The 232326-nt window shown below is 40.4% G+C and overlaps 1 protein-coding gene and 1 long non-coding RNA gene across 5 annotated transcripts; one reads left to right on the top strand and one right to left on the bottom strand.

The window, feature by feature from the left end:
* The first annotated feature begins 46604 nt into the window (after window positions 1-46604).
* On the top strand, window positions 46605-162432 carry SGK1 (serum/glucocorticoid regulated kinase 1). 4 transcript variants are annotated; one of them, XM_088840768.1, is made up of 14 exons: window positions 46605-47059; window positions 93158-93373; window positions 134314-134389; window positions 157126-157201; window positions 157645-157720; window positions 158133-158237; window positions 158341-158424; window positions 158526-158657; window positions 158919-159031; window positions 159373-159496; window positions 159936-160031; window positions 160495-160650; window positions 160754-160843; window positions 161238-162432. In XM_088840768.1, the coding sequence occupies exons 1-14, from the start codon at window positions 46991-46993 to the stop codon at window positions 161403-161405; spliced, it is 1581 nt and encodes a 526-aa protein (XP_088696894.1). In that variant the 5' UTR covers window positions 46605-46990; the 3' UTR covers window positions 161406-162432. The 4 variants fall into 4 exon arrangements, with proteins under 4 accessions (XP_088696894.1, XP_055289324.1, XP_055289322.1 ...); XM_055433349.2 differs by lacking the exons at window positions 46605-47059; window positions 93158-93373; window positions 134314-134389 and adding an exon at window positions 154204-154375; XM_055433347.2 differs by lacking the exons at window positions 46605-47059; window positions 93158-93373; window positions 134314-134389 and adding an exon at window positions 155803-156090.
* On the bottom strand, window positions 78740-88545 carry LOC129561020 (uncharacterized). The gene is made up of 3 exons (XR_008686910.2): window positions 88419-88545; window positions 85396-85511; window positions 78740-78823 (listed from the first exon to the last, which is right to left on the bottom strand). It is a non-coding gene; the product is annotated as an uncharacterized LOC129561020 (long non-coding RNA).
* Window positions 162433-232326: the final 69894 nt, after the last annotated feature.

The raw sequence follows: 232326 nt of genomic DNA, 5'->3' as shown, positions 1-232326 counted from the left end.
CAACTATGGAAGCTCACGCACCTAGAGCCTGGGTTTTGCAAAAGTGAAGCCACCACAATGAGAAGTCCTTGCTCAGCCATGAGAGAGTAGCCCCCGCTCTCTGCAATTAGAGAGAGCCAGCAGCAATGAAGACCCAGCTCAGCTGAAAATACACAAATAAATATAGCAGTGTGTACATGTCAAATTGAGGGGTGTGACATCAGGTAGAAAGAGCACACAACTGCTTCCTCAGCTGTTGGAAGGTGTCCAGGGACCTCCCCCCATCTAGCGGACCTGGTGGAAGCATTATCTCAGGTAATCCTGTCCTCAAAACCCAAACCAACCTTGTCCTAACCCACTCTCACTCTCATGAAAGTTATTAACCTGGCTTATGGGTGGACATAACCATATGTGACAAAATGAAGGTTTCACAGCTTTGACTGGTTCCATGAACACAGATTAGTTCAACTCCAATACTTTGGCCACCTCATGCAAAGAGTTGACTCATTGAAAAAGACCCTGATGTTGGGAGGGATTGGGGGCAGGAGGAGAAGGGAACGACAGAGGATGAGATGGCTGGATGGTATCACCGACTCAATAGACGTGAGTTTGGGTAAACTCCAGGAGTTGGTGATGGACAGGGAGGCCTGGCGTGCTGTTGATTCATGGGGTCGCAAAGAGTCGGACACAACTGAGTGACTGAACTGAACCGAAAAGTCTCCCAAATCAATTAAATGTAAGCTAACTGCAAAACCATTCCAGTTTATTTTGTTACACAGATTAGGCTTCACAGTGGTTAAATTCTCTCAAGTTTTGAGGTTGGAAATTTTATGGACAAATTGAGAAAACAAGCTTTTGTTAGCAATGTTACTGACTGAATTTCTTGCTGAATTCTGCTTCCAAACAGTACACAAATATGAATATTGTTGTTTTTAGTCACTAAGTTATATCTGACTCTTTTGCAACCCCACGGACTGTAGCCTGTCAGGTGCCTCTGTCCATGGGATTTCCCTGGCAAAAATACTGGAGTGACTTGTCATTTCCTTCTTCAGAGGATATTCCTGACCCAAGGGTCAAACCCGTGTTTCTTGCATTGGCAGGTGGATTCTTTACCACTGAGCCACCAGGGAAGTCCCACAAATATGAATAGGGGATTTGTTATTACTGCTTCATCATTGTGTGATGGAATATTTCTGTCTGTATTTTCGGAGTTCTGAATCCTGGAATTAAACTCCTGCCACTTAAATTGTGAAAGGTAGTCAAATTCCCAGAAAAATATCAAACTAAGAATAATGTCTGCATAAACTATTGAACCATTAGGGTGTGGTTAAACCAAAAGTTTTGTTGTTGATGGTGGTTGATTTCATATAATTGACTTTTGTGAGTATCGTGTCATAAAACTAGCAATAGTGCTACACTTAGAATCACCTGGAAGCTTTGAAAAATGTGGTGTGCAGAACCTCCCTTAGATGAAATCTAACTCTTTCCTGTAATGGGGCCTGGGTGTTAGAATTCATTAAAGCCCCCTAAATGACTCTAATATGCAGTAAGAATTGAAAATCACCGAGCTCTAGCCTAAAATGCAAATTTAAGAGGTATTATGTCTGGAAAACAAACCAAAGCAATACTTTAATAATTATCATTGTTATTAACAGAATAACAAAATTAACAGAACTAATTTCCTGATTAACTAAACTGCCCGGTACCCTAGGCACTTAAATTCCTAGAAGTCCAAATCTCCATCCATATTGCCATTTGAGGGACAAAATATATTTTATTTGTGCAGACTATATGGTGTAGCATGGTAGACCTTGGAGCAAAGGGACTTAAGATCACTTTTCCAAAGGTAGCTTGGACTCAAAGCTAGGGAAGCCTGGCAGGAAATGAGGTGGGCAATGTTGACTCAAGGTGGTTCCAGTAGGAGGGCTGCCCTTCCCCCTCATCTACACACAGGACAGATGGGGGTCTCTGGGCACATGTTCCATGAAAGTTCTTCACTAGTTGCCAGGGAAGGAATGGACCTTCCCTTAACCCTGCAGGAGTAAATTCTTTAGAGAACTAAATTGGGCCTTCTATACCAAGAAGACACCATTCCTTTCCATTATTTGCAGGGCTCAACTAATCAACAGAAATTATAACACTTTCCTGACAAGACCAAGGCTGTCCCTTCACCTGGAATGACTCCACTTTTGGAAGCTACTGTGTCCAGCTGGGTTACAGTCCCTGATGAGAGCTTCATCTGCTTCCAGGAAATGACTGAATTACATTCGTATGATTAAACTGAGCAGTTAGTGTTATTTTTTCATTTCCAAGGAATTCTTTTTAAAGTTAACCTTTATTGCCACAACTATAAACACTGAATTGGAGAAATGATAAGCTTTCTGAAAGTTAACTAACATTAGTGAAGTGCGTATGTGCATGTAATGTCTCATTATTAAGGTATTTTCTTGAGTAATTCAAACTTTACTGTGTAGTCCTGCCAGATGGGAAATGGGCCCTATTAAGGCCCGAGGTCCAGAAGACAGCGGTTCTCAGACTCTAAGACATATTGTAGTTATTTGTGGGATTTGAATCTGCATTTGAAAGCCACACTGCAGGTGCCTCTGATGTGTTACTAGTAGACAGTCCTCAGACTTCAGACATGGGAGATGAGTATAGAGACCCTATTTATGTGTTTTGAACACAGAACAGTATCAGCTACCTCTGACAACGATCTTCTGAAAACGAAGAAGATTCTTTTAGTTATACATGTTAACAATACGAATTTGTTTTGTTTCTGAGGCATTACAGCCCAGCTTATATCTCTAAAGAAAACAGTAGGAAAATCATTATCTAACTAAGGGATACCCAGGAGGCCCTTTCTTCACCACTGTAAATTCCCTTCTCTGTGTTCCAACTCTTTGCCTTCCCCCAAATGGGTTCTATATCAGCCTCCTGGGAGGTATAGCAATGTCTGGTGCTGCTGCTGTTTGAATCACTCTTTCATGAGCCTACATACAGGCCACAAACACATTGTTTAGACATTCTGTAATATGCATTTTAAAAACCTGTGTCTAGGGACCTCGTGGTGGCCCAGTGGTTAAGAATCTGCCCTGCAATGTGCGGGAGCCGGGTTCAATTTCTTGTTGGGGAACTAAGATCCCATATGTGCCTGACTCTTCACAGCCCCATGGACTGTAAACTGCCAGGCTCCTCTGTCCATGGAATTATCCAGGCAAGAATCCTGGGGTGGGTAGCCATTCCCTTTTCTAGGGAATCTTCCCAACCCAGGGATCGAACTCAGGTCTCCTACATTGGAGGTGGAATTTTTATCATCAGAGCCACCTGGGAAGCCACATGCTGCAACTATTGAAGCCCAAGCCCTCTGTCACCAGCAAGCGAAAACTAGAGAGCCTGTGGGCCGCAACAAAGATCCCTCATGCCAGAACTAAGCTCTAACACAGTCTAATAAATTAATTAACTAATTAAATGTAAAAAACCTGTGTCTACACATAAACCAGCTTAACTTACTGGAGATCATTATTGTTATTGTTATCATCATGTCTGACTTTATTTATTATTATTTATTTTTGTTTGTGCTGGATTTTCATTGCTATGCAGAGGCTTACCCTAGTTGCAATGAGTGGGGAATACTTTCTCGTTGTGGTGTTTGGTCTTCTGATTGCATTGGCTTCTCTTGTTGCAGAGCATGGGCTCTAGAGTGCACGGTGGGCTCAGTAGTTGTGGCTCTTGGGCTTAGTTGCTCAGAGGCATGTGGGATGTTCCTGGACAAGGGATTGAACCCATGTCCCCTTCATTGGCAGGCAGATTTCTAACCACTGGACTATCAAGGAATCCCCATAACTGATTTTAAATGCTGGTTTTATAAAGAAAAGAAGAGTACAGGTTTTGGTGGCTTGATCCTATGGACACTAACAAATATTTGTGGATTGATTGCTTGTCAAGAGAGTGATTTGACTAAATGTTTTGCCTGGCATCTGAAGAAATCTGATATAGACCAGAGGACTGCAGATGAAGTTTGGGACCCTATTGTAGAAAAGGTTAGAGAGGGCAAGAAAAAATACAATGCTGGTGAAGAAATTGTTCATAAAGGAAGCAGTTATCTGTGACGTAGGGAGATGCAAACTGGATGCCAAGGGTGTTCCATAAACAAAGAAGGCTGCTTTTCATAATAGGAAACAGAATGGGGTTGATGAAAGCCACCCAAGGTCACTGTCAGGACAGGAGAACTCTTTTCTCAGCACATCCCTGGTCTGAGGGAAATCGATTTGGATAGATAAACAGAGAATTGAGGTAGAGACAGAGGAGAGCAGGGAGGGGGGGTGGGATGGCAGATAAAATAAAGTTTCTAGAGAGATAAAGCTAAATTTATTGATCTTTTACTATGGGCACTAACAGAATATGATGCAAAAACTAATTCTGTCTACACTTTAAGATAAGTCATAAAAAGGTTAAGTAATCTGCTTGAAGACCTACTGAGCTGAGATTCTAATACACAAGGAAATTTGACTCTAGAAACTGCATGCTTCACAACTCTGCTTTAGAACTGAAGAAAAGATAGCTCACAACATAGGAAGGCCCTAGTTTATGTACATCTTGCTGTACCCTTGCTATCAAATTCATAATCATACCGAGGGCACAAATAAATGGAGAAGATTTAGAAGCAGAGATAGGCTAGTTTTTAAAGTGTGTAGATTGGTAGAATTCTGGCAGCTAAAAATCACATTAAACAAAGTAAAACACGATAAGAAGGCTACTTACCACATTATAATAATTTAAAATAATAAAACTGAGATCAAAACCAGAAATGATGAGTCTTTGTTTAACCAGTCATCACCAAGAGAGTTAAAACTGGCCCTGAACTCTACGCTTGAATGTTCTCTACCTTTACAACAAATGGATACTAACAGACCTTGCTCTTTCACTCTAAAAAAGTTATCCACAGTGCTTGATTTATGTGACTTTTTTTCTAAATATTTTATTGTAGAAGTTTTCTAACACACAGCAAAGTTGAAAATTTTCAGTGAACACACAGTATACTCGGCACCTAGATTTCAGTACCGATTTATTCAACATTTACCTTAGAAACAGCCTTCTTGATTGATATTTAGCTTCATCTCTGAGTCATCTCACCATGCCCAGCAAGATGCTTGTTATTAGTTGAGTCATTTGGATGGATGCTATCATCCACTGTGCCTTAGGCAGGGATAAGTGATGAGCAACTAATCAAGGGCACAGTCCAAGAAGCAAAACACAGTCCTCTGTACACTGTGCATGTTATTACTGGTAGACTCTCCATGCGTAGTTGTGGTCAACAATCACTCAGTGGTAAAAGTTTTGAAAAGATACCAGGGTTATAACATTTGCGCATCAAGTTAAAATTTCTTAGAATTCTTTTTCTCCCTTAATTTCACTCTTTCACATATGAGTAACGGAATGTGATGGGACTCATATGATACATAAGAGAGCATTTACTCTCACAGGCAGTGGCCTGGTAATCCCAAATGCACTTGAACTTCTGTTTCAGCAATACTCTCCCCTGCAGCAACCCTTTGAAATGGAGGCCACATTTATAGACACCTCAACCTTTCTCTCTTTAGAAATCCAACATCACCAATCTCATTGAAATACCTAGACATGTGACAAGGAAGACACACACAATGAACAACAGCTGTGAGAGCATTGCTGGCCCTTCATAGTGATTATTGACTGGGTATAAATAAGGATTGTTAAGAGTTAACTATGCCCTCCCCACCACCACAAACAAAAAGTTTGTAAAGTCCTAACTTCCAGCATCTCAGAATGTACCTTATTGGAAAATAAGATCTTTTTAGATTTAAACAGTTAAGTGAGGTCATTAAAGGAAGCCCTACTCCAATATGGCATCTTTATAAAAATAAAAGGGGCGGTGGGAATTTAGACATAAAGACAGACAGGGTGAATGTTGTTGAAAATGAAGGCAGAAATCAGGTGATGCATCAATTCTGAATATTCATTGGAAGGACAGATGTTGAAGCGGAAGCTTCAATACTTTGGCCACCTGATTCAAAGAGCCGACTCATTGGAAAAGACCTTGATGCTGGAAAAGATTGAAGGCAGGAAGAGAGGGGATGACAGAGGATGAGATGATTGGATGGCATCACGAACTCGATGGACGTGAGTTTCAGCAAATCCCAGGAAATGGTGAAGGACAGGGAAGCCTGGTGTGCTGCAGACCATGGGGTCACAAAGAGGTGGACATGGCTGAGTGAGTGAACAACAGTCAGCAGACTATCTGAAGCTAGGCAAGAGACCTGGAACAGCTTGTCCTCACAGTTTTCGGAAGGAACCAGCATGCCAACACCTTGATTTTGAACTTCCTCCAGAACTGTATGAAGATAAATTTCTTTTGAGTCACCCCACTTGTAATACTTTGTTACTGTAGCAGGAACTTGAAGACCATTGCCTTTGAGGATATCATATACAAGACTAGAAGCAGCGATAAGGAAAAGAATTGATTAGAGAAAATCTGATTATACAAATTTCCTTTGAATCAATATAGCAACATTTCAAAGAACTCCTTTAAAAGGTAAAATGTTTAAAAATACATTTTAAAGTGAGTTTTACAGTTCATAGCTGATCATTGTTTTGTTACCACTTTGGCATTTGGTTATGACTTATTTCCATCTTATTGTGAATGTGCAATGTTTTTCAGGAGGATAAAAGAGTATGTTCCACAAAATACAAATATATAATAGGTGAGTAGATCTGGGTGAGAAATTATGCATTCTTTCTTGTCAACTCAGCAATGTCAGTATTCTGACCTTCCTACAAATATGCTTAGGAACAGGTAGGAAGTAAGAGGCTAGGAACTGCTTGGTGGTCCAGTGATTAAGACTTGGTGCTTTCACACGGTCATGAGCATGTGTTTGATCCCTGGTCAAGAAACTAAGATCTCATAAGTGATGTGGAGGCAGGAAATAAGAAGGTAGCATTTTTTAACAGAAAATTTTTCACCAAAATTTTCAGAGAACAGTAGAATTTAATTTCTTAAGTCTAGAAATCAAGTAAAAGGAAACAATTCCAATTCTGCCAGAACTGTAATGGCCAGTTCTTCAGAATTGGAAGAAAGGCCTGTTGGGTTTGAATTACTGCCAACCATTTCAGAGGAAACACACTCCTCCAGAATGGCCCAGATACTTTGGGTTCATCCTTCATTCTTTCCACCAAAACTAATTGTTTTTCAGCCTCCTTCACCTAATTCCTGTGTGCCCTAGCCCTTGAATACTGGAAGTTCGCCCAAGGCACCGAGCTTGTGAAATAGGAAGTGGTTCCGACTCCATGGGCTGTCCTAAGATGGCCAGATTATTCACTGTGGCCCAGTAACCTGGGAAGCAGGTCACTGCAGGTGCTGATGCTATGCTGACCATCATCACAATGAGGACATGTCCTAGGGATGGTTAGAGCCTCTGGTCCTCAGAACCGAGACTGTATCACATGCTTATAGGGAGTTCTTCCTCCCCAGCTGGACATAAACTGAGTCAGAATTCACTGAGCCTCTGTGACTCTTTTACAACAGTGAAGATAATTCCAGTAATTATTTACCTTTACTTGTGTCTTTCTTCAGCATATATAAAAGTATATTCCATTTGTGTGTCTACATATATATAGATGTATATATGTACATATATATATATACATTTGATCTTTAAAAATAAGTTGAACATTTTCTTGATTGCCATGTGATTATTGTCAATAGATTAATATATGTTTATATAACATATATTTATTAAGCCATTTATCTAGCACAGGGATAAGCATGGTGAGGAATCTAAAGGACGAATCAGCAAAGATCTCTGCCCTAAAGGTGGATTTACATTAATTGAATAAAGAAAAGAAAGGCTCCTGTCATACTTGAAGTACAATTATTGCCAAAATCTATGGCAAGTAGTGTGTAAGAATATTTAGCTTCAACTGATGCTGCTGCTGCTAAGTCGCTTCAGTCGTGTCCGACTTTGTGCGACCCCATAGACGGCAGCTTCAAGTATAACATGAGCCAAAAGAAAGACATTGGCTTGACTTAAACAGCCAGTACAAGCTCTTTCAAGGGTATTGGATGTTAGAAGCTTTAAAAGAGAAAATTACAAAGACAGGCAGAAGATCAGGGTCTGATGTATTAGTGCAGAAAACAGAAACAAAGCCATGGAAATGGGACCAGATATGATCTGTGTTGGGAAATTAACACATGTGACCCAAGAAGGCTGCAGATCTGAATGGAGGCAAGAGGGAACAGGTAGCTGCTCAACATATGTGTTTCTCCCTCTTTATTATTTTTTTCTTTATTTCTTTTTCTTTCATTCCAATGTTGAATGAAGGTCTGTTAGGTGCCTGACTCTCCTCTAGTTACTGAGGGGAAGAGACAACACTGGCTGATCCTATGTTGCAGTCAGGTAGACAAAAAAAGAGTGGTTGAAGGGGGGCATGTGGAACAAAATTCTGGAATCTCAAAGAAAATTAAGAAAGAAAAATGATTTGGAATTGGCTGCAAGAATTGAGAAGCAGCTACTCCATCCTTGGGCCCAGGGATACACAAGGTATAGAAGAAACCACCCTTACATGGGAGGGATGCACAAGAATCAAGGGCTCCAAGGGAAAGCCAAGTTTTAGTTGGATCTAGAAGATGAAGTGCATATCTTGAAAAGAGGTCAGAGATACAAGGTGTACAAGGTGTTTTGTTGATGAAAGACGTGATCTATAAAGCACCAAGTAGAAGTGTTTAGAAACAAGGAAGGGAAAGAGGTTAGGTCGACCTCATTGTATTGAACCACATAGGAAAATAAAACTCTGTGTGCATGTGTTCACTGCTGCTGCTGCTAAGTCGCTTCAGTCGTGTCCGACTCTGTGCGACCCCACAGACGGAAGCCCACCAGGCTCCCCCGTCCCTGGGATTCTCCAGGCAATCAAATTTGGCTTCGGTAAAAGAAATTTAATTTGTGGTGGAGCTGTATTCCTTAAATGTATCTTTTGCTTGTTATCTTTCTGCAGAAGGACTGGCTCTTCAGGTAACTTTTAAGATGGTATCTGTCTCCCTTCAACCTTCACCATTATCATATCTGCCAATAATAAAGGCCTCATTCTGAATGCCTTCGGTTCTGCTAGAATGAAATTCTCTTTCCTCTTTGGGAATCCCCTCAGATTCTGGAAGTTTCCTGCATAAAAAAAAATCTCCACCCGAGATATACCTAAAGGCCCAATGCTTGCCAAGATACGTGCTACTTCGCAAGACTGGAAACAAGTTCCAAAACCTTTAAGTCTTAACTGATTCCACCAAACTTTTCATTTTTTGGTGCTCTGGATTGCTGAGAATGGGTAAATTTTTTTTTTTTTTACAAAAGTTAAAGTATACCCCCATAACAGAATTACTGTTCCATCTACTGAACTCTTCAAAGCACTCATCGATTTGACAATAAACTGAGGCTTGTACTGAGTAACCTAAAAACCAAATGAGTTCATTTTTTTCAGGTTATCATATACACTTATCTTATTTGATCCTCACAAGAATTCAGTGAAATAGACAGATACAGAAACTGAGGTCAGAGAGTTATGTCACTTGCCCACATTCACATCAGATCATAGGTGATTCACCATAAAGCTAAAGAAGGTTAAACATTAGGGCTCATCTCTTACATGGGCTCCTTCTAAGATGCTGGAAGGGAAAAGGCCTCCTAATGTGTTCACACTGTCATAAGTTTCTATAAAATCTGTAAGAGTGAGGCATTGTAGTTAAAATTATAAAAATCACTATTTCTTGCCACTCCAATTTCCCCTCCATCAGATTTCACTTCATGTTTGATGGCCTTGAACATGAAGAAGTGACTGATGAGCATGCAGCCAAAAAAACGTGAAAAAAAGAATATTATAGAAGTGTGTCAGGCTAATATAAATACTGTGTTGTTTTATAGACTTTGTAATATATATGGAATTTGCCATCTTTTTAAAATTTGGTAATCCTTAGTATTTCTTTTCTCATTATAGACAGATATTCATTTTCATGCCTAATTTTGTATTTCTAATCTGTATTCTTTTTCTTTTTTTTTGTTTGTTTTAATTTTATTTATTTTTTTGCATTACAATAGTTTAATATGAACAATCAGAACTAATTAACAGTATAACAATATTTTACAACTGAAATAATTAAAATAAACTATAAAATTACTACATAAAACAGGTCTGATCTAGCTTATTTACTTTCTATAATTTCTTCAGTGCTGCAAAACCATTTATTTCTTTTTTTTTTTTTCATGTTTTAATAAACACTTCGTCTTTTTGTATTGCTTTTTTTTTTCATCACAATAATAGAAATATAACATCATATATCACTGTAAAACACATTTCCACATAAATGCTGATAAGCACAAAATATTTTTCATCATTTACATTTTAACTGTAATAATATATGGCAGAATTAAAGCTGCATCCATCATGTGTCTAACTCACCTTGCTGTAATGAATTTTTAAATGTAATGGTTTTTGTCGCAAAGTAAAATCGTACATAATGTCTAGTGACACAGTACGCTGGTGGATGGGTGGATTTGGAAAATGGAAATGCAACTTCATTTTTAATTAGATTTATAAACTTCACCACCTCCACCTCCAGCCAGCTTCCCAACCCTCCCTCCCACCACCATTATTTATTTATTTATTTATTTATTTATTTATTTAAAATGAGGCTTTTAATTAATGTTTGACAGAGCTGATTCAGGTTGAATAGACTAAATTTCTTTAAACAAACTTACTTATACTCCAGAGTCCTTTAAAAACTTAATAGCATTTATACATTGAAGGTATTTGATTTTCTTGTAACTAGCACTTCAAATGCAACAAGCATTTGAAGCAACAAGCATTTGACCCAACAAGTAAAACTTTCTACAGTTCATAACTTTTATAAATAAAATAAATTAAATGTACAGTGAATAAGTTCTCTGAAATATTTCAATATTTCTGCAGGTTTAGTAACATCGTAAAATACATTTCAACTAAAATTCACAAATCTAAAAATCTGTTAGGCATTTTTAGGCGTTTTAAGTTGGAAATGAAGACCAATGTTACATCGTAATATGCCAATTACAAATAGTACTTCAAATAGCAAATACTACAGTTTGTCCCAAACTTTAAAAACTATTCATGAACTCAACACTGAACTATTGATGGCTATGAGAATTGTTTCCTAGCCTTTTTGAAAATTTCAACCCATTTACGTTTAAGGTAATTATTGATAAGTACGATCCCGTAGCCATTTTCTTTATTACTTTGGGTTCAAGTTTATACACTCTTTCTGTGTATCCTGTCTAGAGAAGATCCTTTAGCATTTGTTGGAGAGCTGGTTTGGTGATGCTGAATTCCCTCAGCTTTTGCTTGTCTGTAAAGCTTTTGATTTCTCCTTCATATTTGAATGAGATCCTTGCTGGGTATAGTAATCTGGGCTGTAGGGTATTTTCTTTCATCACTTTAAGTATGTCTTGCCACTCCCTTCTGGCCTGAAGAGTTTCTGTTGAAAGATCAGCTGTTATCCTTATGGGAATCCCCTTATGTGTTATTTGCTGCTTTTCCCTTACTGCTTTTAATATTTGTTCTTTGTGTTTGATCTTTGTTAATTTGATTAATATGTGTCTTGGAGTATTTCGCCTTGGGTTTATCCTGTTGGGGACTCTCTGGGTTTCTTGGACTTGGGTGATTATTTCTTTCCCTATTTTAGGGAAGTTTTCAACTATTATCTCCTCAAGTATTCTCTCATGGTCTTTCTTTTTGTCTTCTTCTTCTGGGACTCCTATGATTCGAATGTTGGAGCGTTTAACATTGTCCCAGAGGTCTCTAATATTGTCCTCATTTCTTTTAATTCGTTTTTCTTTTTTCCTCTCTGTTTCATTTATTTCTACAATTTTATCTTCTAGTTCGCTAATCCTGTCTTCTGCCTCTGTTATTCTATTGTTTGTTCCCTCCAGAGTGTTTCTGATCTCATCTATTGCATTATTCATTGTATATTGACTCTTTTTTATTTCTTCTAAGTCCTTATTAAATCTTTCTTCCATCTTCTCAATCCTTTTCTCCAGGTTATTTATCTGTAACTCCATTTTGCTTTCAAGATTTTGAATCATTTTCACCATCAAAATTTGAAATTCTTTATCAGGTAGAGTCCCTATATCTTCTTTTGTTTGTGTTGGTGGGCAATTATCTTGTTCCTTTACTTGCTGGGTATTTCTCTGCCTCTTCATCTTGCTTATATTGCTTTGCTTGGGGTGGCCTTTCCCTCTTCTTGCAGTTTGTGGAGTTCTCTTTATTATGTAGTTTCTTCGCTGTGTGTGGGGTTAGACGGGTGACTTGTCCGGGTTCCCTGGTTAGGGAGGCATGTGTCAGTGTTCTGGTGGGTGGAGCTTGATTTCTTCTCTTTCCTTTAGAAGACAATGGCTGCTTTTCTGGGAGCCTGATGTCCTCTGCCAGTATTCAGAAGTTGTTTTGTGGACTTTACTCCGCATTCAAATGTTCTTTTGATGAATTTGTGGGGAAGAAAGTGGTCTCGCTGTCTTATCCCTCCGCCATCTTGTTCCTTCCTCCCCAGAACACTGGATTCTTATATTCCACTTGATCGTGGAGTACCTCTTCCCAGCTGCTCCAGCAAGGCGCAGCCGCTGTACCTTACCTCGGACGAGGGGTATCTCCTCAAGGCTGCCCCTCCTGCTTTGAATGTGGATCAGCTCCTCTCGGCCCTCCGGTGCCCAAGCAGCCACCGCCTCCTGGACGTGGTACAGCTCCTCTCGGCCACCGCCCTAACCCTGGGTGCGGGGCAGCTCCTCTCAGCCACGATTCTGCACGTGGTCGGTTGCGCCGGGAGCCAGGCGTCTCTCGCGTCTGCGCCGCCGGGAGCCGGGCCCTTGGTAGCCTTAATATACAGATATTTTGGACTTAATGAGACCCTGTTCTCAAACATTGTGTGTATTCTTTTTCTTAAAGAGCTTTGCCAAGTTGTATAAGCCGTCAAAACACTTTCAAAGACACTGAATGTTTTAACTAGCTAGACTAACCCTGAAGCCTCTCAGATCTACCCAGCTCAGAAGTTACAGTGGAGAATCTGACCAGTGGCAATTTCCACTAAGAGTAAGTCTTTTTTTTTTTTCCTAATGACATATCCATGTTGAGCATTTTGAGCCATGAAAATATTGAGAAATTCCCCTTTCCCCACTCCAAACCTCCACCCCAGTAATTTTCTTTTTCACACATGCCTCTTCATTTCCTGATTCTGGTCTGGGCGTGAAGCAAAAGTACCTGAGTCCAAGCAGAAAAGCTGTTTTTAAGATAGTTTTAGCCTAACAGGTGCAGGAAATGCCAATAACTTTATGCAACTATTTCTCAATGAAGAGCCAACCTGAATGCATAATATGGGACCCTTGCATAATTCAGATGATGATCAGATAAGGTCCAAACAATTAGAAACACCTTCCAAGAAACACCTTGGAGGCCACTGGGTAGGTATGGATTCTCCCACAATGAAATTCTGAAATAAGAGGCAATAATTACAATTTTTTAAAAGTGCAAACCCCCAAGAAATAACAAATAACATTTCTATTGGGAATATTGCTCCAAATACTAACTTGATTGTCAAACAGTGGGGAAAAAAAAAATAGGATTGCCAACAAAACCACAAAAGATGAGGTCTTATTCCTTGAGAAAAAAAGATTATTTGATTCACTCTTCAGTCCTTGCCCAACTATATATGTTCACTTCAATCAGGTCCTGAGGTAAAACAAAATGGGGTTCCTTTCCCTGGTGTATTATAAGGAAGAAATAAAGAAAAGGAGAGAGAAAAAATGAGATTATCCAGGCAGAATGCCTGATCCTCCCACAAAGACTATAAGCCAATTTAAAAAACACATAAAGCACATTCAACGTGGATGATATTTTACAGCACCTACAAATTGGCATTCACCATTGGCACTACCATCTACCTCTGTAAGGATTAAATTATGAACAACTGTGGCTGCTGACTCTCAACACCTCTTGAAAGCAGTTCAGGGTGGAGATCAGGAATGAAGCACTCTGTCCTCTGAGAAAATCTGACAGAACAAGTGTTTCAGATAGTAAGATACTCTCAGGAGAAGACTTTATGCACCCAATACTCGCATTTCCCCATATCTGGAAAAAAGCACTAAAATCCTCCATGGTAACCTCTGTTCCTGGTGACTCGTAGAAATCTTCTGCAAAAAACATGCACTTGACTGCATGAACTCCCCCTTCACCAAAATCACAGGTATACTGACCTTCCCCCTACCTCTTTGGAGCAATTTCTCAGAGCTACCTGGAATGCTGTCTCCCAGGCTATAGTCCTCATTTTGCCCCAAATAAATAAAACTTAACTCAGCTCTCACATTGTGCTTTTTTTTTTTAAGTATTTATTTATTTGTCTGTACAAGGTCTTAGGTGTGGTGCACAGGATCATCAATCTTCTTTGCGACATATAGCATCTTCAGTTGTGGCATGTGGGATCAAATTCTCTGACCAGGGATCTAACTCAGGCACCCTGCATTGGGAGCTCAGAGTCCCAGTCACTGGACCACCAAGGAATTCCCACATTGTGCTTTTATTTAGTCGACATATACATCTTTCAATGAAACATGATACTAACAAACTGATGTTAACAATATCTGGGTTACAAAGTTTGAAACTGAATCGTCTTCTTCAACTGTACCTTAAATCCTTAAACTTGGGTGTTTATGATAATCTCTATCCTACTTCCACGGTAGGTGCTTTTGAAATTGTTGTTTGCAGTCATGGTTGGTAGTCCTGTTTACTATGCTGGGAATAGCATTCAAGAGAAACAAGCATTTTAGAATTTGCATTGGCCTTGTTGTGACCCGCCTGATGAATCACCTTCAGCCGGTGGTTTCCCAGCATTACCACAAGACTGTTTTTCCCCATTAACTGCAGAATGCTGTTTACGCCAATTCAAATTCATGTCCAGGCAGGGCTGTTTGAATTGCTTCAGGAAAGAGCACTAAGGCAAGGCCTATAAGTAGCTAATCCCTTTCCCTAAAGTCTAGATGGCAGGAGAGGGTATGAAATGAGACTTTCGAAATAATGCCCTTTCCAGAAAGCCTGAGGTTTTGTTTTCTTTGGATAGTTGATTCTGAGCATAATTCCATGACTTAAAATTATTTACTTGGTTGCACCAGGTCTTATTTGTGGCATGACTGATCTAGTTCCCTGACCAGGGATGGAACCTGGGGCCCCTGCACTGAGAGAACACCACTAAGGAAGTCCCAATAATTCCATGACTTTTAATTGCTTTGCTCCCAAACAGTTCATGACTGTTGAGAATGGTCACAAAACAGACGGTGGGACTGGGTGGAAGGATGCTTGATGACTAGAAGAGACCCAGCTATTGTACATCTTCTGCAAAGTCCTGCACCCAGAATAAGCACTCAGGTCTGTGTCTGTCAATAGATAATCAAATGAATGAACACATAAAGGAATGAGCAGAAACAGAATACTTAGTTAAACTTTACAGGGAATGAAACCCTGCAAACTCCAGAAGCTCACTTGGGCAAGGGCCTGCTAATTCTAAAGACATTACAGTTGGATAGGTTTCCTGGCACTGATCAAGCCCCACCAAACAACCCAGGTCAGAGGTTAAGGATGCGACCCTTCTTCATTGTATTGTTGGTTCCACTGAAATCTCTATTTTACAAATTATCCTTGCTCCAGGCCACTGTTCCTCCACCCACCTGCTACCTACCTAAAAGCCTTTAACTATTCATTTCAATCTCCTCCCAAATTAAAAGGATTAGGGAGCAGACTTAAAACCAGTTTTTCTTTGAATTAAACACTCTCAAGAAAATGAAACCAGGAAATAGGGGCGAGGCAAATGATAAAGAGAAGAGGTTGCAAAGCAATTGTGCTGTGTGACCGATTAAATCCCAGTCCTACTATAACTAACACTATAAATCTGATGACGCTGGAGGAGGGGCAAAATGGAATCCAAACAATAACAAATGAAGTGTAGTACAAACAAATAATGAAACCACACTGAAGGGGATGGGGGAGAAAAGAATTAACCTGAGTAACTCTGGGAAATAGTATCTTGTGTATATACTAACAAGCTAAACAGATAATAAGAACTGTACTCAAATACACTTAAGTACACTACATCTCTCATGGGTGTGGGCTAGCAATTCTGAAACTATCTTGTATGGGAATACCAGACCACCTTATTTGCCTCCTGGGAAATCTGTATGCAGGTCAAGAAGCAACAGTTAGAACCGGAAATGGAACAACAGACTGGCTCTAAATTGGGAAAGGAGTACATCAAGGCTGTATATTATCACTCTGTTTATTTAACTTACATGCAGAGTACATCATGAAAAATGCTGGGCTAGATGAAGCACAAGCTGGAATCAAGATTGCTGGGAGAAATATCAGTAACCTCAAATATGCAGATGACACCACCCTTATGGCAGAAAAAGAAGAGGAACTAAAGAGTTTCTTTATGAAAGTGAAAGAGCAGAGTGAAAAAGTTGGCTTAAAACTCAACATGCAAAAAACTAAGATCATGTCATCTGGTCCCATCATTTCATGGCAAATAGATGGGGAAACAATGGAAACAGTGATAGACTTTATTTTCTTGGGCTCCAAAATCACTGCAGATGATGACCGCAGCTATGAAATTAAAAGATGCTTGCTCCTTGGAAGAAAAGCTATGACCAACCTGGACAGCATATTAAAAAGCAGAGACATTACTTTGCTGACAAAGGCCCACCTAGTCAAAGCTCTGGTTTTTCCAATAGTCATGTATAGATGTGAGAGTTGGATTATAAAGAAAGCTGAGCACGAAAGAATTGATCCTTTTGAACTGTGGTGCTGGAGAAGACTCCTGAGAGTCCCTTGGACTGCCAGGAGATCAAACCAGTCAATCCTAAAGGAAATCAGTCCTGAATATTCATTGAAAGGACTGATGCTGAAGCTGAAGCTCCAATACTTTGCCCACCTGATATGAAGAACTGATTCATTGGAAAAGACTCTGATCCTGGGAAAGATTGAAGGCAGGGGGAGAAGGGGATGAGACGGTTGAATGGCATCACCAACTCAATGGACATGAGTTTGAGTAAGCTTCAAACAGGGAAGTCTTCAGTCCATGGGATCACAAAGAGTTGGACATGGCTGAATGACTGAACTGAACTGAACTGTTGCTGTTGTTTAGTCGCCAAGTTGTGTCTGACTCTTTTGAGACTCCATTAACTGTGGCCCACCAGGATCCTCTTTCCATGGATTTCTCAGGCAAGAATACTGGAGTGGGTTGCCATTTCACTCTCCAGGGGATCCTCCTGACCTAGGGATTGAACTTGAGTCTTCTGCACTGGCAGGCAGATTCTTTACCACTGAGCCACCAGGAAAGCCTCTATGTGTATATTAGGATTGAACAAAAAGCAAATCTAACATGGATAGTGAAAGAAAGATCTCTCAACTGTTGGAAAAAGGAGTCACAAATCAGGAAAGGGGAAGGTTAGGTAGAATACATCCTGTATTTCACCTACAGTGTAGGATCAGAAATAGAGGTATCAGTATAAACTCATGAATTTAAATGTGTGTGCACAGGTGTGTACTCTTAACAGTGATGACTTATAATTCATCCCCTCCCCTTTTTCTTGGAGGGCTCCTGTAAGGTCCTTATAGACAGAAAGAAAATATATTTATTCTGTCAGTATTTTTGAGAGAAGTAAATATCAGGTTCACACAAAGAAATGGCTTTACAAATGAGGAAATGAGAATGTTATTAATGAAAATCAGAGCCTTAGGGCTGCACTGAATAATGGGGTCTAGGAGAAGTAAAGAAAATACTAGTAATAGTAAGAAAGACCACTATTTTCAAGATGTCTTAATCTAGGAGCCATGTACTAAGTACTGCAAACTCCATTTACCCCATATAATGCTCATAAAATAGTCACACATTTAGAGACCACTGCTTAACTTAAATAAAATCTCTTGATCTGCAGAACTGGTTTAAAGGCTGGTCACACATTTAGAGACTACTGCTTAATTTAAATAAAATCCTTGATCTGCAGAATTTGTTTAAAGGCAGAAGTCCTCTGGTTTAAAACTTTCAGAAAAGCAAATCTAAACTTTTAGGACACTTTTAAACCATTTTTGAATTAACAGTATCTGATCAAAATGAAAAGCACAATTCAAGAGCCTATCTGAGATTCTTCAGACTCAAGAAATTTAATACAGCAACAAACTCACTTTCTCCAGAAAACTTTCCCATCTATTAGTCACTTGCACAACTTGAATGAGACATTACTCAAACAAAGAGGCTTGATACCACACGGAATGAATCGCTCCCAATTCAGAGAAGGTGCTGAGGGGGTACTGACAAGTAATCTACCTCTCTGTTTCCGAGGAAAGAGTTATTTGTGTGAGATCAAGAAGGAGAGAGGATGACTGTAACACTTCACATCAAATGAAGACATGAATCAGAGAATTAGCAGATACCCAAAGACTTAGTTTGGTGGAAAGTATGATGGCAGGCAGTCTCCACAACATTGTCTGACCCAGGATTTTCTTGTTTTTGTTTTACCACTGACTGTGTTGTCTTCCCAAAACTTCAGTTCAGTTCAGTCACTCAGTCGTGTCCGACTCTTTGTGACCCCATGAACTGCAGCACGCCAGGCCTCCCTGTCCATCACCAACTCCTGGAGTCCACCCAAACCTATGTCCATTGAGTCGGTGATGCCATCCAACCATCTCATCCTCTTTCATCCTCTTCTCCCCCTGCCCTCAATCTTTCCCAGCATCAGGGTCTTTTCCAATGAATCAGCTCTTCGCATCAGGTGGCCAAAATATTGGAGTTTCAGCTTCAACATCAGTCTTTCTAATGAACACCCAGGACTGATCTCCTTTAGGATAGACAGGTTGGATCTCCATGAAGTCCAAGAGACTCTCAAGATTCTTCTCCAACACCACAGTTCAAAAGCATCACTTCTTCTGCCCTCAGCTTTCTTGATAGTCAAACTCTCATATCCATACATGACTACTGGAGAAACCATAGCCTTGACCAGATGGATCTTTGTTGACAAAGTAATGTCTCTGCTTTTAAATATGCTATCCAGGTTGGTCATAACCTTCCTTCCAAGGAGTAAGTGTCTTTTAATTTCAAGGCTGCAATCACCATCTGCAGTGATTTTGGAGTCTAGAAAAACAAAGTCAGCCATTGTTTCCCCATCTATTTGCCATGAAGGGACCGGATGCCATGATCTTAGTTTTCTGAATGTTGAACTTCAAGCCAACCTTTTTACTCTCCTCTTTCACTTTCATCAAGAGGCTCTTTAGATCTTCTTCACTTTCTGCCATAAGGGTGGTGTTATCTGCTTATCTGAGGTTATTGATATAAAAATTGTAGAAAACTTATACCCTACTAAATCTGCCTGTGCTATACCAAACAGAAGCCCCAAGAGGCCAAAAAATCAAACTTCAATTGTTTGCTCCCTTTGCTTGATTGATCTTTCTGAGAAGTTTACAATAGGAAAATCAAGGAAATCTGAAAGATAATTGTTGTTGTTATTGCTCAGTCACCAAGTTGTATCCAACTCTTTGTGACCCCAAGGACTATAGAACTCCAGGCTTCCTTATCTCTCACCATCTCCCAGAGTTTGCCCAAGTTCATGTCCATTGAATCAGTGATGCCATTCAATGATTATATTGAAAGATATAATCAGACATAATTATAGACCCAGCCAAGAGCTATTAATAAAATGATTGTGCGCAGTCCTTCTTTGAATTTCAACACTATGGACCTAGAATGATTACTGCTATGTATGAAGTTTATATTACAGTTCAGCTGAGAGTTCAGGTTTTTTGAAATTTATTGAATAATGTATTTTATTTGAATAAATTAACACATGTTGAATACTGAGTAATTGCTAAACCTAAAATCTAGAATTCATTTGTGCAACAGATAATGATTGTTTATGACGTATCAGGGAGAAGGAAAGGGCAACCCACTCCAGTATTCTTGCCTAGAGAAACCTGTGGACAGAGGAGCCTGGTGGGCTGCCATCTATGGGGTCGCACCAAGTCGGACATGACTGAAGCGACTTAGCAGCAGCAGCAGCAGCATGATGTATCAGAGACTCTGTCTACTTACTGAGGAAATAGAGACAAATCAACTGGACACTGCTCTCATGAAGCTTATGAATGGAAGAGGCTATATCAACAAATTGAACAATCTGATGCAATATAAAGTGTGAAAAAGCTGCAGAAATAGAAAAAGGAGAGAAATTTTAATCCTGGAAGTGTCAGGAGTCTTAGAGAGTCCTGCAGAAGCTGACATTTGAGCTGGTTCTGAAGGAGAAATAGGAAGTGACCAGACAATCTTTAGGAGAAAAGAAAGTGGAGGAAGAAAGGGGGACAGGGCTTTCGTGGAAGCAAAGAACACAGTAGGTACAGAAGAAACCATGAGACAGTGTCTCATCCTATAAAAGTTAAAACAGCATTATTGATGATTAAATGTGCAAGGTGATAGGGAGCAAGCAGGTCCTTGGGACGACAGGAGCAGACCCTGTAGGAGGTCTTCAGCAGGTCAGAGCCACCTGCAGCACAAACACTCTCAGGCCCAACCTTGAACTAACAGCCAATGGGATGCCAAGGAGAGGTCTTTGGAGGAGACACGGTCAGACTTGCATTTGTATGAATGTCTCTGGCTTCCCAGGAGGCTTAGTGGTAAAGAATCCACCTGCCAATGCAGGAGATGCAAGAGATGCAGGTTTGATCCCTGGGTCAAAAAGATCACCTGGAGTAGGAAATGGCAACCCACTCCAGTGTTCTTGCCCAGAAAATCCCACAGACAGAGGAGCCTGGCAGGCTACAGTCCATATATACAGTCTGGTTAGATATATTTCTCCCCAGTGTTAACCTTTTAAGAATGTTCTAGCGGTTCTTATCTAATTGGAAATGCTCAAATCCCATCTTGCAATGCCTTTGTTACATGCCCACACTGTACATTATGAAGTTAGTTTGGAGGAGTTATGTAACTCCAAGTTTTAACCCACTCAGTTGATCTTCACTAGATTGGTATGTGTCTCTGTCTTTTCAGTTGAGGGTCCCTTTGTAATCAACTGACTAATTCAACCCTGTGACCCCAGTCATCAGTACACATTTCAAAGTTCTTTCAAACAAGACTTGCTATAAAAGATGAGTAAGAAATGTACCTAGCAAGTTAATGAACGAATGAAGTTCCTGCTGCTTTTTGTAGACATTCCATTAGATGGAGCAATGCTGGCTTCACCACCAGTGAAAAAAAGTACAAGTAGTTTATACCTCAGAGAAGGCAATGGCAGCCCACTCCGGTACTCTTGCCTGGAAAATTCCATGGATGGAGGAGCCTGGAAGGCTGCTGTCCATGGGGTCACTGAGGGTCGGATACAACTGAGTGACTTCACTTTCACTTTTCCCTTTCATGCATTGGAGAAGGAAATGGCAACCCACTCCAGTGTTCTTGCCTGGAGAATCCCGGGGTGGGGGACCCTGGTGGGCTGCCATCTATAGGGTCGCAGAGGCGGACATGACTGAAGTGACTTAGCAGTAGCAGTTCAGTTCAGTCGCTCAGTCGTGTTCGACTCTCTGCGACCCCATGAACCACAGCACACCAGGCCTCCCCGTCCATCACCAACTCCCGGAGTTCACTCAAACTCATGTCCACAGAGTCGGTGATGCCATCCAGCCATCTCATTCTCTGTCGTCCCCATCTCCTCCCGCCCCCAATCCCTCCCAGCATCAGAGTCTTTTCCAGTGAGTCAACTCTTCACATGAGGTGGCTAAAGTATTGCAGTTTCAGCTTTAGCATCAGTCCCTCCAATGAACATCCAGGATTGATCTCCTTTAGAATGGACTGGTTGGATCTCCTAGCAGCAGTTTATGCCTGCCACCAGCTCATCCACTCGACATGCTCTGGAAGAATCAATTCCTTTAGAGAAACTCAGATTCATCCATGTCGAGAGCAATATGTTGGATGGCGCTCTTAGGGAGCAGTTTTGTCAGCCATATATCACAGACAAGATCTCAGAAAGGCATGGGACAGGCTCCAAGCTAACCATGAGCTGAGATTGCTCCACCAGCTCTTACATCATCGCCAATAAGAAATTTGTTTTCATAGGAAACTGTCACTACCAAAAGAGCAAGCAAAAAACTAAGCTTCTGGCTTTGACTTTAAAGGAAAGATGCCAGCTTCTAAGCTCATCCTTTAATTGCCTTATACGTAATAGAAGTGGTTGTTAGTGTAGTGAGCAAGCCAGAACAACAACGTGGAAGCCCATGGTTCTCTACTCCCACTATGGAAAGTTCACTGGGCTGTGTGATCTGAAGTAAAGCAGAGGATGCAGGAGATTGGAGAAGAGCTCCCTTTCCTTTCAGGCACACAGTGAAGTGTGATTGCCTTTTCTCCTTTGCAAAGCAACCACCAAGTCCTTCTCAGAAAGATGCTACAAAGATGCTTCAGCCTAGAACAAGAGTGAGTCATAGTTTGTACAACTCAGTGGTGCTGCCAACCCGCCTCTGCTCTCCTCACAGTTTTTGTTTTCTTGGTATGATAATTAGTTGTTGGCATTATGAATGTGTCTTCTGAGAGAAAAAAAAATGTGGGCACGTGTTATTTCTGGAATGAGGATTTTATGCGCCCTACTGAGGTAAGCTATCCACTCAGAGGCCAAATCCTGGCCAATATGTGGTCACCTAACCCAGAGCACCACTTCCCTCACGTTGTGTTTTACCATGGAACATGATTTCCAGTTACACTGACTGGCTTGTGCTGACTTACACCGAAAGCAAACTCTGGTCAGAAGCAGCAGCAGCTCTACAGTTACCCAAAACTTGAAAGTTGTCTTCTGGTGGTTTCCAATCTCAGGACACACTAGAATCACCTTGAGAGCTTTTGTGAAAATACCATTGCTGGGTGCCTCCTCTGAGCAAGTTAGAAAGAATTTCTGGGACTGGGGTTAGACAGGGCATGGGTGTTCTTTCAAAGCTCCTCAGAGTGCTTCTGAAGGAAAGCCAAGGTTGAGAACCACTGATATCATCCATGAAAACCCTTCCAAAAGAAAATGAAATCCAGAAAGGCTGATGGGTTGTCCTAAGGCCCATAACATGGCTTGTTGGTTAGAGTACCCTCATTTGTGTGTCTGTCTCCTTCAGGATTATGAAAGCCTTCAGCATTTGAACCACAATGTTGACATATAAATCTGAGAGCCCCACAGTAAATGTTAGATGAGGGCAGAGACAGGAAGGTAAAGAAGGACCAGAATCTGTCCTGCCTTTGGTCTCACAGCCTCTAAGAAAAACTGTACTAATATAAATGACTAGGAACGTTTTAGCCCCCTAAATGAAATCATTAAATATCAGTTTCCCCAAGCTTATGACTTACTCATTTCTGGAAAAATCCTGAGTCAGATCAACCCTAAAATTTCAAGCCGAATAATTTTACCTCAGCAAATCCAACTGTTAAAGCCAAGTGTTCGACCTTGTTCAATACCTCAAGCTTCACTAAATTCTTATTTTGTGGAATTTCATTTATTTCCCTGGTTAGACTTGACACTTTCCAGTTAGTATCCACTCAAAACGGCATATTGTCCTTCAGTACCAAGACTCCAGAGGGCAGAGAATTATGGGACATCAGTGCTGTGATTAAGGAGACACAGGCCTAGAATCTGAGAGTTGCTAAGGACTCAGCAGAGGCTTCAAGAGTGTTCTATGACTTTATTGGCACTACACACAGCCAGCTACACATCTTTCACCTTCCAGTCATGAACTCAAGCAAAATCCCGTCCATGAGGCATGGTGTGAGGACTCAGAATTGGGCCACAGATGTCGGGAACCCTGGAACTGTGCATCGGATATTACTGTGTTGGGTCACGTCCTTCCACTTGAAATTCTGACACACTCTGACCAGTTTCTAAATGCCTGCATCCTTTGTCTGAGGGTGTTCTTTGGACCTGAAACCCACTTAACCCACTCATGTAATACACTGGAAGTGCCAGAGAAGGAAAATCTCCCCTCACCCCCACCATGGCTTTTGACCCCAAACGGGCAGGAATTGGGATGTCTGGCCCCCATCCCTCTCAGGGGCAGGAACTCCAAGATGTGTACTGAGTTTTCTTCAGGGATTAAGGCCAAGTTGCCTGGGCTTCCTTGGTGGCTCAGACGGTAAAGCATCTGCCTGCAATGCAGGAGACCTGGGTTCGATCTCTGGGTTGGGAAGATCCCTGGAGAAGGAAATGGCAATCCACTCCAGTATCCTTGCCTGGAGAGTCCCAAGGATGGAGGAGCCTGGTAGGCCACAGTCCATGGGGGTCACAAAGAGTCGGGCACGACTGAGCTACTTCACTTTCACTTTCACCTGTGTGTTAATGCACCTTTTATCAGCAGCCTTCTCCTCTTGCTTCCCTTTCCAGTTCCTTGCTGGTGTTTCCTCTTCTTGTGTTGTGCTAGTCACTCAGTTGTGTCTGACTCTTTGTGAGCCCATGAACCATAGCCCACCAGCTCCTCTGTCCATGGGATTCTCCAGGCAGGAATACTGGAATGGATTGCCATTCTCTTCTCCAGGGAACTTCCCAACCCAAGAATCGAACCTGGGGTTCCTGCATTACAAGCAGATTGTTTACCATGTGAACCATCAGGGAGGCCCACGGTGTCAAGGTCTGATTCTGGGAGAACCCAAAGAAGACACACTGGCCTCGTCAATGCATGGTCATTTGATTTTAGAAAAGCCACTTAAACTTTCTGAGCACTCCTGGCTTCAAATGTAAAATAAGGAGAGGATTTTGAGTATGGCTTGGTGATATCAGCAGCCAAGGGCTGCTTCATTTGACTGCCAAAGTCCTCCCTAACCAGCCCTGGTCTCCTTTCTGCTCCCGTTCCCCATTTCTAAGTGTACCCCTCCCCCATGCGCCTCTCCAGTCACAGAGAGTTTCTCTGAATTCTTACCAGTGGTACATTTCCCACTTGCCTTAGGACTCTTACTCATGCTGTCCTTCTGCCTGGAACACTCTTCTTCCTTCTGTTTATTTGGCTCACTCCTATATATCCTCCAGCTCTAACTGAAATGTCACTTCCTGCAGGGAAGCCTTTTCTGACGCCCCATCTAGGATCCTGCTCTTACACACGACTATATATAGTATTCTCGCTGTCACGTATGGAATGCTTTATAGTAATTCCTATTTTCTTCTCAGAGTCCACCTCCCTCCCCAATAACCACCATCACCGGCCTTTACGCTCCTTCCAGACAGAAACCCAGTTTATCTGGATCACCACTGTATCCCTGATAACCCAGTCCAGTGGCTGCACATGGAAAGTAATTGATAAATAATAGTCTCACAAAAAGCATCCTTGTTTAGTAAACATTCAGTTCAGTTCAGTTCAGTCGCTCAGTCGTGTCCAACTCTCCGCGACCCCATGAATCACAGCATGCCAGGCCTCCCTGTCCATCACCAACTCCCAGAGTTCACTCACACTCATGTCCACAGAGTCGGTGATGCCATCCAGCCATCTCATTCTCGGTCGTCCCCTTCTCCTCCTGCCCCCAACCTTTCCTAGCATCAGAGTCTTTTCCAGTGAGTCAACTCGTCGCATGAGGTGGCCAAAGTATTGCAGTTTCAGCTTTAGCATCAGACCTTCCAATGAACACCCAGGATCGATCTCCCTTAGAATGGACTGGTTGGATCTCCTTGCAGTCCAAGGGACTCTCAAGAGTCTCCTCCAACACCACAGTTCAAAAGCATCAATTCTTCGGCACTCAGCTTTCTTCACAGTCCAACTCTCACATCCATACATGACCACGGGAAAAACCATAGCCTTGACTAGACGGACCTTGGTTGGCAAAGTAATGTCTCTGCTTTTTAATATATTATCAAGGTTGGTCATAACTTTCCTTCCAAAGAGTAAGCGTCTTTTAATTTCATGGCTGCAATCACCATCTGCAGTGATTTTGGAGCCCAAAAATATAAAGTCTGACACTGTCTCCACTGTTTTTCCATCTATTTCCCATGAAGTGATAGGACCAGATGCCATGATCTTTGTTTTCTGAATATTGAGCTTCAAGCCAACCTTTTCACTCTCCTCTTTCACTTTCATCAAGAGGCTTTTGAGTTCCTCTTCACTTTCTGCCATAAGGGTAGTAAACATTAGAGTTGATGAATAAGATTCTGGAATAGAAGTCAAAGCACATTTCCCAACCAGAGGGTCAAGGTACTGCCTCGAATGGTTTGTACCCAGGATACAACGTTTCCCTCAGCTCTTCTACTTGAAGAAGGGGTGTATGAGTTGGAGCTCCCTATACTCAGATAAGAACAGCTTAATCTTTTTATCTTAGTGATGGCTGTCACTATTTTTAACATGAAAAATTTAAAAGTTAGAAAGAACTGTGTTAAAATAATCCAGCCCAATACTTTTTAAACATGGAGTTGAAATTTGGAAAAGAAAATTTAGTAGTGGAGGGGAGGAATAAATTAGGAGGTTAGGATTAATGTATAAACACTACTATATATTAATATAAAATAGATAATCAACAAGGACCTACTGTATAGCACAGGGAACTATACTCAATACTCTATGATAACCTAGGAAATGGCAACCCATTCCAGTATTCTTGCCTGGAGAATTTCAGGGACAGATGAGCCTGGTGGGCTACAGGCCATTTACAGGAGTTGCAAAGAATCGGACATGACTGAGCATCTAACACTTATTTACTTACTTAACCTATATGGAAAAAGAAACTGAAAAAGAATAGATATATGTATGACTAAATCACTTTGCTATATACCTGAAACTAACACAACATTGTAAATCAACTATTGTTGTTCAGTCACTCAGTCCTGTCAGACTCTTTGCTACTCCATGGACTGAAGCATGCCAGGTTTTCTTGTCCTTCACCATCTCCTAAATCAACTATACTCCAATATAAAATTTTAAAAATTTAAAAAAGAAAATTTAGTAGGAAGCATTGTACCTGAGAGATGTCTGGAAGCAGAAGGCATTGCATTCATCAGCTGTTAAGGTCAATACAGCCTTCATAGGTGGGGCCTTTCTGCCATTCCTTGAGGCTTGGTGGCCTGGTGGGGGTTATCTCAAAAATTCCTGGATCCTCCAGGGATGGAACCAAATATTGAAACAAAGAGCCACGCCCAACCTTTTCCAACCGCCATCTGCCCTGAGTACAGTCCAAATTCCTAGCATGCCTAAAGGCCTCCTGGGACCCAACTTTGCCTGTCTTTTCTCCATGCTCATCCTCCTCCGTATCCTGCCTCCCACTTGCCTTATCTGTATTTATTTCCAGGCATAATGCTGTGCACCTCTCTGTGCTGTTCGCCCTTGCTCTTCTTCCCCAGTCAGACTCTTCCCCAGTCATAGACTCCGCCCTCTCACAGTTCCCGCCCACTCGTCACTCCTATTCATCCTCTGAGATGCCACTCAAGTAGATTGGAAGTTCCACTCCAGGCTTCCCCTTCCTAACCCCCTCCCTCCCCTCCCCCCACCCCCGGGGGTTTTCTTCCAGTGGGTTTACATATGGGTTTCCTGTGACCTACCTACTCCACCCTCAACCACACGAAAGGCATTTGAGGACAGGACCCACATCATTTCCATCTCTTATCTCCTCAGAGTCACAGTGCCTGTGACTAAGTAGGTATTCAATAAAAATTTGCTCAAATGCACTAAACATTATGTTTCGTGCGTGCGTGCGTGCATGCGTGCGTGCGTGTGTGTGTGTGTGTGTGTGTGTGTGTGTGAGAGAGAGAGAGAGAGAGAGAGAGAGATTTAACCCTTGTCTGGCCAACAATCGGCCCACTTTAAATTAACTGAAGATACTTGATTTACTTCCAAATTGTAATTAAAAAAAAGTGTGCCATGTGCTGTTGAAGTACTATTCAATAATTTGCACAGATGGGCAAAAGTAAACATCTTGGCTTAAAGCCAAAGCAGAACAAAAAGCCAAGTTCCTATAGGTCTACAGGTCTCTCATTTTGAGTGCTGTGATGGCAGACAACAGCCCTGGTGTGAAACACCTGGGGGAAGGAACAGCATTCTGGACACTGAACTGCCAAGAAAAACTGGCTATTCTTCAGGGTTCTCACATGTGCAAATGGGTGGCAACTGTGACTCTACATTGATAATTCCAAAGAAGTCTGTTTTCTGTTTTAATCAAGCTGAATAGAAGGTGTACTTTGTTAAGATGAATGAAATCTGCAGTTATATATTGGAATTCATTTCCAAGGGAGGGGTTATCCTAGAAGCCTTGCTCCATCTAGCACCACCCTGGCGCCTGCCCTAAGCACCAGGCCAGCTGTCCACACCCTGGCCAGGAAAGGGCAGGGCCGCCTGCACCTAAGTTCAGACCCTGGGAAGGGGGACCACCACCCTACTCTCCTGTCCCAGGCTTTCAGCTCAGCCTGAGGTCTTGAGAGGTTGGGTTTATAGGGATCTGGCTTGTTCAGACCTTTGGCATACTCCCTGCATCCCCTGTAAACCACAATATTGCTATTTATTGAGCAGTTGTCAGATAATGTGCTGCAAATTTGCATAAGACCTATCGTCCTCTCACATGTGGAGTAACTGAAATAAGTTTTGAAATCAGTTTTCCAAAGCTGAAGAATAGAAGCGTTGGGTTAACCCCTGGGGGGCAGGGAGGTAGGGGTGATGTATTAAAACTGTGATAATACTTATAGTTTCTTTGTTTTGTCACATATATCAACTCATTTTATCCCCACAAAAGTCCTTTTAAGCAAACAGTATCCTCCTTTTACTGATGAGACAGGAAATTGAGACAGAGATTAAGCAAAAGATGGAGAAATGCACTGGTAAGCACGTAATGGGGGTGGGGAAGAAGACCACTTCTTGTCTTCTGTTTCAGAGCTGTACATACCCCTTAACACACACACACACACGTACACAGATATGTACACACACACACACACACACACAGAAAGGTTTCACTTCTGGGAAAAAGGAGCCAAGTGGGAAAAGAGTTGGAGAAAGCCAGATGTGTAATTTACATAACACAGGTTCTTCGGTACCATGAGAAATAAATTATAAGATCACTCATGGATAATTTAAGTACAGCTAGGTAGGCTGCAGTCCATGGGGTCGCTAAGGGTCGGACATGACTGACCGACTTCACTTTTCACTTTCACACATTGGAGAAGGAAATGGCAACCCACTCCTGTGTTCTTGCCTGGAGAATCCCAGGGACGGGGGAGCCTGGTGGGCTTCCGTCTATGGGGTCACACAGAGTCGGACACGACTGAAGTGACTTAGCAGCAGCAGCAGCAGCAGGAGGTCTGGTAGACTTCAACATTGGCTCACATTAAGGATAAATGTCTGACTCTTTGCAACCTATGGACTATACAGTCTGTGGAATTCTCTAGGCCAGAAAACTGGAGTAGGTAGCCTTTCCCTTTACCAGGGGATCTTCCCAACCCAGCGATCGAACCCAAGTCTCCCACATTGCAAGTGGATTCTTTACCAACTGAGCCACAAAGGAAGCCCAAGGATAACTGAGTTCTGCTCTGGTTTCTATCTACCTTTGCTTAAAAGAAGAGATTAAAATGATGAAAAGACTAATGTTTTTGCAATTTAACTCCACCAATAAAAGCACTCAAACTGAATTCCATGATAGCAGTGAGAATTCAACTTCAAATGAAGAAAGATTGTCTCTAGCTGTGAAGTGCAATACGTAGCCTCTAGATTCTGAGGATCACAAACCTTCACTTAGTCTGACAGCCTAGACTGTGGATGAGAAAACAGGGTGAAAATAGCCCTTATTAAAATGAGCTATTGGTCTTATGAGAGCTGCCAGGGAGTAAAGTACTTTTGCTGCTGCTGCTGCTAAGTCGCTTCAGTCGTGTCCGACTCTGTGCAACCCCATAGACAGCAGCCCACCAGGCTCCTCCGTCCCTGGGATTCTCCAGGCAAGAATACTGGAGTGGGTTGCCATTTGCTTCTCCAATGCATGAAAGTGAAAAGTGAAGGAAGAGGAAGTCACTCAGTCGTGTCCTGACTTTTAGCGACTCCATGGACTGCAGCCTACCAGGCTTCCTCCATCCATGGGATTTTCCAGGCAAGAGTACGGGATGAATAAACCTTGCAGTCGAAAGTGTCACTTTCGTCCATGAAACAACAATGTTGGTTCCTACCACTTGCCCTGGTCCAATAGTTATTCTTCCTAGATTAACTTCACATTGGTTAATAATGACAGGCCAAACCATGCTGAGTGTTGACCTCCAAGATAGATTGCAAAACTATGTAAATCTAAAGGGGGACATCAAGGAAGGTGCATGACACTGAAAATAGTTTCCTTGTTACTCTGACGGTTAAGGGTTGACAATAGAATGAGGTCTAGCCATGACAATTTTTGTTTTAGTTTGTCAGTACACAATCGGGATTGTAGTCACTGACTGCCATCATCACCAATTTTCTAGATTCCTGTATTAAGAGAAACTGCCAATCCTGCTGGGATGACTTAATACTCTATATCCAAAGAAGAACATAATACTATATTAAGAAATTAGGTCAATATTTAGCTTAAGTATCATTTGTCAGTAGATAATTTTAAGCAAAGGGCAGATGTAAATTTACCTTGACCAAAAGCTCATCATGTGTAATTTGCTGTTACAAATCTATTGAAATATTAAACCATTGGAATTCTGGAAGCTTCAGTTTCCTGTACCACAATAGCCTTCATGTATCTTTAAACTTGCTCAGGGCCTTGCCCTTTCTGGTTCCCTTGCCAACTTGTTTCCCTTTGCCCACAGGGCTCATTTCATGGGCTCCTTTAGGCCTTCATTTGAAGTCACCTTCCCAGAAATGACTTCCCTGTTGTTCTTTTTATTTTAAATTTTTATTTTTGGCTGTGCTGGGTCTTCACTATGGTGCATGAACTTTCTCTAGTTATGGAGCACAGGCTCTAGAATGCATGGGCTCAGTAGTTGCAGCGCCTGGACTTAGATTTCCTGAGGCATGTGGGCTCTTAGTTCCCCAACCAGGGATTGAATCCACATCCCCTGCATTGGAAGGCAGATTCTCAACTACTCCACTATGGGGGTGGGGGGTAGGGGGGGGGAGTCCCCCTGCTGTTCTTATTACATTTAAGCTTTCCTTCCATCAGCCCTGGCACTTCATATGGCCCAATCCCATTTTCTTTTTCTCTATGATCTACTTCATTTTATACCTATTTATTTTATTGCTTGTCTTTCTATCCCCACTAAATATAAGCACCAAGGACTCTTTTCTCCATGGCTAAAATTCCTTCTCTTAGATGAATTTCTAGTAAATAGTGGCCATTCAGTTGGATAGACAGGTGAGCGGATAGATGGATAGATGGATGGATGGATGAATAGATTGGGTAGGTGGATGGATAATTATAGGACCCATGTATTCTTTCAGTTAACTGGCATCCAACACAGAGAATACAGGTCCATAAGAAAGAAAAGGACAAGCTGATTTCTCAGTTCTTTTCTTGGCAATATTGTTGACAATGTTGAACTATCATACAAGTCAATTATTCAATTCTACCCTGTCAATTCTGAAATCCTGTATTGATCATATTGCTACATGGTAATTTTTTCACTTATCCAGGAGAGCCAAGTGATAATAATCATTTGAGTCAATTCTAACAGAACAGCATTTTATGATTTGGTTAAAAGGAGGGATTAAAGTGGTTATCGAAGATGTGTCTATGGAAGGATCTCAAGTCCTCATGTGAGTTGGATGTAGTATAACATAGACCTCAAAGGCCAGACTCTGCATATAAGTTAATAGGCCACTTGTCAGGGCCAGTTCTTATGCACTTAATAATTATTCAAATTGATCTATTCTAAATGCATTGGGCTTCCCTGGTACCTCAGCTGGTAAAGAATCCACCTGCAATGCAGGAGATCCCGCTTCAATTCCTGGGTTGGGAAGATTCTCTGGAAAAGGGATAGGCTACCCACTCTGGTATTCTTGCCTGGGGAATCCGCAGAGACAGAGCAGCCTGGTGGGCTGCAGTCCACGGGTCGAAAAGAGTCAGACACGACTGAGAGACAAAGCATAGCAAATGCATTAGATGCTAGCTCCTATACCCATTCTTTTCTATTATATATTAGGGATCTTGCAACCACCAATGTGCTTACTGAAAGGGGAATTTCTTATTGGTTTTGTTGGGTCCTAATTTGATCTGAGGGTTCTGTCTTCCTCATAAGATGTCTGTGCCCCTCTCATCTCTGTTGGAGGTAAGGTAGAAAATGGATTTGCAGGAGTTTAGCACCTAAAGATGGTGGATCCTCCAGTCAAGGAGCAGGAGGGGAAAGAGGAGGCCATCATTCAAAGGCTCTGAAGGGACCTCATTAGACAATAATCTGCCAGATCTGCTTCTTCTCTGTTCCCTAGTCTTAAAGATGGAAGGTTCTTCTCTTCCTCTCCAGTTTCTGTGACAATTAGTCCTCTCCTCTCCCTTCTCCAGATCTAGTTTGTTTTATTTTTCTTTCAAGAGGGAGTAAAACCCTGCTCCCTGCACAGTAATAAGCTCCCACTTAGGGTATAGTTTTCTGTGAGTCTTGTTTTGACTTCACTGTGGCTGGAGGTGGAGTGGGGTTAGGGGAGAACAGAGAAATGAAAGAATACACCGAGAAAATGCACACATTAATGTTTCAAGATATAATCCTTTTTAAACAAATATATTTTTTAAATTCAGTTCTTGTTTCATCTTTCTAACTGTGTATTTAGCTCCTTAGGAGCAAAGAAAATTTCTGAAGATATTTTACAAACTGCTGTGCCTTACACACAGAAGATATTCAGTAAAAATCTGCTGATGTATTCTTTGAAGGAGCTCCAGTCTGGAAGCATCTGTGAGGAACACATGCCTAAGAGAGAAGTGAAGCTAGTGAACATGAAGTGGTGTTACCCATCTTTTTTTTTTTTAGTATTTATTTTTTTGACCATGCCAAGTCTTAGTTGTGACATCTGGGATCTAGTCCCCTGACCAGCGATCGAACCCCGGCCACATGCATTGGGAGCACAGATTCTTAGCCATTAGACCAGCAGAGAAGTCCCAGTGTTACGGATCTTTGATGAAAACACTCCTATCCTGATATCATGGAGATCCTGACACAAAATGCAAGGTAAGAGTCACACAGCCCAAAGAAATAATATGACAAAAACTGTAGAGCAAAGTTTATATTAATGGTGATGATGTGATGATGATAAAGATTTTACTTTTAACTATGTGCCAGACACTGTTCTAGGTCTTTTACATACATGAAATAATTGAGTCCTTGTAATAAATAGTCTATGTGTCTATGTTCTTGTAGGAAACATTTGTGTATGACATAAGACAATCGACTCAATATGAAATAGCAAAACAGAAATTGAAAAAGATTAAGGTTTTGAGTCGGTGTCATTTTCCCATTAAAAGTCTTAATACTCACCCCAGGGAAGCAGCGTATTGCATGATATTATAGACATTTGCATTTTTTCGTCGTGCTCTAAAGCTCTCCATTACCACGGAAAAGGATTTCCACTCAATTAGATCATGAAGCAGAAGATTATACAAGTTGAGTCCCAAGATGTAAAAGACTTAAAGAGATTGTGTGTAGGGAAAAACTAATTGAAAGCAAGAAGGGCTGTACTGGAATGTATGTTTGCACTGTGGTAGTGTCTGCAGTGAGCAGTCAAGTATTTATCCCTCTTCCTTTGTTCCTTCATCTGCATACCTTGAATGGTACCACTCATTTCCAGTAGAAATGAATCATGCATCCTCAAACTGGATGTGGCTACCTAAGTCTAGAGGGTTTCAGTCCTTGAGTATCACCCTGTCTAATGTCAGCACTGTTTATTTAGAATGCAAATTAAATTTCTGGGCTGGGACAAACCAGGAGAGAGACAGCCCCTGAATTTGCTGTGGTAGGAATGAGTAAAATACTCTTAAAAACTATACTAAAGATGCAAATTATGGTAATAAAAATGTTGCCATTTTTATCAGTTATTAAATATTATTATTTAATCTGATGTTTCAGGACATTGGAATTTATGGAGTTTTAGGACTCTATAGAATAAGAAAAAGCTGAAGGAAGTGAAGTAAGTTGGAGAAAGACAAATACCACTTACATGTGGAATCTACAAAAATGGTGCAAATGACACAAATGACTTATTTACAAAGCAGAAATAGACTCAGACATAGAAAAAAAACTTATGGTAATCCAAGGGAAAGACAGGGAAGTATAAATTGGTAGTATGAGATTAAAATACAGCATATACACTACTATATATAAAATAGATAACCAACAAGGACCTACTGTATAGCACTAAGAACTATACTCAATATCTTGTAATAACCTGTAATAGAAAAATATATAAAAGAGAATATATATACAGACTCAGTGACTGAGCAACAAGCAATGGTATATATATATATTCATATGTGTGTGAGTCTGTGTGTGTTAGTCACTCAGTTGTGTCCGACTCTTTGCAACCCCATGGACTGTAGCCTGCCAGGCTCCTCTGTCCTTGGAATCCTCCAGGCAAGAATACTGGAGTGGGTAGCCATTCCCATCTCCAGGGGATCTTCCCAACCAAGGGAAGAGATCAAACTTGGGTCTCTGCATTGAAGGTAGGTTCTTATTATCTAAGCCACCAGGGAAGCCCAGTACATTGTACTGTATTTCAATAATTTTTGAAGTAGTATTAAATTCTCAATCTGGTTTGGTGGCTGATTTCTTTTTAAATGTAATAACCTCGTGGTGGTCATTTTATTTTCTACTTGAATGACAGTAATAGCATGATGGTCAATTTTGGTATTTAGTTTTCTGAATGAGGTTTTGTTGATTGGATCATTTGATAAACCCCTGAACTTGTGAGATCAAAGTTTCATGCCCTGAAATTCGTCTGGGCTCATTTACCTTTACTGCCCCACTCTGAACCCCAACATGATTGTACTGCTTGTCATCACAAGGAGGACCAGATGGAATAGCGTGACTAGGGTAGAGTGTAGTTGATGCTCAAGAAATAGTTGTAGAATGAATGCTGGTTGAAATTACAGTCTCAAATGTTACATTTGGCAGCAGCTATCAATAAATGTCATCCCTTTTAGCTACATTTGGTTCTTCCATATTGTAGAGTATGTCTGAGGATGAAGCAATAGGAGTCTGGAAGACACTAAAAATAGTCACTCCATGGGTAGCCAATGAGTCATTCCCTGACACTTAAAGTGCAATAAATGTCACCATCTGTGGGACATTCAAGAACCAGCCCCCTACACACACACACACATACAGAGGGGGTCCAGGTCTAGGGGGCACCCCACCCCAGACTACGCTATGTGACATAGCTGGCCAGCCTATACCTCCCCAGCACCCAGACCAGAGAAAACCACTGACCTTTCGAAATTGTCTTCCTGGAACCCAGCAACCTCTTTCTTCCTCCCTCTTTTTGGTGGGGAACATGAAAGAAAACAGTTTTATATATCCACTGAGGCAATGGAGAACCTAGAAGGGGCCACAAAAGGCTAAATCCAGCCTATAGATAAATTTTCGTTTTATAGAGTTTTTAAAAATTTGAAAATTTTTCAAAAATATATGGTTGTACAACTTCTATAAAATGTCAGACAACCCAACACCCCCAGACTAATGTTTCTGTGGGTGATAATTCACTGGGGCTGAGTAGCAGCAACCCTTTTCACAGGGCCCCATTCACCTCAGTTCCTGACAGTTTCATTCATTTCCTTAGCCTACCTGGCCCCTAACAAATTTTAAGTTTTTGACTTGGTCTACTGGGTGTTCATTGGAAGGACTGATGCTAAAGCTGAAACTCCAATACTTTGGCTACCTCATGCGACGAGTTGACTCACTGGAAAAGACTCTGATGCTGGGAAGGATTGGGGGCGGGAGGAGATGGGGACAACAGAGAATGAGATGGCTGGATGGCATCACCAACTCTGTGGACATGAGTTTGAGTGAACTTCGGGAGTTGGTGATGGACAGGGAGGCCTGGCGTGCTGTGATTCATGGGGTCGCAAAGAGTCGGACACGACTGAGTGACTGAACTGAACTGAAACATTGGTGGTGAGGTGGGACGTCTATAACAGTGAGAGAAATCTCAGAAGTATCAGTTCATTGATCAACATGATTGTAGCAACGGTTCCTTGAGTGTTTGCACTCATAGCTTCCCTCTCCTTTCACTTCCCATAGCAACAAGCAAATAATTGCACAGAACTTCTCATGGGTCTGGAAATATTTCAAAATTCGTATAATAACTCATTTCAATCTTCTCAGAAACTTTCTGAGGTAAGTATATTTTTAGCTCTATTTTTAGATGAGGAAATGATGGGGCGGAAGTTAAGTAACTTTCTCAATGTCACGTTGCTAGAACACAGTGCAGAGTGAAGAACAAAACCCAAGCAGTCTAACCTCAGAGTCTTTGTTTTAGTCATAATGTGCTTACATGCCCTACATCCATTCAGTTAAAAATTCTGTTCTTCAAAACATCTCCTCATATCTATGAAATGGGATTTCCCGATGGCTCAGAGATGAAGCACTCACCTGCAGTGCAAGAGACCTGGGTCCAGTCCTTGGGTTGGGAAGATCCCCTGGAGAAGGGTATGGCAACCCACTCTAGTATTCTTGCTGGAGAATCCCATGGACAGAGGAGCCTATCGGGTCCATGGGGTCACAAAGTGTTGGACACAGCTGAGCGACTAACACTTCTTCAGTCTACTTTTCCTTATAAAGTGCCTAACCCAGTGTCTGGCAGTTAAAAAGCCTTCACAATCTAGTGTTGTAGATACTGCTAGAATATTTCATTTAGCATCCTTTTTGTAAAGGCATAACCAGGTCCAACTTAAACTCCTGCCTCCAGCCTGCATGTGACTTCTTTCTCATCTTCCCCTTGTGTTTCTCCATCTGGCAACAAAGACAGAGTGCCAGAAGCCACAGAAAAAGTAGGTCTCAGCCCCCAAGAAAAGAAATTGTACTTGAGGACTTGTAGTGCAAGGTGAAAGAGGCATATTACTCTTATACTGATACCTATGAGCATATATTATGTAATATAATACAAAATTGGCATGTATTTTTCAAAAGATAAAACGTGACTTAAAGAAAATCTTTACTTGCAGGTGATTGCTTTGAGTTAATAACCTCAGACCCCTCTAAAAACTAGGTCCATAGTCCTGTGAATGTATTGTCCAGTTCCTGACAGAACACTCCAAATGCTTTCTGCCTTCCCGTGCTCTGAATGCTCTTATAGCCACCGGTTTCAATGACATCTCCCTCTAGGAATGTTTTCAGGTAACAACAGCAACAGCAGCCATATCTTTCAGTGTGCCAAGAACCCTGCTAAACAACTCACATATATCTCTCAATTATTCTAAGAACTCAAAGAGATAGGTTCCACTGTTGTCTCATCTTTAAAAACCAGAAACAAGCTTGGAAGGCTTAAATCATGTGTTTCAAATCACATAGCAAGAAAATGATGAAGACATTCAAACCCTGGCATTTTTACTATTAGTCATTAGACCCCACTGACTCTAGTACACAACCCATTGTTTCATTATTCCTCTATGGTTGATTTAAATATTGGAAAAGACCCTGACGCTGGGAAAGATTGAAGGCAGGAGGAGAAGGGGACAACAGAAGATGAGATGGTTGGATGGCATCACTGGCTCAATGGACATGAGTTTGAGCAAGCTCTGGGAGTTGGTGATGGACAGGGAAGCCTGGCATGCTTCAGCCCATGGGGTCGCAAAGAGTTGGACACAACTGAGTGACTGAACTCTACTGAACTGATTTAAATATGCATATTGAATCAATGAGATAAAGAGGTGAAACTCACTGTCCTTTATTTAGACCATATTTCCTTCCTCACCCAAATAGTACTGATATATATCTAGTAGACTACATAAATATAGTTTAGCTATAGACACTTAAAATTAGGTCTTATTTTCCATAAGATTGTCTGTGCATTTACCTAGAACGCCTGGCAATAAAACAAATTTATATTACATTTTAAAGCTTTTCAATGGTCCATTTTATTATAAAAATAGCACACACAGGGTAAAAATAAGAGCATTCCACTGAAAGTACACTTTAAGCCCTTTCAGAAAAGTTAAATATTAGTATTTTGTTCAGCCAAAGCTGAGAAGGGAATCAAGGCAGAACTCTCCAGTAAAACCCTATATTAAAAATTAAAAATAGAAACATAAAATGATAGGCTAGATAAGGAGTTTGTATTTTTAAAATATAAATAAATAAACAGGAGAATTTTAAAAGAATATACTGGTCTTTCCCCACTCCATTCAATAGGTTCTGTTCAAATGTCAAGCCTGTACATCAGTGACAAGATAGTATAGAAGGAAAGGCCAAATCCAAGGAGAAACATAGTCACTAAAATGTTTAACCATTTATAATAGATGACCTTACACAGTCCAAGTGATTTTGATTGCACATAACTTCCCCAAATAGCTAGCTTCTCTTCAGAATGTGCTATTATATTTTTAACTAAACATTATTTTCTCCATCCCATCTAAAAAAATCTAAACCTTCCATTCAAATTCTTATAGCTCTCTTGACTTTAGGAACTTGGAGGAAGTTTCATGAAAACCTTATGACGTAAATTCAATTAAACTCTCAGTCACTTACCAGAATCCTGTTTGTCTGAGCTTCTCTCTTTTGATTAAGAAGGTTACTTATAGGGAGAGGTTGTTTGACTGATTTTGTAATCAGTAAAAAAAAAAAAGAAAGAAAAAGAATAGTCAATAAAAGGAGGAGCTACCACTCTTCATGCAAATTTTATTAAAGAGGCTGTTATAAAGAATAAGGATTGGCAAACAAAGGTTGGATCTAGGGAAAAATGAGTCATATCCTAAAAAAATGTGACTGATATTTAGTCCTGAACCCTGTGCCTAAGAAATGATTGAATCATCAACAAATACTTGCTGCTTGATGGTTACATTTTACTATAATTTTTATTCTCTCTTAAAAAATTATTTATTTGACTGCACCAGGTCTTGGTTGTGACACATGGGATCTTTAGTTGCAAATTGTGGTATCTAGTTCCCTGACCAGGGATCAAACCCAGGCCTCCTTGCATTAGCAGCACGGTGTCTTAGCCACTGGATCACCAAGGAACTCCCTTTCTTCTCTTTTGTATAGATTTCATGTATTCCTGTGACTGGCTAGATTCAAATGGGAAAGTCACTAACTGTGATTAACTCTGGGCAAGTCAGTCTCTCTCTGGGCCTCCCTATTATTATCTGTACATGAAGGGTTTGACTGAGAGATCTCTAGGGTCCTTTGCAGCTGTATGTTACACTCTACAATTCTAGGAACTGGCTGTGATCAAATACTATTCTTTGTAAATGTCCAAACACCAAGCATTGCACCTAAAATCTATGAGGTATATAGTCAGAGATGAATATCATTTTGTTATGCTCACAAATGCTATCTCTGCTCCACAAAGCCTGAGAGCTCAGCTGAAAAATCTCAAACAGCTGAGATGATTCAAATACTTCAGGGCTGGAATTATCTGAAACATTATCTCATATGTCTGGTTCCTGGGCTGGGTTGACTTGAAAGCAGGGCTCAATTGCGGTCATTAACCTGAGAACCTACTCCTGGCCTCTTCATGCAGCTTGAGGGTCCTCACAACATTGTGGTCTTTAGGCCACAAATCTCTTACACGGTGGCTCAGGACTCCAAGTAAGACAGTTGCAGTGAACAAAATAAAGCAATTTGATCTTTTATGACCTAAGCTCAGAAGTCACATAACAGCATTTTCACTGTGTTATATTGATTGAAGAAGATACAAACCCAATCAGATTCAAAGCGAGGGGTCATCAACCAGATCCAACTTGTCAATGAGAGCAAATTGAAGAATTAGCAACCATGTTTTAAAATTGTAATAGACAGATATAAACATATAGATATAGAAATATGTACACATATGTGTATATCTCCTTTAATTTTCACAACCAATCAATTAGGTAGTATTATGTCTATTTTTAGCTTGCCTGGAGTCACATAACTAGTAAGTTTCAGAGGCAGAATTCCAGTCCATCTATACAAAGCCATGCTAATTTTACTAAACCATATTAACTGGAGGGGAGACCCCATTCATGTCAATGTTTATTATTGCCACTCTAATAGTTTTGAGTTGATGTTATATACATGGTGTCTGATTTCCCTTGAAAACAAAATAAGCCAAATTAGATGAAATTGTGTTCAATTTAAATAAGCATAATTTACAAAACAGATAAACCCCAGTTAAACTCTGAGAGAGTTTCAAATTGAAGCCAATCCCTTTCAGGGATCAATTCACCTTAAGGCACAGCAATTTCTAGGATACTAAGATATGAGGCTCCCGGTTCTTTGTCTCTTCTGGGACCACTCCCACTATTGGACCTATCTACTCAGATCACTCACCCTTTTGATTTGAATTATCTGAAATTGATTCAATTTTTCACTGCATGGGCCTCTTAGAGATAAAGCCAAAGATCATGCCTGTAAAATGGAGAAAACAGAACTCTGTTATAGGCTGCTAATTTCCCTATAGCATCTTCTCAATCAATACCAGTCCCAGTAGCCTACTGCATCATGTACAGAGCATGGCGAGATGACTGACAGGAGCAACCTTCCAAGCCAGTGTTCATTTGTGCTCTCCACAGAGAAATATGCTCTCCATAGAGAAATAGTTAATGAACATCTTTTGGACAAATCAAATCAAAAATACAACTTCTGACCTCATTTTTAGGAGTCATATTGAACTGGATCTTAAAGGTTGAATGTTGAGAGAAAAAGGAGAGATATTGCTAAAAATATTCCCCCACTGCCCAAAATTGCATCTAATAATAAGGCTATAAAATCCATTACCATCTAGAGTTTCTAATTCATTTCTCAAAGTCATTCAGAAGGCAATCTAATTCACAGATGATAATGACCTTTGTAGAATGCTCTCCTGACCTACTCTATTCATTCCCACTGAGTGGGTACACGTGTGTGCACACAGGAGTCTGAATTTGTATGTTCTCCGGATTTCTATCAGTGAGACTTATACAATGGCAAAGTCTTGCTGCCTGTTGAAAGCATCCTGACTCAGGAAAAAAGAGATCACTGTAATAAGGATGGTCAAATCTAAAGGGAGTTCAGAGGAATATATCTTCTTTAAAATGAACAAGCTTTGCAGGTTCTAAATCCCTTGTATGATTTAAGTGAGGGAACAGAAATAGATGAATAAACGTGAAATCTGGCAGAGCTGCAAATTCACTGTTTATGTTGAATGAATTATCACTAATATTCAAATGAGCAATTGCTAACAAATTGATTTGTCCCCTTGGGCTACATATTGTCACATTGTCACAAGAAAGAGCCAACTTTTTTAATACCTTCACATCAGAAAAGGCTATGTCATAAATATGTTTGATATCTTCATTATGTGGAAACAATGAAAGAAAAACCAAAGGAAGAGAGGTCAGTGTGTGTGTGTGTTCCTGTGTGGAGGAGCAGGCCCAGGTTAAAAGCAAGTAACAGAGAAATGAAGGGAGGTGTCTTGAATTTTTAATCAGTTGCTATAGGGTCTCTTGAACTAAGGAACTAAATTTTGCAATTCTATCTAAAAATCTTTCAGGTAATAGAGAAAAATAAAGGTCCAGTTTATTTGGTGATCTGGCTAAAACCATACCATGAATAAAATGTCAAATGCTTTAAATGTGAATTAAATATTATCATTAGGTAAGATTTGCTAAGACAAATACAGGTCTTTGTATTAGATTGTTCTTTTTCTTATAATGACTAGCATTTACTTGACATTCAATAGATAGTCAAATCAGATAACATTGAAAATATATTTGCCAAATAGATCTCTTGGCCAATTAGAAGAATATAGTTAATAAATATTATCTCTGTGAGGAAGCTGTATATCTATGAATTGCATGACTTTTTTTTCCTTTTGTAAATGTAGCTAGAATGAAAACCAACTGCAAGGATGCAGTCAGTACTTTAGCCTGACTTAGTCTCCTATCTTCAAAAGGGATGCCATAGTTACCGGCATCTTTTCTGCAAAGTTCCATGAACCCATTCTGGTCTTGATCTTCTTAAGTACATAATTCTTTCTCTCAAAGAAAAATATCATGAACTGATATTCAAGGCTTGATTTTTATTTTGTAACTTATCCTTTGATACATGCATGAATTAAATGAAAACTAATTTGGTGAAACCAAAGAATTCTAATTAAAAGAAAGATTCTTTCCTACATACAAAAATAAATCCATAATTCCCAGTGGGCTCTCCTAACTCCTAATTGCATATGTACCACTGTGGCTGGAGTTTTAAGCAAATGATCCAGTCACCTGGGTCAAATAGGAATGTAAAACATTTCTCATCATGTGGTCTATTTGTGTCCTTTTCTTCTTAGGGACATTTGTCACTAGACAGATCTTTTGTTGTTTATCATTTTTTATGTTTTCCAGGTTGCTTTGGGGAAAAAAAAAGAATTCACATTCCATTTAGCAACTCAGTGTATGACACAAAAACAATTTGATCTACGGAAGGTGAACTTTCTAAAAAGTACTACAGCAGTATACCTGTCTTACTTCAGTAAAACCAAAAATGTAGAGTTAGGTATTATTTTACAAGGCCTTTTTATTAATACATATTATTTGACACTTTTGCTGCAACATGGATGGACCTAGAAATTAACATATTAAGTAAGCCAGAAAGAGAAAGAGAGATATTATATCAATTATATGTGAAATCTAAAAAAAATGATAGAAATGTACTTATACACAAAACAGAAACAGACCCACAGACATAGAAAACGAACTTACGGTTACCAAAGGAGAAAGCAGGAGATGGATAAATTAGGAGTTTGGGATTAGAATATACTACTTTTATATATAAAATGGATAACCAACAAAGACTTACTGTATAGCGCAAAGAACTATATTCAGTATCTTGCAATAGCCTATAATGGAACAGAATATGAAAAAGAATATGTATATACATGCATAGCTGAATCACTCTGCTGTACACCTGAAACTAACATAACATTGTAAATCAACTATCTATTAATGAAATTTATTTTTTGCGTTGATACTGATCATTGCCTTATGAGGTAGACAGAATGCATTTTGTTATTATTTTACAGAAGAGGAACCTGAGGTTCAGTGAATTGAAGGGACTTATTCAAGGTCATACAATTAGGGAAGGGAGATTAGTAACCAGATCTTCCAAATCAACATAGCCTCTGTCCATGTCTTTTATATATTGGCAGTCAGTCCTACCTATTTGCTTTCTTTTATTCTTTGTGTTATAGTCTAAACATTATACTTGAGAGGAAAAGTAAATATATTCCAGAAAGCAAATAGAGGATTAAGAGATTCTTTTAATGTGAGTTTTTTAATAAAAAGATATGTCATCCCAGGGTCTCAGTGTCATTGAATCTTAAAGAACTGGGAAGAATTAAGGGTCATTGGGTCTAATTAGAGCTCAGCACATTAATAATGATGGGAGTTTACTTTATGGTTTAAGAATTTCAAAAATATTTAACAATTCTTACTAACAGCCTGGTGCCAGAGTCACTGATGTTAGCTTTACACGGTGTTTTTGTTTTTTTCAATTCATTTAAAAAACATTCATTGAGTTCCTAGCATGGTCCAGGCACTATACTGTATGCTGAAGCTACAGAAATGAATGAGCATGTTCAATTAAAAAAAAAAAAAGTAAAAAAATAAATTAATTAAATTGAAACAAGTTTAATGTGTAAGCAGGATGTTGTAAGAGTTCAGGAGTTATTTTCTGTTCTACCATACGAGGTAGTCTATGGTTCTTTGTAGTTACTAATGAGCTTGGCAAAGGAGAAATTTATAAAGAGTAGTCACTCTGAGCCTACCTGCGGGCAGTTTTATTTATGAAAAGAGAGGTCCTTCTGACCAGGGAGAAAGAGACCAACCCCTGACCAACCTCTACTTATTCTTTAAAGTTCTGAACTAACTTTGAGGAAAACTTCCCAGGCCTTCCTCTCTAAACCACTCAGCCATCCGAACCAAGGTTAAGTTAACACTTGCACATATAGAATCATATATAATATACATCATTCTTATTATATAACATATACAGGCAGAAAGAGAAGACGGCAACAGAGGATAACATGGTTGGATGGCATCACTGATTCAATGGACATGAACTTGGGCAAACTCTGAGAGACGGTGAGGGAAAGGGAGGCCTGGTGTGCTGCAGTCCATGGGGTCACAAAGTGCCAGACATGACTTGGTGACTGAAAAACAACAGTATATATTGCATAATATATGTTATTTCTAACATACAATAATATATCATTCTTTCAACAATATGTGCTTCTTCAGTAGGCTGTGACTTCATTAGGAACATAAACTATTGATATTTGCATTCACAGGACCTACCACAGGATCTAACATAGACTCAATGACAGTGTAGCAGCTCCAAGGGATGGCATATAGTGGTGAGGAGGGATAGGATTTAGCTTTATCCTCACCTCCTCCTCTATGGTTTCTATTAGCCTCCCCTTCTTCACTCCAAATAAACGTACAGTGCACTTAAAACCAGTGTGTGTGCTGTATCAGCGTGGAATCAAGGTAAGGGCCCTAGTTCCCACTTCCAACAGAATGCTTAGAGAGGCCTTCTTTTGTATATCATTGAAATTCAATTAATATCTCTTAAAATACTTTTAAGGAAGGAGCAGTACGAGAAACAGGAAAGAATTTCAATGGCCATGATTTATTTTAATCAGGTTTATTGAACTGTAAATTACATAGAGTAAAATTTTCCTCCTTCATATATAAAGTCTGATAAATTTTGACAAATGCATAATCATATAATCCACCCCATCATCTTGATAAAGGACATTTCTACCTGCCTCAAAAATTCTCTTTGGGAAGTTCCCTGGTTGCTTAGCAGTTAGGATTTTGTGCTTTCACTGCCGTGGCCTGGGTTTAATCCCTGGTGGGGCAACTGAGGTCCTACAAACCGCCTGATGGGGACACAAAAGAAAATTCTCTTCAAATTACCAGAATTTTAATGAACTCTTTAGAAGAACCACAAAAAGCTATCACTGCTGGAGTTTAAATAATATACTCCTTGCATCTCGGACAGCTTAACACATCTCTCCAAAATAAAGCATTTATTTTTCTTCAGTCATAATACCATCATGTGGTTGTGCTACATTTTCTTTTGGAAATTTCAAAGCATTTAGCTAACAAGATTTCATTGTTATTCCCCGCCAAACCTGGCTCAGTTCTAAAGATGTGTATTCCAATTCAATGAAATCAGTGCATCTCTTTCCCAGTTAACCTTGCCGCAGACTGTCTTGTAAATATGTCAACAGTGTTAGGCATATCACTTTTCATGAGCTGGCCATTCATTTTATCAAGTAGACACTGTGCCTTTCCCTCATTTACTAACTATATTCCTTTGTGGTGACACTGAAAAGGCTCTACATCCTGGGGACACTTGCTCCATTTGGGTATAACAGATACATGGAATGACACAGCAAACAAGTGAATGACTAAGTCAATAATGAGTGAGTGAGCGAGGGAGTGACTGCCTCCATTTTATGGATGAGGCACCTTCCAAGAGGCGCCGTGAGGTCAGTTGACTGGCAGAAAGCCACACAGTGATGTCGCAGCAGTGCCCAATTGGATGCCAAGATGGTTTTCTTTGCTCTATTTAGCTATCAACTTTGTTAAAAATCTCCATAAAATATCGACAGGAAAAAGTAAACATGGAAAAATTGGCCACACACAAACTACATGGCTCTTCAAAACGAATTTAATGTGCAAAGAATAACATGAGTGAAAAATGAGGAAGGGTAGATTTTCACTTGATGGGAAAAAAACGCTTTCCCCTTTTATTCATTTTGAGTCCTCCTTTCTGTTAAATGGATTCAGTGACACTTTTTGGTAATGCCCTTTGTATTTTTTGCATAAGACACTTTGGATATATGCCCATTGTGTTCTTTTTTAAACAGATTCCTTTAGTGGAAAATACACACATACACACTAATGTTCACAGTTGCCTATTATGACAAGTAGGAAGAGGACACTACCAAGGTTCTACATAATGAGAGATCATCCATTGTTACACTTTATTTTTTCTCCACATTTGAACAGATCGGGAATAAATTTGATTAAATTTCCTTTGAGAACCGTCCCCTCCCCGCCCCCAGGAATATGTATCAACAGAATTTCAACAAGCATAAAATTAAAACATTGTGCATGTGATAAGAAAATCTGATTTAAGGGATCCTAACAACAAAAAGAAAAGGGAAAAAAGCTTATTAAAGTAAACCTCCCGCAGGGAGTCAACTGCTTTTCAGTGCATCCTGCGCTGATGCCTACTCTCCATCCGCGCTGCTCAGATATTCATGAATCGCTGTGTCTTCCAGCACTGCTTTCCCTCTCCCTCTGCTTTTCTGGCGCGGCTCTCCCTCCCCCTTCCTCCCCGCCCCCCTCCCCTTTCCTCTGGCTTCTGCTCTTTCTTACTCCTCTCAGCTGCTTAACTACAGCTCCCACTGGAACTTGCACAATCAAAAACAGCTCTCCTCTCCGCAGCCTCCACAAGCGCATCACCTGGGGCAAAGCGACTCTCCCAGTGCACGCGCCGCAGAGCAGCCAGGTAGCTGGGGGCGCGCAGGGGGTGCCCTTCTCCTGCTGGGCAGCAGCCAGAGCCTCTCCTCGGAATCCGGGGCATCCTGGGGTCCTGTTTGCGGTGATGCCTGCCTTTCGGAGCAGTGATGGAAAGAGAAGAGCCACAGTCGGTGGAAACTGAGAGCGGGGAGAGGTTGCTGCAGTAGCCGGTGCTGCAGAATGTGTGAGTGAAAACCTAAGCCGCGCTGGATTCTCCATCCCGCTCGATCTTCGTCAACTATTCCAGGAGGCAAGTCGGGAACCAGATGCATTGACCAGGTGGGGGCCACCCTGGATCTGTTAACCGTGAACTCCCCACTGTGGAAAATGGTAAACAAAGACATGAATGGATTCCCAGTCAAGAAATGCTCAGCCTTCCAATTTTTTAAGAAACGGGTAAGGACAGGTTTTGTTTGTTTCTTTTGTTTTCTGCTCTTGTCTGAAATGCCTTTGATTGCTTGCAGGAGGTAAGCCTGAGTTTCGGTGGCAAAGCCCCGAATGGAAGTCGTGTGTGTTTGGTCGCAGTGGTCCAGCTGGGAAATAGACCTGCCTTGATGCAGATTTGAGGGTGGGGGCACCTAGGCAGAGTTGCTTTGGGAGGAGGGGGTTGGGCTGAGATGTCCTAAGGATGGTTTAGAGCTGGGAATGGGAATTTCCCAACCAAAGCCACAGGATTACAAGCAGTTTCAAAGGGAATTAGCCTGGGTACAGTTATTGGCTAGTTCATTTGGTTGGGGACTAATTCTGTGGTGCGCTTTCGTTCTCTCTGATCTTTGAAGGCTTCAACTTTTCCCACACCTTTCATTCACTCAGTCTCAAGTGCAGCTTTATCATCTTCCTGCCTCAGAAGCAGCAGCTTCTAGCTCCCCAGATTCATCCAGCCAATAACTTGCTGAGTCTCTATCTATGGTAAAAATAGCAAAGGACTAGGATGACCTTTCAGAGAACTGATGGAGTCCAGCATTTTAAATCCTCTATTTCAAATTGCCTCAATTTTACTTGGTACAACTGCCTTTCTTTTCATGGGCAGTGTGAATTCAAGTGATAATATGGGGTTATACTGCGGTATACTTTTATTTCTTAAATTCTTGTTCTTCTGTTCAGGACGTTATTGATACATTGCTTGTAAATGAGCAAAGAAAAGAGAGGCGTTTTTCCTTGTGTTTCACAGTAAACACAGTTCATTGTAATGGTCCCACTGGTGGTCTGCATAAATCTGCAAATTTATGCATAAGTGAGAGGTAAGAAATGAATGATTGTTAAGCAACTGATGACTGACATTCTTGTGGAGAGTTTCTTAAGCAACAGCAGCTTCCTCCAGCCCCCAGCTGCCCTGGTCTATTTGATCCCCTCGGGCAATTCCATCAAAATGATTTTCTTCATTCATTCTCAGTTCTTTCATTCAGGTCTTTCATGTGCTGCTCCGGAAACACAGCCCTTCACTTAAACCACCAAATGAACACAGTGAACTACACACTGGGCTGGACTATGTCCTGCACCAAGTGGGCAATCTGGAAAGGCAGGGCTGGGAACAGCATGTCAGTCCAGGTCAGAGGGCTAACACAGTTTCCCATGCACCTGTGACTGAATTCCCATAAGTTGAGCAAAACCTTCCCTAAAGTCCATGGGTCAAAACATTTTCATTAAAACCAAAGCAAAACTCACGTTGTCCTGGCTTCTGCACTGGAGGCCTCAGCACCTGGCAAAGAGGTCTCCTGCTGGAGAATACTAAAGCTGAATTGGAGCAAGGCAGTGCCACTTCTCAGAGTCCACCACCTTTCTTCGTTTTCCCTGTAGCCAAGATATTTCTTTCCAAGGAAAGAGTACTTGGTAAAAAACAATTTCCAACACAGTAAACAAATGTTTTGATAATAAATTAAAAAATGCCATAGCTCGTAACTCAGTAGTTAAACTCTTTACTCTCATTTAATTAATTAATTGGTGGTACTGAGGGGACAGTGACGGTGATTTTTTTTTGGTTGGTTGGTTTTTGATTTGTGTTTATTTATTTACTTTAATACTTCTCAATCAGAAATATTTAATCAACTGAGTAACTGTCAAGTAGATTTTAAGTGTTCTCTTATTTTCTTTGCTATCAAAATGTGCTATAATAACTGTTAATTTACTGTCTAGTTTCTTTTTTGCTTAAAAGCAGAATTTAATGGTAGCCTTCAGTTGCTGCCTCTGTAAACCTTGCATTTTGCAAAGAACTAGCCAGGGTACCGATGTCTAACCTGAGTGCTTGCAGAGAGAAAGAACATGAAACCAAGATATGTAGGAGACCTAAGAGACACGGGTTCTATCCCTTGGTCAGGAAGATCTCCTGGAGGAAAGCCTGGCAACCCACTCCAGTATTCATGCCTGGAGAATCCCATGGACAGAGGAGCCTGGTGGGCTACAGTCCATGGGGTCCCAAAGAGTCAGACATGACTGAAACGATTTAGCATGCATAAATGCATCCAGCCCAGCAGCTTCATCTGCCTTTGAACCTGGGTCTATCATTTTCTGGAGTTAGTATCAGAAACCTCCCCTTTCGTTGTCCTTACTCTTCAAGGACAAAACAGCAGAATATGCCTTTGTGTCAAGTCATGGAGGGCCCTGAGGGATAAAGTCTTTGATTCTTGTCCATACATTATCTTTTCTGAAAGTTCATTTCTGTTTGTATTATGCCTTTGCTTTAGGTTTTGCTTTCTCATTCATTTGTTTGTTTGGGGTCTTTAATTACACAGCTGATATGTAAATAAACGTGTAAAACATTAAGATAATACCCAGGTAAATCCCTCTGCCTTTCTTATCCAGAGGTAAATGTTGACATCTGTCTTTCTCAGATCTTCTTTATGCATCTGTATACACATTTATATACTAGAATGCCTTTGTTCTCAGCTAAGAATAATCCATTTTTCTTATATTCTATTGTTGAAGTTCCACAGATTTCTGCATATTTTATTTTTAACCTACTTAGACAGTCTTACAAAATGAACCTTTGTCCAATGCCCACATTAAACCATGAATAGATCTTGGAAAAAACCCATAGATTTTTTAGGGCTTACTAAAAACATGGAGGTTTGGACCCCAATTTTGATTGCAGAAAGCTTAACTAGTGCTTCCTACGCCTCTGAGACACTTCACAAGAAGTAAGAAGGTCGCCTAAAGGGAAGGCAGAATGATCCACCCTGTGATTCATTTAGGAGAGTAAGTGTAGCAACATTTATTGAGAGCTTGCTATGTTCTAGAAGTTATGGGTCAAGTGCTTTATATGTATTAGCTTGTGAAATCCTCAGAGTCATCCTGTGAAGTAAGAAAACATTAAATGTGCAAAGCATGGCTTAAGAGAGATTAAACAACTAGCCCAATATCACTTAACTAAAAAGTAGCAGAGCCAAAATTTAAATTTTCTTTGACCCAAAGCCCATATTCTTAATCCAGACTTTCTATTTTTGAATCACACTCCCACCCCCTTTTTTCTTCCATAAGAGAATCTTTTTTCTCCCCAAGTAAAATCTTTATGCCATTACGCAATTTTTAAACCTACAAAGGGGACTAGTCCTCGCTGACTCTCTCGAAGCTTCTTTCCAACCCTCAGTCATGACTGAGGCAGCTCTGGGGAACCCAGCCTCAAGGAACACAATCTGAAGAAAGGCAGTCCTGGTGCTAGTTCCTCCAAATCCTTTGGATTTATGCTTCCTACTGCCATGTCTTAAAAGCTCAACTTTTGAAATCAGCTTAATTTCATTTAGTTGAGAAGAGCTAAGCTAAACTCGGTAAGAATTCTACTTTCATTCTGTATGTGTTAATGATAAGTTAACATTAGATGCCTATGGATTATTCTTTATTCTTAGAATCTCCGAAAAATTCATTTATGATAAATGGGAAAATGTCCTTATCAGTTTTATTGTCACAATCTAAGAGCTTTAAAAGGTATCAGTTCAGTTCAGTTCAGTTCAGTTTTGCTAAAGATAATCCATTTTCATGGATTTAAAGATTTGTTCATGGTTCAGATTCTTGCATGGACTGTAGCCTCCCAGGCTCCTCTGTCTATGGAATTCTCCAGATAAGAATATTGGAGTGGGTAGCCATTCCCTTCTTTAGGGGATCTTCCCAACCCAGAGATCGAACCTGGGTCTCCTGCATTTCAGGCAGATACTTTACCATCTGCGCCACCAGGAAAGCCTGCGTTATGAATCAGAAAACACCAAAAATGATATTATCTTCAACTTGATAATCCATTTTGGAAGTTCCTTAGGTATGTAAATCAGTTCAGTTCAGTTGCTCAGTCGTGTCTGACTCTGCGACCCCACAGACTTCAGCAGGCCAGGATTCCCTGTCCTTCACCAACTCCCGGAACTTGCTCAAACGCATGTCCATCAAGTTGGTGATGCCATCCAACCATCTCATTCTCTGTCATCCCTTTCTCCTCCTGCCTTCAATCCTTCCCAGCAGCAGGGTCTTTTTAAGACTTTGAAAGACAGAATCACATTATCTTTCATAACATTTCAGAGGATAACTAGGCAGGATGGAATTTTGGATATGGAATATGCACCTCAGAAACTCTTGCATTGACCTTCCTATTTTAAAGATGTATAAACAGTGCTTGGCAGGTGAATCACTTACTCAACTAAAATGGGGCTAAGCCACTCCTCATAGGTAGGGTTTTCACTTCCAGGTCAAGTGTCTTTTTTTTATTATTATGCTTTCAAACTGGTTCAGTGCTTCAGGCCTCATTCATACATTCTTTAAGAAATACAGTAAGGACAAAACCCAGTTCATCTTCCTAGTACTAACTGTGTCATGACCACCAATTTTGACAAGACACTTCTTGTTGAACTTGTTTTGACTCAATGTATCATGATTTTGTGCATTTGAACAATCAATATTTTGCACTGTTCTTTACTAGTGACAACATTTTATAATGACTATCACTTATGCTTACCCCGGTGGCTCAGCGGTAAAGAATTTGAGATCAGTGCCGAAGATGCAGGAGACCAGAATTTGACCCCTGGGTCAGGAAGATGCTCTAGAGTAGGAAATGGTAACCCACTTGAGTATTCTTGTTTGAAAAATACCATGGCAATAGGAGCCTGATGGGTTACAGTTCATGGGGTCACAAAGAGTCAGACACGACTGAAAGACTGACCACCACCATACTTACACAGCCCTAATATTGTTGATCCCTGCTCTAAGAGGCTGAAGTATGTTACACATTTAATTTAATTTCTCAAACATGAAAAGTCTGTGGGAGATACTATTGTTATCCCAATATGGTAGATAAAGAAGTGTCGGGGGCCGAGGTAGAGGGAGTAATCCTACATCATACAGCTGGTTTGTGGGAGAGTCAGGGGCTGGATCAAAGCATATGGCTGCAAAGTCTGTATCCTTCACCACTGCACATCCTATCTGTGATGTTAAACAATCCAGCGTGGTCAAAAGAGACTTGAAGAGATCTGATGGCCCTAGCTTCCTCCTTTCTCTAAAAATGATGGGGAATAAAGCAAAGGGTGTCAGGCTGGTTATGATGTTTCTTCTAGTGGAGCAGAGAAATGAGATCAACCTCCTCTGAAGTGGTTATTCTCCACCACCATTTCAAAAACTTCATCCCTTTATATTTTACTTCCCTCGACTGTTCTATTTGTTGCTGTTCAGTCGCTAAGTCGTGTCTGACTCTTTTTGACTCCATGGACAGCAGCACACCAGGCTTCCATGTTCTTCAACTCCTGAAGGCAGCTGAATTGAATGATGATAAAAGTCCTTTTCTTATGGGAAGCTCTTTATGTCTTCTCAGGGGGCTAGCATTTATTGAATGTTTCCTCAGGGTCAAGCCTTGCTAGTATAACACTTTATTGTTATAATTGTCACAATCACTCCATTATGCCCATTTCACAGCCAAAGAAGCTGAGTCAGAGAAGTTGAGTAAGTAGTCCAGGGTCATGGTGCTAGAAAGAGGTATAGCCAGAATGCAAACTCAGGCAGTCAGCTTTAGCACCATCAGTATTTCCATTCGAGCCACTGCAGTAAATGACAGTGAGGCAATCACTTCTGTAGGGATGGCTTTCCCCTGAAAACTATCTGTCAATTCCATCCAGAGAGGATTATGTGGGATGGAGGGAAGTGGGGAGATTGTGGTGGTCACAGTTGTGGTGAATGACGTCTCCCACTGGACTCCTGGAATGACTTTCCACTGGAAGACAGTAGGAATCAGAAGTCTGTCTTAGATTTATCCAAAATATATTTAATCATACTTCCTGAAGCCACAGTGGAGATTTCAATGGCTTCTACTGTACTGTCTTCAAAAGTAGCTAAATTCTGAGCCATTTGAGTCACCCCTGTGTGCACTCGAGGGCATAGAACACAACCGCAGTCACCCTGTGCTGTAACCATAGGACCCACCTGGAGCTCCCATAGGGCAGGAAGGTCCTTAAGGATAGAGAACCCGTTACCTTGTTCTTTATTCCCCTCCTGTGTGTGTGTTAGTTGCTCAGTCGTGTCTGACTCTTGATGACGCTATGGACTGTAGCCTGCCAGGCTCCTCTGTCCATGGACTTCTCCAGGCAAGAATAATGGAGTGGAGTCCCTTCTACAGGGGATCTTCCAAACCCAGGAATCAAATCTGGGACTCCTGCATTGCAGGCAGATTCTTTGCCATCTGAGCCACTTCTATATTCCTTACTAGTCAAACCATATTTGTTACATGAACGTATGAATCAAATAAATCAATGAATCCTTATATTAAGTGATCCCTTAAGTGGTTGCCTTGTCCTCCTGTTTCTCTCTTGAGATAGATGAATGGCTTAGGAAAGTGAAAGTGAAGTCGTTTAGTCGTGTCCAACTCTTTGCGACCCCATGGACTGTAGCCCACCAGGCTCCTCCCTCCATGGGATTCTCCAAGCAAGAGTACTGGAGTGGGTTGCCATTTCCTGCCTTGTTCTCCTTGAGATAGATGAATGGCTTAGGAAGGTAATGCGTTTTAGTTCTGTGTTTAGATGTGGATAATATATGTGAAGACTTTGAAAAATAACTTAAATCCAACTCGAAGACAAGTTGTCACTACACCTAGCAGCTGGCAGGGAACCTTGAACTCAGCCCATTTAATGATCAGTGCCCACACCACAACTTCTTTTCTGTAATGATTTTCTTGTCAGTACAAACAAGACAGACACAGTCATGATTCACTACTCTCTTTTGATTTTATATTAATATAACTCACTGGCTTCAACACTATATGTTATGCATTGTATATTCTCTTACCTAGAATCCTTAAAGCACCTTCCCAATTATTATGGTTTTTCCTCATTTTTCAATGTGATCTTAGGAGCCCCTTAGTGTGAAGAGAACTTTGAAGTCAAGAGGTCTTTTCTGCTTTGCACAGTGAGTCTTAGGGGGTTTGGACTGGAGCAGGGACTGGCTAGGTTTGGTTGTGCTGGAGGATGACTCCTCAGTAGCACAGTACACAGGTTCAGTTCAGTTCAGTTCAGTCGCTCAGTCGTGTCCGACTCTTTGCGACCCCATGAATCACAGCACGCCAGGCCTCCCTGTCACCAACTCCCGGAGTTCACTCAGACTCATGTCCACCGAGTTGATGATGCCATCCAGCCATCTGATTCACTGTCGTCCCCTTCTCCTGCTCCCAATCCCTCCCAGCATCAGAGTCTTTTCCAGTGAGTCAACTTTTCACATGAGGTGGCCAAAGTATTGGAGTTTCAGCTTTAGCATCAGTCCTTCCAATGAACACCCAGGATTGATCTCTTTTAGAATGGACTGGTTGGATCTCCTTGAAGTCCAAGGGACTCTCAAGAGTCTTCTCCAGCACCACATTTCAAAAGCATCAATTCTTCGGCGATCAGCTTTCTTCACAGTCCAGCTCTCACATCCATACATGACCACTGGAAAAACCATAGCCTTGACTAGACGGACCTTTGTTGGCAAAGTAATGTTAAGGAGAAGCAGATATTTGTCACTTTGGCAGTTCTCAAGAAAGTCCAGGATTCGGCTCTCATTCTGCCACAATGCTTAGAAAATACTGTGAAAGAAAAGTGATTTCCTTAAAAGTTCCACTTTTTGGAGAACAAGTATACATAAATTGTTGTAAGAGACATTCTGAGTGCACCCATATCTTATGATCTATCAATGCTTGACAAGATAAAGCAAATCTAAAACAGAGCATGGTGAGTCATTGAAACACATGCCCCCATTTGTAGATTTCTGATTATAGAAGTGTATGGGGAAGAACTGCTAGGAACTGAATGGATAGAAAAGCTTAATCAGTAATTTAAGTGAAACTAAAGATAGATTTTTATTCAAGGAGATATCATGATGTTATCTTTTTTAAAGTGTGGTGTATTTGTATGCACACTAGTTAATCCAAACAGTTAAGCAATACTTCCCCCTCCACCGCCCCCCAGCCATGCCTCGAAGCTTGTGGGATCTTAATTACCTGACCAGGGATTGAACCCCAGGCCACAGCAGTGAAAATGCTGAGTCTTAACCATTGGACCACCAGGAAATTCCTGAAGTCAATGTTCTTAACACTGGTAAATAAGGAGAAGCCTCCTGACTTACATGGCATGCTGTTTCCTACCTGCTAACTAGAGCCTTGATTTCTAGCTTGGAGCATAGAATCTTCACCAGTGATGGGGAAAGGATGTTTATCCCTTGCATGGAGCTGAAGAAGGCTAAGTTCACAGGGCATACAGTTTCTCAAAGGGCTTTAACTGGAGCAGTGGCCACTACTTCTCTGGAGAGTCCCGTACTTCAGAAGTCCAATTCTTCCTAGCAGAAAAGCAGGCTTCCCAGGTCCTTAGACTCAATGCATCCACCAGAGCTAGGAACAAGAATCTGCCAGCCACCTCCCCAGATCCTTGGTCTAAGGGCAGGTGGCCCCGGCCATTGGCCAGCTTCCTCTGGCAGCCTCCACAGTGAGCTGGCAGATTTTGAAAGCTTCTGTGTAGGAGGAAGAGGAGAAGGAGGCACAAGGAGGGCAACGGAGACAGCAGACAGCCAGGCGCGCTGGGTGCTGCCTTGGCTTCCTTCTGCTGCGGCTCCAGCATTTGCGGACAGGATTACTATTAGTGTTTGTTTTCTCTCACACCTATTTCTTCGCAGCATTCTGAAATGATTTCATAAGTATTTACAACAAAGAGAAATGAAAATCTAGGACGGCCGGAGAATGTTCCCCTTGGTGATGCAAGATGCCAAAATATTACTCTAATTGCTTTCCAGAGCCTGCTGTGACATTTTTCTGGGAAGAGTCCGCTGAGCTATTTTTATAGCATGGGGGTCACCTTGGTCTCTTTTGTCCTCCTAAGTCAGGGCAGTCACCCAAAATGCCTTTGTTTGGGGGATGACTAGTCATAAGGTTCTTTTCTTTTTCTCTTCCTCTAGCCCTTCTTTTCTTTTCTCTTTTTCCTTTCCTCCATCCACCCATCTCTGTCTCTTTCTCTCCTGTCTCTGAAAGATAGGCTCACATCAAGGCCAAAGAGAGGAAAGCTTGACAGAAAATACCCCTAGACTCGTGTTCCACAGGAAACAGGGAACCTGTGTTCTTCTCACTCAGTAGCTTCAGGAATATCTTGCCACCTCCAAGTCTGGTAGAGTGAAATCATCCATTATCAAAGATCCTGACAGCTCCAAGATGTTAGTTTCTAGAAATAGCAAGGTAAAGTTCAGTTCAGTTCAGTCGCTCAGTCATGTCTGACTCTTTGCAACCCCATGAATCACAGCATGCCAGGCCTCCCTGTCAGGAAGCAACAGTTAGAACTGGACATGGCACAACAGACTGGTTCCAAATAGGAAAAGGAGTACGTCAAGGTTGTATATTGTCACCCTGCTTATTTAACTCATATGCAGAGTACATCATGAGGAATGCTGGGCTGGAAGAAGCACAAGCTGGAATCAAGATTGCTGGGAGAAATATCAAGAACCTCAGATATGCAGATGACACCACCCTTATGGCAGAAAGTGAAGAGGAACTCAAAAGCCTCTTGATGAAAGTGAAAGAGGAGAGTGAAAGGTTGGCTTGAAGCTCAACATTCAGAAAACAAAGATCATGGCATCTGGTCCCATCACTTCATGGGAAATAGATGGGGAAGCAGTGTCAGACTTTATTTTTGGGGGCTTCAAAATCACTGCAGATGCTGATTGCAGCAAGGTAAAAAGGGCCCCCAAATAGTTAAAACATTTTAAGACTCAAATTTTTGTGGAACCAACTTTAAAATATTCCAGAAGGAAAAAAAAATTAAATCGTTCTATATGTAAAAATATGTATTTTCAATGTTTCCTAGTCACAAATATCTTTTCTATAGATTGCTCTTTCTGAAAATTGAATATCCTTTGAAGCCTAAATCTTCCTATACCAGTACTAATTTGGGTTATTTGTGGGGGGAAAAAAAGTGTAAGAAAGAAAACTGAGTATGTAGCTTCTAGAGTAGTTAAAAACATTCAAGTAAAGCTAAGTAATAAAACAATGGCGAAGTAGTATGAAGGTAAAGACATTAAAAATGAACTCTCTTTATAGTCTCTTATAGCTTCTCTGAAACCTAGTATATAAACTAAACTCCCTGAGCCCAGAGATTTTGTCTGTCTTATTCAGAGCTTTGCCTGAGTGTCTGGTACATAATAGTATGTATGTAGTAAACATATGTCAATAGTGTATGTTTAATGGATCAATACAAACAAAAGGGCTTGGGGAGGGCAGATGAAGTGTAATTATAATAACAATACTCAGATAAACAGAGAGGGCATTGATAATGGGAAAGAATTTAAAGAAAATCTTAGTGTCCATTTTTCGCTGCTTTAAATAGTGCCGACATGGCAAACCATAAAAGTAAAGAAAAACTAGAACCCAAGGCATTAATGAATTAAAATACTCTTAACACAGGTAGTGAAACAATGTTTTTGTTTGGTCAGGCTTGGTAGAAACTAGATTTGAGCACAGAACTTGAAACTGGATTCTATTTTGATGATTGGGTTAGTATTTTTATGCTGCTAGATGTAAACAATTTTTTTAACATCCTTGTAATCACTGCGGATGCTGATTGCAGCCATGAAATTAAAAGACGCTTACTCCTTGGAAGGAAAGTTATTACCAACCTAGATAGTATATTAAAAAGCAGAGACATTACTTTGCCAACCAAGGTCCGTCTAGTCAAGGCAATGGTTTTTCCCGTGGTCATGTATGGATGTGAGAGTTGGACTGTGAAGAAAGCTGATCGCCGAAGAATTGATGCTTTTGAACTGTGGTGCTGGAGAAGACTCTTGAGAGTCCCTTGGACTGCAAGGAGATCCAACCAGTCCATTCTAAAGGAGATCAATCCTGGGTGTTCATTGGAAGGACTAATGCTAAAGCTGAAACTCCAATACTTTGGCCACCTCATGTGAAGAGTTGACTCACTGGAAAAGACTCTGATGCTGGGAGGGATTGGGGGTGGGAGGAGAAGGGGACGACAGAGAATGAGATGGCTGGATGGCATCATCAACTCGGTGGACATGAGTTTGAGTGAACTCCGGGAGTTGGTGATGGACAGGGAGGCCTGGCGTGCTGTGATTCATGGGGTCGCAAAGAGTCGGACACGACTGAGCTACTGAACTGAACTGAACTGAATAACAAGAAAAGCTGAATGAATATATTACTATTAGTGTTTTACTGAAGAATATGTTTAACGGAATTGTAAGGCTTAAGGAGTTAAGAGATATCAAAGATATTAGTCAGTTCAGTTTAGCTGCTCAGTCGTGTCTGACTCTGCAACCCCATGGACTGCAGCATGCCAGGCTTCCCTGTCCATCACCAATTCCCAGAGCTTGCTCAAACTCATGTTCATCAAGTCGGTGATGCCATCCAACCATCTCATTCTCTGTTGTCCCCTTCTCCTCCCGCCGTCAATCTTTCCCAGCATCAGGGTCTTTTCAAATGAGTCAGTTCTTTACATCAGGTGACCAAAGTATTGAAGTTTCAGCTTCCGCATCAGTCCTTCCAGTGAATATTCAGGACTGGTTTCCTTTAGGATTGACTGGTTGGATCTCCTTTCAGTCCAAGGGACTCTCAAGAGTCTTTTCAACACCACAGTTCAAAAGCATCAGTTCTACGGCACACAGCTTTCTTCATAGTCCAACTCTCACAGCCACACATGACTACTGGAAAAACCATAGCTTTGACTAGATGGACCTTGGTTGGCAAAGTAATGTCTCTGCTTTCTATCTAGGTTGGTCATAGCTATCTAGGTTGGTCATAGCTGTTTTTCCAAGGAGCAATGTCTTTTAATATCATGGCTGCCATCACCATCTGCAGTGAATTTGGAGCCCAAGAAAATAAAGTCTGTCACCGTTTCTATTGTTTACCCAACTATTTGCCATGAAGTGATGGGACTGGATGCCATGGTCTTAGTTTGCCATGATTAAAGACATCTATGGCACTTAGGAGAAGGCACTGGCTACCCACTCCAGTACTCTTGCCTGGAAAATCTCATGGACTGAGGAGCCTGGGAGGCTGAAGTCCATGGGGTCGCTAAGAGTCGGACACGACTGAGCAACTTCACTTTCACTTTTCACTTTCATGCATTGGAGAGGGAAATGGCAACCCACTCCAGTGTTCTTGCCTGGAGAATCACAGGGATGGGGGAGCCTGATAGGCTGCCATCTATGGGGTCTCATAGAGTCGGACACGACTTAAGCGACTTAGCAGCAGCAGCAGCAGCATGGCACTTAATTCATGGAGGTAGATTATAGAATTTCTAATTCATCTCTGGGTGATAAGTAAGAAAAGCTTCCAGAAACTATCTTTGATTTTCATGGAAATAGAATTTCTATCAGTTTCTTAGGGCTGCCATAACAAACTACCACAAACTGAGTGGCTTAAGCAATAAGCCACAGTTCCGGAAGCTAAAAGTTTCAGAGGAAGGGGTCAGCAAAGTCGGTTCCTCCGGAAGGCTGAAAGGGAAGGGTCTGTTCCAGGCCTCTCTTCTGTGCTTATGGATGGCTATCTTCTCCCTATATCTTCCCTCTGTATTTATCTGTGCAAATTTTCCCTTCTTAGAAGGACATTGTGTATATGCGCTCAGTCACTCAGTTGTGTCTGACTCTTTGCAGCTCATGGACTGCAGCCTGCCAGGCTCCTCTGTCCATGAAATTTTCCAAGTAAGACACTGGAGCGAGTTGCCATTTCCTTCCCAGGGGATGCATCTCCTGCTTTGGCAAGTGGACTCTTTACCCTATCACCACCTGGGAAGCCCTTTATAAGGACATTAGTAAGTCGGATTAGGGCCCACCTTATTTTAACTTGGTTACCTTTGTAAAGACTCTATCTCTAAGTAAGTTCACCTTCTGAAGTTCTAAGGTTAGAATTTCAATATAATAATTTGGGAGCTGGACACAAGTTCAACCCATGACCAAACTTTTTCTTTATCATTGAAGTTTCAGTTATATATGAAATGGAGAACATCCCAACAGGACGAGCTTTAAGGTATAATTTTTTTACTTTGTCAAAATCATTTGTAAATTCTAGGAAACAAAATATTGCAGGAAATCTATCACACTGAAGAGTATCAGGTTATATACAGGGGTCTGGTACATGAGAATATGTTTTTAAAAATATGGGGATGTGTTAGAAGTAGAAGTAAGTAGTAATTTAGAGAAAAAAATTGCTGCTCAATGTTATGTAATAAAGCTTTAGGAGCTTGATGGCTGATAAAATGTCTAACACAGCATCAAAGAGCTTGCAATGATCTGTAAACAAATTTCTCCAAAGTATATCAATATAATTGCTTTCTCTTCCAACAACTTAACCTAAAAGATGAAATGTTACATAGTAAGAACCAGGACTTGGCACTTACCATATATAGGGCCTTGCTTATCAGCTTTGACAAAGCAGTCATATCTAATTTATTTGTCGATTAGTCAGTTTCTACGTAAAAGGGCCCACACATTCTCACCTTGTCACTAATAAGATGCTGAAGCCATTGCTAATAATTAGTCTTGCAGGACAAAGGAAACATATTAAATCAGTCATCTGAGAGTAACTCTTGGACCTAATCTCAATTCGATGGAATTTTTTAATCTGATATCTTGATAGCTCTTGCGTTATGTATTTTATTCTTTTCCAAAAAGAACAGTGAAAATTTCCAGCATTGTCTTTCTTTCTAAAGTCATTATCTTTCAAATAAGAGGTTCAGAATTAGTGTTGAAACTACCCCCATTTTGTTTTTAGTATTATCATCGTCAACAGCCAACATGAATTGAGCACCTATACGTGTTGGGCATTATGGAAAGAATGCAGATATAAAAATTATATCTTCCTTTAACAAGTAACTACTATACAGCACAGGGAACTAAACTCAATTATCTTGTACTAATCTATAAGAGAAAAGAATCTAAAAAACGATATATAACTGAATCACTTTACTGTACACTTAAAACTAACACAACATTGTAAACCTACTTCAATTAAAAAATAAGAAAAAAAGAAAGTATATTTACCTTCAGTCTCCCCATCTTACCCCATCCCCAGGAACTTGGATCACATCTCTCTGGTATATACTCTTTATAATGCCTTGTACTTTTTTATTATGGCACTTGTAAATCTGTAATCACATATTGGTATAGCTATTTAATTAACATCCTTAACATTAATTAATATTCTCCTGGACTATGGCTCAAAGGGTAAAAGCATCTGCTTGCAGTGCAGGAGACCCAGGTTCAACCCCTGGGAAGATCCGCTGGAGAAGGAAATGGCAACCTACTCCAGTACTCTTGCCTGGAAAATTCCATGGATGGAGGAACCTCATAGGTTACAGTCCATGGGGTCACAAAGAGTCAGACACGACTGAGCAACTTTCCTGAACTATGATCTCTATGAGGATAAGGACCTTCTCTCTTGCTTCCCATTATACCCTCAGGGCTTGGCACTGGGAGGGTTATCAATAAATCCTTGTGACTGGGAGGGTTATCAAATAAATCCAATTTATTTATTCCAAAATAAATTGAAACAAATAAAAAGATAGGATATTATGAAATTCTGATAATGGGAGAGAGGAGAGAGGAGTTAATCTTAAAACCCATATTGAAATGAAAAGTTCCTTATATTTAATTCTGCTTTGTTTTAAATGGAGGCATATGTGAACACTCCGTGTCTGAGATACATTCGTATTCTAAATGACATTTCTCTGGAAGTTAGTTTTTTTTTCCCTATCATTTACTGTTCCCTGTGAAGAGATCCACATAATAAATTGCCCTTATAATTTAGCAGTAGGCGAAAGATTCTTCTTTTCTGAAAGAAATCACAGTTAGCATGATATAATCCCACAGGTTTGCCTCAGTTGCCAGGAAACTCAAAGCTAAATTTAAAGGTAAATTTCAGTGAAAAAATTAGACAAATCTTCAGAAATGACTTCTCAGTTGCTGAAGTTGGTTTTGAGCTTGTGTTTTTATTTTAATTCTGTTGTTTCTCACTGTAACCTGCCTCAGATGGTCTCTAAATCAAGATAGATGGTATATATAATACAAAGAAAAAAGCAAAATGGACCTATCAAGGATGAGTTCCAACTATTAAAAAAGCGGGTAATGATTACACAGATGCATCACTATGATGATACACAGAAGAAAATGTAGTTCTAAACTATGAAGTGCTTCTCTGCTAAGCTTTTCTTCTTGAAAATGCTGTTTGCTTCGGACCTAATGAAATTAACCACTGGACCATAGAACTAATGGGTTTATCATCTTGGCTGTCCTACATAAGCCACTGGGACTCAAAGTAAAACTGTAGGAATGTTTACTCTCTGTCCCACCAAAAGAGAGTGTACTTTTTTCCCCCAAAGTGTACTATAATTATGTTGTCTATTGTTGCATAACAAAATAATCCCCCTCAAAAAATACCCCAAATTGAATGCTGAAAACACCCCCCCCCCCAATTTTTTCTTCTTTTTTTTGGCTTATGATCCTATGGATTAGGAATTCAGGTTGACTCATTAGAGTGGCTCGGTTCCATGATGTTGGCTGGGTCCTTTCCTGGGCTGCCTTCAGCTGATGGCTAGGCTGGGCGGGAAAGTTTAAGAAAGCTTCACTCTCATGTCTAGTTCCTCGTTGCTCCTCTGTTGGCCTCTCTCTCTTCATGTAGCTTGACTTTCCTCACAGCATCATGGGCTTAAGACAGTCAAACTTCTTAAAGGGCCACTGGCTTCTGAGAGGATATACTATAAGAGAAAAGTGAATCTGCCAATCTCATAAGGCCCAGACTTGAAGGTTCTACAGTGTGACTTCCACTGCATTTGATTCATTAAGAAAGTCACAGGGCCAGTTCAGATTGGAGACGTGGAAACATAAATTTCACCTCTCAGTGGAAAGAGTGGCAATTTACTTTTACTACTATTGAATATTTCTATTTGTGCCATTGAGTCATAGTGTAATTTTTCCAAATTGTGTCCAATTGTATTGATTTTATCTCTAAACTTTTTTTTTTTAATTTATGCATTTGGCAGCATAAAGTCTTGGTAGCAGCATGCAGGATCTAGTTCCCTGTGACCAGGTATTGAACTCAGGCCCCCTGCATTGGGAGCATGGAGTCTGAGCCACTAGACCACCAGGGAAGTCCCACCTCTAAACTTCTAAAATCAAAACATTCTGAGTTACACTAAAAAGTAGTTTAGTCTTTCAGTCATGTCCGACTCTGTGACCCCATGGACTGTAGCCCACCAGGCTCCTCTGTCGATGGAGATTCCCCAGGCAAGAATCCTGGAGTGGGTTGCCATGCCGTTCTCCAGGGGATCTTCCCAACCAGGGATCAATCTCCCACATTGCAGGTGGATTCTTTATCATCTGAGTCACCAGGGAGCCCAAAAAGTAGAAGAAAAACCCAAACTTCTATAGGACAAAACTATTAAGACCTCCTAATAGGGATCAGACAAAGCCAGTTAGATTCTTAGCTGCATTCTTACCAGCTTTGTAATGTTGGACAAACGGTGGAAAGTTCTAAGCCTATTGACTTATCTGTAAAATGAGTTTTAATGACAACTCTTACCTCTTAGAACTGTTGTGAGAATTAAATGATATAATGTGTGTAAAGCATTTGACCTTAGTGCCTAGTACATACTAAGTGCTCAAAGCATGTTAGATATTATCAAGACAGAGCTCAAAATTATGACCCACCTTTCTAGCCTACCTTTCTACACTTTCTGTTATGGTATAAATTGTGATTTTACTTATATGTCTACTTGTAAGCATGCTGCTCTCAGACCACTTTGCTTCTGGATTTTATTGCTTAAGCGTCATTTCTCAAAAGACTTCTTCATGGTCAGTAGGCTTACGCTTTTACTGAGTTATTTAGATGCTTGCAGAGGCTTAAGAACTAGTGAACACAATCTATCTTCCATGGATACTTCTCCCTAGAGCAACTGCAGTGGTCCAGCTTCATTGCTGAAATGATATTTCATTTGCCCAAGATCTCATTAAATCAAATGACACCAAACTACTCTGCTTCCTTAGCTATACGTGCACAAAGCACTGAGGAAAGAACAGATGCCTAAACCCATAGGTCCAACGTGTATTCAGTTATTAATGCCATTCGATCTGAATGTCATGCCAGGTTTTCCTTTCTAATCTGTCTTGCAATGCCAAGTCAAGACTTGATAAGAGTTTGAAATTCTAAATCAGAACGCATTGTAACTCATGAACACTCAGATGACTTTTAAAATTCTTTTCCGACTCCCCTTCATGAAAATATTTCTTATTAAAGGCTCAGAAACTCGGATTGCAATGAATTTTCATCCCTCTGTTTGAACTCTTAAGATCAAGCTCTTTTGTATTTCTCTTGCCATGTGGACATTTATCCATCATCTCAACTTCCTCTTTCTTGGCATGCCACCCAGTGGACCACTCTTGCATGAAAAGCTCGTGGCCCAGGGCTGACCAGCCTGTCCTCCTACCTCTGGGCTATTTCGTAGTTCCATTTCCGGCTCCTCCTCTCCATTCCATGGGATTCCGGGGGAATATGAGCATGGCTCAGGTTGCGTGGTTGGCTAACTTACCTCTCTCTCTCTCTCACCATCTCTCTTTTCTCTCTCCCTCTCATTCTCCATATCTCTCATACACTCTCCTTTCTCTCCCCTTCCTCCCCGTCTTGCAACACACCAATTTATTCATTCCTGTGCTTTAAATTCAATCCATATGTCTTTCTTAAATTGATCAGTTCTCTAAATGCCTGATTCCTATTCCCAGTTGCCTACTTAATATTCCTGTTCAGATGTCTCACAGATAACTTGAATTAATCATGTCCAAAAATTGAACTCTTGATTTTCTTCCTATCTAATTTTATTCCTTTTCCAATTTCCCCCAGTTCAGTAGCTGAAATTGCCAAAGACTAATTTGTTACAGCCAGAAACCTAAACATATTCCTCTTTCTTTTCTTCCAACATCAATGCAATAAATTAATTAGCACATACTATTGAGTTTACCTCTAAAACGACTTTGGTTTTTAATCCCCTTCTCTTTATTTCCAGGGCTTTGGTGCAAGCCACCCCCATCACCTTATCTTTTGGACTCTTTAATAAAAAGTCTTTTTCACTCTCATCTCTAAATCCACTCCTCCTTGCCTTTCATCTCCTTGACTATCCCATTAGGAAATCTCTTCACTTTGGTCAGATTATAGTGGAGATTTTCTTGAGAAAAAAAGGCAGTGAAAGAGGGCAGAACTTCTCCAGAGTATTGTAGAGAAGTAGCAAACTTGGCCTTAGAAGCTGAGTTCCTTCTTTGTGGCAATTAATTCTATCAGATATCTACTGTTGTAGTTTGGCTTTCTCCTTTTCTTGATGTACTTTTTTTCTTTTTAAATTCCTTTTGTGAAGAACTGAGGTATTTGGGCCCTCCTGAGAATAGCTGATGCTAATATGCTGTAGTTTAAATTACATTATTCATCCCCACCTACCACAGGGCAAAAATAAAGTCATAGTTTTGCTAATCGCAAAGCTACCAGAGGCTTCAAAACCCTGTCAGAAGGAAATGGCCTAATTCTTTCTCTGAAACTAGAATAAACAGACATATCCAGATACTATTTCCAAATTGGAAATCTTTTTTCCAGATTGGAAATCTTTGTTACTTGGCTTATGAAGCAGAAGCATAAAATAATATAATAATATAATAATAATATAATAATAACCATATTTTTGTATAGGTTTGACTATAATGTCAGCTGACCGCTTTGGATGGTTTGAGTCCTCCACATTTGGGACACATTCAGCATCCCTAATACCTTATACCCTTTACTCCTTGGCGTAACTCATCACCTCTGTTATCTCCGGAAGACAGATACTAGGCCTCCATCTTGTCAGTCTTACCATTCTTCTATCTGAGAAGTCTTATTGTTGCCCATCCCTCACCCTTACCCACACTCAGCTAAATTCTACATTTTTTCCCAGTCAGCTATAGTTTCATGAGATCCGTAACACTTAACCAGATGTTAGAAATTGCATGGGTTACTTTCTTCCAATGCCTCTTCAACTCTTAGTAAATTCTAACTTACAATAATTACCCTTTAGTGATTGATTATATTTACTAGCACAAGTAGCATTTTTACAGCACTTTATTTAGAAAATGTTCAATGATTTCTTTCTCCCTGTGTCTAATAATTCAGCAATGCAGGTAGCTGTCCTTAGCGTTTCTTTACCAACAAAGATTCTGGGCATCAGAAAGATTAAGTAACTTTCCCATGGTCACACAGATAAGAAGGTCCACATCAATTGGTGACATTTGAGATTCTCTTTCCATTACATCACATCACTTCTCTAGCAACTGCTGTGGTTTTTCGCTGGGCATTTTATACTCATCATCTATTATTGCAGGAACTTCAGAAAATGGAAATGGAGTTCTTTATTTTCATGCTAACATTTGTCAGATTCTTTGGTCTGGGATTTTTTTGGGGGGGAATCAATTCTATCTTCTAAATAGCTCTGGCTCCCACTTTTCCTGAGCGCCTGCACTGCCTCTTCCCTAGCTCAGGCCCCCTCCATTCTTCCCTGAAGAATTGCCACCACTGTTAAACTGGCTTCCTGTGGCCAGTTTTACCCCCACAGAATCCTCCAAACTGCAGTCTGGAAGAATTTTCTAGAACACATGTTGGAGCTTGATATAACCACACTTTTAACACTTCAATGTTTCATCGTAGCTCTCAAAATAAATTCCTAACTCCTTAGTATTGCATGTAAAGCTTACCAACACCTGGCCTTTGCTTACTTCTCTCACCCCTCCTGTCTTTCTCTTTTTCCTTCTCCTTCCTCATCCAGAAATTTCATTCTCCAAGCACGTTGAATAACTTAATTTTTTTCCATCTATCTATCTCACGATCAATCCTGGGGCTCATCATCTGGGGTTCACAGAGAAAGATGTCTCTGGATGGAATCCAGAAACTTGGGTGGACAAAACTTATGGCTATTTTCACAAAGCTAACTGAACTTTAGTATTTCCTCCAATTATGAATGTAACCAACAAATGGCAGTAGTATTATTAGGACCTGTAATTTTATCACTAATAGAAATCACAGATATTTTCATATCACATGGCAATATTAACAAAATTAACAATAACTGTTGAAGGTACTACAATATATTACGTATGATTATCATTACAGAGAAATTTATAGTTGTTATTATCTCTCATATAAACCTTGGTACCTAATACAGCAAGAAAGAATCACATATAGTGCTGAGTATATAGTACTGAAATATTTTAAAAATTTTGCTAACTGCAGTTTAATACAATCAATTGCCTTTGTAAGCCTATGTATTTTACTTTATTCATTAAAAACTTATTCTAGGAAGGGGCCCTTAGGCTTCACCAGATTGTCAGAAGGGTTCAAGGCTCAGAAAAGGCAAGATCCCCTGTCTTCATGGTATCCCTTCCTTAGAATGTTCTTTTGAACTCCACACTCTTCACCTGGCCAACTCTCATTCATTTCCCTGGATGTGATTTATACCTTTCTTTTTTTTTTCTTTCAGCTTGGCTTTACAGCAGGCATACAAAATCTTAGTTCCCCAGCCAGGGATTGAACCTATGCCCCCTGCAGTGGAGGTACAGAGACAGCTACTAGACCACCAGGGAAGTCCCAAGGGTGGGATTTAAAGGTAGCCTTTGAAGGGTCTTTTCCCTGATCCTCCAAGATTGGGAGAACTTCATGTCTGTTTTTTTGGCAGTGAACTTTGCTCAATTATGGACTGATTTCACTATGGTATCTTTCAATCAACTGACTCTAACGCACAGTCAAGCTCTTTGAGGCCAGCCCAGTGGCTTTATCTCTGTTATATCCACCATGTCCAACATGAAGGGGTGCTCAGTGGTCCTCTGTTCAGCTGATTCTCACTCCATGTTAGCAGCATGCCATCAGTGCCATTCATTCATACCAACATTTATTCTGAATCTCCTAGGTTCCAGGGACTTTCCAGGCACTGGAAATAAAGCAGAAAATAATACAGAAAGAAATTCCTCACCTAGATGCTTACCTGCTCACAAAGTGATCTGGCCAATAAACAAAATTTATGAAGTAAAACATTCCAGTCACAAAAGAACAACTCTGTGAATCCTCTGGTACAAGGTAACTAGAGTAGTCCAAGTCATAGAGACCAAGAGTAGAATGGTGGCTGCCAGGGGTGAGGAGAGAAAAGAGGGGTGAGGAGTTACTATTTAACAGGTACAGCCTTTCAGTTTAGGAAGACTGGTCTGAAGATGGATGGTGGTGGTTGCACCACAATGTGAATGAACTGCACACTTTGAAATAGTTAACATGGTAAAGGTTATGTATATTTCATCACAATTTTTCAAAAGTAAAACACACCATATTAAATAGGAAATGTGCTGGAGAAAAGCAAAGATGCGAAGTGGGAAGAAGGAAGCCCTGAGAGAAAAGAGGCTGGGAGAGGTCTCAGAGGTACAGGATTTCTTGCTTGTTTTTGCTCAGGATCTGAGCTTCAGGCACAGACCACCTCTTTGGAAGAAGATTCAGAAAGACCTGACTCTTCTATATGATTATCAGCAGTGGATACGAAAGTAGAGGTTTTTTTTTTAACATGTGTTGCTTGGTTCCCCAGAACTAGTTGCCTTGCATTCCCCTAATGCTTTCTGGGAAAAGCATACGTTCAGTGAGTGAAATCCTTAGGAAGAATATTGGCATCTCTAATTGTTACTTGGACCTACCATTTATCTTTCTCCTCCACTTTTCAGTTTGACATAAGCACTTCTCTGCCGTGCATCATCAAAGAATTATGAGACCATTTGAGGAGGTGAATAGGATTCATTTTTGAAAAATCAGATAATTATATCTGATTTATATCTCTTGTGTCCTCATAAATCACCTTAATATCCATGCTTCTGTAAGTTTGGTTTTATACTATTTATTTTTCTAACTCACAAAGATAATCTGGGGAGGCCAAGTCTAATTGTAGTCTTTCAGTGAGTAGTTTGACTTCTGGTTCTTTCTTTATTAAAATCTAGGCTTTTATTCAAGTAAATACTATCAAATTTTGAGGTTTAAAGGTTTGATTTCAAAGTTTGATCTACAAAATAGCAAAACAACTGGCTATAAAGTGAAACTTCTATCCAGTCAAGTTTGTTTATGCTTTGTAATATCAACCACAGAGCCTAGTTGATTTTTTTTTTTAGGATATTTTGACAAATAAATAAACACAGACCTCCTAATACTCGTTTGCCTCTAATCTAAAATTTCTACCATGCAGGGACACTGTGACCAGAAAAGTCTCATGAAATATTCTATCTACTACTCCTTTGTAATGTTTGCCTGTTTAGTTATAAAAACTGTTTAGGATTTTAAAAAATTACAAATCATTCTCAATGAACTAGTGAGACTTTCATGCCTTACTGGAAACTGGCAAATGATGAGTCATCTTATCTTGCCTAGATCCTAAAGTACAGATTGCCAGAGCTGAATTCTTTAAATATTAAAAATATTCCTTCCCTCTTCTTACCATCTTCTGAGACATTCAGACAAAAGCCATGGAGCTGAACTGAGAACACAACCTAGAAACAAGCAAATTACCTAATTATAAAAATGACACGTGACTTAGAGAACAAGCTTCTGTGATCATGGTGCTACCATTAATTTCCCTCTTTGGATCATTTTTAATTCTTTCAAATAGGAACCCTTTGACATTTCAATCATTGTGAAGACGTATTAGTACCACTTCGAACATTCTTAGCAAATGGAAATATTTAAGTGACTGCTAAAATCAGAATCCTTGACTGAATATGTTATCAGCTTCAGGGTTTTAAGGTCAGCAATGTCTAGTTTAAAAAACTTTTAAAAGTCATTTCTTTCATAATTTAGATGAATTTTGAATCCTTTTCATTCTTTTCTCCACTTTCTATATCTATTTAATTTAATATAAAATAATCCCTTCTCTTACAACATGTAATCTATTCCTGGGCTTTATTTTCATAATGAAATTCATTTGTGCACAGTAATGAACCCCATGGTTTCATTAAAGGAAAGGAATTTAACTTGTCTGAGTCTTGCTTTCCTCATCTGTAAAATGGCAAAAAGCTCTTATCACCTCTAAGAGCATGATTTGTGGAATGATTTGCTCTCTTGGGATAGTTTGTAACCAATGCACACACCCACCACTCTCCTTCAGCACAGAGCCCGATGAATTCTCATCTGGGCTCTTTCCAAAGGTTTCTCACAGGGCTCTCCCCTGCCTAGCTCTCCTCACTCCACAAACTATCCCACACATGGTTGAGCTGCAGAGAAACATTTCACATGCAAGAAGCAGGTGTGAAACTGGTTTGTTCCAGAATTCATTCAGTTCAGTTCAGTTCAGTCGCTCAGTCATGTCCGACTCTCCGCGACCCCATGAATCACAGCACACCAGGCCTCCCTGTCCATCACCAACTCTCGGAGTTCACTCAAACTCATGTCCACAGAGTCGGTGATGCCATCGAGCCATCTCATTCTCTGTCGTCCCCTTCTCCTCCCGCCCCCAACCTTTCCCAGCATCAGAGTCTTTTCCAGTGAGTCGCTGATCGCCGAAGAATTGATGCTTTTGAACTGTGGTGCTGGAAAAGACTCTTGAGAGTCCCTTGGACTGCAAGGAGATCCAACCAGTCCATTCTAAAGGAGATCAATCCTGGGTGTTCATTGGAAGGACTGATGCTAAAGCTGAAACTCCAATACTTTGGCCAGAATTCATTACAAACCCTTAAACCCAAGGTCCTCAGCAGCATTTCACCATGCTTTCCCACTTGTGTGTGCGCTAAGTCACTCAGTCGTGTCCAACACTGCGACCCCATGAGCCTGCCAGGCTCCTGCCGTGGGATTCTCCAAGCAAGAATACTGGAGTGGTTTGTTGTTCCCTTCTCCGGGGATCAAACCTGAGTCTCTTATGTCTCCTGCAACGGCAGGTGGGTTCCTTACCACTAGCGCCACCTTAACTCTCTTTCCCACTTGCCTTTCTTCTAATCCTCCTCCTCCTCCTACTCCCTCTCCCCTTCCTCTGCCCTTCTTCCCTTCCTCCTCCTCCTCTTTCTTCTTCTTCATGTTCCCTGCAGTTGTTCATTTGCTCATTCAAATATATTTACTGAGGACTGACTCTCTGAGCACTTTGTAAGCTGCTAGAAGCAGTGATGAGCCAAACCAAAGAAGTTCCAGGTAGACACTACTTATATAAAGACGTAGGTGGGAAGAGGTGAGAAATCTACGCGAAGAGGTGTGTAGGCTGAGCAGCTGGAGTAGAGAGTCTGAAAGTAGGGGCAAGTTTGTGGAATAAAGTGAAAGAAAAAAACCAATAGAACCTCACAGACTTCCTTAACGTGTTGTGTAGCTGTGTCATTATTCTGAGCACAACGAGAAACTCCATTGGTTGAACAGAGCTGCAATTCCCTGCAATTTTCCTTCCCCCAAGTTCGTGCTTCTGCAGTTTCTGAAGTGTGAACTACACTCTTCATCTCTCCAATTCATAAGCATTATCTCGAGGACCAATTTCAATAGCCATCTCTTCCATAGAAAAGTTCCTCCTCTCCCTAAACCAGATGAACTTGTATTGAAGCCATTTAGGTCCTTATCTCTTTCAAGTAGGACACTTCTAGGGTCTGATATGATAGCTACTAGCTCCATGGGGTTATCAAACACCTGAAATGTGACTAGTCTGAATTGAGAGTAAGTTGACGTACATACCAGAGGTTAAAGACTTTTATGGAAAAAAAATAATAAAGAACATAAAATACTTCATTGATAACTTCATATTGACTACATTTTGAAATGACGATATTTGATTGTGTTGGGTTAAATAGTTACATGTGCATGTTCAGTCGCTTCAGTCATGTCTGACTTTTTGTGACCCCATGGCCTGTAGCCTGCCAGGCTCCTCTGTCAATGGGATTCTCCAGGCAAGAATACTGGAGTGGGTTGCCATGCCCTCCTCCAGGGGTTCTTCCTGACCCACGGATCAAACCCTCTTCTCTTCTTTACCACCAGTGCCACCTGGGAAGCCAAATAATTATATGATTGAAATTAATTTCCTCTTTCATTTTCCTTTATTTAATGCAGTTAGTGGAATGTTTTAGATTACTGATACTTATGTGGTTCACATTATATTTCTAGTAAGCAACACTCCTCTAAACTGTATACTTCCTGAATAGTGAATGTTTATTCAATTATGTATTTGTTTATTCCCCTAAGGAACACGTTAGCTTGTCCATAGTAAAGACTCAGTAAATACTGTTTAAATTCATTACCATTCTATAAAGTATTTTTTAAAAGTACTTTGCAATTTCAATACACTTGTCATTTTTAGAGATGTGTAGCCAAAACACCCCAGTGAAAATAATGGGTGGGGAAGGGGAACAGGTTTTTTCCCCCTTGGCCCCGAGAAGGCTGATATACAGAACATGTGGTTTGACCACGGCAGACACAGTGGGTCATGACGGATGATTCAGAAGGTTGCTCTGTTTCCAAAACAAGAATTTTTATTGCAGTATGTGGAAGGAGCATTAAGACAAGAGGATCCTTGTGGTTTCTCGCTGTATCTGTGGAAAAAATCTGCGGTTAAGGTTTAAATTAAACTGACATTAAAATAGCCTTTGTAGTTACAATGTGCATTTTAACATCTGTTGCTATAGCTATACCAACACTGAATATTGTGAGTGATGGTTTAGGAGTGGTGGAATAAAAATGTGGTTTCCTGCCTATGATTTTCTAGGGTTGACTTGGTCTTTTTTAATGATGAGACATAGACTAAGGAAAATTATTAAGAGCATAGAAAAGAAAACAGAAAGCAAAAATTATTAAGATTCCAAGCACTTCTGGTATGAGGGGAAAAGTATTTAGGACTTCCCAGCACCACATCTGTAATTTTATGGATTCTTTTGTTTTGGCCAGTTTCAGGTTTAGAGCAGTTTTCCTTATGGTTCATGGAGGCTCTCCCATGGCAACCCTGCACACACATTCTGCTCTTTGTTAAGGGACCTTTAAGGATGAACCAAAAAGTATTTTTCATCATAAAATAGTTGGGAACACCTCTTAACCAATTTGTAAAACTGACTGCAAAGATATTTTGTTTTATGCCCTGAATAAGATGTTTCATTTCAGACTAGTTTTCGTTCAATTGAGTACGGCCAATGGGAAAAAAAAAATCACATTATTGGATTTTCCTCTGAAGAAGCAGAGGGGGAGCTACATCCAGAATTAATAAACACCTCTCTAATATACCATCATCATATGTATTTATGGTAATGTTGTTTCTGTTTGTTTCTCAATAAATTTGAGTAAACTCAAAGAACTTATGTTGAAAATAATTTAATTATGCCAAACATACTGTATATGACAAATACTAGGATAAAAAGGTGTTTGTATATTTGTTGTGGTGGTGTAGTACACTCTGTGGCAAGGCAGCAAGAGCGAGTAGATAAACATTGGACCTGATTCTGCATCTTACTTGCTATGTGACTTTAGGCAAGTCAGGTGGCCTCTCTGAGCCTTAGTATTTTATATATATATAAAATAGGGATGATGCTGGCCTTGTGGGGTGTTATGCATAAGAGGTGATAACTGCACAGTGCCTGGGACACAACAGTTCTTCAGTAATAGAAACCTGGTTTCAGTGTATTGAGACATTATTAATGGAATCATTGGTAGAAATTTGACATCATTTTTACTGAAAGAGTTTTTACTTGAATGAATGCTGAACATTTATGAATCTAGAATGGGGAAGAAACATCAGATTCAGGTTCTGTAACCTCAGATATTACCTCACTCACAAATCATGACGTTTTACATACTCACTGTTAATATATGGCACCAAAAATTCAATGAAAACAACCTCTCGAAAAATCATTTGAATTTTAGTGTATTTGATAGCATTTTTTTCCCCTCAGAAGTCTAGTCTCTGAGAGGAAAGCAAGAAATTCTGTGAAAACTGACTTTAGAAAGAACAGTGAATATTTTTCTTCTTGCTCATTTATATGCAGTAACCAAAATTAGTCATTTAATCACTGTTCTGAGATGATGCTTTCTTTACCAGGCTACTATATGTAGAATTCTGAAATAAGGTCTGAAAACCCGGGTTAACTAGAAAATTAATGTCAATTACTCTTAAGTTTAGAGTAACTTCAAATTCCAAATGAATAAACTTTTCTTCTAGTCAAGGACTAAAAATATTTTTTTCACCACATGCAAACTTTTTAAAATATCTGTTAAAAACATTTTCATTTCCAGGAAAATGAGAGAAAATAATTAAGAGCAACATGGAGATTTTAAAAGGTGAAAAATAGTAGTGAAAACTATATTCAATTCTAAGATTCATGATTTCTCTTCAGATCAATATAAAATAATACCCTTTTAGAAATTCCTTTTTAAAATATTTCAAAGTCTACATTCTTTTGAATGAATATAATAATATATTGAATTAATATAATTGCATATAATTTAATAAATGAGAACAGAAACAAGATTATGTTAACCACTATCAGAATACATACAATATCCTTCAAGATAGCTAGACATAGGGACTTTAAACAGGCTTAATTTCTGTCTAAGAACTAATGATTAGAGTTAAAAGGTGTCTCATTTTAAATGAGAAAATCCATTATATTCATCTCCAGTGGTAAGCGATGATTATTATATTGTAATTATATTCTATACTGGCTCAATATTTCAGCCAAAGTTGCTGAAGAGTAGGAAAAATAATTATAGCAAGAAATTCTATGAAGTGTACATCAAGAAATGTAAAACGAGGGAGAAATCCTTCACGAGAATGGCTTGCATGATGGCATCAGGGTTGGGTACACAGGGCACACATTAAATATGTATTTTGCAGGCTGATTTCTAAGTCACCTCCTAGCTTTGAAGTTATTTTCATAAGATTCTATCAATAGTATTGAGAGATACAGACGGTTGCATTAGGCATTAGAACATTATAATGCCATTTGTGCATAAATAGCCTTTTAAAAAATTCTGTATTCTGTGCTTATCTATATAGAATAGAATTTGTTTTTCTGGCTACACTCTCATAGAAAAATTTGTGGAAATTGTACATCACTAAAGCCATTTGGCTGAGAGATGTTACCTAGTTTAGTAAGAAAATCTCTGTTATTTAAAAGTTTCCTAACCTTTTTCAAGTCCTGATCTGTTACAGAATGGTTGGATGACTTTAGAAAGCATCAGCTTTATATTTTGCAAAATTAGAACCATGTGAGAAGCTTTACTCAGAGGAGGAATATGTAGCTAGGAGATTTGAGCCTAATACAATGGTCCACAAATTAGAAATATTATTTAATGAACCACAGCGAAGTCCAGAAAGAACAGTTATAAGAGCAAATAAAATTCCAAAGAGTAATAAAAGAGCTATAAGGAAGAGACTCATTTAATGCCTAGAACCAAAGAAAAAAGCATCATTTGGGCACTTCACAGAATGAAAGATGCTCTCCAGAAATCCTGGAAAGCAAAGTCAAGTGGGCCTTAGGAAGCATCACTACAAACAAAGCTAGTGGAGGTGATGGAATTCCAGTTGAGCTATTTCAAATCCTCAAAGATGATGCTGTGAAAGTGCTGCACTCAATATGCCAGCAAATTTAAACTCAGCAGTGGTCACACACTGGAAAAGTCTCAGTTTTCATTCCAATCCCAAAGAAAGGCAATGCCAAAGAATGCTCAAACTACTGCATGATTACACTCATCTCACATGATAGCAAAGTAATGCTCAAAATTCTCCAAGCTAGGCTTCAACAGTATGTGAATCGAGAGCTTCCAGATGTTCAAGCGGAATTTAGAAAAGGCAGAAGAAACAGAGATCAAATTGCCAACATCTGTTGGATCATAGAAAAAGCAACAGAGGTCCAGAAAAACATCTACTTCTGCTTCATTGACTACACCTAAAAGAAATCAACCCTGAATATTCCATTGGAAGGACCGATGCTGAAGCTAAAGCTCCAATACTTTGGCCACCTGATGTGAAGAACTAAGTTATTGGAAAAGACCCTGATGCTGGGAAAGATTGAAGGCAGGAGGAGAAGGGGACGACAGAGAATGAGATGGTTGGATGGCATCACTGACTTGATGGACATGAGTTTGAGCAAACTCTGGGAGTAGATGATGGACAGGGAAGCCTGGTGTGCTGTGGTTCATGGAGTCATGAAGAGTCAGACATGACTGAGTGACTGAACTGAACTGATAATGTATACTCATTTCACATACTCACAGAGGGCTCACATGCCTTCCTGTTACTATCATTTGTTGTCTTCTAATTCTTTCACCACTTTTTAGATAAGTATGATCATTACCTCTTAATGGATGGAAAAATACTCAAAAGTTTATTAGCTGCTCAAAATCACACTTATTAAGTCCAAGAGACAACACTTGAAATCAGATCTTCTAACAGTACTAAGATAGTAAGAAAAACATCAAAATTGACAAAAGCTAAAGCTGTGAATGGATACATGGATGAAAAAGTCGGATCAAGATCATAAAAGTATGATTATGGTCTCAATTCAAGGAAGCTGGAAGATAAAATGAGACTGTGAAATTTCCAAAAACTGAATCCACTATTTCATTCAGACCCCACAGGGTGACAGATAGTTACTTAGCAACTAATACAGCAAATATTTGCTGAACTTGATCAACGCAAGACTCTGCTTGGAGTGACAAGTGAAACAAAGATCTCTAAAGTGAAATCTTTATTCTTAAAAAAATTACCATTGAGTAAATGACACAAGTTAAGAAGTTAAGTTGCTGCTATAAGGCATCTATTCACCCCTTTACCCATCTATTCATCTACAAATACTTAGACATTTCTATGTGCCCTCAAGACAGTCATGAATAAGATATAGGTAATAAAATGATAATGGAAAATATCCTCTGCAGGGTAGAGATGTCTTTCAACAGAGAAAGGCCTCTGGAAGACTAAATGAGACTGGGAGAAACTCTTCACCTGGGAGAGCAAACTGACTGAGAACAGAGTTGAGGATTCCTAGGAAAATGAACCAAGCACACCAACCCCACAGCTTTTCATGCTGGCTCTTATATGTTTCTGGAGGAAAATGACTAGACAGGCAACAGCTATAATGAGAAGACCGTGATAAGTAAAAATATTAAAGTCTATGAATAAAAAGCACCTGGTGATAAAATTATAAGTAAATCATTGATCACTCCCTAAGTCAAATAAATGTCAAAATCAAATAGATGTTGTGGAAATCACTGGTCCAAGGACCTGTTAGAAGTTTTAGAGTAGTTCTCAAGGTCTCCTGCAGTCTCTTAGAAAAAGGAATGGCAACTGGCAAAGAATCAGTCTTAGAGACTGAACCCTCAGGGGAATTCTGAGTATAAATGAAATCCTCCTAGTTCACATACACATGACAAGTTATTCTCTCCTAACCCTTCTTGTGTGATATTATGGTAAAAAATTCTGTATTTCTCATAATCCCAAGAGAGGAACATACCTCGTGGTAATCATCCATGAAAATAAATACTAGCTGGAATCTTTAAAGAGTGCATGAATCATGGTGCCATATAGTATACTGACTCACATGAGAAGCTTGAAGTAAAAATGTGGGGTTCAAGGAGGAAGATACTTCATGGAGTTGTAATGAGCCTTCATGAAGATGGTTTTAGAGCCAGGTTTTCAAGTTTGGGTAAGATTTGACCCTGCAAAATTGGGAAGAGATGAAGAATAAAAGTCACTCCTTTTGACAAGAACATATGAGAATCCAGAAGCTCAACGGTCAAATAATGAAGGATCTGTTAGGAAAAGACCAAATCATCTGTTTTGGCTGGTACATGGCAGAAAGGTAGGCGAATCATGGGGAATCAGACAGTAAATGTTACTTGGGCCACAGCATGGAGAGATTCCAGGTAATAGCTAAACAAAATGACTTGGCCTTTATTCAGTAGAAAATAAAAAGTCATTGAAGGTACTAAGTAGGGAAGTAATATAATCGACACTGTGTTTTAGGAAGAAGGCACCAGCAGGAAAGTGTAAGGTAAGTTGGAAGGGGGCGAAAGAGAAAGGGAAATGAGTAAGTTGCTGCAATAGTGTTTAATCACCACTTAACCTATGACTCCTGGGTTCCTAAAGAACATTCCCTATGGGACTGAGGCGAGAAAATGTTCTCTGAGCTCACTGTCTGCTGACCACAATTCTTATTTCAGTGAACAGTGTTTCCTTAATACTCAATTCACTAGAGGCAAGCCTAGAATTCAAATTCCTTGTTTTCATTTACCCTGAATTTTTGTTTTGTTTTGTTTTGGTGGATTTATTACCCAAAGTACCCACCAAAATCCATTTTAAAACTTTTATTTCACATTTTTGAAAAATTCTTTCCTATTTTTTGATTAATTAGGATTAATTTCTTTTATATCAGAATATATGCTTAGTTGTTCAGTCGTGTCCGACTCTTTGTGACCCTATGGACTGTGGCCGGCCAGGTTCCTCTGTCCATAGGGATTCTGCAGGCAAGAAAACTGGAGTGGGTTGCCATGCCCTTCTCTAGGAGATCTTCCCAACCCAGGCAGGGATCAAACCCAGGTCTCCCACATTGCAGGCAGATTCTTTACCATCTGAGCTACCAGACCAAGTATTTGCCCTGTATTTCTTTATGAAATGAAAGTACTTACCTTATTTAACCCTGGAGATGGCCAGTCAAATGATTTAACACTTTTTATTATCTTTTGGCACTTGGTGGAGGGTTGAGAGATAGCTGGATTATGGAAAGAAATGAAATTTTGGTCATTATTGATTTCGGATATAAATAAAGACCATAAAATCCAAACTGTAAGAACAGTTTGACAGTTTTTATGCTATATGCAATCTTCATCACACAGCCTGCTCTGTCATTTGCACAGGGAATAACCCAAATGCCATTTTCTCTTTCCCCAAACAAGGGCTGATGTTCAGTTGACATGCATTGGCAAGAGATACTGATTCTGAAGTGCTGAAATATTTCTATAAGGGTTAGTATAGCCACTATCCCGAGCCTTCTGAGTGTCTTCTCCCTCCAACTAACCCAGCTGTTCCTGCCTGCCCCAAAGGACTCTTCAAGAACTCTCTACAATCTAAAAGCAAAGAGGTGGAATTGGAACAGTAGGAGCCCTAGACGAACCTAGCTGGGTCCTACAGACAATGTCTTATGCTCTATGTCCCTTCTGTTCAACTGGTGAAATATTTTGAATTATATCTACCTAAAGGATACTTTGGCCACCTCATGCGACGAGTTGACTCACTGGAAAAGAGTCTGATGCTGGGAGGGATTGGGGGTGGGAGGAGACGGGGACGAAAGAGAATGAGATGGCTGGATGGCATCACCGACTCGATGGACGTGAGTTTGAGTGAACTCCGGGAGTTGGTGATGGACAGGGAGGCCTGGCGTGCTGTGATTTATGGGGTCGCAAAGAGTCGGAAACGACTGAGAGACTGAACTGAACTGAAAGGCAACTTTCTTTTCCCAGGGAATTATATTCCTTGCATCTAATTACAATAAAAGGAAACAAAATTTTTTTAAAAACTGCTTACTTTATCTGGAATCTAGGTGTGATGTGTCTCTGCCTCTCAGTTCTGCCTCTCACTAGGTGGATTATTATCTCAGGCTTTTTCATGTGATAAGAGATAGGCTGCTGGTATTTCCTCAGAATACTTCCCTAGCATCTGCTGTCCAAAAAGAAGAAAATTCTACCTCCCAATTTCTGTATGAAAAGATTGAAGAAAAGAATTCTGATTGGTTCTGATTAGGTCACGTGCCAACTCTTGGACCAATCACCATGGCCAGAGGCATGAGATTTTAAACAGTTCTTTGCCTGAAAGTTATGTATGATGCTCTCCCCACAAAGCTGAAAAGTTTGCTATTTCCTTTAGAGTTTAATGAGGACCATATTACTATAATGCATTAATATGTATTTCTGGATTGTACACTCCTTTATCAGTTACTTATTTTTCCTTCAACAGCATGTCAGCTGATGATGCAAAGTATTGCTATCCATTGGCAGATTACAGCATTTCTGGAGAGGGTAGGATCACTAGGGATAATGTTGTTCGCTGGACTCTCTGATTCTAATTCTTTGTTTTAATATTATTAGTTTTTTTCACATCCCCAGAATTCATCTGTCCTGAAAAAATATCTTTTTCTCCTTCTCCACTTACACAGATTCATAGTAATGATTATTTTCCTCTGTCTAAATTGTCCTGAGGTCGCAGTGAGTTTTCAGGTTTCAGCAGTTTTCAGAGGACTTTCAAACATCTGCAATCCATTCTCGATCCCTTCTCCCATCTCCCACAGTTTCAGTACCTCACAAAATTCTTGAACATAGTAAGAGACTTACTAAATATCTATTTATTAGCTTTGCCTCCCTTCTTGTTTTCAGGGAACAGTTAAATCTTAGCATTTTCTTTATAAAACATGAAGTGAGGGAAAAAATAGAATACTGAAATAGAAACCATTACCAATGCAGCACAAGCATCATTTGGAGGAAAACTGTTTTTGCATAAAATTGAAACTGACTGTACTGTGCAATTTCTTTTATAAGAAGATTCGAGGAAGAAGCAGGAACATCAGGGAGTAGTAATAAGCCCCCATTTTGGATGTTAATCATCCTCCCTTTCATTTAGCACTTGCAATTTAATTAAGGAACGTACACTGTTCAAATAATGAGACTTTCATTCAGTCTGTATCATTGCAATTTAAATGGATTTTCTAACAACTGCCCTTAAGACCATAAGATTATTTTAAGAGCCCTGTGAGGTTTTTAGTGTGTTTTTTTTTGTTGTTGTTGTTGTTATTGTTATTTCCAGTTTATCTAATGGAGGTAATACACAGTTATGGATGAATGTGACTGGATTGGCAAGCAGAGAGAAAATGTAGTGGGTAAAAACAAATGTCACTTGATCATTTGTTCATTCAACAGGATAAGCACAGCACACTATAGAAGCAGGAGTTCCAAACTGTCGTAGCAGAACCCAGTGAAGAAACAGCCTTGAATCTGTGATGTGGTTGAAAGGCATTGTGGGGCTTTCATTTCACTCATTTCGCTCCAAGCTCTTCATTTCACAGATAAGGGCAGTGAAATTAAGTGACTTGCTCACATGATTGCAGAGCTAGAATGAGAATCCCATTCTCCTAAATCAGTTCATTCATTTCTGAATAAAATCATTTTTATATTTTGAATGTTCTTTCTGTTCAGTAAATTGTGAGAAAATCCAAATAATTTGTAAACTGACTGTTTCACTCCAGAATAACAGGTGACTCAGCAGTGAAGAATCCATCTGCTAGTGCAGGAGACGAGGGTTAAATCCCTGAGTCAGGAAGATACCCTGGAGAAGTAAATGGCAACCCACTCCAGTATTCTTGCCTGGGAAATCCACGGACAGAGGAGCCTGGTGGGCTATTGTCCACGGGATAGCAAGAATCAGACACGACTTAGGGAGTAAACCGCCACCACTAAACCACCACCATACTTAGATTATTAAGGAATTTAACCATTGTATGAAATAATAAACCTCTGATACTATATTACATTTGGGGTAGGGAAAGAGATGGATCTGAAGGATGATAAGGTAGCACTCCAACAGGGGGTGCAAATGGCACTTCCACTCTACATTATCCTCAGGGATAACCCCTCCCAGTGCCCCCTCCTGGGTCTGCCCCACCCCCGGTCACCTCCCGCCCTCCTATCCGATGCCCCCAGACCACCAAGGCCCCATTCTTTTCATGCTTCATTCCGTTTTCCCTGACCTCCACCTGGACACAGAGAGCTTGAAAATAAAATATTAAATGGTTAAAAATCACTGGTGAACCTAAGTTTTTTAAAACACTCCCCTGGGTTTAGAAACGCACGTAGAAGATGCGCCTCCCCACAATGTGCTCTGTACACAGCGCTCACTCCTCTAATCGAGGCTGCCTTTCCCCAGGATGTATTCTAACCCAGCCAGTTCAGTCACTCAGTGGTGTCCAACTCTTGCTACCCCATGGACTGCAGCATGCCAGGCCTCCCTGTCCATCACCAACTCCCGGAGTCCACCCAAACTCATGTCCATGGAGTCCTGTGTGTGTGTGCATTTGCGGTCAGTTGTGTCCTGCTGCTGCTGCTAATGCTGCTAAGTCACTTCAGTCGTGTCCGACTCTGTGTGACCCCATAGACGGAAGCCCACCAGGCTCCCCTGTCCCTGGGATTCTCCAGGCAAGAACACTGGAGTGGGTCGTTGCCCCTAATGATGACAGCTAGCTTTCGCACTGTTTTACAGCTGTTGATTTCCCTGTTGATTCTTAAAGACAATTGCTTATTTTTTCTTCACTGTGTCTTAAATGGTACCAGGCTTTAAGCCAACAAAGAAATATTTCTTTATAACTTACTATATGTTGGGATCCGTGCTCTGGGGCATAATAGTGAGCCTCTTTCCTTGGAAGCTTCAGCTCAAAGTCAAGGCCGACAGGAAATGGGGAGGGGATGGGCTTAGGAAGAGGGAACACACAAAAGAAACTTTGTAGATACGACATTAATGAATAAATGAGAAAACAGTGTCTTTCTCCTTGTGAAACTCACATTCTAGTAGGAGAAACAGACATGTAAACCAGAGTGAATGGGTGTTTCCATTTGAACAAATAAATACCCTAGTGGGTCAAGGGTTGGTGAGGAGTCAGACAATAGCCGACTGTCCCAAATGTGTGACACTTAGCAAGGCTGACCCAGATGGATGAGGTGGGTTAGAGGGAAGAGTTTTTATACAGTTAAAGACTTAGGAAACCAGTCTTTAAGACATCTGCAAATTGAATGACATGGTGGAAGAACTGGATGCACTGGGGGCATGATGGGAAAGGAGAATCCAGATCTTAGGGGAATTGGTATCCCAGGCCAAGGAGTTTAGACTTTACCATTTAGATGAGTGTTCATCAATTTATGTGTCACCTGTTAGTGGGTCATGAATCGTCAGTGGGTTGCATCATTTAATAAGCATTTTAAATGAATATATTAGAATAGAAAATGTCAGGGCATTTCATGGGAAAAGAATAAGTTTGGAGGTAGATCAACTGTTTCAGTTATATCTCTCTACATTATTATATATGTGTATGTGCACAGGATTTTCTTCTTTCCTTTTTTCTCTCAGCTGTACCCGCAGCTTGTGGGACCTCGGTTCCCCCACCAGGGCTGAACCCAGGTCATGGCAGTGAAAGTGTGGAGTCCTAACCATTAGGCCACCAGGGACTCTACAGGATTTTCTTACAGCACATCCATCCTTACCAAACAGGTTTGAAAACCACTGCTGCCATAGTGGGGAAACCACTGAAGAGTTTAAAGCTGGGACAAGATCAGCTTTTGCATTTGGAAAAATGCCATGGTTTCAGTAAGAATGGATTAAAGGGTCAAGGCTATTTAGGGCTTGGCTTGAAGAAATCAAAGACAATAAAATCATATTTCTCAGAGGGAGAAAAGGCTGTAGACTTGAGAGCTGCCTGATAGATTGATGTGCTGACTCATTCCCCCTTTTCACCTGCACTGCTACTCTTCTTTTTTGGCCCTTGTCATTTCTTTTCTAATCAATGACTCCTGACTCATCCAGATACTTGTGTTCTAGACTGACTCAAATCATCCTTGGTACTGCACTGAAAGATACACCGGACCATGCCACTCTCCTGCTTTAAGTACTTCAGTGACCACTCATCACCTCACGACCCAACCTTTCTATAAGCTTCAGTTCCTGCCTCTCCTTTTGGCCTTTTCAATACATCCTGTGCAGATTCTTATCTCTGTGTTTCGGCTTCTGTCATCCTCTCTGCTGAAAGTGTCCTTCTTATTTCAATTCACCTGGTTTCCTTTAACTCAGCCTTCAAGACTCAGTTTAACCATCACTTCCTCCAGGAAGCCTTCCTTGATTTCTCCCAATGGAAGAAATGGGCCAAATACCTCCCTTTTTTTTTCTGTCATGGCACTTCATATAAAACTCTCTCAGGACTTGGAACCATAATTATAATAGTTAATATAGTAATCATGTGTTCACCCAGTGCCAAGCATTATCTCATTTAGTCCTCACAAAACCCTGATGAGACTGGTATTACTATTATCTTCATTTTACAGATGTAGAAACTGAGCTTTGAGAAGGCTCAATCGGTTGCCTAAGCAGTGATGCTAGGCTCTGCAGCCAGGAAATGTGGTTCTAGAGCTTATGTTTTTAACTAATTGCTACATTAACACATACTATGATGTGATAAGCCACAGGCTCCTGGGGCGGTACCCTCTGAAATGCAAGCAACCGCACTCAAAGTTCACTCAAGCAATTATATTTCTTTGTGTCTCCACCACCCAGCATAATGCCAGGCGGATGAGTTGAACTTTTGTTAAAACCATTAAATGCTACAGAGTTTGCCAACCAGGTTAACTACTGAGAAGGATCCACTGGATTTGGGAATGAGGTTTGTTGGCATCTCAGTAAAAACTTGTTTTAATGGAATAAGACTCTTTGTCACATTCTTCCCTTTAGTCCCAGAAAATATAAAGTGATCTAAAACATTTGTTTAATGGATAAATTGCAATGGGTTGAGGAGTAAATGAAAGGTAAAGAGATGGAGATGATGTTTTCAGGCAGCTTAGCTAAGAAGGAAAAGGGCTGCAGTGGTGGTGAAAGGGTTTTTAGAACCAGGAGGTTGGTGGGTGAAAAGGTGGTCTTTTGTGTTTAGTTAGTTTGATGGCTTTTTAGAGATATTGCAAGAACAATATGCTAGGAGACAGTAGCCAAGAGAGAAGTAAAAAATCCTGGAACAGGGGACTATCAGAGGAGCCAAAGCATGTGTGGGTGGGTTAGCTGTGGCCAGGCTAGCCAGGTTCTTTCCGGGGGATCAGCCCAGCCTTGCCATTTTCGCTGAGTCTTATTTTTTCAATTCAAAAAGCAAATGGCACATACTGTTCCTTCCAGATATTACCTGAAATAATTGTCTTCTATTTCCTCTTTTTTCTTTTTGTCTTTTTTCTTTTAATTTTCTCAATCCAAGAAAGACTAATTCAAACTAAAATCTCAGTCCCAGAACTTAAAGGACTGAGAAAAACTTCACCTCCATTTCCAAAGAATGACTTAGGTCAGTGAATTCTGAGCTGTTTCTCTTTAAAGCTCAGTGGGTGGGATGGGGTGGGGTGGGGTGAGGGTGTTGGTGGCAGCTCAGAACAGAATAGAGAGATGTGGGTGTTCTCACTGCTGCCTCTTCCCCCTAGTCCTCCCCACCACACCACCCCTAGCCCAGCCCTGGGGAAACACAGGGGTAGACCCTGAGAATCTAGAACAGGATGCAGTTACCTTGGTCAGGGCTGAGAAGAAAGGACCGGGAAGTCCCAAGGGTGATGGCATGAAAGGATGGGGAATTCCAGAAGCCACTCTGTCTCCTCTTGGAGTCTGCTCTGCGGAGTTGTTGCCTTGTAAGGGAAATAGTTATGCAGAGCATATGTGATTGAGGATGGTAGTAGTGTTAAGATATATAAAGGAATAAATATAGTTACTGTCAAAAATAATCAAACAATTCCTGTTTCTATTGCCGACTATTTGTAAGTCCTAAGGCCAGCCTCTGTGGAATCAGAAAGAAGCCTGAGATGTTGTCCTCACCCTTATGCTCCAGTTAGACAGATGGCACAGGATAACAACCAGTGAGCATCAAAGTCCCATTTTTTTTTTAATTAAAAAAATTATTTATTTATTTAGGATGTGCTGGATCTTCTTTGTTACTGCTTGGGCTTTTCTCTAGTTCCAGCGAGTACGAGTTATTCTCTAGTTGTGGTACGCAAGCTTCTCGTTACAGTGGCTTCTCTTGCTGCAGAGTACAGGCTCTCGAGTGCTCGGGCTTCAGTAGTTGTGGCTCCCAGGCTCCAGAGTGCAGGTTCAATAGGTGTGACACATAGGCTTAGCTGTTCCAAGACACGTGGTATCTTCTCGGACCTGGGCTCGAACCCGTGTCTTCCTCATTGGCAAGCAGATTCGTTACCACTGAGTCACCAGGGAAGCACCAGAATACCACAGTTTTATATAAGCAATAAACACTACAGATGTTCAAAGAAAAGAAAGCTAGATGATGACCACAGATAGCTGAAGTGAAGAAATCAGATTAATACCACTGACCTTGTCTTACAGCCCTGTTTTATTTTAGGACTCATGCTGTGAAGCAGCCCCAGCCACCAAAGTGAGAGGAATTTGCCTTCCAGGATCCTTCTCCTGAATTACATTAATGTCATAACCAGCCTGTTGGCAGGCACCCCTCTGGAAAAGGAATAGGTGTGGAGATCTCTTTTCATAATCAGTTGAATTATTCAAATAATTTTACTGGAAAATTTGCTTGAATATATCTGAACTGAAGGTTATGGTGGCATCATATAAACAAAGTCAGTTTTCTATAATAAAAAACACCTCTCCGGAAATTGCCAAAGTCTGTGTCCAACATCAAGTTCTCTTAGGAAAGGAAAAGACAGCTCTTCACTCCCAAAAAGCAAAACGAATGATGCTGCCTTGTGAATTCACAGATAAGTACCTGAACACTCTATAATGGTTCAGTTGACATGCATTATTGGCTAAACATATTAAGAATAATATCTGTTTACTAATTTTGTAATGGGAAAAAAGCACTAGTGGAAAATCCCTCAAAGCTGGCCAATCTCTTTAATCCCATCTGGTGATTTTCTAGTCAGGGATTATTGCTTGTAGAGTGTTTTTTTTTTTTTTTTTTTCAAATAAATTAACAAAACCAAGACAGATTTAGCTAAGAAATTGGCTTAATATTTTGCATACACACTGTTCAGCAAGAGTAGCTGGGAAGTGAAAAGAAAGGCCTTACTCTTTGACTCTGCCCTCTGGAGAGGTAATTGCTGCTTTAAAAATCTGGTGCAGTTTGGAGAACAGGCTTCCAGAAACCCCAAGTGAGGGAGTTCTTGATTCGTCCAGGGTCAGAAGGATATCTCACCCTCAGTCTATGTTTGTTTACAAGGCTAGTCACAAACGGGTGTGTGGCTCTGAATAAAACCAGGACCAGGTGGCCTAGGAGCCCGGACAGCAGCCTGTATCCGGGCATTGATTTTTCCCACACACGCAGCTGCTCCAGTTTTCCGAAAGCCATTGTGACAGGTCTCTGAGGGGCTCCCCAAGCCACTCGCTGTCAGCGACTCCCTGCAGCAGCGCAATTCATCGCCTGAAGGAACACAATAGGCCGCTTGTAGCTGGAAGTCCCTGGGGCCCGGGGAGCGGTTCTGCACTCAGCAGTTTTCGAGGGCACCTTGCCGGCGTCCAAGGCCGGAGGGAGGGCCCGTGTCCTCACCCCCGTCCAGCCTTCTCTCAGGCTCAAGCACACGTCGTCAACCGCGTCATGGATCAGGCCAATAAAGGGCGCTTGGAGGCCCCAGAGCAATGAAATGTGTAACGGAGTAGTGCGGAGGGCCAGGCGGACGCCAGGAGGAGGGCTTAGCCAGAGGAGATAAACCATTTCCAGACAGGCAGGCGATTGCTGCCCGTCACCGTCCTGTTACAAAATGTATTCCGTTCTGTCGCTCAGTCGTGACCGACTCTTTGCGACCCCGTGGACTGTAGCCTACCAGGCTTCTCCGTCCATGGGATTCTCCAGGCAAGAATACTGGAGTGGGTTACCGTTTCCTTCTCCAGGGGATCTTCCCGACCCAGGGATCGAACCCGGGTCTCCCGCATTGGAGGCAGATGCTTTAACCTCTGAGCCACCAGGGAAGCCTATAGCCTGGTGTTAATCTCCTGGTTGTACATTATGGAGCATCTGACCTTTATCTGAAGATTGGTTACTGAGATAAGCCTTAGAAACTAACCTAGAGTGTCCTTTTTAATAACTTAATTAAATCTTTTAGCAGTATCACGTAACAAGGAACTGTTTCAGCAGTGAGTCTTAGTAAACACTAGACATTAACAAAACTAGAAACTTAATTTAACAATTTACAAAACTTAATATTCCGTGATTTTTCATTATGGAGGCCCTGTAGCCAGGGAGGTTTTAACCCATCTAATAAAAAAATGAGGTTTGTCAGGGAGCTGGGAAAAGCCAAGCAGCCCTCTTGGATTTCCCATAGCCCTGACTCTGATTTCCAGCTATTGTTTTTCATTTTCCAATTTAGAAGCAGACTTTTGCCATGGTTTAGGGACATTAGGATGGCACAAGTCTAACAGAGTTTTTGTATAAGCAGAATGAGCTTTTACATGTCTACAAACCCGACAATTGGATTAATTTCTAAAACTAGCATAGGATCAGGCCTATGGTAGAAAAGCATTTGATTTATATGCAGAGGTCTAAGAAATCAAGAAAACATTATAAATTATCATACGAATCAGGTCCAGCATCTTGGGCAAGCTGTCTACCTCTGATGTCGTCGTCTTCTCATCCTGGTGTAGTGTAGTTTCTTCTGAAAAAAAAGTCCTTCCATCCAGGTTGGAGACAGTCCCTTAAATTACGTCTTTTCTAGTCCTGGTTGCAGGTCATGAGGCATCTGATCTTCATCCAAAGATAGATCACTGAGACAAGCTTCAGAAACAAACCTAGGGTGCTCTTCAAGAACTCAACCAAATCCTATATTAATATCACATAACAGCAAACATCCATTCAGGAAATGAGTCTTAGTAGATACAGACTTCCATTAACAAACTGGGATTTAACACTCATTGAAACATCATTTTTTTCCCTAAAATTACTCTCATTTTTACCAAATATAACCAAATTAAGACTTGTTTACAAAATAAATCTGTTCTCAATAAACTTGACCTGATTATTTATATAACCATAGACTTCTTTTTTTTTTTTTGCTGAAACTTTTATGGAGTCTCAAACTTAACTTTAAGACCTTTCAGGGTTAGAGAAAGTCATCTCAAAGGCTTATCACAGATTTTGCGTAACAGATGTGAGTGAATTCCTCCCTTTCTTAAGGTCTCCCAAACTAAGATTTCTGTACCTGCTGGTGAGATAACCTTCTTAGTTTATCTGATAAAGTTACTGGAAGCCTAAGAGTTTCCAGTCTCTGAAGGGGTCAGACAGAGAAAAATGTTAAATGCTTCAATTTGTCTATTAAATACCATTTTACCAAATTACTGTTAAGTCATAATTAAAACACAGATTCAAACCAGTAATTTTTCAGAAACCATAAAAGTTATAAGCATATTTGTCTATTTTTATAACACCTTTCCTCCTAACGGCTCTGGAGAAAGGGAATAGTTATAAACTTTCCTCTCCACATTCTCTGTGGAAAGAGAGGGAGAGTCCTAGTCCCAGGTCTGTGAGACTCCGAAGGGGTTAATTTGTTGAAGGTCATGTGGAATCAGAGAACTTTCTAATGAAATGTCACCCACTCCTTGCCCCCAGTGCAAGGTGTTGAGTCTCAAAACACTCCCTCTGAGAAGACTTGAGGAAATCATATATTCAGTTAGTTTACTTGAAATATAATAGATTCTAATAACCAAAGCCCCAGGAATATGACACATGCATCACAAGTAGATCCTGGCAAGTCACTGGGCTTTTTCCCTGGAAGACTTCAGCAGAATATGGCTATTGGTTTCAAGTCTCCAACTCATTCAGCTTTACAGCTTGAATCTTTCCCCAGAAATCCCATAAAATTAAAATTGAGTCCTCCCATCCCCATGAGCCTGATCATTCTTCTCTGCCTTACCTCCCCCCTTATTATTTATTTAAATAATTTATTCCCTTAATAAATAAATTTATTTTTTTACTCAAAAGTCGAGCTCCATGAGGGTAAGTTTTGGGGGATCTGACTTGCAAATTTTCAATGACTAGATTATGCCTGACACATAGCTGGTCTCTAACAGTGAGTGATAAACCCATGAGTGGAAGTTACTGGGTTCTTTTTAAGTTCAGTTCAGTCGCTCAGTCGTGTCTGACTCTTTGCAACCCCATGAATCACAGCATGCCAGGCCTCCCTGTCCATCACCAACTCCCGGACTTCACTCAAACTCATGTCCATCGAGTCGGTGATGCCATTCAGCCATCTCATTCTCTGTAGTCCCCGTCTCCTCCCACCCCCAATCCCTCCCAGCATCAGAGTCTTTTCCAGTGAGTCAACTCATCGCATGAGGTGGCCAAAGTATTGGAGTTTCAGCTTTAGCATCAGTCTTTCCAATGAACACCCAGGATTGATCTCCTTTAGAATGGACTGGTTGGATCTCCTTGAAGTCCAAGGGACTCTCAAGAGTCTTCTCCAGCACCACAGTTCAAAAGCATCAATTCTTCGGCGATCAGCTTTCTTCACAGTCCAACTCTCACATCCATACATGACCACGGGAAAAACCATAGCCTTGACTAGATGGACCTTGGTTGGCAAAGTAAAGTCTCTGCTTTTTAATATGCTATCTAGGCTGGTCATAACTTTCCTTCCAAGGAGTAAGCGTCTTTTAGCTGCTATCAAATAAAATGACAATTCTTTATGTGACTCTTCAGTTCAGTTCAGTTGCTCAGTCGTGTCTGACTCTCTGCGACCCCATGAATCACCGCACGCCAGGCCTCCCTGTCCATCACCAACTCCCGGAGTTCACTCAAACTCATGTCCATTGAGTCGGTGATGCCATCCAGCCATCTCATTCTCTTTCATCCCCGTCTCCTCCCGCCCCCAATCCCTCTCAGCATCAGCCCTATGATTTCTAACATACAGAAGTTCACAGATCATTTGTATTCTCTGGAGTGAGATGTCTCTAAATTCTTGTCCCTTTATAAACTCCCCCTTTTCTTCTTATAACTTCATGAAAAATTAGATTCAGTCACATGGAAATTCTTCCACTATACATTGAGCAACTGTAAGACTGTATTGCACAAGGCTTAGTCTAGATATTATGGTCCATAAATATGAAACATATTTCAATGCACCTAGATTCTTAGTAAGGTCATGCAAATTTATATGATGATAAATCTGTTTAAAATTCTATTCATAGTAACCCCTAAGTTAAATCTACTTGGCAAAAGAGACATTGAAAATAAGCCAGAATAGACTGATATTAAAACACAAGGTTGGCAGCTAATCAGGAACGGTTACCAAACTTCAAGCTCAAATCTCTCTGAAGAAGAAGAATAAAAAATATTTTCCGTCTCTAATGAAATTTCGTACTTTTTAGATTGATCAAAAACACATTTGGTGCTATCATCAGAAAGAAAGCTTCTACTGTAGTCTTTAACTTTGAGAGTTTCATTTAGACCTTCATTAGTGAATCAAGTAAACACTTTGAATGCACCTACTAATATGCTTATGGGGCCCCAGAGTGCAAGAAATACTGATGGAAATCTTCCCAATGTTAACATTAGGATAGTAAATGTAAAAAGATTATTTTAAATGGCATTTAAAAGAATACCTATACATAAAACAATTAAAAGATACATATGTAACCACAGAAAGAAATACGGTGACTTTATTTGCTTGAGATTCTTATATACTTTAAAAAAAATTATTCTTCTAAAAAATTAAAGAACAGGACACTGTAAAAAGAAGGAGAACTAAGGCATCCATGATCCTAACAGGAAACATATCAGTTTCTATTTTGCCTGTTACTTTCTTGCTTTTTGTCTATAGCTTTGGCTATAGATAGTACATGTATTTTTACATTTGCAATTATAGTGATTGAACAATTCTGCACTTGGCTTTTTTGGTTTAATTGCATTCTAAACATTTTTCATGTTGCCACAGGGTCTTCACAATATTTATTTTTAGTGATGGCATAATATTCCATCAAATTGCTTAAACATTCTTATGCTATTGCAATTTTAGTTTATTCTCAGTATTTAAAAAAAATTTAAAAATCTAGTTGTCAGCATTACTAACTAAAATTCAGTACTGTGATTTTATTTTTTTCATCCCTTTAGTATACACTATTTTCACCAATTGTTTAACTATAAAAGAATCCTCTGAAGTTTCAAAGAACATGAAAAAGACATTAAATCAGGATAAATTTCAAGCACTTGATGACAAGTCATAAAGTACTCCAGCACTTGTTAAAACTGCATACTTGTAAAGCAGTAGACACTGGATTCAAGATGCTGGGTCCTGCCTTTGCTTGACACCAGTGTTGTGTGTTGGGGAAACTTGCTTCAATTCTCTGTGCCTCTGTCTTCTCATCTGCAAAATGGGATTAGTAATAGTACCTGTAATGTAAGACTATTCTGAGGATTAAACAAAACTCTGCCTGTTAAATACCTAGAACAGTGTCTTTTGTATTTAAAGTGCTATATAAATATTAGCCTTTAAAACTATTTTTTTTAAAATTTTGACTGTGTTGGGTCTTCGTTGCTGTCCACAGGCATTCTCTAGTTGTGGTGTGTGGGCTTAATTACCCCTTGGCAGGCAGGACCTTATTTCTTCAACCAGGGATTGAATCCTCATCCCCTTCATTGGAAGGCAGATTCTTAACCACAGGACCATCAGGGAAATCCCATAAATGTTATCCTTTTGATGTTAGAATAGCTTTACTTTTTTTTTTTTCCTCTACAAGATTTCTACATGAAAGTAAGGGAAGTGGTAAGTTTTAAAACTTTAAGAAAAAAAATGAGATAATTTCCTAGCCAGGAGAAACTTTTTTTATAAGCAAGTTTTTACAGTAGTGAAATATGTATTAATTCATTTAGCAGCAATTAGATTCTAAGCTCTGGCATTAATGTTTTCTCTGGTTGGTTACAACACCTAGCAATTCACCTTAGACATTTGTGACTATCATTCTGTCAACAGAAACATAATAGTAAGAGTCAACGTAAAATTGGCACAATTTACTCAACACTGTGTGCCAGGCAAAATGCTTGGACATTTTCAAATATTTTAACATCTGGCTCAACAACCTCAGAGGAAATATTATTCCCCGAATCTTATAGATGGGGCGACAGTCTCAGTAAGTTGAAATGATCAGCCAAAAACCACACACTCTGGGTAAGTGAGTAGCCAGCATTGATGGATTCGGATTAAGATCTAATAGAGAAGTGGAGAGACTCCTTTCAAGAGTGTCCATCCCACCAAATTTCCCACCAAAGCCCCATTAGATATCAACGTAGGTAAAACACACTTTTTCTTTCCTTTGCACATTGTAGGTACGAAGATGGATCAAGAGCCCGATGGTCAGTGTGGACAAGCATCAGAGTCCCAGCCTGAAGTACGCAGGCCCCTCGGTGGTGCCCATGCCACCAGGGGAACCAGACTTTGAGCCTTCCTTGTGTCAGACGTGCCTGGGAGACCATGCTTTCCAAAGAGGGGTTCTCTCTCAGGAGAAGGAGTCGTGCTCGTGGGAAACTCAATCCGGATGTGAAGTAAGTTTGCTGTGGATCCATTCTCCTGAAAGGATTCTAGGTCTTTGTGTGTTCTTTTGTATCCATTCCAGAGTATGCTTTGAAATTTATTTTTTTTTAATGCATATTTGTTAAGCTTCTGAGGAGAATGTAGTATTGTGGCCTGTGTTAGCTCTTTGTACTAGCCATTTTTTCAGATGACTTCACTTTTTAGAGCAGTTTTTGGTTCACAGCAATGCCAAGAGGAAGGTATAGAGATTTCCCATACATTCCCTAACCCCAGACATACAGTCTCTCCCACTAGCAGCTTCCCCACCAGAGTGGAATATTTGTTACAGCTGATGAACCTACACGGAAACATCATCACCAGAAGTTCATAGCTTACACAAGGGTTAACTCTTGATGTTGCACATTGTGTGGGTTTGAACAAATGTATAATGACGTGTATCCATCATTACAGTATCATATGGAATAGTTTCACTGCCCTGAAAACCCTCTGTGCTCCACTTCAGCATCCCTCTCTTCTCCCAACTCCCGGTCAACCATGGATGTTTTTGCTCTCTCCATTGTTTTGTCTTTCCCAGATGCCATCCATTGGAATCATCCCATAGGTTGTCTTCATTTTTTATGCTATCCCAAGATTGATACAACAATGTTTTGGTCAACTAGAAGCTGCTCCTAAGTTGTTTGATCACACAGAGATAAATTCTTGTATGATTCAGGAAATATAACAGTCATCTAAAGTTTGTAACCACCACTGAAATATTTTTTGTTCAACATGATTTGACCCATAACAGAGAACTTTATCAATAAATTTTCATATATACTTATATTTTTATTTTTCTATATCACTGAACTGACTGATATCACTCCATGAGGTTTTTTCAGGGGTGGGGAGGGGTTCAGTTCAGTCGCTCAGTCGTGTCCGACTCTTTGCGACCCCATGAACCACAGCACACCAGGCCTCCCTGTCCATCACCAACTCCCGGAGTTCACTCAAACTCATGTCCATCGAGCCAGTGATGGGAGGGGTGGTGATATAATAATTTCTCTTATTCAAGGAAGCCAAATAACTGACTTATTTCGTAGTTCTAAGATTTCAAAGATTTAATATTGTATTTTTAACTTAAAACTTAATTAGCCTTATTTATTTAGACTTTTTAAACCATCAGATTATATATTTTTATTATTACCAACTTACTGACATAAAAACATAACAGTAAGAAAACAGGACATGTTAATACAAAGTACAATTAATTGCAAATAATCTTCCACTATATTATTTCAAGTTAGTGCATCATAAGATGATAAATGTTAATAACTCCTCCTGCCTTTTTTTAAAAATGTCAACAATTTGCAGAGATAAAGAAATCAATTTAGCTGCTAAAAAATAAAGATAAAAAGGCTTGAATCTGAATTCCTTTTAACCCTGAGAAAGGCAGTATCTTTGAAACTATTACCTCATGAAAAAGTAAGATCCTTCTTTCTAGGGTTATTGGAAATATCAGATGAGATACATATATAATATTTCATAATCTGTAAAGTGCCATGCAAATAGGAATCATTATTATTTATGCTTGCTGATGTACGTGTTAGCTAAGCCTGTAAATCTGCAACACTGAATTAGACTTCCATGTGTAGGTTCGAAGTTTGCTGATCTACTAACATTTATCACAAGGCATTTATTGTTTCCCCTCATGAAAGAAATGGCAACTCACTCTAGTATTCTTGCATAGGAAATCCCATGGACAGAGGAGCCTGGTGGGCTATAGTCCATGGGGTCGCAAAAGAATTGGACAGGACTTACCAACTAAAATAGTAACAACAACAAATTTGTTGTTTAGTTAGTCACTGGTTCAACTCCATGTTAATCATAAAAGGCAATAAATAGAGTTTAAATGCAAGGATTGGCAAACTTTTTCTGTAAAGATTCAGAGAGCAAATGTTTTTGGCTTTGTGAGCCATGCAGTCTCTGTCACTCTGATTTAGCTCTGCCCTTGTAGGAAAAGCAGCCATAGATAACACATAAATGAATGGGCCTGACTGTGTTTGAATAAAACTTTTATTTACAAAAGCATGTGGCTGGTCCACCAGTCATACTTTTCAGACTCTTGGACTCTTAGAGTCTAAAATGAGTTTGTCAACTCCTTAGAGCCTAAAGAACTATTCATGACTCAAAGGCAGAGAGAAAGCTCTGCAATTCCTATATAGAGTCCAAATGGCTAGTCCTAAATGTTTACTGGAGGGCCTACTAAAATGCCCAGCTGTTGGGAGTAGAGTTAAGTTAATGAATAAATGAAATTCCACTCAAGAAGAAACAATAAACAAAGAACTGGAAGGAATTTTTCTTTTACTTTATCTAGGATTACAGATGACTCAGTCTCCAATTCACAATAGATTACCTGGTTTTGACTTGGGCTTCCCTGGTGGCTCAGTGGTAAAGAATCTGCCTGCCAATGCAGGAGACGTGGGTTCAACCCCTGAGAAGATCACCTAGGGAAAGAAATAACCTACTCCAGTAGTCTTGCCTGGGAAATCCCATGGGACAAAGGAATCTGACGGGCTATATAGTCCATGGGGTCACAAAAAGAGTCAAACATAACTTAGCCACTAAGGAACAACAACCTGGTTCTGATTGCTGCTGCTGCTACTGCTAAGTCACTTCAGTCGTGTCCGACTCTGTGTGACCCCATAGACGGAAGCCCACCAGGCTCCCCCGTCCCTGGGATTCTCCAGGCAAGAACACTGGAGTGGGTTGCCATTTCCTTCTCCAATGTGTGAAAGTGAAAAGTGAAAATGAAGTCGCTCAGTCGTGTCCGACCCATGGCGACCCCACGGACTGCAGCCTACCAGGCTCCTCCATCCATGGGATTTTTTAAGCAATAGTACTGGAGTGGCTTGCCATTGCCTTCTCCGCTGGTTCTGATTAGGTGGGTTTTTTCTTAAGGTCATCACAAACCAAAGAGACACTTATATTTTGACAGTCTAAAAATGAATCTAGGTACTTCCCTGGCAGTCTAGTGGCTAAGACCACACTTCCACTCCCAGGTCCATGGGTTCAATCCCTGGTCTGGGAACTAAGATTCTACAAAAAAATTTAAAAAGTAAATCTATACTTTGTATCCTTTAAGAATTAAACCATGAAATAGTTCCTTAGATGCTTTTGAACTGTGGTGTTGGAGAAGACTCTTGAGAGTCCCTTGGACTGCAAGGAGATCCAACCAGTCCATTCTAAAGGAGATCAATCCTGGGTGTTCATTGGAAGGACTGATGCTAAAGCTGAAACTCCAATACTTTGGCCACCTCATGCGACGAGTTGACTCACTGGAAAAGACTCTGATGCTAGGAAAGGTTGGGGGCGGGAGGAGAAGGGGACGACAGAAAATGAGATGGCTGGATGGCATCACCGACTCTGTGGACATGCGTTTGAGTGAAGTCCGGGAGTTGGTGATGGACAGGGAGGCCTGGCGTGCTGTGATTCATGGGGTCGCGGAGAGTCGGACACGACTGAGCGACTGAACTGAACTGAACTGTCCTTTTAGGAAGTGGAGATGTGTGCCAAGGAGACGGAGAGGCTGTTAGATGCAGAGGCCTGGTAGTGAGTGTCTCCAGTTGTCCCCAACAACTCCTGATGTGGATTATTTTAAGCAAGTCATCAATTCATCCTTCCTGCTCAATGTCCCCTCCCATGAAAACTAAGACTATTCATGCGTGCCATCAAGATTCTTCCTAGGAGTTTTTTGGTACTTTGCAGGTGAGATGGGATTTAAAAAGTTTTCTGTAAACATAAATTTACATATAGTGCTCTGGAGTCAAGCAACCCACCTGCTGCTGTAGTGCTGCCCCAAGGTCAATATATGAACTTGAACATGTCACAAAAGCTCTTAAACACTGTATGATTGGCCTAACATAATTAACTCCAAAGCCCTTTTTAGTCTGAAATCTTGTGGTTGAAATTTGATGACCTATAAATGAGAAAAAACAATATTTGATGTATAAAGATAAAGCATAGAAAATGAGGTGAGAAAATTTCAAATAAATAAGAAAGCAAACAAAGCACAAGTCTTTTATGAATACTTGTGAGGGTTTTTTTTTCTCTGACTTTAAAATAGTACAGTCTAAATGTTACCTTTAATGGCCAAAATATCACTAACATATATACTGCTGTTAGTTCGTGCCAGGTCTTGCCAATTGTCTAGTTAGTAGCCTTTAAACATGTCTCTTCCATGGAGGAAACTGGGATATACGTTCTGCCAGTAAATCACACAGAAAAACAATATCATGACGTTATTAGTAGTGCTGTCTAAAAAAGGACTGTTTATTAAACAGACCTTTCTGGGAATGAGATGGGAAAAGGATAACATAGAGATGTGTATGGTGTTACTGAATATGCATGCCAGAGGAACTCAAGTTGAAGTCAACTTTTAGTTCCTAAAGAGATGGAAACCATACTAGGTTTTCAACGGGTGCATGCTGACTAAGCACATTCATAAATTCTATTCTGCGCCTTCTCTCTCACAGCACCTCCAATATCCAGATCATCCTAGCTGGAAAACAAGAAAGGAGTGTTTTGGTTTAGTTTTTCTTTTAAATTTATTTTTATTTATTTATTTATTTGGCTTTGATGGGTCTTAGTTGTTGTATGTGGGATCTTCAATATTCAGTGCAGCATGTGGGATCTAGTTCCCCAAATCAGGGACTGAACCCAGACTCCCTGCGTTGTGAGCTTAGAGTCCTAGCCACTGGGCAACCAGGAAGTCCCCCAAAAAAGGAGTGTTTTGGAGTGGCAGAGGGGAAGGAAATCTGGTGTGAGAGAAAGCATAGGATTGGATCAAGATAGCAGCCTGAATATTTAATGTCGTCTCTTCTTCCCTTAAATGATAGAAAACACTCATACACACAAACACACACACATTTTAATTTATAATAGTGCTGGAAAACAAGGTATGCCATTGTATGAATAAGAATCTCTGAAAAACAGAAGGCAGGTAAGATTGATGAGAAACTACAGTCCAAAAGGATCACATCAAAGACATATCTAACAGATTGGAATATTGTAAGCTTTTATATTCAAAAGAATACAGTATGTTGAAAAATGATGATGATCCACGCAAGACATAATAAAAGGAAAGCAGGGTTTCCCTCATAGCTCAGTCGATAAAGAATCTGCCTGCAATGCAGGAGACCTGGGTTCAATTCCTGGGTCGGGAAGATCCCCTAGAGAAGGAAATGGCAATCCACTCCAGTATTCTTGCCTGAAGAATCCCAGAGTCAGAGAAGCCTGGCAGGCTACAGTCCATGGGGTCGCAAGAGTCAGACACAACTTAGCGACTACACCACCACCATAGTGTTAACAATATTAATATCAGAAAAAAATACAATGCAAGGCAAAAAATTTTGAAAGGAACAAAGAGAAATATTTCACATTGATACTAAGATAGATATTGATATTGAAAGATAGCTATTAAGAGAAAACATTCACCAACCTTTATGCACTTAGTAACATAACATGGAAATATTTAAAGCAACAAATAATAGAAAAATTCATGTCATAGAAGAATATTTTTGTTATACTTCTCCCAGGAATTGCCAGTTCAAGAAAACTGATAATATGTGAGGATCAGTTCAGTTCAGTCACTCAGTCGTGTCCGACTCTTTGTGACCCCATGAATCGCAGCACGCCAGGCCTCCCTGTCCATCACCAACTCCTGAAGTTCACTCAAACTCATGTCCATCGAGTCGGTGATGCCATCCAACCATCTCATTCTCTGTCATCCCCTTCTCCTCCTGCCCCCAATCCCTCCCAGCATCAGAGTCTTTTCCAGTGAGTCAACTCATCGCATGAGGTGGCCAAAGTATTAGAGTTTCAGCTTTAGCATCTAGAGGACTTTAATACAACTGACCATATCTGATTTACGCTGAGATTAGTATCCAGTAAAGAATATACTTTATTTTAAGCACACATGGAACAGTTACAAAAACTGACCAAGAATTAGATCACGAAGCATATCTCATCAAATTCCAAAAAGCAGAAATCATACAGGCCCTATTGGCTAATTACAATTTGATAAAATTAGAAACTGAAAACAATATGAGAGTCACACTGCCATTCTCAGCCAACCACCCACCTGGAATTCACAAACATTCTTCTTATAACTCTGGGCTTACAGTGGAAATAAAGAAAGAAAACTATAACTAAAAACTATTTTAAGTGCCTTCAGTTCCACCAGGGAAATGGAAATTGAAACAATGAAATCCATTTGTTTTTAATCCATCAGATTGTCAAAGTTTGAAAAATTGAAAATGTCATGGTAAAAGTACAGTAGTAGTAGTAGTAGTGGAAACTAGTAGTGGAAGGATTTTTTAGCAATGCTTTTCTATTAAAATTTTTTAAATCTTGTGCCTTTTAACTTAGCAAATCTATATCTCTACCATTACTTTAGATATGTACTTATTTGTACTGATAGTGGGGACAGATACAGTGATATTCAGTTAGAAAAGCAAATTAAAGATGAATATGTTTATAGCATCATCACATTTTTTTAAAATTTATCATTTCTCTCTTCAGGTCTGTGTATGTGTATGTGAATCTATGAGTATAGGAGTGTGTTTGTGTAAATGCAAACAAAATGATCTGGAAGTATATATGTCAAACTGAAATGGTGATTACAGCTCTCCTGGAATTCAAATGGAGAGATGAATAGGGGAGAGTAATCAAGGAGTTTAGCTTTGTCAATATTGGTTGAACCTCTCAAGGTCATATTAGTGTATTACCTGTAAGTTTGGAGAACATTATGCTCACTAGAAAACTCATTTGTAGAGAGGAAGTTGCATTGGTTGAAAGTCACGCACCATCACAAAGATGGTTTCACACCGTGAGATCATTCCATCACTACAGCACAAAGAAAGGCATTGGAGGAAAATGAAAACATACAATGTTTGTGCTCCCACAATGGCTTGCTTATCCTTCTGTCAATCATTTTCCCCCTGCCCTTTGTGATGTTTGTTAGTGTGTACATCCATTCACTCTCTCAGCTCCCCACAATTTTTAAATCTTATATGTTCATTTTCCTGTCTCCTCTCTGGGTCTTGCCTACATACTCAAAGTTAATGTGCTCTTTTTTTTTTTTTTTTCCTCTTTGCCTTTATTGGCTGAAATGGAAATTTTGTTCATGGAATTTTTTTAACATGAAAAGGAGAGACTAAGAAACTGTAGTCCATGCTGGTTATAAATCACTTACGTTCCAGAGGCGCTGCATGCCAAGGGCTCATGACTGATGCTCATTAACTTCGCCTTCTCATATGGGATAGATTTGGCTGAGTGAGGATTTTGTTAGACTTCTCTGTCTGTCTTTCGATTGAAGATAGCTCTAAAGATGCTTAGTCAGCGGCCAACAACTGAAACCAGGGCACTGAGCACAGGTTTTCAGACCCGGTGAAGTCAGTTCCCTGGAAAGAGCTGCCAACTTGGAGAAATTATTAACCACATTACTAACCCAAGAATTAACGTTGAGCTTTTGACATGATTAAATATAAGGTTGCTGCCTCTTCTTCCTCAGCAAATCATCACACACAATAATAGAAGGCATTTTTAATTAAGCCAACTTGACACAGTTCTGGGAGGGCATCTGCCTCATGTGGCTTTGTCAGCGTCTGGGATGCCTTCTCTCCATCTGTTAGGCTATTGTGGCTCAGGGAGGTATACCATTACCTTTATATTTCTTCTCAAAACTGTTGAGCTGTTCCTTTGAAGCCCAGGAAGCTTGGTAGTAAAATGATCAGCTGAGGAATAGTTTCCATACTGATTTACTTTCACATGGTCTTGAGTTTTTCTGATCTTTCTTAAGAAAAGGCTATAAACGATAGACTTGAGTCAGCCAGATGGCTTTATAGATTTCTGGTTTCTTTCAAGTTAAATAATAAAAATGGGTTTTTGTGAAGGCTTATAGGCAATAAAGTAATAGTCCTTCCAATGGCCCTCTTCCCCATTTTTCTGCTCTTAGCATGACCGATCATGGTCTTTTGGGTGGGGGGGGGGAGTGTCTGGCGATTTCTAAGCTTATCACACACAGTAGTCTTTTTCTTCACCAAATTTTAAGCCATGTCGTCTTTGAGAAGGTATTTATCACAAAAAGCAAAAGATTAGTCTAAGGCAGGGACAAGAAAATGCCCTAGGATGTGATGGAGTGGATGGCGTTCTATCTAGAACCAGGGAAGCTGGATTCTTCATGCAGCTCTGCCACTGACAGGTCACATGACCATTCACATGCAACTTGATTTCCAGACTGACCTACAAACCCTGAAGAACAAAACAATGCTGCCCACTTCACCTCGCTGATGAGAGGATGGGAATCAAATGAGAGAGCCTGTGCAGAAACTCCTAAAAAAATAAAAACCCTCCATAAACAGCACTTGAAACATCGTTGTTGTTGTTTAGTCACCCAGTTGTGTCTGACTGTTTGTGCCTTCACGGACTAGAGCCCTCCAGGCTCCTCTATCCATGGGATTTCCCAGAGAAGAATACTGGAATGGGTTGCCTTTTTTTTTTTCTCCAGAGGATCTTCCTGATGCAGAGATCGAACCCATGTCTTCTGCATTGGCAGGCAGGTTCTTTACTACTGAGTCACCGAGGAAGCCCCAGTTGAAATATTGATATTATTAGTTGACAAATACACTTAAGGATAAAAGCTAAAAAGACTTTTAAAACAAGTATATCAGTCTTTTTCTTTTTTTTTTTAGATATTTATTTATTTGGCTGTGCTGGGCCTTAGTTGTGGTGCTCAGGATCTTTAGTTGCTACATGTGGGATCTAGTTCCTGACCAGGGATCGAACCTGCATTGGGAGCTCAGAGTCTTAGCCACTGGATCTCCAGGGAAGTCCCAAAATCAGTCTTAAGCAAAATGTTCACACATTTCCAAACTTTCCTAATAATAATAATCATAACAACAACAACAAAGAACGCTACCTGGAAAATAATATGTCTTAGGAAACATTGAAAATGACTTAGTTACCCTCTTGGGAGAGTGACAACTTCTATGATCACTATTGTCAATATTCATCTGAATATTATTGTTCTAAGACTGAGGCAGAATTGGAAAAAATAATTAGTTTTAGTTCCCCCCAAAATTAAAGTTTGTTTTTTCCTAGAAAAGCAACTTTAAAAAAAAAAATCTATTTCAGGCAGGGGTATATAAAATAGTAGAAACTCTGCTGGTTTCTCTTGGCAGTTTTTGATCCCCCCCCCCCACTTTGTTCTACAGTAATTTGGAGTGTCCCAAGTAACTTATAATTCAAGCTTTTCTCTTTGGCTAAGAACCAGAGGAAAGATTGCCTTGCTATATCCTCGCTAAGAGTCACTAGTTAGCTGAAATTTCCATTTTTAGATTTTAAATGTCTTTTACTATAAATCTATCTCTTTTCTGACTTTTCCCCATGATTTTCAAAAATTAGATAAGAATTATCATAGTAACATTATTGAGATGTTTAAACATAGTTCCAATTACTTTACATGTGCCAACTCTTTTTTATTATTTTTCTATGTTCTCTTTCAGTTTTCCTTCTTGGGTAGCTGGTTTACCCATAATTGTTGTCATAGTGTATGTATAATAGTAAAGCTGCCTTTATTCTACTTAACCTTTACTGAAAATATTTTTATGTTGTAACATAAATTTAATAATTATTATGGTTAATATTGCATCAAATTGATATAATTTAATGTAACCATAGACCTACACTTAGGCCTTTCATTTTCTCATTTTTTTTTTTGTTTTTGATTAGCCTGCAAATGATTTTCCAATTTAGAATAAATTGGACCTTAGTAGACCCACTCCAGTATTCTTGCCTGGAGAATACCATGGACGGAGAAGCCTGGTAGGCTACAGTCCACGGGATCGCAAAGAGTCGGACACGACTGAGCGACTTCACTTTCACTTTCATAAATCCAAAGCAGTGGAGGACAGTTTAAAGATAATTATGGTTCTTGGCAAAATACTTTCATGACCAATTTAGAAAAAGTCAAATAAATAAAAATGCCACCAGCATTATATGAATAAACCTGCTCCACAAGGGCTTTACTTCTGAATAGTGACATGTTTTAATTTTTGTTCATTTAATGAAATGACACTTCAGTGATGTGATATGCATTTCTTTCATTACCAAAACATTTAAAGACTTTTTCTAATTTTTTAATTCATTACGTGTTAAGTCTTCATGGGAGCTGTTTTGTTCAATCCTTGCCTCTTTATCTGTCCGAATTCTGCATTTATTTTTGTTAATTTAAATGAATTATTTCTATGTAGTTTGACATTCTCTTTCAGCTTCTTCCAAGTCTATCTGTGGCAGATTTTTTTCCCCATTTTAAGAATTGGTTATTATAGCCACAGAAATGAGACAGGCTTGGTTTTTGTACTATTAGAGAGGGGGTATCTACATCTTGTTGTTGTTTAGTCATCATACAGACTCTTTTATGACCCCATAGACTATAGCTTGCCAGGCTCTTCTGTCCATGGGATTTCCCAGTCAAGAATACTGGAGTGGGTAGCCTCCCTCTCTAAGGGATCTTCCTGATCCAGGAATCGAACTCACATCTCTGGCACTGGCAGGTGAATTCTTTATCACTGAGCCACCAGGGAAACCCAATATCTACTTTAGCCTAAAGTTAAAATAAGCACACTCTCCTCCATCCAAAAAGGTACAGAGCAAGGCCCTGTTGCCAACAGAAGGGCAGCACGTGAAAGACTGCCAGGTCCTGGGTGATTATGGCTTCCTGTCTGTGCCACGTGCACCTTTTATGTCTGGCTAGACAGCCTGATAACCAAGACACCGGTTTTCCCCTTCCAGGAGTACTTCTCTGTTTCCAGCTTATGTTTCCAGGGCTCTCAGAGCCAGGAGGCCACCTTCATCCAACCCAGTGATTCCAGAGGCGAGGGCCAGGAATCTACGGGGGGTGGCTGCGGGTTGCATGGGGGGGGTGGGGGACGTTCTGCCAGGACTGGAATACAGGAGGAGGCAGCATGGCCTCCGGGGGGTGGCTGTGGGTTGCATGGTGGGGGGGGGGGGGAACGTTCTGCCAGGACTGGAATACAGGAGGAGGCAGCATGGCATCCAGGTCACCAGCTTTCCCCTCTAGGCATTGTCCAAAGGATTGCTTTCTCCACAACCTGGCACACACTTCTGCTGTATTTAAAGACATTATTTAAGTCACAAAAATTATATTTGAGAGTCAGACTTTGGAATAAAACAAGTTTATGCCTGCATTCAGAGCTTACTTCATTTTGATTACCTAAGCTCTCCTATGAGGTACATCCCACCAGTATGCCTACTTCCCAGGAGATTAGTCTGGAAAGGAATAAGGGAATCCATCCAGGCTATTTAGGACATGAAATATACCAGGAAAGTTATTCCCTGTCTTCTCTAGAAATCTCTAGCCAGTGTTACACTTACCCTTGGGTTGAAGCATATTTCATTGGCTCTTGTTGTATGTAACCAAATCTATCCTGCTCCTAATTAAACTTATTCCTTTTAGTATAGTCCTTTCTCAGAAACCATATGGCTATTTTTCACTATAATAATATCCCTTCTTAGTAGGTTTGAGACTTTAAAATTTTTAAAAGAAGGCTTTTTATAAACTACTAAAAATCTACAAGCAAGAACAGTATTTAAGGGAAAGCAAGTTTAACTGTATGCCATTTGATTTTTTTGAGTGTCATTATTTCTTGTTCCTCAAAATTTACACCTATATTTTTTCTTGGATTATTTATTGAAATGATAGAATTTAATTTATCAAGATGTATCCCTTTAGTGTAAACTACCTTATAAAGAACAAGTAAACAAAAATGTGAAGAATTTTATGAACAGCTAACTGATAAGTTTCTTATAATGGTATACCTTAACTCTAAACGTTACCTTTGGGACCTGAAAAGACTCTTCTTAAAAACCTTCTAAAGACAAAGGAAATGAAAATGATTAATATCACCTTGGTATTTCCTATTCACACAAAGTAAATTGCTTCTCATTCATTCTGTTTACATAGAGAGACTTGGGTAAACACCCAAATGTGCCAAGACACATTTGTCCATGTTGTTCACAATAAATAAGTCATTCTGTTTTCACTTGTCTTTGTGAGCCTGTAAATAAATCAATTTCTAGGCAAGATTCTAGCAAAGCTCGATTTGGTGACATCATCTCTTTAGAGAATCATGACAACCAATAGAAGTACACTGATATTATGTAAGTGACTCAGCTGTGTTCCATAAGAAGATTAAACTTTTTGTATCGACCTTGAGTAGCAGACATTGGCTTAAGAATGTATTAAAAACCCCTTTGAAGTCAAACCAAACTGTACAGCTTGCTATCGATAATTTTAGTGTACTTTTCCAATGTCCATCAGCCTTGATAATTATAAATAAACAATTCTGTCCTCAATTCACTTTTCTTGTGCTGATAGGTGGTTTTCTTTGTGAATAGATTTTATTTTTTAAACTTTTTTTTGTATTGCAGATATAGCTGTTTAACAGTGCTGTGATAGTTTCAGGTGAACAGTGAAGGGACTCAGTCATGCATATACATACATCCATTTCCCCCCAAACCCCCTCTCATTCAGGCTGCCACATAATATTGAGCAGAGTTCCCTGTGCTATATAGTTGGTTATCCGTTTTAAATATGGCAGTGTGTATGTGTCCATCCCAAATGCCCTAACTATCCCTTCCCCTCATCCTTCTTCCTGGCAACCATAAGTTTGTTCTCTAAGTCTGTGAGTCTCTTTCTGTTTTGTAAGTTCATTGTATCATTTCTTTTTAGATTCCACGTATAAGGGATGTCATACAATATTTTTCCTTCTCTGTCTGAGTTGAATTTAAAATGCCCTTTCAAGAGATTGATCTAGATTTCTTCGTGGGGGAAAACACCTCTGGCTGGGTGGCTCCCTAGTTAAGTAACACAGGGAGCAGAAGTTTTAAATCTTTGTAGATTAAAAAATGGGAAATGCATTAACTTGGTAGAAGAAAAAAAAATAAGAAAAGAGACATACGAATGACCATTACCCTTTCTCTCCTTGGCTTAGCCTTGCCGTATCAGCAGCACTGAGTTATTTTTTAAAAAACAGTCTGATATTAGCATGCAGGCCGACTTTTCAGGCAGTGATCACCTAAGAAGGATACTAGAGTGTGGAATCTCCTCTCAGTCCATGACAGTCTTGGTTTTTTTCTCTCAACTAGTATTTATTGAGAGCTTCTATTATAGGTCAGGCAATAAGTAGTATCTCCCAGAGTACTTCCAGGAGAGGAGAAAATACTACTAATTAACCAGGCGGTTATAGTACAGTGATACATGGTACCAAAGAAGAAGGTACAGATTGCACTTAAGAAGGTCTCATAGTCCACTGTTGATCATCAATGAAGGCTTCAGCAGAATAGAAATGTAAACAAAAAAATTGAAAGATGGTGCTCATAGCAGCACTATCCACAACAGCCAAGACATGGAAGTAACCTACGTGTCCATTGATAGAGAATTGGATAAAGAAGATGTGATATATATGCATGTATGTGTGTGTGTGTGTATACATACATAATGGACATTGCTCAGCCATAAAAAATGAAATAGTGCCATTAGCAGCAACATGGATGGACCTAGAGATTATCACATTAAGTCAGACAGTGAATGACAGATATCACATGATACCGCTTATATGCGGAATTTAAATAAATGATGCAAAATGAACTTATTTACAAAACAGAAATAGACTCACAGATATAGAAGACAAACGTGGTTACCAAAGGGGAAAGGTGAGGGAGGGGGACAAATTAGGAATTTGGCATTAATAGTTACACATTATATATAAAAGAGATAAACAAGGACCTACTACATAACACAGGAAACTATATTTAGTATATTTGAATAATCTATAATGGAAAAGAATCTGACAAAGAATATATGTGTTTTGGCTTCCCTGATAGCTCAGTTACTGGTGAAGAAATCTACCTACCATGCAGGAGACCCAGATTTGATCGCTGGGTCGGGAAGATCCCCTGGAGAAGGAAATGGCAACCCACTCCAATATTCTTGCCTGGAGAATCCCATGGACAGAGGAGCCTGGTGGGCTACAGTCCATGGGGTCACAAGAGTCGGACATGACTTAGTGACTAAACCACCATATATATATATACACATAAAGTGATTCAGTTTATACATAAGCTGTACACCTGAAACTAACACAACATCATAAATCATCTACACTTCAATTAAAAAAAAGAAACCCAAGCAGATGGGACAAGTTACCAAAAGCCTGGAAAACCCAAGTGGCATAGTAAATTTGGAGCAAGGAAAATAAAGCTGAACTGGGACACAAAGAGTTCATATCATTATGGCTTTTCACAAGTCATTTCAAATAATTTATGACTATCCTCAGGAAACAAAGGTCCACTGAAATATTTCCATTACAACAGTGTTATCATAAGGCGTAAAGAATGGATAGGAGAGAGTCAAATTCCAGAAATTCTTCCACTGGAGATTTATGGCTTTGGATTAAGGTTTATGGCTCTGACCCTGTTGTGGATAAATATGCTTGAGAATTAATACAATAAGCTTGATTCTTGTTTTGCAAAGAAAAACAAGGATTCCAGATTTGGAAAAGGGTAACATTAACCAAATTACTAAAAATTTCTTCATTATTAAAATAGGGAGGAGGATCAAAAAGAAGTCTAAAACCATGAATGAACTTTGTCATTTGCAGAGTTTGTCGTTATTTAATGACTGAAAAGGAAAGATAAAATTAAGATGTGGAAGAATTGAAAGTTTCAAAGTTTGGTAGCTGGAGGGAGTGGGAGACAGAAAACAAGAGAGGGAATACATAATGATTTATGGCTCTAAGCCATTTTGTGTTTGACTTGAGGAATCTAACTGCGTCTTGCAGAGCCTATGTGGACCAGATTTAGGGAGTTCTCTCTGTTGGGAGTGATTATAAGTAAAAGGCTCTAAAAGGCCAAGGAGAGTGGATGTTTTTAAAATGCCTCTGCACCAGTGTCATCAGTCTTTGTATGGGAAGGTGACACCGTTGACCTTGTATCAATGGTGAGCATGGTTCCTAGCATTAAAGACTGGATTTGTCTTGATCTGTTCATACTCTCTTGCCTAATCTCACAGAAGACTAATAGAACAAATTTTCAGTAGACTTGGAGGGTTAATCTGACTGACCTTCCCTGGGCTTAAACAAGGGCCATGGTCTTATAGCACAATGCTCTAATCAGCTACACTAATCAGATCCATGGTTTGCAATACACACGAGGAGAAAGAAAATAATAGCATTTGAAGAAGTGGGGGCTTTTATAGTGATTTTTTAGCCACTGAAGGACACAAAAGTTCCAATTTTCTTCATAATTGAAATCATAACAGCTGTGGGAGCTTGGCTATTTATCAAAGATGCAAGGAAGAGTCATAAGTCTTTATTTCATGGATTAAGCCTATAAGCTGTATGTACTTTCGAGAAGTCTCATAATGGATTGGTAATGGTTATTATGGAGGATAATATTTATTTCGACAAGTCAGAAATACCAAGTACAAAAGATGTTTAAAGCACAAACAGCATAGACTGCTTCACAAATGCACAGACTGAAATTATCTATAATTTCAGTGAATGGCATAAACTGTATGACATAAAGTTGGCTCTGCCTTTCATTTTCATGGTAAGGACAGCTTGTAAATCAGTGGCATGACTCATGGGTCTCGGGGATGGTGCATCAACCCAGCACCTGCTTTCCCAATCAGTCAAGTCACACTCATCAAAACACAAATAACCATAGTCTTATTAACCTTAGCCACCAAAATTAATCTTTCAGGTTGAGAGGATGTGCAAGTTTAAGCTCAGAGGGTTCTTTTCCTCCTGGTGGAGTATCAGTTCAGTTCAGTTCAGTTCAGTCGCTCAGTCATATCCGACTCTGCGACCCCATGAATCACAGCACGCCAGGCCTCCCTGTCCATCACCAACTCCCGGACTTCACTCAAACTCATGTCCACAGAGTCGGTGATGCCATCCAGCCATCTCATTTTCTGTCGTCCCCTTCTCCTCCCGCCCCCAACCTTTCCCAGCATCAGAGTCTTTTCCAGTGAGTCAACTCGTCGCATGAGGTGGCCAAAGTATTGCAGTTTCAGCTTTAGCATCAGTCCTTCCAATGAACACCCAGGATTGATCTCCTTTAGAATGGACTGGTTGGATCTCCTTGCAGTCCAAGGGACTCTCAAGAGTCTTCTCCAGCACCACAGGTCAAAAGCATCAATTCTTCAGCGATCAGCTTTCTTCACAGTCTAACTCTCACATCCATACATGACCATGGGAAAAACCATAGCCTTGACTAGACGGACCTTTGTTGGCAAAGTAATGTCTCTGCTTATTAATATACTATCAAGGTTGGTCATAACTTTCCTTCCAAGGAGTAAGCGTCTTTTAATTTCATGGCTGCAATCAGCATCTGCAGTGATTTTGGAGCTCAAGAAAATAAAGTCTGACACTGTTTCCACTGTTTTTCCATCTATTTCCCATGAAGTGATGGGACCAGATGCCATGATCTTTGTTTTCTGAATGGAGTATACCATACACTTAATTCATTTTTTTTTAAAAGTGCTATTTTTTTCTGTAGAGCACCTCAAGGGTGACTGTCAGTCTGGATTCCGTGTTTGTGGATTTGTGTGGGCCGTATATAGATACATTTTACGAAAGGCCACAGCACATGTGACTTTGAACTGAGGCCATGTGACAAGCAGCAGCATGTCTTCACCTCACTTTGGGGAAGTCCAAGCTTCACAACTGCCACACAGGATGTCTCATCAAAGAGGGATTTTCCCCCTCTCTCTGGAAGGAACACATTGCTTCCTTCATCTTCCTCAATTCTACAATACAAAAATGTTCTCAAAACAGTTAGTGATTTTCCCTGTCATGAGTGACAGGGAAGGGGATGGGGTCAGGCGGTGAGGGTAGGGAATGAGGGGTGGGTGTTTGAGGCTTACAGTGTAGAAAAGGCAGTGAGAACAAGACCTCCTAAGCACTCTGTTCAGCCCACCATGTCTCTGGGCATCCTACTTGATAGTGACAGATATTTAAAAAAAAAAAAAAAATTATCACCAGCTCACATTTGTATGCAGCATGGTTTTATTGTCAGATCTCAGTTCAAAGCCCAGTGCTGACACTTACCAGCTGTATTCTTGAGCTTCCTCATCTATAATATGGATAATAATACAAACTGAGCAGGGTTGCTGTACAGTTTCAACAAGAGAATGTATAGACATGGATTCCATTTCTCTGTTTCCATTCTCCCTCAAACCCCTTCCTAGTTTCCCAAGCCTAAAAGAAATTAAACAGGTCTAATAGTGAACATCATATGGTGATTCTGAATTATGTGTCTTGAGCCCAATGTGCTATATCTCTTTACTTTGTAATTTGTGTGCATAGGCTACTACACTTATTAATCAAAGGCTATGACCTATGTATTTTTGTTCAGTAAAAAGAGAATTAAAAGAGGAAGTAAAGGTTGCAGAACAGCTACATTATTAAACAATCTTGTTGTGTCCATGTCACTTTTCTAAAACAAGTGAGCTTTTGACTAGTCAAGATGTTCTGTCAACTTATTTCTAGTCTCATTTCCAAATTTCTTGAATGGAACTGGTGGGAAAACTGGAGGAAAGATCATCAAGGTTGCTTTTCTTTAGGGCAAAATTTTTAGTATTCCCATCCCCAATTCTGAAGGCTGTGTGCTATGCTTAGTCATGTCCAACTCTTTACACCCGTATGGGCTGTAGCCACCAGGCTCCTCTGTCCATGGGGATTCTCCAGGCAAGAATACTGGAGTGGGTTGTCATGCCCTCTTCCAGGGGATCTTCCCAACCCAGGGATTGAACCCAGGTCTCCCTCATTGCAGATGGATGCTTTACCATCTGAGCAACCAGGGAAGCCCATAAATAATGGAGTGGGTAGCGTATCCCTTTTCCAGGCGATCTTCCCAACCCAGGAATCAAACTGGGGTCTCCTGCATTGCAGGCAGTTCTTTACCAGTTGAGGTACCTAGCCCAATTCTGAAGGCTAGGTCTCTCCTGAATACCTATAATGGACAAAGATACACAGATTATTTGCTAAACCCACAATGTGACCTGAAATATTCTCATGGAAAAATAATTTCACTGACAGTTTTTTCCCATTGAATTGCAGCTCCTTCCAGAAAGTTGGATTTTCTACATAATCTCAAAATCATCTCAAGCAGGTGTGTCTTTAATTCTTGGAAATAATTACTACCTGGAAGACTGAACTATTAGGACCTAAAACATAAATAAAACCACAGCTCCTAGGGTTTTTTAGATTGTTCTTTAGAGTTTTCTCACATTCAGTTTTAACTTTATCAAGACAATTTTTCTTTGCCCATAAAGGTGAAAATGCAATAGAATGTTTAAAACATAAATAATAATTATCTATAAATTAATAAGCAGCATCCTAAGCTTTCTGAGAACAAGTAGAATTCCTTTGTGCAGGGTTAATGAATAGCATAGATTAGAAACCACTAGCAATTTAATTTCTTCAACAATAGTAGGTTAAAACTGTAAATTAGAATGAAAATAACAAGGCCATAACTTGGTATATAATGAATTGCCCAATTATACTTTTGTAATGTATTTTTAATTTGCCTCCATTCAGGCAATTTAGAACTAAAACTTAATCATTAGTATGTTAAAGATGGCATATATTCTTTATTATTCTCATAGTCATCCATTATTATTGATTCTACATTTCTTATATCAGAAGGCAAAAGCTAAATAGGAAAACATTATCAGTAGCAACACTTTTAAGTATTTTTTTTATTTGGAAGATTTGAGAATCTTTTAAGGATTTTCATCACTAGCTGGAATTCAGACTGTCACTATATAATCTAGTTTATACTCAAGGACAGGTTACTATTTTGAAAACAAAAAATTCTAAATATTGGAAGAGCTATAAAGCTACACTGGATAAATTTCACAAATTCAAAATAGCTCCACCACTGGCCCAGGCCACCTATCTCCCTCACTTCTATCCCTGATTTCAAAGTTCCATTTCAACACTGAGTCAAAGAGGCGTCTGTTAATAGATCAGCAATCCATCTGCCTGCCCTCACGCTCCTCTCACTGCTCTCCCCGTTCAGCTCAGTGACGCCTGAGTCCCAGCATCGCAGCAAACACTCCACCCTCTCAGTCCCTGTCTCAATCCCCACTCATTCTTAGCTTGTTATGCAGGATGGCAATATGTGCCACGTACTAAACGGGGTTTGTTGCCAATCGCGCTTTGAAAAAGCCAGGTTAGATTTCTCATCACCTCCATTTGGACAGTGTACTCTGTGAATCCCCAAGACAGAATAGCCTGAGTGTTATCTGGATTCACTGGACCCAAAAATCTCCTATAAAGAAATATCCTTAGGAGAGTGGTGCCTTAGTTGTGGCTTGGCTTTCTACTGGAGATGACACAGCTTCTTCCGCACTCTTGAGCAGAAATGGCCTTTTTTCCAGCTTTTTCTGCTGAGAGGCCAAGAACAGGGAAGGTGCTCTCTAACCAAACCTCTGAGAAACTTCACCACCTTTACACAACCACAGCCTTATTGTCATCATCTACTAACCTCCAAGACAATTCTTCCTATTCCTTAATCACTTTGGTGGTTGATTAATAATTTTTTTCTCTACTCTCTCACAAGCAATCATTCTGTGCAAATTCAATATTTGCTCTATGATTCAGCTACTACTAACAATTCAGATCCATTCCCTTCCTCCCATCCCCACTATTGCTCAGTCATGCCTAATTTTTGCAACCCCATGGACTATAGCCTGCCAGGCTCCTCTGTCCATGGAATTCTCCAGGTAAGAATGCTGGAGCAGGTTGCCATTCCCCTCTCCAAAAATAACAGCGGTACTAGTTATAATCACTGATATATTATTTTTGAATGTCTTCTGGTCACCGATGAGAATCTTTAACACCTGACATGTTATTATTTAATGTCCACAAGCATTGTGAGTAAAAGACATGCCATTGCTTTCAATTTACTGATGAAGATAACAACAGTATTTAACAAGTCCAAGTTTACACAGGAGGTTAAGTAGCAGAACCAGGATTCAGAGCCATATTTAGCAGATCCACAGTTTCTCCCTGCTTTACAGTTACTCAAATTCTTTCATCAGAACTCTGTACCTCTACTTCACATCCCCAACAGGCATGGACATGTGTTGCATCTTATGATTATCCTTTACTGTTTCTTCTCCAAGTTTTTATATTCTGCAGTTCTCTCTTGACTGACTTTCTGTACCCTCCCCCATCTCCTCTCTCTTTTTTTTTTTTTTTGGCCATTCTGGGTCTACATTGTGGCACACAGGCTTTCTCTAGTTTGGTGCACAGGTCCAGTAGTTGGTGCCATGCGGGCTTACTTGCTCCACCTCATATGGGATCTTAGTTCCCTGACCAGGGATCGAACCCATGTACGCTGATTCTTAACCACTGGACCACCAGGCAAGTCCTTCTTCCTTCAGTTTCACTGGCTGTCCTTCTCCTCATCATGCCCTCCAGTCATTTCTCTTATACCCCCACTCTTCATCACAGAGATCTCATTTTTATCTGCTGAAATGGTAGGTCCTCTCTCTAACGACCAGAGATTCCTACAGTGTGTTTGATGTCAGGTCGACGCAACAAGTAGGACTTGGTTTGTAGACAGTTTAGAGCAAAGATAACATGGCAAGATTATAAAACACATTTATCATCATCTGAGAGGTCATCTTCGAGTATCACCTTCTCCCCCGATGATCTGGTGCCACTAGGGACCAAGCTCTCCCAGAACCAGCTTCACATGTTTGCTGTCATCCCTTACTCCTCCATAGCCCCTTCTCTCTGCGCCCAGAGTATATCCTCTAAAATCACAAACTTTGGGGATGTTGAGATTAGACAGGGCCATAAAATTCATGTAGCCCAAACCCTTCATTTTACAGATAAAGAATGGAGGCCTGAAGAAGCCCACAAACTGATATTATCAAAAAGAAATTGCAGAAAGATTAGATAAAGGTAACAGAATGTGCTGATGTCCTTTAAAAAAGATTTGCTTCCCCATTACATCCCTGTCTATTTTTTATCTGCCACGCTGTTGTGGTTTTAGATCTAAGTATGTTATGAACCTCCCATGAGCATATATTTCTCTTGCTCACTCACTGGTTGAGAAGCTCATATGTAATCAGAGGAAGAAGGGCCCACTGCTTTTCACAGCAGCACAATGAGGCTCTTTCTATCGGGTGGGACACTCAGTCTAGATTTCCTTTGCACCAGATGGCTGTCCCCTAGAGGCCCCAGAGCTCCTGGGATCATTTGGATTCCAGATGTGCTTGCTACTGCTGATCTGGGGTAATGTAATGCCAGTTCTATTCTTGCCAAGTATGTTTTCAGCTGTTAGACTATATTCAGATATATTGTTTGGCATTCTCTTAATACATATGATAATTTTCATTTTCTGTTTTGATCCTCAAAATGGACATTATTTAGTATTTAAAGATATTTAGAGTTTAAGTAGTTAACAAACACTGTTGTATGAATAGCGTGTTCTAGAAATGTATTATGAATATCTGAGACAATCTGATTCCCAGAGTTCCAAGATGTCTCTGTTCTTAACACATCGAACTTGTTCTGAATTCAATTATACTCTTTCCAATTTTCAAAATAACTCATTTTGCATGTTCATCAGTAGGATGTACTTCGATATTAGGGGAAAAAAAGTTTTTACTTTAATGTGCTGCAGATTGAAAACCCTTATTAAGGCTAGAATGCCTTATTTCCCAGTTGTACTAATTAAAAGTACTAATTATTTCCATGCTAGTATCTCAAGACCATCTTGTGATGCATGAAAATTTTGAGGGTATTAAAAAAAAAAACTGACCAACTTTGGGAATCATATGAGAGAACTGATATTCTTTAGTCTCAATTAAAAAAAATTTTTACGTCAGTCCATTTGACTTTCGTTCTTACTTCTTTGGTTTCAGGTCTGTTCTGGATTTCTGCCATGTGCCATGTGGGAAGTAGTTGCCAGAATCCTTTTACTTTATATAGCAGTTAGTGTAATTACTGCTGAAAGGAGACTCACCTCCCTCCTGAAGCTAATAGGCTTCTGAAAAGCAGTTTTCATACCGAATTCTTTTCATTTATGAAGGAGTTAAACCAGATTTCCAGGATCCTTCTTACATCTAAAGTCAGTGGTTCTCTTAGACCTTAGGGTCATTTTTCTAATTCTTAAATCAACCCGTTTGTTACGCTCATGAGAAATAATCCAGGTGTGCTTAGGCAGGAAGTCAGTTATTTACTTTTCTATGCAAAAGGTAGGAGAATGGAAGAAAGATTATCTTTCCAGCTGGAAGGTAATCCTTTCCCAGAGATATATATAATCTCTTAAAAAATTTTTTTTTAGATTCCAGAACAATTATACTCTAAATAATTATTAAGTCACATAAACTGAGGGAGCCTTCATATTGGGGGGTAAGGTTTCTATTTACACATTGATAGGTACAAAATTTTGTGAGTTACATGAATTATCTATAGTATGTGCTTGTGTGTGCTAAGTCACTCAGTCGTGTCCAGCTCTTTGTGGCGCTGTGAACTGTAGCCTGCCAAGCCCCTCTGTCCGTGGGATTCTCCAGGCAAGAATACTGAAGTGGGTTGTCATGCCTTCCTTCAGGGGATCTTCCTTACTCAGGGATCAAACCTGTGTTTTCTGTGTCTCCTGCATTGGAAGGAGGGCTCTTTACCACCAGGGCCACCTGGAAAGCCCCTTATCTACAGTATACTATTCTCAATGGCAAGTTTATTCTATTTTTAATTCTCTGGGTTTGCAAACATGTTAACTTATTTGCTCCCTTCAGTCTATCTTTGCTTGAGAAAAGAGAATATTTTGGGACAAGCTGTTTCAGTTGATTCAGACCAGACATAAAGTAAAACCTTTCTAAGAAGTGAGTGTATGGATAACTGGAATTGACCTTATTTTACAAAAATAAGGCCAATGAAAATGAATCTCATGAGTGGAATGTATTCACTCAACAATGATTTTATTGATAAATAATACAGCAGCATTAGAGGTGCTTGCTGTGGGTGCTTTTTTGTTCAACTTCAATGATGTGGGAGATATAGGGAAAAAAACAGCAGCAGTGGCTTCTACCTAAATCCCATTAGCATTTGGGAGTTAATATCTTCCTGATTTTTAAAGAGAAAACTGGAACTCAAAAGGTAGCAGACCATTCCATTCTGCAGTTAGTATAATTATCTCAAAAATCTTTAACATTCACTAGTTACAATATAGCTATTTCAGATATTTGAGTTGCTGGCAAGCTACTGCAGAATAGTCATTTCTTAATGATTTTTAAAAAATGACTTATCTAGGGCTATTGATAGAAACAGCTAACTCTGGGGATGAAGCATAGAAGCTATTATAGGAAGAGAAAATACCCAATAGTATGTAAAATATGTTAGAACTGAGTCATATGTAAATTTTTTTTAAACTTATTTCACTCTTAAATTCTAGTTCCTGGAATCCTCTCTTCACAACTGACTCGCAATTTATTTTGGGACAAAACTGCCAGTTCTACAACCCTTTCACTATACATTAGAATTCACACAGAAAAGTCAGAGACTAATGGAATAATCAGATAAGACTGACTAAGGGGCCTTTCATATATGTGGCCCTGTGTTACCATGGAGCATCTGACCTCCAAGTCCAAGCTGACCTAAACTTTCTGTGTTGGTTTTTTTTTAATTTTACATTTTTAGAATTTTATTTATTTATTTAGTGGCCATGCACTGTGGCATGTGGGATCTTATTTCTTCCTCCTGCTGTGGAAGCACAGAGTCTTAACCACTGGACTACCAGAGAAGTCCAACTCTGTTTTGAAATTAAGTTTCTTAATGGTTTGTTTGGAAAAATGAGTTGATTGGAAGTACTGATCTCATAATTTAGGTGAAACACTTGATCTTTTACTTTATTTCCAATAGTTATTGTTTTCTACTTCCTTCCTGTCAAAATCTTTCTAAACCTTTTAATAATGAATTTCATGATTTTTAAGTAATCCCTTTTCTTTTTTCTAAATGGAGTTTGAAGCTACGTTTTCATCTTTATCTTAATTGCTTTCTTTCTTCTCTTTGGTTTACCGTGTTCAGCTAATTTGGCTTCAGAGTGTACAGTAACTCCCTAGCTTGAAGAAGATTCTCTTCAGGGACTAGAATCTTTATTCTAGAAGGGATGTGAGTATGTCCCTTCCCTTCAGAAAGAGCCAACCAAAGAAGATACCATGCAATAATTATTTTTATGGCTCTACAGAAGATTGCCCAACCTCAACCTGCATCTCATTTTAATATAGAAATACTCTTAGTCTGGTTCAGTTCAGTTCAGTTGCTCAGTCATGTCTGACTCTTTGCAACCCCATGACTGCAGCGCAAAAGGCTTCCCTGGCCATCACCAACTCCTTGAGCTTGCTCAAGCTCATGTCCATCCAGTCAGTGATACTATCCAACCATCTCATTCTCTGTTGTCCCCTTCTCCTCCTGCCTTCAATCTTTCCCAGCATCAGGGTCTTTTCCAGTGAGTCAGCTCTTCACATCAGGTGGCAAAAGTATTGGAACTTCAGCTTCAGCATCAGTCCTTCCAATGAATAGTCAGGACTGATTTCCTTTAGGATGGACTGGTTGGATCCCCTTGCAGTCCAAGGGACTCTCAAGAGTCTTCTCCAACACCACAGTTCAAAACCATCAATTCTTTGGCTCTCAGTTTTCTTTATAGTCCGACTCTCACATCCATACATGACTATTGGAAAAACCATAGCTTTGACTAGATGGACCTTTGTCTTCCCAACAAAGGAATCGAACCCAGATCTCCCACATTGCAGGCAGATTTTTTTACCATCTAAGCCACCAGGGAAGGACTTACTCTGTTTAACCAAAGCCTTTATACTTCAAACCCAGTCTATTTACTCTTGTTTTATGCATAATGCAGATAGCCCACTACCTCCTAATAAAAAAGCTCTCCGTACACCAAAAAATGTGTTCAATTATCATCTGGACTTCTCTTCAAGAAAATGAATAACAGTCCTGTTTACTTGAATCATCTTGCTTTCTTCCTGGTTATCTTTTAAATAATTTTTAAGTTCTCCAATTAAGTCTCCAAACATGGATTCCAGGAGTTCATGCTTTCAGGGTTATATTATGATCATCTATGACTCCTTCACGTCATACTCTCATTTTACATTTATCTACTTTTATATTGGTCTTTTAAATGTCCTATTATAAAAAACATGATTTTTGAATCTAGATTCAGATTTGTTTTGAATGCAACTGATTGGTTTCAAGTATGGGTGTCTATATAGAGAGGTTTTATTTTTTTTTTCCAATACTTTATTATATATTTGGTAGAATTATTACATATGTGTGTCTATATGGATATGAATGTCTGTTATAGAGAGGTTTTAATGCAACATAACCTACATAAAATTTTTCCAGGAAGCATCTATAGAAATTATAACTAGAGCTAAAATATCTTTACAGTTTCTCTATTTAATTCTTGTTCCTAATATTTCTCTCCCATTTAATGTTCGATGAATTTTCCATTTCTATGTTTTTCCAGCAAGTTTCTGGCCAAAAAAAAAAAAAAACCCAGAAACTAGCTGCATAATACCAATACAATAACTACGCCAATTTAATTTGGCATCAGTGTGATTATGAACAAACTTAGAGCCTTTTGAAATGTTTTGAGCTATTTCTGCATGAATTATATTTGAATCTCAGGTTTATTGTTCCTTTTGGGGGGCGGGGAATCAGGCTGAAAATGACTATAGTAGATGCAAGTATACAATTTGTAGTCCATTAATTTTGTTAATCCCTCTGAAGTTTCAGACCTTCATAACTGGTAACCTTGACTGACACTGGCATTATTCAGTGTGGGTCTTTGGGAAGTTCAATAAAATGCTGCCCTGGCATGTGTATTTTCATTTACCTTGGAAGAGAATCAGGTCCATGGGGAAAAGTAGGCAATGGAAAAAATTATTTCCATGGGGAAAGTAGGCAATGGAAATAATGGAAATAAAGTCCTAGAGCTTAAAGGAAAATCTTCAGAGGGGAACTTTCACACTCCCCATACCCTTTTTCTCCATGACATAAAATAAACCTGTTGTGAATTTGTGCTAGAGGGCCTTGTCTTTGCACAGGCCCAGAGAAATTTGAGAACACCAAACTAGAAGAGAAAACTAGAGGTAGGTACACATACATTCATGTTTATCAATAACTCTGTGCTGAAGGAAGCATGAGATTATAGCTCAAAAGGCATATCATTTGTTCACTTACTGTTTTTATGGTAACAATTTTTATCAGGGCCTTTCTTGATCATTAGGACATTCATTCCTCTACTACACTTCCTGCTGCTGCTGCTAAGTCGCCTCAGTTGTATCTGACTCTGTGCGACCCCATAGACAGCAGCCCACCAGGCTCCCCCATCCCTGGGATTCTCCAGGCAAGAACACTGGAGTGGATTGCCATTTCCTTCTCCAATGTATGAAAGTGAAAAGTGAAGGTGAAGTTGCTCAGTCTTGTCCAACTCTTAGCGACCCCACGGACTGCAGCCTACCAGGCTCCTCCATCCATGGGATTTTCCAGGCAAGAGGACTGGAGTGGGGTGCCACCGTCTTCTCCACTATACTTCCTAGATATGGACAAAGTAGTTCTATTTACATTAAGATAAGCAGATAGATAGATAGGCATTTATAGACGTAGATGCTAGATAATTTTTAAATTATGAAGACAATATTACTAAAAATCAAAGAAGAAGTAAAAGGAAGCGTCTATAATCCCACTACAGTAAAACAATAAACATTGCTTCATGCACTGACCTGTCTCTCCTTTATACACAGTTGAAATACAGTGTTACATTGTGATTTCTTTTATTTAGCATAATATAGGTACATTTCTCCATATCATCAGAAACATTTCAGAGGCACCATGTGAATAGTGGCTATGTCTTTCTCTACTCAGTCATTTCCTTGTTAAAAATTAGGTTGCTTCCAATATTCTGTAATTGTGAACAATGTTAAAACAGCTTTGTGCATATAATCGTATGAATTATTTATTAAGGACAAATTACCTAAAATGAAGCAAATAAAAGTATCGAGGATCTTAAAATTCTTAAAATAAGTTATAATAGCTTTCAAAAAGTGTTATGAAAATTAAAATAAAATGAACAGCCTATGGGAATACTAGTCTTCCTAAACCCTTGCCAGCATTAAATATTGCCATTAGAAATTAATCAAAATATTATTATGAAAACAATTATCATTTGAAACATGAATATTCTAACCAAATACCATCATTGCTAACCTTGTCTTCTCACATGGGAAAGACTCAAATAAGTTTTATTGAAAATATTTGAGCAGGCATTTTCCACTAAGCTTTCCAATGAATAGCTTCAATTATTTGAGGAGTGTGGTGATAAACCAGTGCATGGTCTTCAATTATAATCTACCTGAGTAATCTTTGAGGCAGATTTTCCATAACTTCAAAAGCTAAAGTCTAATTCATCTCAAGGAGAGTTACATAAACCAATGTGTTCTGAATGACTTTCTTCCAGCCTTACTCAGCAGTTTTAATGCAAGGTCGGATTCTGTTAATTATCACATCATACTCTTATGCCCTGAGCTAAATGCCTTTTTGTGTACAGACTTCTTAGTGGCTTAAACTGGGAAACAAAGTACTGGTGAAAGAAGTGTTGAGTCTGGAAAGAATTGCAAAGGTTCTAAGCAAACCTTTTCCTTTTTACTTGATTTCCCCATTTCTAACCCTAAGGCCCCATTCTTGCTCTTTTCTATAGGGAGCAAAATTTAGAGATGTATGTGAAAGCATGCATGTACACACACATGCACTCACACACAGAGGACATCACTGCAAATATATATTTGTGTCCATGTGCCTGGGCCTTTTCTGGAAGACCCATGAGAAACAGTTTGTGGTGTAGGATTGGGGACAGATAATCAGGAGTAATCCTTCCCCTTAATAATCAACTTAGTTAAGAAATGGATCACTTTCGTGAATATTCAGACAGACTATTCTTCTATATTGCTTTTAAAAAACTAAGCATATGTGATCAATATAAATGGTCATAGAGCAAATGTAAGAAAGTGGAGTGACTTTAGCAGATTTTGATGTAACAGATTGTTCCAATTCATTTTTTTTATGCACTTGAATGCTGCAAGTTTCCTCTTCCTTTTTTCTTAATATTGTAAAAATAATTTTTGGCCACACCACACAGCATGTAGGACATTCGATCCTCAAACAGGGATCGAACCCACACTCCCTGCAGTAGAAGCGTGGAATCTAAACCATTGTTCCACCAGGGAAATACAACTACAGGTTTACTCTTGTTAGGTTAAAATACTCAACAGAAAGCATAAGAGAGAGTTTGGGGACCAAGTCAAGGTAACTGACAGCCAAGCCTTGTCATAAATCTACCCCTCAATCTCTCTCTTCCATGACTCCAGTGATTTGTAGCAACCAACCACAGCAGGTATAAGTCCTGAGTTTTCCTTCTATTTGTAAAGAGTGTTTGGAACTCACCATGGGAAACCTTGGGATACACAGAAAATAAAGTAACATAAACAATCACCTGTATCTATTTGCCTAGGACACAATTCTGTTTTGAGCAAAACTGAGTGATAAGATATGTTTAAAAGTAAAACCACAGTTTAGCATTCCTTTATATACGAAGTTATCAATTGATTGCCTACTAAGTTTGATGCTAGTATGCAGCTATGCTACAGCACTGGAAACTCATGAATAACTCAGAACACAGTCTTTTTTTCTACAGAGCTTATAACCTAGTAAGATCTAAATTATAAGTAATAAGCAATAGAAAAACTTTTTATTCAGGAAGTATACTCTTTCTGCTTTGTTTTGCTTCCGCTGTCTCCCTTTTTTGTTTCTATTTTCTATGAATGGAGAATTATCCTTACTTAAGTTTTTAGGATTATTTTGTGAACAGGGATCATCTTTTTTGTTGTTGTTCAATCACTAAGTCATGTCTGACTCTTCGTAATCCCATGGACTGCAGCATACCAGGCTCCTCTGTCCTCCACTGTCTCCTGGAGTTTGCTCAAATTCATGTCCCTTGAGTCAGTGATGTTATCTAATCATCTAATCCTCTGCTGCCCCCTTCTCCTTTTGCCCTCAATCTTTCCCAGCATCAGGGTCTTTTCCAGTGAGTCAGCTTTTCGCATCAGGTGGCCAAAGTATTGGAGTTTCAGCATCAGTCCTTTCAATGACTATTCAATATTGATTTTTTTTTCAGTCAGTTCAGTTCAGTTCAGTTCAGTCGCTCAGTTGTGTCCGACTCTCTGCGACCCCATGAATCACAGTAAAATAGATGTCATCTTTATCTCCCCACAGCATACTAATGATCATAATATATTTTATATCACCTTTGAAGAAAGTGAACACTGATGCTACTGAGAATGAATTTCATTTGTTCTTCTCTTTCAAACAGCTTAAAAAGGCAGATATAAAGCCCCAGTTTTCAAAGAAAAAAGTTTTAAAGTTTCAAATAAGCTTTTATTAATATACTTGTGTGTAATAGTTATAAGTCATTTGACTTAAAGTACCTATATATTTGGAGGCAGTGTGGTATAACAATTAAAATGGGCTTGATAGTTGCATTTACCTTTTCCAAGGTACCTCAGTTTCTTCATCTGTAAAGTGAGGATAGTGATAACAATACCTTTCTCATAAGGATGCTGTAAGCATAAAGCAAGTTAGTGCACGTGAAACACATAGAACGCATGTGTTTCCTCCTTTGGTTTAACTGTAGTCTTTTGTCCTGGAAAGCTACAGCTTATTTATCTCCTTACAAGGTTTTCCGGCAATATCTGCCATTTTTCTGAACTGGATGGGTAATTCTCACTTTGCTTCAGCCCTTTCGTAACTCCCAGACAAGTTTCAAGAGACATACATTCAGCAACTAAAATACCTTCCGAGACCAAGGACTAAGAATGTGGGTTGTGGCGGGTGGGGGAGTTTCAAGATTGTCACTAAACTGGGGTGGGGGTGGAGTGCAGGCAGCTAAAAATATTACAAGGCTTTCTTATAATTTTTAACTTACTCCCTCTCCCTTTTCTATTATTTTTGGTTGTTTTATTGTTTTTGATTGCAAACCTTTGACTGTTTTCCAGAGTTTTAACAAATTTAGTTGACAATTTTTGCTTACTTTTTGATGTTTCTGTCAGTGTCAGGACCTTAGAGGTGCATGCTTTGCCATTTGGCTGATGACATCTTCCTAGATAAAATTTTGAAGGTTAGCTTGTCCATACTTTGTTCTTTCCTGCAAAAAAGACAAGAGTACCCAGAGGTTGTTCTGAGGCTAAACTGAGTAATGAGGTAATTAATGTGCCTGGCCCACTGTAAACAGTCCTTTTTTTTTTTAAGTAATTATTATACTGAAATAAACTGACTTGAAATGATTGATATTCTAAGTTAAGGAAAATTTCAATACCAGATTGTAGGAACCTTTACTTCCCTTTTAAGATAGCTAAGGGTAGCACTATTGCTTCTTCAATAGTAGTCTCTTGCCTTTGAATATCTGGAATGTCTATTTGATCCTTGGCCGAACTCTGGGTCCACAATTATATTTCTTAAATATTATAGGATCTCTATAAGGAATGATAAAATATGAACTCAATCATGTAAGGATTTCTTAGAGCCCACTGAAGAATAAATAGAAAAGAAAATATAGACAGAAAGAAAAGGTAAAAGTAAAGCTGCATGTGGAATACCTGCAAAGGGAAACAACTCAAGCCGGATCTCCTTGGAATACTCAAAGAGTCACACTGTTATTCTGCTTACTTCCCAGAAGTTAGAGCTCAAGTGATCTGGCTGGGATCAGAACGTTGCATCTCTTAAAGCTGAAATTTAGTGCTCAGTAAAACTATTCACTTCTCCACATGCTATATAGATGTTTTTCATTCCCGGGACATTCTCCTACTTATTTCTCTATGGGCCTAATGACCTACCCACTGAATACCAAAGAGATGTGGGATAAAGAATCATTGTCACGATGTATGATTAACTTGGCTAAACGTTAACACAGTTTTGCAATGAAAACCTTCCATCTCTGCCATTCAAAACTTTGTAAAAGATGTATTTATGGTGGTTTTGCTTATGCAAAAACTGCATTTCATAATTGTCAGATATTGTTTTTAACATGTGTTTCATATCAGATACAAGAAAGGTCAAATGAAAGCTGGAAAAAAAAAAAAAAAAGAAAATGTTGGCCGGATTTGCTGTGAGTCTTCCAGCACATCTGGGAACCTCTGTAAAAAATTAACATTATGGACTCATGGGAGAGCAAGATTATTAACTGTTTTTGCAGAAGCAGTCTATGTAAGCCAAGGCATATAAGAAATATTTTTAGACCTGTGGACCATTAAATACTGTACAGTTAGTCCACTGCATGAGAAAAACAGTGGGCACTTAAATGAAGATGTCTAGCTCCATTTACAGAGGAAAAAAAAATAAACTGTGCATTTGTTGGCAATTGCATTTGGCAATTTAGATTCTATGGTTAAAGTGTTACTGGAAAATTGAATATCAGACTTTTTATTTTAAAAAAACAAACATTAAGAGTTATAGCACAGAACAAATTATAATCATATTGATCTTGAATCTGACACAGCTTCTGTATAGAGAAGCAGTAGAAATATTTCTCCTAGAACCTCACACAAAGTCTAGATCCAAATTTCTATTTTTTCTTCCCCTCCTGTCAAGTACCTTTTTGGAGGTAAGCTCAAGGAGAAAATTACTAAGAAATATATTTTCATTTGCAATGAGATATTAAAAACATTTGTTTTCCCCAGAAAGTCTAGGTGTGGGTGTTTGTTCATCATTTAACTTCAGTCTGGGAATCATTCTTTATGTTCCCTTTAGAATGTACAATGACCTTGAAATAATCATATTTAGTTTCTTCCCTGCACCCAGTAGATAAATACGATTTAATGCATGTTGTTTCTGTTTGGTTGGAGTTGGGTTAAGCATGTTAGAGATCCTTGGGGAGCTTAAAATTATACTGACACTTTAGACTCCTCTCTTCATGCCTGCGACCCTGACGCTGGTTTTTATTTTTTAAGTTCCTCCATGATTGAAAACCACTGGAAAACATGTGCTCAGATGGAGGAAAGAAATCTAATCAAGGACTAGACATGGATCAGTCATGGACAGATCCAAATGATTTATCAAATGGAGTCTGAATCTATACAGATAGTTTTGAAGATTACTTTTTCCCAGGGACATAGTGTGTTGTTATCAAAGACGATAATCTGAAAGATGAAAAGCCAATCATTAATAATTTTTCCAACAAATATATTCAGTAATGGAGTATAACCTACACAATTTTCTGCCTTTTTATGAAAAGAAAAAAAAATGGTTTGGATGACAATGTCAAAAACTAAATATCAGGTCAGCCTGGGCTGGGGAACAGTTTCTTTCACTCCTAATTATTTATGGGAACATCAGCTACTCTGAGTTGACCCTACCCTAAATCATTTCAGTCCCCCAACACTTAAGAGTTCAGAAGGGTTAAAGCGCTAGGGGAAATAAAGATATGTGTTAAACCACATTATTTTGGCATAATGACTATCGTTTTAATTTGAATAGCTTGCGTGAGATTTATAGTCCTTATTTTTAACTGTTTAGAGATTAAAAACTCAACCATTCAACTCGTGTTTGTTAAATACCTACTGTGTGCCAAGCAAACCTTTATGACTCATGAAACTTACAAAAGACCATTTTAAAAAATGAAGAAGACAATTACATATGAAACGGCATTAAGTACCATGGAAAAATATAAAGCAGGAAGGGGAAAGAAGTTTTCATTTTAAACAGGGGCTCAGGAAAGGCTTTGCAGAGAAGGTGATGTGTAAGCAGAAACCTGAAGGAAATTAAAGTTATACAGATACTGAAGTAGAGAAAGTTCCATTTTCAGTGCTCAACAATCACAGTGCCTGCTGCTGCTGCTAAGTCACTTCAGTCGTGTCCGACTCTGTGTGACCCCATAGACGGAAGCCCACCAGGCTCCCCCGTCCCTGGGACTCTCCAGGCAAGAACAATGGAGTGGGTTGCCATTTCCTTCTCCAATGTGTGAAAGTGAAAAGTGAAAGTGAAGTCACTCAGTCGTGTCCGACCCTTAGCGACCCCATGGACTGCAGTCTACCAGGCTCCTCCATCCATGGGATTTTCTAGGCAAGAGTACTGGAGTGGCTTGCCATTGCCTTCTCCGTATTGAAACCTAGAAGGAGCTTAATCTAACCCTAAATTTAACCCTAATTTTAACTTTGCCAATTTTTCCAATAAGGAGACAGAGCTTAAGAGAGATTGTGTAACTAGTCCAGGGTCACATGCACAGTCAAGTGTGGGGCTGCCATGTTTTATTCCAGGTCTGTCTGACTCCAAAGTCAATGATCTAAACAGCTATATCTTATTATTTCTGTCAACTTTGATCTAAAATAAATAGGACTTCCCTGGTGGTACAGTAAACAGGAATCCACCTGCCAATGTAGGGGACATGGGTTCGATCCCTGCTCCAGAAATATCCCACATGCGGTGGAGCAGCTAAGCCCAAACAACTACTGAACCTGAATTCTAGAGCCCACCCTCACAACTAATGAGCCCCATGAGCCTAGAGCCTGTGCTGCATAACAAGAGAAGTCACCTCAATGAAAAGCCTGTGCACTGCAACAAAGAGTAGCCCCTGCTCACAGCAACTAGAGAATGCCCACGAGCAGTAACGAAGACCCAGCTAGCCAAAAGTAAATAAATAAATGAAAATAAACAGTAAATGCAAGGAAGTTCCTCTTAACCACAGTGGATGTATCATAGACAATATAAATAACTTTTGTATCTTTTTCTGTAAGTCATTTTACCTCCTTCAGAAAACGATTTTCCAATCTTTTTACTAAGAAGCTGAACTAAGTCATTTGTTGAATCCTTTCCACACACAAAATAATATTATTCAGTGATAAATATTCACTTTGGCCATTTTAACATCTTTTGAGTCCTACCAAATCTTAGAACTGGACGTGGAACAACAGACTGGTTCCAAATAGGGAAAGGAGTATGTCAAGGCTGTATATTGTCACCCTGCTTGTTTAACTTATATTCAGAGTATATAATGAGAAACGCTGGGCTGGATGAAGCACAAGCTGGAATCAAGATTGCTGGGAGAAACATCAATAACCTCAAATATGCAGACGATACAATACGGCAGAAAGCGAAGAAGAATTAAAGAGACTCTTGATGAGAGTAAAAGAGGAGAGTGAAAATGTTGGCTTTGGCAACCCACTCCTGTGTTCTTGCCTGGAGAATCCCGGGGATGGGGGAGCCTGGTGGGCTTCCGTCTATGGGGTCACACAGAGTCGGACATGACTGAAGTGACTTAGCAGCAGCAGCAGCAACACTCAACATTCAGAAAACTAAGATCTTGGCATCTGGTCCCATCATGTCATGGAAAATAGATGGGGATACAGTGGAAACAGTGGCAGACTTTATTTTGGGGGGCTTCAAAATTACTGCAGATGGTGACTGCAGCTATGAAATAAAAAGACTCTTACTCTTTGGAAGGAAAGTTATGACCAACCTAGACAGCATATTAAAAAGCAGAGACATTACTTTGCCAACAAAGGTCCATCTAGTCAAGGCTATGGTTTTCCCAGTAGTCATGTATGGATGTGAGAACTGGATTATAGAGAAAGCTAAGCGCTGAACAATTGATGCTTTTGAACTGTGGTGTTGGAGAAGACTCTTGAGAGTCCCTTGGACTGCAAGAAGATCCAACCAGTCCATCCTAAAGGAAATAAGTCCTGAGTATTCATTGAAAAGACTGATGCTGAACTCCAATACTTTGGCCACCTGATGAGAAGAATTGACTCATTTGAAAAGACCCTGATGCTGGGGAAAATTGAAGGTGGGAGGCAAAGGGGACAACAGAGGATAAGATGGTTGAATGGCATCACTGACTCAATGGACATGGGTTTGGGTGGACTCAATGGACAGGAAGGCCTGGCGTGCTGCAGTCCATGGGGTCACAAAGAGTCGGACACGACTGAGCAGCTGAACTGAACTGAACTGAAATCAATGGCACAGTCAATAAACATGCATTGATTGCTTTTTCAGAGCTAGGCACTATCTGCAAACACCATGACCCCAAACAATTTTTACTTAAGAGTTTAATTATATGCTTTGGTATAGAATTTATAAAGGTTTGACCTCAATTCCAGTCAAACCAACTCTGTGTGCCTATTTTCCTTTGTGTTTTAACTCATAATTGCAGATGTGTTACTGTTTATTCTGACAATGTTATTGAAAAAATATGTAAGAAAATGGACTACCTTAAAGCACCCTAAATGATCATATATTGCTGTACTCCCTACTGATTTCATCTTATTTGTTGCCTCCATCATGCTCATCTCAATCACCAGCATTAGAAAATAAGTTCCATGAGGGCAGGGACACATCCATTACCCATCTGCACAGGTGATTCCTATTATTGTACCTACTATACAATTGGTTATCCACAAATATTTACTGAATGAAGTGGATAATTAAATTAATTTCAAAACTGAGGCTAGGTCTAAGTTTTAAGAAACCCGTATCAGTTTTCCACTGAAGTGTAACAGTGGAGGCTTGGACTCCGGCCCTCAATCTGTCACTAACTTAAGCTATGCAGCGCAACTACTGATCTCATGCCCTATAGCCTGAATGCTACAACTGTACAGAAGCCCACATGCCCTAGAGCCCATGTTTTGCAACAAGAGAAGCAACCACAGTGAGAAAGCCTGCACACCACAACTAGAGAGTAGCTCCCACTTGCAGGAATTGGAGAAAACCTGAGCACAGCAATGAAGACCCAGTGAAGCCAAAAATCAATAAATAATTAAATAGAAAAAAAGAAACTGTGATCTCTAATGAGATTCCTCGACCAAGCTCTTGATCAGACTTCTACTGTCCTTGTCCAAACTGTCATCTTTATGAGGGTGGAGGTTAGTAATACCAGATCTGCTGGACTGTGGGATGTTTGCTGTAGTGAAACAGTGTGAGTGAATTCTAATCCTGCCCTGTGTGAGGTGGAGGATTGTAGCCCAGGAGTGGAAGCCAGAGAAACCTACCTGCTCATGACTATGTAGTTGAAACCTTACCACTAGACACACAAAAGGGTTGCAGTCTGAGCAAATTAGAGATAAAGCAAGTGTTCCTAGGAGGACTGAAGATCCAGCACATACACAGGGGACCACAGGGGCTTGGCAAACCTGCCATGCATGCTAGCTTAAACACAGTACAAAATGGTCCCTTTAGCTGCCAGAGACTGTGGACAGCTGAGACCACATTTGACCATCCTCCTGGTCACCAAGTTCCGAAGTTCTGAAATGTTTTGGACTCCTCTATCTTCCCTCATGTTTAGCCTCTTATCAAGTCTTCCCAAATGATCCCAGTCCCCCTTCATAACCATCCTTTCCTTTCCATATTCACAGTCCCCATTTCTATCCTGCTGTCACCCACTACCCTCTGATGGTACAGCAGCCCCCTAATTCTCCTCAGTTTGGATCTTTTCTGACTGTGGCCTCTCACACAAACTGCAAAGGCTCTTGAATTTCCTCAGGGTGAAGGACTCATTGACATTCAAAGCCTTCCACTATCTGGCTTCTACCTAGTCTCTAATCATTTCTCCCAGGAGCCTTCTACTCCCATGAAATTGTTCAACAACAGTTGCTAACACATACCTTGTTAAATCGTGCTTCCACGCCTTTGCATGGTTCTGCCAATTTGTACACTTTTCTACTGCCTCCCTACCAATCCACATATTGCCAGTATTTTTTTTTTTTTTTGGCCATGCCACACGGCTTGCAGGATCTTAGTTCCCCAGCCAGTAATCAAATATGTGCCCCCTGCAGTGGAAGTATGGAGTCTTAACCATTTGATCACCAGGGAAGTCCTGTCACTATTTTGAAAGCATGTCAAACCTTCATCATTGAAGCCTTGTTTGACAGCTTTGCCCACACTGTTGCTTCCTCCTTTAAACTGACCAATTTTAATAACTATGCCACATTCTTCACATCAGGTTTGGAGGTACCTAATATCACGCTGCATATGATTTTGTGGTTGTCTATATGCTGTTCCCAAATCAGAACATAAAATCCCAATGACCAAGTTTCCCTTGTGTCCTTATAAACATCAGGGTTGCATCTGGGATTTAAATAAATGATTAATAAATATGCTTTGAATGTAATAAACCCATCCAAGAGAAAGATCAAGGAAGGGTTTTCTTCCTCCCAGATACACAGAACTGAATTCAAAATTAATGTTTGCAGGATGGTTTTACATCCTGTGGTAGTGTCCAAGGGACATTTCTAAAGCCTTACAACAGCAATTTGAGAAGAAAAATTTCATTTCTCTGGATATGAAGTTTTCTTGCTTACTTTTGAACATCATGTAACCTAAGATGAGAAAGAAGGAAAAAAACCAAAGAGCCTATTATGGATTTATCACTACTTCAGCTACTTATGAAAGGTCTTATGAAGACTCAGCAGGACTGGCATCTGATATAGACTTTTCTCATTCTGTGAAGTACCTAAAACTATGGGAATCAGTTTCAGAGCATAACTTACAAACAATTGCAGTTTATATAATTATGAATGAATTTACATAAGCTTGTGCTAAAAATATACTCCAGGAACTCTATAGATACCTTGCTGTGGGTACTTTGGTGCTTGGGAATCATGAAAAATAGCATGTTCTTCTTACACAAAGAGCAAGAAGGCATTCTTGATAACTCTGAGTTTAACAAAACAACTTCAACAATGTAGAAGATTTTTCCAACAAAAAGTGAAAAAGAATTATTCATAAATAAATGAGATTTCAAGGAATGATGTCTGACACAAACACCCCAATTAGAGCTGAATGCGGGAAGAATGCTCATACATGGCAATTTTCCCTAATGGGTTGATAGTTATAAAATCAATTAAAACCTTTCAAGTAAAGAAGTATCAAAGTGTGGATAAGTCACAGTGCATTCTTTACTTTCACGGTACTTTCAATTTACAGGTTCTTGGGAAACATTTTAATTACTCACATTTGGAAATAATGCTTGTAGTCCTTCCCAAGTTGTTCCTCAAAACAAGCTCCTTATTTCTGGGGCTATTATCTGGCCCTGGCCTGAGAGCTCCTAAGGAATTAGCTCACAGACCCGAGAGGATTTATTCTGGAGTAGCATGATCTCAATAAAGAAACTTAAAACCATTTCATGTGGAACATTGGAAGGAAAGAGCATCAGCTAACCTGAGAAGGGAAGGTTAACATGAAAAATATTATCTATTTTCCAATATTCTAGGTATTGTATTATCAAAGAGAGAATAGATCTCTTCTATGTAACTCACGAGTGAGCTAGAACCAGTGAAAATAATTTCAGGTATCTAGATTTCAGTTCAACTTGTAAGGAATTTTCTAACAAAGGGATAAATATTTCAGTGGAAGATGTAATTCCTTTGAAGAAATTTAGACTGGGGCTGTTTAGTGAAGTTTGAGGAGGGTTTTTGCTTTGCTCCTCAAAATGTTATCCATGGAATGCTGCTGATCTGCATATTGTTTTTTTCCCCCTTGAGATTTAAATTTTAATGACAATTTTCACCACGATTTGATTTCTGAAATTATGGCTTCTATCAATTAAAAATGTACTACATTACCAGAGACGTTACTTTGCCGACGGAGGTCCATCTAGTCAAAAATACGGTTTTTCCAGTAGTCATGTATGGATGTGAGAGTTGGACCATAAAGAAGGCTGAGCGCTGAAGAAATGATGCTTTCAAACTGTGGTTTTGGAGAAGACTCTTGAGAATCCCTTGCACAGCAAGGAGATCAAACCAGTCAATCCTAAAGGAAATCAACTCTGAATATTCATTGGAAGGACTGATGCTGAAACTGCAACTCTAGTACTTTGGCCATCTGACTCATTGGAAAAGACGCTGATGCTGGGAAAGATTGAAGGTGGGAGGAGAAGGGGACGACAGAGGATGAGATACCTGGATAGCATCACCGACTTGATGGACATGAGTTTGAGCAAGCTCTGGGAGATAGCAAATGACAGGGAAGCCTGGTGTGCTACAGTTCATGGGATCACAAAGAGTCAGACACACAGGAGCCACTGAACAGCAACAACATTACCAGAAAATTCCATTAATAAAATATAGACCACTTACGTACTTATGTATGAGATATTTTGTGTGTATATCTGATACACTAACAGACACAGGATGATGATTTATTAGTAGATGTTTTTGTTGTGGGCGGGGGTAAGAACACAATATGAAGTCTACCCTCTTAACAAATTTTTGTGTGAAATACAGTAATGTTCACTATAGTCACAAGGTTGTTAGGCAGATCTCTAAAATGTAATCTTCTTATATAACTGCAACTTTATACACATGGTATGGCAACTCCCTATTTCCCCTTCCCCCAGACCCTGGCAACCAACATTTTACTTTCTGCTTTTACATGTTTCACTACTAATGCCTCTAGTAAGTAGTATCATGCAGTATTTGTTCTGTGTCTGGCTAATTTCACATAGCATAGTGTCTTGAAGTTTCATTCATGTCATTGCATATGGCAGGATTTCCTTCTAAGTCAAATAATATTCCATTGTTTGGATATACTCTATTTTCTTTATCCATTCATCTGGCCATAAGCATTTAGATTGTTTCTACGTCTTGGCTATTGTGAGTCGTACTGCAGTGAATGTGGGGGATGCAAAGAACCCTTTGAGATCCTGATTTCTACACATCCCCTGATGGTAATTCAGAACAAGAGAAAGAGTTTGTGCCAAGCTGTAAATGAACACACCGCTTCCTTCTTCAATAAAGACTTGCTCTGGAAAGAAAATGTCAACAGAACTAAACAATATAGTTAGTGACAGTCCTGCTGAAATAGAAGGTGTATTTTGAGTATCTTGAGAGTATTATGACTATTGCTGGAATGGAAGAAATTTATCCTTTAAATAATAAATACTAGGGAATTTTCACAGTAATCAAAATATCACAATGCAATATATATATATACATATATATACATAAATGTAACTTCCACTTTAACACTAAGAATTGTATTTCCCCAATTGGAAATATGTTTGAAAGCTAAACATCACAATCATAAAATCACGCACACACACAAAAAAGTAAATAAAATGATCATTGTAGGTCTGCAGTTTTCTGGTGTTTATTGTAAAAACAATTAGTTCAAAAATAATTCAACAATTATTAGTTGAATGTGCATTAGGCAGTGTTTAGGTTACACAAATAATATATATTGCATATATGCATGTGCTACTATTTTAAAATACAGATTCTGTTATAATGATAAAATAAGAATTCATTTTAAAATGCACCTGGATTAAAAGTAGCTCTCTTTATTATGTGTTTTCCCAAGCATATATACTGAAAGTACCATCTCTGTTATATAGAAGTCCAAAATGTTTTTTATGTGATATAAGAGTATACACTACACAGATACGCTTGCTAATCATGGTGGGGAGGGACTTTTGCATCCAGGCGTGCAGTTTGCATACCACAAAAGACACAGGAAGAGGGAGAAAGTGGGAGAGGAACTCCAGTTCCCATGCACTTTGGCAGCGAAACTGCATCAGGTCTAGGGGTCACCATCCATTCCAGTTTGTCCAGGACTGAAGGGTTTGCCAGCATTTAAGGCTTTCAGTGCTACAAGCAGCATAGTCCTGGCCGAACCAGGAGGGTAGGTGACCTTAATCAGGGCAGAGATGTGCTGTATGTGCAAACTTCAACCTTGGAATCTTGCCCATTGATCTGTAGGCTTGAAACAGTGAAGCCATTTTTTCACATCACTTCTTTCCTCTTTATGTTTTCAAGGTGAAAGAGCCAAGTAATCACGCCAACATCCTGACCAAGCCTGACCCAAGAACTTTCTGGACTAATGATGACTCAGGTATTTTTGGAAAAGTACATTCTGGCCCTATGCACTACAGGAAGCATGCTCTAGTAATAACCCTACACAAAGGCAAGGTTTGAGGAAAAATTTTGGCTTTACTTGCTTTTGTCATTATACATAGTGCAACAATAGAATATACTTCACAATCACTTTTTTATAAGTCCCTTTATAAATCTCTTCTTTTTCAATATCTAAAGCATGTATACCATTAAATACAGCTTGATGAATTATGTATATCCAAGTGTTGAAGGAACAAAGCAATGAGTCTATTTCATAGAGTAGAGGACAGAAAAATAGGATAAGGTGGGCAAATACACGGGTTCCAGTGTCTTTTCCAGGGTGAAGAAAGGTATTAAAAACCCTAAGTGAAAGTGAAAGTCGCTCAGTCGCGTCCGACTCTTTGTGATCCCATGGACTGTACAGTCCATGGAATTCTCTAGGCCAGAATACTGGAGTGGGTAGCCTTTCCCTTCTCCAGGGATCTTCCCAACCCAGGGATCGAACCCAGTTCTCCTGCATTGTAATCGGATTCTTCACCAGCTGAGCCATAAGGGAAGCCCATTAAAAACCCTAAGGCAAGTCATATTCCAAATACTCAGTGGCGGGCAGATATGACTTGTGCTATCAATCCCAAAATATAAATCTAATCAGAATCAAAGGAATGCCACTTTCTGAGTTTGGAGAATATGCTTCTGTTGTATAATTAAAAACTGCACTCTGATCAAAGGTAGGGTGTGCTTTTACAGGAAACTGAAGAAGCTTTTTCATTCTTTTTCACAAACACATTGAGTTGTGAGGCCTAATGACATGAAGTAATGACACTAGAAATGAGAAAGAAGCAAAATAATTAAGACAGTGATACTAGAACTTTCACCTTCTCTATTTAAAGACGGTCTAATTAAATGGAGAACAGTGGTGACACCTATTATTCGTATTAGGTCTCCTGGTTTTACAAAGTATCCTCGCAAAAATCCAATTCAAGGTTTGGGCCAACCCTGTGAAATAGGAGGGGCAGCCTGTCCTTACACCCCATTGTGTGAGAGAAGAGATCAGGTGCTGGAAGAGGGTAGCTGACATCCAAAGCTGATGAGCGAGAAGGCCGGTGCTGATGGCAGGATGGAGAGCCTGCACGCTCAGTTCTGTATTACGCTCCCTAGGAAGAAGTAGCTCTCCTTTGAGAAGCAGCATGAGCTAAATTGGTGCTTTAATCTTTTATTTATAAAAGATTGTCAAAGACCATGCCTATTTGCAAAAGTGGGAGGGATTGAAGAGGAGAGTGAAAAACACTCTGCTGCCTTTTTTTTTCAAAGACCAGGCTTATAGTCTAAACTTATCAGTTTAATCTGTCAAGAAAGATGATTTTTTTTTATGTCTTTTGAAGAATGATGAAGAAGCATGAAAGTGAATTGGCTTGTTTATGCCATCATTGCAGTCCAGCCACAAAATAAACAAACTGTCCACTGGCTAATACTGCTGTTAAGATCTACAGCACTTATGTTGCAAAGAAGCCATATAGAGCAAAACATCACAATTAAAATATAAATGATTCTTAAATTAAGTAATGGCAAGCCACTCCAGTACTCTTGCCTAGAAAATCCCATGGATGGAGGAGCGAGCCTGGTAGGCTGCAGTCCGTGGGGTCGCTAAGGGTCGGACACGACTGAGCGACTTCACTTTCACTTTTCACTTTCACACGTTGGAGAAGGAAATGGCAACCCACTCCAGTGTTCTTGCCTGGAGAATCCCAGGGACAGGGGAGCCTGGTGGGCTTCTGTCTATGGGGTCACACAGAGTCGGACACGACTGAAGTGACTTAGCAGCAAAGTTAAGTAAAGAGAATGAGATGAGAAGAGAATCTTTACAGGCCAGATCCAGAAAATGATACTCAGGCACTTTTTGGAGACGAAGAAATTATGTTACAAGAAAAATGAATGCAGGACAGGCACAGAAACGGTGATAGGAATCATTCAGAACTACTCACCTTAGAAACTCTGAAAATTGTTTCATCAGTTTTCAGTCACAACCCCATTGTGTCATCAATGGGGTTACAAAGAGAGTATCCCTTCTGAAGTAGCAGGTCATCTAATAAAGATCCTTTCCAATAATCAATTCCGAGACTGAGGTCTATGTCTAGTGCTTTGGTAGGGGGAGGTAGTTATTCAGTTACTGAGACATGGATATTAAAATCTCTACCTGTAGTGGTAGAATGATCTTTTGCTTCTTAAAATTCAGTCAATTTTTGCTTTACCTATTTTGAAGTGCTAATATTAAGCACATACACTTTTATAATTGTTATAATTTCCTGATGAATTGTATTCCTCTTTACCTCTGGTAAATCTTCATTTGAAGTTTTTCGGGTTTTTTTTTCTGACATTAATAAAACCAAGTCAGCTTCTGATGCCTGCTTTTCACATGGTATATATCTTTTCTATCCATTTACTTTCAACCTATCTGTGTCTTATAAAGTTCTCTTACAGACCTCATATAGTTAGGTTTTCCTTTTAAAGATTATCTGACAATCTCTTTTTACTTGGAAAGTCTGGACCACTTAAACTTAGTGTAATTGTTAGATATAACTATACCGTCTTGGTATTGGGTTTCCTCGCGTTCTTTCTTTTCTTTATTTGCTGTTCTTCCTTTTATGACCTCTCCAAAATCATTTGAGTATTTTTAGAATTCAATATTAATTCATCTACTGACTTAGTGGTGGCTCTGAGGATTAATAAGTTTTCAAAAACTATTATAGAAAACTTGCTATCCCACTCATCCTCCCATCCTTTACATTATGGTTTTCATATATATTACTTCTACATATGAAATTAAGCCTACAGTATAATAGATTTAAAGGAAAACAAGAGGAAAACTATTTTTTGTATTTTCCAAGATGTTTACTATTTCTGATGTTATTTATTTTTTCTTGAAGATCCGGTTTTCCTTGGAAATAATTTCTTTTTAGCCTGGAAAAACTTCTTTTAGCATTTCTTATGATGCAGTGATTCTCTGGCAATGCTATCTCTCCGTTTTCTTTCATCTTTATGATATGACTTTATAACTGACAATATTTTTATTTAATTCTTAAAAGATTTTTTTTCTAGGTATAAAATTCTGAGTAGATGACATTTTCTCTTCTTTTATCATTTTGAAGATTTGGTCCATGGCCTCTGGTCTCTATAGTTTCTGATGAGAAGTCAGTGATGATTTAAATTATTGCTATCCTGATTATAGTATGCTGTCTTTCACAGGCTGCTTTAATTTGTTTTTAATCTTTGGTTTTTTATCAGTTTGTCTATGATGTATCTAGACTAGACTCAATGTTCTTTAAGATGTAGATCTCTGAGGTTTAGAAAGTCAAACATTCTTCTAGTCTATTAGTAGTTTTGTTAGAATTTGAATCTGAGGGATGCAATTGTGTGTGCCCTTTCTTTATCAGGACATCAGCACCCCAACTAAAACTTCTAGATACCTTCCTTCAATTCTGTGAAGTGTAAGCACAAGCCAAAGCAACTCTGCAGCTGTCCTTCTGCAACATGCAAATTTATGAGCCTGCAAATGGATTCTTTTCAAAGACAATATTCTAGTTCCAGTATGAATTTTATTAGGGTGTGTGTGTTTGTTAGTTACTCAGTTGTGTCCAACCGTTTGTGACTCCATGGACTGTAGCTCACCAGGCTCCTCTGCCCATGGAATTCTCCAGGCAAGAATACTGGAGTGGGTTACCATTCCCTTTCCCAGGGGATCATCCCAACCCAGGGATCAAACCCAGGTCTCCTTCATTGCAGGCAGACTTTTACCATCTGAGCCAACAAGGAAGCCCTTTATTAGGGTAACTTTTACCAATTCCTAAAATAATGGTGATGAAATGATTCCATCATTTCCTCCAGAAAATATATATCAGTGAATGGAATACTTCCATTCAAAGCCAGCCATAATCAGAGAGTATTTTATTTTCATTTAATCTAATGTACAGTCTCTTGATGTACTGCTTTAAGTAGAGCTCAGTGTTGAAGATAACTAGTCAAGATGGTTTGATAGAAATAGAAGTTAAATTTTAAAATCTTTTGTTTTGAAGTAGGGAATTACTGAGGGTTAGCTTACCTTGAAATCTGGTGAAATGGCCTTAATTTTCATGCTCAATATCTTTTTGCATGATTGCCAGAGGATGGGGCTGGTGTGCTCAGTTGCCATATACTATATAGTGATGGGAGAAACAAAAGTAATTTTTTAAAAGCTTTTTTTAAAAAAATACATAATATAAAAGTGATGGAGGAGCCTGGTAGGCTGCAGTCCGTGGGGTCGCTAAGGGTCAGACACGACTGAGCGATTTTACTTTCACTTTTCACTTTCACACATTGGAGAAGGAAATGGCAGCCCACTCCAGTGTTCTTGCCTGGAGAATCCCAGGGAAGGGGGAGCCTGGTGGGCTTCCGTCTATGGGGTCACACAGAGTCGGACACGACTGAAGTGACTTAGCAGCAGCAGCAGCAGCAGCAGCATATGTTCATCCCACCACACTTCTTTCATTCTCTCTCTCTCTCGTTCATTCCCAGCATTTGTTCTGACAAAAAACAAACAGGCTGCACAAGTTTAGGCTCTTTCTTATTATCTTTGTTTTTAGGCTTTGAAACCTGATTTGTTTGTTTTTGTACACCTTTATTTTTCAAGCGCTGGTCCTGAAGTATCCTGTAACATCCTCTTAAATGAGAATTTCAAAGCAGGATGAGATTCCCGACACTTTTGGAATGTGTGTTTTTCCAGGTATTATTATTAGCAACATAGATAATGGTCTTTACCTAGAGGAAGTCAGATAATGAAGTGGTTAAACAATAAAGTTTCTTTTGCAAGGGCCATGATTTTAATGGGCACCTGTTTTGCAGGTAGGAAAATGTAGCTTCTTCGTGTTCTCCCTGGGTTCTTCCTTGAAGTCACCTTTTAACAAAATGCAATTCTACCTTTGGGATGTTCCAAATGTCTAGATTTCATTCAAGCAAAAGTTAAAGAGCAAGTTTCATTATTCTATAAATTTTTCCCAGAGGGAAAATTAAATTTTCCCTTTTGGTTTCAGGATTATCATTATCTCTTTCTATTTTATAATGATTCATCATATTTTAAAATTAAGCGCAAATTTTGGGGGATGTAGAAATCAATATAAAGAGGAATATTCATATTTACTTGGGAGCAGTAATATTTTCTGTACCAAATGTAGAAATGAAATGATTCATAGTTTAGAAACATATGGACTACAGAAATATTTCAGTGTTTCAGAGAATACATAAAATTAGATCATTGAATTAATATAAGGAGAGGGAAAACTTCATTCCACAGATCTTTTAAAATGAAGAAAACATAATTTCTAGATTTTTTTTCTTAAAAAGCATAATACTCTCATATTTAATATCTAGGAAACAGTTGCTTCATCCCTCATATATGGCATTATCTTATGAGAATGTTAAATACATTTTCAAATATGAGAAAAATTAAACACACTCTGCTACAATGGAAACCTTCTATCTGATTCTTGTTGGCCAGTGCAGACTTTGCCTCTTGCCATTAGAGATAAATCATTTAATAAAAATCTGTGGATACATGAAGATCTCAGGTAGACTGACCTCATTTACTCAGTTCCTAACTAAAAAAGGGTAGCTATCTCAGTAATGAAAGTCACCTTACCCACAGCAAGAAATTCCAAATAACACATACTGTCATGGATGGGAAGGGCTTTCCTGATGGCTCAGTGGGTAAAGAACCTGCCTGGAATGCCGGAGACATAGGAGATGCAGGTTGGATTCTTGGAAGATCCCCTGGAGGAGGAAATGGCAACCCATTGCAGTATTCCTGACTGAAAAATCCCATGGACAAAGGAGACTGGTGGGCTACAGTCCACGGAGCCTTAAAGAATCAGACATGACTGAGCAATCATGCACATGTTCATTGGTGAGAGCAAGATGGTGCTAGGCTTTGGAAAGGACAGGGGCATAATCATAAGAACTCTGCATTCCTGGATGCTTTTGACTTCCCCTACCTCAGCAACTCAAACTTTTCAAAATCAAACTTGGTATTTATTCCCCCCATCTTTGATCAGGAAGCCACAATCATCCTCAGTTTCCTGAACTACATCTCTTTCAGTCAACTGGACTCACATCAGAGTTGACTGGCAAATCATCTGATCATGCCTCCCAGTGAGCCATGCATGGATCAGCAGAAAATGTTCAACACTTGACCTTCTGCTGTGGTTAGTGTTGTGAGCTCTTGAGGAAGGCCTCCTGAGTTTGCCACAAAGTTCAATGCTTATTATCTGTGTGACTTTGCACAAATGATTTCACATGCAAAAATAGAATATTATAATAGATCGTAGTTTTTGTGAAGGCTAAAGGAGGTAATTCAGGTAAAGGTATTAATAATTTAGAGCTCTGTCAGGCATATGGTTAGTGGTGAATTTATGACGACTATTCTTATTTGGAGAAAGAACTATGTCATTTCTACAAGCCTGAACACTCATCCCCATGCCATATATAAGGTCTGCAAACTATGGGTTGAAAGAAGAGTACTTTTTATTTTGTCATTACTCAATATTTCATACTGTTCTCAACCCATTGCTTGTTTATTATTTTATTTTCTTCTCCCTAAACTAAGAAGCTCATCATCCATGTTTTCTGGGTCCCCACACACAGCACTGATAAGCTTTCTGAAAATAAATCTATGGTTGGACTGGAAAGAACCCTCAAACTGGAAAGAACCTTAGACATTGCTTTGTCATTTAGATAAAATACCACCTTTGTCAGCAAGGATCCGTATATAGCAAAAAACAAAAATGCTTAGTTTTGCATGACTTTAACATTTATACTGATTTAGAGGGTTCAAATTGATTTAGAGGGTTCCAAGTTCAAGGAGTTGGTGATGGACAGGGAGGCCTGGCGTGCTGTGATTCATGGGGTCGCGGAGAGTCGGACACGACTGAGCGACTGAACTGAACTGAACTGAAGTTCAAGGACAGGTTGTTTATTCCTGTAAGTAAGTGAGTAACAAAATGTCATTTCAAAAGTTTTCTGTTTAAGGATACTTAGAGTCATGGGCATCCAGCATTTAAGTTTGACAGCAAAATGTTATCAAATCTGATCTCATGACAGTCCTGCTCCCTGGTGTGTGAATGAATAAGGTTGTGGCTATAGACTCAGCCAGTTCAGTCCAGAGAAACCCCCTCTCTCTCCATTGAATTGTGTCAATTAAGCTTTACAGTTAGAGCAAAGTCTGTTTCTCTCCTTGTTAAAATCATGATTTTCTCTTCCTCTTGATTACGGCCAAAATTATTATACTTGTTATTTGTGCTGTTTGACTCAAGGCTGTACATGCTCAGCTCAGTCGTATCTGACTCTTTGCAGTCCTTTGGACTGTAGTCTGCCAGACTCCTCTGTCCATGGAATTTTCCAGGCAAGAATACTGGAGCGGGTTGCCATTTCCTACTCCAGAGGATCTTTCCAACTCAGAGATCGAACCTGTGTCTCCTGTCTCTTGCTTTGGCAGGTGGGTTCTTTACCACTGTGCCATGTGGTAAACTCAATCAATTTTTTCACAATGGCTGATTTTTCTGATTCCCTAACATTCTTTTAAAATATTTCCACATCATAGTATTTCCTTGTGCCCATTTTATCCAAAACATTCTTTTCATGTCTAAAATCTTTGATTTCCATTGCATTAAAGGACATTATATTGTGGTCAACAGGTGAAATGGTACCAGGAAATTCCCTCACTTAAAATAAATAAAGAAAATAGATTAAACACAACTTAATAATTTTAATGAAGTTATTTTTCTCATATTTTAATAAATCTTTTCTCATTTTATAAGTTTACACCAAACTAATGTGATAGTAGAGTTTTCAAAAATCTAGTGGATTATAGTTACAGCTAATGTTAAAATGCCCTCATGCATTTTGTTATTTTAAACATGCTGAAATATTCAGCTTTCGACAGCTTTCTTTTTGCCCAAGAAAGTGTCCTACAATACATGATGCATAGACATAAGACAGTACAGGAGGTAATATGTATATCACAGAAAGAATAAATTTTAAAAAAAGGTTTTTTTAAATTTTATTTTTTTATTGAAGTATAGTTGATTTACTATTTTGTGTTAGTTTCATGTGTACAACAGTATGATGCAGATATATACATATGTATTATTTTCCAGATTCTTTGCCCTTGTAAACTATTACAAAATATTGAGTGTAGTTCCCTATGCTATACAGTAAGCCTTTGTTGGTCATATAGTTCTGTCTTACTGGTATATATATTAATCTCAAACTCTTAATTCACCCCTCTCTCCACACTCCCCTTTAGTAACTTGAAGTTTGTTTTCTGTATCTTTGAGTCTATTTCTATAAATTCATCTGTATCATTTGAATAAAGGGTTTTGGACTGTTTTATCATAATAACAGAAATATTTTAGCCCCATCAAATATAAACATAGCTTACAAAACTTAAAGAAAAATGATTTTACAACTTTAAAATTGTATGTAAGAAGAAGAATAGGCCACTGACAATAATGAAAATGGGTTTCCCCTGGGATGAAATGGCCCACAGAGAGGGCTGGGTGTAGGATTAGGGAGTGAGGGTACAGGAAGGAAGGAGTAGGATGGATCCAGTTGAAACTAGGGAGAGGGAGGTTTATGTAAATTGGGATGCTCAGAGATGAAAATAGAATTAAAATTTAGGGCAGGGAGACCCAAGCAAACTCATTTGTAAAATGAGAGCTTATTGAAGTAAATCAATTCTAAGATTCTTTCTTACTTTGAAGTTCCTTTATTCTATGAAGGTGTGAATTTGAAAATAAAAAGAAAATGCAAAAGGATTTAGGGGAAAAAACGGTTTAGACAGGGCAGGGGCCTTTGAATGTAGCACTGAGAACTCTGACCCTTTCTCCTCAGAAACATATGGCAATCAGTTCTTGATTAAAATTTTGGCTCTGAGAGGAAAATTTTACATTAATAGTTCAGCTACACTGTTCTTATAGGCATTAAATTACATAACATACTTGAGTTATCAAATTGTTCTCCCATACCTAATCTTATCTTTCCAATCGCCCTGAGGGATTAACTATAACAAATGGGTGTTAACCCTGAGGACACTTAAAAGAAGTTAAGTGCTCCGCCCAAAGCTAAGTATTAAGTCATACATTCTAAAACACTGAGCTGGAAATTCAGATTGCCTGGAAACTCCTCCAATTCTCTTTCTACTGCTTCAAAAAGGTAAGTGGGGAGCTTTGTAATGAAAGTAGTTTTTTAAAAAAAAAAGAAAGTAGTTTGAATGTGAACACAAGTGCTTGAGGAAACAGTAGTCAAGGAGGAGATTCTAACTGACCTGTGAGTTTGCCATTGGGTGGGGCACTTGTGAAAAGGAGAAAATTAAGGCAAAGAATGGGTTTGTTTTACAGAAATTAGATATACTGTATTTCTTTCTGCCTGGCACTCTGCTAGGACACGGAAGAGTGCCTGTCACTCCATGGACAAGGAAGCAAGAGTTTTCTGCCTTGAAAGCTTAGGTAGACAAGCTAGGCAGTCACTGGTAGGCTATGAATAAAGTAAATACAAGTTAAAATCATGCTAGTTGCCTGCAGATGAAGGATTGGTTTTTAAAACAGAGAGGCAGATTGTTTTACTGGTTAAAAGTAGAGCTTTTGGTATCAGAACCTACACTTGCTTTCTGGTTTGTTTGTTTTTTTTTAATTTATTTTTGGCTCTACTGGGTCTTCAAAGCTGTGAATGGGCTTTCTCTTCACTACTATGCTCAAGTTTATCCCTGCAGTGGCTTCTCTTGGTGCTCCAGAGCACAAGCTCTAGGTGTGTGGGCTTATAGCTGTGGTGCAGGGGGTGAGTTGCCCGTGGCATTTAGGATCTTCTCTGTGAAGTGAAGTGAAAGTCACTCAGTCGTGTCCGACTCTGCGACTCCATGGACTGTCGGCTACCAGGCTCCTCAGCAGACAGTCCATGGAGTTTTTCAGGCAAGAGTACTGGAGTGGGTTGCCATTTCCTTCTCCAGGGGATCTTCCCGACCCAGGGATCGAACCGGGGTTTCCCGCACTGCGGGCAGACACTTTACCATCTGAGCCACCAGGGATCAAAAATATGTCCCTGTATTGGCAGGCAGATTCTTAACCACTGGACCACCAGGAAAGTCCCCTGGTTGTTTTGTTTTGTTGTTTTATTAATTTTTTATTCAACTACGGCTGATTGATAATATCATGTAAGTGTTAGGTATACAACACAGTGATTCATTTATACATATACATATGTGTGTATATATATATATTCTCTTTCAGATTCATTTATAGGTTATTATATAATACTGAGTATAGTTCCTTGTATTATACAGTAGATCCTTGTGCATTCTGGTTTTGCCAATACTAGCAACTGTTGTTTATCTCTTTAAGCCTCAGATCTTAAGAATGAATAAGGGGTTTATAACAGTTTTTCATAAGGTCATTATGAGGATTAAATGAGAAATTGTATAGAAAGCACTAAAGCATATCTGCCACTTAGTATAATCATTCAATGTTGGCTGTTATAATAAATGCCCTGAACTGTGGAAGTTACAGGGAGGAACATGTTCATTTCTGCTTATTAGTATGTTAGCATCATCTGGCTAAGTGACTGGCTTTAGAACATGCAGGAGAACTATTCCTTAAAATAATTTCATAAGGCTATTTGAACATAGTCTAAGAAAAAACTCTACCAGCTGATGCTAGTTGACAGTGGTAGAGATAGCCTTGGAAGCAGACGTAAGTCTAGTGAAAAATAGGAAACTGAATAAATGGTTATCAGGAATATCATAGGGAGGTTCATAGTCTCTAGGATCCTTTTAACACCAACGGAATCTGTTAACAATTCTATCAATAGCATGAAATGAGGCTGGAGGTGCTGTTCAAATAAAAACTCTAACTTTCATATATATATACACACAATGGTTTCAAACTTTAAAACAAAGAGAAAAGGAGCGTTTAATGTGCTGGCTGTGAACGCTCCTATCCTGCGTACACATGGCCTATGAATACAGTAGATCTAACGTGAGTAGTGGTGGGGTTATTTTTGGAAATGGCAATGGGTCTATAATGGTCCAGACACATGCCGTCACCCAATCTCTTTGTGAGACAAACGATCAGAAAGCAGACTGTGAACATCAGAAAAAATTGCTCTGCGAAGAAAAATAATTGGCTCATCTGGGGAAGGCAATATGTTAGGCCATGTTCTAACAAGACTGCCTGTGTTAGAAACTCTTATTCCTGGAAGTACTCTACCTATATCTGATATATTTGTTCCTTTTTGACCTCTTTCTGGAAATGTACTCTCTAGTGTGTTTTTAATTCTAAAATTTTAACATTTAAATAATATTAATGTGGCATATACTGTATATTACATAATATATATACATGTACATAATAATCTATAACTGTTTTAAGAAAAGAGATGGAAAAAGAATAGTCATCTTGGAATATCTTATAAGGTTCCTGTTAACCTTATAGAAACTGATGATCTTAAATAATGAAAGTTGTAAGAAAAGAATATGGAAAGTGGAAAGAGATAGAAAGGAGGTAGAGAAGAATGGTAAGTGGGGCTTAGACAGAAATTATGAACACTGGGCTCCTTTCTGCTCTTTGGTTATTTGTTATAATTAAAAGGAAAGTCAGAAGCCTGCAGGCCGTCAGTGTTGCTTACAAGAGCAGCTGTGGATATAAAAGCACAGTATTTACAAGGAGGTAAAGAGAAAAAAGAAAAATGCTTTTGCTTTTAAAAGGTAAATTCAAAGACTTGTTAAACAGAACTTGCCAAACTGGATTTATGTTGGTACATAAAAACAACATGATTTGAAGAATGAATTTCAAATAGGTTTCTCATGATGATCTATGTTTGTGTGCTAAGGCTTTAGATTTTTAAGGAATAGTTTATGAATTGTGAAGTAGAATCATTGTAGATATTAAGGATAGTAATAGTCTGATTTCTTTTAAATCTTCTATAAATGAGGATAAGGCTTCTATAAATGAGGATAAGGCAATTTTAAGCATAAAATTTTATAAACAAATAATACCATAGTAACTTCTTCAGTGACCACATTTATTTAGTGTAGAAAGGGAAGTATTATTCATGATTCCTATCTTTTGCTCACATCTGTTTAATTTCTTCTCTGTAATTTTCTTGTGATCATAAAAGAAAGCTTATTTTTATTCCTTTAGATGTCATTTATACCTTTTGTGAAGTGGTGATTATGAAACAACATGGAAAAATAAATAACGGAAGTAGTTAATATACCTGAAACATCTGGCCAAACCATCAGTTTCCTTTTTTTTTTTTTTAACGTTTATTTATTTGGTTGCAGGTCTTTGTTGGCATATGTGGGATCTTCCCTTGCAGTGGTCGCTCAGTTGATGCTGCTTAGGGGTTTAGTTGCTCCGGCATGTGGGATCTTAGTCGCCTGAAAAGGAGTCAAACCCACATGCCTCATGCTACAAGGCAGATTCGTAACCATTGGACCACGAGGGAAGCCCCAAACAGTTGTGTGTGTGTGTGTGTGTGTGTGTGTGTGTGTGTGAGAAAGAGAGACAGACAGAGGCAGAAAAATAGCTAATCTTGTTAAAAGCATTCAATAATCCCAACTCTGAAACAAACGAGTGCATTAGGCTCCAATGGTTACCTAGAGAAGGGCATGACAACCCATTTGGTATTCTTGCCTGGAAAATTCCATGGACAGAGGAGCCTGGCAGGTTACAGTCCATGAGGTGGCAAAGAGTTGGACACAACTGAGCAACTAACACTTGTACTAATGGCTAATTGTGGAAGTTCTGATCAAGGAAATAAAAATAAATTTACTCATTAACAAATCTAGAATAAACATTTCTCACTGAAATGTATAATCTAAGCAAAGAACTGAATCTTTTAATGTCCATTTTAGGGTTTTAATCTGAGAAATAAAGATAAGTAGGAGAAATTATGTTGGGTCCAGCAAAGAGATTTATCCATCAAATATACCCAGTATTTATTGAACATTGATTATAAGCAAGGCATATGTTAGGAAGGAACGAAAGACAATTACACAAAATAATTCTGCTCTTCAGTGTCTCAAGTTACTAGAAAAATATAAACATGTACACGAATTCCTAAAATTCCTGCTCAGCTGAGGGAGCCATTGCTAGTGGTGGCAAGATCAATGAGATTATTGGTAGCCTTCACAGTTGGGGATGAGCTTTAAAACTTTAAGTAAAGCTATGGGGATATGGGGTTCCTGCCATAACTTCTTCAATTCTAAGAACAGCCAAGTTAAAGAGATAGGCACCTCCCAAAGTAGCAGATCAAGAAGTCAGGGCTTTTTAGGCATCAGAAGGTCTAAAGATGTCATACCCTGACATCTGGGGTATTTGCCTACTTCTCATTACCAAGTTGTGCTGCCATTGAGTAAAATATAATATGTGCTTTAGGTGACCTTCTGAATGTCCCACAAAAATTGTGTAGTATCAAGACAACGCCTTCCATACATTTACTCAATATTTTCAAATTATATTAAGTAGATGTCAGATAGTATAATTAGTGCATCACAGTGATCTTTCTTGGAATTTTTGTTCATTGAACTGTTGCAGTGCCCAATTTTCATAGGGTTACAAAGAATATTGTAAATTATTAGGTAAAAAGAGAGTGGGACGACTACAAAACAACAGAACCCAAATAGTAAAGTCAGCCAGGAATGTTTTAAAAACAATGAAATGTACCCAAATCTACCAAGCACTAAGAAAAAGCAAATGGAGATGTAGAAACCCCAGGAAATAAAAATCTAGGTGCTTAGTGTCAAGTCTGTGGGTTCTTGCATTTTCATATCTCGATGTGAGATGAAGTTTTCCTACCCTCATGTGATAGAGGACACCACAGAGTTGCTGGCAGAATCAGCGAGTCCTCAGCTTTGATCACAAAAGTGGATAGCTCCAATATGATACCCCCTTTCTGGGACATAGCTGGGGACCAGTAGTGAAGGAAAACTCTTTCCGTGTGCAGAACTTAAGAGCAGTACACCTGGTTCCTCGTTTTGCTTGGAAGGAGACATGGGACTATAAGACCAACTCGTGTTCAAGAAAAACAGTCAACAACCTGCAAGGAATTTGCATCCTCTTCTAAGGGAAAGGATTAGTGGGTTGTATGCAGGATAGTTGCATCTTGTCAGTTAGAAACATGACCTTGTCACTGTCCTTTTATAGAGATTAAGTGAGATTTAAGGAAATGAAGATGGGTCCAAGTTGACAAGGGTTGGGTTGTTGGTAGTTAATTTTATGTATCAATTTCACTGGGATGTAGTTTCCAGGTATGTGGTCAAATACTTCTAGATGTTTCTATGAGACTATTTCTTGTGTGAGATTAACATTTAAATCAGTGATAGAAGAGACAGGTACTATCCGTGGCTCACAGAGACTACTTTTTAGTTGGGGGAGATATATAACAAATGCTCAAAAAGTCAGCAAATAAAACTAATATGCAAATAATTGAAACAGGATGAGTGACGCTGTGTAAGTGGTGTTGACTCTGAGAGACAAATGTCAAGAAGGATCCAGTCACGTGAGCATCCAGGGAGGGAAGCATTCCAGGTAAAGGACACAGCACAAGGTTCTCTGAGTCAGATAAAAGCTTGGTCTGCAAGAACAGCTCCAAGAACAGCTAGCCTAGATGGCACAAATCAGGAAGGGAAAGGGAAAGGGGAAAGAAGGATCTAATCGGTCATAGGTAGGCAGAGGAGCAACATGAATTGTTTGTATTGTCTGGTCTTCAAGGAACTCAAAGCCCAGAGAGACACCTGAGAGTTAAATAAGACCCTTGAGATTTAAATAACTAACAGCACAAAATCCTTGACAGTGGAGGGAGGGGAGAGGCATGCAAAGGATTATCTGAGTATGGAGCATTATTAAAATAAGTCACATGACGTGGGCCTTCAGAAGCTTCTTTTTAGATTGATCTTTTCCTGGATATCACAGAATTGTACAGTGTGAGAGTTGCAAGAAAACTTCCTGCACATTCACTTGAGAAAGTAGATAATCGAAAGGGTTCAACATGCCCAAGCCTGTATTGTAGTGGCATTAAGGCATAGCAGGGCCTTAGGAAAAGCAGAAATATATGTAAGCATCCTTGTGCTTTTGGGAAAGTGCTGCTCAATTTTACATTTTAAATACAGACTTTGCCCTCCCTGAGTATAGCAACGCTGCTCATCTTGGGCATCCTTGTTAGATCCAGGACTTAGCACAGTGTCTGGCACAAAAGAGGTGCTCCATGGAGGCCTGAGGGATTAGAGAACAGGCCACCATCGGTTGGAGTTTGTGCCTCCCTCTGTTATTGAAGGATAAGCTAAACAACTAGAAGATGTATCTTTTGTGCTGCTTGTCTTCTCTGACCTGCTTTGATTGATTCTCCCTTCTCAGTAGACCCATATTTACATTCTATTATCTCCCATCCACCTTGAGCAAGCAAAAACTCCCTTGGTTTAGCTTTTGGCTTACTCTCTGCTTTTTTCCATCTTAAAATTTACGTTTCACTTCAAACACTTGGTAGTAAGAATTTATTCTGTTATCAGGGCATTTACTTTTTGTATTGCCTACTCTGGAACATTGTGTGCATGGAGACCAAGGGAGGACGAAGGACTTTGAAAAACAAAGAGGATAACCCTTTCAAGCCTTTGAAGGAATTCCCATCCAACTGCTCTGACCTTGACCCAGCAGATTAAGTGGCCCATACCAGGTGATGCTAGTGGTAAAGAGCCTGCCAATGCGGGAGACAGAAGAGACTCAGGTTACATCCCTGGGTTGGGAAGATGCCCTGGAGGAGGGCATGGCAACCCATTCCGGTATTCTTTCCTGGAGAATCCTATGTACAGAAGAGCCTGGCAGGCTACTGTCCATAGGGTCAGAGTCAGACGTGACTAAAGTGACTTAGCATGCACACACGCCTGCTAGATTATAACTATGCTTGTCTAAACTTTCACTCATCCATCTTCCAACTACATAAATTTCCCCACTCCAACTTCCAACACTTCTTTATATATGCTTGTGTATGCAAATTTGTTCATTTTCAATGAGATGGGGTAGAAAAAAAAGCAAATATCCTTTTAAGGAGTGAGTGATAGTTAAGTGATCAATCACATTTTGGTTTGAATTAACTTTTCAAAACACACTGTAATGTTTTGCTACTTAAAAGGGATTTTCCTCGGTGACTTTTAGATCTATTCACAATAGGACTCAATCTACCTTTGTGGGTAATTCTGCACCTGCCCCCTACCAGGTGAGATCATGTTTACTACTGTATCTCCTGCATCTAGCACAATGTCTGATGCATAGTTCTAGAAGAATCTGTGGATGAATGAATCAATGAGTTCCACCATGCCTAGAGCTGTATCAGATAGAGAAGTGCCTCTGCAGGCTAATAATCAGCACTCCTTCAAATGAATATGTTTTCTAAGACATTATTAATTCTATATTATCGGCGAGGGGGGGTACAGTGAGAGGAAGGGGGAGAGGCGGCTAAGATATTTTTTATTTCACTTGAAAGTGCTGTTTTCACACATCAGCAGTAGCAGCAAGAGGGCCATATTCATTTGCTTGTGTGTAAGGTTTGACTAAGGACCATATTTCTAAATTATTCAGAGATGCTACACAGCACCTTAAAGTTTGGTGCTCACACTATTTCCTCTGCCTAGATTGACTTCTCTCTTTTGTACCTAGTTGGTCTTTCCAGTATCAACCCAAATATGACTTCTTTGTGGAGACCTTCCCCAACAATTCTGAGTCCGCTGCCCTCCCCAGTAGAAAATGCCTCTTTGTTCTATGGCAGATTTCTCAGACTCTTGTCTTAACAGTCATTGTGTCATATCATAATTTATGTGTGTGTCTCCCCACTTAGAATGAGTGCTTAGAAGTTAGATAACCGTATTACTCATATTTATCTTCCTTGATCTCAATATTGGGTTAGCCAAAAGTTCATTCGGATTTTTCTGTAAGATGTTATGGAAAAACCTGAAGGAACTTTTCGGCCAAATCAGTATTTTTACTTTGTCGATACATGCTTGCTAAATGCTTGCAGGAATGAATAAATGGAAAGGAAGGAGGCAGTGGGGGAGGAAGGAAGGAAGAGATGAAGGATGGATCAGTTCAACATCTCCTGTGATGATTAGCTGAGAGCAGGGCTTTACAGCAGTTGGCATTGACAGGAAGGAGATAGGAGGCAATATTTCAGAGGCTGGGTGACCACAGGGTTGCCACTGCCATGGGTAGGAGGTGGGAGAGGCATAGAAGTCTACTTCAGTGACAAAGGAAGGCTCCTGGAAGGAGATAAATCTGGTCTTCAAAGCAAGTATTGTTACTTCACAATTTTTCCTATCATCTGTCCAACTCAGAAGTAAAAGAACTTGCTTAATCCTTAATAAAGAACAAATGCTGTTAGAAGAAACAAAGTCAGGTCTGCAGACTAGACAGCTACGTGTCCATTATTTAACAAAACTCTATTCCAAGGATCTTACAGTGTATAGTCTTATTTATTCAGAACCACTGTCTAAGGGGAAAAAATAAGCCCTGCGTAAATAAAGCCTATAGTTTTGTGGGTTTTAATAACTCAACACTATTATTCTAGATAATGTGTTCTCTTAGTTATCTGCTGTATCACATTCCTAACTCCTTTATGCATGTCAATTTTGGCAATTACGAACAGGGAAGGTAATAATCACTATAGAACCTGTGTTCTATAAATAGACATTGATTTAACCACCATTGCTAGTAATTCAGTTCAGTTCAGTCGCTTAGTCGTGTCTATTTGCAACCCCATGAACCACAGCTCACCAGGTTTCCCTGTCCATTACCAACTCCCAGAGTCCACCCAAACCCATGTCCATTGAGTCGGTGATGCCATCCAATCATTATTACTATTACCATTATTGCTAGTAATAGCTATCTTGAATAAGCTCATTTGTCATCATCATTTTCTATTTGATGAATACGGTAAAAAAGACATGCACTAGGTGACAACCTTCAACAAAAACTAATCCATTTTGTTGCTCTCTAGAGTGATAATTATGTTTTCTGGATGTAGTTTCTTTGGTGATGTTCCAAGGAAAAGATTTTCTATCCATTAACCAATAAAACCTAAACTGTGCACAGGATTGTTCTAGAATTTATGACACTTCAAACAATATGAAATAATTATATTGCTCTATTATCAATGGAAGATATTGTATCTAGGAATGAAGGCTTGAAGACTATCACAGCCAATACATTAAAGAAGTAACTCAAGAGGGGAACTTAATTATCTTGCATGTTTGTAAACTGCAGTTGTATTAAAATGGGAAAAAAATACCGTATCTTTTTAAATCCCTAAGATTTGTATGTTTTCATATTTAGACTTCTGAAAAGAAGATAAATCACTTTAGAAATCACTGTCCATGTTCTGAAATTTGCTAGTGAAACCCTGATTTTATTTTATATTGATATTAAAACACTTTAACAGTAAAAGGAAAAAAGTTAAGTCCTTTTATGTTTCAAAATACTTTCTCTAATATGTTGAGAAATACCAAGAATTTGTTTTCTGGGCCTTTAAATTAAATAGAAAGAGTCATATCTCAGTAAAGCTCTCAGGTTGCAGTATTTGTAATTCATCAATCAGGAAAAATTTTACTTAATCACTAAGAAGAAAAGTTAAAATAATTTTCGTACTAAGATACACATATATTGGGAAATGTTTTGTTTCAGTGCAAACGTTATGTCTTGGTGAATAATTCCCGTTTGGGAGTTTTGATTGCAGTTTTCCCAATATGAGGAATAAATGAGACGACTGGCTTGGGGAAGTGGAGAAGTAATTAGCGTATCTCATATCAGGCCGTCTATGTATTTTCTTTGCGAGAGGTGCTGTAGAGGAATTACCTGGAACTGATTAGCCCCAGGAGAGAAGTGGGGGAAACGCGCCTTTGGGAGTTCTCCGGGAGGACGCGAGCGCCCTCTAGACTGTATTTACGGACAAATTCTGGTGACGCAACTGCAGCCACTTCACCTTCACGGAGTGGGAGGGAAGGGGCCGGATTCCTCCCGGTGGGAGCACTGTCTGAACCAAAGAAAGAGGCTGGCGACGGGAAGGAAGAGCAGATCAAGCGTCGGAACAGTGGCCACAAGACAACCTAAAGCCTGTGCAGAGTTAGGCGCGCGTCACACACAGTTTCCCCGCCTACCTCCCCGCTACCCCATCCACCCGCCGCCGTGTGTCACCTTCCTGTTCGGAAGTCTTACTAGGTTGCTGGGACAGAACAGGGGGCGCCTGCTCCACCCATCAGGTATCCGGTTGGAAGAAAAGCCAGTCTCAACAACTTGATTCTCCCCGTTAAATGATAAGTTTAGCAGACCGTCTGTCTCCAAAGGCTGTACATTAGGGGAGGGGGAGGGGTGAGCACATCAGAGGATGCCTTTCGGTTCCAACCACAAATCATATGGTTGTGCCTCTTCTCTATTCCACTTAGAGCCCTCTGACTTAAATTCCTCGTTCCTCCTGGAATGCGGGAAAGAGCGTCTTTGAGAGAAAATGAACCCTGTGCATGTGTTTTGAATTTTTTCTGCACTGATTTGTGATGATAATCAGTCAGGTTACATTTCTTGTGTGTCTTGCTGGGGGTGTAATAAACCCAGGACACTGATGACTATAATTTTCTGGGTGATGTTGCAATGAAGGGAATAAAGTGGCCCAGTGGTGAACTTTGCAGCTCGTTCTTTTCCTGTATGGAAATTGCCTTTATATAAAGTGGGGTTCAAAACAAAGCTGGGACAGTCGCCTCTGAGTCATGTTCCCTTGTCATCCCAGCTTCCAGTCTTATCAGGCACATAGCAGGGAGGCTACTCTAGCCATAACTAAGCTCTACCTCCAGACTCCAGAAAGCAATCCCCAACCTTCATATCCTAGGCAACCTGAAGAATGAAAGAGGAAGCTATAGAATCCCCTTTGAAAGGTTTGTCTGCTTTTATTACTATCATTTGGATGGAATGGGTAGAACAAGGATGTTGGAGAGGATTTGGGGTTACTTGGCTTGGGGAGGGCACAGGAAGTGAGGCTCTGGAGGTTTCTTAATGTTTAAAAAACAAACTGGCAGAAACTTTGGTGCAGTTTGGTGTTTCTGGGCATTCTTCAAAATATTCACTCTCAAAAGGGGAAGGAGCCTTGTGGGAGCAGGCCCCCCGCTAGACTTGTTGAGGTGGAGCATGGGATATGGGGGCATAGGCAATCATAGAGTCATGTTATATGATGAACCCATGGAAGAGGAAGCAGAAATGGGCCAGTTTCTGTGATTTGGAGTTTCCTAAAAACCTTGCTTTGGGTTGGAAGTGTCCCTTTCAGGCAGTAGTTAAGTGCTTTTTAAAGAGTGGGTGCTGAGCAAAATCTCCCAGCCAGTCTCCAGGATGTGTTGTTCTCTTCTGCCAGTTTGGGGCTGTTGTAACTGAACAAACCCGAGAAGCAGTTGAGGCTACAGATCACATTCGGGCAAATGAAGTGGTTGTGCCTGCAAAACAAATTCCTACCCAGGACTAAAGAAAAACCCTTTCACAGGCTATTCTTGGTGTGACAGCTGGTATTTCGGAGTGTGTCAGATCCAGTAGACAACTTTAAAATGGCAAGGCCGTTGGCAAGTAAGGGGTCATGGCAGGGCAGTCGCTGCAGACATAACTGACCAGCGCCAGGCGCTCGACCCTGCGAACTTAGTAGCTAGGAGCCCTCTCCCGGCTCCTGGCTTCCCTGCCGGCGCTGGCGCGAGTCCTCGCACCGGCGGTCAAGCTGCAGCTCTCAGGCATCTCCGGGCGGCGGGGTTACTGGAAGGCACCGCACGGCGGTTCTGCAGCGCTCCCCTCCCTCCTTTGCTTTCTGGAGCGGAGGAGGCGCCCGGCTAATCTTTCGGGAGTCACAGTTACCAGGGACTGAGAGAAAGAGCAAGGTTCTGCCCTGAATTAAACCGGAGGAAGGCTAGGGAAGAAGTACAAACTAAGACCTTGGGGTGCGACCTAGCGGAGTTTTCAGTTCGGGGAGCGGGAGAGGGAACCTCGGGACTCGATGGTGCCCGCGGTGCCGGCTCCGCACCAATCCGGGGTCATGCCAGGTCGGTCCCCTAAATTGCCACCTCCTCACGTGTTCTTGGCATGGGGGGATTAAAAATGCAAGGGGAAAAATTACATGCGGAAAGGACAGAATGTTCCCAAAGATTACATTAGGAAAAAAAAAAGTGAAATGCAGATTTTTTCCCCCCTTAGTGCAGAGACGAATTTTATTTCCGCCCCCTCCCCTCCACATTCCTGACCTCTCTCCCTCCCCCTTCCCTCTTTCTTTCCTTCCTTCCTCCTCTTCCAAGTTCTGGGATTTTTCAGCCTTGCTTGGCTTGGGCCAAAAGCACAAAAAAGGCGTTTTCGGAAGCGGCTCGGCCGTGCACAAGGGCCATTTGTTTGTTTTGGGACGCGGGGCAGGAAATCTTGCCCGGCCTGAGTCACGGCGGCTCCTTCAAGGAAACGTCAGTGTTCTCCCGTCGCCCCAGCCCGCTGCGCGCCCGGCCGCCGCTGCCCATGGGGGAGATGCAGGGCGCGCTGACCAGGGCCCGGCTCGAGTCCCTGCTCCGGCCCCGCCACAAAAAGAGGGCCGAGGCGCAGAAAAGGAGCGAGTCCTTCCTACTGACCGGACTGGGTAAGCGCCGCTGCCGCCACGCGGGAACTTGCCTTGCTCACTCCTCCACTAGTTGCTCGAATCGGGAAAGAGGGGCTGGGTATCTGGGACTGCATTGAGGATGGGACCGGGGAAAGGAGGGCGGCGGGAGCCGGGGAACCACGCTGACCCCGAAGATAGGGGCGTGCGGGGCCACCCTCCCCCGGCGCTGCCGCTCTGCGCCGGAGATAGCTGTTGATGGTGCGCTGCACGCCGGGCGAGGGCTCGGGGGACTGCTTTGTGAATTACGCGAGAGGATCAGAGTCGGCGCCGGGGCGGGGGGCAATCCGAACTGAGGGTTTGAGAAACCAGAGCGGGCACAGAGCCACCCCGATCGCCGCGCACCGGGCAGAAACCGCTCTGATTTCCTGATCTGCCGCGACTCTGATTTCCTCGCAAGGCGGAATAAATGAGAAAGGTGGAAAATTACCCCGGCTGCTCCCTCCCGCCCGCCCCCTCCGCCTCCGGCCCGGGAGCCGAGGAAGGCGAATAACAGTCCCCGGCCGGTCCCCCCCGGGGCGGTCCCCGAACCCCCCAACCCTGCTGCCGGCTGGCCCTCTCCTCAGGGGCGGAAGCGCCCGCCGCCGGCGGGTTTGCAGCGGCTGAGCCGCGCGGCGCCTGGGGGCGGGGCCGAGGGCGGGGCCGAGGGCGGGGCCGGGCCGCGCCGCTTACTCGTTGTCGCGTGGGTCCCGCCCCCGCGGCGGCACAACGCTTATAAAGCGGGAGACTGGGCCTGAGCGCGGTGTTGGCTGAGCCCGTCTCCCCTTTGTAACGACTCCCCGTGCTCTCTCTGGCGATGACGGTGAAAACCGAGGCTGCTAGAGACACCCTCACTTACTCCAGAATGAGAGGCATGGTAGCCATTCTCATCGGTAAGTGTAGGGATACGACTGGACTTCTAGGTTGTTTCTAGGTTACGCGAAGTGGAAATTTTTGAATGCCCGGGATCAGATTAGTGTGTGTGGCGTTGGATATTACAAAGCCTTTGTCTAAATGTTTCTCCTCTTTAATTCACAGCTTTCATGAAACAGAGAAGGATGGGCCTGAATGACTTTATTCAGAAGATTGCCAATAACTCCTATGCATGCAAACAGTAAGTTTCGGGGGGGAATTGGGGGAAATAAAAATAGTGAAGTTTCCATTTACCAGCAGTAAAATACACTTCCGATTAATATATTGATCAGGAAGCCAAAGACTTCCCGCGGGTGGGGGATCCCTTTTCTCTTTAAATTCTAACTATCGAAGACATTTAAAACATTGAAATTAATTTGCTGATTTGGCTTGCACTAGAGATGCAAGATAAAATTTCCATGTTTTCCCCATTCACCTCCTCTCTCCTTGAAGAACAACCCCCATCTCTGTGTTTCACTGGGTTTATTATTTTAGCTATTATTTTCTTTAACAGTAATTGATTCGGGTGTTTTTAGTTTAAACACTGAATCCTCCGGAGAAGTTGAGCCAGAAATTCACTGTTGGTGTTATCTGCCCCCTTGTGGCGAGTTAAGATGTTCTAAGTTGTTCCTTTCCTCTCTGCAGCCCTGAAGTTCAGTCCATTTTGAAAATCTCCCCACCTCAGGAGCCTGAGCTTATGAATGCCAATCCTTCTCCTCCAGTAAGTGTTCTCTATTCGTGAAACATCAATGGAGGGATCTTAAAAATGAGTCAGTTTCCCTACGTGGATGAATTAAAATAGCATTTTAGTTAGTATCAAGGCAGGAATGCCTTGTTAGTTCATAGCAGACAACTGACATAAGCACTTAAGTATGAATCAGTGGAGCATTTTGAAAGGCATATTTCATAAAAGTGTTATCTGCTTAAGAACAGCACGATTGTGTACAATTTCCATACTCTGTTTTGCAATATGCACATGTTTGGACAAAAGGTATTTTGAAATGTGTTTATAGATGTCTGGGTACCTGCCTAGTCATTTGCAGATATCCCATCTCTTACATTGCCTGTACTTTACTATCGCAATCTTCCTTTGAAACAAGGAAAAGATTAAAGGAAAATCTTTTATTTTCCAGCCAAGTCCTTCTCAGCAAATCAACCTGGGCCCGTCATCCAATCCTCATGCTAAACCATCTGACTTTCACTTCTTGAAAGTAATTGGAAAAGGCAGTTTTGGAAAGGTAATTTTACATCTGAAGCTCTTAATGTTTATAGTCTCTCATATGCTAATTTTACATTCTCCCTGGATGTGAACAGGAAAATGATTTCTATTTTAAATTTCAGGTTCTCCTGGCAAGACACAAAGCAGAAGAAGCATTCTATGCAGTTAAAGTTTTACAAAAGAAGGCAATCCTGAAAAAGAAGGAGGTATGAGCTGGGCTTGGAGATAAGACATTCACTAAACATTACACTGGAATCTTGGCGCCAAGTTGAAATTTGCCACTAAATCTGCATTGTCCTTTTTCTAGGAAAAGCATATTATGTCGGAGCGGAATGTTCTCCTGAAGAACGTGAAACACCCTTTCCTGGTGGGCCTTCACTTCTCCTTCCAGACGGCCGACAAGCTGTACTTCGTCCTAGACTATATTAACGGTGGAGAGGTGAGTGGAGGGGATGGGAGCTGACCCCTGGGTGTCTGTGCATAGCCCGCTTCATTTAATTTGAGAAGAAAGTTTGTAAAAGATAGTTAGGAGAAAAGTCAACAGAATTAGCATTTCCCTTCACCTGCCAGCATTCAGATAGTTAATAGACTAGGGCTGCTTCCTGCCATTGTCCTCTTTAGTTATATATATGTCAAGACTGATTCAGTGCATTGTCCTCTGGCTTGGCAACCCAAGCTAACTCTGTTCTGTCTTCTACAGTTGTTCTACCATCTCCAGAGGGAGCGATGCTTCCTGGAACCACGGGCTCGATTCTATGCTGCTGAAATAGCCAGTGCCTTGGGTTACCTGCACTCTCTGAACATCGTTTATAGGTGAGTTGAAGAGCTCTTAAGGTGCCCTTCTAGTGTAAAGGAGACCATAGCCCAAGCTTTGACAGCGCCTTAAGATAATTTGTGTTCACGCATAACTTGTTCATCTAAAACCAGATCTCCAGCATGTGACTGGTCTTGACTCCCTTCCACTAGGCAACTGGCCAATACAGATTGTGCCTAATTCAGAATAGATTAACAGAACAAGGACTCCTTTTTAGATTTACTAACACAACTACAGTGAATATAAAGTGCTTCTAACAGCCCTAGCAATGATCTTTACAGAGAATTACTCATGCAGTGAAATTAATTTATGTGACTACTTTTTCTTTTTTTTTAAACAGAGACTTAAAACCAGAAAATATTTTGCTAGATTCACAAGGACACATTGTCCTTACTGACTTTGGACTCTGCAAGGAGAACATTGAACACAATGGCACGACGTCCACCTTCTGCGGCACGCCCGAGGTAGGCACACTCTTGATTTGGTGCCTGGTCTACCCATTCCTCCAGGAAGATATCATTGCACTAGTGCCTTGAACTACTGAAAGAGTATTCTTAGAAGTGTTCTAGTCCAGTTCAGTGCAAGTAAAATACATTTAGTCTTGGAGGCATGAGAAACTCCAAAGCCTCATATTGCTTTAATTAAAATGAGCTGTTCATAAGATCCATGGTCATAGAAGGTTTCTAAATTCTCAAGATAGCTGAGGGGTACCCACTAGCTTTCTAAATATCAGGACATATAAGTGGACAGTCGGCATCAAAGGCATCAATTTTATCAGGAAGTAGTCTAGGGAAATATATCCTCCAAGTAAACCCAGTGTGTCTCAGCCCTTTGGAGGCGCACACCTGATCTTGGCAGTGCTTGGTTTCAGGGGCTCTAAACTCTCTTTTCCTGGTCTTTCAGTATCTGGCGCCTGAGGTGCTTCATAAGCAGCCCTATGATAGAACTGTGGACTGGTGGTGCCTGGGGGCCGTCTTATATGAGATGCTGTATGGCCTGGTGAGTAGCCCATTGAGAATCGGGGAATATTGCCCTGGGTTGATACATTTTTCCCTCCAGACTCATCTGGGTACACAAACCCTTTTGCAGACTTGATCATCATGTCTTGCCCTTTATCAGTAAGATTAACAAATGCTGATGTGACAGGCATATTGGTTAAATTATAGGTGTCTTAGGATAAACCCTTTTACCTAGTGGATTTTTCTTTTGTAAGTTCCTGCTTTACTAGGTTTGACCACACTTAACATATGTGAGAGTGAAAAACATGGCTTATTAGCATCTACCCCGACCCCCCATCAGAATGGCAAAATATAGACACTGAAAAATCCAGGGCAAAGAAAACCTATCAAATGATAGACTTTGTCAAATCCAGCTTCATGCATTACAGTCTGAGTCTTTATAGGTAATGACTGCTCTCCAGAACTTCCAGTTGACTAGTAAGTAATCCTCCCCCTTCTTTCAGCCTCCCTTTTATAGCCGAAACACAGCTGAGATGTACGACAACATTCTGAACAAGCCCCTCCAGTTGAAGCCAAATATTACAAACTCTGCAAGACACGTCCTGGAAGGCCTCCTGCAGAAGGACAGGACAAAGAGGCTGGGAGCCAAGGATGACTTTGTGAGTCACTTTTCCTGTCCTCCTGGGCTGTCTGGGTAGAGCCCTAGACCTCACTGCCCTTCTTGAATTTCAGGCATCTAAATTCATGTTTCTTTCTCAACAGATGGAGATTAAGAATCATGTCTTCTTCTCCCTAATTAACTGGGAAGATCTCATTAATAAGAAGATTACTCCCCCTTTTAATCCAAATGTGGTGAGTAGCTCTCTTGGGCATGTGTGGAAACCCAAGGGCTTCTCTTTTAAGTCAGAGTTTGATGGCGCTGGTAGGGGTTGGGGGGGGCCCCAAGGAATAAATTGGCAGATATTTTGTTCATAAACCATTACTTTACCCACAGAAAAAGTAGAACTTCTATCTCTATGAAGCTCACATAATTTTTCAACACATGTATAAATTAAAGTAACTAAAGACAGAAAGAAAACATGACCTTCATAGTTTAAACTTTATGTGGCCTGTGGGGTTTGTGCTTGAAATGGTTTGTGATGGTCTCTATATAGCGCCTAAAACTTGCACAAGAATTACCCTGCCTGTCTCCACTGTGAATTCTTGACATGGAGCATGTTTTTTTTTTTCCCTCTTCTTGCAACAGAGCGGACCCAGCGACCTGCGGCACTTTGATCCTGAATTCACCGAAGAACCGGTCCCCAACTCCATTGGCCGGTCCCCAGACAGCCTCCTTCTCACAGCCAGCGTCAAGGAAGCGGCTGAGGCCTTCCTGGGCTTTTCCTATGCACCTCCCATGGACTCTTTCCTCTGAGTGGTCTTAGGGTTGGTTGCAAAGGATTTTTTAGTTAACCTTTTGGCAGAGCTGCCAGCTGACAGGACATCTTAAAAGAGAATTTGCACATCCCTGGAAGCTTGCCCATCTTGGCAGTCTTATTGCACACTGTTTGCTGGAAGCTTTTCGAAGAGCACATCCTCCTCAGTGAGCTTGTGAGATTTTCCTCTTTATTCTTCCTTCCAATGTGGTGCTATCTCTGAAATGAGCAGTAGAGGGCCGCCCGAGACAGATGCAGTGGTCTCACTGGCAGGCAGACGCTGTTGTGAGAAGGAGCTTCTGGAGGTCTGTCTGGGCCACGATAACGAATCTTATGAAATGTGCCTTTTCTGATGAGATCGTGTTAGCTCCAAAGCTTTTCCTGTTGCCGAGTGTTTTCGTTCTCTGTTTCTCCTTGTGGACTCCCTGTGTGATCCGCCGTATGAGTGTGGTATGCTTGCTCACAGAAGGACTCAGTTTTAAGCATCAATGTGACACTTGCAGGACACTACAACGTGGGACATTGTTTGTTTCTTCCATATTTGGAAGATAAATTTATGTGTAGACTGCTTTTTTTTTTTTGTAAGATATAGTTAGTTAAAATTTATTGAAAATGGTCTTGCAATGACTTGTATCCAGATGCTTAAAGAAAGCATTGCTGCTACAAATATTTCTATTTTTAGAAAGGGTTTTTATGGACCAATGCCCCAGTTGTCAGTCAGAGCCTGGTGTTTTCATTGTTTAAAATGTCACCTATAAAATGGGCATTATTTATGTTGTGTTGTTTTTTTTTTTGCATCCCTGATAATTGTATGTATTGTATAAAAAAAGTCTGTACATTGGGTTATAACACTAGTATATTTAAACTTACAGGCTTATTTGTAATGTAAACCACCATTTTAATGTACTGTAATTAACATGGTTATAATATGTACAATTCTTTCTCCCCTCCCTACCACACACCTTTTTGTGTGTGTGATAAACCAACTTTGGTTTGCAATAAAACCTTGAAAAATATTTACAGAAATTGTGTCAAGTGCGTTATTTTGTATATTTCAGTTAAAAGAACAATAGTAGGTCCATTTAAAATCGAAAACCAGGGAAATGCTGCTGTGATTGACAGTAGCTCACTTCCTCCAGAAGCATCAGCTTCTGACTCTGAAGAGAATGCTGCCGCTGCTGCTGCTAAGTCGCTTCAGTCGTGTCCGACTCTGTGCGACCCCATATCCGGCAGCCCACCAGGCTCTCCCATCCCTGGCATTCTCCAAGCAAGAACACTGGAGTGGGTTGCCATTTCCTTCTCCAATGTGTGAAAGTGAAGTCGCTCAGTCTTGTCTGACTCGTAGTGACCCCGTGGACTGCAGCCTACTAGGCTCCTCCACCCATGGGATTTTCCAGGCAAGAGTACTAGAGTGGGGTGCCATTGCCAGAAGAGAATAGGGCAGTCTTAAAGTCTTAGTTTTTTTTTTTTCAGGCCACACTGTGCAGTTTGCAGAATCTTAGTTCCCCAACTAGGGATCAAACCCATGCCCCTGGCAGTGGAAGCTCTTGACCAGGGAATTCCCTAAAGCCAATTTCTATCTGGGGGCTTTATCAGCATTCTATGATGTCAGTCATTATCCACAAATCCATCCAAACAAATCCTTGTCCATTTAACTGCCTCAAGGATAGTCATGAAGTAATGTTCCCTATGTTTATTGCCTGCCCTATGAAACTGGCTGTTTGTCCCGACCTTTGTCTTGTCTGAAGTGAAGTGAAGTTGCTCAGTCGTGTCCGACTCTTTGCGACCCAGTGGACTATAGCCTACCAGGCTCCTCAGACCATGGGATTCTCCCGACAAGAGTACTGGAGTGGGTTGCCATTTCCTGAAGTAACAAGTAATTCTTTAACAAATACTTGAGTGCCTTCACTGGGCCATGCTCTATTCTAAGTACTGAAGATAAAGCAAGAGCAAAGCTGACACATCTCTGCCCTTACAGAGCTTGATGGGAAAGGCAGACTTGGTCAGCAAAGCAGTTTGTTGAAGTGGAAATCTAGATACTAGTCTGCAGGTCTAGGAGAATGCTGCTAAAGAGGACGAGGATAAGTGGCTATGTTCCCCAAACGCTGAGCCAGCAGGACTCCTGGTTCCTGAGAGTAACCAGAGCCGAACTGAGTCCAGTGTCAGCTCCAAGAAGGAGCCTGAAGGGACACATCCCTGACTTGGATCAGAAGCCTCTGGAGCTAGTATGCACCCGGCACTGCGTGGGCCCACCTGTATTCGGCCCACTGGAATAGTTCCTGTGGGAGCAGGGAAAAGAGCATTGTAGGAGATCATCATCTTGTATACAAGTTGTTTGGACTTTTTCTCTTCTCTAAGCCTTCCACAAATTCCTTGCATACATGGGATCCTCCAATAGTTGGTCTTGTGGCTCTGAGCCTACTACACACCCTTTATCTTGACCTCTCAGTTTGCACAGGGATTTCCCTGGGGACAGTCGCTTTCCCTTTTATCATGGCTTTTATATCTTGCTGCATTTGAGTTACTGCTCTTCCCTCCAGACACTAGCTGCATTTTAAACCCCTTACCTACCACAAAGGCCAAAGTCAACGACGTGCTTGCTAAGTCACTTCAGTCATGTCCAACTCTGTGACCCCATGGACTGTAGCCCATCAGGCTCCTCTGTCCATGGGGATTCTCCAGGCAAGAATACCGGAGTGGGTTGCCATGCCCTCCTCCAGGGGATCTCCCCCACCCAGGGATCAGACCTGTGACTCCTATGTCTCCTGCATTGACAGGTGGATTATTTATTACTAGCGCCACCTGGGAAGCTCAAAAGTCAACTACGATGATAAAGAAAATCTATAAAGTCCTAGTAAAGATTGATGCTAGTCCTGACAGAAAGACTTTCCTTGTATCTAACCCTCATTCTCATGATGAATAGCAGTTAAGAGCCCCTCTATGAACAATAAGTATTTAAAACATTTTTATCTGAACATGGGTCTTTCAGCTGGCATTCTCCCATCTAATTAGACATAACTCAGAGGAGCTAATCATGGATTACAAAGCTTTTTAATCTTTTGAGGGTAGAAATGTGGCTTCTGGCTTCAGTCAGTTGCTATGTAAGATCTGATTTACATTGCTGGAGAGAAGATAAGAGCCAAAGGAGACCCGAGTGTTGTCACACAAACAGGAGGAGATTAGATCAAACACACGTGGGTGGGAAGGGAATAGGGCCAGAACAGGGAAGTCCAGAAAGAACAAAGGATCAATACAAAAAAAAAAAAAAAGCAAATATTTACTAAACACGGTGATGTCAAGTAGTACATGTGCAGAAGTATCTTTTATCTAGGGGTGTGGGACACATCTTTGTCAGCATTTGAAACTACATTTGAGCATGATGGTGGATAAAAGGAACAATTCACTTCTCCATAGGTTTTCAGCTGTGTAGCTGCTCAAATATGAATTTAGGGGGAATGTGTTCGGCTAAGATTCCTACAAATTGAAGTGGGACTTTTAAACCACTGCTACCATGAAGATAACTCAAGTACCATGCTTAGGGAATTTGCCATCTACTTGGGGCACCCACCCATGGTATAAGGCCAGTGGAGAATGAGGGCTAAAGGGAACCTCAGAAGTCTAGAAGTTCTCTGTGGCGTTGGCTGCCTAGAGCAGGCTTCTAAACTCTCTAGGTTACTAGAATCTCCCTAGAGATTTTGTTTCTAGGGAGTCTAGAAGGATATAAGCCTTAAGAATTAGACAACATGAATGGTTAATACTATAGAATTCATACTATATGCCCGGCGTTGCTCTAAGTGCTTTATAAAAAATTCATTGACCCCCTGATTCAAAGAGAAGAAATTAGCACAGAAAGGTAATTTGTGGGGACATGATGAGGTTAGAAGTCAAATCATGATAGTCTAGTCCCAAAGCCTATGCTTGTAACCACTAAACTATTCTGCATAATGTCACCTCTTAAGTGACAAGAATATAGAAGCCAACACTTCTGTGCTTGTTAGTCATTTACTTACTATTTCACTAGACTTTTACTCAGATACCTTCTAAGTGTCATGCTAAGGTAACGAGAGAAAAAGAGAAAGTGGGGAGAGGAGGGAGAAAGAAAGAATTTTCAATTATAGAACTTCCCTGGTGGTCCAGTGGTTAAGACTCCAAGCTTTCACTGTGAGGGTATGGGTTCGATCCCTAGTCAGAGAAGTTCCATATGCTGTGTGGTGTGACAAAAAAAAAAAAAAAAGAATTTGCAGTTATACCATAGACATTTATAAATTGTTTGTGAAGATGAGATGCAGCTGGAAATACACATTGCAGTGAGAGTATAAATCAGTACAACCATTTTGGAAAAATGTTTGGCATTTTCTACTAAATAAAGATGAATATATTTATAACTTATGACCCGGTAGCTTCACTCCATGGTATATGCACCCCAAAGAGTGCACATATATTCAATAAAAAGTTTGCAGTGATATTCGCAGTAGGACTATTTATATGAGCCTCAAAATGGCAACAATTCAAAATGTCTCCCAACAGCAAAATAAATATAACTAGTAAAATGAATGGATATAATTTAATACCATATTATAATAAAAACAAATGGATAATTGCTATATACAGTAACAGGGAATAAACCTCACAGACATAGAAACCACACTGTATGATTTTATTTATATAAAATTTGAAAGCAGGTAAACAAAACAAAGCTGTATAGAAGTCAGGATCTGATTGCCTTTGGGAAGGGGAGAAAATTAAGAGGGTAAGCAAGGGGGCTGGTCTTCTGGTTGCTTGCTGGTAATTTCTTGATCTTGGTTTCAGGCCTGATTTTGCTTTTTGATATATCATCAAGCTAAATACTTATGTGACTTTTCTATATGCTTGCTATATATCAATAAATATGTTAATTATAAAATACATGGAATTTCCCTCATGGTCCAGTAGTTAAGAATCTGCCTGCCAATGCAAGCTACAAAGGTTCCGTTCCTGGTCCAGGAAGATTTCACATGCCACATAGTAACTAAGCAGGGTACCACAGCCACTGAGCCCACACACGTAGAGCCTGTGCTCTGAAGTAAGAAAAGCCACCGCAATGAGAAGCCCCTGCAGCGCAACTGGAGAGGAGCCCATACTCACCACAACTAGAGAAAGCCCGTGCACAGCAACAAAGACCCAGCATAGCTAAAAGTAAACAAATAAAACTGAAAAACATATGATGTGATAAAAATAGGATGCTATGGGAACCCAGAGGAGGAACATCTTATCCAGTTTGGGGGTCAAGTAAAAGGGCTACATTTTCAGGGAGTTTGGCACAGAGAAGCTTAGGGAGATCTTGAGGGTCCAGGCAGATTGCCTTAGGAATTGGATCTTGAAGTCGAGGCAGAAAGGAGGGCATTCCAGGTCTGGAGAGTTGAGGCGGGGGTGCCAGAGGGCAACCTACATAAGCACAATGAATAGAGTATTGGGGAAAGGGTGGGTCTCAGAAAGACCTAAGTCAGAATCCCAGCTCCCCCAACCCACTTTGTTGCACTGGGCAAGTAGTAACTTGGGCAAACATCTCCTAACCTCAGTTTCTTTAGGGGGGAAACATGCATCCCCTGCCTGTTTTTTCACAGTTAAGCATGAGACAAGGTCAGAAGGAACTGGAATTTTAAAAGGCTAGTTAATTTCATCTTTCCCCACTCATTACTTTTCTCAATTTCCTCTTCTCTTTTGCAGATTATAGGGGGAAAATGTATTAAAGAGCGGCGAGAAGTCATTTTAAATAGGGAGATGGACCTTGTGACGGATGTTCTTGAAAGTCTCGTGAAGTTTAGATTTCACTAGGTAGTAAAATGAAACACTTGGAGCTTTTCTATGAGGAAAAGTCATGATCAAAAGGCACGTTCTGGTGACTCTTGGCAAGAGTTGTAATTGTGGGGAGAGCTCTGGGATTAAAAAAATAAGGAAGCCACGTAGGAGACTTTTGACAATCATTCCATTGGTGGTGGGAAAAAAAGGACAGAGAGAGATTTTGAAGGCCTCAAATCAATGGAGCTTCATGAATTGATGGGAATGAAGGAAGAAGGATGTATTAATGTAGTTTATTTCTTTAATGTAATTGACTCCACTTATTGGAGTGGTTGTCTCAGCTGCAACAATACCATTCAGGACAAAAACCACCCACCCACTAGTTTCTCCAATATCCCCAGGATGTGATGAATCAGCTGATAGATAATCAATCAGTGTACTTGGCAAGGCAAGATGTTACTCATTGTACTCAATCTCTACCCCATCCTGTTAAGACATTTCTCACCTCATCCATCAAAATGCTCCTAAAATCCTACTGCATATGCCTCAAGCTTTGTACTGGGAGCAGAATGATGTTAAACCTAACCTGGTGTGAATCAGAACAATACTTCTATTAAGAAAAACACACTCACCCACATTAATTAAACCCAACTGGAGAAACTGGTTAAATGTGTTTTCACATTGCATGAAAATTGTTAGCCAGTCACCAAAACTAACAAATTATTATCACTTAGACTTCATGTGGCTGACCTATGATCTTTCCTAGTTTGCTTTGGCCACTGAATATTTGCTCTATAAGAACATACTTCACATATATACTCTGTGGATTTAAGAGGTTGCTCCTTCCGGAAGTGTATAAATTAGCCTGGGATAGAACCTGCATGCTGAATTTACTAATTAAGAAATGAGAAACCAGAACTATAAAGGTGGCATAGAAATACAAGAAACCATTCTTAAGTAATCTTTTAAAACTTTGAAGAGTTACAGATTTTGCCATTTGTTATAAATTGGTATACGTAATTTAACCAGAACCATGAGAAAGTTGGTATTGTGTGAATTTTGAGGCACTTTCGACATGTTGTAGGAGTGATGTGGACTTTCTTGAGTTTTACACATTCATAAGTGAATGGTCTGTATCTCGTGCCTTTGTTGGTTTTCTGTGAGCTGTAGTTTCTGGGAAGTGAGCAGCTCTCATTCCTGTAACTCTTGTAATCCAGTCATTCGTGTGCCTCCTTCATGAGGATTCAGTGTGGCTGTGGTGCTGTTATCCCTCTGATAGGAACTCTTAACTCAGTGTAAAGCCCCAAAGATCTGTTACTTATTTTTATTTTATATTGTACTATATTTTCTTTATATTGTTGTGTTTGTTTCAGGTGTACAGCAAAGTGATACAGTCATATATATATATATGAATTAACAAAAGCAGTTCCCGTCTTTTGATGGGGAGCTCATGGTTTATAATATAAATGGCATTATTTTGAGAGAGGGATAACTTAGGTATGGTATTAGTTTTTTTTTTCTTTTTGAAGCTTGAGGCAGTTGTAAAATAACTTAATGTAGCTTTTTGCAACTGTGTATTCCATAGTATTTTTTTCATTTGGTGAAATTTTAACTGTTAATGTTTTTGGCATTGTGCTTTGTACCATTTATTAAATAAAAATTATTTAAATTGAAAAAAAAAGAACATACTTCATATACATATATATATACACACACACACATATGTTTTGTTTGCTTTCCACACCTTTTCTGTGAATGACTCTAGCAGCAAGAACAGAGCAGTCTAGATCCTTATTCATTGTTTACCTATAACATTATGTTTGTGCGTTTGGATAGCTTGGAAACCGTGGACTCTGACAGGCAGGGTTCTCGGTTTCCTCCTTTCCGTGTGGTTTGTTCTGTGCTCCGCCTACTGTACCACAGCAGGCATGATGACGACGCTGTAACAACAATATAGAGGGTACAGACTGTTCACGAGAAAACACATGGACAGATAATCACTCTGGTCAACAGCAGAACAAGGATTATGAGCATGAAGACACAGTGTCACTTTACAGACACATATATAAAACAGATGAGTGGCTGCCAATTTGTTCGTGACATCCGGTTGGTTTTAACATGGTTCTGCTCAACCTTATTTTACTGCCACTTTGGCATTCCAGAAGCCAAAGTCATTGCCTTCCCTAGCCAGACCCAAGCCATCTGATTTCAAGTGTGTGGCAGTGTTGCTCGTGAAGGTCAGGACAAATCTATTTGTTTTGGTGATAACTAATTAGAGTTCACTTCATTAGATCAATTAGGGTTAATCTGGAAACAATTTGGAGTCCGAATTGCAAACAATGATTATATTTTCCTCTGAAAGATCACGGAAAAGGGACACACAGAAAAAATTCGATGCCTGAATTAGATTTTATGCTACCTAATAATAATGGACAATTTGGGATAAGTTTAGAGAAAATACAGTCTCTCAAACATATGTGATAACTGTTAAAATCATAGCAAACAGAAGAATAGATAATTAGGGAACAGGAAAGAATGTGGAATACATGATGCTTCCTTAGATTTTCTTTTTTTATATGTAAATGGATAACATGCTGTTGTTAAAGTAAATAAATAAAAACTTGATGGGTCAAAATAAGTAATAATTTCACAATTGTCTTAATGCTCAGCAATTCCCATCCCAATTTTCCCTTGTTGGAGATAACCAATAGTAAGCTTTTTTGGTGTATCCTTTCAGAAATTTGATGTGCATAGGCAAGCATAAAGGCTTCCAATAACACAGAATTAGGATTTTAAAGGCGGGACAGAGGAAGTGTCCTGGTTGCTGGTTGATTTTTTTTTTTAAGTTGTCCTAATTGTTCATACTTTTTAAAAGTTCAAAATCTCATTTGTGTGAGTTGAGGGCTAAAAAAATTTCTGTGTAATGCAACTCTTATACCGCTTGTCCACTTTTTCATCTGGTGAAATGAAGACAGCAATCTGGTTTCATGTTGCAGAACAAACAAACAGTAAGCTCACTGAGACAGGGGACTTGACTTTCAAGGTTGCCCTTTGCAGCTATGCATGACTTTTGCCTGGTCCGCAGTGCTTACAACCTAACAGCTCAGCAGCTTCATTCTGGCTACACTCTTTATAACACAGCTAGAAATCATCTTGATTTTCCAGTTACTAGATAGCTGTTTCGTGCCTACAGCATACCTGAATGTTTTCATAAAAGTGACCTAAGGAGGGGGATAATACTTTCCCTTCCAACCATGCCTACATTCCTTCAAGTCATTCTTTCTATCAACTATCCTGTCCTTTCCAATATCATAGAATCATAAAAATGTCAGGACACAGGAGTCACTACTAGCTCCAGGGGTCATAAACTCAGTAATGCCTTCAGGAGCCAGGGCTGTAAATCAGATTAGACTAAGACAAAAGAAGCCATGAACACGCGTTTTCTCTTAAAAGCATTGAAACTAAAATCATAGTTAAAATCAAAACCAGAAACCACGAGTTGGCCAAGTGAAATGAGTCTACGGCCAGAAACTTCTGCAAGTGTTATAGTCTAATGTAATATGCAATTATGCAAAATTCAATGGGCCGTCCTTTCTTTTGCATTCTTGTCTGTTCATACAGGAACAACACAACTATAAGGAAAATCCCAGAAACTGAGGATCGAGAGCTCTGCTTCTCCCAACCACGCACCGTGAGGAAGGAAGCTTCCGGGGACACTAGTTTGGCATTGTGCTGTACATGCAGTCGTGTCCTACTTTTTGCAACCCCATGGACCGTAGCCTGCCAGGCTCCTCTGTCCATGGGCCTTGCCAGGCAAGAATACTGGGATGAGTCGTCATTTCCTCTACCAAGGGATCTTCCCGACCCAGGGATTGAACGCGTGTCTCCTTCGTCTCCTATAGTGGCAGGTGGGTTCTTTACCACTGAGCCACCTGGGAAGCACAGTTTGGCATTAGATAACACAAAATCCATCATTTCAGCTTGACAGAGACTATTCCCAACTTCTAATCATATGCACACACCTGGTGGCCCCAGTGTCCATCAGAATTCCATCAGTAGCTTTGGAAAGGAAGCGGAGAGGCTCCCTGGTTTATGATCCAGGAATATTTAAGGCACCCTCTTTAGAGCAGACCATTCATTGACTCACACATTATTTATAACCATCTAAAATTTTTTCTATTTTCTATGAAAGAACAAGGAAAAAGATGGCCATGCTCTCCTGGGCCCCAAAGAACAGGAAGCCAAGAAGAGATGTGTTGAGGGAGGGCTGTGTAATAAGGAAAATCTCTAATTCTTGAAACCCAGTCTTTCTGAGCCTTGGTTTCTTTTCTCCCAAATTAGAACTAAAAGCACTTCTCTTGTACTGTAAAAGATCTGAGGTAATGTGTCAGAGTGCGAAAAATGTATTTTAATTTAACAAGACAGTAAATAATGGTGCTGTTGGTACTTGCCCGGGGAGTGAGGAGCTGGGACCACGAACACCTTCTGTCTGTAAGTTTCATAACCTAAAACGTGGCTTCCAATCAGCGCCTCTCGCTGTGTGCCTTTGGAAGCATGGAGAACAGTCTTGTGTGCTGAGATTCTCAGGCATGCCCACACTTTCAGCTGCAACCAGTAAATTGTCAGTTCAGTTCAGTTCAGTTCAGTCGCTCAGTCATGTCCGACTCTCCGTGACCCCATGAATCACAGCACTCCAGGCCTCCCTGTCCATCACCAACTCCCGGAGTACACTCAAACTCATGTCCACAGAGTCGGTGATGCCATCCAGCCATCTCATTTTCCGTCGTCCCCTTCTCCTCCCTCCCCCAATCTTTCCCAGCATCAGAGTCTTTTCCAGTGAGTCAACTCGTCGCATGAGGTGGCCAAAGTATTGCAGTTTCAGCTTTAGCATCAGTCCCTCCAATGAACATCCAGGATTGATCTGCTTTAGAATGGACTGGTTGGATCTCCTTTGCCAGTAAATTGTAGGCTGAGTATAAATTAACAAAAAAAGATGTTATGAAACAGAGAAAATGCAAGTCTCTATTTCAATATTTTTTTTATTTCAATATTTTTAAACTCTGTTTAAATGAAAATCCCACAGTGAAGGAAGGGACAAAGAGATAGAGAAAAAGAGGGAGAGAAAGTGATAAGAGACAGAAAGATAAGAGAAAAGGAGAATCTGATAACATGAATCCTTGTCATTATTCAACATATTCCACATAGTTTCCAAGGTCCCAGCCATGCAAAACAAATAAAAACAAAACTAGAAAAAGACACAAGAAGTGTAAGAATCAGGAAAGAAAAGACAACATTGTCATGGCTGCAGATGCTGTAATTATTTACACAGAAATGTCAAACGGATCAACAAACTATAAAACCTGTTTGGAAGCTCATCAAGAATGCCTCACCCAGTATCTACCTATACAAATCAGTGTTTCTTTACCAGCAATAAAAGTTCTAACTTTTAGTACAGGGAAAAAAATATTTTTGTGTTTATAGAGAAAAAAAATTAGCTCTATTATGTTATGTACGTTATGTTAGTGGACTGGATGTCATAATTTTGCAAAAATATTGATCCTCCCAAAATTTATGTTCAGTAAAATTCCAGTGTAAATCTAAAAGGATTTTTTTTGGCGAAAACAGAATATTTACTAAATGGTGTTAGGAAATTTAACTCATTATTTGAAGAAAAATAAGTTAGATCTCTATTTCACATGACATTTAAATATAAACGTCATTTAGATTGGAAAAGAACTAAATACGAAAGATAAAACTATAAAGGTAATAAAGTGAAGTCGCTCAGTTGTGTTCTACTCTTTGCGACCCCATGGACTGTAGCCTATCAGGCTCCTCCGTCCATAGGATTTTCCAGGCAAGAATACTGGAGTGGGTTGCCATTTTCTTCTCCAGGAGATCTTCCTGACCCAGGGATTGAATCCAGGTCGCCGCATTGTAGGCGGATGTTTTACCGTCTGAGCCACCAGGGAAGTACAATAAAAGAAAATACTAAAAAAATATATTGTTATTGATTAGACACAACAAGCTGTTATTGATCAGACACAACAAGCTGCCACCTTTGGGTTTGAAAGGGTAAGAGAGTCTTCAGTATGGGACTCATCGTTTTAACATCATTAAAGAGTGGGAAGAATTTTAATGAAAATGGAGTAAGTTTCCAGACAAAGTAATGAAAACCTACATTTACAGAACACTTCCCACCATTACATATTAACTCACTTTATGTTATTAGACTAGTGAGGCAAACGGTAAAATTTTTCCATTCCCTTCTTACAAATGCTAAAATAGAACCTCTAAAAAGTTTAAATTAATAAATGCCCATGGCGCTGACACCAGACCTTGGGGTACCTTGTGAGTACCCTGGTATCTTTTCTGAGCAGTGAACCCCACCTCACCCCCAGGAATGTGTAGCCCAGCTATTTCAATCTCCCTTCCACAGAGACTGTCTTTTTGAGACATACACTTGAAAGTGGAGAAAGGAACCAAAGTTTACCAATAAATAACTTTGGAATACGCAGTTCAAAGGTGAATGGGCCATTTTAAAGAGAAAATCTCCATTAATATGTATTATAAATCTCCAGAAAGGCGGTTTCTAATGATTAATGGCATCTAAAGTCCGTGTTTAAGGGATAGGAATACACTGGCTACATTCCTCATAGAGCTGTTGGGAGAATCAAATGAAAGAAGAAACTTTTACACACAGGAGTAACTTTCTGATGCTCTTTAAGTGGTCAGCATCAGTCTGCAGCTCCACCCAGTGGACGCAATGATGCCTGACTCTTAAGTCTCTTCCCCTTGCCTGGGGTAAATATTACCTTTATCACATGTCTGTTACTGAGGCATTTTGTTCACATTCAGTATATTTCTCTCAGATTTTTTATTTATAAATATTGTTTATATGAAGTATTTCCAGTGAATTTTATGTTGATAAGTCAAGACAGAAAGAAAAAGAAGCGAAATTTTAGGTTATGAATTCATATTTCACTCAGAATGCTTCACCTTTCGTGTCCTCATGAGAATTGCAGCCCAAGTGTTTGATAAACAGTCTGTGATTTAACATGAAGAGATAAGCTGGGCGTGTTGTTGGAACCATCCTATTCCTTCTTGACTTGCCCATAAGTTGTGCTTAAAATTGCTGAGTTCACACCTGAAGCTTTTCTGGTTATATTTCACTCATTCATGTGCAAAGCACTGCTTTAATTAAAAACAAAAATTATTGAGTGTGTTTCAGTGTTAGGCACTGAGCTTAGTGCTTGTGACAGAATGACAAGCAGAAAGGAACAACGTCCCTGCCTTCAGGGAGTTTTCAATCTAGTCAAAGACCTACACAATAATTAAAATAGTCACACCGTCACCTTGAAAATATAAAAAGCACAACCTAAAAGTTGAGAATTATATTTTGATCAGCAGACAAAACTGAAGACTTAGCCCAAGATGCAGCCTCTTGGATAACTCTGCTCTGAAGAGGTAAGGGAGGAGCCTGGATATATAGGAGTTTTTGCAACAAAGTCTAGATACTCAGAGCTTCAAATGATTACTGTTAATTAAAGAAAATCAGATATCTTGAGTTCATGAGTTTAGCATTTTTCCCTGTTTGGGAAGATGTAAGATGCTGGGCTCATTGAAATCATTCTTTTGAGGTGCACCCTAGCCACCTCGGGTCAGTATCCTGTTCTTTTCCATCGCAAGTGCCCTCCGGGCGCGTCTTTGGGCGTGGGCGAGGCCTTGCCAGCTAGTAACCTGTTGTCATCATCCTCAGTTCCCTCAGGGCTCACCATGGTGGGGGTGAGGTGGGGGATGGCAAGTAATGACTTGTTGGTTGCAACATCCTCTGTTGCCAGATAGGCAGGCAATGTTTTTATTCACAGTACAAAAGTTATTGCCTTACTTAGCTCAGGAAATGAGAATATTTGTTTCGCTGTGGTTTTTAATGTTTTTTTTTTTTTTTAATATCAAGAGTCTAACTTTTCCTCATAGACATCTGGGTTTTTGAGGTGCAGTGGGTTTGCAGTGGAAGACATTGAATCTCTTTAATTTAAATTAATTCTGACAATCAGCAGGAAGAAGTGTGCTCTCCATGTTACAGTATAATTGTGTGAAGCAGTGAAATGTCAAGTCAGAAACACCAAATAAAGCTGTGTTTTCTTACCAGCCTTGTGATCTTAATCAAATGATTTTATCTCCCTGATACTTTTTCTTTTCTATAAATTGGAAATAATGATGATACCTACCTTGATGAGGGAAAGCCATGAATATTACAGTGCACGATACATAATATGTGATTAATATTTTGCCTAAAAGATCATCTAATCAAAGGTCCCATGATTATTAATGCACCACTCATATTTCACTGGCCCCTAAAATGGTACAAAAAGTTTAAAATAGTAAGAAAATATGTAAATGTGTAAAAGCAGGCAGAAATTAGTGTTTTTAAGAGCATAGTATATAAACATTGTTGTCTTTGAATGCCCAAGTTACTCACAATTCTAAGACATCTAGTGACTACACTGAAATTCTTATTTAATAGCCTAAGAGTTGGGCTTAGACAGATGTTCAAATTCAATTGGTCTAATGAAGGAGGAAGCAAAACTTAATTGGTTACCTTAGGTCCCATAACTAGTTAAAAACAGAAATAGAACTAAAACACAAGGCTCTTACTTCTTGGGTTGTCTCTTTAAACACCATCAGAAAGAATGGCTACTTCTGGATATCCAAACAAGGTGAACAGAGAAGTCTTCTCAACATTGTTGGAAGGCTTGCCTTGCAGACAGATTTTCAGGTCATTCCCCATTATGTATGAGCAGAGGAAACGTATCAAATGCTGTTCCAATTATAAGAGAGTTTTCTGTCCTACTTAAAGTATACAGTCCTGGACATAACTCAAAATAGCTCAGAAGGGAGGGAAAGATGAAAGAGCTAACATCTGGTGAAACCTACCTATGTATTAAGCACTGTAGAAACATGATCTTATTTCATCAGGTGAGTACTGTCATTCCTTAGTTATGGAGAAAACCTGGGGCTAGCAAGGGCAAATAACATTTCCATAGAGATGGTAAACAGCAAAGACAGGCCTCAGGTCAGTCCTGCAGACCCCAGAGATTCTGATATTTCCACTGCTTCCCAGTCAGAAGAGTGACAGATGAAAACAGAGCATGTTTCATTCTGACTTGAGTATATTTCCCTCTTCATGATGTCCAGTCACCCAGCCGTCATGGACCTTACTCTGTGTGGCATCAAGAAATTGTAGGCTGCTAATGTCAGTTTCTTCATTTTTTACAGAGGAAGTTGCTGCTGCTGCTGCTGCTAAGTCACTTCAGTCGTGTCCGACACTGTGTGACCCCATAGACGGAAGCCCACCAGGCTCCCCCTTCCCTGGGATTCTCCAGGCAAGAACACTGGAGTGGGTTGCCATTTCCTTCTCCAATGAGTGAAAGTGGAAAGTGAAAAGTGAAAGTGGAAAGTGAAAAGTGAAAGAAGTCGCTCAGTCGTGTCCGACCCTTAGCGACCCCACGGACTGCAGCCTACCAGGCTCCTCCATCCATGGGATTTTCTAGGCAAGAGTACTGGAGTGGCTTGCCATTGCCTTCTCCGACAGAGGAAGTTAGGGAGGTTAAAATCCCTCTCAGCACATTACTAGAATCAAAGCAGTGCTGTTAAAATAAGTAAACACGATTTTCTACTGTCTCCTTGGAGGAAATCCATCTGGACCGAGTTTTTGTTAATATCTCTCTTCTTCTGGAGTGCTGATCATATTTTTGCTGTTTTTCCCTCTGCATCATGGACTTTTGAGAAAAGCCCACAGGGTGGGTCAGCCTCAGCTCGCGTCCTCATCGTCGAATATGATGTGAGGAAGAAGGAAAACGGGAGTACAGAGCTAATCTGGGCAAGAGCCTGGTATCACGAGGCCTCAATATTAATTTCCCAGATGACTTTGCTGCTGAGTTGGCATAATATCTCTGTGACATGAGAAGATTGAAAGCAGATAATAAGGTTAGGAATCTGCCTGCAATACAGGAGCCCCAGGAAAGTGAAAGTGAAGTCGCTCAGTTGTGTCCGACTCTTTGCAACCCCATGGACTGTAGCCTACCAGGCTCCTCCATCCATGGGATTTTCTAGGCAAGAATGCTGGAGTGGGTTGCCATTTCCTTCTCCAGGAGATCTTCCTGACCCAGGGATTGAACCTGGGTCTCCCGCATTGTAGGCAGACACTTTACCGTCTGAGCCACCAGGGAAGGAGCCTCAGGGGACCCAGGTAACAAGGAATCTGCCTGCAATGCAGGAGCCTCAGGAGACCCAAGTTCTATCCCTGGGTGGAGAGGATCCCCTGGAGGAGGAAATGGCAGCCCACTCTAGGATTCTTGCCTGGAGAATCCCATGGACAGAGGAGCCTGGCGGGCACAGTCCATGGGGTCACAAAGAGTTGGACACGACTAAAGCGACTTGGCAGCAGCCATAAGATTAGTGGAAAGACTGTGTCTGCAAGATCCCTCGCGTCCTGTGCTGTGAGAGCAGTGCACCAGCATTGGCACTGGCAGGCACACGCACATGGAGCGGCGACAGTCCTGGAGACTTTCCAAAACCTATGCATTGTATCTGGGCCTGCTCAGCCTGTGACTTCAGATTTCACGTGCTCTTTCAAATGGAAATGTCCGTAAAATGGTCCATTAAAGAGGCATCCCACACTCACCAGATGAGGGCTGGTGAACTGCTGGTGTTCCCCACTCAGGGCTGTGCTCCTCCCTGCACTCTGATACGTGAAGTCACAAGCAAATCCAAGAAATCCTGTGTTGGACGTCAAGGTCAGAGTGAGAACAGGACAGAGGCCAAACTAGATCATGCACTCAGCCCTGGATATACTGGTCAAGGTCTTTCCCATCTCAGGACTTCCCATTTGCTCTTCTCTCTTCCTGTAAGGCTTCCCTGATAGCTTAATTGGCAAAGAATCCACCTGCAATGCAGGAGACCCTGGTTGGATTCCTAGGTGGGGAAGATCCACTGGAGAAGGGATAGTCTTCCCACTTCAGTATTCTTGGGCTTCCCTTGTGGCTCAGCTGGTAAAGAATCTGCCTGAAATTCAGGAGACCTGGGTTCGATCCCTGGGTTGGGAAGATCCTCTGCAGAAGGGAAAGGCTACCCACTTCAGGATTCTGGCCTAGAGAATTCCGTGGACTGTATAGTTCATGGAGTCGCAAAGAGTCAGACACGACTGAGCAGGTTTCACTTTCACTTTTCACTTTCTTCCTGGAAGGCAGCCTCATCTGCTCTACGTTTCGGTGAAGATGTGTTCTCTCCATTCTGTCTAAAGCAGCTCCCTTAGAAATTATTCTGTCTCCCCAGCATGTTTACTTCCTTTATTATACCATGCACTGCAATGGTTTATTTACGTCTCTTTGTAGAATGCAAGCTCCCTGAGGGCAGAGACTTTATCAAGTGGATCTCTTTGGAATCCCTCGTGCCCGTGCCTGGCACATGATAAGTGTTCATTAAGTGTTTGTTGAGTGAATGAATGAATCATTCATTTGTGCAATATTTCCCATACATTTAGAAAACATCTCTGTGTTAGAAAAGCAAGGAGGATGGTACTTACATCAATGACAACTGGTCAATTAGTCAAAAAAAAAAGAAATAAACAACAAAACAAATGACTGAACAAAACAAGTCAATAGCCTGAAATTTAAACTTGAGACAAAAAAGGACCTATAACGTGATATATGAGAAACTTAGAATTCAAAACAATTATTGAATCACATGAGATGAAAAATGATTATAAAATATATAGAGAGTTTCAGATAAAATTTGAAAGAATCAACTTCACAGCTATTCAAACAAAAATGTTGGACTTAATAGCACATGGAAAGACTTCCCTGATGGTGCAGTGGATAAAAATCCACCTGCCAATGCAGGGGAATTGCATTCGATCCCTGGTCTGGGAAGGTCCCCCATGCCGTGGAGCAACTCAGTCAGACAGTGACACCATAAGGAAGAGTAGCCCCAGCTCGCCACAGCTAGAGAAAAACCACTCAGCAATGAAGACCCAGCATAGCCAAAAAAAATTAATTTAAAAACTATACATGTGAACATTAGCCAACTTAATTGACTGCATTTTCACATTTTCAGTATGAGCTAAATGCAAATGAAGCTTCCAAAAATCAAATTGCTCTTAACAGAAATATTGTGTCCAAAAAAAAAAAAAGTCAGTTCTCTCCTCCACCTTTTTTAGCAATTAATAATACCAAGAGAAGAAAATTTTGTTTCTATCAACAGCAAGGTATTCCAAGAAAACCATTCAGATGGAAAGGAGCAAGATGGCAAAGTTAGTGAAAGCAGGTTCCATAAGCAAATATAGCAACTATCTAGCTGGGGAAGGAGGAGTTTGGGGAGATACTTGGTTTGAGAGGGGAGTAAAGGGGGTATGCAGATGGACAGCATGAAAGCTGCCTACAAAAATTTTGTGCAGAAGTGAAATTAGTCATGTCTTGCCATGCTGTGTGGCAGGACAGAACTAGAAATGGGTGGAAATCAAAGGGAGGCTGATGCAATCTGAGGAGACAGCGAAATCTTGGTAGTGATTCCAGAGTTATTAGAGTTCTCCAGAGAAACAGAATCAATAGGACATATATATAAGGAGGCTTCCCTAGTGGTTCAGCAGTAAAGAATCCATCTGCAATGCAGGAGCCACAGGAGACACAGGTTCGATCCCTGGGTTGAGAAAATCCCCTGGAAGAGCTCAATGGCAACCTACTCCAGCATTCTCGCCTGGAGAATCCCCATGGACAAAGGAGTCTGGCAGACTACAGTCCAATGGGTCACAAAAGTCAGATACAACTAAAATGACTTACCATACATGCATGCATATTTATATGTGTATTTTATGTATAATACACACACACACACACGAGATTTAGTATAAGATTTGGCTCACGTGATTATGGAGGCTGAGAAGTTCCACCATCTGCCATTTGCAAGCTGGACAACCAGGAAAACCTGTGACATAATTCAGTCCGAGTCCAAAGTCCCTGAGCACCAAAGTCAGAAGACAGGAGATGATGGATGTCCCAGCTTAAGCGAAGGGAACTTAAGGATACACTCCTCCTTTCTGTCCAGACCCTCCACAGATCAGATGATGACAATCATTAATGAGGACTCACATTGGTGAAGACCATATTCTTTATTCAGTCTACCAATTCAAATGCAGATCTCTTTCAAAAGCACCTTCACAAACACACTCCGGTATCACGTTTTGCCAGCTATCTGGGCATCCCTGAATTCAGATAAGCTGACACATAAAATTAACCATCACATTCTGAAACTGTTTTGGGGGGTGGGAGCAGGAAGTGGTGGGCAATTTGTACTGGAAATTCCTTCATCAGGTAGAGACCTGGACAGGTAACTCCCACATTCCCTTCTAGTTCTAAATATTTCATACTTCGGATAATCTCTCAGAAATGTTAAGAATCAAATGAAGCCATTTAGTTGTAAATCAAAGCGCTCTGCAGACATAAATCTATTATTTTTAGCTTCTATTAAAAATTTCTGCTGACATTTTATAACTTAAGCCCAAGTTTTCATGTAATTTGTTGAAATAACTAAGAAGAGTCTTAGAATCAGATTATGACAAGGAAATGAAAAAGCCATTCAGCTGACTGACTGTTTTAAGTGATCATAATATAGAGGTGCTACGTCTGTAGTTTACTTGCTAGGACAGACTACTTCCTGCCAAAACAAGGGGACCACATCCCATTCTCTTAGCAGCTTGACTAGAATTATGTTTATTTCAGCCACTGATGTTTCGTAAAAGAATCCTCAGGGAAATTAGAGTTAAGGAATTATCTGGGAAAAGCCTCATAACATTTATTTTGAACCAGTATCACAGCAACTGCCAGAACAGCCTAGGACACAGCCTGGAAATAGACATTCCCCAGGCTCCCCACTTCATTCCCCAATCTCCAACCAAACTCTCATGAGAGAGTACACGGCTCATATCACAGATTTCCCCATCAGTGTGGGCTGTGAGTTAGTGTGCAGGAGGCTGAACACAAAACTCTTCCTTAGAAGTGATAGTTAAAAAATACACTAGATCCTCACTTGTTGGGGGGCAATTTAAAGCAGTCACTGAGAAAGATCACTTTGTGCAATCCAGATCATCCAAAACACACCTGCTTCTAACACCTACATCATGGATGCTCAGGTAAAAGTGACACAAACCTAGGATCACACAGTTAGGATCGAATAAGTCACTTCCGATGCAGATCTGTGCTGATGAGGATGCAAGGCAGTTACTAGGCTCAGAAGGAGATCAAGTCTGCTCCATTTGCTAGCATGTGAGTATGTGGCAACTTCATAACATTCTTTCTGGAGGTGGTTCATGCCAGCTCTTGTGCTTGCCTAAAATTACAGACCAAGTGCACTGAGTCAAATCCAATTTCTAGATAGAAAAATTAAAATGAACTGTGAATAACCCTTAACCGATGAGAAGCAGCTTCCAAATCCAAACCTGGAGCTAATTTCCAAGAAGAAACTCCCAGGAGTCTAGCATCATTCCTGAGGGTCAGGAAGGGACAGAGCTAGCAGACACACTGAAGAGACTATTTTTCCTCAAGCTCCTCTTTTCTGAGACCTACTGTGCATGGAATATTTCTGCTTCTCATGGAAGCCTTTGGCTACTGGCTTCTTCCATCCATTTTCTCCTTAGAGCCCATCAGAAAAATCTGGCATCCTGGTTGTCTCCAATTTTTGTCAACTCCTGAACTTCAGGTCCTTTTAAATCAGTCTTATGTTAAGGCATTTGACTAAATGGATGCTGCTACTGCTAAGTTGCTTCAGTCGTGTCCGACTCTGTGCGACCCCATAGACGGCAGCCAACCAGGCTCCGCTGTCCCTGGGATTCTCCAGGCAAGAACACTGGAGTGGGTTGCCATTTCCTTCTCCAAGACTAAATGGATACAAGCACTCTATTTTCCCTTTAGCCAGAGCTTTTAGTTTTATTAAATTGGGAAAAATTGTTGTATACTCTTTTCTCCACCTTCAAAAATGGCAGTGGTTTGATTGTGAACTTTCTGTGGCTTCATAGTAAAAATGCAAGCAACATAAGAAGTCGTATTATATCCATTGTATTTGGCACAAATACTGAGATCAAATAACCAGTAAAAGTGTTATTCGTTTAACTTTTTCAAAGGAAGGCTATTCCTGGTCCATTATCCCAGTGAGTAATGCAGATGCATTTTCTAAGTTGTTTTTGTTTTTGATCCAAGAGCTGGAAGTGCTTCGTAAATGGGGCATTGGGTTACCTGTGTTGGTGCTGTTATCATTCCCATTTTACAAGTGGGAAAATTGAGAGGTTAAATATTCTAGAGCTAAGGCACAAGGGATCTCTCCAGCCCAGATGTGAGGCCCTGATGTTCTGAGGGGAGATGTTGGCTCCCCATTTCCATTTTACCAGCAAGGTCACCACCCCCACTTCCTTGCTACAGATGACCTTCTGGTGCTGGTGCAGAAGCTGCAGAAGGGCAACTGGTGGAAGCTCCCTGTACACATGACTAGGTCCTTGCCTTGATTCTTCACCACCACGTTTCCTCGCCATTCTAGGCATGTATTCAGAGAGGCAAAGCCCACAGGGGTGGAGAAGTCCCTGAGAAATCCAAACCTGGTTGGTTCCGAAGGTCATTCAACACAACCACCCCCAGCAGAATGAAACCTTAACCAGCCCAGATCTCCAAGCTGTAACAGCAGTAACAACCAAGAAGAGCAAAGAAAGAAAGTGTCACCTTTGAGCTAAAGCCTACGGGGCTTCATAGCACCTTTTACCCACCAACCCCCTTTTTTTTTTATCACTCCAGACTAGTGTCCTTTCCTACCAGGCTAGAGATCACCTGGGAAATGAAGACCGCTTTTATTCTTAGTCTCTATAAAACACCAAGCTGGAAATCAACTGGAGACAAAGTCAACAAACAGTGTTTCTTATCTTCCCAGAGGAAAATACGTTGAATTTCCTCTCCAGCTTAATATTTTGGATCCAAGCACGTTGTTCACTTCCTTTTATGACGCTAATCAAAAATTGATCATGTGCTTAAAAGAATACAGAAATGCTGTAACATGATTTTTAGTACCAACCTTTAATTATGTAAATAATATACAATCATTCTCTTTGTAGAAAACTAACATTACCCAATCCTGGGTGTTCATTGGAAGGACTGATGCTAAAGCTGAAACTGCAATACTTTGGCCACCTCATGCGATGAGTTGACTCACTGGAAAAGAGTCTGATGCTGGGAGGGATTGGGGGCGGGAGGACACAGGGACGTCAGAGAATGAGATGGCTGGATGGCATCACCGACTCTGTGGACATGAGTTTGAGTGAACTCTGGGAGTTGGTGATGGACAGGGAGGCCTGGCGTGCTGTGATTCATGGGGTCACAAAGAGTCGGACACGACTGAGTGACTGAACTGAACTGAACTGAACATTACCCATAAGCTAAATTCTCTTCAATCATAGTTTTAATCTAGTTCCTTTCCTCTGAAGGTAAAAAAAATTTTAATGTAACAGTTTCTTGTGTAATCAGTTTTGTTTTAGGTTTTATGTGAATTTATGTAGACCCACATAAATATACAGCATTATTTAGTGTACTTTCAACCTAAATATCATATCATAATACCAACTTGTTTTTTCACTCCACAATAGGTCATGAAGGCATTGTTCTTTTAAATTACAGTGTATAAAATTGTGGTAGAATATGTCATGATGTTTGTATTCATCTTAAACCTTTTTGCAGATTAGAATACTAAGACATGGGAAGAGTAAGTGACCCTAGGTCACTTAGCTAGGGAGTGACAGAGCTAGGATTTGGTCTCTGGGGGTCTCCATCTATACTTTGGGCTCTTTCTTATCCAAGACACTCTCTTACTTACAGCCTGGTTTTATTCTTTTCTAACTTATTTCCATTTGCCACTTAAAAAGTGAAAATCTACTTACTTGGGAAATAACAGATATTAAATTGTGTGTGGAGATTTTTTTTCAGATTGGAAAGCTATCTTCACAGTATTAGCTGATCATGGTTTCAGTTCAGTTCAGTTCAGTCGCTCAGTCGTGTCCGACTCTCCGTGACCCCATGAATCACAGCACGCCAGGCCTCCCTGTCCATCACCAATTCCCGGAGTTCACTCAAACTCATGTCCACAGAGTCGGCGATGCCATCCAGCCATCTCATTCTCAGTCGTCCCCTTCTCCTCCCGCCCCCAACCTTTCCCAGCATCAGAGTCTTTTCCAGTGAGTCAACTCGTCGCATGAGGTGGCCGCCTTAGGCAAAGCAGTTGTAACTTAGCAAAATAAAGAAAAGAGAAACTGTTTCATTGTCACCTGTGAGATATAGAATAAAGTAAGTAGAACCTGAAAATACATCAGGTTTGAAGCTTTGCAGAGAAGGGAACCCAAGGCAAATCAGATCATGAGCAAATCAGTCCTCACTAGAGAGCCTGACTCTTCAGTCTTTAAAACCAGGCCCAGGTGGTACTAGTGGTTAAAAAAAAAAAATCTGCCTGCCAATGCAGGAGACATAAGAGATGGGTTCTGTCCCTGGCTGGGGAAGATCCTCTGGAGTAGAAAACGGCAACCCTCTCCAGTGTTCTTGCCTGGAAAATTCCATGGACAGAGGAGCCTGGTTGGCTGCACTTCATGGGTTGCAAGAGTCGGACTAAACAACTAAACCCCCACCACCAGTTAATCTGTAAGACTGAGTCATTCTACTTTAATATTTTTGAAACAATCTCAAACTAAGAAAAATTTCTGTACCGAAATTTTTTTCCTGAATTACTTCAGAGTGACTAACATGTTGCCCCTTCACCCCCAGCTTTTTTAGTGTTTATTTCCACAAACAAAGCTATTCTCTCACATAACCACAATCAACCATCAAAATCAGTAAGTTAATATTGATAACATTACTATCATCTAACATATCCTTGGACTTCAATTTAGCTTTTCCATTTGTCCAGTGTCCTTTCTAACAAAAGTTCAGAATCATGTCTTGCATTTAATTGTCACATGTCTTTAGTATCCTTCAGTCTGAAACAATTCCCCATCTTTCCCTTGATTTCATGACCTTGACATCTTAGATTTCAGCCCAGGTGTTTAGTAGAATATCCTTCAATGTCAGTTTGTTGATATTTCTTCATGATCTATTCAAATTACACATCTTTGGCAGGATTATCACAGAAACAATGGGTTTTGCCTTACAGTCTATTCAATGACACAGAATTTTAAATTGTCCTAATCCCCATAATATTACCTTGGACTACTTGTTAAAATTACTCTTTATTCCCTATACTTGATAAATATTTGCTATGAGTGTCTTGTGCACATGTGCTAAGTCACGTCAGTTGTGTCCAACTCTTTGCGACCCTACAGACTGTAGCCCACTAAGGGGATTCTCCAGGAAAGAAGACTGGAGTGGGTCGCTGTTCCCTTCTCCAGGAGATCTTCCCTACCCTGGGATTGAACATGTCTCCTATGTCTCCTGCATTGGCAGGTGGGATCTTTACCACTAGCGCCACCTGGGAAGCCCCTATGAGTGTCTTGTGACAGGAAGGAACTGAAACAGTGTAAATAAACCATTCTTCATCAAACTTTCAATTGACTCATTCCTTCATTTTTTTCAATATGTACTCATTTCTTACTTTATTTAATAGGTCCTAATGCCATTATCTTTGGCCACTTCATGCGAAGAGTTGACTCACTGGAAAAGACTCTGATGCTGGGAAAGATTGGGGGCAGGAGGAGAAGGGGACGACAGAGAGTGAGATGGCTGGATGGCATCACCGACTCGATGGACATGAGTCTGAGTGAACTCCAGGAGTTGGTGATGGACAGGGAGGCCTGGCGTGCTGTGATTCATGGGGTCGCAAAGAGTCAGACACGACTGAGCGACTAAACTGAACTGAATGCCATTATCATTATTCTGGTGCTCAAATTGTCCCAAATTTGGTATATGGGGACCTCTCTAATTGGATTTCTATGTACTTTATTCATGTCACCATATTATATTTTTTTATGCTGAAATGATGTTGTTTATTTAAATGTTTGATGACACTTGGTAAGAACATAATAATTATAGTTAGAGCCAGGAATAAACCATTCCCCATGTTATTTGAACATTACTTTCTGGCAAAAGAGATGGTAATCAGCCCTGAAATCAGCCATTTATCCAAAATGCTCTTGTTCCTTTTAGTGGAAAATGGTATTTAAAGACCAAGGGTGTCAGGTGCGCTCAGCGCTTTACTTAGTCTTGGGGTGTCACTGCTCCCGGGACTTCTCTGGGTCTCTCTCTCTCTGCCCCCTCTCTCTCCTTCCCTCCCTCTGCCTCTCTGTCTCTGCCCTAGCTCTGTATCTCTCTCATCTGTCTACATTAAAGAGCAAACTTACATCAGTTTTTCTAATTCCAATTCAGTTGATTCTTGTCTTCTTTCACGATTGTAACTCCTCGTTCCAACAAGAGAAACCTGCTTTCTTTATCGTTATCCTAGCACCGGGGGAACTTGGGCATATGCGGATTGGAGCAAATAAAACGGCCTCTCTGTGAGGAGGAGAGGGCCTCTTTCCTGTCGTTCCTGCCACCCCCTTCCCTGCATGGGTGTCCTCAGCACCTTTTTCTGATGACCTGAGCTGAGCCACCCTCCTAGAGTGACATGTGTCTACCTGGCCTCCAGCTGGTCCTATACTGGCTCCAACACTTCACACCAAGATGCCACTTCTTCACGTTCGCACTTCACACATGGTCACCCTGACCTGTGTGAACACCTGCCTTGCTCCACCTCGTCTGATTGATTTGAACAAAATTGCTCAAATAGCAGAAAGGAAGAATACGAGTTGCGTGCTGTTGTGGGTTTGCGTGTTGTAATTTTTGGTTACCTATTTATATATGTATGTATGTATGTGTATATTTTTGGTTGTGTGAGAAAAGCTGGATTTAAGTTTAGCTAAAAATGATCTCTGGTATTTTGAACTGCCTTAATTATATTAATTAATTATTAACTCTCTTTTTGGACTCAAGGACCTTCTGAAATAGTAACAAGAATAGCCCCAGGCAATTCAAAGTTGACTCTATTTGTTTCTCTGTGAGCTTTTCAGAATCTTGTTTCCTGATGTCTTTATTATAAATATTTTCATTTTCCCATGGAGGTAACTTTAACTCCTTCCACACTGCTCTGTTCCCAGCATTTCCCAAGCTCTGTTCCTCTCAAAGCATTTCTAAGAAGCACCCCAGCCTGTTTTCCAGAATTCGGCTTTTGTGTCCCCCTACGTAAATGTTCTTGTGAAGCCACGTATTTCAGAAAGCACGGTTGCATTAGTTTATGGAGTGTTTGAGAAATGTAGGACACTCCGTTCTATGATTCACTGGGGAAGGCCAGTAACTCACTGTTTATAAGAGAGAGAGAGAGAGAGTCTTTTGCATTTTGGTTGCCCTTTCCACCTCACAGAGAGGCCCTTTTATTTGCTTCAATCGGGATTGCCCAAGCTCCCCCAGTGCGAGGACATCTGGCCTCTCCAGCATGGCATGTGCATCTCTGAGGACAGCTGTGGCCCACAGCTCCTCATCCCCAACATAAAGTCCTTATGGTTTTCAGTGCCCTCCCCACAAAAATCCAGTCAAGAATATGAAATGATTTGCTTCTGTGCCATAACTATGCAAAGAAATTAGAATAGAATCGTCACCACCAGTCTCCAATAACTGAATGTTGCATTTGGAAGAATTTGGCATGAATCTGAGTTATGCTGATGATTTCTTAAGAGTGAGCTCTTGGGTTGATAACTCTGCTGGCTGGTTTCTGATGCCAAAGAATGATTTTCTTATAATGAATATCCTTTTCTTTTCATAGGAAAACTACATGAAACAGAATCAGAAATATTTTCAAGTAACTTGCTGATATGTTTTCTCTAAATGCCACATGTTTTAGAGGGAGAAGGATTGGAATGAAAATAACTGAAACATGTAAAATCTGTGAACTCATTGCATCTGAGTGCAGAGAAGGTGTGCAGTTCTTTGATGAATTTGCTCCAAGAGGCCGGGAGATGAGCCTGAGGAGAGTAACTGAGGTCATTTGGGAAAAATGAACAGCTCTAAGAAGGAGTATAACTTTCATAGAAGATACTGTGAAAGCGAAAGTGTTAGTCACTCAGTTATGTCTGACTTTTTGTGACCCCATGGACTGTAGCCCATCAGGCTCCTCTGTCCTTGGAATTCTCCAGACAAGAATACTGGAATGGGTTGCTATTTCCTTCTCCAGGGGATCTTCCTGACTCGGAATTGAACCTGCATCTCTTACATTGCAGGCAGACTCTTTACTGTCCAAGCCACCAGGGAAGCCCGAAGATACCTAGGAAACAGTTATTCAGATCATAAGGGAGCGGGGAAGGGTGTGTATTTCTGTGTTTAGAGCAGGAAAGCAGGAAGAATAAAAAGAAGAAAGATGTAGTGGGGCCAAGGCAGGATGGAGGAAATAGCTCCACAGTGCAGGAATGTGCCTGATCCTCTAGGGACGCTGAGGATAGTTTTGTGCCCCTATGTGAGAACAGTCACAAGGACTTTGAGCTAAAATTACTACTCTTACTTTAAATTGGCCTCTTCACCTCAGAAGGCGTTCAATTAAATTCAATTCTTCCAGTGCTTCCTGAATACCTTCTCCCCTCGGGATCCCTCAAGAGACTGTCTAATATCCCCAGAGCCTTCTTTATATAACAGACCAGTGCTTTTCAACCATCCTCCCTCCACTCACTGCTTCCGAGAACTTTTCTTCCTTCTCTTTGGACAAGTTTTCTGTGTTACTATAGGAACGAAGTAGGCAACAAATTTCCCATGATGTGATAACTGTGTTAAGGGGATTTAGGCTGCTTGTACTTTGAGAAATCTTTATAATTCTGCAAATCTTCTTAGAGTTCCTTTTAGACCATTACCGTTGTTCTACCAGCCATAAATAGATGCAGCCTTTGTTTGCAGGAGAGGAACAACCAAACATTCTGCTACCAAGATGGCTTTTGGTGTTTGCTCCTTCTGTGAAATACTGCTGGGTACTTTATACATATTTAGTTCTCAGTAGGAACTATTTATTTAACTTATTTATTGAGGGGTTGACGAGAAAGGTGACCCACTACAGTATTCTTGCTTGGAATATTCCATGGACAGAGGAGCCGAGCAGGCTACAGTCTTTGGGGGTCAAAGGAGTCAGACATGACTGAGCGGCTAACACTTTCACTTTCTATCTTTACAATGGACATAAGATGAAACTGAAGAATCTTTGACTCCATAATTAAATATATGGTGAATCAAGCCACTCTAACCAGCTTTTTCATTTCGTACAAGGCTGTTCCCCAAAACTTAAATATTTTCTAGAAATCTTACTTAGACACAGTGATGCAGCTCCAGCATATAAATATCCTTTAATTTTCTTTTCATTTATAAATGAATTACCATAGGCCAATGAATAGCTTCTCAAAATTAGAGATGCACAGCTTTTGACATGGCTAAGGATTTACATATTTTTCCAAATACATTATAAGACCTATCTTTTTTTGTTTATAAACTGATTTCTGGACTTTTATATTTTCATTTTCCAATTCACTTGTAAAACAATAAGTTCTGGTGCAATCAAATATTTGAGAAATTTATCCACCCCCCTGCACACACACCAGGGCTTCCTGGTGGCTCAGCTGGTAAAGAATCCACCTGCAATGCAGGAGACCTGGGTTCGATCCCTGGGTTAGGAAGATCCCCTGGAGAAGGGAAAGGCTCCCCACTCCAGTATTCTGGCCTGTAGAATTCCATGGACTCTAGAGTCCATGGGGTGTCAAAAAGCCAGACACAACTGAGCAACTTTCATTCACTGCACACACACCTTGCAAGGAGACCACACTTACCTATTGGCTGAGAGGCAGGAACCACATGCAGAGCTCAACATGTTTTTTCTCAGCTGAGTGTACAACTGTCTACAAACAGCACTCCCATGTGACAGTTGAGAAGAGTAGAATATTGCCTTTACAGAAAAAGGTACCATGGCAGTCTTCTAGATGGAACAAGGGAAAGAAAACACAGGTGTGTGTTGCCCTCTATATATCAGACACACCTACAGTGGTAAAACATTTCCAATTCACTAAAACTTTGAGGGATAAGGTTTTCTCCATTTTTTTAAATGAAAAAAATTTAGGCTCAGGGAAGCTAACTAACTTGCCCAAGGTCATATAACTAATAAGTGCATAGCAGCCAGAAGTATTTAGGTTGAGAAACTGTCCTCTCAAGCAAAAACACCCCTTAGTAGCTTTGAGGAACTGGTTCTAGGGCCACCCCCACCCCCACAAATACCAAAATCCATGGATGCTCAAGTTCCTTATATAAAATGGCATAGTATTTGCATACTTGCATATAACCTGTATGCATCCTCTCATATACTTTAAATCAACTATAGACTACTTATGGGCTTCCCAGGTGGCTCAGGAGTAAAGAATCTGCCTGTCAATGCAGGAGACATGGGTTCAATCCCTGGATTGGGAAGATCCCCTCGAGAAGGAATATCCCACTCCAGTATTCTCGCCTGGGAAATCCCCTGGAAAGAGGAGCCTGGCGGGCTACAGTCCATGGGGTCGCAAAAGAGTCAGGCACAGCTTAGTGACTAAACAATAAGACTGCTTATAAATAACTAATGCAATATAAATGCTATGTAAATAGTTGCCAGGATGTGGCAAATTCAAATTTTGCTTTTGGAAAATTTCTGGGATTTTTAAAAAACACCTTTGATGTTCAGATGCAGAACTCACTGAAACAGAGGGGCAACTGTATGCCAAAGCAACTCTAGCCTCCTAAAATGATAACTATTATAGAATTTGCTGCTACTGCTGCTGCTGTTACTGTTATTATTATCATCATCACTATTACTATTTAACTGACTACACTGAGCGACTTAGGGTACACTGGTTGCTTTGTCACTCCACACATTTAAAAAAAAATCTCTGGTAGCTCTAAACACAAACGTAAGTTATTAGAAGATGTGAAATCCTTATATCAGAGATTAGCCATCTAGGCCTTTGTAATATCTATTTGACTGGTTTTCTGGCTTTAAATTTGATCTTTAATAGTTGTCAGACAAACATTGACATGAAATACATACAGAAGAGAAAAGGAGAGAAATAAGGTATCTGACAGAAAGGGCAATTTTTAGAAAACTGTAAATGAAGACACACAAACCAACAAAGCTGTTTCTCTTCAATATTGTTCATTCTTGTGAAAGCATTTGGCTGATGAATCATCTTCAGTTCAGTTCAGTTCAGTCAAAGTAACGCTTTTTTAGAAACCAGAAATGTGCTGAGCTGGCTTTAGAGCTCAGCTAGTTATGGCCAAGCATGGCTCTAATTCTAGCTGATTCCAAGTTTCTTTTTAGCCAGTTGCTTTAAATGAGGTCACTTAACATTAACACTTGGAACAAGTCTCGGTACTTGAAGTCAGTGTCTGCTTGATCAGCTAGAAATCTAGTCTTTTCTTGGGGTTTGCCTCCCCAGATAGTTCGAAGAGTACCTAGGTGTTAAGTGTGTTTGTGATTCGGTTTCCCTTGCCACCAATTTGGGAAATGAACAATCACAGTTTACTCTTTAAGACCAGACTCCTTAAGGCCCGATGCTACTGGGAACTTCTTCTTGTCCTTTTATTCAGTTAAGTGCACAAGTCATAAGTGTACAAATTAGTGAGTGCACACACGCACACACATATGAAACCACAACCATGATCAAGATATACAATGATTTCAGTGCCTCTGAGACGTTGGTGAGCTTCTCCCATTTAATCCACCAAAGATAACCGCTATAGTGATGTCTGTCACCAGAGATTTTGGGTACAGCTTGGAGCTGAGAGAGAAGCTTGGGTGTTGAAGCTTAAAAGCTCAAGCATCCTTTTTCTCTACTTTCCCTGGGTATCCCCTTGTATATAGGAATTATACATAGTATTGAAAAATGTAGCAATCTAATAAGTATAAGAGATGCTTATCAGAAAACTTGAGGGGCATGAGTCCGTCCCAATTTAAAACATATATTATCTGTGGTAAACAACCATAAAGGCACTCAGATTAAAATTTTAGTAAAATTATGTTTACAAAAACCATGTAATAACAGAAGAAAAGCTTAATGACATCACGCTAAAATTGTCTAAATGTCTGGGTTTGCATTCTGGTTCTGTCACTTTGCAGCTATCAAAATAAAAAAAATTTATTACATTGCGTAATCTCCTGCAGTCTCCTCTTTAGTAAAATGAAGGCAACATGAGTTCCTACTTCAGGGGGGTGTCATGAGTCTTTAATGAGGTAACATATGTGAAGTGCTCAGCCCTGTACCTGACACATAATAAGCACTACAAATTTCAGTCATTATTATGACCATCATCATCATATGTGAGTCCAGCAAACAAAAAACGATGCATGGAAGAAAATGGAAAGGAAATGCACGATCTGAGACTAGTCAAGGAACAACTCCTAACAGCAATGAAAAAGAAATTCTAGAAATTTATAATAATATAAGGTAGACCTTTACTGTGACAGTTTGATAGCTAAACTAGTTTAACATCTTAACTAAAACTAAGGCTTAAACACCTTAAATGTAGCGACATCTGCTAGCATAAAGGTGAATTGTTCAGCATGTGTAGTGTACCCATCTTAGCACATTTAATTCAGAAATTTTATTGAACATAAATTTGACATCAGATGCTTTGCTAGAGTCTGTGGACAAGGCGATTCATTCCCATGCTCAAGAAGCTTAGAGTCTAGCAGATCAGCTGTAAACTGCCTGTGCCTGAGAAGGGAAAAAAATCAGGACACTGTCACCACAGACCTTTCAGTTTTGTTCAGAAAATGAAATCTAGCACTAAGAAAAAATTAAATGGCCATATAAAGCTGGTGTATGGTTAAATTCAAAAATTAAAACTCTCAATAGTAGAGCCATAGGAATGTTGGGAGGGATGAAATCCAACTAATGAAACACTTGGACACTTATTCAAAGCAGTGAGTCTGTAATTTCTTTTAAAGACAGAGGGCGGAGAGGCTCTGAATGTTTTTGAGCAAAGAAACAATAATAAAACTGGGAGAAAATAACTTCAAACAAAACAACTGACAAAAGATTAAGCTCCAAAATATATAAGCAGCTCATGCAGTTCAATATCAGAAAAACTAACAACTCAATCAAAAAAATAGGCAGAAGACCTAAACAGACATTACTCTAAAGAAGACATACAGATGGCCAATAAACACATGAAAAGATGCTCACATCACTCATTATTAGAGAAACGCAAATAAAAACTTCCTCATGGTATCACCTCACACTGGTCGGAATGGTCATGATCAAAAAATCTACAAACAATGGATGCTGGAGATGATGTGGAGAAAAGGGAATCCTCTTGCACTGTTGGTGGGAATGTAAATTGATTCAGGTGCTATGGAGAACAGAATTGAGGTTCATTAAAAAATCAGTAGTAGGACTTCCCTGGTTGTGCAGTGGATTAGAATCCACCAGGCTATGCAGGGGACAGGGGTTCAATCCATGGTCTGGGAGGATTCCACACGCTGTGGAGCAACTAAGCCCAGGGGCCACAACTACTGAGCCTGTGCCCCACAATGAGAGAAGCTGCCACGATGAGAAGCCATGTGCACAGCAGCAAAGAGTAGCCCCCACTTGCTGCAACTAGAGAAAGCCCACGCAAAGCAACAGAGATCCAGCACAGACAAAATTTTTAAGTAAACAAATAAAAATTTAAAAACAACTAAGTTTAAACAAACAAACAGCAACAACAAAAAACCCTGGGAATAAAATTACCATATGACCCAGCAATCCCACGACTGGGTATGTAGCCTGAGAAAACCACAATTCAGACAGACACATGTGCCCCAATGTTTGTTGCAGCACTATTTTCAATAGCGAGAACATAGAAGCAAACTAGATGTCTGCTGACAGGTGAATGGATAAAGAAGTTGTGCTACATATATACAATGGAATATTACTCAGCCATAAAAAGAACTGTTGTGAATCAGTTGAACTGAGGTGGATGAACCTAAAGCCTGCTACACTGGTTGAAGTAGGTCAGAAAGAGAAAAATAAATATCATATATTAACACATATATATATGGAATCTAGAAAAATGGTACTGATAAACCTATTTGCAGATAAAGAATGGAGATGCACACATGGAGAATGGATTTGTAGACACAATGGGGGGAAGGAGAGGGTGGGATGAATTGAGAAAGTAGCACTAGTATATGTGCAAAATAGACAGCTAATGGGAAGCTGCTGTATAATACAAGGAGCTCACGCTGATGCTCTATGATGGCTTAGACGGTGTTGTCATACGGCAGAAACCAATGCAACATTGTAAAGCAATTATCATTCAATTAAAAAATACATTTAAAAAAATAAAGGAATCTTTCCATTAAAAAATAGAAACTAGTATTCTAGGAAAATTAACCTTTCAGCATTGTATAAAATGTATTGACTTGAGGGTTAGACTGGAGCAGAAAGAATTATTAAGATGTAAATATTAACAACCAGGATGACAAAAATCTCCACCCAAAGTAGGAGAATCAGTAGTCACTTTGGCAAATGTGACTGTATCAGACTTTGATTTTGAGACACACACATGAAGAAAATAAGTGTTTTTGTGAAAATGGGCAAGTGAATATGGGTACACATAACCAACCTCTGCTCCGATCAACAGGCCAAATCAGTCACTCCTTTAAGTATAACTCAGCTGTTATGAAACCATGCTTTCAAGAACTTTTATCTCTACCTACTGAAAAATTGCCCTTCTGGATATAAAATGAGTTCAAAACAGTGCAATTAAACATTTTACAAATAACAAGAAGCAGATATGTATAGTTCCAATCTCATACAAAGAACAATCAGAACAGAATTTTGACCCCCAACCCACAAATGCAATGGACACAGTCGGCAGAAACATGAACTAAAATATTCAAAGAGTTGCTCTGACCAATTGATCTGCTTAAAAAAGATCCAAATCTATTGATTTTGAAACTTAGAAAGTAAAAGTGTTAGTCGCTCAATCGTGTCCAACTCTTTGCAACTCCATGGACTGTAGCTCAACAGGCCCCTCTGTCCATGGAATTCTCCAGGCAATAATATTGGAGTAGTTTGCCATTCCCTTCTCCAGGGGATCTTCCCAACCCAGTGACTGAACACAGGTCTCCAGTACTGCAGGCAGATTCTTAACTATCTGAGCCACCAGGGAAGACCCTTGAAACTTATGTCACTGACACTTTTCCAAAAGTTATTTTTTCTAAATATGCTTTTCTATCCCACTTTCACTTTTCATTTTCACGCATTGGAGAAGGAAATGGCAACCCACTCCAGTGTTCTTGCCTGGAGAATCCCAAGGATGGTGGAGCCTGGTGGGCTTCCGTCTCTGGGGTCGCACAGAGTCGGACACGACTGAAGCGACTTAACAGCAGCAGCAGCAGCAGCATCCTACTTATACAGAAAAAGTATATTTTCATATTCCCCAATTTATGAACTTACAATACTTCAGGTTCATATTATGAGTCAACCATACAATTTGTCATTCAGATGGGGATAATTTTGAATGTGAAAGGGGATGGGACAAATACTAGACAGGCTGGATTGCGGCAGTTCTCAGACCTGTGGACCATCGTGAGGTACACTAGTCATGATTGTGAGTGGAACTCACCTGGGACCCCTTTGATCACATCCACCCTCAAGCACTATATATTCATCCCATCTTCTCTTGACTTATCTCTTCTTTGATTCAGTTTGTCCCAGCATTCTTACTGCTTTCCTCTATCATCCAAGATTTGCTATAATAAAAACTTCCTGGACTTGCAAAATTTCAAATTAGCCATTGACCTTGTTGCTGTTCATTGTTGTTCAGTTGCTCAGTTATGTCCTAATCTTTGCAACCACATGGACTGCAGCACCCCAGGCTTCTCTGTTCTTCACTATCTTCCAGAGTTTGCTTAAATCCTTGTCCGTTGAGTCAGTGATGCTATCTAAACATCTCATCCTCTGCCGCCCCTTTCACCTTTTGCCTTCAATCTTTCCCAGCATCAGGGTCTTTTCCAATGAGTCAGCTCTTTGGATCAGGTAGCCAACGTATTGGAACTTCAGTTTCAGCATCAGTTCTTCCAGAGAATATTCAGGGTTGATTTCCTTTAGGACTGACTGGTTTGATCTCCTTGCAGTCCAAGGTATTCTCAAGAGTCTTCTCCAGCACCACAATTTGAAAGTGTCCATTCTTCAGCGCTCAGTCTTTTTTATGGTCCAACTCACATCTGTACGTGACTGAAAAATGCAGAGGTTAAAGCGTCTGCCTCCAATGCAGGAGACCCGGGTTCGATCCCTGGGTCGGGAAGATCCCCTGGAGAAGGAAACGGTAACCCACTCCAGTATTCTTGCCTGGAGAATCCCATGGACGGAGAAGCCTGGTAGGCTACAGTCCACGGGGTCGCAAAGAGTCGGACACGACTGAGTGACGGAATGGAACGGAACGGAACTACATGGACCTTTGTTGGCAAAGTGATTTCTCTGCTTTTTAATACGCTGTCTAGGCTGGTCATAACTTTTCTTCCAAGGAGTCTTTCAATTTCATGGCTACAGTCACCATCTGCAATGGTTTTGGAGTCCAAGAAAATAAAATCTGTCACTGTTTCCACTTTTTCTCCTTCTATTTGCCATGAAGTGATGGGACTGGATGCCTTGATCTTAGTGTTTTTAATGTTGATTTTCAAGTCAGTTTTTGTGCATGTCTCCAGATTTACCTCAGCAGGCAAAGGGCAGCCCATTCATTACTCTGCTGCTTCAAAAAAAAAAAAAAGTGTCAAATGAGACAATCAGTGTGAGAATGTATGAAAATTATAAGATGTTACCCAAACAGAGCCACTGCTAAGGGAAAGTAGAGAAACAGGACCCATGGGAGCAGACATTACTGATCTACTATTCGGGTGAGGCAGGCTCAGCCAGTCTGTCAGCTGACAGTAGTGAGAGCTTCCTGGCATCACTTAAGTGAAAGTTCCTGGCTGTGCAATTAAGAGGTGGCTTCAGTTCTGCTCTAGTTCCTAAGACACGGAGGCATACTCAGGGCATCTCAATTCACAGGGGGTTTGCTGTGAGGATGCATTGAGAAGTGAGAGGGACAGGAAACCCTAGGAGCAGGGGCACAGCCAGGTCTCCCATGGATGGACCCCCTCACTGAGCCCACGACAGAGATCCTGTGCTCTACCTGCTTCGCTGGAGCCTGGATTAGCTCCTGGCCACCTCCCTTCAGAGGCAAGTGCAAGTAGCTTCCTGTTCCAACGTTTTGATTCAGTGGTTCCTCTCCTGGGTACTTCTCCTGCTCCTATGGTTAATGACTGACCCTTGTTAATTTGTGATTTCTACCCCTCTTGGCTTCTATTTAACAGCTGTTTCTTTGTGTGCATCTCTTCTATGTCACTTACTGTATCCATATCTGAATGTCTCCCATTCAGGCGTTTTAAAGGAGGAGCTCTGATTGGCTAAGGTTGTTGCCATCTATTGCAGAACTTTCCTGCCTGGGCAGAGCTCTGGTGCCAACTGTTTTAGCGGTGATGAATAGATAATGTTGTTGTTCAGTTGCTCAGCTGTGTCCAACTCTGATACCCCATGGACTGCAGCATACCAGGCTTCCTTGTCCTTCACCGTCTCCCAGAGTTTGCTCAAACTCATGTCCATTGAACTGATGATGCCATCCAATCATCTCATCCTCTGTTGCCCCCTTCTCCAACAGATAGCTGCTTATGCCAAATACTGATTCCTGATGTAGGGATCATATAAATCCAATCATTTATGTGTTAGAAAATCTTCAGCTTTTTGCCATAAGTGTGGTCCTTTTTGGTATAACTCAAAGTGTTTCATGTTGCATTAATTATTTTTCCTGTATGAGTCAAGTTAAGTTTATCTCATTTATTCTACACTTCTAAGGCTTTCATATAGGAAGAGGAGTACATCAGGGCTGTATATTGTCACCCTGCTTATTTAACTTATACACAGAGTACATCAGGAGAAATGCTGGGCTGGAAGAAGCACAAGCTGGAATCAAGATTGCCAGGAGAAATATCAATAACCTCAAATATGCAGATGACACCACCCTTATGGCAGAAAGTGAAGAGGAACTAAAAAGCCTCTTGATGAAAGTGAAAGAGGAGAGTGAAAAAGTTGGCTTGAAGCGTGACATTCAGAAAACTAAGATCATGGCATCTGGTCCCATCACTTCATGGCAAATAGATGGGGAAACAATCGAAACAGTGGCTGACTTTATTTCTCTGGGCTCCAAAATCACTGCAGATGCTGATTGCAGCCATGAAATTGAAAGACGCTTACTCCTTGGAAGGAAAGTTATGACCAACCTAGATAGCATATTAAAAAGCAGAGACATTACTTTGCCAACTAAGGTCCGTCTAGTCAGTTCAGTTCAGTTCAGTTCAGTCTCTCAGTCGTATCCGACTCTCTGCGACCCCATGAATCACAGCACGCCAGGCCTCCCTATCCATCACCAACTCCTGGAGTTCACTCAAACTCATGTCCACAGAGTCGGTGATGCCATCCAGCCATCTCATTCTCTGTCGTCCCCTTCTCCTCCCGCCCCCAATCCTTCCCAGCATCAGAGTCTTTTCCAGTGAGTCAACTCGTCGCATGAGGTGGCCAAAGTATTGTAGTTTCAACTTTAGCATCAGTCCTTCCAGTGAACACCCAGGATTGATCTCCCTTAGAATGGACTGGTTGGATCTCCTTGCAGTCCAAGGGACTCTCAAGAGTCTTCTCCAACACCACAGTTGAAAAGCATCAATTCTTCGGCGATCAGCTTTCTTCACAGTCCAACTCTCATATCCATACATGACCACTGGAAAAACCATAGCCTTGACAAGACGGACCTTTGTTGTCAAAGTAATGTCTCTGCTTTTTAATATATTATCAAGGTTGGTCATAACTTTCCTTCCAAGGAGGAAGCGTCTTTTAATTTCATGGCTGCAATCAGCATCTGCAGTGATTTTGGAGCCCCAAAAAATAAAGTCTGACACTGCTTCCACTGTTTTTCCATCTATTTCCCATGAAGTGATGGGACCAGATGCCATGATCTTTGTTTTCTGAATGTTGAGCTTCAAGCCAACCTTTTCACTCTCCTCTTTCACTTTCATCAAGAGGCTTTTTAGTTCCTCTTCACTTTCGGCCATAAGGGTAGTGTCATCTGCATATCTGAGGTTACTGATATTTCTCCCAGCAATTTTGATTCCAGCTTGTGCTTCTTCCAGCCCAGCATTCCTCATGATGTACTCTGCATAGAAGTTAAATAAGCAAGGTGACAATATACAGCCTTGATGCACTCCTTTTCCTATTTGGAACCAGTCTGTTGTTCCATGTACAGTTCTGACTGTTGCTTCCTGACCTGCGTACAGGTTTCTCAAGAGGCAGGTCAGGTGGTCTGGGATTCCCATCTCTTTCAGAATGTTCCACAGTTTATTGTGATCCACACAGTCAAAGGCTTTGGCATAGTCAATGAAGCAGAAATAGATGTTTTTCTGGAACTCTCTTGCTTTCTCCATGATCCAGCGGATGTTGGCAATTTGATCTCTGGTGCCTCTGCCTTTTCTAAAACCTGCTTGAACATCTGGGAGTTCACGGTTCACATATTGCTGAAGTCTGGCTTGGAGAATTTTGAGCATGACTTTACTAGCGTGTGAGATGAGTGCAATTGTGCGGTAGTTTGAGCATTCTTTGGCATTGCCTTTCTTTGGGATTGGAATGAAGACTGACCTTTTCCAGTCCTGTGGCCACTGCTGAGTTTTCCAAATTTGCTGGCATATTGAGTGCAGCACTTTCACAGCATCATCTTTCAAGATTTGAAATAGCTCAACTGGAATTCCATCACCATCACTAGCTTTGTTCGTAGTGATGTTTTCTAAGGCCCACTTGACTTCACATTCCAAGATGTCTGGCTCTAGGTCAGTGATCACGTTATTGTGATTATCTTGGTCATGAAGATCTTCTTTGTACAGTTCTTCTGTGTATTCTTGCCACCTCTTCTTAATATCTTCTGCTTCTGTTAGGTCCCTACCATTTCTGTCCTTTATCAAGCCCATCTTTGCATGAAATGTTCCCTTTGAATCTCTAATGTTCTTGAAGAGATCTCTTGTTTTTCCTATTCTGTTGTTTTCCTCTATTTCTTTGCATTGATCACTGAGGAAGGCTTTCTTATCTCTCCTTGCTATTCTTTGGAACTCTGCATTCAGATGCTTATATCTTTCCTTTTCTCCTTTGCTTTTCACTTCTCTTCTTTTCACAGCTATTTGTAAGGCCTCCTCAGACAGCCATTTTGCTTTTTTGCATTTCTTTTCCATGGGGATGGTCTTGGTCCCTGTCTCCTGTACAATGTCACGAACCTCCGTCCAGAGTTCATCAGGCACTCTATCTATCAGATCTAGTCCCTTAAATCTATTCCTCACTTCCACTGTATAATCATAAGGGATTTGATTTAGGTCATACCTGAATGGTCTAGTGGTTTTCCCTACTTTCTTCAATTTAAGTCTGAATTTGGCAATAAGGTGTTCATGATCTGAGCCACAGTCAGCTCCTGGTCTTGTTTTTGCTAACTGTATACAGCTTCTCCATCTTTGGCTGCAAAGAATATAATCAATCTGATTTCGGTGTTGACCGTCTGGTGATGTCCACGTGTAGAGTCTTCTCTTGTGTTGCTGGAAGAGGGTGTTTGCTATGACCAGTGCGTTCTGTTGACAAAACTCTATTAGCCTTTGCCCTGCTTCATTCCGTGCTCCAAGGCCAAATTTGCCTGTTATTCCAGGTGTTTCTTGACTTCCTACTTTTGCATTCCAGTCCCCTAGAATGAAAAGGACATCTTTTTTGGGTGTTAGTTCTAAAAGGTCTTGTAGGTCTTCATAGAACCGTTCAACTTCGGCTTCTTCAGCGTTACTGGTTGGGGCATAGGGAGAGATGCCGGCCCGGGTGGCGCAGACGCGAGAGACGCCAGCCCCCGGCGGCCGTCTAGTCAAGGCTATGGTTTTTCCCGTGGTCATGTATAGATGTGAGAGTTGGACTGTGGAAAAAGCTGAGCACCGAAGAATCGATGCTTTTGACCTGTGGTGTTGGAGAAGACTCTTGAGAGTCCCTTGGACTGCAAGGAAGTCCAACCAGTCCATCCTAAATGGAATCAGTCCTGGATGTTCATTGGAAGGACTGATGCTCAGGCTGAAGCTCCAATACTTTGGCCACCTGATGGGAAGAGTTGATTCATTGGAAAAGACCCTGTTGCTGGGAGGGATTGGGGGCAGGAGGAGAAGGGGACGACAGAGGATGAGATGACTGGATGGCATCACCGACTCAATGGACATGAGTTTAAGTGAACTCCGGGAGTTGGTGATGGACAGGGAGGCCTGGCGTGCTGTGATTCATGGGGTCGCAAAGAGTCGGACACGACTGAGCGACTGAACTGAACTGAAGGCTTTCATGGTTTTGTGTGCATGCTCAGTCTCTTCAGTTGTATTCGATTGTTTTCAACCCTATGGACAGTAGCCTGCCAGGCTCCTCAGTCCATGGGATTCCCCAGGCAAGAATCTTGCAGTGGGTTTCCATGCCCTCCTCTAGGGCATCTTTCCTATCCAGGGATCAAACCCATGTCTCCTGCATTGCAAGTGGATTCTTTACCACTGAGCCACCAGTCTTAACAATTTTATATTTGCCACATAATTCATAACACCTAAAATGATCAAACAGGTCACCTTTGAATATGAATATTCTTTTGTTATAAAACAGTACAATGATAATTATAGTTGAGTTCCTACTCTACCACACATTTTACATACATTCTTTTTTCATTTAACTGTCACAACCTCAATACAAGGTAGCTATGATTAACCTCTTTTGCCTATGAGGAAAGTCTTAAAGAGATTATATAACTTGTTTACAGACACAGAATTACAGTTTCAACTCAACTTTGATTCCAAAGCTCATGCAATTTCTTCTTTACTCAGTATTATCTTTTCTCTCTCATTTCTTCTGAGATTTTTAAAATTATTGTCTCAGAATATATGCAGTGCTATAATCATACTTCTGAGATCTTGATTCAGTTGAATAACAGCTAATACGTTTTTGGTGTTTCAATATTAATTTCTTGATTTAAACTTTAGTACAAAAATATTCATTATCTATTTTATCTCCTCCTTTACCTCAATCCTTAAACTACATCCTCTGAAGTCTATAGGACACCCGGGAGAACATTTCCAGGAAAAATTGTTTGAATTCTGCTGGTGGCATGTACACAATCACCTTCAGCTCTGAGCCAGCTACGCTTAGTGTCCACAAGACTCTAAGAATCTTTGAAATGCTGGGTGTTTCCCAAGTCCTGGTTATTTTGCCTGTGCTTGCAATGCTACCAGGTCTAGTTGAGAGGTAATCTGAGGAAGCTAGTTTTACCATAGAAAGGTCATCTTAACACTACATTTTATCATCCCTTCAGGAGATGCTAAGGTAGGAGATGGGGGAGGTTTAAAGTGAAATGTAGGCTCCCCAGCTGACAAGTATTCACTGGTTATCATTTTATATATATATATATATATCTTTAGAAACCTAAATCAAACTGGCTTAACTAGTGTGTTGGGGGGGGATAAAAAGAGAATTTCATGTAACTGAAAAAACCTCATCAGATAGGGCTTGAACCAGAAGCTTAAAGAATGTCTTAAGACTGAATCTCTCTAACACTGAGCCCTGCTTCTGGCTGTGGGGGGTTTATTTTAAGCAAAGTCTCTTCAAGTGTGATGGAGATTCAGGGTTAATTGCTTTGAGCTCCAGGTGCAGAGAAAGGAAAGAACTTTTCTTCTCCCAAATGCAAACAAAAGTCTGCTTCCAATTGGTCCATATTGCCAGCATACCAGTGAGCAAATTGCTGCAGCCAGAAATTTTGATGGCTCAAGCAGGCACTTCTCTTGGCCTCTCATGTTGGCTTGCAGTATATATAAAAGGGGGCAATGTACAAAATATAGAAAGGCCATGAAGCCATCCTGAGAGATAACATTAACTTAAAAATCTCCTTTAAAGTTCTCTCTCAAGGTGGGCACATGGCCTTTGTACAGAAAGGTCTTCAGGGGCCCCCTAGGGGCCCCACCAGGGGACAAACCATGGGGCTTGGGCTCAGCAATAGGACGTGGAACTTGGTGGCTAAGCTTTAGAAGGTCCTCTAAACTTCAGGATGCTTTGGAGACAATGGCTGAGCCAGCGGGTGTAAACTAATAGTTGTACCCTAGAGACTACAATAAAAGCTGTAATAATATCCTGTACCCTAGAGTCTGCAATGGATTGGATTGCATCTTCTGTCAAATTCTATAAAATTTTAATATCCACTACTTTTCAGAAAGTGAACTTATTTGGAAATACGGTCATTGCAAATGTAATTTGTTAAGGTGAAGTTATGCTGGAATAGGGTATCCCCTAATTCAATATGACTGGCATCCTTAAAAAAAGAAGTTTAGAAATGAATGCAAACATAGGGAGGCTTTACACACATGAAGTCTGGAGTCACGCAGTCACAAGCCAGAAAAATACCAGACCCAGAGCAGAGGCTTCCTTATGGCTTATAGAGGGAGCACGGCCCTGTCAACCCCTTGATTCTGGACGTCCGACCTTCGTAACTATGAAACATCCATTTCTAAGCAACTCAATTTTGTGGTAGTCTCAGGAAACAAATACAGAAGCCAAAGTTGGGGCACCTCTGGGACCCGTGAGAGACAGATTTAGAATCAGTGGGCATCACTGCCTCAGTGGATAAAGGTCCTGTAAATCATGCAGGATTGACGCTTCACAGACATTCCCTGTGGCAGTAAGAAAATCTATGGTACCTGTGGGCTCACCATCACCATCTGGCATTTGAAAAACTGATAGCTTCTTTTACAATGAATTAAAAAGGATACTGATTATATAGGATTACAGTGCTAGTTGGGAAAATGCTTTCCTTATTTATCAAATAACTTTTGAATATCTAATATGAATCAAACAGTTTTCCAGGTCTGAGAATATAGTATTGAACACAATCGATAAGGTTTCTTCTCTGGTGGTGCTTAAGAAACGGAACCTTATTTTCCCAGTAAATTATAAGGTAGGTGGTATGTTACCTGGATCCCTCCAACTCCATAGCTGATGGGCCAAGAGAACCATAATTATCTTGCAAGCCTAGTCATATGACCTCAATCATACTGGTATGTGTTCAAAATTAAAATATGATTTGAAAAACAAGAATACTGTATGGACTGTGAGGAATAGTATTGGTTATTGATAAATGTATGAACATATAGCTCAGATTTCAGCAAAACAATGTTTGGGACAAGATGATCATCCAAGAAACTTTTTTGTTTAATATTGGGAATTTTACTCCTTTGGCAGAAACCAAACCAAAATGCACTAACATTATAGCAAAACATTTATATAAAAAATAAACATTCATGCCATGTATTTATATATCACTTAGGGGATGAAATACAGAATCAAGCAATTAAAGTTATAGTAGATGTGATGAATAAAACACTTTTGATATTTTATTCAAAATAGCGTAGTAAAAATAACATAATATATACATGCTGTGTGTTCAGTCCTTCAGTCGTGTCCAATCCTTTGTGGCCCCATGGAATGTAACCTGCCTGGTTCCTCTGCTGTGGAATTTTCCAGGTGAAAATACCAAAGTGGGGTTCCATTTCCTACTCCACAGGATCTTCTGAACCCAGGGATCGAGCCTGTGTCTCCTGAATTGGCAAGCAGATTCGTACCACTAGTGCCACCTGAGAAGCTTGTATATACATGTGAAGTATTGTTTAATTGTTTTAGATAAACAATTCTTGATATAAGAAAGTCTTATAATCCAGATGCCTATGTTTGGATTTGTGAATTACTAAAGTGTAAAAATGTCTGTATTTGAACATTTGGGGAATTTTGTCCAGTAGATCATAGAAATAATAATACGATGTTTTGATATTCTCATAATTGCTTCAGGTTCAGTGATGCTCTAGAAAGATTCGCCAGACTCAACAGCAGATTATGCTCGTGAAAAAGGTTTCTTACAGCAGTGAACACAGAGCCAAAACAGCAGGGAAAAAGTGCTGCACTGGTGGAATACAGCTAAGCTAAGAGGGGCTTCTTGAGTCTTTCCTCATCTGAGAACACACAGGTTGTGCCTTTTCTCTGGTGGAGAACTCTAGTGAGACGCGTGTAGTGCCAATGTGCAGGAAATCTTGTTAAAGTCTCAGAACCTGAGGCTTTCATGGGGTGCTGATCACACAGGCATATCCTGCTACTCAACCAGCCATGGAAACTGAAACTCAGAACCCCAACAGCGAAAATAGGCATGCTTTATCAACCTTGATGTTTGTGCAAGGCAACCTGACAAGCTGGTACAGAATGATCCATTAATCCAGATGAAAACAACAAAATCATCAATCACCAGGCTAAAGAAACACCCCCACCCCAAGGGCTGCATTCCCAGGAGTTGGTCAAGGGTCAGTCACCCTTCCAGGTTCGCTTGGAAGCACCCAAGAGTAAGCAATAAGATCTGTAATCTTGCTCCTCATATTGTAGTCATATGTGTGTGTGTGTGTGTGTGTGTGTATGATAAGCTGGAAATGTAAATTTTAAAAAACAAATTCCAGCAGGACATCTCTTTAAAATTATTGATTTTAGGCTACAATGAAATGATAGATTGTATATAAAACACTTAACAGACATATATTTGAACACTTTATGTAAAACACAATTGGCAAATCAACACTGAAACTCAAATACTGGCACTATGCAATGATCTTTTAGAAATTATTGATGTATTAATAGCTTCTAGAATACAAGCAGAAAATAACATTTGAAAAAAATGTTATTCAATTTATTTTATCTGTTTTAATTTTATATGCTATCTTAAGTGAAATTAGTGTCATAAGTAAAAGAAAACAGGCAACAAGATTCAGTGTAATAAAGACTTTGAAATCATCAAGGGTACAAGAAAGTCTTTGAAGAAAAATAAATTGTGTTTCTGAAAAATGGATGATTAATACTAAATGACAGGGTGCATTGATATTAATGCCAACTTTACAAAGAAAACACTAGAAATACTAGGAAAATATATTCAACTGTAACTTACAAGAGCTGTCTGTTCTATCTATGAGCCAAAATTAAATTTTAAAATTCATTCTTTTCTTATATTTAATATAACAACACTATCTTTGAAAGAAAAGGTCACTGAGAATGTCATGACTTAAGTGATGTCCAATGACCAGAGTAATTTGCAGAACTACTATACCTATGCAAATGCTTCCAATTAAAACGGAATGCTGATCATAGTAAGCAAAGTGCTATTGATAGGCAGCCATGTATAGCTTTTTTCCCCTAAGATCTATTTTAAGTCTAGTGATAAAGCCAAAACAATTTAATTGAGTTATATTTGACATACAACATTATACAAGCTTAAGATGTACAATCACGCTAGTAAAGTCATGCTCAAAATTCTCCAAGCCAGGCTTCAGCAGTACGTGAACCATGAACTTCCAGATGTTCAAGCAGGTTTTAGAAAAGGCAGAGGCACCAGAGATCAAATTGCCAACATCCGCTGGATCATGGAGAAAGCAAGAGAGTTCCAGAAAAACATCTATTTCTGCTTCATTGACTATGCCAAAGCCTTTGACTGTGTGGATCACAATAAACTGTGGAACATTCTGAAAGAGATGGGAATCCCAGACCACCTGACCTGCCTCTTGAGAAACCTGTACGCAGGTCAGGAAGCAACAGTTAGAACTGGACATGGAACAACAGACTGGTTCCAAATAGGAAAAGGAGTACGTCAAGGTTGTATATTGTCACCTTGCTTATTTAACTTCTATGCAGAGTACATCATGAGGAATGCTGGGCTGGAAGAAGCACAAGCTGGAATCAAGATTGCTGGGAGAAATATCAATAACCTCAGTTATGCAGATGACACTACCCTTATGGCAGAAAGTGAAGAGGAACTAAGAAGCCTCTTGATGAAAGTGAAAGAGGAGAGTGAAAAGGTTGGCTTGAAGCTCAACATTCAGAAAACAAAGATCATGGCATCTGGTCCCATCACTTCATGGGAAATAGATGGGGAAACAGTGGAAACAGTGTCAGACTTTATTTTTTGGGCTCCAAAATCACTGCAGATGCTGATTGCAGCCACGAAATTAAAAGACGATTACTCCTTGGAAGGAAAGTTATGACTAACCTAGATAGCATATTAAAAAGCAGAGACATTACTTTGCCAACCAAGGTCCGTCTAGTCAAGGCTGTGGTTTTTCCCGTGGTCATGTATGGATGTGAGTTGGACTGTGAAGAAAGCTGATCGCCGAAGAATTAATGCTTTTGAACTGTGGTGCTGGAGAAGACTCTTGAGAGTCCCTTGGACTGCAAGGAGATCCAACCAGTCCATTCTAAAGGAGATCAATCCTGGGTGTTCATTGGAAGGACTGATGCTGAAGCTGAAACTCCAATACTTTAGCCACCTCATGTGTCGAGCTGACTCACTGGAAGAGTCTGAGGCCAGGAAGAATTGGGGCTGGGAGGAGACGGGGACGACAGAGAATGAGATGGCTGGATGGCATCACCGACTCAATGGACATGAGTCTGAGTGAACTTCGGGAGGTGGTGATGGACAGGGAGGCCTGGCGTGCTGTGATTCATGGGGTCGCAAAGAGTTGGACACGACTGAGCGACTGAAATGAACTGAACTGAACTGAAGATGTACAATCTGTTGGTTTGATGCACTTACATCACCTAATATAGCAAAATTTTAAGGAATAATATTCTGGATGCATTTCTGAAAACCTTCCTTTATTTTTATAGACTGTAACTTTGCCAAAATTGGTCAGCAGTGAAGAATGTAGCTCCTCAAAATTAAAATTAATTAAAAAGTGACGTAATATCTACAGTGTCACATGAATGTCCAATCTAGTAACCATTTCTGTATAAGAAGAATCTTGGAGCAAATAAACATTAACCCTATCAAAAAGAATGTCCTTTCTATGAAAAGAATATATGTAATAATTTTATAGCATATCACCATATTTTGGTAGGACTTTGAGTCCCTCCTTATTGCAAATTAAATTTAGATTTTCTATTAATTGACTTTATTTGCATAAGATATACAGAATGACTTCATGGGTTTTTGTGATTAATGTCATCCCTTCCTTCAGCCTCTGGCCCTCACCTTCTATGCTCACAACCATGGCAGCTTCAACTTAATTCTTTGATGCACCTAATCGTTCAAAATAACAGGATAGGGTTTTCTTCAGCAAAGTTCCTAGAAAATAAGGAAGTTCAAGAGTAGTTTTGTGTTCAGGAGTAGTTTTGTGTTTGTTGAGAAGTTCAAAAGTAGTTTTGCCCCACTGCACTGGGAGGCAGTGCAGAAGAACATCTCTCTTAGGAACTAGAACCTTGACTTTTTTCCAAGAGGTAGCAATAAGGGTAGGAAACTACTGTTTCTTCTTTCCATTCTGGTACAAAGAGCACCGCTGGTTACCATGGAACCAAGATACTTAGCTTCACTCCCTACAAAAATGCCATCAAAACAACAGAAAAAAATAACACAATAGAAAAAGGGTATTATCAATGGAACAGAAATTTCAAGGAATTTCTAAAAGATAGAAATCAGTTGAGCTTACATTGATGAAGCGCTTAGTGAAGAGAAACCATGAAGCAAAATAGATGTGGTTATGAGAAAGAGTATCCACGGAGATTGGAGCTGTTTTTCCAAAGAGTTCCCTGGGGGAAGCTACAGCTCCCAGTCCCTATGGACAGAGTTAGGTACAGCAAAGGGCATGAAAGAAGCCAGAACTGGACAATCACCTCAACCTACTCCTCCACTACTCCAAGAGACAATATTTAAACGACAATGAGCAGATCATATTTAAAAATAGAACTCTGGCTCACAACCTGCAACAGCCTGCCTGGAAAACCAACCCCCTTATCTGCAGTGACCAGCCCAGAAAGTCAGTCTGCTAGATGGCAAATTTGGAGGAAGTCTGACTACTATCTCTAGTAACAATACAAGAAGCTAAACAATAGCTTCTGAGCAAATTGGCCCCAAATGGCCATGACTTAATAATTGACCACTTCCCTCATTTTTGTCTTTACTTCCAACTTCAGTCAGTCAGTCAGTTCAGTCGCTCAGTCATGTCTGACTCTTTGCAACCCCATGAGTCACAGCACGCCAGGCCTCCCTGTCCATCACCAACTCCCGGAGTTCATTCAAACTCATGTCCATCGAGTCGGTGATGCCATCTAGCCATCTCATTCTCTGTAGTCCCCGTCTCCTCCCACCCCCAATCCCTCCCAGCATCAGAGTCTTTTCCAGTGAGTCAACTCGTCTCATGAAGTGGCCAAAGTATTGGAGTTTCAGCTTCAGCATCAATCCTTCCAATGAACACCCAGGATTGATCTTTAGAATGGACTGGTTGGAACTTCCAACTTAGGACTAGCTAAAGAAAGCCAAATGTGCACCCTCAACCAGTCACATAAGATGCCCCACTTCTTCTTAGCCTGCCTACAGCCTCCAGTCAGGGCAGATCTGCAGCCTTCTCTTTGTTCCATTACAAAGCTCTGCCACTCCTCTGCTGGCCTTAAGTCTCAGCCAAGACACACATGATGATAACTGACTTTCTTACAGCTCTCAATAAATAGGCTTTGCTTTCCTCATTGGTTGGTCTTCATTTATTTCCACAACCCGAAAATAGCTCTCTAAGAGAAGTGGGTGCCTGCTTCAGAGAGCTCCCAAGTGGAGATCAAGAGATGCAGCAAAAGTCCAAGTTAACCCCCAAGTCTCTCACGGTTACTGTGTAAACTGCACTGTGTTCACTGTAATTTATGAAATATGTACATAACTGGGCTGCAGATATTGTAACATGGAAGCATCCTCCACTAGCCTCCCCATGACCTTCTGAGGTGGATTCTGAAGGAGCCTACTGCTCTCTTAGAGGGCCTTTTTGATATTGATGAGAGTAATCAAAGAGAAGATTTAGGAGGAACTGAAAAAAGAGAGGCAATTTTATGTCTCCTGCCTTGGCAGGCGGGTTCTTTACCACTTGCACCACCTGGGAAGCCTCCTGGAAAGGGCAAGAGCCTACAAAATAAATCCTAAAGGGAAGAAAGCAGACAAGATGGCTAAAGGGAGGAAAGAATCCATGTGAAAATGTCACAGTGGTGCTCAGTGAATTTCCAATCTGAGACTGCATGGAACGCCCCCTGTTTGCCTTCTGTAATAATAACCATATAGTGGTTAAGAATCTGCCTGCCAGTGCAGGCGACACGAGTTCCATCCCTGGTCTGGGAATATTTCACATGCTTCGGGGCAGCTAGTCCCGTGTACCCTAGGGTCCATGCTCCATAGCAGGCAAGTAGCCCCTGCTCACTGCAACTACAGAAAGCCCTCTGCAGCAATGAAAACAGAGCACAGCCAAACTAAATAAATTTTCTAAGTCTATATTCTAGAAGCTGCTCTTAGTTAAGTAGAGGCTGCATTTCCCAAAGCATTACATATTTTTTATTTGTTTATAGTTATCTTTTTAAAGTTTTGTCAAGACTGAATAATTTCAAGAGATGGAAATTAAAACTTCAGGGAAGACTTTCTACTATGTTCTGTCACTGGGAGTTACTGAAATATAAAAACAAATGAATGGAAAATATCTTAGAACTCAAGAATGTTCCTAGAAAATAATTAAGAATCTTTCATTCAGATTTGCCTTAAGAAGGAAATAATAAGAGCTAATATTCATTGAACACATATTGCATTCCTGGCACTGTGGCAGGCACATCCATTTTATAGATGAGAAAGCAACAACCCAGAGAGCTTAAGTCACTTGCCAAAATGACACAGGGAGGAAAGAGCTCAGCCAGCGTTCCTAATCAAGTTCACTACACCAAATTGTGAACTTCTTTCAGGAAGAAAAAGAAACCCTCTTTTTCCAGGCCCATTCGAATAATCAAAACACAAACCAAAGTCCAATTAAAAACAAAGCCTTCACTAATTACCAACCAAAATTTCATTTTGCTAGATACTACCATAATTTTACCAATAGATGGCAGTGTTGGCTGGAGAAAGACTGCCCAGCAGACGACCTGTGATCCTTAGAAAATTCTGGCACTGTACAAGCAGCTCTTTATGGCTTTTTAGAAGAGGAGTTTAGCTGTTGCTTACATAGTGACACTGTTGCTTTATTATTTTATGATTTTTCTACAACTTTCAAGCATTAAATTTATGCTTAGAGCAAAAGAAAATTCTAGAAACCTTAAATTCACAACGGTTCTGAAGGAGGACTTTTGTTGGACTCACTTTATCAGAGAGAAACAGTGCAAGCATGAAAATAGAATTTAAGCATGTTTACATACCTTGTTGGAGAAGGAAATGGCAACCCACTCCAGTATTCTTGCCTGGAGAATTCCATGGACAGAGAAGCCTGGCGAACTGCAGTCCATGGGGTCACAGAGAATCAGAAACAACTGAGTGACTAACACACACACACATACATGTACCTTGTGTTAGCTGCTCTATCATGTCCATGTCCCATGGACTGTAGCTCTCCAGACTGTAGCTCTGTCCATGCTGTCCATATGTCACTTCAAAAACTTAAATATTTATTTTTATCTTATTTACTTGAAAAGAGAAGCAAAACACATCTTCCCCAGTACTGAAGAACTACAAAGTCAAAGGGTTTTTAAAACTAGAGGGTAATTAAATTTTAAATCCCTCCGTTATTGCAGATTTACTGAGGTGAAGCATTACAATATAAAGAAAAGCATTTAATAGAAAATCCCTTAAATCTTTTGTCTTATGTAAATATGGTTTGTAAATATTTACTTGCCTGATATTCCAACGGTACTTGATTTTATTCAACCTATGAACTGAACTGATGTTTTCTAATAATTAGTGGCTAAAATCACTTTGTGTTGAATAAACGTCAACATTGTTACAAATGCTGAATATTTCAGGGAGCTGCTACACCAAAATTAAAGGAAACTTTTCTAAGCTGCTCTTAGAGCTCAAATACTAATTTATATGGAATTACTTGCTGTTAATGCCTGTCAACGATTTTTTAAATCATAAACAAGTTTAGACAAGAGATATCTCTTTTGACATTTTGTTTGTTGTTGTTTAGTCTCTAAATCATGTCCGATTCTTTTGTGACCCCATGGATTGTAGCCCACCAGGTTCCCCTGTCCATGGAATTTCCCAGGCAGCAATACTGGAGTGGGTTCCCATTTCCTGCTCCAGGGGATCTTCCCGGCCCCAAGACTGAATCTGTTTCTCCTGCATTGGCAGGTGGATTCTTTGCCACTGAGCCACCTGGGAGGCCCCTTTGACACAGAAGTAATTATTTTTTTGTTGATTGAACCTATTTTGAGGTTAATCATTCTGGAATTTTAATTGTGTTGGTGCTTCAGTTACTGTACATCAACTTGTCAGTTTCTAATACAAATAATAGGAACCAGAGCTCTACTAGTAAGGAATTTATGGTGACTCAGCAGGTAAAGAATCCACCTGCCAATGCAGGAGACATGGTCCCTAGGTCCCTAGGTTCCTAGGTCAAGAAGTTCACCTGGAGAAGGAAATGGCAACCACTGTTTTAAGTGGTGCTTTAAGTGATACTCTGCTGCTGCTGCTGCTGCTAAGTCACTTCAGTCGTGTCCGACTCTGTGTGACCCCATAGACGGAAGCCCACCAGGCTCCCCCATCCCTGGGATTCTCCAGGCAAGAACACTGGAGTGGGTTGCCATTTCCTTCTCCAATGTGTGAAAGTGAAAAGTGAAAGTGAAGTCGCTTAGTCGTGTCCGACCCTTAGCGGACTGCAGCCTACCAGGCTCCTCCATCCATGGGATTTTCTAGGCAAGAGTACTGGAGTGGCTTGCCATTGCCTTCTCTGAAGTGATACTCAGATCTTCACAATTAACTTATGAACTTGGTACTAATTTACATCAAGTGAGTTGTGAATTGGCTTGATATCTGAAGAGCAGAATATATTGACTTTGGCCGTGGGTATGAAATTTCTTCCTCAGCTGCCAAGAAATGCCAACTAGATAATCAGGGATTATCCGCAAACTGATTTTGTCTATCAAAGAAAATTCATTGAACAACTACTGTATGCTGATACTATGCTATAAATTAGTTAAGAAATTTGAATTTAGTCTCTGCCCATAAGGAATATATACTTTGGTTATATCACTCTATTCATTTTTAATCCATAATTTAAAACAATGTCTGCTGAGGAGCCTCTCACCTGTCTCTGCTTCTTAATAAAATTCCTAGGAAAAAAGAAATATATGAGGAAAGAAAGAAATTTAGGAAAGCTCACAACACTGAAAATTAAGAGTCTAAGAGAAATTTTCTTAACTCTAACATACAACTTGGATGGAAACACCTAGCCAGTACTGTGACATGGGAAACTGCACAACACTAATACCTTGCAAACCATCAGTTCCTGGCCCAGAAATACAAGGACTAGACTAAAAAGAAAACCGGGCACTTCTCTCCTCCACCCCCGACCCCACACCCCCGCCGTGACTGTCGCTTTTGTAGATGCAAGACTGCCATTCCCCTGTCTGCCCACCATTTCTCTGCTCCTTTCCTAACCTTTATTCTTCTGTCCATTTAGGGATGCAACTTGAAGAAGACAATTGGACAAGAAGCAGGAAGGGCTTTGAATCTGGGGATATGTCATTTCCATAACTAAAATGGGACAGTTAGAGAATGCCAGCTCTGGAGGGAATCGTCTTTCGCTTTGTTTTTGTGTTCAGTGTCAGAAAACGGGTAGAGAGGGCAGGATACAATCCCACTGGTGCCACAGAACAAAGCAAGGTGAATGTAATTTGTTAGCTGCTAGAATTTGGGCTAGGAGCTGGATATACTAACCTATTAATATTAAAAGCTACAAATTTAAAGAGAAATTCAGCTAGCAGCCAATTGTCAGAAAATAAAATTAAGGGTATACATTCACCCAATTTGGTAGATTCTAGATGTGTATAGTCATCCCTAACCTGGGACAATAAATTTGAAAGCAAGCAAATGAGAAAGCATAGCATACCGTTAGCTAATATTGCATAACAAGCAACCACAAAATCTTGGTGACATGCAACAATTAATATTTATTCCCATGGATCTGTGAATCAGCTAGGGATTGCTGATCTGGATGGGACTCAGTGGATATATCCCTTCACAGAGGTGAATATTCTAACTTACTATATACACAACAAACAGTATAGAGATTTTGAAAATGATTTACAGAACAAGAGACTCAAAAAAAAGACTGATGATGTTAAAAAAAATTTAAAGAGGAAACCTATAAAAAATGGTTGATCATAGAAGCCAGAAGAAAAAACAGAGAAAACTGTGTGAAATTTTCAATAAAATTCAAAACAATATGGCCTATATGAAATAAGACCAGAAAGTTATAAGGAGAGAAAAAGCTAAAATTAAAATGAAAAAAAGGGCACTGAGACAATGAAAGTAGAAAGATAGTGAAACAGTTCAAATGAACTTAAAGATGTAGAAACAATAAAAAAAATCCACTTTTGAAGTTGATTTGTTATGGGATACAATCCAACCAGTTATGTGTAGAAACCTTTTTACCATGTTGAAAAGACAGTAGAAAATAGACATCCTTGCTATGGAGAAGGCAATGGCAAGCCACTCCAGTACTCTTGCCTAGAAAATCCCATGGATGGAGGAGCCTGGTAGGCTGCAGTCCGTGGGGTCGCTAAGGGTCGGACACGACTGAGCGACTTCACTTTCACTTTTCACTTTCCACTTTCACACATGGGAGAAGGAAATGGCAACCCACTCCAGTGTTCTTGCCTGGAGAATCCCAGGGATGGGGGAGCCTGGTGGGCTTCCGTCTATGGGGTCACACAGAGTCGGACACGACTGAAGTGACTTAGCAGCAGCAGCAGCAGCTATGAAATTAAGGTTTCCCAGAGTGGGGCGGGAGCAGGGGAAGTGACTAAAGCAATTGAAACAAGCAATAATTATACACATTACTGGGGGAAAAGAACATTTCCTGAGTTGTGTCAATGTCTTTCAGCCAAAGGTCATCAGAAACACAGTTGTAGTTAAACAGGTTGGTTTTATCAGCTTATTGTAATGAAGGGAAACGCAGACAGCATGGGGAACTGTGTTAAGAGGGTGTGAGGAAAGACTTTAGATCTGGGCTTGTGTTATGTGATTTTTGGCTTCCCTAACAGCTTGGTTGGTAAAGAATCTGCCTTCAATGCAGGAGACCCCGATTCGATTCTTGGGTTGGGAAGATCCTCTGGAGAAGGAATAGGCTACTCATTCCAGTATTCTTGGAGTTCCCTGGTGGTTCAGCTGGTAAAAAATCCGATGGCAGTGTGGGAGACCTGAGTTCCATCCCTGCTTTGGGAAGATCCCCTGAAGAAGGGAAAGGCTACCCACTCCAGTATTCTGGCCTGGAGAATTCCATGGACTGCATAGTCCATGCGGTCACAAAGAGTCAGACATGACTAAGCAACTTTCACTTTTCACTTTCGGTGATTTTCAGCAGAGTTCAAGGAAGTCAGGTACTCCTTTGGATACGATGCTGCCAGGAAAAAAAGAATCAGGCTGTGTTTGAGTATGCATTCACTTCCTAGGGCTGCCATAGCAAAGAACCACAAGCTAGTTGCTTTAAATGAGAGAAATTTGTGATCTGAGAGTTCTGGAGGTTGGAAGTTCAAGATCAAGGTGCTGGCAGGGCCATGTTGCCTCTGCGGGCACTGGGAAAGTCTCTGTTCAGACCTCTCTCCTGGCTTCTAGGTAGTCCCTTGGTTTGTGGTAGCATAATACCAATCTTTACTTGAAGTTCAGCCTGGGTGCATGTCTGTGCCCAAATTTCCTGTGTCTAAAAGGAATCCAGTCGCACTGGATTAGGGGCTCATGCCACTTCATCATGATCGCATTTCAACTGTCTCCGTGTACAATGACCACTTTTCTAAACAAGGTCACATTCTGGGGCACTGAGGACTAGGACTTCAAAAGCAGGTATCTTAGTGAATCTTATCTAGAAAGAGAGAATGCTATAATTAGTAAGGAAGCAGCAATCGTTTCTACATGCCAGGCTAGGGGGATGTTTGGTCATTTTGTTTTTTTGGCTCAAAGAACATTTACCTTTCTGTCTGTGCTCAGGCATTATTACTTCGTGAATTTGCTTTTGTCCTGGTCCATCATGGTCACAGATGGTCTTGACTGGTGCTCATGTTCTGTGTTTAACATCATTCTGATATCTTCGTTTAATGGAAAAAGACAAAAACACTTAGCTCTGAGTGCTAGCAAAACCAAGACCTAAATGATAATATCGAGCATCTCCCTGCTACCAAGGTCTGCTTTTCTCACTCTCTGTCTACAGTTTTTATGAAGGGCAGATGAATCAGGTCACAGGATCTTAACCCACGATTTCCAGGTCTTCACCATAACTGCAATGTTGCTGATCAGGGGAGTTTTCCAGAGAACAGAGTCCCTATTTCTGTCTTTGAACTATTTAAGCCTTCAAACTTAGCTTTTATATAACTCTCCTTTGTGTGAAGTTCTTTTTCAGTCCTCCCCAAAAATGCCAATTTTACCCTAGTTTAAAAACTGGCAGTAGAAAGGCAAACTAAAAAATGTACTTTCAAAACATATGAAGTAGTCAATCCCTGTGTTTTATATATAGAGAGAAAAGCTGATTCCATTCCATGGAAAGTCAAGGGCAGAGAGCTATACTTATAAGTCCCTTGGATATATGGAGCTTTCAAAAGCTCCGTATATTTTTGTTGCATTAAAAAAGTTCTGAATTACTGTGATAGTAAGAATTGTTTCCAGTGTTTCAGCAAGGGTGAATGAGGTTGATGCCAGGTGTGGTCATTGCTGAGAAACTTTGAAGTCAAAACCATGCAAAGCTCCAGATTTATAAGTAGCCAAAAAGGATATATAAATCTATTAGAAATCAGAATTGGGAGAATGGGTTTTATTTTATTACTAAGTGCTGAATCTGCTGAATCATCATTTTCCAGCTATCGATTGGATCATATAGCTGAATCATATTGGATCATATGTCTGAAATTTATAGTTTCAGACAGACATTCTCTGACTCTATCGTGAGATTTATCAATACGGAACATTTTATGAACAATGGCAAAGTTTAGGATTAAAGGACAGTCACAATTAAGACATTGTTTCTAGAGTAAATTTCATTGTTTTGTTCTGTTGTACTTAGTATTCCCTTAAAATATGTAGCTAAAGCGAACTTCATTAAACTCTGAAAATCAGTTCCCAGACTTCTTCCCTTCTGTTGTATTCCTTTCACATTATTGCTGATTAAGGACCTGGTACACTCTGGGAGTTGGTGATGGACAGGGAGGCCTGGCGTGCTGTGATTCATGGGGTCACGCAGAGTCGGACACAACTGAGCGACTGAACTGAACTGAACTGAACTGAACCACTTTAGTAAAGATGTAAAACGATGGCTTGTCTGTTTAATTCCAACCTGCTAAGGAAGTTCTGTAAAGGAGTTTCAAAATCCAAACTACTGTTATTATATACTCCTGCGGCTAATGAATTTAAATTCCAAAGAAGCAAAGCAAAATTCTGTAAATTCTGCCTTTAATCACCCCCTTCTCTTCTGGGTTGAAAAACTTTTTATCAGCAATTGGTTTACAATCCCCAAATTGATGGCTTCATTTTACAATTAATCTAAATTAAATACAATAACAATGGTTAATATTCTTCAGTAAAAGTTTTTTAATCATAATATACTTTACACCTTAAAACAAACAATTTTGTTTACAATAGCTAGGACATGGAAGCCACCTAGATGTCCATCAGCAAATCAATGGATAAGAAAGCTGTGGTACATATACACAGTGGAATATTCAGTTCAGTTCAGTTCAGTCACTCAGTCGTGTCAGACTCTCCGCGACCCCATGAATCACAGCACGCCAGGCCTCCCTGTCCATCACCAACTCCCGGAGTTCACTCAAACTCATGTCCACAGAGTCGGTGATGTTAATCAGCTATTAAAAAGAATGCATTTGAATCAACTCTCATGAGGTGGATGAAACTGGAGCCTATTATACAGAGTGAAGTAAATCAGAAAGAAAAACACCAATAGAGTATATTAACACATACATATGGAATTTAAAAAGATGGTAATGACGACCCTATATATGAGACTGCAAAAGAGACACAGATGTAAGGAACAGACTTTTGGACTCTGTGGGAGAAGGCGAGGGTGGGATGATTTGAGAGAATAGCATTGGAACATGTATATTACCATATGTGAAATAGATCACCAGTTCAAGTTCGATGCATGAAACAGGGCACTCAAAGCCTTTGCACTGGGACAACCCATAGGGATGGGATGGGAAGGGAGGTGGGAGGGAGGCTCAGGATGGGGGACACACATACACACCCATGGCTGATTCATCTATGTCAATGTATGGCAAAAACCAGCACAATGTTGTAAAGTAATTAGCCTCCAATTAAAATAAATAATTTTTTTTTTAAAAGAGAAACTATAAGAACTTAAAGAAAAACAACAAGCAGTTTTGAACTCTGTTAAGGGTAATGGCTATCCACTACAGTATTCTTGCCTGGAGAATCACATGGACAGGGGAGCCTGGCAGGCTGCAGTCTATGGAGTCACACAGAGTCGGACACGACTGAGCTTCTAACAATAAGGGTAATGCTTAGCGATGTGATGTAGCTGGAATAACATGTCCTTGGTTCAGACTAGGCTTCCATGCTTTGCAGTGTCTCTATGGCCTTAGATGGGCTTCCTTGGTAGCTCAGTTAGTAAAGAACCTACCTGCGAATGCAGAAGATGCGAGGAATGCAGTTTCGATCCCTGGGCGGGAAGATCCCCTGGAGAAAGAAATGGCAACTCATTCCAGTATTCTTGCTTGGAAAATTCCATGGAGAGAGGAGCCTGGAGGGCTACCATCCATGGGGTTGCAGAGTCAAACATGACTGAGCACGCACTCACACACATACGTGGCCTCAGATAATTTTTCAGACATTCAATTTCTTCATTTTTAGAGTGGCGATCAAAAGATAGTGAGACTATCCAATGAGAGAGTGGATGCCAAACATTACTTGTTAGTTTTCCGCTTTTTTTTGTCTTCCTTCTTTACCTAAGTGTGGACTAGCTATATCAATCTTCTAAAAGAAAACACTTAAATAGTGCACATTGTACTAGGCACTGTGAAATATACATATTTCATTTACGTAGTCAAAGGTCTAACAGTAAGTTAGAGCTGAGCGATACCTGGTTGATCCTGCCAGTAGCATATGCTTGTCTCAAAGATTAAGCCATGCATGTCTAAGTACGCATGGCTGGTACAGTGAAACTGCGAATGGCTCATTAAATCAGTTATGGTTCCTTTGGTAATGTAAAGTAAGTAATTACTTACTTACGTAACAGTAAGTAATGCTGAGCGATGTGACGGAGCTGGAAGAACATGTCATTGGTTCAGACTAGGCTGAACCTAAAGGAAGGGGATGGAAAGGCCCCTGAATTCTGCTCTCCCGTCATGTTTTTGCCTTAATTTCCCTATGTTCTCATTCCCTCCTTTTTCAGGCTGAGCCTCCTCCTATTCTGTCTCAACCAGATTCCTATGGAATCCCTGTGTTCTTGGCCATCAGCTTGTCCTCAGGTGGCGTGGTAATTCGCTTCAGTCATGTTCGACTCGTTGTGACCCTATGGACTATAGCCTGCCAGGTTCCTCTATCCATGGGGTTTTATCAGGCAAGAGTTCTGGAGTGGGTGGCAATTTCTTTCTCCAGGGGATCTTCCAGATCCAAGGATCACACCCACATCTCTTATGTCTCCTGCATTGGCAGGCAGGTTCTTTACCACTAGCGCCACCTGGGAAGGCTCCATCCCCTGATGGAGTGATTCTTACACCTTGGATGTGATGGACCAACACACCTATTTTTTTTTTTTAAATAGGGACCATAATTAAGTTGCCCTGTTTTTGTTTCAAATGGAGAAATAAATGGAGTTGAAAGCAACTACTATTGCCACCACCCTTTCTGTTTTTTAAAGGATATTTTAACACCAAAAATAGTTAGAAAGGCATAATCTCCAAATAAAGGAAAACCTTTTAAATTGAGTGATTTTCCTTCATGAAAAACTCCCTGGATGGTTTTTATTTCTCTCATTTTGTTTCAGTCTGGAAAAAATGTGGGTGCAAAGGCTGGCTTTTAAAATTCCTTTCTGTTTTTCTTTCTGTTTTCTCTTTCATCTTTTTTCTTTCTCTCCCTCCTTATCAAAATGTAACTGTCTTGTGCTATGTTTCCTGAAAGCCTGCCTAGTGACAGGAATTAATTTAAAAAGTCAAATTTATGATAAAGAATAGCTAAAGATGCTACTACTCCTTTTAATTTTTTTCTACCTACTAATGGCTTAAATAAGAAAGATGTCTTATTAAACAAAACAAAAAGAAAGATGTGGTATTGGTCTGACTTGTAATTTCAAAGATGTCATTAAGAACTGGCATCCTTCCTTTTATTATTCTAGCTGCATAAATTTGGCTCCCCTTCATGTTCACAAGATTGTAGCAAATGCTGTCTGCGTGATTTGTTTCTTCAACCAAACCAAGGGAGAAAGCCCATTCACACTTGTATTTATTTATTTGGCCACTTGGCACAGCACATGGGATCTTAGTTCCCCAACCAGGGATCAAACCCATGCTCCTACAATGGAAGCATGGAGTTTTGACCACTGGACTTCCAGGAAAATCTTGAGAGTTCCTTGGGCTGCAAGGAGATCCAACAATCCATCCTAAAGGAGATCAGTCCTGAATATTCATGGGAAGGATGATGCTGAAGCTGAAACTCCAATACTTTGGCCACCTGATGCAAAGAACTGACTCATTTGAAAAAACCCCGATGCTGGGAAAGATTGAAGGTGGGAGAAGAAGGGGACAACAGAGGATGAGATAGTTGGATGGCATCACCGACTCAATGGACATGAGTTTGAGTGAACTCCGGGAGTTGGTGATGGACAGGGAGGCCTGGCATGCTGCAGTCCATGGGGTCGCAAAAAGCTACACAACTGAGTGACTGAACTGAACTGGGGGGAGCCTGGTGATATACAGTCCATGGGGTTGCAAAGAGTTGGACAAGACTTAGTGAACGAGCACACGTGAATGCTTACCACTAGGAGAGAAGCATCATTACATCAGACAGCATCATTACATTTTGATGCTGGCCTTCCTGGCAGCAAAACTGTTTTGAAAGTCATATTGAGTCAGACATATCTTTTAAACAAGCAACAGCCTGTACCACCAGAAGGTCCATTTTAAAGAATAATGTTAAGAATTGACTATTTTGTAACTGGCCGGAGTCCCATCTTTCCAAAAATGACTTCTTTCTAACAAGGTATGAAGCCTGAGTCCTGGTGCTCAACTTTCAGTGACACACTCAGGAAGAGTTAAATTTTACCTTATCTTTCTCTCTCTTTTTTTCTTTAGTTTTTTTTTTTTTTTTAAACTGTTTGTTTGGCCAGCCAAGTGGCATGTGAGATCTTGGTTGGACCAGGGATAGAACTCATGCTCCCTGAAGTGGAATCACAGAGTCTTAACCACTGGACTGCCAGGGAAGTCCCTGTGTAGTTTCTCTTCTCTTTTATCAATGATGAATTTTAAATCAATCCACCGAAATGCCATTCCCTTAAACTGAAATGCTATTTTAACAAGATGAGAGGAATAAATTTTGGAGTATTTATTTGCATTTTATTTTTAATTCTGTAGGAAAACTGAGGAATGAGAGTTGTTTTTCCTCCTCTCACATCCTAAGAAACTAAATTCCAAGTGCTCCTTGGCTTCTGGGATATTTTTATTGCAGAACACAAGGTGGAGGCCACTCAGAATAAGCCCTCACCTGCCCCCACCTGCCCTTCAGTTCTGGAAGCATAGCCCACTGAGAGTAGAGGAGCCAGGACTGGCCAGGCAGGGATGCTGGGAGTATTAGGTCCAGAGCCTGAGAAAGAACAGGTGGTTTGAGGTTCAGGATGGGTAGGCGCCTGAACCCCAAGAGGATAAGACATCCGTTATGAAGTGGCTCAAAACTGGTAGAGGAACTAAATGCTGGTGTATGGGGATTCCACTTATTTTTTTTCTTGATGATTCTTCTCATATGGAGAGGTCACCGCAAGAGTCAAACAACTGACCTCTCTCCATCCATAACTCTCCGTGCTCAGTGGGAAGAGAAATAACCTCTCTGATGAATGAGTTAGAAGAAGGAATTAGGCCTGCACATCCCAGGTCTTCTCCATTTTTCTTTGCTCTGTTCTACTGTCAGTTTTCCAGGATTTGCCGTCATAGAGGTAAATTGCAATTGCTCAGATCAGCCTTGGCTGGGTGGGTGAACCAGTCTAACTGGATGGGTGAGCCCAGCCTAGCTCTGGAGTTTAGTGTTAGCAAACCGGTTGGCCATTTTTCCCAACAGCTTTATCACTATCGTAAGTGGTACTTTGATCTCCATCTGCACTATTTCTCTGCTTATTTCTCAGTTGGTCCTGAGCTTTAAGCAGGAGGCAAAAGAGAAGGCTATGTATTAACCCCTTCAGACACAAACAAGTAAGAGTCATGGCCCTGGACACCTAAGGAACAGATCTTCTTGTCCACTTTGAGTAATCATTCATTCACTTATTCAACAAACATTGACTACCCACCATGTGCTGGGTACAGTTCTCAGTAGTAGGAATGTAACAGGTAGGTGTCTCAACAGTGATGTGGTGAAAACTAGAAACTTCTTGTTGATGCACCATATCAGTCTTCAGATCTTCAGACAACGACCCGCCTCCGGCAAAACATAGCTGATGTATTTAATTTAGAATAATTCAGTATTTCCCACATGTAAATACTGTAGCTCATATTCATAACTACTACTAGTTTTTTTGTTTTGAAAAGGTAGCTGTTATTGAGAGATTTGGAAGGTAGGATAGGAAGCAGAAAACTAAAGCCTTCCTTCAATCTAGTTACATGGACAGTGTAAAAGTTGATCTTTTTTTTTTTTCCCCACAAAACTATTCTATTATTGGGCAAAAAACAAAAATTCTAAACTGGAGTAAATGGGGCTCAAAGAGAGGAAGTTTAAAATACTAAATAATGGGAAAAAATAGAAATGATGCAAACAAGAATCAGACTTTTCTAACAAAAGCCCAGATTCCTAAATAATTTTTTAGAAAACAAACAAAAAAAGTTACATAAAATGTTAAAAACAAAATAAAAAGCTAAATGTAGCCTTCTCTTCTCTCCATACAAAAAATATTAAAATTATTGTACAGAATATGTGTGTGCTATTAAGTCACTTCAGTTGTATCCAACTCTTTGTGACCCCATGAACCGCAATCCACCAGGCTTCTCTGTCTATAGGATTCTCCAGGCACGAAAACTGGAGTGGGTTGCAATGCCCTCCTACAGGGGATCTTCCCAAACCAGGGATTGAACCCACATCTCTTAGATCTCCTGCATTGGCAGGCAGGTTCTTTACCATTAGCACCACCTGGGAAGCCCATTGTACAGAGAAGAAAATCCAAAAATGTTCATTTAAGGGTGGTCAGATTTAGTGTAACATCTAAATAGCTGGATGAGCAAAACACCATATTTCTGAGGAGTGAATATTACTTAATATGACACAATAAAAACAAAATAATTATCTTCCTCAAGACTTTTGAAAAATACATTGCAGTCCCTCAGTTCAGTTCAGTCGCTCAGTTGTGTCCGACTCTGCGACCCCGTGAATCACAGCACACTAGACCTCCCTGTCCGTCACCAACTCCCGGAGTTCACTCAAACTCATGTGCATCAAGTCAGTGATGCCATCTAGCCATCTCATCCTCTGTCGTCCCCTTCTCCTCCTGCCCCCGATCCCTCCCAGCATCAGGGTTTTTTCCAATGAGTCAACTCTACACATGAGGTGGCCAAAGTATTGGAGTTTCAGCCTGAGCATCAGTCCTTCCAAAGAACACCCAGGACTGATCTCCTTTAGAATGGACTGGTTGGATCTCCTTACAGTCCAAGGGACTTTCAAGAGTCTTCTCCAACACCGCAGTTCAAAAGCATCAATTCTTCGGCGCTCAGCGTTCTTCACAGTCCAACTCTCACATCCATACATGACCACTGGAAAAATCATAGCCTTGACTAGATGGATCTTTGTTGGCAAAGTAATGTCTCTGCTTATTAGTATGCTGTCTAGGTTGGTCATAACTTTCCTTCCAAGAAGTAAGCATCTTTTAATTTAATGGCTGCAATCACCATCTGCAGTGATTTTGCAGTCCCTATTCCTTACTTAATTCAGAACTCCAAGAAAAAAGACTTGAAGATCCTAAAATCATAAAAATTATTCTTATTGTCACTTCTAATTCTTATGTTTAACTAGGGCCAAATGCTAAAAGCATTTAAAACTTTTCCATTTTCTTCTCATTTACCATAATGTTTGCCAAACCTGAAAAGGGAGTATGAGAAATAATTTTAGTTAAGATTTTTTTGTGTTTTTCTTAACATGTGGGGGGAAAAAAAGGCAAATGACTATGCCAGTTCCTACCATGCTCTAATCACAGAATATTGGGTCTAATTTACATAGTAGCTGTTGCAAAACTTGTACCTTAGCAAGTAACTCTGACTCAGCAAAGTTGTGAAGTGAGCAAATAGTCTTCTGACCCAAACTTGTTATGGCCTGGGCCCCTCTCTGCCCTTCTTCCACTGTGATCTCTGTATTTCCCTACTAGGAAATTCCTAATTTAGGGTTAGTGGATCTCCCAAGTAAATTTTTATTTTGAAGATATGCAAATAAGAAATGCAAATGAGCAGCCTGAGTTAGGAGAAGATTTCTTCTATATAATTCTGTATCTACGTCTGTATTATGAGGTCACACTGTCCTATATTCGTTTGTGCTTCTGACTCTTTCTTTGGACTAAGAATTGTGCAGCACATTTGTAACCCTTGTCTCTAGCTAGAGCCATGGCACACAGTAGGTAATCGATTTATTTTTGATGAATTAATAATGAATGAATGTTTTCATATTTGGACATGTTGACAATATATGTTCTGTCTTTATTCATCTCAACTGCTATCTCTAATTCTATTTTCATCTTTCCTCAAAAAGTACGTTTGAAAGTTGGATCTGAGTAAGCAAAATGGAAATGTAACTTCCACAGAGTATAAGCAGAAAGCAACTTCATTCTTCCTCTTCATTGCCTTTCAAACCTGCCCTGAGGAGGTATTCCTTCTCTGTCTGTTGAATAAAATTTAAGGCAGGTCCTAAGAATCTTATAATAACTCTCAGAAAGATTTTTTAAAAAGAAGACCTCTAGTTACTTCTAAGTATAGGAACAGCTTTAATTTAATACCAATATTTTTGGTTTCATGTATAGTAAGAACTCCAAAACTATTAAGTGAAGGCTTCTTCTTTATCCAGCTCAAACTTCCCTCAGGCTGGAAACTTGCAATGGGGCAGAGGGGCATGGTCATAGAGTTTCCTTTCTATTTCCGTGAGCTTCTGACTCCTCTCTACCAGCTGATCTGGGGCTGTAATTGGGGATGGGTAATGGAGGTTCTTGGAGAAGGCAACCCACTCCTGTGTTCTTGCCTGGGAAGTCCCATGAACCGAGGAGCCTTGCTGGCTACAGTTCATTGGGTCACTAAGAGTCAGACACAACTGAACAACCAACAATGGAGGTTCCAAGCAGACAGTTTTCTTTGAGTACCCTAGGGGTTCTCAGAGGCCCCTTGCGAGACCTCACATCCAGCCCCCTGATTTGGATGATGTATATTCTAAACAAACAGTTGTGATAGCCACTACCCTCGGCACCAAACCCAGCGGGCTTCCCTTGCCCTGATACTGATGGAATTACATCATTGGGTTGATCTCTTGTGTAGACTCCTTCCAGATGGATTTAGTCACAAACCTCACTGTTCACTTGGTCCAGAGTATACTCAAGCATCCTTGAGTATACCACCTGTCCCCATCGCAGCCCTCTTCCCTTTTCCTGTCTTCACACATGGCTTCAGCTTAGCCTTTTAGCGTTGTCTTCCTATGTATAGCCCCCAAATATTCCCACACACTAAGAAACACTCATCAAGCTTTGCAAATGTGTCTCTGAAGCTCTTCTCTCTAGGCTTGAGTAAAGAGGAAGTAGTCCTCTCCTTTCCATGTGTCTGGTGTCGGGGAAAGAAAAGAGACTTGGCTTGACAGCATTTTTTTCAAAGGAACTCTCTCTTCTGCCTTACCTTTTTACACCCTCTGGTGGATGTTAAGATGGAAGGGTCACAGAAATAGCTTTCTAAAAAAAATACATTTATTTATTTTAATTGGAGGATAATTACAATATTGTGATGATCAGGGAGGCCTGGCATGCCACAGTCCATGGAGTCGCAAAGAGTCAGAAATGACTTAGCAACAGAACAACAACAAATTGTGATGGTTTCTGCCACACATCAACATGAGTTGGCCACAGGCATATATGTGACCCTTCCCACCTCTCTCCCCACCCCATCCCTCCAGGTTGTCACAGATCACCGGCTTTGTGTTCCCTGCATCATACATCAAACTCTCACTGGCTATCTATTTTACATATGGTGATGTTTCTGTTTCAGTGGTATTCTCTCAAATTATACCACCCTCTCCTTCTCCTGATCATCTTCCTTGCTAGCCCCATATAGGAGGGGCAGCACCTCACTGAGGAATGTGGGAATATTTGCTACCTATGATATTTGAATCAACCTTTTGAAGCTGTAGTCAAAATTGAGAGCAAAAGTGCCTATTTTAATTAGTCACTCAGTTGTGTCCAACTCTTTGCTACTGCATGGACTATAACTCACCAGGCTCCTCTATCCACAGGGATTCTCCAGACAAGAATACTAGAGTGGGTTGCCATGGCCTCTTCCAGGGGATCTTCCCAACCCAGGGATCAAACTCAGGTCTCCCGCATTGCAGGTAGATTCTTTACTATCTGAGCCACCAGAGAAGTACAAGAATACTGGAGCGGGTAGCCTATCCCTTAGCCACGAGATTTTTCAAACCCAGGAATCAAACCGGGATCTCCTGCATTGCAGGTGGATTCAATACCAGCTGAGCTATCAGGGAAGTACCTTTTAAATTCTATCCAAATACAAATGACAGGGTTTATAGTCTCCTGTTCTTTCAAACCCAGACTCTTTTTAAAATAAAAGGATTAGGTTTCTGGTTCAAAATGTTAAGTGAGTATATGAGTTACAAATAAAGAAATAGAGGAAGGAAAAAAAGAGGCAATGAGATTCTGGAATACAGAAAGAAGACTGGGGACTGAATGACATGCCAGTCTGAGCAACCTCAGGAGAAAGTGATGGGCGAGGTGGCAGATGTTCTTTCAAGCTTCAGGGAGGCTAAGCTCAGCATCAGCAAGCAGTCCAAGGCAGGAGTGGGAGGCAGGAGGCGGCAATCCCTGCAGGGCTTTCAGCAGAACGTGGGCTGGTGGCTGCCTTTCCATCTGTCTTCCCTAAGCTCAAACTTAACAAGCCACTGGCCAATACTCTTGTTAATGTTAGGAGAAAAAAAAAAAACCCACACAGACATGGTATCTAAAGAAACACTGGGTTTAGGGCTAACAAGAGTGGACACTAGCCCATAAGAGTGAAGCCCTAGCCTTTTTGCAACCAAATTAGCTTGAATGTCCTCTGCAGGGTTTCCACTCAAAGGTAAACCCTGCCATTCAGTGCATGTGTGTGTGTGTGCATATACACACACGTCTCCTCTACAGCATGCTGGTTTCAGGAAGAGCCCTGATGGGAGAACAGAGGTACTCAGTGCCTTTGGAAACTGTGTCAGTCACCTCTACTCATCAGTCTTATCCTTCATAAAGAAACAGGAAAAAACACCCTAGGACAAGCAGAACACAGCCAAGGGGATCTGGGCAGCCCCCAGAGGCTGTCTGTGCTGGAAGCAGGAAGAACTCCAGTCTCTCATCTTGTAGAGAGGCCTGTTTGATCTGGGCGGCGGCAGCTGAACACATGGTGGGGCATCCCAGCACAGACACCTTGACTCCTTTTTCTCATCCTTTGTATAAATTGAGCATGACAATGGTCCTGAATGTAAAGGGGAAAAAAAAAAAGATTGGCTTGGAGTACTGAGAAGTCTGAACTTAGAAGCTGGTTATTTATGAGCTTTCTGAGCAATGCTAGCTGTCCACATCTGGAGAATTTTAGGGATTGCTAAGTGGGAAGTTGGGCTTCCCAGGTGGTGCTAATGGTAAAGCATCTCCCTGCAAATGAAGGAGATGCGGGTTTGATCTCAGGGTCAAGAGGATCCCCCAGAGCAGGAAATGGCAACCCACTCCAATATTCTTGCCTGGAAAATCCCATGGAAATAGGGTCCTGGCAGGCTATAGTCCCTGGTGGTGCAGAGTCGGACATGACTGAGTGGCTGAGCGTGCACTTGCAAGTGAGAAGTTGAATTTGGGTACCGGTCCCCCACCCCAGGGGAGGCAGGCAGAGCACTTGACTACAGAGGAAATTTCAGGCTCTGCCCCTAAGAAGAGTGAAGCATCAGGCTCAGCTAGCTTGTTGCCAGGTAACCAAGAACAGCTTCCCCAAATTAGTTATCAAGAGAGAAGGACCAAGAAAAATAAACAGAATGACTAATTCTAGAGAAATTGGAGTTTACCCAGGGAACCAAAGAGAATTAGAAAAAAAAAAAAAAACTTTATTGTTCTCACCCTCCCACAGTACCATTACCCACCTACTTGCCTTCAGAGCAGAAGAATTGAATTGTCAAAGCCAACACACTTGAATCACAGATCTCATCTAGCACCAACCTTCACTAATAACTCAAAGATTACTGGCAAGAAGCAGGGACAGACGTGGCACTTCTTTCAGGAGGAGCCCCCATCTGTCAGACACAGCTTTTTAAAATGTCTCTTTCTCCCTCCATAGAAGGAACTTTTTTCAGATTTCTAAACAAGTTATGTGGCATAGTTGTGTCTTGTCCATTCCCCAACCAGTCATGCTGCATAACTCCATAAATCTCATGCTTTTTTACAATCTTGACTTGATACTTTTCCTCCCTAGGATTAATTTTAAGTTTTCTTGAGATAAATCATCAATACTTTTTTCAAAGGGTAAATGGTAGAGCATTGTCTGAGAATGCCTTTATTTTGCCTTCATGTTGGAGTAATGATATAGATCGTTACACAACTCTAGGTTGTCGTCCCTTTTAAGGATCACAGCCTTGGCATGGAGAAGGGGCTTGTGTAATTCAGTGAAGCTGTGAACCATGCCATTCAGGGCCAACCAAGATGGACAGGTCATAGTGAAGAGTTCTGACAAAACGTGGCCCACTGGAGGTGGGAATGGCAAATCACTCCAGTATTCTTGCTGCGAGAACCCCATGAACAATATGAAAAGGCAAAAAATATGACACCAGAAGATGAGCACCAGCCCCCTCCCCGGGTCCAAAGGTGTCCAATATGCTACGGGGGAAGAGCAGAGGGCAATTACTAATAGCTCCAGAAAGAATGAAGCAGCTGTGCCAATATGGAAATAGTGCTCAGTTGTAGATGACTGGTGGTGAAAGTATTTTGGCCACCTCACGTGAAGAGCTGACTCATTGGAAAAGATGCTGATGATGGAAAGTGTTGAAGGCAAAAGGAGAAGGGGGCAGCAGAAGATGAGATGGTTAGATAGCGTCACTGACTCAATGGACATGAATCTGAGAAAGCTCTGGGAGATAGGGGAGGACAGGGGAGACTTGTGTGCTGCAGTCCACAGGGTCACAAAGAATTGGATACAACTTAGTCAATGAGCAACAATAAGGTTGTCTTCACTGACCACCTTAATTGGCTCCCTCTCTCTCTCTGTCTGACAGTAAATATCATTAATATATTTACAAGAAGGTCCATCAAGGTCAGTGGACATGTGGGACATGACACTATTGTGACACAGACATACCTACGTCACATCGCCTCCATCACGAGTCTCTTATTTTCAGGAAGGACAGACAAAGAAGAGAAAATCTTCCAGAGCATAGATTAAAGGGAAAAAACATTTAAAAATTAAAATTGTGTGTGATGGCTTCAGGCGGTTTAACTGAGATACTTGGGATTCAGCAGACAGACTCTAGGGTGGCCCCCCTCATAACCCCCCCTACCTAAGTGTTCACACTCTGATATGATCCACTCCCATTGAGTGTGGGCTGGACTTTTAACTTTCTCCTAGTGAACTGACTACAATATTCGTGATGGCATGTCACATGTAATAAGGAACTACATTACGTTATTCAAGACCTTTTCTTGCTAGACTAGTGTCCAGGGTTCTCTCTCCCCAGCTGGCTTCAAAAAAGAGCCATATTGGGAGGTCCATGTGGCAAGTATCTGAGAGGGGCTTTCAGGATTTAAACTCCCCCAAAACTGAGAGGCTCTCAGACTAACAGCTGAAGGGAAATGAATTCTGCCAAGCTTCCCCAGGCAAGCTTCCAGATGAGACTGTAAACCAATTGACATCCCTGCAGCCTTTCAAGATCTTGAGCAGAGAACCCAGATAAGCTGTGCTAGACAATGGGATAGTACATGTTTTAAGTTGCTGTTTAAGCTGTGATAATTTGTCATGTAGCTGCTGTTGCTGCTGCTAAGTCGCTTCAGTCATGTCCGACTCTGTGTGACCCCATAGACGGCAGCCCACCAGGCTCCCCCATCCCTGGGATTCTCCAGGCAAGAACACTGGAGTGGGTTGTCATTTCCTTCTCCAATGCATAAAGCTGGCTAATACATGATAGATCAAACCAAAATCTGGTCCATAAGAGTTCCAGAAATAGAAATATTGGCTTGGCCCAAAAATTCATTTGGGTTTTTTTCCATAATGGAAAAACCCAAATGAACTTTTCATGTTTTCCATAATGGAAAACCCAAATGAACTTTTTTGTCAACCCAATATAAAGAAAAAATTCGGAAATATAAAGAAAAATCTAACTACTTAGATTGAAAACTGTTGTGTGGATTAATGTGTGTGTGCTCAGTCACTCAGTCATGTCTGACTCTTTGCAACCCTGTAGCCTGTCAGGCTCCTCTGTCCATGGGATTCTCCAGGCAAGAATACTGGAATGGATTGCTACGGCCTCCTCCAGGGAAACCTCCCAACCCAGGGATTGAACCCAGGTCTCCCACATTGCAGGCAGATTCTTTACTGTCTGAGCCACCAGAGAAGCTCATGTGAAACAATAGGTGGGGAGAGAAAGATTCACCAATTCAGTTTAGTTCAGTCGCTCAGTTGTGTCTGACTCTTTGCAACCCCATGGACTGCAGCATGCCAGGCCTCTCTGTCCACTACCAACTCCCAGAGCCTATCCAAACTCAGGTCCATCGAGTTGGTGATGCCATCCAATCATCTCATCCTCTGTCATCCCCTTCTCCTCCTGCCTTCAATCTTTCCCAGCATCAGGGTCTTTTCAAATGAGTCCGTTCTTTGCATCATGTGGCCAAAGTATTGGAGTTTCAGCTTCAGCATCAGTCCTTCCAATGAATATTCAGGATTGATTTCCTTTAGAATGGACTGGATGGATCTTCTTGCAGCCCAAGGGACTCTCAAGCTTCTTCTCCAACACCACAATTTAAAAGCATCAGTTCTTTGGTGCTCAGCTTTCTTTATAGTCCAACTCTCACATCCATACGTGACTACTGGAAAAAATTTGTACCAAAATATAAAAATTCAGGATACCAGGGATAAGTAAAACAGCTTAAAAGATTTTAAGAAAGGGGAAGAAAAATGCAAGTTTCTCTAAAAGGAAAGAAAATTAGGTAGACATCCTCTTGCTGGATGCCTTCAAAGTTCTTATTTTAACCTAGTTATATATTTACCCACACCATTAATTCAACATGCAGACAAAATAAAGGTATTCTTAGACTGCAGAGTTCAAATAGTTTTCTACTATTTACCTTTTTGAAAAAAATACTGTGACTATACTTCAGGAAACCATAAAATGAATCAAAGGTATGAGGAAGAAGGTATGAGGTCAAGAAAGAGGTAAACTATGATGAAGAATATGCAGTGGATCTGGAAAACAACCTGTTCAAACTAAAACAAGTCAAAGAAGGTGAGTGGATTCACCT

Source organism: Moschus berezovskii, chromosome 10 (genome assembly GCF_049115385.1).
Source record: "Moschus berezovskii isolate FMDL1 chromosome 10, NW_MosBer_1.0, whole genome shotgun sequence".
In the NCBI taxonomy this organism is placed as follows: domain Eukaryota; kingdom Metazoa; phylum Chordata; class Mammalia; order Artiodactyla; family Moschidae; genus Moschus; species Moschus berezovskii.
This window is presented reverse-complemented; position numbering and strand designations above follow the sequence as displayed.

What these genes read in the sequence shown, in the direction of transcription:
- SGK1 (XM_088840768.1), top strand. Translation starts at nt 46,991, where the DNA reads ATGGTAAACAAAGACATGAATGGATTCCCAGTCAAGAAATGCTCAGCC. An exon ending in TCCAATTTTTTAAGAAACGG is followed by an intron (nt 47,060 to 93,157) that starts GTAAGGACAGGT and finishes TGCACATTGTAG; the next exon opens with GTACGAAGATGGATCAAGAG. An exon ending in AAACTCAATCCGGATGTGAA is followed by an intron (nt 93,374 to 134,313) that starts GTAAGTTTGCTG and finishes TATGTTTTCAAG; the next exon opens with GTGAAAGAGCCAAGTAATCA.